Below are 288,358 nucleotides of genomic sequence, written 5' to 3'. Positions count from 1 at the left end.
TATATGACAAACTGATTATCAGAAATAATCGTGTAGTGAAATGACTGTAATAATGGCCAGAAAAGAAACGCAGATAATAAAATGTTTCTCTTGTTGAACTCTGTACATATAATTGCACCAGGATTTTTTTCAAATAAAAAGTAAATATTATACTACAAAAAAGGAAAAAAGCACAAGCATTTATTAAATAGCTTTCTTTATCTTTCTGAGTTTTGATCCTTTGATTGCAGACTGATGTAATATTTTACGTAAATCATTGTTTGGTTACTAAGTGAACTTTAAGAAAAGTGAGACGTCTGCAAAAGTTGCCCATAATTTAGCAACTACTGTATTGTACCATTGATGTACAGCTTTATTTTCTTGATTAATTATTTAAACAATATAATTCGCAATTTTAAAATAATAAATTTCCACTTAAAATGGTATTTAAACGCAGCAAAATATATCATTGATGAGTAAAATTTGTATTTGCCAAGCAAAAATATTACACTTTGTGGTTCACATGCTGTCTTACTGTTTTAAATCTTAAATACAAAAACTCCAAGTGGGCTGGGTGTTGTGGCTCACACCTGTAATCCCAGTGCTTTGGGAGGCTGAGGCAGGCGTATCGCTTGAGTTCAGGAGTTCAAGATTTGCCTGGGCAACATGGTGAGATCCCGTCTCTACTGAAAATAATTAGCTGGGTGTGGTGGCACATGCCTGCGGTCCCAGCTACTCAGGAGGCTGAGATAGGAGGATCACTTGAACCCTGGGGGACAGAGGTTGCAGTGAGGCAAGATTGCACCACTGCACTCCAGCCTGGGCGACAGATTGAGACCCTGTCTCAAAAAAAGAAAAAAAAAAAAAAGAAAGAAACACAAAAACTCCAAGTGGTCAGACAGAATGACAGGACTGAAGTAACTTAGCTCCAATTTCTGTCTTCATGATCACTGTCCTACCATTGTCTGTGCTTAGAATCTACTTGCTTAATACAGGAACATGTGTTCTCACAGAGATCGAAAATGCAAATGGCGCCAGAAGCAAGCTGGAAATTCTGAACCATTAAGAACTTACTCTCTGCCAGGCACGGTGGCTCACGCCTGTAATCCCAGGACTTTGGGAGGCTGAGGCAGGCAGATCATCTGAGGTCAGGAGTTCAAGACCAGCCTGGCCAACATGGTGAAACCTCGTCTCTACAAAAATACAAAAATTAGCCAGGCATGATGGTGGGTGCCTGTAATCCCAGCTACTCGGGAGGCTGGGGGGGAAGAATCTCTTGAACCTGAGAGGTGGAGGTTGCAGTGAGCTGAGATCGATCTGCACCATTGCACTTCAGCCTAGGAGACAGAGTAAGACTCCATTTCAAAAAAAAAAAAAAACAACTTACTCTCAAAACAAATACGTGTGGCTGACCCCACATATGGTAGGGCCAACTGTATAACTAGGAGTTCTCCAAATAACTTCTGTGGAGAAAAAAAAAAGTTTATTAAAGGATAACTTTTTTAAAGTGCTAACTGGAACCTTACTAACACTGAGATCGCACCAATTGTTTATAACTTAGACAGGGCTGGGCACAGTGGCTCATGCCTATAATCCCAACACTTTGGGAGGCCGAGGCAGGTGGATCACTTGATGTCAGGAGTTCGAGACCAGCCTAACCTACATGATGAAACCCCATCTCTACTAAAAATACAAAAATTAGCCAGGCATGGTGGTACATGCCTGTAATCCCAGCTACTGAGGAGGGTGAGGCAGGAGAATCTCTTGAACCCAGGAGGCAGAGATTGCAGTGGGCCGAGATCACGCCATTGCACTCCTGCCCCAGCAACAAGAGTGAAACTCTGTCTCAAAAAAAAAAACCCTTAGACCAGGAAAAAATATTTTTTAAGGAAGGAGTATTTTATCACTGGCATTGTTTAGGATTGCTGGCACATGATGCTAATAAAAAGCAGACTAACTATTAGTTGGTTTTATTACTGTTTTTGAACTCTCTCTCTCCCTTTTTTTTTTTTTTTTTGAGGCAGAGTCTCTCTCTGTCACCCAGGCTGGAGTGCAGTGACTGCGGTCTCAGCTCACTACAGCCTCTGCCTCCTCAGTTCAAGAGATTCTCGTGCCTCAGCCTCCCGAGTAGCTGGGATTACAGGGCACCACACCAGGCTAAGTTTTTGTATTTTTAGTCGAGACAGGGTTTTGCCATGTTGCCCAGGCTGGTCTCAAACTCCTGGCCTCAAGCGATCTGCCCATCTTGACCTCCCAAAGTGTTGGGATTACAGGCGTGAGCCACTGTGCCCAGCCCTGTTTTTTTTTTTTTTTTTTCCAATTTCCAACACATTTTATTAAAATCCATAGCCATGTTATAAAAAGAGATAGAATAAGTCTTCAGATGCAGTTTGTGCCTTGATCCAAAAGAACTATCTTCCAGGAATAGTATAGTAGTCTCTCCTCTTATCCAAAGGGGATATCTTCCAAGGCCCCCAGTGGATACCTGAAACCACGAATAGCACCAAACCCTGTTTTTGAACTCGCTAGAGACAGTCCAGCCCCTTATTACTTGTCCTGAGGCAGCTGCTCCCTTCACCTGGCCCCCCGCACTGTGTTCCGGACCCTTGTCCTGGTAGTGCTGAAGAATATCTCTGTCGATCCTTTGGGGACTGGGGAAACTGAGGCCCAGTGCCACGCGATGCCATTTGTTCAGGGAAGATTAGGTCATCTGCTAGGTCCCCAGTCACTTGACCTTCTTCCCAGACAGGAAGAAGCTGCTCTGGGTTTGAGTCCTGACTCTCTCAATGCTCCACGTGTCTTTGCACACTGAAATGTTTTCTGATTTTTTTTTTTTTGCTGTTATATTTACTTTTAAAACATAACAAGCAATAAAATGTTACGTTTGAGAAGGTTGAAATGAGAATGATTTGAGTTAAATTCTAGCAGATTTTTCTTAGAAGAATGATATCATCATCTCCAGCTACCTGCAATTGATATACTCTGAATTAAGAAAGAGACTTCCATTTGTTGTTTATATTTTGCACTCTTGATGTGTTTCTTTAAATTATGGTCATGGGCCAGGTGTAGGAGCTCACACCTGTAATCCCAGCACCTTGGGAGTCTGAGGAGGGAGGATCACTGGAGGCCAGGAGTCCGAGACCTCGTCTCTACAGTAAATTTTAAAAATTAGCCAGGCATGGTAGCATTCACCTGTAGTCTTAGCTACTTGGGAGGCTGAGGTGGGAGGATTGCTTGAGCCAGAACTTTGAGGCTACAGTGAGTTATTTTCACGCCACTGCCCTCCAGCCTGGCTGACAGAGCAAGATCTGCCTCAAAAAAATAAGTAAAAAATAAATTAAATTTCAATCATTAGCGGTCATTAGGATATTTAAATATGGTATGTTGAATCAAAGTTATGCATGTGTGTATTTTTTTTTCCAGAGAGTTGTTTATTGTGTGGGTTTTAATTTAACTTAAAAAAAATGCTGGCTGGACAGTTGCCCAAATGGCATCATCAGCCATTTTGTTGAGAACGTATGTCCTGCGGGCTCCTCTATCACTGGAGTTTTGCTAGCTGACAGCCACTGGCTAGTTAGAGACTGCAGTCAGCACAGAAGCAGGCGTGGACTTGCGCACGTAACCATGTCAATGCAAAGCCATCACTTCTTAAAAATTCTGAACCCTGCTGTCTGAGACGGTGGTGCAGCCGATGGAACTCTGCTCTAGGAGACAGAAGCTAATTCCATGTCTTCTTTGCCCTTGACTAGCTGGGTGACTTTGCACACGGGGCTTGCCTCTCTGTTACCTTGTCTGCAAAGTGGAATCATCTTTTCCTTGCTAGACAGAAGGTGGACCCTGGACCTATGGCCTTTTTGAGTTTCCCCCCTCTTAGAAGGAACTCTGATCCTACTGAGTTTAACACCCACTGGTTAATAATTGGGAAAAGCAAAGGAAGCACTTCTGTTTAGATAATTATATGCATGTTTTTGTCTTTTTCTGGCTGGAAAGATGTCCAAGCCACTAGAAAGGTCTGTGCCGACCCAGGGTAGCCCTCTCTGGGGAGGGCTGCTATATCCAAGAGCCCCTCACCAGAATTTGAAAATCAACCATGGTAGGGCCTGCTGACTTTTGACAGCTAATGGTGTGCTGAGAATTGTCCCTCCAAAGATGCCTTTCCATTCCCTTGGGAGAGTCTGGGCAGCCCCTTCTGGGGGCTGGGATGCTGGCTCTTCCCTCAGCCTCCACCCCAACTTCTCTCTTCCCTCCTCCCCTCCCCAGCCCCCTAATTTCTCTCACAAGGCTTTGTTCTGCAGCAACCTTTCCTAATGCAGTCCTGGCCACAGCCTCTTCACAGCTTCATTACATAACCTTCTGTGGACTCCTGGTCCAAGGATCACCCCAGAAAGCCAGTCAGAGGTGGGCACACAGCTGGGGTCCATTTACTTACCTTCCCCACCCCCTCGGAACTCAGAGGAGGTGCAGGAATTTGGACTCCAAGAATTAACAGCTCCACCACTGTCACCAGAGCCAAAACTTCAGGATGCATGCGCTTCATCTGCTGCTAATTTCCAACTGAGAGCCAGTGGTGCCATGGTTCCTCAGGGAGCCTGTCCCCTGATGCTGGCTCCTGGCCCCAAATCTCTCTGATCCGGGCTCCTCCAGAATGTCTTGTCTCCACCATCCCCTCTGACCAATGGTGTCCCTTTGGCTGGTAATGTCCCCTTTGCCTGATGATGGCCCTGTCACTCCTCTCTCTAGCACAGAGGAGGCTGTTTCATCCCTTCAAGCCTGCCCTCCCTTCAAGTCTTAGCTCAAGTTCACCTTCTCCGCAGAGCTTTCTCCAATCTTCTTGACTATGTCTCCTCTCAGCTCCAGCAACCTCTGTCTCTGGCACTGATTCCTTACTTAGCTCAGAGAATCACAGACACTTGGGGCTCAGGACGATCTGCTTTCTCTCTTCTTACCCATGGCCTTGGACCATGTGTATCTCTTTGTCTCCACTCCCAAGCCCAACCCCCAGAGGGCAGAGAGCATGTTGTCTGTCCCTTTGCTCAGCATGAAGCCATGTGTGTGGTAGGTAGGCAGAGTTCCATAACTTGTGTTGACCAAGGGGTCACTTTGCTCTGAAATTACCCCTGTGTCCTTCAGTATTTGCACAGATAGCTTCCTGGCCAGACCGAATATATCCAAGGGCATGGCCCACCTCTGCTGCTGTTTCTAGGTCCCTGGTGGGGGTTAGTTCATGCCTTCCTCATAATCTGCCCACTGGCCTGGTCCTCAAGGTCTTCCCAACTGCTCAGCCAGAGCTGAGAAAATGGGTCGCTCCATCCTGTTTATGTCATTCTCTCCTTCCTCGCCCACTCCCCTGCCCACAGGTATCCTGGGGCTGCCTGTAGGATTAGAGGACATACGTGCACATGCGTGGGCATGGGACACTCACGCAGCCTCCAAGCACAGCATCAATAATGCATTCTGTGCATTATAGCATGGAAAGCTGCTCTAAACTTTATTACACAGTGGACATGTCTGAAGCAGCTCCCAAATCCACTCCTGAGTGTGCTGGAATTGGCGAGCCTATCACTTGGGAGTCCACTTTTCTCTGTTCGTTAATAATAGATGCTTCCTGTGGCCCCAGCTTGGCAATTTTGATTTAAAGTGATCTTAACTGAAGAGACTAATGGATGAGTCTGAGTTTGTGCCTTTTAAGCACAAAGCATTGCTCTTAATTAACTGGATTCTATCCTTTGAGCAGGCAGAGGCCTTCCCCCAATGGCATCATTAACGATCCACATCTGGACATCTTCCAAAGCCTTCTTCTGTTTCAGGCCAACCGCAGGTGTGTTCCTGAACACCCAGGAGGCTGTGAGAGCCACATATGCCTCCCAAATACACACAGCGTGCATGCCCGGGGACATAGAGCAGTGTGCGAAGTCCCATTCCATCTCTCTCCACCTGGAGACTATGGCTCTTCCGTCTAATTCATGGCTTAAAGTGGTAAAGGAGCTCCCCACTCCCCGTCCTATGCGTACTCAGAGTCTGCAAATATGTATGCGATATGAGAGCTCGTCAGTTAGTTGTCTTCAGTGTGGCGCACATTTGAGGAGTCTGACTCCCCTGCAGCACAGGCCAATGTGCACTGCTTTCTTTTCGTTGTGCCCCCACCCCGGTTGCACTGTGCACAGGTTGGAGCCATAGAAGTACCAGAGCTGTGAAAGGAGAGGCCCCCTCTCACCTCTGCCCTGGTCTCCATCCCCACTTTCTCTAGGAAGCTGGTAGGTGCTGACATGGGAGAGAAGGGAGGGGAGGGGTCCAGAAACAGTGGCTCGTGCCTGCAATCCTAGCACTTTGGGAAGCTGAGGCAGGAGGATCACTTGAGGCCAGGAGTTTGAGACCAGCCTGGGCAATGCAGCAAGACCCTATCTCTACAAAAAGAAAAAATGTAATTAGCCGGTTGTGGTGGTGGGCACCTGTAGTCCTAGCTACTTGGGAGGATGAGGTGGGAGGATTGCTTGAGCCCAGGAGTTTGAGGTTACAGTGAGCTGTGATTGCACCACTGCACTCCAGCCTGGGCAACAGAGCTGAGACCCTATCTCAAAAAAAGAAAAAAAAAAATGAAAGAAAGAAAGAGAGAGAGAGTGAAAGAGAGAAAGAAAAAGAAAGAAAGAAAGAAAGAAAGAAAGAAAGAAAGAAAGAAAGAAAGAAAGAAAGAAAAAGAAGGGAAGGGAAAGCCCAGAAGAGTGTGGGGAGAGGAGGCGGCTGTCATTCTGGGGCCCTCAGTGTGCACAACCAGATAATGCATGCTCTGTGGGCTTTTGTACCATTTTGCTTGAGCATAAAGAAAGGAAGCCTGCCCCTAAATAGAAAGCACTCTGGAGGCAAACAAATCTGACTCCAATCCTGGCCCTGCCACTTTCCCAGCTGAGGACTTAGACAAGCACTCTAGCCTCTTGGACATTCTCAGAGCCATCTGCTGCAAGTGGGTGCTGCCATACCCACCTTACTGGGCAGGCTTGGGGGACCAAGGGTGGTAAATGGCTCAGAGTCTTGCATAATGCGGCCACACGGCAGGTGCGCCATCCAGGTCCATTTCTTTCCTTCCTTTCCCCAAAATCAAGTTGTCATTAAAGTGCTAGTCCACATTAATGAAGTCAACTGTATTAGTTTTCTATTTGCTGCTATAACAAATCATCAGAAATTTAGTGGCTTAAACCCACACAAATGTATTACCTTACAGTTCTGGAGGCCAGAAGCCCTCCATAGGTGTCACTGGGCTGAAATCAAGGTTTTGGCAAGGTTGCGGTCCTTTCTGGAGGGTCCAGGGAAGAATCCATTTTCTTCCTTTTTCCAGCTTCTAAAGGTTTCATGCATTCCTTGGCTCATGATCTTCTATAGCTATAGTCAGAAAAATTTTCCATCAATCATCTTCAAAGCCAGCAATGGCGGGATGAGTCCTCACATCACCTTGCTCTGACACCAGTTCTCTGCCTCCCTCTTCCACATGTCAGGACCCTTGTGATTACTTTGGGCTCACTCTGATAATCTGGGATGATCTCTCTATTTTAGAGGCAGCTGACTGGGAACCTTAATTCCGTCTACAACCCCAATTCCTCTTTGCCATGTACAGTAACATATTCACAGGTTCTGGGGATTAGGACGAGCCTGTCTCTGAAAGGCTACTTTACATGAAAATTCATTTTTTTAATTAAGATTTTTTTTTCCTCTTGAGACAAGGTGTCACTCTATGGTTCAGGCTGGAGTGCAGTGGTATGATCACAGCTCACTGCAGCCTCGACGTCTCTGGGCTCAGGTGATCCTCCCACCTCAGCTTTCCTTGTAGCTGGAACTACAGGTGTGAGCCCCCATGCCCAGCTAATTTTTTTTTTTTTTTTTTTTTTGAGACAGAGTCTCACTCAGTCACCCAGGCTGGAGTGCAGTGGTGCGATCTCAGCTCACAGCAACCTCTGCCTCCTGGGTTCAAGTGATTCTTGTGCCTTAGCCTCCCAAGTAGCTGGGACTACAGGTGTGCACCGCCACGCCTGACTAATTTTTGTATTTGTAGTAAAGATGGGGTTTCACCATGTTGGCCAGGCTGGTCTCAAACTCCTGACCTCAAGTGATCCACCAACCTCAGCCTCTCAAAGTGCTGGGATTACAGGTGTGAGCCACCATGCCCAGCCCCAGCTAATTTTTAAATATTTTTTTTTTTAGAGATGGGGTTTTACCATTTTGTCCAGGCTGGTCTTGAACTCCTGGGCTTAAGCAAACCTCCCACCTTGGTCTCCCAAAGTGCTGGGATTACAGGCATGAGCCACTGCACTCGGCCTTAAGAGAAGATTTAATAATTAATACTTTACAGCAAGATCTGGAAGAGGTGGGATGAGTAACTAAATGAGGTGGGATGAGTAACTAAATGGTCACATTGAACTTGATATCTTATCAGATTTTCCTAATCAGCTCCTTTAGCAGCAGTGTTGCAGCATCTTATCTCATTTTGTATTTTTTTTTTTTTTTTTTTTTTTTTTTTTGCCTAACACATGCCTGTAAATCACTGGATTGAGGTGTTTAGATGTTTGTTGTCCTTTGGGTGCTTCTTATAAATCCATATTTCATGGCTCCCTGGAAAGTGCTATGCAAATGATAAGCTGCAAGGATGGAAAGGAAATTGCAGTGCTCCTGAATTGTAAATGGGCTTTTACGAGGAGGTTTCTAATTACTCGCTCTTTCTCTTGAACTGAGGAGTTGAAGTGTAGGTGGCAGATCCATAACAGATAATCATGTGTGTGATGTGACTTCAGCCTGAGCGTTGAGGACCAAGTCACAGAGAAGGAACAGCCACTCCCCAGTGTCCTTGGGGCCACATCTGAGAACCCAGGATTTCATACATGACCTGCACTGGCTGGGGGGCTCTCTTGACGTAACGTGTTCCCTCTGAGCTTGTTACAGATTCTGACATTCTTATTCTCCTTCTGTGGAGAGACATGTACTTAGTGACCTAACTCACTTTAGCATATTTTTGCTCATCGTTTGTGTAACTTGAAGGAATCAGATAATTACCCCCTCCCCCCTACTTTTGGAAGCACAAATGCAATGCCCTAGAATTGTACTGGGGACTCAAAGAGAAAAGAGAGTAGTAAAATCTATTAAAGGGGACAAAGACAGCCTATATACTACAAGCTTTCTATTTTTATGGCAGAGAATGCCATTTTCTAAGTAAACAGAGAACTGCATTTGACCTGCAATATCAAATGCATGGGTTTGATGCTTTGGAAAGCAACTGTTTTCTGCGTTAATCTGGGTGTCTTCCGTGAAATGTCCTCCTGCCTTTGGCTTAAACACTAGCTTTGTCTACAGCCATTCCATCCTGAACCTGCCCAATCTTGTCCGAATCCTGGCTTCACCACTGACAAGCTGTGTGTCCTTGGGCAAGTTACTTCACCTGTCTGTGCTTCAGAGTCCTCATTTGTGAGTTGGGGAATCTGGACAGAATCTCCCCCATAGGGCGTAGTGAGGATTTGTTGAATTATCCCAAGTGGCTACACAGAGTAAGCACTCAAATGATGTCATCGTTGTCATGATTGCTGTTACTGGAGCCTAGAGTTCGTTCTGATACTCAAGTCTGTGGCCCATCCAGCCCAGGTAAGGAACAGTTGGAGGAGTTGGGCATGTTCAGCTTGAAGAGGAGATGACAGGGGATGTGGGATAGTTGAATCTGTGAAGGGCCCCCTGGGATGAAGAACTGGCATGTTCTGTGTGGCTCCAGGGCACTGAGCAGGACCCATTTGCCAAAGTCTCAGGGACACAGTTTCTAGCTATAGATAGAAAAATTTTCTGTCAATCAAAGAGGATGAAAATAGAATGAGCCCCCTTAAGAGGTAATGAGCTCCTTGTCATTGGAAGGATTCCAGAAGAGCTAGGTAACCACTTTAGGTGCTGTCAAGGGGCTTTTTTCTTTAAAGTCCTTTCCAAAAGCTTCTGAGATTGCATAAACAATAGGAAGCCACCTTGGTGCTTTAACACAAACTCTCTCCCCAGTGATGAGGTTTGAGCCAAAGCCAGATTGGCAAGCAGAGAGGAGACTTGTGTACAAGGAGTTCCTCGGGTCAATTGCTTTTTCCTTGTTCTAGCCAGCCAGAGGGCTCCTGTTGGAAAACAGGAGACCGGGGAGGCTGAGGCCTGACCAAACCAGCCTCTGCAGGCCAGCTGGGAGGCCACAACTCCCACCTACGGGAAAACTGAAGGGCATCTCTATTTTTAGATGGAGCAAAAGAAAATAAATTTAAGTTTGAGCCTCCTTTGCAACTTTTAAAAGACATCTTTATTGAGATGATCATTCACATTCTATAAAATTCCCCCACTTCGAGTTACAATTCAGTGGTTTTAGTCTTCCTTGATGATTTTGATGGTCTTTTCTTAAGGCTCTTGGAAGACCCAGAAGCCTCTCAGACACAGGTGGGTGTGGAGGGCATGGCACAGAGGCAGACTTTTCATTTCCTGGGTCTCCCTTTAATGACTCTCAGAGACCCCTCCTTCCCCCTGCCCCTGGCTTCTACCCCAGGGGTATAGAGTTTTGCCATTTTGCAAGCAGAACTTCATTTCCTCTTCTGTGTCTACACTCTTTGTGCTTCTTTCTTGCCAGCTTTTTCCCCTTCCTTCCTTCCTTCCTTCCTTCCTTCCTTCCTTCCTTCCTTCCCTCCTTCCTTCCTTCCCTCCCTCCTTCCCTCCTTCCCTCCCTCCCTCCCTCCCTCCTTCCCTCCTTCCTTCCTTCCTTCCTTCCTTCCCTCCTCCCTCCTTCCTCCCTCCTTCCCTCCCTCCCTCCCTCCCTCCTTCCTTCCTTCCTTCCTTCCTTCCTTCCTTCCTTCCTTCCTTCCTGGTATGTGACTAATTTCTGTTTCAGGACATAAATGTTGTCCAGACTGTTCTTTGGCCTTTCTGTTGGATAATGGACATTTGGCATTGAGAGAGGCTGCTTGTTCTGAAATCATGTTCTTGGGCCCAGAACCTAGGTGTGTGCTTCTGACTTTGTTTTCTTCCTGATCCAAATTCTGATATGTCCATTTAAATTGATCTAGACCCACAGGGCACTGTGGGACAGATCCTCAGTGGAACATGACTCTGTAACGAGAGCATTTTGTTTTGTCAAAATGAGAACATATTATTGCTTTTCATCTGATTGTAAACATAATACATGTCTATAAAACAGTATAATGAGACAAAAATGTAGACACTAATAAGGGAAAATCTCCCTAATTGTATTTCTCTTCTCAGAGAAAGCCCTTGTTGGGCATATATACTCTAGTTTGTTTATTTGTTTGACTACACAGATATGTATTCTTTTCTTATTTATAAAAATTCTGTACATGCACATTTCTGCAACTACTATTTTCACTTGATGCATGGACCTCTCTAGACCAGCGTGTACGTTTCTTCCTCCTTACAAAGCAGTTGGCTTTGCCCAGGGTGCGCCAGGACACGGTTTTGGCTCTGTCCCCAGGGTGTCACGGGACCAGAGAATGATCTCACAGGGTCTGCCATCTGCCCTGCCTGGCTGGAGGCTGCATCGAGAGGGCCAAGGGGCACCACGTGTCGTGGGTACTGTCAAACAAGAGCCTTTAGAGCCTTCCACAGTCTTTCTTTTGCTTCCCAGCATTGCTTCCCCGCTGGTGGACTCTGAATCTAGAACTAGCTCCAGGCGCCTCTCCAAACTCAGCCGGGGACTGGGGCACTATTATAATGCAAATCTAGGCAGAGCCCTCCCAATACCAGGATCCAGAATGGGGTGGGGCCCTTTACCCTGAAAAGCTTAGTTTGAAAATACAAACAGGAGACAGAAAGGTTTGGCTAAATTAATGGATAAAGTTTTAACGATGGTAACCATAGTAGGGTTCACCGACAGCCAGCGATGATTCTGAACACTTGACATGTATTAACTCATCTAATTGCCACATTTTACAGACAATACAAAGGAGGCTCTGGGAGGTTGAGTGACTTGCCCCAAAGTCGCACAGCTCCTAAGTGAAGGATTCGGAGTGAACTCCAGGCAGCCTGGTCTGACGCGCTGCACTGCACTGTGCTTATCTCTGGCCCCAATGCCTCCATGCAGAAGTGTCTGGGGGCACTTTGTCTCTGTCAGACAGAATTTGGAGATGCATATGCTTGCCCTGGTATGGCACTTCTCTTTTTTTGAGACAGAATCTCACTCTGTCACCCTGGCTGGAGTGCAGTGGCACGATCTCGGCTCACTGCAACCTCCGTCTCCCAGGTTCAAGCAATTCTTGTGCTTCAGCCTACCGAGTAGCTGGGATTACAGGTGTGTGCCACCATGCCTAGCTAATTTTTTGTACTTTTAGTAGAGATGTTGTTTTGCTGTGTTGGCCAAGCTGATCTCGAACTTTTGGCCTCAAGTGATCTGCCCACCTCAACCTCCCAAAGTGCTGGGATTACAGGCATGAGCCACCATGCCCGGCAGTGTGGCACTTCTTACATGTGTTCAGCGGACACTGTTTATCTTCTGTCCCTCCAAGACAGTACTGAGCTCAGGTCGTTCATTACTGACAGACAACTGCTGATTTCCAACAGAATTGCCATCCTCTTCTCCCCTGCGACTTTCAGAGTGTGACCTCAGACTCAAAAATTAGAAGTGAAAACATCTTAAAAACTATCACCTTTTCTTCCTAATCCTCCTCTCCTCTCCCTGTCTTCCTTGTTGTCCCCATCTAATGAACTATCATGGCAAAAAGAGCCCATTTCTGGTAATTTTCTGTGGCCTTTCAAACTCCCACCTACCCCACTGCTCCTGGGTGCGTTCCCCAAAAGCTGAGACTTCAGCGCAGAAAGTGCCAGGCCCTCTGTCCCCCCAGATCGCCTTCCCTGTCTTCCCTGTGCTTGCCTGTCACATTGTATGGGTTCCAGCGCCGGAAGGAATGAGGAACAGACTCTCTGGTTCTCCTTTTGAAGTTTACCTTCGCTCCACTACTTCTGAGACCTTCCCAGAAGTTGCCCCTTGTTTCTCTCCTCTCCAGGGCTGACCCAGAGCTGCCCCTCACCTCTTCCTGCTGTCACCCCATCACCATCAGGGCAGAGGCTGGGACAAAGCCTCTCCTGCTGGCTCCTGCTGTTCTCCCTCAGGTCCAGCCTCCTCTTCTCCATCTTCAGGAGTCTCCCTCTCCACTCACACGTCATGACTTCAGCCCCTCGCATCAGTCCAGGACATCACTGCTTGTTCAAGTGCCACCTTTCCCATGTATTTTTTCCAGTGACATTCACAGCCACCCTGTGAGACAGGAGTGTCATCATCCCCATGTTTCAAATGAAGAATCTGCAGTTCAGAGAGGGCAAGTGACTGGCCCAGCCTCGACAGCTAGCCAGTGGACCCCACCAGGGCTTCTGACTCCAGTCCAGGTTCCTTTTCCACCCAAATCCATGGAGAGAGCTGAGCCGAGAACAGGTGTCCTTCAGGAAGATGTGAAGCCAAAGCCTCCACCTCCAAACCCAGGGGCCCAGGGAGTCCAGACACCCATCCACTCACAAGGCTGGATGTGGTACATTCCAGGAGAGGGGTCGGGAGCGAGTGGCCTCTCCGTGCACCCATGGGGATAGATGCGCACATGGCATCTCCACATCATGGGGCCTGGCTTCATGGGTGAACTCCAGGTCCAAGGAGAAGCCAAGCAGGGGGCCCTTCAAGCTCAGTTTTGGGCCCAGGTGGGGGTGCAGGGTAGAGCAGGCCTCCTCAGCCCCTGCCATGAGGCCAAGGCAGTGCATCGTTCACAGCGTACATTCAGAAACCACAACCTAACAGCTGGTCATCAGTCCGGGTTACGGCTGATGGAAGAGCAGGTGCTTCTGAAAACCCACAATGCTCTTTGGCCAGTGACCCAAGGGTGCCTCTGAGAGGCCTCACAGCACCCAGAGGTGCTGCTGAGGCAAGGCCCTGACTGTAAGGAGGACCATTCATCCTCAGAGAGTGGCTGTGATGCTGCTGCGACAGTCCCACCATCCCTCCCGATCTAACTTCCAACAGACTTCCCACTGTAAAGCTGAACTCTCCAGCAAATCACCTCTCGCCAGACTCTCTCCCGCTGAACTCTCCAGCAAATCACCTCTCGCCAGACTCTCTCCTCACTCTCTCTGGGTCCACTAGAGGTTCCTCAGCCTCTCTTTGCCTTGGTTTTCCCAGCTGTAAAATGGAGGAAAGAGGGCCTGTGTACCCCCAAAGGTGCGGTTGGAGTGGCTCCTCCTACATTAGGGCCTCGAGTGGGGCTTCATGATTGGTTGGTGGAGGTCTCCAAACCCACCCAGTGCCACCGAAGGCTGGGACTGCAGATGCAATGCCACAGGTGTCCTTCCTCAGCCTGGGCAGCTGCACATCATGTGTAAAATGGGGATAATAAGATAATAACAGCCCCTTGCACCTATGTGGCTGTGAGGATTAAACAAGATAAATGTGTAACAGTGCCTGGCTATAGAAATATTTACTCCTGTTATTAAGGGAAGAATATGCGTGGCTAAAAAGGGAGGTAAGATGTAAAAGCCAATCCCTCCCCCTCTAGCATATTTAAGGGTAATGTTGAGTTGGTTTGTGGACCATTTGCTGCCTGTTAGAGCTGGAAGGTAGGGACCCCCTCTCAACAGCGATGCTACAGATTATACCCATTGGAGGTCAACCAAAAGACAAAGCTTATTGGCTGGACATGGTGGCTCACACCTGTAATCCTAGCACTTTGGGAGGCCAAGGCAGGCGGATCACTTGAGATCAGGAGTTCGAGACCAGCCTGGCCAACGTGGTGAAACCCCATCTCTATTAAAAATACAAAAATTAGCTGGGCGTGGTGGTGCACGCCTGTAATCCCAGCTACTCAGGAGGCTGAGGCAGGAGAATCACTAGAACCCAGGAGGCGAAGGTTGCAGTGAGCTGAGATCGCACCACTGTACTCAAACCGAGGCAACAGAGGGAGACTCAATCTCAAAAAAAGAAAAAAAGACAAAGCTTGTTAATACCAGCATATTGTTAAGGGAATAAAGTAGGCTGCAGAACAACTGGTGTAATATGGTGCCATGTAGGGAAAATTACATGTGTGCATAGGAGAGGGGTCTGCAAGGATGTGCCCTAAGATGTTACAGTGGTTCATTTGCTTTCCTCTTTTATAATTTTGTATTTGACTTTTAAATAAGGACCATAAATCGCTTTTATAAAATACATTCTCTCCAGCCCCTACTACTCCTTTAAAGAATAAGAGTGGTTTGCCCAAGAAAGGCGGTTTTTTTCGCTCTGGTTTTCTTGACTCTGACATCAGAGGAAACTCCTTCTCATCTACTTGGGGCTCTGGGTTCAGGGGATTCATTTCAGGCAGATTAAACTGATGACCAGGGACATTCGTGGACACAGGGAGGGGCAGGAGCACCATCAGTTTGTCTCACGCAACCACTGCCATCTTCACTGAAGGCTGTTGCCTGATCAAGAAAAGTATCAGGCCAGGCACAGTGGCTCATGCCTGTAATACCACCACTTTGGGAGGCTGAGGTGAGTGGATCACTTGAGGTCAGGAGTTCGAGATCAACCTGGCCAACATGGTGAAACCTTGTCTCTACTAAAAGTTCAAAAATTAGCCAGGCGTGGTGGTGGGCACCTGTAGTCCCAGCTACTTGGGAGGCTGAGGCAGGAGAATCGCTTGAACCTGAGAGTTAGAGGTTGCAGTGAGTCGAGATGGCACCACCACACTCCAGCCTGGGTGACCGAGGGGGATTCTGTCTAAAAAAAGTATATATATATATATGAAAAATGGGGTAGTTTTTAGAACTATAGTAGTTCTAAAACCAAAGGCCATCCAAGCATGACAGATTTACAAGCACTATTGGCTATTCCAGTAGTTACAATGGAGGAGAGAAGCTTTTAGTTAAAACAAACAAACAACAAACCCAGAAACCTTAGGTCAAACCAAAATTGTCCTCTCAGACACAATCTGGGAATTTTCTCATGACAGTGGGCATTAGCCAACTGACATCAGCCGCAACCATCCGTGTGCACACAGTGGCACCACCTCCTCCCAAAAAGCAGCCTTCATCTATGCCCTCATACAATCGTTGATTATTCTCTTTGGATTAAGGCCCGGAATTATTTCAATTTCTTCTTGCCAGCATGAGTCTTTCCTTTCTGTACGCTCCTTATCTTCTCTCTTTAATTTGGCAGTTCTGCTTGAAATCTGGGTCTTTCATTAGTAGTAGTTCAATTTGGTTCCAGAACATTCTGTGGTGTGATGCGATGTGACCAGAAGCTCACACTTCAGAGCTCTTCGGGGGCCAGTCTTACCGAGCACCTCCCAGTGGCTGCCTGTGTGCTGGGCGCCACTTATGGTGGGCAGGAGAGAGGAGGGGACACAAAAGAAGACACAGCTCCTTAGAAGCTCAAAGTTGGGGACCAGCTGCCACAGAAAGAGTATGTTTAGCATCCGAGACACCAAGATCCAGCCTCACAAGGGTGTTTATTAAGCATCCTCATCTCCTTCTTTTTCTTTTTTCTCAGACAGTCTCACTCTGTCACCCAGGCTAGAGTGCAGTGGCACGATCTCGGCTCACTGCAACCACCACCTCCCCGGTTTAAGCAATTCTCCTACCTCAGCCTCCCCAGTAGCTGGGATTACAGGCGCCCACTAACGCACCCAGCTAATTTTTGTGTTTTTAGTAGAGACAGGGTTTCACCATGTTGGTCAGGCTGGTCTCAAATTCCTGACCTCAGATGATTTGCCCACCTCGGCTTCCCAGTGTGTTCGGATTACAGGCGTGAGCCACCGCGCCTGACCTTGCTGTTGCTTCATCTATAGTATGTTTGACTTGATGACCTCCAGTTACCTTAGACAGAGGTTCTCATCTAAGCTCCAACTTTCCATTTCCATTGTCCTCGGCTTTCCCCTAACCCCTCCACATTTCTCTCAAAATCACCCCACTTCTAAAAAATACTGTTTAGTTTTCGTTTAAATTTCAAATTATCTATACTCATTGAAATAAATCAAAATAGCATAGAATAAGCGAAAAAAATGGATCCCACCCTTCCCCATTCCCATTCCCTAGGGCTAACCATAGTTAACCATTTAATGACTAGGATTTTTGGTGTTGTTATTTTTTATTTATTTATTCTGAGACAGAGTCTCACTCTGTCACCCAGGCTGGAGTACAGTGGTGTGATCTCGGCTCACTGCAACCTCCGTCTCCCAGGTTCAAGCAATTCTCCTGCCTCTGCCTCCTGAGTAGCTGGGATTACAGGTGCCTGCCACCACACCTGGCTAATTTTTGTACTTTTGGTAGAGACAGGGTTTCTTAATGTTAGCCAGGCTGGTCTCGAACTCCTGGCCTCAAATGATCTGCCCACCTTGGCCTTCCAAAATACTGGGATTAAGTCGTGAGCCACCGCACCCAACCCTCCTGGGCTCTCTTTTCCTTTAGTTGCACTCGCTCCCCGCTCCTGGAGTAGAGGGATTTCCGAGAGACTGTGGGCTCTAGCCTTCACCTAGGCCCAGGACTAGGATGTCTGCCCTATCATTTATCTTTATACCTTAAAGCAAAACAGCTGGACCATAAGCATTCACGAACAAACTGTGAATAAGGAGAAAGTTCTCCCAGGAAACAAGAGCTTTAGTTCAGTTGGGCCAGCCCTTATATTCCTTAGCTGTTACCAGTCACTGCTTGATTTAATCTCCGCTATCACTTGGCCTGACAGGTCTGCTGCTGGTGCCAGGATGTCTGGGTTTTGAAGCCTGGCTCCATTACATACTTCCTGTGTGACCTTGGGCAACTTACTCAACCTGTCTGTTCCTCAGTTTCCCCAGCTGTATTATGTCAGCATAATAGTTTGTTGTGTGAATTAAATGAGGCAATAACTGGAAATGCTTCAATCATGGTTCCTATCATGAGAAATCCTGCTTTCCGCCTAAATGTGCTGGAAAATTCCTGGTGGTACAGAACAGGAGACCAGAGCAAAGGAAAGACAGAGTGCAGAAGCCAAAAATCACCTTGGAGAACAAAGCGCATGTTAAGGTTATTTTTGGATTCTAGGTTTATCTCTGCTTGATCTTCAGTTACCTGCGAGAGATCCATTTAGGGGATTTTTGTTTGTTTTTAACAATAGCTTTATTGAGATATAATTCATATGCCATAAAAAGTCACTCTTTTAAAATGTTTCCGGTATATTCACAAGGCCGTGCAGCCTTGCCTGTCCTTGATTCCAGTCTGGGTTTTTAACTGAAGGGGTAAGGGGGACCACGCTTTCCCCGGACCAGAACCGCGGGCCAGGGGCCGATTCCGCTGAGTCACCGCGGGCGCCGGGTGCGCGGCGGCGGAGCCCGGGACCTTCCTTGGCTGCCCCCTAGCGAGGGCCGCAGCGCAGCCTGAGACACCCGCTGGGGCCGCTCCATGGCCGGCCGTCGGATTTAGACTGGAAGCTGGGTCCAGGTCCCCAGCTTGATGCGCCCTCGGTGTGGGAGACCAGCCCGACTTGGGCTTCCCCTGAGCCCCTGGACTCTTGACTCCAGCAGGGCCTGGGTAATGAACGTCAACTCCCCTTTCCCAAAGGGGATGCTCTGTTGGGAAGGCACCCATTTGATACAGTAGCGTAGAGATGGGTTTTAGCATCAAAATATCAGAATTCAAGCCTTGCTCTCTGCTTACTAGCTGTGTGACCCTAAAAAGGTTTCTGAACGTCTCTGAGCTTCAGTTTCCTCATCATTCCTTCTCACGGGGTGGTTGTGAGCATTACAGAGATCCTCTTTGTGAAGCCCCTGTGAGTGGCTCATCCTCAGGGCTGAAATAAACATGTTATTAATAATCCAAAACTGGCAAGGGGTGTTGACTGGTCCCCCTCCCTTGCCCAAGGAGCTTTCTAGAACCTGAGTTATCATTACCAAACTGTACTGCCTTGAGTAAGAAAGTTAGAAGGAATGGCAAGGATGGTGGCAGGTGGAGGAAGGCAGATTGGTCCTCACCTCCTTGCAGCAAGAAACAGCCCCAGATTGTGGGAAACCTACAGACCTGCCAGACAGACTAGGAGCAAAAGCTGGGGCTTTAAGAATCCCTAGGGAGGTTCTCCTGAGAGAGCAGCCAGTTGGATTTTGTAAGCAGAGATTTGGTTGGGGAGGAGGTGACGACGTAGGGAGCAGAGGGGCAAAGCTGTCGGGAATCCTGCCTTGAGGGCAGGGGTGTGTGTTGGGGGGAGTTGGGTCGCTGGGGCTCGGTGACCTTGGGCAAGTTTCTACCCCTCAGGTCCTTTACCCACCTAGGGACTCCATCCTGCCCACCTCACAGGTTACAGTGAGCCTGGATGCGCTGTCATGGGCAGGTGCCCAGGAAAATGGCAGACATGTTCCTAACAGCAAGCAGCGTTCCCCAGTGATTCCCAGGGTCACCTCGGAGGTGGGCGAGATGCCTGGGGTTTCTCATCCACCCCACAACACCTCAGAGGACAGCCAAATCTGTCCCTTCAGGTAAGCTGCACAGAAGATGTGAACTCTGCTGGGAAGACTGTATTCTTTGGGAGCAAAAAGGACCCAGGGTCTCACCTGCACATCCCTGTCCCTGAGGGCCTGGGGTTTGTTGGAGGCCCAGCCTTGGCAAAATGAGGAAGAGGGTGAAGGTTGTCTGGGACCCTGCCAGGCTCCTTCCTTGGCCACACACTCCCCTTCCTGCACACACACCCTTCTCCCTCCACCCCATCTCCACTCTTGTCAGAAAAGTCACAATAAAAAGGTCCATATTGTCTAGTTCCCACACTTTTAATTTTTAAAATTTTATTTATTTATGTATTTATTTATTTTTTGAGACAGTCTCACTCTGTCGCCCAGGCTGGAGTTCAGTGGCGCGATCTAGGCTCACTGCAACCTCTGCCTTCTGGGTTCAAGTGATTCTCATGCCTCAGCCTTTCGAGTAGCTGAGATTACGGGTACGTGCCACCATGCCCAGCTAATTTTTGTATTTTTAGTAGAGACGGGGTTTCAGCATGTTGGCCAGGCTGGTCTCGAACTCCTGGCCTCAAGTGATCTCCCTGCCTGAGCCTCCCGAAGTGCTGGGATTTCAGGTGTGAGCCACCGTACCCGGCTCCACACTTTTCACTTATTAAAAGACTGTGGTGTCCGTCAATGGATGAATGAATAAACCAATGTGGACTATCCCTCCCATTACCCAAGGAATGAAGCACAGAGCCTTGCCAAGATCTGGATTCACAGTGAAAGAAGCCAGTCACCAAAAGCCACGTGCTGTGTGACTTCCCTTGTACGAAATATCCAGAAGAGATACATCCATGGTGACAGAAAGTAGATGAGCAGCTGGGGACTGGCGAAGGGGAGAAGGGGGAGCAGGTGTCTATGAGGTCCAGCCTTTCTTCTGGGTTTGGTGAGAATGTTTTGGAACTAGATAGAGGTGATAGTTGTACAACATTGTGAATGTACTAAATGCCACTGAATCATTCATTTTAAATCATTGGTTATGTTGCATGAATTTTAAGTCAATCAAAAGCAATTGTTTGAAAAGAGAAAAGCCTATGGGAGCGGCAGCAGTGATTGGATTCATGATTCGATTCTATGGCTCATCCCTCCCCTGCCTCACCCCCTCGCCCTCCAGCGTCTTCTTTTACTCTGCACTGTCATCTTTGTTCTCATCTCTGTCTCTCTCTCAACCCTGCAGACACTTTTCCCTTTCTTTGTCTGCCCCCACCCCCCATATTTCCATGTCTCCCGTGTCTCCCTACGAAGCATGAATTGAGGCTGGGAGGGTGTGATTCTGAAGAAAGCACCAAGAGTGACTCAGCTAGCCCCTTCCCCTCCCAGGGCCTCAATGTAGCTAAAAAACCGCAGGGACGGACTCAGGAGGCAATACCTTTCCAAGGGTCCCTAAAAAATGTCCCATTTTAGTGTTCAGGTTTCACTCAACTTTAGTGCCTCCCCTAAAATGTGTTCCTTACCTCCCACCCCACTGCATCTAAGTTACTGCCTGAGAAAACAGGATTGAGGAAAGGAGAAAGGAAGAGAGAGAGAGAGAGAAAGAGGAAGGAAGGCTGATGGATTTAGAAAAGAAGAAAACAAGTGGTCTGAGGAAAACAGCCTTGGTGTGTTTATTTTCCTGTCTGTGTATCGCTTCTGGGCCTTTTGGCTAAGATCAAGTGTATTTGCCTGTCTGTGTGTCTCAGTTAGATTATAGGGATCTGTGGGTGATGACATGTCTGGTCCAGGCTGCGTAGCCACCTCAAGGGCATGCTTATTTATGTGTTTTTCAATTCACTATTTTTGCATGGGAGTCCCAGGCCCAGAGGAACAGCTGTGCCATTTGTCTGTTGGTTTAGATATCGTTCATCCAGTTCTTCCAGAGAAAGCATCCTGCCCTTCTGGAGGAGGTGGGCAGCAGGGGTCAGAGATGGGACGGAAAGGAAGGAGCCAGGTCCTTGGCTAGGATGCCTGGGTCCCCTTCCTCTCACCTGGCCTGGGCTGGAGGCCTCCTGCTGTCCTGTCACTGACCACTACCCCGCTCCAGGCTCCTGAGTTAGAAGACACAGGCTAAAGTAGAGTATCTCTCCATTGAAAAACCCACACAAAATAAAGGTTCATAAAAAATAAAATTTAGACTGGGTGCTGTGGCTCACACCTATGATCCCAGCACTTTGGGAGGCCAAGGCAGGTGGATCGCTTGAGCCCTGGAGTTCATGACCAGCCTGGGCAACGTAGTGAAACCCCATCTCTACAAAAAATACAAAAAATTAGCCAGGCATGGTGGTGCACACCTGTGGTCCCAGCTACTCAGCCTATGGACCCACACAGAATACAATGTCAGCATAAGAAGGGAGCCCTGGGGTCACCAAATGGTTTAGGGGGCAAAGAACCTGAAGGTTGAGAGAAGTGGCTTGGTCACCCAGCTGTTGGGTGTGAGACCTGGCCACTGCTTCTTCCATACCCCAGACCTGCACCCTGACATCTCAGGTAAAAAGTTGGGGGATGTTTTATGGTCCAGAATGAAGGAACGGGCAGTGAGGGGCAGCGGAGCATCACTTTGCCTTTCTGTCTGCCTCGTACTGGCTGTGTGACCTGGGACAGGTAACTTCCCAGACTCCTGGGAATCATAATATCTATGACGATGATGATGATGATGATGATGATGATAATGACACTTACCTCAAGGATTGCCCTGAAGGGTCACAGAGATGCCTGCAAGGCACCTGCATGGAGCAAGCGCCCCTTCTCTGGCAGGTGCTGGGTGAGCACTACCTGTTGCCAGGCCCTGGGGCTATAGCACTGCGTGACCCTGCAAGTCCTACCTGGGGAAGCTGGCGTTCTTATGCTCAGTCAGTGTGGGTTGTAAGACTAAGAAGAGTCACTTCAGTTTGCTCTCCAGGGACATCTTTCTGGGTCCTATTTTCTGCCTATGTCAAGTAGCGCCTCAAGGATGCTCCTGAAAATGGGCTTGTCTTTCTTAACATGGCAGGTAGGTCCCAAAGCATTAGCATGGGGCAGCTGACCTAGCCCAGCCAATGCAGTGCAGTGACTCTTGCAACCGAGTCTAATCAGAAGGTCCATGAACCTACGAGCATTTCCTGTCCCGGGATCAGGGTGGATGCAAATCATTTTTTGCATTTCTCTGATGGCCAGTGATGATGAGCATTTTTTCATGTGTCTGTTGGCGAACTCTAGCAGCTTCTTTTCACAAGTTCATGGAGAGAGGTTTCCCACTGAGGGAATCACATCTATCTGATCAAAAGAGGCTTGGGAAATGGCTGCTTAGAGATTCTTTCATGCATTCCACTTTTTTCCCCAAAGGAAAATACCGTTTGCCCCAGCCATCCCATTACTGGATATATACCCAAAGGACTATAAATCATGCTGCTATAAAGACACATGCACATGTGTTTGTTGCGGCACTATTCACAAAAGACAGTATTTCATTAAATTTATTAATTCCTTTTATCCAGGCATTTAGTGGTCATTTTTTTATTATACTTTAAGTTCTAGGGTACATGTGCACAACGTGCAGGTTTGTTACATATGTATACATGTGCCATGTTGGTGTGCTGCACCCATTAACTCGTCATTTACATTAGGTATATCTCCTAATGCTATCCCTCCCCCCTCCCCCCACCCCACAACAGGCCCGGGTGTGTGATATCCCCCTTCCTGTGTCCAAGTGTTCTCATTGTTCAATTCCCACCTATGAGTGAGAACATGCAGTGTTTGGTTTTTTGTCCTTGAGATAGTTTGCTGAGAATGATGGTTTCCAGCTTCATCCATGTCCCTGCAAAGGACAGGAACTCATCATTTTCTATGGCTGCATAGTATTCCATGGTGTATATGTGCCACATTTTCTTAATCCAGTCTATCATTGTTGGACATTTGGGTTGGTTCCAGGTTTTTGCTGTTGTGAATAGTGCTGCAATAAACATACATGTGCATGTGTCTTTATAGCAGCATGATTTATAATCCTTTGGGTATATACCCAGTAATGGGATGGCTGGGGCAAATGGTATTTCTAGTTCTAGATCCCTGAGGAATCGCCACACTGACTTCCACAATGGTTGAACCAGTTTACAGTCTCACCAACAGTGTAAAAGTGTTCCTATTTCTCCACATCCTCTCCAGCACCTGTTGTTTCCTGACTTTAATGATCGCCATTCTAACTGGTGTGAGATGGTATCTCATTGTAGTTTTGATTTGCATTTCTCTGATGGCCAGTGATGATGAGCATTTTTTCATGTGTCTGTTGGCGAACTCTAGCAGCTTCTTTTCACAAGTTCATGGAGAGAGGTTTCCCACTGAGGGAATCACATCTGTCTGATCAAAAGAGGCTTGGGAAATGGCTCTCCTGTTCATTCCCTGGAAACCTCTGATGGAACCACTGCCACTGTCACAGCCCCAGCACTGACACCCCTGCCATGATTGGTGCCCCAGCCACATCTCTGCTGTGAGCCCCAGAGCCCTGGTTAATTAATCATCCACGTGTTGACGGGGAGAGGCCCATTCACAATAGCAACATAAAGCCCAGGGAGACGTGGCCGTGGCAAGAAGGGTGTGGGACTACATTCTGCCCCCAACTGAGAGATTCAGAAACCAGAACAAAATGGAAAAACATACTGTGCTCTTGGGTGGGAAAACTAAATATCATGAAGGGAGCAATTTTTATAGTTTTGGCCTATAATACAATTCCAGCCGAAATCCCAATGGAACTTTGAGAATTTGCAGGAAAAAAAAATTTTCTAAAGTACATCTGGAAGACAAAACTTACAAGAAGGTCAAATAATTTTGAAAAAGAAAATTATATCTGAGCCCACCTAGAGAATAAGACTTGAGATCCAAAGCTTAAATCAGGAGGCTCTAGCACCAAAATTGACAGATAAACGGCACAGAGTACATAATGCATTCACCTGGGGAAGAGGGCAGATTGGTCTACAAATAGGCCTGGGTCCATTGACTTTAGCTGTTATATTTGGGGAGAAACTTTTCAACCTCACTCCATCTTAAACCTAAAAATATTCCAGACGAATTAATAAATTAAATATAAAAAATTAGACCACTAAAAACATAGAAGAAAATGGACGATCTTTCTGTACCATAGAGCAATGGAATAAATCACAAAGGAAAACAGATTTAATTGTATAAAAATTAAACCCTGCCCATCAAAAACCATCAGAAACCAAAATAAAAGGCAACCAACTGGAGAAGATAGTTGCCACAAATATGATCAAGGGTTAATGTTATTCATAAATCAAGAGCCCACACAAGTCATTAGAATGAGCACTGAGACCTAAACAGACAAGCAAAAAGAATGAGAGTGGGTGGGCGCGGTGGCTCATGCCTGTAATCCCAGCACTTTGGAAGGCTGAAGCAGGCGGATCACTTGATCCCAGGAGTTCAACACAAGCCTGAGCAACATGGTGAAACCCTACCTCTACAAAAGTCATAAAAATTAGCCAGGTGTGATGGCACGCGCCTGTAGTCCCAGCTACTCAGGAGGCCGAGGTGGGTGGATCACTTGAGCCCGGGAGGTAGAGTCTGCAGTGAGCCAAGATCACACCACTGCACTCCAGCTGGAGCAACAGAGTGAGACCCTGACTTAAAAAAAAAAAAAAAAAGAGTAAGGAGAAAAATGCTGATCTCACTAGTAATTAAAACATCAGGCCAGGTGCAGTGGCTCACACCTTTAATCCCAGCACTCTGGGAGGCCGAGGCAGGCAGATCACTTGAGATCAGGAGTTCTAGACCAGCTTGGCCAACCTGGTGAAATCCTGTCTCTACAAAAAATACAAAAATTAGCCAGGCGTGGTGGCACACGCCTGTGATTCCAGCTGCTCGGGAGGCTGAGACAGGAAAATTGCTTGAACACGGGAAGCAGAGGTTGCAGTGGGCTGAGATCATACCATTCCAGTCCAGCCTGGGCGACAGAGCGAGACTCTGTCTCAAAAAAAATGAAAACATCACATATTTAGACAACACTAGGATATCATTTAAAAAAACATTAATAGACTGTTTTTTAGAGCACTTTTAGGTTCACAGTGAAACTGAGTGGAAGGTATAGAGACTTCCCGTATGTTCCCTGCCCTCCACGTACAGCCTCCCCCACGGCCAACGTCCTGCACCAGAGTGGTACACTTGTTACAACCAATGAATCCTCATTAACATATCATTATCACCCAAGTTCATAGTTTACATTAGTAAAACATCATCTTTCATCTATAAGCACAAAAATTTCTTGGCATTTATTTAGGTGTATGATTAACTTAGTGTTGACAAGACTCACACTTCATACCCACTTGCACCGCATCTGAGAAGCAATTGGTGTCTACAGCCAGAACACCCTCAAAAAGCCCGATCTTCTTTGAAAAGCAATTGGTGATGCTTCTTAAAATTCTATGGACAAAGTCGGCCGGGCATGGTGGCTCATGCCTGTAATCCCTAAACTTTGGGAGGCCGAGGCAGGCAGATCACCTGAGGTCTGGTGAAACCCTGTCTCTACTAAAAATGCAAAAATTACCCAGGCATGGTGGCTGGGGCCTGTAATCCCAGCTACTCGGGAGGCTGAGGCAGGAGAATCGTTTGAAGCAAGGAGGCGGAGGTTGCAGTGAGCCAAGATTGTGCCACTGCACTCCAGCCTGGGTGACAAGAGTGAAACTCTATCTAAAAAAGAAAAATTATGGACAAAGTTTTTCAAAAAGATATTTAATGCAACATTATTTGTAATATTGGAACATCTGAGGCCATTTCAGTGCTAACTATTATGGGATGGTTAGGAAAATATGGTACATATGTGGGAAGGAACCTTTGGTAGTTACTGCCCCTGATGTTTACAAAGGCTTTTAGTGACCAACAAATGCTCATGCTATAATCTTATGTGAAAAAAAGCAAGTAGCATAATTGCAACTATATTTTTTAATGCATAGAATAAAAGGCTAGAAGGAAATATCACAGATCCTTGACATACATTCCCAAACCTTTGTAAATCCACAGATTCATGAAAACAGACGTTTGCACAAGTGCCTGATCTTTCCTGTTATACATTCATCAGAAGTCAAGCCCTGGTACCACAAAGAATCTGCCTTTTCAAATGTGATCAAAATGTTCTCTTTTGCTTCAAGGCCATTTTTCACAAAGCAGTGGCATTTTTGCCTCTTCATCAGAGTCACCGTGTGCCCTGGAGGACTGAGAACAGCAGAGGCGTGTTAGGATGGGGCAGGGCAGCCAGGAGGTTTGGGCTCACTCCCTACTAAGTGCCTCATTCCCGTACAGCCACCATAGAGGAAGAGGGGTTCAAATTTATTCCTCAGCCAGATGGCATGTGCCGCCTGTCCTGGAATCTCACGTCACTTATGATGGACCAAAATTCCAAAAGCTGAATCCATGATTGTCAAAGTCTGGTATGGCAGGATGTCAACAGTAATCGTTTCTGGGCAGAGGGATGATTTTCTCTTCTCGTCTTGCTTTGTATAAATACGTTTTCTATAATAAGATTGTATTACTTTTCTCTTCAAGAAATAGCAAAGTACTGTTTTACTCAAAATATGAATAGAGCCAGGCATGGTGGCAGCTTATGCCTGTACTCCCAACACTTTGAGAGGCAGAAATGGGAGGATCACTTTAGCCCAGGAGTTTGAGACCAGCCTGGGCAACATAGTGAGACCCCGTCCCCACTCCCCCAAAGAAAACCCACAAAGCATTTATCCTGGATTATTCGCAGGGGCCAAAAAAAAAAAAAAATTCAGGCCTCCTATAGCCATGAGCTATGAATATGAAAATATGCAAATATGTTAGAAAAGCGAGCACATCCAATTTTTACTTTTACTTTCACACCTCTGTCCACCATGTTCCAAGAGGAGAAACTTGGTCATTGAAAGGAATAGATCAAATCCAAAGAACAAAACCACTCTGCTCATTAAACTTCTTAGTGTTCACAAAGCTTTAGCTGCAGGTTGAATGGGGCAACCCGAATTGGCTAGCTAACCTGGGCTGCAGGGAGCAGAGATCGCGACACTGCACTCCAGCCTGGGCAACAAAGCGAGACTCTATCTCAAAAATAAATAAATAAATAATAAATAAATAAAAAGTTCATAAATTCAAAGTCATGAATTATTTTTAAAATAATAATAATAATAATTCACAATAAAGATGAGGACAAAGTGTGAGCAAATGGTGGTTTCTATCCGGCTCTGTTGAGCTGAAGTGGCATCTCCCTGCTGGGGCTTTTGGGGAAGAAGGGTGTGTGTTGCCCTTCAGATCCCAAGCCTCATGCCCCTACTGGGCCCTGTGCGGTGCTTCTCAGCCCACCAGGAGAGCCACCATTGGAACGCACACCTGGGGGACCTGGTGGGTGCCGGTGCGGTGAATGGGGGCCACAGCCTGACTCCAGGAAGTCAGCAAGCTCGGAGCTGGAGGAGTCAGGACACCCCCGATGAGTCAAGAGTTGGTTTTGCTGCCAGTTGACATCTGATTGAACCATCCCTTCACTTCTCTGTGCCTCACTTTCCTTACCAGACAGGCTTTGCTGATGCCATCTCTCTCCTGTTCAGTCCTGCCCTCACCATTAAAGAGAAAGAGCAGACTGCTAGGCAGCAGCATTGATTTTTTTAATGAAGTGGAAAGAGACCTGGGAATAACAAGTCGGGCCCATCTCACCTGCCTCACCTGGTGGGTTTATTTGTTTTGTTTTGTTTTTGTTTTGAGACAGAGTTTCATCCTGTCACCCAGGCTGGAGTGCAGTGGTGTAATCTCGGCTCACTGCAACCTCCACCTGCCAGGTTCAATTGATTCTCCTGCCTCAGCCTCCTGAGTAGCTGGGATTACAGGTACCTGCCACATGCCTGGCTAATTATTGTATTTTTAGTAGAGATGGGGTTTCACCATGTTGTCCAGGCTGGTCTCGATCCCCTGACCTCAGGTGATCCACCCACCTCGGCCTCCCAAAGTGCTAGGATCACAGGCATGAGCCACCATGCCTGGCCCTCACCTGGTGGTTTTGAATATGAACTGCTGCGGTGTTGGTAAATTAAGCAAGCAGATAGACATAAATAACGCTTGGGCAGGAATATGGAGCACGGGATGAGGATGGGCGGCCACCTGTTGGAGAGGGCAGCAGGGAGGCTGAGATCTGCCTGCCATGAACTGGGTGGAGAGGCTCCTCTCTCTCTTCACCCCCACTCTGCCCCCTAACACTCCTCAGAACTTATCCTCCCCTCTTCTTTCCCCAGGTGAGCCTTGAACCAGGATGGCTGAGCCTCGCCAGGAGTACGATGTGATGGAAGATCACGCTGGGACGTACGGGTTGGGGGACAGGAAAGATCAGGGGGGCTACACCATGCTCCAAGACCAAGAGGGTGACACGGACGCTGGCCTGAAAGGTTAGTGGACAGCCATGCACAGCAGGCCCAGATCACTGCAAGCCAAGGGGTGGCAGGAACAGTTTGCATCCAGAATTGTAAAGAAGTTTTAAATACATTATTGTCTTAGATTGTCAGTAGAGTGGAGCCTCATTAATTTGAGTGGGCCAAGATAACTCAAGCAGTGAGATAATGGCCAGACACGGTGGCTCACGCCTGTAATCCCAACACTTTGGAAGGCCCAGGCAGGAGGATCCCTGGAGGCCAGGAATTTGAGACCAGCCTGGGCAACATAGCAAGACCCTGTCTCTAAAATAATTTAAAAATTAGCCGGGTGTTGTGGTGCACATCTATAGTCCTAGCTACTCAGGATGCTGAGGCGGAAGGATCACTTGAGCCCAGGAGTTTAAGGTTGCAGTAAGCTGTGATTATAAAACTGCACTCCAGCCTGAGCAACAGAGCAAGACCCTGTCAGAAAAGAAAAGAAAAAAGAAAGAAAGAAATTTACCTTGAGTTACCCACATGAGTGAATGTAGGGACAGAGACTGTAGGGCCTGACAATCTCTCAAATACAGGGTACTTTTTGAGGCATTAGCCACACCTGTTAGCTTATAAATCAATGGTATTGATTAGCATGTAAAATATGTGACTTTAAACATGGCTTTTTATCTCTTACTTAGATCAGGCCTGACTGGCCTCTCTCTTTAGCAAGAGTTGGTTAGCCCTGGGATTCTTACTGTAGCCACATTAATAAACGACATCAACTTCTAAACATTCTATAATACCATCTTTTGGCCAAATTGACTTCGCCTCTTCCTCTCTCTTTCCAAATGAAATGTGTTTCATTTCACTGTCAGACCACATGGTTGGGGACCCCACAGAGCACACAGCTCTGGCCTCTTTCTCCCCATGCTGGCCCTTCACCCACTGCTGGAGTGCCAGCTTGGTCCAGGGGTTGGACCAAGTTGTCTCAGGTTGTCTCAAGGTTGGTCCAGGCTGTCTCAGTGCTGGGTTGTGCTACAAAGAGCCCTTCTTTCCACGGGTGTCGCTGGCAGTGAGTGCTCACAGCAACAGCCCACAGTGCAGCCCAAGGGCAGGATGGACTCAGTCTCTGCCTCCATACCCATTTCTAAGGAGGCAAAATGGCAAACAGTCTACTTTTCTCTTTTAATGCTAAAAATAAGAAAACACCTTGCAGCCCGGGGTATGGGTAGTGGATGGAAGCCGTGGAGTTCCGAGGTGGGAAGTGACCTCTGCTGGATGTGTCTATTCAGGAAGATTGCTGGAGTGGGTGGGGTCTCTGGGAGGTCCCCTGAGTGTGGGAAGCTGGGACCACCAGCTTTCTCACACACGGAGTGGCCATCCCAGCTTGGAGAGGTTCCAGGACTGGTTGGGAGGCACGTTTCAGATTTCTGTCTGTTGAATCAGGGAAGGTGTTGGATTGTGAGGAATTTGGGAATTAGGAAAGTGGGTGCAGGTGGGTTGGGGGTAGGTGAAGGAAGACATGGGCATATTGCGGGAGCAGGGGCTGCTCAGAGGTGTTCCAGAAGCTCTGGGTGAGGAGGTGAGAGGGAGAGGGGAATGCAGCTCGGCCCAGCCTCCCTGCCTGAGGTCAGCCATCACGTGGTGATGAAGATGGAAATGTGCTTTCTGACAGCTCCAGCCAGTGCTGCCAGATTCAGCTCCCCAGGGAGGGCACCTGAGAGGCTCCATGCTAGGAGATCTGTTTTCTCCTTTGTTTTTTTGTTTTGTTTTGTTTCGTTTTGTTTATTATGCTTTAAGTTCTAGGGTACATGTGCACAACGTGCAGGTTTGTTACATATGTATACATGTGCCATGTTGGTCTGCTGCACCCATTAACTCATCATTTACATTAGGTATATCTCCTAATGCTATCCCTCCTCCCCTCCCCCCACCCCGTTTTCTCCTTTGAATCCTTCTTAGAGGCGGGACGTGGTGGCTCATGCCTGTAATCCCAACACTTTGGGAGGCTGTGGCGGGAGGATCGCTTGAGCCCAGGAGTTCCAGACCAGCCTGGGCAACATAGTGAGACGTTGTCTCTACAGATAATAATTTTAAAAATTATCTGGGCATAGTGGCATGCACCTATAGTCCCAGCTACTCAAGAGGCGGAGGCAGGAGGATCACTTGAGCCCAGGAGGCGGAGGTTGCCATGAGCCAAGATCCCACCACTGCACTCCAGCCTGGTCGACAGAGACCCCCATGTCAAATCATAATAGTAATAAATAAATCCTTCTCAGTCCCTTCCTCACTGCGTCCCCCTCCACTGAATTTTTCCACCTCCTCTCCCACTTCCCCCACTCCCGCTTTCCCTCTCCTTCTCTCCCCACTCCATCTTTTTCTTTCTTTGCTGTTTCTCATCCCTTCCTCCTCTCCATCCCGCAACACTGCCTACCCTGTCCCTGCCCCACCCTGGTGCTCAGGATGTGTTAAGTGAGGGGTGGTAGCCCCCAAGACCTCAACCCCGAAGGTTAGCCTGTTGAAACCACTTTCTCCCAGCTGCTCCCCTGGCAGTTGGTGCTGCTGGGGAAAACTGGGATTGGGGGCCAGATTTTGCCTCTTTTCCTGACAAAGAGAGATGAAGAGTTCTCTCACCAGGTGCCTGGGACCGGGGTGTGAGTGTCCCAGCCTATGCCAGCACATTTGTTCTGCATCATGATTAATAGTGCTGCTTTCAGCTGGGTGCGGTGGCTCATGCCTGTAATCCCAGCACTTTGGGAGGCTGAGGTGGGCGGATCACGAGGTCAGGAGTTCGAGACCAGCCTGGCCAACATGGTGAAACCTCGTCTCTACTGAAAATACAAAAATTAACCAGGTGTGGTGGTGAGCTCCTGTAGTCCCAGCTACTCGGGAGGCTGAGGCAGGAGAATCACTTGAACCTGGGAAGCAGAGGTTGCAGTGAGCCAAGATGGCGCCACTGCACTCCAGCCTGGGCGACAGAGCGAGACTCTGTCTTAAAAAAAAAAGAGAGAGAGAGAAGGAGTCCCACTCTGTCGCCCAGGCTGGAGTGCAGTGGCGCCATCTTGGCTCATCACAACCTCCGCCTCCCGGGTGCAAGCCATTCTCCTGCCTCAGCCTCCCAAGTAGCTAGGATTACAGGCGCCTACCACCACGCCCAGCCAGTTTTTGTATTTTTAGTACAGACGGGGTTTCACTCTGTGGGCCAGGCTCGTCTTGGACTCCTGACCTCAGGTAATCCGCCCACCTCAGCCTCCCAAAGTGCTGGGATTGTAGGCGTGAGCCACCGTGCCCAGTCAACTCTTTCTCAAAAAAAAAAAAAAAAAAAATAGTGCTGCTTTCTCTTTCAAGTGTCCTGATTTGGGTGATAGTAAATGCCACCCTACTTATAAGGGAACTACCTCAGAATGCTAATTGGGACATTTTTGTAGCACTCTACTGTTGGCAACAGGTGATGCTCACAACAGCCCGTGAGGGTGGATGACGTCCGCTTCACAGATGACAAAGGAGCCTCATGCTCAGACCATGGGCTGCTGAGCAGGTCCATGGCTGCAGCCCCATATCGACCATATTTCCCCCTTGTCACTCTTTCCACCAAGCCCCCTTGGAACTTCAGTTATTAAACTCTCTTGGGTGGAATCCAAGTTAGAATCACAACATACGCCTCATATGAATTGTGCCAGTGAAAAATGAGATTCTATTTAGAGGCAGGGCAGCCTGGCTTAGAGTCAGTTTAAAATATGTATTATGCTGCAACAAATGTACCATGATCCTGTAAGATGTTCACAACAAGGGAACTGGATGTGGGGTATACTCTCTGTACTAACTTCATAAGTTTTCCGTAAATCTAAAACTGTTCCAAAATAACAAGTTCGTTTAAAATTAACTCCAGGAGCCCAGGTGCGGTGGCTAATGCCTATAATCCCAGCACTTTGGAAGGCTGAGGCAGGTGGATTGCTTGAGCCCAGGAGTTTGAGATGAGCCTGGGCAACATGGTGAAATCTCGTCTCTACAAAAAATACAAAAATTAGCCAGGTGTGGTGGCACACTCCTGTAGTCCCAGCTACTTGCGGGGCTGAGGTGGGAGAATCATCTGAGCCCAGGAGTTTGAGGCTCCAGTGAGCTGTGATTGTACCACTGCACTCCAACCTGGGCAACAGAGTGAGACCCTGTCTCAAAAAACAAAAATGAAATAAAGTCCAGGAAAGAAGTGGGTTTTACCACTCTTGTTTTCTGAAGAGAAAACTAAATTTAATGTGTAAAGTGAGGACAAGTTCACCAAGTTAGTTTGTGTTTGAGTTGCCTAAAATATGTTTGCTAAAACTATTCAAAGCTTTCACATAAAACATGATCAGAAGTTCTATGCCAAAACATATGTGTGTGTATATATATATATGCACTATATATACTGTATATAAAAATGCAAAATCTAAATTGCCAACCCTTTTGAAATTGCTCTGAAAGGAAAGCATTTGAAGATAATTTGCTTACCCAAAGAATATACTTTCCAAGAAAGCAAGTAATACTTAAGGTGTTCATAATCCTCATCAAATTAATTCTTGCTACTGAAAGCTTACAAGGAGCTGTTTTGATGGCGGGTATGACAGGTTTGACTTGGCAGAAGGTGTCACTTTACTAACAACATTTTAAATAAGTGACAGAAGACAAGAAACTACACGTTAAATACCAGAACAAAGAGTGTCTAAGTGGATGCTAAGAGTTGAAATATGGCTGGATACCTGCCCAAGAGAGCTGAAAAGTAGATGAAAGTTGGTTACCTATAAACTAGTGCACCCTAATGAATTAAAAGGTGTTGATGAGTTAACTTGTTATGCCTTCCAGATAAGACATGCAAATGGGGCTTCTTCCTCCTTCACTACTTCCAAGGAATTTAACAAGGAGACCAATGCAAATGATAAGGACTGTAGGGCTCAAGCTGGGGACAGATTGGGGAAAGGGTATGCCCATATAGATGCCCCTGTGCCCTGGCAGTCAAGGCTGCTGAAAAATAACAAAACCCAGAAGTCTGTGTGATACTGCCTCACCATTTGTCCAAAGCCTTCTTGCGGCAGTTTGCAGGCTTTTGCAAAAGCTCCAGGACCAAGGACCTATGTTCGTGCTGGAAGCTTGTTCAGGATTAGCTGTTCTTTGTGGGATGGGTGTAGCCAGGGCCAGGTGTCCAGGGACAGTGTTTTAACAAAGGGCATGAGATGTCTGATCTCACAGTGCACTTGAACTCCACTTGCCTTTTTTTCATCTTCTCATTCTGCTTCATGCACAGAACCAGCCCCATCCTGAAACTGACTCTAAATGACTCCCGCCCCAGGTGGAGTGCCTTTCTCGGAGTTCAACAGAGCCTTCCTGTCGCCCAAGGGACAACTCCACTGAATGCCCACGCCACACCCAAAACCTAACAAGTAAAAACCAAACTCTGTGCTCCCCCATCCTGGGCCATTCCTGGTTTCTCTACTGCTGTTGGTGGCACCACCATCAACTTGTCCATCATGACACTGGCCAGTTCCTCCCACAACCTTCCACAGCACCCAGGGACCTCACCTCCATTCCATCCGACACAGACCTCCTCACCACAAACCTTGGTTTTGCAACAGCAGCCCTGAGACCTTTACACCCTCCGCCCTTCATCCTGTCCCCCACTGAGGCCCCAGAGCCATTCCTTAAAGCAGGGCACCACAAACTATGACCCACAAGCCAATGCTGGTACCCAGCCTGTTTTGCACAGCCAGTGAACTGAATGATCTTTTCATACAGCCAGAAAAAAAAAAAAAAACTACCATTCTGAGCATGTGACTTCCATGTTCAAGATGTCTCATGTTCAGAAAGGCCCCTGGAAAAGGAGGAAGGGGAGCTGGACACAAAGGGAGACCCTCTCAGCTGAGCTCCTCCCATCCAGACATTTTCCTGGACTTCCTATCCAATGACTTCCCTTAGCTTCTCATCAGCCACCCCTGTCTGCCCAGGAGGCTGGAAGATGTGGCCTTTTAACTGGGCACAGCTCTGTCCTATATCATATCAGGGCTCTGTTCCCAAGGAGGGTAGAGAGAATGGACACCAGGTGGACCCTCAGCAGTCTGTGCCACAGAGGGAGTGTTTGCAATTTCCAGACTAAAAGTCCCCATGTGCTTGATGGGGTATGTGACTACAGCGTGATGCTTGACTTTTCCTCATATGACCAGAGCCACTTCGTCCATGTGGTGCAGTGTCAGCTATCTGCTAGGGGCCCTCCAGGATTCGCAGTCAATTCCATATCTGCATCGCCACCACTGGCACTAAATAAAATAAAATACTCAAGTTCCTGCTGGCGAGCATGAGCAGTGGTACACTGGGCCCTTCAACCAAGGTGACATGACAATGACTGAAAATAATCACTGCCACTTATCGGGGGCTTCTCATCTGCCAGGCGTGGTACAAAGTGCTTTAAATAAGCATTCAACAGTTTCATGCTGACAGAAGCCCTGTGAGCCAGTGGAGCTACTACTATGCCCATTATACGGGGGAGAAAACTGAGGCAGAGAGAGGTTAGGTAATTCACTCAGCCTCACACAACCAATAGGTGGTGGAGCCAGGATTTGGGCCCCATCTGCCTGACTCTCTAGAGGCTCTATCTTCCAGTCTTCCAGAGTTGAGTCTAAGCCATGAATAGGACAATTAGACAGCAGAGGAAACCCATTCAGACACCATGTGCATGAAGAGTAAGGAATTTCTGTCATACAGAGGGGAGTGAATTCACTGAGCTGAGAGCTGAGGAACCATTGATCTGATGGCTGAGACACCACTGGGAAGACTGGAGAGGCTTTTCTGGGCATGCAGTGCCAGGCACAGGAGGAGCTGAGGGAAGATGACTAAGAGGTACTGGCAAAGAATTCAGAAATTCTGATGGAAGCTTTACATGTTACCATCACATCCATCCATCTATCCACCCATCCATCCACCCGTATCTTCATCCACCCAATCATGCATACATCCAGTCATCTATACACCACCCACGCACCCACCCATCCATCCATCCATCCCTTCATCCATCCCATCATCCATCCAGTTATACATACATCCAATCATATATCTGTACATCATCCATTCTTCCCTCTGTTCATCCATCCATCCACCCATCCCTTCCTTCATCCTTCCTATCATCCATCCAATCATACATATATCCATTCATACATCTGCACATCACCAGCTCATCCATCTATCCATTTATCCATCCGTCCTTCCTTCCATCCATCAATCATCCATCATACATACATCTAACCATACATCTCTACATCATTCATTCTTCCATCGATTCATCCAATTATCCATCCATCCCATTACCCATCTGATTATACATACATCATCTATACATCATCCATTCATCCATCCATCTATCCATCCACCCATATCTTCATCCAGTCAATCATACATACATCCAATCATCTACACATCACCCATCCATCCATCTATCCATCCATTCATCTATCCACCCATCCATCCATCCATCCATCCATCATCCATCCATCCATCCATCCATCCATCCAGCTAATCATCCAGTCATATATCCAATTACACATCCATCCAATTATACATTCATACATCCACCTAATAATTATTAATTCATATATCCATCCATATAATTATACATCCAATTATACCTCCATCCAATTATACATTCATACATCCACCTAATAAATTATTAATTCATATATCCATCCATATAATTATACATCCAATTATACCTCCATCCAATTATACATTCATACATCCACCTAATAAATTATTAATTCATATATCCATCCATATAATTATACATCCAATTATATATCCATCTGATCATTCAGTAATTCACCCATCCATCCAGTCATCTATCCAATAATACATTCATCCAATCATCCATCCATCCATCCATCCACCCATCCATCCATCCATCCATCCACCCATCATGGTTTGAGCCATGATTTACCATGATGGTCCCCTGTGGACAGCCCAGGTGGAACAGAACTGAAGGGAAGGCCAGGGCTGCCCCCATAAACATTTGCCTCCTTTACATCAATGAGAACTAGATCCACATGTATAAATCCTCATGACTTGAAGGTGCTTTTACCAACATTCACTCATGGGATTCTCCCAGCAGCTCTAGGAGGAGGCAGGTAGAGTTGAGGTCATCTCACCCATTTTACAGATGAGGAAATGGAGGCCCTGAGAGGCAGGTCCAAGGCCACCTGACCAGAAAGAAGTGAAACTGGGACTTGAACCCAGCCATCTTGCCCCTTGGTCCCATGCTCTCTAGCCTGTAACTCCTGCTTCCTGGTGGGGCATCTCCAAGAGGACCCTATCGGCTGGCCATGGGCCTGCCCTGGAGTCTTTTGCTCTGTGTGGCCATCCTTCCTCCCTCAGGAGAGTGTGTGCTCCCAGAGCACAGGCTGTATCTTCTGAGCATTTTATCCCTTCCCAGTACCTAGCACTCAGCTCTGTATACATCCGGCTCTCAAGAAGTCTCAGCCTTCCAGAGTGTAAGGCCTTGACCTGCTCAGCCCTGGATACTGCATGATGCATTGATAGATAAGCCCATAAAATAACCAGGGCAGATTGACTCCCAGTGGCCAAAGTGCCACAGGGAAGGGACAATTCAGCCCTTCTAGGAGGAGGAGGTAGTTTTCTCCTTTCTATTAAGCCAACAAAAGCTGCCTTACGAAGGACATTCTTGGTGGAGGGAGTGACTATCAACCACTGTGATCATTTGGGCCTCTCTTGCCCAGGCTTCCCATTCTGAAAGGACAGTTTTCTTGTAGGTACTGATGGCTGCCATTTCAAGTGTAACTCACAGCTTGTCCATCAGTCCTTGGAGATCTTTCTATGAAAGGAGCTTGGTGGCGTCCAAACACCACCCAATGTCCACTTAGAAGTAAGCACCATGTCTGCCCTGAGCTGGCTCCTTTTCCAAGGAAGGGGTTGGATCGCTGAGTGTTTTTCCAGGTGTCTACTTGTTGTTAATTAATAGCAATGACAAAGCAGAAGGTTCATGCGTAGCTCGGCTTTCTGGCATTTGCTGCCCGTTGACCAATGGAAGATAAATCTTTGCCTCAGGTGGCACAATTAGCGGGTTAAGAGGCACTTTCTCCTCTCACCCAGGAGCAAATGCACATCACCTGTGTCCTCATCTGATGGCCCTGGTGTGGGGCACAGTCGTGTTGGCAGGGAGGGAGGTGGGGTTGGTCCCCTTTGTGGGTTTGTCGCAAAGCCGTGTTCCAGCTGTTTCCACGGGGAGCGATTTTCAACTCCACAAGACACTGCTCCCCAGTTCCTCCTGAGATCAAAAGGGGGCACTGGAGAGAGGCCACCGTTCTGAGGGCTCATTGTGTGTGTTCCAGAATCTCCCCTGCAGACCCCCGCTGAGGACGGATCTGAGGAACCGGGCTCTGAAACCTCTGATGCTAAGAGCACTCCAACAGCGGAAGGTGGGCCCCCCTTCAGACGCCCCCTCCATGCCTCCAGCCTGCGCTTAGCCGTGCTTTGAGCCTCCCTCCTGGCTGCATCTGCTGCTCCCCCTGGCTGAAAGATGTGCTCACTCGTTCGGTGCTTTGCAGGACAACGTGGCGGGAGCTGAGCCCTGCTTCGATGCCTTGCTTGCTGGTGCTGAGTGTGGGCACCTTCATCCTTATGTGTTCTGGAGGCAGCCACCCTTGGAGAGTCCCGCGCACAGCTCCACAAAGCCCCGCTCCATACGATTGTCCTCCCACACCCCCTTCAAAAGCCTCCTCCTCTCTCTTTCTTCAGGGGCCAGTAGGTCCCAGAGCAGCCATTTGGCTGAGGGAAGGGGCAGGTCAGTGCACATCTGATCTTGGTTTAGTATCATTCATTTTGGGGGCTCTGGGTGTGGCCTGGGCCTCTGGACTTTGGCCACGGTGTTTGTTCCAGCCCTTCTCCTAACCTGTCCTTTCCAGACACTTGGCATCCAGCTTATTAGCACCTCACATACTTCCTGACGTGCTCCTCAGTCCTGATTTTGACCATCTTCTCTTGCTTCCCATCTGTGTCAGTCAAGACTGCATTTGGCTGTAAGAAACAGAAACCCCAAATAACTGTGGCATTTACATGAAGAGGTTTACTTTTCTCACATAATCAGATGTCTGGACTTGGCCAGCACCTCAAGGGTCATTGATGCTCTCCTGTCTTTATTTTCTGTCATCTTTAGTGGGTGGATTGTTGCCTCATGGTTACAAAGTGGCTGCTGCACTTCCAGGCATCACACCTGCCTTTGAAGCAGGAACAAGTTGCAAAGTAAAGTGGCCAAAAGGGCCCTGAAACTAAATGTGTCACCTTAGGAAAGCAGAAGTTTTCTTGCAAGTGGCAATCTTCCACTTATGTCTCATCGGCCAGAGCTGGGTCTTACGGCCACCCCTTGCTGCAAGCAAGGCTGGGACATTGAGAATTTTGCCTTCCAGCCTCTTTAGCAGAATAAACCAAGGGAGAAGAACGTTAATAATGGCTTTTGAGTCACTGGTTGGCAGTATCTGCCCCTCTATCTTTCCATCCTCCCCATGGAGGTTCAAGGTTCCTTTCTCAGCACTTCTTCAGGCTCTGCACATTCATTTAGATCTTGTGTCTTGGGGTGAAAAACTGGCCCAAGTGTCTCCCCAAGCATCCACCTTTGGATTAATTTGGACAGTGGCTGTCAAGTGCCTGCCTCTTGCTTGGTATAATGCTACAGCTTTAGAGGACACAGCAGGCGGGGTCCTTGCCACTGAGGTTCTTAGCCTCATGAGAATATCCAGATCAGATTCTCTTGGCTCCTTCTTAGAGCCAGTGACGCAAGACACTTCCTGCTTATCTTGTTGGGATGGTTTTACAAGTTGCCTGCCCTCCTGAGAAAATCTACAAAACGATGCCAGACCTCATGCCAGCTTCCCAAGCCTTGGCTCTCAGTGCTCCCTCAACAGGATTCTAGAAGAATCTCCCAAACAAGTCTCAATGCCGTCTGGACCGTGTGCAGGCATGAGACTCAAGAGCATTGGCTCCCACCCCTGGTGGAGGGAGCCCTGCTGGGGCTGGGATCTTGCCTGGTTGCTCCGCCTGCACCCAAGACAACCATAATTAAAATGTCCTTCATTGAACTTGGAAAGCCTTCAAAGCTGACAACTCCTTACGGGTACCCGGAAAGGCCTGGGAGTGTGCCAGGGCATTGCTTGGGAGGAACGCTGATTTGGAAGTGTTTACCTGATGAGAGACTGACAGCATCTCCTGGTAGCCGAGCTTTCCCTCCTGCCTCTGCTGTGAAGGTGGACCCATCTGACAGTCAAATGCCTGACTCTGGACAGGACTGGACCTATTTATTGCCATGCAAGGGACTCTGCACTTTTGAATTGTGGGTCATGGGCTTGGATTTAGGGGTTAGAGCTGGGAGAAGTCTTGGAAATCACCTAGAGATGACACTGCCATTTTGCAGATGAGGAAACCGTCCAATCAAAATGGACCAAGGACTTGCCCAAAGCCTCACAGCAAAACTGTAGGCCCCCGCACTAACCCCGGAGTCCCTGTGCTGTCTTAGTCGTAATTCTCACCTTAAGGATCAAATAGTTGTGAGCAATCATCTGGTTTTCAGTATTTCTTCTTTTAAAATACCTGGGGCCATAAGCAGTCTGTTTCACCGCAGCATTTACACAGGGCTGCCGGGCTTTCCTGGTGGATGGGCTGGGCGGTTCATGAGCCAGAACCACTCAGCAGCATGTCAGTGTGCTTCCTGGGGAGCTGGCAGCAGGGGCTCCGGGCCCTGCTTCAGGGCTGCTTTCTGGCATATGGCTGATCCCCTCCTCACTCCTCCTCCCTGCATTGCTCCTGCGCAAGAAGCAAAGGTGAGGGGCTGGGTGTGGCTCGTTCTGGCCCGTCTAAGGTGGTTCTCGGTGGTTTCTAGATGTGACAGCGCCCTTAGTGGATGAGAGAGCTCCCGGTGAGCAGGCTGCCGCCCAGCCCCACACGGAGATCCCAGAAGGAACCACAGGTGAGGGTGAGCCCCAGAGACCCCCAGGCAGTCAAGGCCCTGCTGGGTGCCCCAGCTGACCTGCGACAGAAGTGAGGGCGCTTTGCGTGTTTATCCTCCTGTGGGGCAGGAACATGGGTGGATTCTGGCTCCTGTGAATCTTGGGTTGTGAGCAGCTCGATGCCTTGGTGCCCGGTTACCTCCCTGCTGCCTGCCAGCCTCTCAGAGCATTTAGGGCTTTGTGGACTTCTTCTAGATGCTCCTCATCTTGCCTCAGTCAGCGCATCAGTTCCAGAGAGTTCTCTGCAGGGTTTTCTGGGGCAGGTGGTGGCAGAACCATGCCTTCTTGACACCTGAGGTCAGTCCATCCTCCTGCTCAGACTGCCCAGCACAGGGTCACCTCCCAAGGGGTGGACCCTAAGATCATCTGAGCGCACAGAGGGTGCAGATGACCACACCTTTTGGTGATCTTAATGAGGTGGTCCCAGAGGAGCTGAGACATGTGATCTAGCATCCAGTTCTGGGACTCTGTCTCCTTTTCAAACGTATTCGTGTAGAACAGGCATGACGGGAATGCCTTGTCAACACGGGTGATGGGGAATCGATCAGACAGGGCACTGGGCTCAAGGCTGCAGTCACCCAAGAGTGGCTCAGCCCACCAGGCCCTAGGAAACGCCTGCACAGCCTGGAGCTCCTGGAGTCATTTCCTTCATGTCTTCTTCACTGCACTTATGTAAAGATGCCAGCCATTGGTTTGGTGATTTGGAGGGTGCCCAGTTGCCCAACAAGAAATGCAGAAGAGGCCTAGACAGGATTTCACCAGCAGTGGAGAGCAGGGAAGATGTGCCCAGAAAAGAGTTTCCTTTCCTTCCTAAAGATGCTGCTCCCTGCAGCTACTGGGGAAGCCTGCAGCGTTCTCCAGGGCTCTGTGTGTTGAGAGCAGCCCCACCCTTGCCCCTTCTGAGTGCATTTCTGCTTTGTGACTTGATCCGTGAGATCCCCTGAGATGGGCAGAGGGGATGTCCTCAAAGCTGGGGCAGAGCCTCATCGCTGAACGTGAAGGACGTTTGAAGACTGTGGCATGATCACGGGATGAGATCACAGGGAACTTGAGTTTCTCTCCTCCTCTCCCTTCACAGTTATTTCACGGAGGGAAATCCCTCCCCTGCCCAGAATGAAAACTCTAGCCAACTCTTGACTTTTCCATCACTCCAAAGTAGTTGAAAGTACGTTAGTCTCCACAGTGGCAAAACACAGTGTGCAAAGGCTAAATAATTAGAACACCCAGTCCCATGTGACAGTCAAAGCTTCTAACTCCATTTAAAGTTGCAGCCATTCCCTTCGGGGGCTGGCGGGGAGGGGAGGGGTAAGAGAAACAGGAAGGTTCTTACTGAGTTGGTCCTGGTGTGAGCTGCGTCACACTCCCTGCAGAGGTTTCAAGGAGACTCTCTTTCTCTCTCTCTCCATGGGGACCTTATTTGAATTCTTCTAGACTCTTCCCCCAGCCTGCCATCTCCAGCTATCCTCCTCTGAAGAGCCCTTCTGCTACGCTGGACTCTGGTGGCCATGTCATCTCCTCGGCCCCGTGGGAGCATGATCTGAGGCTCCCATGCACTCTGACCTCTGCCCCCATGGGGCCCACGGGAAATACGCTGGCAAGCAAGCTGTGGGTGTGCGGACGGTTCTCAGGGCTGCAGCATTTGTCCTTTGCTCTGCCCCCAAAGCAAAGCCAGCCCATCTTCCATCCTCTAGTGTTCCTTGGTGGGGCCCTGACCACAGTCCACCAGGTCCCTAACCAGAGGGGACACATACTAGGTGTCCTCAATGTATTGCCTTGAAACAGTTGTGCTGGGACTGTGATGGGGGGTGGCCATGTAGCCACTCCCACCACCCCCAAGCCACTCTCTCCAAGGAAATCCTCCTAAAGATCGCTTTACACCCTCCGTGTGGTGGGGAGATTCTAGAGTTGGGTGCATGTGTCTTCAGCTACTGCCAATGCAGACCTTAGTTGGCACCTCGCTCTGGCCTATCCTGTTTGCTATTCTTGGCGCTCCAGTGAAACTCCCCATGGGCCATCCAGTTGGGGTGCAGTGTGGCCACCCCCTTGCAGGATCCTGCCTTGCTGGAGGGCACAGGGCCCTCCTGGCTCTTGTAAAACACTCCCCAGGGTACAGAGAGGCCAGCGGTGATGTGAGGCCCAACCTCCACCATGCCCTCCTTCCCTCCATGGTGTTTCCAAGCAGCTCCCTCTCTGGGGTCAAGGGGTGGCAAAGATAGCGCAGCCTCCAATTTCTGACTCATGCCAGGCCTGGCTATTGCAGCTCTGCACTGTGCGTGACAGCAAGGCGACTCACCCAGTGCCGCGGCAGTGACGGTGTCCGGGGAAGCCTCCTCACGCCCTCTGTCTCAAGGACTCTGGCATTTAGCTGAACTTGCTGTCGCTCTGAGCCTTTCTGCCATTGCCATCACCTTGTCAGAAACTCAGGCCGAATCTGCACTCAGAGTTGTGCCCAGGCATTTGAGCCAACACTTGCTCAGCGATATTGTCACATGACAAGGCACTGTCGCCACTGGGCCTCGTGGGCAGCGCAGTGTTGGCTGGATGGACCCGGAGGGTGTCTGTGTCATGCTAGTGCTAGTGATGGGAGCCCCGTGAGCCCATTGCCCGCCCTCCTATCCCCTCAGCAGCTGCCTGGGGACAGCCAATGGCCTGGGTGTTTCTGAGGCTACCACGTGGCTGCCAGGAAACTCGAGAACCTTTCTCTCCCTTGCTTACACTCTTCACACAGGCCTGTGCTGGCCAGCGGTGGGGATCCGGCATTCCTGTCTTAGGTGCAGAGAGTGACTGACTCATTGCAGGCCTGGGAGATAAGACTGATGGCCCAGCCAGCAAGATGTATGCATTTCTCAGAGGCAGTGGCCTCTGTCATTGTCCTCAGGAAATGCTGGTGATTCTGGTGGCCTGAGGTCAATGCATGTCAACGTGGCCAACTTGCCTTATAAACTTTTCTTCTGGACAATTGCGTGCATTGTCCTGTAACAGTGTCCTGTTGTTTATGATGCAGAAATACGTGTTTTTAAAGCCTATTGATTTTGGTACTATTAATGTGGTCAGGAACTTTCTCAGTCTTTCTTGTTTGGGGTGAGCTGTGGCTTCCTAAACAGGAACCCAAGACAACCCCAAAAGCTGCTCACCAGCACTGCCAGCCTCCCTCTTACCAAGTAGCACCCATTCAGGGCATTCTGTGAAAGGCATTTGCCCAGAAGTTGGGAGGAAGGAAATGTAACATTTTGGGGCACCTACCATATGCCAGACACCAGGCCAAACGTGTTCACACAAATTCTCTTACTAACCCTCACCATCCTTCTACAAGACAAACTAGTATCTTCATCTTGGGGTTCTAGATGAGGAAATGGAGGCTCAGAGAGGTTGAATGAATGCTGATGCCTGGATATGAACCCCATCTGCCTGACTCCACAACCCAGGCAAAGTCTTTCCTTGAACTTCCCAGCAGCCACTGCTTAGACACAGCCTCCACGACCATGGCTCAGCAGCAAATTGCTTCTCTGACCTCACTCAGCCTGTGTGTCCTTGTTGAATGTGGCATTCAGGACCCTGGTCCCAAAGTGGAGAAAGTCTTTCCTACTAGGTCATAGCTACACCTGCATGTGGGTGCTGTGCATTTTGTTTAGTGAACTTTTATCACCAGCACCCTCAGCAATGACATTTGCAGAGAAGCCAGAGCTGAGGCACCTTGGTATTCTTGGGATGTGACTTTCCTGAATGTTTTAGGGAAAATACTCGAAGATACAGAGATCTTGGTTTCTAGTAAACAATAACTGTCTTGCTTTTACCCCCCTTCATTTGCTGACACATACACCAGCTGAAGAGGCAGGCATTGGAGACACCCCCAGCCTGGAAGACGAAGCTGCTGGTCACGTGACCCAAGGTCAGTGAACTGGAATTACCTGCCATGACTTGGGGGTTGGGAGGAGGGACATGGGGTGGGCTCTGCCCTGAAAAGATCATTTGGACCTGAGCCCTAATTCACAAGTTCAGGAGATTTTAGGGAGTTGGTTCTTATCAAAGGTTGGCTACTCAGATACAGAAAGAGCCCTAGTGGTTTTTTTCTAATACCATTTCTGGGCAATTCCTAAGGCATTTAGTGTTCTGAAAGATGCTAGCCTTGTCCAGCCTGAGAGTTAAGAATGAATGTCTAACAGAAACTCTAGGCTGAGCGCGGTGGCTCACGCCTCTAATCCCAGCACTTTGGGAGACCCAGGTGGGCAGATCACCTGAGGTCAGGAGTTTGAGACCAGCCTGGCCACATGGTGAAATCCTGTTTCACTACAAATAAAAAAATTAGCCGGGCGTGGTGGTGGGTGCCTGTAATCCCAGCTACTCAGGAGGCTGAGGCAGGACAATCGCTCGAACCCAGGAGGTGGACCTTGCAGCGAGCCAAGATCGCGCCATTGCACTCCAGCCTGGGCAACAAGAGTGAAAGTCCGTCTCAAAAAAAAAAAGAAACTCAAATATGTGCGACAGGTGATTCTTGCTGCAGGCTGCCCTCTGGCCGATCCAGGAGCAAGGCCTTAACCATGTCATCCCCAAGCGATTGCTTGTAAACTTTCTTCTGTGCAGCCTTCAACCCTTATTACGATTTTCTTCTCAGGAACCAAACTGCTATGTTCAAGAAAGACAGCTTTGTGTGATCATTTATCATAAATATCTTAAGAACTTCAAAAATCCTAGAGATTCCTAACTTTAGGAAATGGGAGACCCGTGGTACTGATATAACGGGGGCTGGGCTTGTTTTCTGTCATTTGCTAGATAAATGAACTTGAGAGCCTACTGTAAAATGTGGAAGCTTCTAGATTGCAGAAGGGCTGCGAAGGCGCTATTCTTTTCTCCCAAGTGATGGGATCTGCCTCTGAGGCCATCTGATTGTAGGAGACTCTGCCTCGTTGAGGATATTTTGAGGCCTAACTACACATTCCTGCCCCCAGAGAGGTCACAGCCTATAGCAGGCTGACGTTTCTCATCTCACACGGCACAGAAAGGCGCATTTTCGTTCTCAGGCTAACAAAGAGCTTCAAAAACTATTAGAAGGGACAGTGGCTATAAGAAAAGAACCTCAGTCGATGTGTGAAATTAACTAGAAACTGGCTCCTGTTTCTTTTAGGTCATGTTTTTCAGCTTAGGTAAAACTAGAGGCTTTGATAAAGTATGACCTCTAGAAATCATTGCTTTTCATAAATAGAAGTGGGTTTGAGTTTTTTCTACTGATTGTTAGTGCAGGCGATGTCTACATGCCCCCAGAACGTATTCCATGCAACAAAAAAAGCCCAGGTCACCATCTTTGCTGGGAACTTGACTTTTGTGCTCACTGAATTTTAAGCTTTCTGACAGCAGCCTGGAATCATGGAGGGATAAAGTACCTATTAGTAAGATGGAAAAAGGTGTTTCAGGATGGAGCTGCAGTGTGTTGAGAGTAAGCTATGGGAAGGCCTGTGTATGAGGGGTGCACTTTTCTTCTGTAAGCGTCCAGAGACCAGGCCTCCTGAAGAGGGCATGGGGGCTTAACTTACCTGGACTACTATGTTTACAATACTCATTTATCTCGATCTCCTCCTAACCCCTGAGAATTGCTACATTTAATATTTGCTGAGTACTTCCTAGCATCCTAGGGAATCAATAGAACATTCTCCCAACCAGGCTGGGTGCGGTGGCTCATGTCTGTAATCCCAGCACTTTGGGAGGCCAAGGTAGGCAGATCCCTTGAGGCCAGGAGTGCGAGACTAGCCTGGCTGACATGGTGAAACCCTGTCTCTACTAGAAATACAAAAGTTAGCCAGGCATGGTGATACACACCTGTAATCCCAGCTACATGGGAAGGAGTAGGAGGCAGGAGAATTGCTACTGAGGCAGGAGAATTGCTTGAACCTGGGAGGTGGAGGTTGCTGTGAGCCGAGATCATGCCACTGCACTCCAGCCTGGGTGACAGAATGAGTGAGACTCTGTCTCAAAAAAAAAAAAAAAAAAGAACATTCTCATAACCTGGCTTCTTCCTCCAGGGGTGTAATTAATCATGTCAGTTTCCTCATTGATACACACACACAAACACACAGAGTACAATCCTGTATCCATTACTTTTCAAGGTATGTTTACTATTTACATTTGAGGTCCTTGTCTCTTTTTTAATAATGTTTCTTAAAGTCTTGTATTAGATCAGAGTACGGTAACATCCCAGTCAAGAGCACTCTAGTAAGCTCTAGGAGGAAGGCACCTACCGGAAGGCAGTGGAGACCTGTCCTGTTGGGGCGGCATAGGGGCAGCCCCTGCCTGTGGTCAGTTCTGGCACTCAGGCTCAGGGTTGCCTCTGGGCTGCTCTTCCCAGAGACTGACTAAGGGCTCCCATAAGGCACCTGCAGAGCCTGTGAAAAGCCAAAGTCAGTGTTTTCCTGACACCAGTTGATCTGTGCAGGATCCATTGATTTAACCACCTGCTGTGTGGCATGCACTGTTGTCGATGCCAGGAACAGGAACTGGAGGGGCCCATGAGCATGGCCAGTATCAGGCTGGAGGTGCTGCTGTGCTGTGACCGGGCTTCTTGGGGATGAGCCCATGGCAACCACCCTGCCTCCAATGGGGTTGGGCCCACATGTTACCTTTGTGTGTCCATGACCACACCTTCCTCCCCGACCTCATCCAAATCTCTTTCTTTTCCAAGCCCCCGAATCCTTCAGGGCTGCAGGTTTTGTTTAAAGCAGAGCTGGTGAGTTGCGTAGGTTGTTGCGTTGGGACTAGATGGGGTGTTCAAAGAGTTGGGAGTTAAAAAACATAAAGGGTACTTACGAGGAGAACCAAGGAGTGTAATTCTCCTGTTCTTAATATGCAGCCAGGTTAATGAATGTCACATGAATGAACCAGAAAAAAATGAAGTGTGCCCATGATCAGCTGGGTTGGTGTGCAGCAAGCTGTGTGACCAGGGGACAGCAGTGGTCCTGAGGGCCATCACTGTCTGCCGTGCAGAGCCCTTCCTCCCACAGGGGCCTACCTCACCTGTGCAAGGGGCTTGTCTGTGGTCAGTGACCTGGATAGATCTGAATGGGGCTTCTTTTTCGAGGAGTCTTATGGCAGGTCTATCAGTAAAGACTCCATTCTTGATGATCACACATTTTGGATTTTCCAAATCTGTCAGAGAATGGGCTTGAGGCAGAGTTTGTGGGCACTAGTTTCACTGGTTTCATTTACCAAAAAGGGGAGCAGAAGTCAAGTATGGTGGCTCATCCCTGTAATCACAGAGGCAGGAGAATTGCTTGAGCCCAGGAGTTCGAGACCAGCCTGAGCAACATAAGGAGACCCCGTCTCTACAAAAATAAAAAATAACATTTTAGTCAGACGTGGTGGCATGCATCTGTGGTCCCAGCTACTCGGGAGGGTGAGATGGGAGGATTGTTTGAGCCCTGGAGTTAAAGTTGCAATGAGCTGTGATTGCACCACTGCACTCTAGCCTGGGTGACAGAGCGAGACCCTGTCTCAAAAAAAAAAAAAAAAAAAGAAAAGAAAAGAAAAAAGGAAAAAAAAAACTCATGCCTGTAATCCCAGCACTTTGGGGACGGGGGTGGGCAGATCACGAGGTCAGGAGATCAAGACCATCCTGGCCAACATGGTGAAACCCCGTTTCTACTAAAAATACAAAAATTAGCCAGGTGTGGTGGCACGTGCCTGTAATCCCAGTTACTCGGGAGGCTGAGGCAGGAGAATCGCTTGAACCAGGGAGTTGGAGGTTGCAGTGAGCTGAGATCGTACCACTGCACTCCAGCCTGGGCGACAGAGTGAGTGAGACTCTGTCTCAAAAAAAAAAAAAAGGGGGCGGGGGGGCCGGGGAACAGTGAGAGGTAGGCAGAGGAAAGGGGATTCTCGCTACACCCAAACCAGGTACCATCTAGAGGCTAGAATGTTTGGGAGGCTTAAATTCCCTAGAAAGCAGGAGAAGCTTCTGTAGCCCTCCCGCTTTCCCAGTAGATTAAGCCCAGGGCGGCTCCAGATGTGTGACATGCTCTGTGCCCAACCAGAGCCCATCATAGGCAGAGGAATAACAACCACACCAGAAGGGCCCTCAGAGGTCACCACATCCAAGAACCCTCTTTACAGATGAGGAAACTGAGGCCCACAGAGGGGAGAGCCACCCAGCGAGCTGGTGGCGACTAGACCAGGAGACCTGTCATTCCAAGCAAGCAAAGGCAATGAGATGAGCCCAGAGCTGTGCTCCCATCTCTTTGTTAGGGGGCCTGGGATGCCCTCTCACTGTCGTTTTGTCCAGGATGATGCTCCCTCTCTTAAGCGGTTAATGCGCCCTTGCTAACCTTTTGCTGTCGCTGCCTCTTCAAACCAGAGGAGTTGAGAGTTCCGGGCCAGCAGAGGAAGGCGCCTGAAAGGCCCCTGGCCAATGAGATTAGCGCTCACGTCCAGCCTGGACCCTGCGGAGAGGCCTCTGGGGTCTCTGAGCCGTGCCTCGGGGAAAGAGAGCCAGAAGCTCCCGTCCCGCTGACCGCGAGCCTTCCTCAGCACCGTCCCGTTTGCCCAGCGCCTCCTCCAACAGGAGGCCCTCAGGAGCCCTCCCTGGAGTGGGGACCAAAAGGTGGGGACTGGGCCGAGAAGGGGCCAGCCTTTCCGAAGCCCGCCACCCCTGCGTATCTCCACACAGAGCCTGAAAGTGGTAAGGTGGTCCGGGAAGGCTTCCTCGGAGAGCCAGGCCCCCCAGGTCTGAGCCACCAGCTCGTGTCCGGCATGCCTGGGGCTCCCCTCCTGCCTGAGGGCCCCAGAGAGGCCACACGCCAGCCTTCGGGGACAGGACCTGAGGACACAGAGGGCCGCCGCCACGCCCCTGAGCTGCTCAAGCACCAGCTTCTGGGAGACCTGCACCAGGAGGGGCCGCCGCTGAAGGGGGCAGGGGGCAAAGAGAGGCCGAGGAGCAAGGGGGAGGTGGATGAAGACCGCGACGTCGATGAGTCCTCCCCACAAGACTCCCCTCCCTCCAAGTTCTCCCCAGCCCACGATGGGCGGCCTCCCCAGACAGCCGCCAGAGAAGCCACCAGCATCCCAGGCTTCCCAGCGGAGGGTGCCATCCCCCTCCCTGTGGATTTCCTCTCCAAAGTCTCCACAGAGATCCCAGCCTCAGAGCCCGACGGGCCCAGTGCAGGGCGGGCCGAAGGGCAGGATGCGCCCCCCGAGTTCACGTTTCACGTGGAAATCACACCCAACGTGCAGAAGGAGCAGGCGCACTCGGAGGAGCATTTGGGAAGGGCTGCATTTCCAGGGGCCCCTGGAGAGGGGCCAGAGGCCCGGGGCCCCTCTTTGGGAGAGGACACAAAAGAGGCTGACCTTCCAGAGCCCTCTGAAAAGCAGCCTGCTGCTGCTCCGCGGGGGAAGCCCGTCAGCCGGGTCCCTCAACTCAAAGGTCTGTGTCTTGAGCTTCTTCGCTCCTTCCTTGGGGACCTCCCAGGCCTCCCAGGCTGCGGGCACTGCCACTGAGCTTCCGGGCCTCCCGACTCCTGCTGCTTTCGACATTCCTAGGACGCCACTAAACCGACACCTGGGTGCAGCTGCTCCACTCCCTCGGCCTCCTCCCATGCTCAGGCTGTGGCCGCACGCACGCCTCACGCTTGCCCGCCACTCTGCATGTCACCAGCACCCCTGCCCCGTTCTCCCCACCTTGTTTGACTCTCTGGCCACTTGAGTTGTCCACAACGGCCCATCAGCCCACAGGAGGTTGGTGGGTGCCCTCCACCGACAGGATGACGGCTGCCCTCATGGTGTCTAGAACTCTCCAACCCTCCCATGTAGGCATAAGAAGCCCCACTTTGCAGATGAGGAAACGGAGGCTCAGAGAAGTACAGTAACTTGCCGAAGGCCAGTGAGTAGTAAGTGACAGAGCCAGGTTTGGGATCCAGGTAGGTTGGCTCTGAAAGACACGCCTGTCCCACATCCCACAATACCTCCCAGGAGGTGCTGGAGTGTGGACTCCTAACACAGAGATGTGCAGGGCACACACAGCAGGCGACACACAGCATCCAGAGGTGGCCCAGAGCCCATGCTGTGCCTTTGGCCCAGCGCCCTGCCCCCACCTGCTCTGCCTTGTGGCAGGAAGACAAGGAGCAGACACAAGATCTCCCTGGTCCACATGCCGCCACCTCCCTCCGCAGAGGACAAGGGGATCCTCATGCTGGCATTGGAGGGGGTTGAGCAGGGCCCACCTCGAGCCCTCGGGAGCATGACCACAGCAGCCCTGCAGGGTGGGATTGGTGGGAGGAGAGTCCCAAGTATCAGGGAGAGGAGAGCTGCTGTCCCACGGGAGACCTCATAGCCACAAGGTGAGCTTGTTCATAAATTTGGGACCCTTAGCATTTCACAGTTATTTGCAGAGCCCAGAAATGGATGTTACTGAAGCTCACAGTTGCAAGCATCTGTTAAATTTTTATGAGATTTTACTTTCAGAGAAAACTTTGAAATGCTATAAAGAAGCCTGTGTTTAAAAGTTAAGACAGAGGCTGGGCGCGGTGGCTCACGCCTGTAATCTCAGCACTTTGGGAAGCCAAGGCAGGTGGATCACTTGAGGTTAGGAGTGCGAGACCAGCCTGGCCAACATGGTGAGACCCTGCCTCTACTAAAAATACAAAAAATTAGCTGGGCATGGTGGCGGGCACCTGTAGTCCCAGCTACTGGGGAGGCTGAAGCAGGAGAAGTGCTTGAACCCAGGAGGCAGAGGTTACAGTGAGCCAAGATCACACCACTGTACCCCAACTTGGGCGACAGAGCAAGACTCTGTCTCAAAAAATAAAATAAAGTTAAGAGAGAAAAAAAATATCCTATATCCTTTTTTAAATTCCAAAACAGTAGGGAACAAATACCTGACTTGACAGGTTACTACAGTATTTCCTGAAATGATGTTTTCTTGAATGCTGGCCTACTAGAGGTTCATAGGTGTGTTTGGGTTGAAAAAGAGTTCCATGACCCAGTGACTGGGGGAAAAAAATAAAAGACTAAACTAAGTTAAACAGGCTTTTCTGCTGCAGGACTTGTCAGAGCCTTCAATGTACTAATGGCCATTGTGACCCTCTGAGAAGGTCACAGAGTGGGTTTCCCAAACTTACTTGATTCTACCTGCTAACATTTCCGGGAGGAAGTTTGGAAAATGCAGATTTAGCAGATTCTTTCGTTGTGCCATGGATGGTGCTGGTTGATGTGGGCAAAACGAAGAACACGTGAGTCAGATCCGCCTGGGGCTCTTATTAAAGTGCAGGTTCCCAGGTGCCACTTTAGGCTTACAGACCCAGTTGTGGGGTAAGCCTGGGAGTCTTTTAGCAGGTGATTCTGCCACATAGTATAGTTGGAAAATCTCTGGGCATACTCATTGCTGGTCCCTCTAGAAATCCAGGTGACAATAGCCAATGAGAAGCTCCAAGAGACCTGATTGTCCGTGGAGTAGAGGGAATATGATATTAAAACCAAAGAAGAAAATCTATGATCAGTTTTCAGCAGTGACTGTCAAGAGAAGGAGAAGGGTGAGTTAGCGCTGATGCTGGCAGACAAGTCGGTGGGTTGGTTTCACCAAGGAGTGTGATGAAGGCTGATGTTGTCTGTGGGAAGGTATGATGGTAACTGGTTTGTAGCTAATTGGGGGAAGCGGTGAGAATTTGTGCCCTTCGAAGACCAGCAAGTGGCAAGAAACCCACCAGGCCTGGCTCAGGGCTGGGCTGGGCTTGGCTCATCTCAGAGCAGCTGGGGCTGGTGGCCAAAGCCACCATTAGCGAGGGGCAGGCCCTGGGGGTACAACCAGCAACTAGGGGGCAAAGACAACCCTGCCAGGCTCTCCTAATTCTAGAGGCGTGTGACCAGGAATGGAGATGGGGTGGTCAGCATAAGATGGCCAGGAAAGTGGGAATCAGGACTGCTGGCAATCTAGCCAAATGGGCAGGGGAGCCGGGTGGCTCCAGGCAGTTTCCAAGGCCAAGAGGGTGAACAGGCACCTCGCAGGGAACCAGGGCCAAGCCTGGCTGCAGCGTGGAGGCAATGCACCCACCCCCGTCCTTGGATCTTGCAGGAGGCTGGGTCCTCGCTGAGCTACCACCAACATCCATGGCCCTGAGGCTTTTAAAACACCCATCCGTGGAGTGGGGCTGGTCCCAGTGGGGTGAGGCTGACCATGGCAAAAACAGGGCAGGAGCCTGTGGGTTAGGGAGACTGCACCTTCCTTAGATAGCCTCCGTGCCATCATGTCCCCATGACAGTTTCTGTTGCATCCCTTCTGCATGGTCCCACCCTCGGCCAGCCTGCCGCCCCCTCTTGCCAGGTTGCTCTAATCAATGACCCCAGTGTGCTGTGTTGATACTAACAATGTGAGGTCTAGCAGATTCAAGGGAAAAGAGAACCAACTGGGTTTCCACCAGACCCAACTAAACAAACATGGACCTATCCCGGAGAAATCCAACTTCACCACAGCTGGCTCTTTCTGTGAACGGTGAAAATGGAATGTGACAAGCATTCTTATTTTATATTTTATCAGCTCGCATGGTCAGTAAAAGCAAAGACGGGACTGGAAGCGATGACAAAAAAGCCAAGGTAAGCTGACGATGCCACGGAGCTCTGCAGCTGGTCAAGTTTACAGAGAAGCTGCGCTTTATGTCTGATTCACTCTCATATATAATGTGGGGAGTATTTGTCACTAAAGTACAGCTGTCATTTGAAGTGCTTTGTATTTTGGGGCAGGCTTTTAAAAAGTCCAGCATTTATTAGTTTTGATACTTACCCCAGGGAAGAGCAGTAGGCAGGTTCATGAAGTCATGCTCCTAATTCCAGCTTTCTTAGTGTACTTTCAGTGAGACCCTGACAGTAAAAGAAGGTGTGTCTGAAAACCAACCCCAGGACAGTAAATGAAGGTGTGTTTGAAAACCAGCCCTAGGACAGTAAATGAAGTCATCTTCTCACTGCATAAACTGCACCCAGATCTTTGCCCATCCTTCTCAGTATTTCACCTCACCCATTGTTTACTCTTTCAATGACTTGGTGTCTGGGGAAATGCTCCTATAATTGCACAGTGGCATTTTTCCTGGAAAATCCCACCATGGCTCTAGATAAGACCTATTTTTCTTAAAGGTATCTAAAATTTCCATCATAAATTCTGTCTGAAACACCTGAATTTTAATCAGTACTGGAGCCCGGAGGGCATCTCCAGTTGCCACATAGCTCTGAGCATTCGGTGGTGTGTTGAGGGCTGCTCCCAGAAGTGCCTGCAGAGTCAGGGCTCCCCAGCCTCATCTAGTGAGGCAGCGGAAGGGCCTGTGGGGATTTGGAGAGCTGGCCTGGGTCCCAGAAGTGATAGTGACAGCTGCTTGTCAATCACGGTGCACATTTAGTGCCGGGGGCAGGGGGCAGGGAATACCAGCCTCATGCATGCATGCATTCATTTGTTCCTTCATTCATTCATTCAGTACACATGGGTACAACATCCCTGCCCTGGAGTTGCCCAGAGTCTAGGGAGGGGAAAGATCTATTACCCTGGGCCTCGTCCAGTTGGGGAGTGCTGCTGGTAGAGAGGGGCCGTGTGCATCGAGGGAAGGAGGAGTCGTCAATACCCCCACCCCAGCTTTGCTTTCTTGTCATCAGCCCCAGGGCCCCAGCCTGTGTCCCTCCTCTCACATTGCTACTTCATCTCCTGGGTCCTCCTTACCAAGCCTGACCACACAGAGGGCCTCGGCCGCTTCCATGGGGAATTGGAAAGCGATAAGATAACACCCCTAGAAGCCCAATGAAGTCTGGGTCAGGACCCTTCTCTGAGCTCTGACTCACTCTCGGAAATATTTCAAGGCTTAGCCTCCCCACTTCGTTTCCTGAGAGTGCAACCTCTTCCCCTCCAAACACCCTCTTCTCCTCTGGGGCCATGCCCACCTGTCAAAATCCCCCATGGGCAGGACGAACTGTGGGTGTCAGTCACTATCTATTCTGCATCCCGGTTCCAGGCCCCCTACCCCAGCCCCGCCTCCATGGGGACAGGCGTCCAGACACCCGTCCCTGGCTGCTTCCTCATGTGGAATGGGTTCAAAAGTTAGCAGTGTTGTTTACACTGGCAAACTGAAAAAAGAAAAAGAGATAACATTGGAGGCTTGGCACAGTGGCTCATGCCTGTAATCCCAGCACTTTGGGAGGTTAAGGTGAGAGGATCTCTCGAGCCCAAGAGTTCTAGACCAGCCTGGGCAACATAGTAAGACCCCATCTCAAAAAAAATTTAATTGGCCAGGCGGAGGTGGGAGGATCACTTGAGCCCAAAAGGTGGAGGCTGCAGTGAGACGTGATGGCACCACTGCACTCCAGCCAGGGCAACAGAGGGAGACCCTGTCTCTAAAACAAGCAAACAAACAAACAAACAAACAAAAAAGAGTTAACAGTGGCCAGATTAGGATTCACCAGATTGTGTTAATATTAGTTTGATTTGAGACTTTAATCAGAAAGCACATATGTGGTGGGGGTAGGTGTAACCTAAGTCAGGTAGAATCTTTCCAACTTGGGGTGGGCACACTCCTGATTGTAGCCATATAAGTCTGTCAGTGTGGTGGAAGAGGCCATGGGTTAATGGGCAGGCAAAAAAGCACCTTGCTTGGTTGAGTAGAAAGTAAGGCCCTTCAGACCCCATGACACACTTCGGGACACTTTCTTGAGTAACATCCTAAGATTCATGTACCTTGATGATCTCCATCAACTTATTCATGTGAAGCACCTTTAAACCAGTGGTCTCCAAATTCAGGGGCACAGTAACATCTAACAGGCTGGAGAAAGAACATACTAGAACTTCCATTCCTTTTTCATGTCCTCTTCTAAAGGCTTTGTCAGATGTGAGTTGAGTAAGTCGGTCATGTAAGAACTATGATTGGGCCAGGCGCGGTGGCTCACGCCTGTAATCCCAGCACTTTGGGAGGTCGGGGCAGGCGGATCACAAGGTCAGATCGAGACCAACCTAGCTAATACAGTGAAACCCCGTCTCTACTAAAAATACAAAAAATTAGCCGGGCGTGTTGGCGGGCGCCTGTAGTCCCAGCTACTCGGGAGGCTGAGGCGGGAGAATGGCGTGAACCCGAGAGGCAGAGCTTGCAGTGAGCCGAGATTGCGCCACTGCACTCCAGCCTGGGCGACAGAGCGAGACTCTGTCTCAAAAAAAAGAAAAAAGAACTATGATTGGGGAGGATGGTCACTTTCCTGTTCTTACTGATCAGAAGGGATGTTAAGGGTACCTGATTCAAACAGCCTGGAGATCACTGCTTTCAACCATTACCCGCCTTATTTATTTTTAGTTACTGTCCTTTTTTCAGTTTGTTTCCCTCCTCCATGTGCTGACTTTTATTTTGATTTTATTTATGTTTGTGTTTAAGACATCCACACGTTCCTCTGCTAAAACCTTGAAAAATAGGCCTTGCCTTAGCCCCAAACACCCCACTCCTGGTAGCTCAGACCCTCTGATCCAACCCTCCAGCCCTGCCGTGTGCCCAGAGCCACCTTCCTCTCCTAAATACGTCTCTTCTGTCACTCCCCGAACTGGCAGTTCTGGAGCAAAGGAGATGAAACTCAAGGTAAGGAAACCACCTTTGAAAAGAACCAGGCTGCTCTGCTGTGGTTTGCAAATGTGGGGTTTGTTTGTTCTTTGTTTTTTAGCCTCAAAGACCTTTCTTCAAATGAGCTCTGACATAGAACCACCGTGTAAAATAGTTAGAATTCTGGGCAAAGGGGAAAAGAGAGCTGGGGGCCATCCCTCTCAGCACCCCCCAGGCTCTCATAGCAGCAGCCCCTAAGACACCTGGTGGGACCTTGGTTTCGAAATCGCTACTCTAAGGCTGGGCGCAGTGGCTCACACCTGTAATCCCAGCTCTTTGGGAGGCTGAGGAGGGTGGATCACCTGAGATCAAGAGTTCAAGACCAGCCTGGGCAACATGGCAAAACCCTGTCTCTACTAAAAATACAAAAATTAGCCGGGCGTGGTGGTATGCACCTGTAATCGCAGCTACTCGGGAGGCTGAGGCACAAGGATTGCTTGAACCCCAGAGGCAGAGGTTGTAGTTAGCTCCAGCTTGGGTGACAGAGCAAGACCCTGTCGCAAAAATTTTAAAAAAAAAAACCCAAAATTGCTACTCTCATTGGGTTCCTTTGCCCATTCCTGATTTTGGCAAGAGAAATGCTTCCAGATTGCCCTGATCTGGGTAGGACAGCATCACGCCATAGCAACACTGCCCCGTGAGCTCACTCCCCCCTCAACTAGCTTGTGGTCCTTGGTTAATGTCAGTTTCTTTTTTGAGTTTGTGTTATGTCTAAGGGTCATCTGCTAGGTAACCGAAACCAGGGACTGCCCTAGTCCCTAGACTGTGCCATGCCCGACTCTGCCAGCTTTGTCAATGATGCTGGTGCTCGCCTCCTCAGGTGCTCACCTGCTCTGAGCACACCCAAGGAGTTCCTGAGGCCTTAGGGTTGTTTGCGAGAGAATGAAAGAACACGACCTAGCTCTCTTTAGCATCCTTGGTCAGGTTCAACACTGCCTCCAGGGGCCTCTGGTGGAGCCAACCATCATCAGCCAAATAAATCCATAATTAGAGTCAGAAAATGGATGTCTGCATATGCATAGTGCAATAATGTCCTGCCGATGATTGACATGGAGTGGAGAGTGACCTGATCATTGCTGTAAGCTCTGCTGGCCTTGGCACAACTCATGCTGATAACTAAGGCACACAGTTCCTCTGGGAGGAAATATCCTCAGGGAACTTGGAGTTTGGGTGGGGACGTGGGTTTGTGTGCCCAGCAAGCCCTCGTGGTTGTAGCAGACACTTGTGGCATCTAGGAGGCAAAGGGTCACCTCAGTCTTAGCCACGTTTTGAGTCAAGGTGGCGGAGTGGGGCTGGTGTTGACTCTTGGTGGCAGTAACTTTTCCCAATGGTGAAAAACCCCTCTACCATGTTTCATTTACAGGGGGCTGATGGTAAAACGAAGATCGCCACACCGCGGGGAGCAGCCCCTCCAGGCCAGAAGGGCCAGGCCAACGCCACCAGGATTCCAGCAAAAACCCCGCCTGCTCCAAAGACACCACCCAGCTCTGGTAAGAAGAATGTTCTCTTGAATCTTAGAGGAAGCTGAAGCTCTCAGAGGTACAGCCTTCATTTTAGGAGGCCTTAGGCCACTGAGAATGAACAACCCCTGGCAGCTGGTCAGCAGCTTGCAGTTTACTAAGCACTGGAGTCTTCATTTCCTTCTCAGTCCTTTTGATTTCTGAGGCAAATGTTGAATCCCTACCTTTTTTTTTTTTTTTTTTTTTTTTTTTTGAGACAGAGTTTCGCTTTTGTTATCCAGGCTGGAGTGCAGTGGTGTGATCTCAGCTCACTGCATCCACCACCTCCCGGGTTCAAGCAATTCTCCTACCTCAGCCTCCCTAGTAGCTGGGATTACAGGCACCTGCCACTATGCCTGGCTAATTTTTTGTATTTTTAGTAGAGACAGGGTTTCACCATGTTGGCCAGGCTGGTCTCAAACTCCTGACCTCAGGTGATCCACCTGCCTCAGCCTCCCAAAGTGCTGGGATTACAGGCGTGAGCCACCACTCCCGGCCTGAATCCTCACTTTTTATCAATGAAGAAATTGAGGCTGATTCTGCAGCAGGATAAAAAAAAAAATACAGAAAAAGGAAAAAAAAGAAAGAAAGAAATCAAGCCTCTGAGAGTTTGCTTGACTGAGTCTAACCAGCTCATTTTAAACCCGAAGAAAATGCAGTCACATGACTACCAAGTGGCAGCTCTCGGAGCCTCTCTGGCCCCAAGTCCAGGGTTCCATAGAGGCAGCCCCAGCATGGCGTGTTTTCAGTCCCCAAATGAGACTCTGGAGACAAATGTCTCTGGAGACAGAGCAGCAGCCTGGATAAGTCACAATGGGTGACGTCACTCAGGGCTCAACCCCTGGGCAGCTTAACTTGCTAGGGACTTTAGGAGTCTGCTGCAAAACCTGAGGGTCTTAGCTGAGCAGTCGCAGGCTGGGCCCGTTGCGCTGGGCTCCTGTGAGTAAAACCCAGTCAGTTTTGAGTACCCAGTAAGGCATCCATCGAGTTATTTTGCAGCCAGGGGTGCTATTAAGAACAGTCACGGCTGGGTGTGGTGGCTCATACCTGTAATCCCAGCACTTTGGGAGGCCAAGGTGGGCGGATCACCTGAGCCAACATGGCGAAACCCTCTCTCTACTAAAAATACAAAAAAATTAGCTGGGCGTGGTGGCGGGCACCTGTAATCCCAGCTTCGGAGGAGGCTAAGGAAGGAGAATCACTTGAACCCGGGAGGCAGAGGTTGCAGTGAGCTGAGATCGCGCCATTGCACTCCAGCCTGGATAACAAAAGTGAGATTCCTTCTCAAAAAAAAAACAGTTGTCCTCTTTGGGGATTAGGGACAGCCTGCTTGAGCACTTCTGTCTCCCATTGCCCCAGTGAAGTATTCCAGGCCACTGGGTTTAGACTCTGCACCATGTAGGGGTGTCTGACCTGCACTTGCTCCTTGGTGGCACGGGCAGCCTATGGCTCTTGCTGCGGGCTGTGGCCAAAGCCTGGCCTGGATCTTGGTGACTCTGCTTCTCCCTGGCCTGAGGGAGCTGCCCAGAGCCTGCCCACCACCTGCTGCGTGTCTTTGCGGTGGCATTTCTCGCACACATGCCGTGCAGTGGCACTCCCAAGGATGGCCGTTCACTAAGGCCCATTGTTTTTGTCTTTTTGCTTCGTGTTTTCTGGCCTGGTGTCTTTATCATATACATGTGATCCAGGGATAATTCCCAGAATGTTGGGATTTTAAGTAGCATTTGTATCCTCCTGTTTTTTTCACTTAACACTGGGCCAGTTGACTCACACTCTGTTTTTTGTTGTTGTTTTTTTGAGACGGAGTCTCACTGTGTCACCCAGGCTGAAGTGCAGTGGCACGATCTTGGCATACTGCAACCTCTGCTTCCCAGATTCAAGCAGTTCTCCTGCCTCAGCCTCCTGAGTAGCTGGGACTACAGGCACAGGCCACCACGCCCTGCTAATTTTTGTATTTTTAGTAAATACAGGGTTTCACCATGTTGGCCAGCCTAGTCTCGAACTCCTGACCTCAAGTGATCCGCCCACCTCGGCCTCCCAAAGTGCTGGGATTACAGGGGACTCACACTTTGTAACAACCTTAAACAAGGTCATGCATTTCCCTTTGGGTCTTACCTGCTCTTCAGTGGCTGCCTGCAGGTGGAGAGACCCTCCCCCTTGGGCCCCCTCGACCTTGTTTCAGAATGGGGCCACTGCTGGGCCGGCTGTGGGTGCCTGCCATGTGAAGGACTCATTAAGGCCCTGTTTAAGCCTGATGATAATGAGGCTTTTGTGGATTTTTCTCTTTAAGCGACCAAGCAAGTCCAGAGAAGACCACCCCCTGCAGGGCCCAAATCTGAGAGACGTACTCGGGAGCCTGCTTCGCTGGGAGCAGCCTCCGTTTGCGTGTGTGGCCGTTCACTGGCTTGTGTTTCTAGAGCCGGGAGGACCCTTTTCTGCAATGCAGGGTTCACACGGGGCTCGCAGCCTGAAGATGGAGCAGTCCGAATTCTCTTCCCTGTGCAGTTTGCGCGGCTGTGTTTGTCTGATGGGCTTTCTAATCCTGTCTGCTCTCCTTGACTTCAGGGACAATGGCATTACAGGCATGGGCCACCATGCCTGGCTGTCTCCCTATTTTTCAGATGAAGACATAGGCTTAAGGAGGTCAGGTGACTTGCCCACGACCACTCTGTAAGTAAGAGGCATGAAAAGGATTTGGAGCCGCCACCACCAAGCCCACTGGTCACCCTGGGTCTCTGAAGTCAGGGAGGCAGGAGGATGGGAGGTCTGAGGAGGCAGAGAGGCTGAGCCTGGAGGCCGAGGCCCCATCTGTTGTTTCCTTATGTGGAAAAGAAGAGGCTTCATTTGTCCTATTGCCACAGAGCTTACTACTTCAGGAACATCCAAGACGTGGAAATCGGCAGGACACGGTGGCTCACGTCTATAATCCCGGCACTTTGGGAGGTTGAGGTGGGAGAATCGCTTGAGGCCAGAAGTTCAAGACCAGCCTGGGCAACATAGTCAGACCCCCGTCTCTATAAAAAACATTATTTAAAAAAAAGACATGGAAGTCAAATTATAAAAACTGGTGCTGGCTGGGCACAGTGGCTCATGCCTGTAATCCTAGCGCTTTGGGAGGCCGAGGCGGGTGGACCACCTGAGGTCAGGAGTTCAAGACCAGCCTGGCCAACATGGTAAAACCTCTACTAAAGAAGTCTTTACTAAAAATACAAAAATCCAGTCTCTACTAAAAATACAAAAATCCAGTCTCTACTAAAATAAGTCTCTACTAAAAATACAAAAATTAGCCAGGCATGGTGCTGCACGCCTGTAATATCATCTACTTGGGAGACTGAGGCAGGAGAATTGCTTGATCCTGGGAGGCGGAGGTTGCAGTGAGCCGAGATCACGCCATTGCACTCCAGCCTGGGTGTCAGAATGAGACTCCGTCTCAAAAAAAACCCCAAAAGAACAAAACAACAACAAAAGAAAACTAGTGCTTATTCGTCACTGGCCAAGCTGCCCATTGGCTAGATGAGTGCTTCAAAGAGCTGCCCTTCTCCAGGTCTGGCCAGCAGGTATGTGTTACAGCAAATGCCTGGGGCAGCGGCAGGGGCATTGCTGCGGGAAGCTTCTGGACTTGCAGGAGAGCTAAGTTCTCAGACTGCAGGGGAGCTAAGCACACTTCGGCACAGGGTGAGGCCTGCGGTTCTCAGACTTCAGTCTTTGTGGAGCTTGAGAAAAATGAGGCTTTACAGGCCCCACCCATAGAGATTCTGCTCTGTCCACTCTTGATGGGGATCGAGAAATTTGCATTTTGCAAGTCCCGCTTTCTTCCTTGAAAGATCCGGAGATTCTGTCGCAGGGTTCCTTGGGCCACACTTTGGAAAACACGGACCCATGAGACAGAATAGCAGAGTGTTGAAGTGTAACAGAGGCCTGGGAAGTGCAGTAACAGAAGCAAGTTTGAGGGTAAAGGACACCCAGAGGAGGGAGGGACAGCATCTGCATGGAGAGGAGAGGAGACCCCCCAGCAGCTTCCAGGGTGTTGGAAGGGTGCGCTAGTAACTGCTATGCATGGCAGGTGGGCAACTGTATGGCAGGGCACAGCAGCATGAAGCGGCATGGCTCATGTGGACAGCTAGGGACAGGCAGGCGTGGAGCAGGCATCCTGTTCTGAAGCCCAGACCCCACAGAGGAGCCAGGGAGCTGGCAGGAGCCCTGAACTAGCTGAACAGCTGAACATTCACCCTGTGAAGCGTCCAGGCTTGAGGACACAGCTGGGTCCCATCACTGTGTCACCCTTATTTAGGATACAGGCCCTGAAGAATTGCATTAGAGGTTGGCAAAGCATATCTACCACCTCCTGGAGCCACCCTGGCCGCAGGGATTATAATTATTTCCACTTTCAAATTAAGGCCTCTGAGCTCAGAGAGGGGAAGTGACTTGTCTGAGGCCACACAGCTTGTTGGAGCCCATCTCTTGACCCAAAGACCGTGGGGCCGAGTTGGCCACCTCTCTGGGAGCGGGTATTGGATGGTGGTTGATGGTTTTCCATTGCTTTCCTGGGAAAGGGGTGTCTCTGTCCCTAAGCAAAAAGGCAGGGGGGAAGAGATGCTTCTCCAGGGCAGCCACCTGCTGTAGCTGCGCTTCCAACCTGGCTTCCACCTGCCTAACCCAGTGGTGAGCCTGGGAATGGACCCGCGGGACAGGCAGACCCCAGGGCCTTTTCTGACCCCACCCACCCGAGTCCCGGCTTCACTCCCTTCCTTCCTTCCCAGGTGAACCTCCAAAATCAGGGGATCGCAGCGGCTACAGCAGCCCCGGCTCCCCAGGCACTCCCGGCAGCCGCTCCCGCACCCCATCCCTTCCAACCCCACCCACCCGGGAGCCCAAGAAGGTGGCGGTGGTCCGTACTCCACCCAAGTCGCCATCTTCCGCCAAGAGCCGCCTGCAGACAGCCCCCGTGCCCATGCCAGACCTGAAGAACGTCAAGTCCAAGATCGGCTCCACTGAGAACCTGAAGCACCAGCCGGGAGGCGGGAAGGTAAGAGTCGCTGGCTGCGCGTGGAGGTGTGGGGGGCTGCGCGTGGAGGTGTGGGAGGCTGCCTCTGGAGGGGTAGGGCTGCGCATGGAGGGGTAGGGCTGCGGCTGAGCGTGGAGTCGTGGGGCTGCGCATGGAGGTGCGCGGCTGTGCCTGGAGCTGTGGGGCTGCGCCTGGAGGTGTGGGGTTCCCCGCACCTGAGCACCCCTGCGTAACACCCCAGTCCCCTCTGGACCCTCTTCAAGGAAGTTCAGTTCTTTATTGGGCTCTCCACTACACTGCGAGTGCCCTCCTCAGGCGAGAGAACGTTCTGGCTCTTCTCTTGCCCCTTCAGCCCCTGTTAATCGGACAGAGATGGCAGGGCTGTGTCTCCACGGCCGGAGGCTGTCATAGTCGGGGCACCCACAGCGGTTCCCCACCTGCCTTCTGGGCAGAACACACTGCCACCCATAGGTGGGCATCTCTACTCGTGGGCCATCTGCTTAGGTTGGGTTCCTCTGGATTCTGGGGAGATTGGGGGTTCTGTTTTGATCAGCTGATTCTTCTGGGGGCAAGTGGGTGCTCGCGAGCTCTCCAGCTTCCTAAAGGTGGAGAAGCACGGACTTCGGGAGCCTGGCCTGGATCCCTTTCCCCGTTCCTGTCCCCGTGCCCCTCATCTGGGTGCGTTAGGGCTGACATACAAAGCACCACAGTGAAAGAACAGCAGTATGCTTCCTCACTAGCCAGGTGTGGGCGGGCGGGTTTCTTCCAAGGCCTCTCTGTGGCCGTGGGTAGCCACCTCTGCCTTGCGCCGCTGCGGTCTTCCCTGTGTGTGTGCTCCTGGTAGCTCTGCGCATGCTCATCTTGTAAGAACACCATGGCGGCCGGGCATAGTGGCTCACGCCTGTAATCCCAGCACTTTGGGAGGCCGAGGCGGGCAGATCACGAGGTCAGGAGTTCGAGACCAACCTGACCAACAGGGTGAAACCTCGTCTCTACTAAAAATACAAAAATACCTGGGCATGGTGGTGGTGCGTGCCTGTAATCCCAGCTACTCAGGAGGCTGAGGCAGGAGAATCGCTTGAACCCAGGAGGCAGAGGTTGCAGTGAGCTGAGATAGTGCCACTGCACTCCAGTCTGAGCAACAGAGCGAGACTCTGTCTCAAAACAAACAAACAAACAAAAAAAACCCACCATGGCTTAGGGCCCAGCCTGACCTGATTTTTCACTTAATCACCTCTCTAAAGGCCCTGTCTCCAAATAGAGTCACCTTCCAAGGTACAGGGGCGGGGGGTTATTGCTTCAACATATGAATTTGCGGGGACCACAGTTCAGCCCAGGACCCCACTCCCGTCACCCAGCACTGGGGGAGCTGGGGAAGGGTGAAGAGGAGGCTGGGGGTGAGAAGGACCACGGCTCACTCTGAGGCTGCAGGTGTGCTGGGCCTTCTGGGCACTGGGCCTCGGGGAGCTAAGGGGCTTTCCGGAACCCTGGGCCTGTGTGTCAGCTTGCCTCCCCAACGCAGGCGCTCTCCACACCCCTGAATTTCTTATCTCTTGGGCTTGAGCCTGGGGCATGTGGAGGGAGGGTGGCCACCAGTGCACGTGGGCACCTTGCCTCAAACCCTGCCACCTCCCCCCACCCAGGATCGGATGCAGGAGCCCCCCTTCCCCCGAACAAGCTTGTGAGTGCAGTGTCACATCCCGTTGGGATGGAAATGGACGGTCGGGTTAAAGGGGACGCATGTGTAGACCCTGCCTCTGTGCATCAAGCCTCTTTTGAGAGCCCCTGCGTGCCAGGCCATGCACAGAGGTGGAGAAGACTCAGCTGTGCCCTGGAGCACCTCCTCTCATCGAGGAAAGGACAGACGGTGGCTCCCCTGTGGCTGTGGGGACAAGGGCAGAGCTCCCTGGAACACAGGAGGGAGGGAAGGAAGAGAGCATCTCAGGATCTCCCTCCTGAGATGGCAAACGATCCGGGTTAAATTAAGGTCCGGCCTCTCCCTGCTCAGGCATGTGGAGCTTGTAGTGGAAGAGGCTCTCTGGACCCTCACCCACCACAATGGCCTGGTTAGAGACCTTGGGGAAATAACTCACAGGCGACCCGGGGCCTCTGTCCTGTACCACAGCTGAGGGAAACTGTCCCGCGCATCCACTGGGGACAATGCGCTCCCTCATCTCCAGACTTTCCAGTCCTCATTCAGTTCTCGAAAGTCGCCTCCAGAAGCCCCATCTTGGGACCACTGTGACCTTCATTCTTCAGGGTGCCTGGCCTTGCTGCTGCCCAAGACCCCAGAGGGGCCCTCACTGGCCTTTCCTGCCTTTTCTCCCATTGCCCACCCATGCACCCCCATCCTGCTTCAGCACCCAGACTGCCATCCAGGCACACCCAGGATCTCCTCAAGTCACATAACAGGCAGCACCCGCAAGGTGCTCCCTTCCCCCCAGCCTGAATCTGCTGCTCCCCGTCTGGGGTTCCTTGCCCATGCACCCCTGGGGGCCCCTGGGTTCTGCCACGCCCTGCCCTGTGTCCCACGGTGGGGAACATCCTTCTCTCCTTATCTCTTCCCTTCCCTTAAACCCAAGTTCAGTTGCCATCTCCTCCAGGAAGTCTTCCTGGATTCCCCTCTCTCTTCTTAAAGCCCCTGTAAACCCTGACCACACTGAACATGTGTCTGCCGCTCCCTAGTCTGGGCCATGACTGAGGGTGGAGGCCGAGTCTCACGCATTTTTGCAGCCCCCACGAGACTGTGCAGGTGGCTGGCCCTCATTGAATATGGGGTTAATTTAACTCAGCCTCTGTGTGAGTGGATGATTCAGGTTGCCAGAGACAGAACCCTCAGCTTAGCATGGGAGGTAGCTTCCCTGTTGACCCTGAGTTCATCTGAGGTTGGCTTGGAAGGTGTGGGCACCATTTGGCCCAGTTCTTACAGCTCTGAAGAGAGCTGCAGGAATGGGGCTGAGCAGGGAAGACAACTTTCCATCGAAGACCCTTTTCAGGGCCAGAACTGTCCCTCCCACCCTGCGGCTGCCCTGCCTCTGCCCATGAGGGGTGAGAGTCAGGCGACCTCATGCCAAGTGCAGAAAGGGGCAGACGGGGCTCCAGGTTACGACGTCACTACGCTGGGTGGAGACAGCACGTCCAAATCTACTAAAGGGTGACTTTACTTTTCTTAAGATATTTTGGGGGACGAAGTATGGAAAAGTGATAGAGGACACAGTCACAGCCTCCCTTAAATGCCAGGAAAGCCTAGAAAAATTGTCTGAAACCAAACCTCAGCCATAACAAAGACCAACACATAAATATCCAGGAAAAAAAGAAAAAGAAAAATGTCATACGGGGTCCACGCACAAGAGCCTTTAAAATGACCCACTGAAGGGTGTCAGGCCTCCTCCTCCTGGACTGGCCTGAAGGCTCCACGAGGTTTTGCTGAGACCTTTGGGTCCCTGTGACCTCATGTAGTGCCCAGCATGCAGTAAGTGCTCAATAAATGTTTGGCTACAAAAGAGGCAAAGCTGGTGGAGTCTGAAGAATCGCTCAATCCTGCCGGAACAGATGCTCACACCGAAGGGAAAAGAGCAGGAGCCAAGTCACGTTTGGGAACCTGCAAGAGGCTGAAAACTGCCGCAGATTGCTGCAAATCATCGGGGGAAAAGCGGAAAACGTCTGTTTTCCCCTTTGTGCTTTTCTCTGTTTTCAGGATTTGCTACAGTGAACATATATTGCTTTGGGGCCCCAAATGGAATTATTTTGAAAGGAAAACGCAGATAATCAGGTGGCCGCACTGGAGCACCAGCTGGGTAGGGGTGGAGATTGCAGGGAAGGAGGAAGAGCTGGGTGGGGTGCCAGGCAGGAAGAGCCCGTAGGCCCCGCCGATCTTGCGGGAGTCGTGGGCGGCAGTGTTCCATCCTGACTGTAAAAGGGAGCACCTGGTGGGAAGAGGGAATTCTTTTAAACATCATTCCAGTGCCCAAGCCTCCTGGACCTGTTGTCATCTTGGGGTGGGCCTCCCCTGGGTGACTCTAGTGTGCAGCCTGGCTGAGACTCAGTGGCCCTGGGTTCTTACTGCTGACACCTACCCTCAACCTCAACCACTGCAGCCTCCTGTGCACCCTGATCCAGTGACTCATTTTCCACTTTCAGTCCCAGCTCTATCCCTATTTGCAGTTTCCAAGCGCCTGGCTCCTCAGTCAGCTCAGACCCAGCCAGGCCAGCCCCTGGGTCCCACATCCCCTTTGCCAAGCTCATCCCCGCCCTGTTTGGCCTGCGGGAGTGGGAGTGTGTCCAGACACAGAGACAAAGGACCAGCTTTTAAAACATTTTGTTGGGGCCACGTGTGGTGGCTCACACCTAATCCCAACACTTGGGGAGGCCAAGGCAGAAGGATCACTTGAGTCCAGGAGTTCGAGACCAGCCTGGGCAACATAGGGAGACCCTGTCTCTACAATTTTTTTTTTTAATTAGCTGGGCCTGTTGGCACTCTCCTGTAGTTCCAGCTACTCCAGAGGCTGAGGTAGGAGGACCGCTTGAGCCTGGGAGGTCAGGGCTGCAATGAGCCATGTTCACACCACTAAACGCCAGCCTGGGCGAGACCCTGTATCAAAAAAGTAAAATGAATCCTGTACGTTATATTAAGGTGCCCCAAATTGTACTTAGAAGGATTTCATAGTTTTAAATACTTTTGTTATTTAAAAAAATAAATGACTGCAGCATATAAATTAGGTTCTTAATGGAGGGGAAAAAGAATACAAGAAAAGAAATAAGAATCTAGAAACAAAGATGAGAGCAGAAATAAACCAGAAAACACAACCTTGCACTCCTAACTTAAAAAAAAAAAATGAAGAAAACACAACCAGTAAAACAACATATAACAGCATCAAAAGCTGGCTCCTGGCTGGGCACGGTGGCGCATGCCTGTAATCCCAACACTTTGGGAGGCCAATGCTGGAGGATCACTTGAGACCAGGAGTTCAAGGTTGCAGTGAGCTATGATCATACCACTACACCCTAGCCTGGGCAACAGAGCAAGACTGAGACTCTATTAAAAAAAAAAAAATGCTGGTTCCTTCCTTATTTCATTCCTTTATTCATTCAGACAACATTTATGGGGCACCTCTGAGCACCAGGCTCTGTGCTCAGAGCTTTTGCCCCCAGGGTCCAGGCCAGGGACAGGGGCAGGTGAGCAGAGAAAGGGCCAGTCACAGCAGCAGGAGGAACGTAGGATGGAGAGCTTGGCCAGGGAAGGACATGGAGGGGGAGCAGCCCGCACAAGTCAGCAAGCCAGAGAAGACAGGCAGACCCTTGTTTGGGACCTGTTCAGTGGCCTTTGAAAGGACAGCCCCCACCCAGAGTGCTAGGTGCAGGAGCTGAAGGAGGATAGTGGAACACTGCAACGTGGAGCTCTTCAGAGCAAAAGCAAAATAAAGAACTGGAGGCGGCTGGGGCAGCAGAGGGCGTGTGTTCAGCGCTAAGGGGTGTGAAGCTTGAGTGCTAGGAGAGTTCACACTGGCAGAAGAGAGGTTGGGGCAGCTGCAAGTCTCTGGACATCATCTGATAGGACAGAGAGTGCTGGAGGGTGGCCCCGAAGACAGGCTCAGTTCAGCTGGCAGTGGCCATGGGAGTGCTGAAGCAGACGGGCTGTTGGCATCTGCTGGGGAGGGTTAAGCAGGGGTGAGGGCCCAGCCTCAGCAGCCCTTCTTGGGGGGTCGCTGGGAAACATAGAGGAGAGCTGAAGAAGCAAGGAGTCCCAGGGGCCACGTAGGGCGAGAGAGAAGTTGCTCATGTGGGGCCCAGGCTGCAGGATCAGGAGAACTGGGGACCCTGTGGCTGCCAGCGGGGAGAAGGGGGTGTGCAGGATCACGGCCAGGGAAGGGCCCAGGGGCCCGAGCATGGGGGGGCCTGGTTGGATCTGAGAAGATGGAGCTAAAGTCACTTTCTTGGAGGATGTCCAGGCCAATAGTTGGGATGTGAAGACCTGAAGCAGCACAGAGCCTGGAAGCCCAGGATGGACAGAAACCTACCTGAGCAGTGGGGCTTTGAAAGCCTTGGGGGTGCAATATTCAAGATGGTCACAAGATGGCGATAGAATGCTGTAACTGTTTCTTGGTTCTGGGCCGCCGCCTGGGTGGCTGCTTCCTTCCCTGTGTGTATTGATTTGTTTATCTTTTTTGAGACGGGGTCTTGCTGGGTTGCCCAGGCTGGAGTGCAGTGGTGCAATCATAGCTCACTGCAACCTTGAAGTCCTGAGCTCAAGAGATCCTTCCACCGCAGCCTCCTGAGTAGCTGGGACCACAGGCTTGCACCACAGTGCCCAGCTAATTTCTTATATTTTTTGTAGAGATGGGGTTTTGAACTCCTGGGCTTGATGGTCTTGAACTCCTGGGCTCAAGTGATCTTCCTGCCTCGGCCTCCCAAATTGCTGGGATTACAGATGTGAGCCACCACACCTGGCCTTAAAAATACATTATATTTAATAGCAAAGCCCCAGTTGTCTCTTTAAAAAGCATCTATGTAGAGCATTTATGTGGAATAAATACAGTGAATTTGTACGTGAAATCATTTGCCTCTCCTCGATCAGGGCCAGGGATGCAGGTGAGCTTGGGCTGAGATGTCAGACCCCACAGTAAGTAGGGGGCAGAGCCAAGCTGGGACCCTCCTCTAGGACAGCTCTGTAACTCTGAGACCCTCCAGGCATCTTTCCCTGTACATCAGTGCTTCTGAAAAATCTTGTGTAAATCAAATCATTTTAAAGGAGCTTGGGTTCATCACTGTTTAAAGGACAGTGTAAATAATGCTGAAGGTGACTTTACCCTGTTATTTGATCTCTTCCTTGGCCAGCTGACTTGACAGGACATAGACAGGTTTTCCTGTGTCAGTTCCCAAGCTGATCACCTTGGACTTGAAGAGAAGGCTTGTGTGGGCATCCAGTGCCCACCCCGGGTTAAATTCCCAGCAGAGTATTGCACTGGGCCTGCTGAGCCTGGTGAGGCAAAGCGCAGCACAGCAAGCACCAGGCAGTGCTGGAGACAGGCCAAGCCTGGGCCAGCCTGGGAGCCAACTGTGAGGCACGGGGCTGTGGGGCTGTGGGGCTGCAGGCTTGGGGCCAGGGAGGGAGGGCTGGGCTCTTTGGAACAGCCTTGAGAGACCTGAACCCAAACAAAACCAGATCAAGGTCTAGTGAGAGCTTAGGGCTGCTTTGGGTGCTCCAGGAAATTGATTAAACCAAGTGGACACACACCCCCAGCCCCACCTCACCACAGCCTCTCCTTCAGGGTCAAACTGTGACCACAGACATTTCTCCCCTGACTAGGAGTTCCCTGGATCAAAATTGGGAGCTTGCAACACATCATTCTCTCCCTTGATGGTTTTTGTCAGTGTCTATCCAGAGCTGAAGTGTAATATATATGTTACTGTAGCTGAGAAATTAAATTTCAGGATTCTGATTTCATAATGACAACCATTCCTCTTTTCTCTCCCTTCTGTAAATCTAAGATTCTATAAACGGTGTTGACTTAATGTGACAATTGGCAGTAGTTCAGGTCTGCTTTGTAAATACCCTTGTGTCTATTGCAAAATCTCACAAAGGCTTGTTGCCTTTTTTGTGGGGTTAGAACAAGAAAAAGCCACATGGAAAAAAACATTTCTTTTTTGGTTTTTTTTGTTTGTTTGTTTGAGACGGAGTCTCGCTCTGTCACCCAGGCTGGAGTGCAGTGGTGCAATCTCCGCCCACTGCAAGCTCCACCTCCCAGGTTCATGCTATTCTCCTGTCTCAGCCTCCCAAGTAGCTGGGACTACAGGTGCCCACCACCACACCTGGCTAATTTTTTTGTATTTTTAGTAGAGACGGGGTTTCACCGTGTTAGCCAGAATGGTCTCGATCTCCTGACCTTATCATCTGCCTGCCTCGGCCTCCCAAAGTGCTGGGATTACAGGCGTGAGCCACCGTGCCCGGCCAGAAAAAAACATTTCTAAGTATGTGGCAGATACTGAGTTATTGCTTAATGTCCTTCGATTCATTTGTTTAATTTCTTTTATGGATTAGTACAGAAAACAAAGTTCTCTTCCTTGAAAAACTGGTAAGTTTTCTTTGTCAGATAAGGAGAGTTACGTAACCCATGACATTTCCCTTTTTGCCTCGGCTTCCAGGAAGCTCAAAGTTAAATGTAATGATCACTCTTGTAATTGTCAGTGTTGATGCCCTTCCCTTCTTCTAATGTTACTCTTTACATTTTCCTATTTTATTATTGTGTGTGTTTTCTAATTCTAAGCCGTTCCCACTCCTTTCTGAAAGCAGGCAAATCTTCTAAGACTTATCCAGTGAAAAGTTATGAATAAAAAATGACCGTCAAGCCTACAGGTGCTAGGGCTACTCCAGAGGCTGAGGCCAGAGGACCACTTGAGCCCAGGAATTTGAGACCTGGGCTGGGCAACATAGCAAGACCCTATCTCCATTAAAACTATTTTTTTTTTTATTTAAAAAATAATCCACGGCTGGGCATGGTGGCTCACGCCTGTAATCCCAGCACTTTGGGAGGCCGAGGCAGGTGGATCACGAGGTCAGGAGATCGAGACCATTCTGGCTAACAAGGTGAAAACTCGTCTCTACTAAAAAGACAAAAAAATTAGCCGGGCATGTTGGCGGGCACCTGTAGTCCCAGCTACTTGGGAGGCTGAGGCAGGAGAATGGCGTGAACCCGGGAGGTGGAGCTTTCAGTGAGCTGAGATCTCGCCACTGCACTCCAGCCTGGGTGACAAGGCAAGACTCTGTCTCAAAAAAATAATAAAATAAAATAAAATAAAATAATAAAATAAAAAATAGTATAATTGGAATGTTTATAACACAAGAAATGATAAATGCTTGAGGTGATAGATACCCCATTCACCCTGATGTGATTATTGCATAATGTATGTCTGTATCTAAATATCTCATGTACCCCACAAGTATATACACCTACTATGTACCCATATAAATTTAAAATTAAAAATTTATAAAACAAAAATAAATAAGTAAATTAAAATGTAGGCTGGACACCGTGGTTCACGCCTGTAATCCTAGTGCTTTGTGAGGCTGAGGTGAGAGAATCACTTGAGCACAGGAGTTTGAGACCGGCCTGGGTGACGTAGCGAGACCCCATCATCACAAAGAATTTTTAAAAATTAGCTGGGCGTGGTAGCACATACTGGTAGTTCCAGCTGCTTGGGAGACCGAGGCAGGAGGATTGCTTGAGCCCAGGAGTTTAAGGCTTCAGTGAGCTACGATGGCGCCACTGCATTCCAGCCTGGGCGACAGAGTGAGACCTTGTCTCTATTTTAAAAATAATAAAAAGAATAAAAATAAAATGTAAATATTTGTATGTTAGAAAAAATACACCCATCCGCAAAAAGGGGTTTAAAGGAGCGATTTCAGTCATGATCGGAGAGATGTAGAATAAGCCAGCAATGCAGTTTCTTTTATTTTGGTCAAAAAAATAAGCAAAACAATATTGTAAACACCCAGTGCTGGCAGCAATGTGGTGAGGCTGGCTCTCTCACCAGGGCTCACAGCGAAAACTCATGCAACCCTTTTAGAAAGCCATGTGGAGAGTTGTACCAAGAGGTTTTAGAATATTTATAACTTTGACCCAGAAATTCTATTCTAGGACTCTGTCTTATGAAAATAACCCATCATATGGAAAAAGCTCCTTTCAGAAAGAGGTTCATGGGAGGCTGTTTGTATTTTTTTTTCTTTGCATCAAATCCAGCTCCTGCAGGACTGTTTGTATTATTATTATTATTTTTTTTTTTTTTTTTTGAGACGGAGTCTCGCTCTGTCGCCCAGGCTGGAGTGCAGTGGCACCATCTCGGCTCACTGCAAGCTCCGCCTCCCGGGTTCACGCCATTCTCCTGCCTCAGCCTCTCCGAGTAGCTGGGACTACAGGCGCCCGCCACCACGCCCGGCTAATTTTTTGTATTTTTAGTAGAGACGGGGTTTCACCGTGGTCTCGATCTCCTGACCTCGTGATCCACCCGCCTCGGCCTCCCAAAGTGCTGGGATTACAAGCGTGAGCCACCGCGCCCGGCCTGTTTGTATTATTGAAGTACAAAGTGGAATCAATACAAATGTTGGATAGCAGGGGAACAATATTCACAAAATGGAATGGGACATATTATTAAACATAGTGCTTCTGATGACCGTAGACCATAGAGAATGCTTAGGATATGATATCACTTCTTTTGTTGTTTTTTGTTTTTTGAGATGAAGTCTCATTCTGCCACCCAGGCTGGAGGTCAGTGGCGCGATCTCAGCTCACTGCAACCTCCATCTCCCGGGTTCAAGCAATTCTCCTGCCTCAACCTCCCGAGTAGCTAGGTTGTGCACCACCATGCCTGGCTAACTTTTGTATTTTTAGTACAGACAGGGTTTCACCATGTTGGCCAGGCTGTTCTCGAACTCCTGACGTCAGGTGATCCACCCGCCTTGACCTCCCAAAGTGCTAGGATTACAGGCGTGAACCACCGCGCCCAGACTAGGATATGATATCACTTCTTAGAGCAAGATACAAAATTGCATGTGCACAATAATTCTACCAAGTATAGGTATACAGGGGTAGTTATATATAAATGAGGCTTCAAGGAAATACAACAAAATGCAATCATGATTGTGTTACGGTGGTAAGAAAACGGTTTTTGCTTTGATGAGCTCTGTTTTTTAAAATCGTTATATTTTCTAATAAAAATACATAGTCTTTTGAAGGAACATAAAAGATTATGAGGAAATGAGTTAGATATTGATTCATATTGAAGATTCAGACAAGTAAAATTAAGGGGAAGAAAACAGGATGAACCAGAAGGCAGGCTGGAGTTCCAACCCCAGACCCGACAGCCCAGGCTGATGGGGCCTCCAGGGCAGTGGTCTCCACCCAGCATTCTCAAAAGAGCCACCAAGGTCTCGGTGCCATTTTCAAGATTTTGGAAACGGCCTTGGCACGGCTGGTCCTTCACTGGGATCACCACTTGGCAATTATTTACATCTGAGACGAATAAAAACCAGAGTGCTGAGATTACAGGCATGGTGGCTCACGCTTGTAATCCCAGCACTTTGGGAAGCCGAGGTGGGCTGATTGCTCGAGCCCAGGAGTTTCAAACCATCCTGGACAACATAGCATGACCTCATCTCTACAAAAAATACAAAAAATTTGCCAGGTGTGGTGGCATGTGCCTGTGGTCCCAGCTACTTGGGAGGCTGAAGTAGGAGAATCCCCTGAGCCCGGGGAAGTCGAGGCTGCACTGAGCCATGACGGTGTCACTGCACTCCAGCCTGGGTGACAAAGTGAGACGCTATCTCACAAAGAAAAAAAAAACAAAACAAAAAACCCAAAGCACACTGTTTCCACTGTTTGCAGAGTTCCTGAGGGGAAGGTCACCGGATGAGGAAGGCGTTCTCACTGATCTGGCAGACAAAATGTCGAGTTTTTCCAAATCCCTAAACCATGGTTTTCTATTTCATAGTTTTTAGGCAAATTGGTAAAAATCATTTCTCATCAAAATGCTGAATTTTCACACCTCCCTGGTGTCTGCAGAAAGAACCTTCCAGAAATGCAATCATGGGAGACCCATCCAGGCCACCCCTGCTTATGGAAGAGCTGAGAAAAAGCCCCACGGGAGCATTTGCTCAGCTTCCGTTATGCACTTGGTGGCATCGTGGGTGGGAGAGGGCTGGTGGGTGGATGGAAGGAGAAGGCACTGCCCCCCCTTGCAGGGACAGAGCCTTCGTAGAGAAGGGACACCCCACATTTGTCTTCCCCACAAAGCTGCCTGTGTCTTGCCTACGGGGTCAGGGCTTCTCAAACTTGGCTGTGTGTCAGAATCACCAGGGGAACTTTTCAAAACTAGAGAGACTGAAGCCAGACTCCTCCAGATTCTAATTCTAGGTCAGGGCTGGGGTCTGAGGTATTTTTAAAAATCCACAGGTGATTCTGATGCCCGACAGGCTTGAGAACACCCGCAGGAAGTTCTCTGGGAATGTGCCAGTGGGTCTAGCCAGGTGTGAGTGGAGATGCCGGGGAACTTCCTATTACTCACTCGTCAGTGTGGCCGAACACGTTTTTCACTTGACCCCAGGCTGGTGAACGCTCCCCTCTGGGGTTCAGGCCTCACGATGCCATCCTTTTGTGAAGTGAGTCCCTGCCCCTGAGGACCTGCAATCCCAGCTTCGTAAAGCCCGCTGGGAATCACTCACAGTTCTGGGATGCCTTCAGAGCGGCCCTCTCTCTGTCCCTTCAGCTCCCCTGGGGTGTGACTCGACCTCCCGTCACTCCCCAGACTGCCTCTGCCAAGTCCGAAAGTGGAGGCATCCTTGCAAGCAAGCAGGCGGGTCCAGGGTGGCGTGTCACTCATCCTTTTTTCTGGCTACCAAAGGTGCAGATAATTAATAAGAAGCTGGATCTTAGCAACGTCCAGTCCAAGTGTGGCTCAAAGGATAATATCAAACACGTCCCGGGAGGCGGCAGTGTGAGTACCTTCACACGTCCCGTGCGCCGTGCTGTGGCTTGAATTATTAGGAAGTGGCGTGAGTGCGTACACTTGCGAGACACTGCATAGAATAAATCCTTCTTGGGCTCTCAGGATCTGGCTGCACCCCCTGGGTGAATGTAGCCCGGCTCCCCACATTCCCCCATATGGTCCACTGTTCCCAGAAGCCCCTTCCTCATATTCTAGGAAGGGGTGTCCCAGCATTTCTGGGTCCCGCAGCCTGCTCAGGCTGCGTGGACAGAATAGGGCAGATGATGGACCCTCTCTCTGGCCCTTGCCTGGGAAGCTGAGAATACCCATCAAAGTCTCCCTCCACTCACGCCCAGCCCTGTCCCCAGGAGCCCCATAGCCCATTGGAAGTTGGGCTGAAGGTGGTGGCACCTGAGACTGGGCTGCCGCCTCCTCCCCCGGCACCTGGGCAGGTTGACATTGAGTGGCTCCACTGTGGACAGGTGACCCGTTTGTTCTGATGAGTGGACACCAGGTCTTATTGTCCTGCTCAGCTGCGCCTCCTACATATTCAAGGCAGGAGCCGATTCCTAAGCCTCCAGCTTATGCTTAGCCTGTGCCACCCTCTGGCAGAGACTCCAGATGCAAAGAGCCAAACCAAAGTGCGACAGGTCCCTCTGCCCAGCGTTGAGGTGTGGCAGAGAAATGCTGCTTTTGGCCCTTTTAGATTTGGCTGCCTCTGGCCAGGAGCGGTGGCTCGTGCCTGTAATCCCAGCACTTTGAGAGACTAAGGTGGGAGGTTCACTTGAGCCCAGGAGTTCAAGACCAGCCTGGGCAACACTGAGACCCCTGTGTCTACAAAAATAAAATAAAATTAGCCAGGTGTGGTGGCACGCACCTCTAGTCCCAGCTACTTGGGAGGCTGAGGTGGGAGGATCGCCTGAGTCCCGTTGGCGGAAGTTGCAAGGAGCCATGTTCGCGCCACTGCACTTCAACCTAGGCAACAGAGTGAGACTTTGTCTCAAAAAACAATAATATAATAATTTCAAAATAAATAGATTTGGCTTCCTCTAAATGTCCCCGGGGACTCCATGCGTCTTCTGTGGAGTGTCTCCATGAGATTCAGGACTCAGATCCTCAAGTGCAACTGACCCACCCGATAAGCTGAGGCTTCATCATCCCCTGGCCGGTCTGTGTCCACTGGGCGCCCGAGGCTCCTCTCCCACCAGCTCTCTTGGTCAGCTGAAAGCAAACTGTTAACACCCTGGGGAGCTGGAGGTATGAGACCCTTGGGGTCCATCCCAAGGGAGGCGTTGATTTTTGAGAGCAATCACCTGGCCCTGGCTGGCAGTACCGGACACTGCTGTGGCTCCGGGGAGGGCTGTCTCCAGAAAATGCCTGGCCTGAGGCAGCCACCCGCATCCAGCCCAGAGGGTTTATTCTTGCAATGTGCTGCTGCTTCCTGCCCTGAGCACCTGGATCCCGGCTTCTGCCCTGAGGCCCCTTGAGTCCCACAAGTAGCAAGCGCTTGCCCTTCGGCTGCTGCATGGGGCTTACTAACGCTTCCTCACCAGTGTCTGCTAAGTGTCTCCTGTCTCCCACGCCCTGCTCTCCTGTCCCCCGCAGTTTGTCTGCTGTGAGGGGACAGAAGAGGTGTGTGCCGCCCCCACCCCCGCCCAGGCCCTTGTTCCTGGGATTGCTGTTTTCAGCTGTTTGAGCTTTGATCCTGGTTCTCTGGCTTCCTCAAAGTGGGCTTGGCCAGAGGAGGAAGGCCATGTGCTTTCCGGTTGAAGTCGAGTCTGGTGGCCTGGTGGAGGCTGTGCTGCTGAGGCAGAGCTGGGGAGAGAGCGCACACGGGCTGCGTGGCCAACCCCTCTGGTAGCTGATGCCCAAAGAGGCGGCAGTGCCCAGGACATCCGAGACCTCCCTGGGGCCCGCCCGTGTGTCCCGCGCTGTGCTCGTCTGCGGGCTAGCCTGTGACCCGCGCTGTGCTCATCTGCGGGCTAGCCTGTGACCCGCGCTGTGCTCGCCTGTGGGCTAGCCTGTGTCCCGCGCTGTGCTCATCTGCGGGCTAGCCTGTGACCCGCGCTGTGCTCGTCTGCGGTCTAGCCTGTGACCTGGCAGAGAGCCACCAGATGCCCCGGGCTGAGCACTGCCCTCTGAGCACCTTCACTGGAAGCCCTTCTCCTGGTGAGAAGAGATGCCAGCCCCTGGCATCTGGGGGCACTGGATCCCTGGCCTGGGCCCTAGCCTCTCCCCAGCCTGGGGGCCCCTTCCTAGTGGGCTGGCCCTGCTCCTTCTCTACCTGGGACCCTTCTGCCTCCTGGCTGGACCCTGGAAGCTCTGCAGGGCCTGCTGTCCCCGTCCCTGGCCTCCAGGTATCCTGACCACCGCCCTGGCTCCCACTGCCATCCCCTCCTTTCTGGCCGTTCCCTGGTCCCTGTCCCAGCCCCCTTCTCCCTCTCACCAGTTACCTCACCCAAGCCAGAGGGAAGAGGGAAGGAGGCCCTGGTCATACCAGCACGTCCTCCCACCTCCCTCGGCCCTGGTCCACCCCCTCGGCGCCGGCCTCAGAGCACAGCTCTCTCCAAGCCAGGCCGTGCGCCGTCCATCCTTCCTGTCCCCCCACGTCCTTGTCACAGATCATGTCTGCCCTGACACACATGGGCCTCAGCCATCTCTGCCCCAGTTAACTCCCCATCCATAAAGAGCACATGCCAGCTGACACCAAAATAATTCAGGATGGTTCCAGTTTAGACCTAAGTAGAAGGAGAAACCACTGCCCACCCTGCACCTTGTTTTTTGGTGACCTTGATAAACCATCTTCAGCCATGAAGCCAGCTGTTTCCCAGGAAGCTCCAGGGCAGGGCTTCCTTGGGAGCTGACTGATAGGTGGGAGGTGGCTGCCCCCTTGCACCCTCAGGTGACTCCACACAAGGCCACTGCTGGAGGCCCTGGGGACTCCAGTAATGTCAGTCAGTGACCCGCCCCCCAGGCCCCACACAGCCATGGCTTCATAGAAGTCTGCCTCCAGGGGACCTGTCTGTCTGCCACTGTGGAATCCCTACAGCGTGCCCCCCACCCCAGGGGAGCTGGTTCTTGGACTGAGATCAGCTGGCAGCTCAGGGCCATCATTCCCTGAGGGAGTGGTGCTCTGGAGGCCACAGGCCCCCTCATGTGTGTCTGCGTCCGCTCGAGCTTGCTGAGACACTAAATCTGTTGGTTTCTGCTGTGCCACCTACCCACCCTGTTGGTGTTGCTTTGTTCCTGTTGCTAAAGACAGGAATGTCCAGGACACTGAGTGTGCAGGTGCCTGCTGGCTCTCACGTCCGAGCTGCTGAACTCCGCTGGGTCCTGCTTACTGATGGTCTTTGCTCTAGGGCTTTCCAGGGTCCGTGGAAGCTTTTCCTGGAATAAAGCCCACCCATCGACCCTCACAGCGCCTCTCCTCTTTGAGGCTCAGCAGATACCGCAGTTCTGCCTTTCCAGCAAGATTTTTCAGATGCTGTGCATACTCATCTTATTGATCACTTTTTCCTTCATGTCTGATTGTGATCTGTCAATTTCATGTCAGGAAAGGGAGTGACTTTTTTACACTTACGCGTTTGCTGAGCAAATGTCTGGGTCTTGCATAATGACAATGGGTCCCTGTTTTTCCCAGAGGCTCTTTTGTTCTGCAGGGATTGAAGACACTCCAATCCCACAGTCCCCAGCTCCCCTGGGGCAGTGTTGGCAGAATCTCGACAACACATTTTTCCACCCTGACTAGGGTGTGCTCCTCATGGCAGCTGGGAACCACTGTCCAATCAGGGCCTGGGCTTACACAGCTGCTTCTCATTGCGTTACACCCTTAATCAAATAATCCCATTTTATCCTCTTTGTCTCTCTGTCTTCCTCTCTCTCTGCCTTTCCTCTTCTCTCTCCTCCTCTCTCATCTCCAGGTGCAAATAGTCTACAAACCAGTTGACCTGAGCAAGGTGACCTCCAAGTGTGGCTCATTAGGCAACATCCATCATAAACCAGGTAGCCCTGTGGAAGGCGAGCGTTGGGACGGGAAGGTGCAGGGGGTGGAGGAGTCCTGGTGAGGCTGGAACTGCCCCAGACTTCCGAAGGGGCTGGAAAGGATTTTTTAGGTAGACCTACATCAAAGAGAGTGTTGAGTGTGAAACTTGCAGGAGCCCAGGAGGCGTGGCGGCTCCAGCTCGCTCCTGCCCAGGCCATGCTGCCCAAGACAAGGTGAGGCGGGAGTGAAGTGAAATAAGGCAGGCACAGAAAGAAAGCACATGTTCTCGGCCGGGCACAGTGGCTCACGCCTGTAATCCCAGCACTTTGGGAGGCCAAGGTGGGTGGATCACGAGGTCAGGAGATCGGGACCATCCTGGCTAACACAGTGAAACCCCGTCTCTACTAAAAATACAAAAAATTAGCCGGGTGTGGTGGCGGGCGCCTGTAGTCCCAGCTACTCGGGAGGCTGAGGCAGGATAATGGCGTGAACCCGGGAGGCGGAGCTTGCAGTGAGCAGAGATCGCGCCACTGCACTCCAGCCTGGGCGGCAGAGCGGGACTCCATCTCAAAAAAAAAAAAAAGAAAAAAGAAAAGAAAAAGCACATGTTCTCGCTTATTTGTGGGATCCAGGAGATAGAGAATAGAAGGATGGTTACCAGAGGCTGGGAAGGGTAGTGAGGGGATGGTGGGGGGACGGTTAATGGGTACAAAAAAAATAGAATAAGACCTAGTATTTGATAGTGCAACAGGGTGTCTATAGTAAATAATTTAATTGTACATTTAAAAATAACTAAAAGATAGCCAGGTGCAGTGGCTTACGTCTGTAATCCCAGCACTTTGGGAGGCCGAAGTGGGCGTTTGAGACCAGCCTGGCCAACATGGTGAAACCCCATCTCTACTAAAAATACAAAAATTAGCCAGGCATGGTGGCAGGCGCCTGTAATCCCAGCTACTCGAGAGGCTGAGGCAGGAGAATCACTTGAACCTGGGAGGCAGAGGTTGCAGTGAGCTGAGATCTTGCCACTGCACTCCAGCCTGGGTGACAGAGTGAAACTCCGTCTCAAAAATAAAAATAAAAATACGGCCGGGCACAGTGGCTCACGCCTGTAATCCCAGCACTTTGGGAGGCCGAGGCGGGCGGATCACAAGGTCAGGAGATCGAGATCATCCTGGCTAACGCGGTGAAACCCCGTCTCTACTAAAAATACAAAAAATTAGCCAGGCGTGGTGGCAGGCGCCTATAGTCCCAGCTACTCGGGAGGCTGAGGCAGGAGAATGGCATGAACCCGGGAGGCGGAGCTTGCAGTGAGCTGAGATTGTGCCACTGCACTCCAGCCTGGGCGACAGAGCGAGACTCCGTCTCAAAAAAAAAAAAAAAAAAAAACTAAAAGAATATAAATGGATTGTTTGTAACACAAAGGACAAATGTTTGAGGGGATGGATACCCCATTTTCCATGATGTGATTATTACACATTGTGTGTCTGTATCAAAACATCTCATGAACCCCATAAATATATACACCTAACTATGTACCCACAAAAATTAAAAAAATATATTTTTCAAGGTGAAGAGGGAGGCGAGATGCTGGCCTTAAGCCCTAACCCGTTGTTCTCCCGGCAAGCTGTCCACAGGGCCTCTCAGGCTCGAGGTGCAGCTATATGGATGTATGAGCTTGGTCCCCAGCCAACATGGGGGACGCTTCACCATTGGCAGCAGCTACAGCACAGGAACCCTGGGTCACTGCCATGTCCCCTCTGTGACTTTGTTTAAATAGAAAATGATGCTCTGGGCCAGCTGTGGTGGCCCACGCCTATAATCCCAGCACCTTGGGAGGCCGAGGTGGGCAGATTGCCAGAGATCAGGAGTTGGAGATCAGCCTGGCCAACATGGCGAACCCCCGTGTCTACTAAAAATACAAAAATTAGCCAGGCATGGTGGCAGGCGCCTGTAATCCCAGCTACTTGGGAGGCTGAGGCAGGAGAATCACTTGAACCCAGGCAGAGGCTGAGTGAGCCGAGATCACGCCAGTGCACTCCAGCCTGGGTGAGGGAGTGAGACTCCGTCTAAAAAAAAAAAAAAAAAAAAGAAAGAAAAAGAAAAGAAAATGATCCTACTGGAACCATGCTTACTCCCCTCCCCACCTCACACTGTGTAGAAATCAGTGCTGTCGGCCGGGTGCGGTGACTCACGCCTGTAATCCCAGCACTTTGGGAGGCCGAGGCAGGCGGACCACGAGGTCAGGAGATCAAGACCATCCTGGCTAACACAGTGAAACCCCACCTCTACTAAAAATAGAAAAAATTAGCCGGGCGTGGTGGCGGGCACCTGTAGTCCCAATTACTTGGGAGGCTGAGGCAGGAGAATGACATGAACCCGGGAGGCGGAGCTTGCAGTGAGCCAAGATCGCACCACTGCACTCCAGCCTGGGAGACAGAGTGAGACTCAGCCTCAAAAAAAAAAGAAAGAAAGAAAGAAAGAAAGAAATCAGTGCTGTGTATACATCTTTCTGCAGTGATGGAAATATTCTGTGTCTGTGCTGTCCAGTATGGTAGCCACTAGCTACATGTGGCACTTGAAACATGGCTGGTGCAGTTGAGGAAGAGTGGCTGCCCTATTGGACGACACAGCTATAGATTCTGTCACCCCACCCCGAGAGTCCAGAGCAGGGATTTCTGCCTTAGGCCCTATTCGGGGCTGGTTTTTACTTGAACCCTTACTGTGGGAAGAGAAGGCCATGAGAAGTTCAGTCTAGAATGTGACTCCTTATTTTCTGGCTCCCTTGGACACTTTGTGGGATTTAGTCTCCCAGTGGAAAGTATTCCACAAGTGGTGCCACTACCCCAGCTGTGAGAGCAGCTGGGAGCTGCTTTTGTCATCTTTCCCTGGAAAGTCCTGTGGGCTGTCTCTTCCTCATGCCTTGTCCCATGCTTGGGCATGGTGTCAAGCGTCAGGAGGGAGAAAGGGTCTTTATTTATTTATTTAGAGATGGAGCCTTCTTCTGTTCCCAGGCTGAAGTGCAGTGGTGCAATCTCGGCTCACTGCAACCTCCGCCTCCTGGGTTCAAGTGATTCTCCTGCCTCAGCATCCCAAGTAGCTGAGATTACAGGCACATGCCAACATGCCCGGCTATTTTTTTTTTTTTTTTTTTTGAGATGGAGTTTCACTCTCGTTGCCCAGGCTGGAGTGTAATGGCATGATCTTGGCTCACTGCAACCTCCACTTCCCGGGTTCAAGCAATTCTCCTGTCTCAGCTTCCCAAGTAGCTGGGATTACAGGCACCTGCCACCATGCTCAGCTAATTTTTGTATTTTTTTTTAGTAGAGACGGGTTTTCACCATGTTGGTCAGACTGGTCTCAAACTCCTGACCTCAGGTGATCCACCTGCCTCGGCCTCCCAAAGTGCTAGGATTACAGGCATGAGCCACCATGCCCGGCCTGAAAGCATTCTTATTTAGTGTGCATTTTGACATTCAATTTAATTCCAAGGTCTTGTGGGGTCATGGTTTACAGGATGTTGATATAGAAAAGACTTCACTTACTGGGCTGGGCGCAGTGGCTCACGCCTGTAATCCCAGCACTTTGGGAGGCTGAGGCAGGCAGATCAGGAGGTCAGGAGATTGAGACCATCCTGGCTAACACAGTGAAACCCTGTCTCTATGAAAATACAAAAAATTAGCCGGACGTGGTGGTGGGCACCTATAGTCCCAGCTACTCGGGAGGCTGAGGCAGGAGAATGGCATGAACCCAGGAGGCAGAGCTTGCAGTGAGCAGAGACCGTGCCACTGCACTCCAGCCTGGGCGACAGAGCAAGACTGTCTCAAGAAAAAAAAAAAAGACTTTACTTACTGGAAGCCAACCAATGTATATTTAGAATAATTTTTCCTGGACTGAGCTGTCATTTACCTTTGCAGTATCTCAAGAAGAAGAGTTTACAGTGTAAATATTTGATGCACACTTTGATTAGAAAGATGAAGCAAACTATTTTCAAGAGCTTTGCAAGGACTTACTTGTATCCAAACACCATTCTAAAGGAGAGTCTTATCTACTTCTAAAGGCTGGTCTCTACTTGGAACCACTTGCTTGGCCCTGGTTCAAGTCCTGCTGCAAACCTAGAAGTCCTGTCATTGTCTTCTTCCCTCCAGAGCAATGGCACCCAATCTAATTTTTGCTGTGCCCCAGCAGCCCCTGGCACTTTGCCCTGTAGACTGCAGACCTCATGTAATGTATGTTAAGTCCACGGAACCACGGAAGATGATGGCAAGATGCTCTTGTGTGTGTTGTGTTCTAGGAGGTGGCCAGGTAGAAGTAAAATCTGAGAAGCTTGACTTCAAGGACAGAGTCCAGTCGAAGATTGGGTCCCTGGACAATATCACCCACGTCCCTGGCGGAGGAAATAAAAAGGTAAAGGGGGCAGGGCGGGTTGGATGCTGCCCTTGGGTATATGGGCATTAATCAAGTTGAGTGGACAAAGGCTGGCCCAGTTCCCAGAGGAGGAAAACAGAGGCTTCTGTGTTGACCGGCTGGATGTGGGCCCTCAGCAGCATCCAGTGGGTCTCGACTGCCTGTCTCAATCACCTGGAGCTTCAGCATGTTTCACACCTGGGCCCCAACCTGGAGAGGCTGACCAATTGGTCTCAGGTGCAGCTCGGTTGCTGGAGTTTTTGTTTTTATTTATTTTTATGTATTTAAGGCAGGGTCTCTATATTAGTCCATTCTCACACTGCTAATAAAGACATATCCAAGACTGGGTAATTTATAAAGGAAAGAGGTTTAATAGACTCACAGTTCCACATGGCTGGGGAGGCCTCAAAATCATGGCAGAAGGCACAGGAGAAGCAAAGGCATGTCTTACATGGCGGCAGGCAAGAGAGCGTGTGCAGGGGAACTCCCATTTATAAAACCATCAGACCTCACAAGACTTATTCACTATCATGAGAACAGCATGGGAAAGACCCGCCCCCATGATTCAGTTACCTCCCACTGGGTCCCTCCCATGACACATGGAATTATGGGAGCTGCAATTCAAGATGAGATTTGGGTGGGGACACAGCCAAACCATGTCAATCTCCCTCTGTCATCCAGGCTGGAGTGCACTGGCATGATCTCGGCTCACTGCAGCCTCTACCTCCCTGGGTCAGGTGATCCTCCCACCTCAGCCTCCCAAGTAGCTGGAACCGCAGGTACCTGCCACTATGCCTGGCTAAATATTTTGTATTTCCTGTGGAGACAAGGTTTTGCCATGTTGCCCAGGCTGGTCTTGAACTCCTGAGGTCAAGCAATATGCCCACCTTGGCCTCCCAAGGTGCTGGGATTACAGGTGTGAGCCACAGTGCTCGGCCTAAGTCGCTGTAGTTTTTAAAGCTCCCAGGTGATTCTTCAGTGCAGTCAAAAGTGAGAACTGGCTGGGTGCGGTGGCTCATGCCTGTAATCCCAGCACCTTGGGAGGCCAAGGTGGGCAGATGGCTTGAGGTCAGGAGTTCAAGACCAGCCTGGCCAACATGGTAAAACCCCATCTCTACTAAAAATACAAAAGTTTAGCTGGGCGTGGTGGTGCATGCCTGGAATCCCAGCTACTTGGGAGGCTGAGGCATGGGAATTGCTTGAACCCGGGGGACAGAGGTTGTAGTGAGCTGAGATCGTGCCACTGCACTCCAGCCTGGGCAACAGCGTGAGATTCCATCTCAAAAAAAAAAAAAAAAAAAAAAAGCGAGAACCACTGTCCTAGGCCCTGATGTTTGCAGGCAACTAAAAAAGGAAGTAGACATCCCCAGTCAGCTGTGGCGCACCAAGAACAAGTCATGGGAACATAACCTAATTTTCTAAATGGGTTACCAGGCACTTAGAGCAAAACAATGATGCTGAAATCCTGATTTTAGCAAAGCCTCTGCCTGCCTGTCGTGGAAGTGTCCACACGAGGCTGCTGGGGCCTTGGTGTCCCCAGCAGTTTCTAGTCTCTAGGTCTTGCTGTGGGTGTCTGTGCAGTGAGGGTGTGTGTGGCGCTGGGCGAGCTCTGTCTAGGCCTGGCACAGGATGCGGTCTGGTAGCTGCTGCTTCTCTTCTGCAGAAGTGCAGCCAAGCACCCTCTGGGGTTTCCCGCCCACACCCAACCTGAAGTTCTGGGAGTGGCTCACTCTCCAACCTTCAGGGTCTCCCGGCAGCTGACTGGGGAGTGGTGGAGGGAAAAGAGGTTGTATTAGTCCGTTTTCACGCTGCTGATGAAGACATACCCGACACTGGGCAATTTAAAAGAAAGAGGTCTGATGGACTCACAGTTCCGCGTGACTGGGGAGGCCTGACAATCGTGGTGGAAGGTGAAAGGCTTGTCTCACATGGTGGCAGACGAGAGAAGAGAGCTTGTGCAGGGGAACTCCCCTTTATAAAACCATCAGATCTCGGGAGACGTATTCACTATCATGAGAACGGCACGGGAAAGACCCTCCTCTATGATTCAATTACCTCCCACCGGGTCCCTCCCACAACATGTAGGAATTGTGGGAACTACAATTCAAGATGAGATTTGGGTGGGGACACAGCCAAACCATATCGGGGGTGTCCCAGAAAGGGTGTAGGATCTGAGACCCAAGTCGGCATGAGAAAGTATGCTTCTCGTGGTGGCCCAGTTGGGTGGAAGTGGCAGCCAGGCCGTCTTTCCACCAGGCCACTCAATTGGCAGCTGAGAGACCCCTGCCCTAGCCAGTCCCCACCCTCCCCTCTTGCCACTGCATCTGGTTCTGAACAGATGGGCACCCTCATCTTGTATTTGTGATAAATGTCTAACAATGTAGTTTTGTGAGAAGCGTTTGCTGATACAGCGTTGCTGCAGATGCTGCAAACTGTGGCCTGGGGCAGACCTTACCTCCAGACAGGCCCTGAGGCAGGGGAGGGCACTGGCCCATAGCTGGCCGAGAGCTCTCAGGTTGTGCAACTCAGGACACAGGGATACTTTTCAGTGGCTGGGTCGCTATCCAAAGTGAGAAAACAAGGAGGGACCAGGAGGCTGTCCACCTCAAGGGATGTGGGGGCCAGGCCCAGTTATCTGGGGAAGCAGTAAGCTTCTCTGCTGTTTCTACCCCCCAGGGCCTCCCCTGGTCTAAGGCAGGGCCTCCCAGCCTCAAGGCACTTTAAAGATATCTGGGCCTGGCCCCGTCCCCATAGTCTGACTGGGTGGGTCTGGATAGGGCCTGGACATTAGTGATTTCTTGGGTGAAGGGAGGCCCCCCACAGTCTCTGGAAGCTTCTCTGTGTTAGGAAAAGCTCTGGGCTTGACTCTGCTTGGACAGTCAAGATCCACAAATCCTCTCAGCCTCAGTTTCTCCTTCAGCAAGATGAAATGGAAATGCTGTACCTACGTCCCGGGGTGGTTGTGAGACCCAAAAAAGACAATGTTCTGGAAGGTTCCTGGTGCGTTGCAGTCCTCTAAGAACCTGAGTTAGAGCCACGCTGAGTCTCAGCTTCTTGACTCCTTCTGTTTCGAACTCGTCCATGTGATGGCTCAAGAAGGGTGGGCAGGGCCCTGCCCCCTACTCAGAAAATACCATCCTGGTCCCGGGGATCCCCGCAGTGTTAGTCCCCTGTTTTCCCAGTGTATTGAGAAAAATTGCTAACAAGCAGTGGGGCACAACACCAGCCTCCTGGGTTGCTTTCAGTTTGCGGATTTTTGGACATACCCAGGAATGTCTTAAAAAACACTTCAAAAAAAACACTTCAAAAAACATTAATATAAATATTTTTATCAAAGCCTGTATTAAATGGTCTTTCAAGAAAATACAGTAACAGGCCAGGCATGGTGGCTCACGCCTGTGACCCCAGCACTTCGGGAGGCCAAGGCAGGCAGATCACCTGAAATCAGGAGTTCGAAACCAACCTGGCCAACACAGCCGAATCCCATCTCTACAAAAAATACAAAAATTAGCTGGGTGTGGTGGCACACACCTGTAGTCCCAGCTACTTGGGAGGCCAAGGCAGGAGAATTGCTTGATCCCGGAGGCGGAGGTTGCAGTGAGCCGAGATCGTGCCACTGCACTCCAGCGTGGGTGACAAGAGTGAAACTTTGTCTCAAAAAAGAAAAAAAAAAAAGAAAAGATAAAGAAAATACAGTATACAGTAATAGAGAACAATCATTTTTTCAAAGTAGTGACCCCAAATGAACAAAATATGCATCTAGCTTAAATGGGAGCCTGGTTTTCTCTACGCTCATTCAAGCCCCCTGCAATAGGGGCCCTTCACCCCGGATCCATGGACTCCTAAAATTATATGGAAAATGGCTGTGCGTGAGTGTGGATGGACATGTGCACACATATTTTTGGCTTTACCAGATGCTCAAAGAGCCTAGGACCCAAAAAGGGCTGAGAATGACCGTGTCGACCACTTCAGGGTCATCAGGAATTACTGTGCACTGCTCGCTTCTCCAGTGAACACTTTCTGCTTCTGCGTTTCCTGGTATCCTTTGGCACTCCTGGCTAGGTCATGTGTTTCTCCACTTTCAAAAGGGCTTCAGCCAGGCACGGTGGCATGAGCCTGTAGTCCCAGCTACTCCAGAGGTTAAGGTGGGAAGATTGCTTGAGCCCAGGAATTTGAGGCCAGCCTGGGCAAGCAGATAGGTAGATGATAGATGATAGATGATAGATAGATAGATGATAGATAGATAGATAAATAGATGGATAGATAAGTCGCTAGACAGTCATCCATCCACCCATCCACACATAAAAAGGCCTTTGTCACGTCATGTTTTGTGGCCCACCTGCCAGTGCTGCCCACAGTTGCTGCCCCTCCAAACTCATCAGTCACTGGCAAACAGGAGGAATGTGTGTGGCTCATGTCTGGGCATCAGTGGCTGTGGGAGACATCCTTGATCTTCTCCAGCTTCTCCTTCCACATTTTCCTTTGCAATCTGGCAATATCTATCAAAATAAAATGCGCATGCCTTTTGACCTAAGAGCTCCACTTCTAGGACCCACTTAACGCGTGTGTGACATGATGTTCATACAGGGTTATTTATCTGAGGTTGTTCATACACACCATTGCCTGTAATCACTAAAGGCGGGAGCAGCCTACACATCCATCCACAGAGGAGTAGATGCCTTTTGGTACATCCGTGGTGATGGAATACTAAGCAGCCTGTGTATATATACACTCACACGTGTTTGTTTATGTGTGGAATATCTCTGGAGGGTACACAAGAAACTTAAAATGATCACTGTCTCTGGGGAGGGTACCTGGGTGCCTGGGAGGCAGGTCAGGGAAGGAGTGGGCACAGGTATTACCAATTGGAAGACAATAAAAACAATAGCTCCTGGCCAGGCGCAGTGGCTCATGCCTGTAATGGCAGCATTCTGAGAGGCCAAGGCAGGCGGATTGCTTGCGTCCAGGAGTTCGAGACCAGCCTGAGCAACATAGTGAAACCCCGTTTCTATTAAAAATACAAAAAATTAGCCAGGTGTGGTGGCATGCAACTGTAATCCCAGCTACTCGGGAGGCTGAGGTGGGAGAATCACCTGAGCCCGGGAGGTTGAGGCTGCAATGAGGTGAGATTGTGCCACTGCACCCTAGCCTGGGCGATAGAGCAAGACCCTGTCTCAAAAACAAACAAAAAACAATCCCTGGCACTCTGGGCCAGGCCTGGCAGGGCAGTTGGCAGGGCTGGTCTTTCTATGGCACTTCATCTCACCCTCCCTCCCTTCCTCTTCTCCTTGCAGATTGAAACCCACAAGCTGACCTTCCGCGAGAACGCCAAAGCCAAGACAGACCACGGGGCGGAAATCGTGTACAAGTCGCCAGTGGTGTCTGGGGACACGTCTCCACGGCATCTCAGCAATGTCTCCTCCACCGGCAGCATTGACATGGTAGACTCGCCCCAGCTCGCCACGCTAGCCGACGAGGTGTCTGCCTCCCTGGCCAAGCAGGGTTTGTGATCAGGCCCCCCCGGGGCGGTCAATAATCGTGCAGAGGAGAGAGTGAGAGAGTGTGGAAAAAAAAAGAATAATGACCCGGCCCCCGCCCTCTGCCCCCAGCTGCTCCTCGCAGTTCGGTTAATCGGTTAATCACTTAACCTGCTTTTGTCACTCGGCTTTGGCTCGGGACTTCAAAATCAGTGATGGGAATAAGAGCAAATTTCATCTTTCCAAATTGATGGGTGGGCTAGTAATAAAATATTAAAAAAAAAATTCAAAAACATGGCCACACCCAACATTTCCTCAGGCAATTCCTTTTGATTCTTTTTTTTTCCCCCCTCCATGTAGAAGAGGGAGGAGGAGAGGCTCTGAAAGCTGCTTCTGGGGGATTTCAAGGGACTGGGGGTGCCCACCACCTCTGGCCCCGTTGTGGGGGTGTCACAGGGGCAGTGGCAGCAACAAAGGATTTGAAACTTGGTGTGTTCGTGGAGCCACAGGCAGACGATGTCAACCTTGTGTGAGTGTGATGGGGGTTGGGGTGGGGCGGGAGGCCACGGGGGAAGCCGAGGCAGGGGCTGAGCAGAGGGGAGAGGAAGGACAAGAAGTGGGAGTGGGAGAGGAAGCCACATACTGGAGAGTAGACGTCCCCCTCCGTGCTGCTGGGAGGGCCAAGGCCTGTGCCACTTGCAGCGTCTGAGCGGCCGCCTGTCCTTGGTGGCCAGGGGTGGGGTGGGGGAGGGCTGCTGTGGGTCAGTGTGCCACCCTCTGCAGGGCAGCCTGTGGGAGAAGGGACAGCAGGTAAAAAGAGAAGGCAAGCTGGCAGGAGGGTGGCACCCCGTGGACGACCTCCTTGGAAAAGACTGACCTTGATGTCTGAGAGTGCTGGCCTCTTCCTCCCTCCCTGCAGGGTAGGGGGCCTGAGCTGAGGGGCTTCCCTCTGCTCCACAGAATCCCTGTTTTATTGAGTTCTGAAGGTTGGAACTGCCGCCATGATTTTGGCCACTTCGCAGACCTGGGACTTTAGGGCTAATCAGTTCTCTTTGTAAGGACTTGTGCCTCTTGGGAGACGTCCACCTGTTTCCAAGCCTGGGCCACCGGCATCTCTGGAGTGTGTGGGGGTCTGGGAGGTGGGTCCCGAGCCCCCTGTCCTTCCCACGGCCACTGCAGTCACGCCTGTCTGCCCCGCTGTGCTGTTGTCTGCCATGAGAGCCCAGTCACTGCCTATACCCCTCATCACGTCACAATGTCCCGAATTCCCAGCCTCACCACCCCCCTTCTCAGTAATGACCCTGGTTGGCTGCGGGAGGCACCTACTCCATACTGAGGGCGAAATTAAGGGAAGGCAAAGTCCAGGCACTAGAGTGGGACCCCAGCCTCTCACTCTCAGTTCCACTCATCCAACTGGGACCCTCACCACGAATCTCATGACCTGATTCAGTTCCCTGCCTCCTCCTCCCGTCACAGATGTGAGCCAGGGCACTGCTCAGCTGTGACCCTAGGTGTTTCTGCCTTGTTGACATGGAGAGAGCCCTTTCTCCTGAGAAGGCCTGGCCCCTTCCTGTGCTGAGCCCGCAGCAGGAGGCTGGGTGTCTTGGTTGTCAGTGATGGCACCAGGATGGAAGGGCAAGGCACCCAGGGCAGGCCCACAGTCCCGCTGTCCCCCACTTCCACCCTTGCTTGTAGCTGCCAGCCTCCCAGACAGCCCAGCCCGCCGCTCAGCTCCACATGCATAGAATCAGCCCTCCGCACCCGACAAAGGGGAACACACCCCCTTGGAAATGGTTCTTTCCCCCCAGTCCCAGCTGGAAGCCATGCTGTCTGTTCTGCTGGAGCAGCTGAACATATACATAGATGTTGCCCTGCCCTCCCCATCTGCACCCTGTTGAGTTGTAGTTGGATTTGTCTGTTTATGCTTGGATTCACCAGAGTGACTATGATAGTGAAAAGAAAAAAAAAAAAAAAAAAAAAAAAGGACGCATGTATCTTGAAATGCTTGTAAAGAGGTTTCTAACCCACCCTCACGAGGTGTCTCTCACCCCCACGCTGGGACTCATGTGGCCTGTGTGGCGCCACCCTGCTGGGGCCTCCCAAGTTTTGAAAGGCTTTCCTCAGCATCTGGGACCCAACAGAGACCAGATTCTAGCAGCTAAGGAGGCCGTTCAGCTGTGAAGAAGGCCTGAAGCACAGGATTAGGACTGAAGCGATGATGTCCCCTTCCCTACTTCCCCTTGGGGCTCCCTGTGTCAGGGCACAGAGTAGGTCTTGTGGCTGGTCTGGCTTGCAGCACGAGGATGGTTCTCTCTGGTCATAGCCCGAAGTCTCACAGCAGTCCCAAAGGAGGCTTACAACTCCTGCATCACAAGAAAAAGGAAGCCAGTGCCAGCTGGGGGGCTCTGTAGCTCCCAGAAGCTCCGTGAGCCTCAGCCCACCCCTCAGACTGGGTTCTTCTCTAAGCTCACCCACTGGAGGGGCAGCCCAGCCTCCCACCAAGGGCCCTGCGACCACAGCAGGGATTGGGATGAATTGCCTGTCCTGGATCTGCCCTAGAGGCCCGAGCTGCCTGCCTGAAGAAGGATGACAAGTCAGGAGACACTGTTCCCAAAGCCTTGACCAGAGCACCTCAGCCCGCTGACCTTGCACAAACTCCATCTGCTGCCATGAGAAAAGGGAAGCCGCCTTTGCAAAACATTGCTGCCTAAGGCTCAATTCTGCCACTTCTGGTTTGGGTACAGTTAAAGACAACCCTGAGGGACTTGGCAGTAGAAATCCAGGGCCTCCCCTAGGGCTGGCAGCTTCGTGTGCAGCTAGAGCTTTCCCTGCAAGGAAGTCTCTGGGCCCAGAACTCTCCACCAAGAACCTCCCTGCTGTTTGCTGAGTCCCAGCAATTCTCCTAAGTTGAAGGGATCTGAGGAGAAGGAAATGTGGGGTAGAGATTTGGTGGTGGTTAGAGATATGCCCCCCTCATTACTGCCAACAGTTTCGGCCGCATTTCTTCATGCACCTCGGTTCCTCTTCCTGAAGTTCTTGTGCCCTGCTCTTCAGCACCACGGGCCTTATACGGAAGGCTCTGGGATCTCCCCCTTGTGGGGCAGGCTCTTGGGGCCAGCCTAAGATCATGGTTTAGGGTGATCAGTGCTGGCAGATAAATTGCAAAGGCACGCTGGCTTGTGACCTTAAATGAGGACAATCCCCCCAGGGCTGGGCACTCCTCCCCTTCCCTCACTTCTCCCACCTGCAGAGCCAGTGTCCTTGGGTGGGCTAGATAGGATATACTGTATGCCGGCTCCTTCAAGCTGTTGACTCACTTTATCAATAGTTCCATTTAAATTGACTTCAATGGTGAGACTGTATCCTGTTTGCTATTGCTTGTTGTGCTATGGGGGGAGGGGGGAGGAATGTGTAAGATAGTTAACATGGGCAAAGGGCGATCTTGGGGTGCAGCACTTAAACTGCCTCGTAACCCTTTTTCATGATTTCAACCACATTTGCTAGAGGGAGGGAGCAGCCACGGGGTTAGAGGCCCTTGGGGTTTCTCTTTTCCACTGACAGGCTTTCCCAGGCAGCTAGCTAGTTCCCCATTCCCTCCCCAGCCGGGTGCAGGCGTAGGAATATGGACATCTGGTTGCTTTGGCCTGCTGCCCTCTTTCAGGGGTCCTAAGCCCACAATCATGCCTCCCTAAGACCCTGGCATCCTTCCCTCTAAGCTGTTGGCACCTCTGTGCCACCTCTCACACTGGCTCCAGACACACAGCCTGTGCTTCTGGCAGCTGATATCACTCGCTTCACCCTCCTCATCTTTGTTCTCCAAGTAAAGCCACGAGGTCGGGGCGAGGGCAGAGGTGATCACCAGCGTGTCCCATCTACAGACCTGTGGCTTCATAGGACTTCTGATTTCTCTTCAGCTTTGAAAAGGGTTACCCTGGGCACTGGCCTAGAGTCTCACCTCCTAATAGACTTAGCCCCATGAGTTTGCCATGTTGAGCAGGACAATTTCTGGCACTTGCAAGTCCCATGATTTCTTTGGTAATTGTGAGGGTGGGGGGAGGGACATGAAATCATCTTAGCTTAGCTTTCTGTCTGTGAATGTCTATATAGTGTATTTGTGTGTTTTAACAAATGATTTACACTGACTGTTGCTGTAAAAGTGAATTTGGAAATAAAGTTATTACTCTGATTAAATAAGGTCTCCATTCACGGATTCCAAGGACAAGAAAGCGATATAGAATGTCTATTTTTTAAGTTCTTTCCCACCCACCCTTAGAGAATTTAGCTCAGAACAGGAAATGACAGTATTATTAAAAGCTGGCCATCAGGATTAACAGCTCTCTCTGGGGCCCTGAAGGTGAGAGTTCTCAGACCTGCTCATTTGCTGTTGCTTCTCATTGTGATGCTGGCAAACCATGGTAGTCCAATTCAAAGGGCAATACAAAGCCTTGTGGCTGACCTCACGATGCAGCACTCAGTTTGCAAGGCCGGTACCAGTGTATGCAAACCTGAGAAGGCTGGGGATGAGGCTATGGGATCTTTCGTCCCTGGAAATTTAGTCCAGAGGCCTGGGGCTGGAGCAGAACACCAAGCCACTCAGCTTAATGAATGGCTTAGATTCCTGCTAGGTTTACAGAGCTGCCTTCTTCTTTCCTTTGGTACCTTATTATAGATTGAGGAGTTATTTCTGCTAAACCAAGATAGGGATACCAGATAGCGTCTTCCTAGCAATGCCACAAAGGAATACAAAAACAAAACAGTAATCCATCATATTATTCCTTAGTAACTATGCCAAGGTCATGATACTGAATCCTCGGATTGTTTCAAACTACTACTTTTCTTTGCTCTTCCTGATGTGTTTGCCACTGCAGGCAGATGTTTAAGTAAAACAGATTTTAACTGCAGCTACAAAAGCAGCAACAGCAAAAGAGAAGTGCTATCTCAGAAAGCATGGCTTTCAGAGCCACAAGAGATAGCCTCACTGGCTGTTTCAGCTTGACTGCCATGCAAAGAAGAGAGCAGAGGGAGAACCAGCCCCACCCACTTATTCATCTTGTACAAAGAAAAGCACCTACCAGCCTAGGCTACATAGTGAGACACTATCTCCACAAAAAACCCACGAAAATTAGCTGAGTACGGTGGCACATGCCTACAGTCCCAGCTACTGGTGAGGCTGTGGTGGGAGGATCTCTTGAGCCCAGGAGATCCAGGCTGCAGTGAGCCAAGATTGCACCACTGCACTCCAGTCTGGACAATCGAGCAAGATCCCATCTCAAAAAATAAAAAAAAGAAAAAGAAAAGCATGTAACCTCCTCAGAAGAAAGATGCTATATCTCAGGCAGCAGGCAAGAACCAATCCAGGCTCTAAGCAAATTATGTATCTCACTGACCCCCACCAAACCTCAGAAAAACTTAACGGTGAGAAGCAAAATCTCCTTTAAAGAGCAACTTAGAACAGATAGAAAATATCATACAGCTGACTTCACTAGAGAGAAGGTGATCAACTGCTTTCACTCAACAAAAAGAAAAAGGAGATGATCAATGCAGATCCCCTCTCCTCCTGGCAGCCCTTACCCTCAGTGAAAAGCCACCACCATTCTCTCTCTGGTGACCATCAGATGAAGCTGCAGTGTTCCTCCAAGACAGAATGGAGATTTTCCAAGGTATAGAGCAAGTCAGAGTACCCCAAAGAACGGTACCAGAGAGCCAGCTCCAAAACTGCCAACACTACCATGCATACACAGTTCAGTAAGTCAAGAAAGGCCTGGTACACAGCATTCTGTTACTTTTTTTTTTATTTTTTTCAATTTTTCCTTCTTTTTTTTTTTTAAGCACTAGTCTGTGCTTTGCGAACAGAATCAAGACATTAACAAAGATCAGCTTCTCTGAAGAAAAGCATTTCTATAGAACAAAGACAGCTACATGTTTCGCTGCCATTACACAGCTCCAAAGCAGGAAAAGAAAATATTTACAAAATACAAGTTTTTTTTTTCATTTTTTGTTTTTGTTTTTTTTTTTTCAATGCTAAAAGGGTTATTCAGAATTTTCAACCTTATAAATAGAAGAAGCACTTTATGCATAGGGATATGGTGCATTATTGTATTTTTTTTTTTAAAGAAACAATGACAAACCCTTTAACTTGCAAACAGAAAAAAAAAATCACTCATGTTGAAAATTGTGAAAAAACCCCAACCATTAAGCAGTTGTCTACTATTTTTATACGATTACAAAATGGCCAAAAAAAAAAAAAAGTCTTCTCCCCCCTCCCCCTTTTTGGTGATGTGATCATACAGGAGACAGGCACAAGGTTAACAGAGAAGGGTGAAGGGGGAACAATGGGAACCACAGCTAGGACCAGACAATGTTCCACAGGCAAGGGGAGCGTGAAAGACCAAAAGTGGAACTAACATCGACAGGGATCTGGATGTGAAGGAAACATGGCAAAGTGAATCAGAGAAAAAAAAAAAAAAAATGACACAGGGAAATGGCTGCTCACTTCCCACAATCCCCCGTTTGCAGGGGAGTGGGAATAGAGGTTAAGTAGTCCTAACCCTACCTTCAAAGATCAGGACAGGTGGTAAAAACATTCCAAGTGGAAGGACGGGTTGTGGGTGTGTACATGGCATGGGAGAGCAGACAGGGAAGGGTACCAAGGGGCATGATGAGGGGAACCTGAGCAGCCACAGCCAGGTTACTGCAGTGAAAGAGTCAAAACAGAGAAGACCAAATGCAGATGAAACCAAAAATCGGTCTTAAGTTCTGGGTGAGAAAGGAAAGCTGTTCTGCCGGCTGAGCACTCGGGGAGAGCAGCTGGCAGTTACGGCAGAGAGGCTCTGGTGGGGATGTTCCAGCACAAAAAACCAAGGAGACCCAGCCAGGAGGGCCACAGCGGAGCCAAGCCACAGATGGGAGGGGAGGGGGTAAGAGTCCAGAGCACCCTGCCCCATTCCACCCTAGCTCAAGAAGGCCATGCTCAACTGCAGCCCTCTGCCCGCCAGGCTGTTCTGCCCTGCCCACAGGTGTGAGGGAGGGGGTGGTCATCTAAGATCGCTAAGTCCAGTGATTCAACAGTGCAGAGGATGTGCCAGGACCAGGCCAGCAGGGTCTCATCCTGAACTTGTTTGCCAACAGGAGGAAGTGCTCAGGTGTGTGACAAGAAAACATGGAAACAAAAACAAAACAAAAATTAAAACAAGAAAAAAAAATACCAAAGTAGGATCTAAATTCCTTAAGTTCACTAAAAACTGTGAAAATTTCCGGCATATGATGTTTGAATATCAAACGCAGAGATTTCTGAAGCTTTAATGCCAATAGTTAGTGAGTCTGTTTAGATGCCTGTCTCCCGCTCATCTGTGAGTCGGGCGCTGAGCTGTGGCTGCTGCCACCAGATGCCGACTCTTGAGGGGGACAGTGGGAGGCGAGGTGGGCACTGCCTCTGTCTCCCGGCCAGTCTTGCTGCCTGAGGTGCGTCGAGTGCAGCGGGCTGCTCGCTCCTGTGCATCCAGCTGGTCCTCACACTCCGCCTGGGGGCTGTGTGCCAGGGGGAAGGTCCGCCGTTCCCAGGGCTGGACAGACTGTAGGCAGACAAGTTGCTCTTTGAGGACCCAGTCCCAGCCAGCCTGCTTCCTGCTCCAAGGCCCTGCCACAAACCTTGTGGCCTGGAGCCTAGGACCAGTCTATCTAGTGCTCCTGGGACAGTCTGAGAACACCCCTCCTAGGGTGTACCCAGACAAATGTATTGATCATTTAGCAATGATCAATACAGTTCCACTGAATGTTGAGGAGATCAATTTAAGTGCAGCCCTTTGTCCCTTCAAAAGGGGGAGGGCATGGCTAGGTCCCTCTTCAGCAGATGCTATCCCTTCCTGGTTCCATCCCCCAACCATGCCAATCCCACCCAAAGGCTGCGTCCCTTACCTGTTCATCCAGCCCCAGCTCTGGCGTGGAACAACGGGTATCCTCACTGGCTAAGTGTCGCGGAGTGTCCCGAGCCACAGGGGTGAGGGGTGCTGAGTGCAGTTCCGGGCTAATGGGACTCCTAGGGGACTGACCATGGGAGTATTCTGACAAAGAGTGGCTACTGCTGACATCAGGGGAGGCAGGCTGGGGGGTGGAGGGGTTGGCACTGCCCAGCTGGGGGGTTGTCCGGCCGTCTGATGACCTGTAGGACCTGCACACCAAGGAATGCAAATCTGAGTGCCTGGGAAATGTTTACTTATGGGGGTAGAGGGCATGAAAAAAGCACTGGAGGAGTTGAGGCAAACAAAGACCAACAGATTTTCCTTAGGATCCAGCAACTCTCATTTCTTCCCACTACTCTTTGGAGGGGTAGGTATACAACATCTACCATCCCAAGAAAAAAGCATGGCTGAACAATGCCAGGGGTGAGTCCATAGCAAAGTGCCTAGTGAATTCAGGAGGTTAGGGAGATTCGTGTAGACTTTGAAAACTGTAGTCAAAGAAAAAAAAGTATAAGTAAGAGCTCCCAAAACTTTCTGCTTGAGAATCCCAAGGATTTCTGCCACTGTTAACAATAAATGGAGACAGGGTAGTGATGGACGTTAAGGAGGGGGGGTGGGAGGGGGTGGGGGGGGGCAGTTTCTTCAAGTGGCATCACAAAGCCACTGTCCAAAGGAAGGTTAACTTGTAGTGAGGCCTTCCAAGCTCCCCTGGTTGAATCACCATGACCGCCCCCCAACTGTCTTCCAAATGCCACACAGATCATGGGAATTCAGAATTGAACAGTGACCTCTCAGCAAGGATCTAGCACTTGGCTCCTTATGTCTCCACTAGTTCCATATATCTCCACTAGTTCCAACAAACACCATGGAACTTCTGAGCTCTTTGCCACTGCCAGTAGATGAGTATGATGAGCAACCAAGAGGCAGCAGCAATTCCACAGACTCAAGTAGGGCCCAAACTCCCTGTCCACCCTCTCTCCACAGGCCCTGGGGACCCAAGCCTGCCCCATCACCTGCTGCCCCGCCGCTGGGGTGGCACACTCGTGGTCCACAGCCACCGTGCCCTCTCCATCTCCTCACATTTGGCATGCAGGGCGGCGAAGGCTGCGTCAGATAGGTCCTCAATCTGCAATAGAGCAGCTTCAGAGATCCCCTCTTTTCTCCAGGAGTTAAGAACCAGTCCCACCCCATTCTAGGTTCTTCCCGGTCACAAAAGGAATACAAGGAGCTTGCACTTGACACCCACAAGTCTTCAAGCCATTTAGGGTGTGTGCACTCATATGTGTGTGTGCATGTGTACACACGTGTTCTTCTAACAGAAGAACCAGGCCATTACCTCCTCATTCTCCTCATCAGGACTCCCCTTCAGAGACTGAAGATCAACCTCCCGCCAGCTGCAAAACCAAGAACAGACAATTATGAGATGGTAAGCAGGCTAAAACTGGGGGCAGAGTCAAAGTGTCCATGCAAGGATGAGAATACTGCACCTGTGGGTGACACTGCTCCCTGCCGGGTAGGCTCTGCCCTATCACGGCCCAGTCTCCTTACCCTGTCAAGGCCTGTGAAATTGGCCACCTACTCAAATGCCCACGAAGGCCAGAAATGAGAGAAGTGGCCTAGGGTAGGGCCGAGGCTGAGAGACTGTGACGAACACAAGAAAAGAAACCTGTTTAAAGGGGACCACCACTGTTCAGGACCAGCTGATTGCTCCCATATGGAAATGCATACCCAGGGTTGCCTAATCTTCTGTTTGGCAACAAAAGCTGGAAACAAAGATTTTTATGTGAAATCCTGCTTTGATGTTGACAACAAATTCAGTATTTTAAAACATACTGTATGTGTTGACAAAACCGGTCTCTAGACCAGTAAGTGAGTGGCCTACCAGGCTGTGACTGCTGGTTCGTTTGGTGTATTCCTATAATGGAATGAGAGAGAACTATATACAGAAATAATTTCGTTCTTATCAGGTAAGAATTTCTCTTAATGAGAAGACAGAACCAAAGACTAGGGCCCAAGTCTTGGTCAGAAGACAAGAGGGAAAAAGGGCAATAGCAGGAAGAATGGGGAGAGGAGCCAACTATTCTGAGCTTCTACCTGGGAGTAAGGATTTCCTTGTATTGCAGTTTCTCTACACGAGTTGTTGCAGCAACAGACATTGGGATGACAATGTTGTTAATATCAAATGAGCTCTCTCCTCTTCTCCTCCTTACTGGCTGCTGCTGTAAGATAAAAATTAAGTTTAAAAGGGAGGTACAATTTTACAGACATCAAATCATTCATCTAAGACTTAAAACAGGATCACCAATAACCAGGCATCTGGGTCCTTGGGTTGAAGCTGAGTAATGACCATAGCAGCTACTCCCACCTAGGAGTCAGTCTTCAACAGCAAAAAACCTCACGGAGAAATACTAAGTGGTCATGAGGAGTTATTCCCATTCGTAAGTCTCACTGGTCACCCTCTTCCTTCAAGGGCTCGTGTGTAAATTTCATAGGGGTGGGTACCTGGGATCTTAACTGTTGGGGTTCCTACTCTATATACACCTCTATTAACCTCCTCTCCTTTTACAATCCTCATTTCCTTCCTTTATCCCCGTTTATGACTTAAGACTCATAATGGCCCCTCCCCTAAAAGCAATGCTTGAAAGCTTATCCTGAAAGAGGCCCAAAGGATAGGCCCATCTCAATAGATATCTAACCTTGGTTGTCATGAATGCACCTCCTTCTCAAAGATCGGAACTCTTCAGCTAAATGTGCACCCACCATCTGCCCAGTCTTTATGTGATTTCCCCTCTTTTGATGATTGTTGGGGAAAAAGCTGAGAGCTTTCTAGCTGTATCAAAGGAGATGAATGGAGGGAAACTGAAGAGGAGAACCTGACTATACCTCACATTCCTGGTGAAAGGAAATTTGCTTCTATAGGAAGTTGAGAAAACCAAATTCTTGGAAAAGTAAGACTTCCAAGGATCGAATATCAGAGGCAGAGGTAAGCATCTACAGTAGCTGGGAGACTAGGGAACTAAATGGCTTAGTCCCTTGGATGGAGGAAAAAGTCTACTAGCTGCTGCTGCCCAGATAGTTAATACCCTATCCTGAAACAGACTAGCAACTGAGCTGTGAGAGGCCAGAGGGAAACAGTGGCATAACAAACACGCTGCCATGGCAACAAAACAGCTGGAAAACACCTAAGAGGCTACACTTACACCTAAACCACCAAGTGTGGTCAGTCCACAAGGAAGGGGTTGGTGGAGGAAGAAGTCCCCTACAACTAACCCCTCTATCCTCTGTTCCTGGACAGTGAGATACCATTTATTCATCCTATCATCTTAGGACATTCTCAGAGAATGTTAAAAGTCAGCACTTCCTGGGCCAGAGTTTCAGTCACTGTCATTTATAACTTCAGATGACCACAATGCCCTTTCACTTCAATTTCTTTCTCTATCAAATCAGATGACTGCCATTGACCTCAGAAATTTAGGATATCTGGTTAACCAAAATGGTTAAACAGACTTTTGGGGATCTTGCCTGAGTTCTGTAGCTGAGGATTAGTGATCTCATACACAGAGACCTCTGCCACTGCCAGATCTCTGCTGAAATTATACATCCCACTACAAGAAATGCATCTTAAGAAAGCCTCAAGAGAGATAGCCTTCGCAGTATCTTGGTCAAGAATAAATGTGAAACTGCTGGCAGAAACAGGTATACGCTTTCCCTGAAACTTCTTGGGCTTGTTGTTAGTACCTTCAAGAAAAAGATACTGGAGCAGGTTGTGGGATGGTTCAACGGGCTCTGTACCTCATCTTCCACCTAGACACACCCCCTATTCTGTCAGCTACTCATTAGGTCTAAATTAACTACTACCTCCTATTTAGAGCCTGAGATAGCAGGTGATGAGAATAAAACTGGTTCCCAAACTTGGCTGTATTATCAGAAGCAACATTAAGGAGTATTTAAAAAAAAAAAAGGTTCTAGGACTCCTCCCACTCTTTTATAAAATCAGAATTTGTTTGTTTGTTTAAGAGATGAGGTCTCACTATGTTGCCCAGGCTGGACTCAATCTCCTGGGCTGAAGAGATCTTCCTGAGTAGCTGGAGCTACAGGCATGCAGTATCACAGCCAGCAACAAATCAGATCTTTAGAAGTGTTTGGTTGGTTGGTTTTGTTTTTTAAAGCTGCTGAGGTGATTCTGATGCAGCTACTGGCCTTTGGGAAGCATTGACAGAAACGCTCGCTCTCCTCCCTACCTTTCTCCAGTGTCCTCTGGCTTCTTTACTTGATTTCAAGGACAGCTGGCCCTTTGTATCCATGGGTTCAACCAATTGTGGATTGAAAATATTTGGGGGGAAAAATTTGTGTCTGTACTGAAAAGGTACAGATTTTTCTTTTCATTATTCCCTAAACAATACAGCATACTATTTTTATAGCATTTACATTGCATTAGGTATTAACAGTAATCTGGAGATGATTTAAAGTATATGGGATTTAAAGCATACACATAGGTTATATGCAAATACTATGCCATTTTATATTAGGGACATGAGAAACTATAGATTTTGCTATCTATGGGAGGTCCTGAAACCAATCTCCACCGCAGATACTGAGGGCCTGCTGTATGTGGCCTATCTTCTTTCTTTTTTTTTTTTTTTTTTTTTTGAGACGCAGTCTTGCTGCAATGCCCAGGCTTGAGTGCAATGGCTTGATCTCTGCTCACTGGAACCTCCGCTTCCCGGTTCAAGTGATTCTCCTGCCTCAAAGTAGCTAGGACTACAGGCACATGCCACCACACCCAGTTAATTTTTGTATTTTTAGTAGGGATAGGGTTTCACCTTATTGGCCAGGATGGTCTCGAACTCCTGACCTCAAGTGATCCACGTGCCTCAGCTGCCTCCCCAAGTGCTGGGATTATAGGTGTGAGCCACTGCGCCTGGCCTATCTTCTTTTACATAAATCCAGAGTCTTTATTTGAAAAAACTTGGCAATGAGAGCCTCAGGGGTTAGCATAGTGCTATACACAAAATTTTTACTCAATAAATGGTAAAAATTTCAAGTGATCCAGGCCTAAGTTAACATTCTCCAGACACAGAAATATTGAAGTGCTCACCAAGTCCTGAATCTCTGAGTTCAGATTTTCTATCAGAATTAGTTTAGACTCTTTGTTATAAATACTTTGGTTATCTGAAACCCTTTGCTGCTGGATAACTGAGTATGTGATAGGGACACTACACACCTATTTAGATAAAATTTGTGGGTGAGGGGGGTAAAGAAAGAGGAAGAGCAAAGAGACCATTTGGAAAAGATTGATTTGTAACAGCAAAGAGAGAACAATGTGAATTCCCACCTGATGACAGGAGCCTAGTGAGTCCATTTTATGAGCTTGGAAGTTTCCTGATCTAGGCTCTGAAGGAACTTCCTAAGTTGCCTCTGCAATACCCTTACCCAGGCTTAGCCTGTGTAGTGTAATGGTAGAAGAGGTGGCTCTACAGTCAGGCTGCCTGAGTTTGAATCATAATTATAACCCTCACAAGTTGCCTTGACAGTTTTCATGCATATAAAATGAAACCCACAGTACCAACCTACATCTCAAAAGGCATTATAACATGTAACACATGTAAATCACTGATCACTGGCATGTGGTAAGTGTTCAATAAACATTACAGTTGTAGAGTTTTACATTTACCATTACATTATAATTATACAAAAAGGACCCTTTGAGTAGGTACATAGCAGCTACAGGTATGTATGTTCCAAGAGGGCACACTTGAGGAATTAAAATATTAGAATGAAATTAAAGGAAATGTGTCTGGAATAGCTGTGCAAACTGCTTCCAGATGGAGTGTGGTATCGTAAAATCTGGTGTGTGCATGCCAAATGTCCTGCCATGGAGGCCTGCTGGATCTGTAATTCTGCTCTGTATACCTAAAAAGCATGGACTCTGCCTTCTCCCTTCCCTTCTCTTCTGGTACCCTCATGCCTAGTGTTTATTCTCAGTACTTCATCTCCACTCACTCGGAGAGTAAAACGAAGGAAATCAAACACTGCTTCCAACACCCATGGGAATCTCCCCTCTAACCCTCCTCTCTTGTTCACTTCTTGGGCCAACAGGATTAGGGCCATGGAATTGTTGAGTCCTGTGTGAAACTTAGTCCAACAGATCTTGAATAGTCACAGATCACCTTAAGAGTTTGTCCCTGCATCAAGCTTTCTATGGACGGCTCAGCATAAATCCATCTCTGCTATGAAAAACAACTCAAGAAAAACAAGAGAAGGTTAAGTACCATGACTTTGACTTAAAAATGGTACAGACATACATACGTACGTCACGATGAGCTGAGTTCCTATAAATGCCCTGGGCTTTATAACCCACCCTCACACTGTCCTCTGGAGCCACTTGAGTGAGCTGTGACCTGCAGAGGGAGTGTCTGGCCAACCCCACACAGGTACTTACCGATGTGCTGGCTGTAACCTGTGAGCTAGAGCTTGCGGGTGCAGGGGAGTCTGAGGAGGTGGAGAGCTGTCGCACCAAGGGACTGTGTGGAGGATGGTGGGTGGCTGCCAAGTAGCTCGAACTGCTCATGTCTGTGTGATGCTTCAACACTGCAGAAGTCAATAGAAAAGAGAAATACATGGCTATCTTAACCAGTGTCACTTCTAACACAAGCTTGGAATGGCAGCAATACATACTAAAGGCAAAAATGTTTTCTATGCCTAGAGGATAAAAAGGTGAAGCACACTAGTTGTGGGAAGTAGGGGCAGGGCAGAGGTTGCTGTAGCAGTTAAGAAGTGACCTCCATTTAGAAGCAGTAGCGTCCCTCTACTCTGCCTTCCTAGAAAGTGAAGAACAAAGCTGGGGGCAATTAAGAGAAGCCTAGGCTGCCCCAGAAAGCCCTGAGCAGGTGCAGTTGCAGGTGGAGGTGCCATGGGCCTGGCCCTACCTTCACTTCTCTCAGATGAATGGTCTCGCAATCTCATTTTGCTGTGGTTTGGGTCATGCACGGGTGGCGGTGGGTTGAGCAAGCGCTCTGCTTTTGGCGCTGTCACTCGCTCCACCATGGGCACGGCCCCCACATCGTCTAAGTGCTGCCTGTGGGTCCTGTCAGGCCGGGTTTGGTGATGGGACAGCTCTGAAGAGGGGAACAGAAAAAGAGCTGTGAAATATGTCCTCTCAAATATTTTCTTATTCGAGTTCCAAGCTCTCGAGTTCTCTCTAGGCCAACGCTGTGTACCCAGGGCAGCAGGACAGTCCTTCAGGACTGAAGTTTCTAGTAATTTGCACAATGGCGAGGATAGGCACAGGGAGCCCAGAACCAGAGAAACATGTCACCAGGATACGGAAGACACCTGCCCGTAGATGAACTCAATGCCATGCCATTGCTGGCCATTCACTGAGCATTTTGGGTCTTGCTCCAAGATCCATGGTGTCTAGAATAGCTCCCGAAGTCCATCTGAGAGCATCCAAGACAAGCAGAAGCAGTCACTGTGAGCTGAATTTGTATCAGTCAACTGCCTCTCCCAACCCCAACATGCACGCAAACTGCAAATTTGAGAATATAAAAGGAATGAAAAGTCACTGGTACTCTGGGGGACTTCCCGGCTCCCTGACACTTACTGGCTGTTGTTAGGAAGGAGCTGACCAATTTGTGCCTGTCCTTACGAGCTGGATCTGGCAGACTGCCTGGCATGGGTGCTCTGTGCTTAAGTGATAACTTTTTGGGAGGTTTGATTTTGTCAAAAGGCTTGTTCTGCCACTGAGATTTCAGCATGCTCTGGAAATGCAGGCTTGTGGGAACATCTGCAAGAAACATAAAATGCTACAGGTTAGTCCAAACATCTGGCCTCTCTAGTGTTCAAGACCTACACTCCACCCTCCTTTTATTTGCTCAGTGGCCTGACACTTGGCAGGGCAAGTGCTGTCATATGGAAGATCTGTTTATGTGAACATTACTGAAGGTCATTCTTCTATTTGCAAGCAGGTCACTTTAGCTTTTTACTTTCAAGTCCCAAGGGGAAACAAAACAAAACAAAACACCTTTTTGTTTTGGTTGATGGAGTTCTTGTTCTTGTATCCTTGTTTGTTGAATTTACTGTTTGAAAACATCCTGTTTCTATTCTAGAGATCTAAAGGCATATTTAAGCCTACTTCTTTTCTATCAATATAGAGTTAATCAGGATGCAATTATTCAACAATATTCATTATCTATGTTATCAGGCACTGTACTGAGTACTACATACTCTCTCCAAATAAGAACTACATACCATTCTCCTTCCTTCCTCTGTGGCTCCACCAATTCCCATCATGAGATTATCGGGGATTTTTAGCTGACTGGTTAATGTTCAATATCACAAATCAACATCTTTTGGACTGAATTTTTTATGCTGTTTCTTATCTTTCCATTATCTTCGACTTTTCCCAAGAATATATCCTTGAGCAATTTCTTTAGAAAAGGAATTTCTAGATTTAAACCATTTTCCTCTCAAACATTTAAAGCTATTCAATTCTTCCGTGTATTCTAATATCCAGTGCTGTATTTAAGAGGGAATCGGATTCTTTCTTACTTGTAGGTGGTCTGGTTTTTGCCTTTTAAGCTTTTGCAAAACAACAACAACAAACTTGTGGTATTACACTGACTCTATAGATCAATTTGGGGAGAACTTCCATCTGTTCCACCACCAATACTGAATCTTTCAATCGACTGACATGGTATCTCTCTCTCCATCTATTTACGTTTGTCTTGATTTTCTCTCGACAGTGTTTAGTTATTTTTGACATACCGGTCTTAAATACAATTTGTTAAGTTTATTCCTAAGAATTAATGTTTTCTGATGGGCAGAAGTTGGAAGAGTTTGCAGGGTTCAGAAGAAGACAGGAAGATGAGGGAAAGTTTGGAACTTCTTAGAGACTTGTTAAATGGTTTTGACCAAAATACTGATAGAAATATGGACAGTGAAGGCCAGGCTGACAAAGTCTCAGATGGAAATGATTAAAGACAGTACCTTTTAAAATTTCGATTTCAGTTCTTCATTACTAGTATATAGAAGTACAATAAACTGCTATATAATGACCTTGTAGCCTGTGAAACCACTTCGTTATAAACTTTTTCTTGTTTATTCAGTAGGATTTTCTATAGACATAAGTATGTCATCTACAAATGGAGACTGTTTTACCTTTTCTTTCCAATCTGTATTCCTTTTTTACTTCTTGCCTATTACTCTGACTAGAACCTCTGGTGCTGATGTATAACTTTTAGATTTTCCCTTTTATGTTTTCAACATTCTGACATTTCACCACCATGGATAGCGGTGTGAGTCTGTTTTCAGGCTTCTGTAAAGCTTTCCGGGGATATTTAAATCTAAAGGCCAGCACATTTTTCCTCACCTCCCAGTTCCTCCTGGGAATCGGTAACCACTTGGGGCATGCTCAGAAGTTCCCGCCAGAGTCCCTATCCACTGCTTCAGAATAGAATGAAACACCACTACTTCAAGGAAGAAGGCTCTGGTGGGGTAAGAGGACAGGAAAGGAAAATCTAATCCAGCTATTCCAAAATGAGTCCAAATTTATCACCCAGACAAATGCCCAGGTCCTATCACTACTCCTTCTGCCCTTTAATTCTGGGTCAAAAACCTCCTCTAATCAGTTCCCACCTCACAGCAACTTACTCCTGGCATGTGCTTTGGGCTATCTTTCTATTTATTTCTCCACAGTTATCTTGTCTTTATCCATCTTTCAAAAATAATTACAAATTCCAGTCACTGATAGCATGTCTTCTAGAATTATTAGAAATTTATACCTTTTTTTTTTTTTTTTGAGACGGAGTCTCACTGTCGCTCAGGCTGGAGTGCAGTGGCGCTATCTCAGCTCACTGCAAGCTCCGCCTCCCAGGTTCATGCCATTCTCCTGCCTCAGCCTCCCGAGTAGCTGGGATACAGGCACCCGCCACCTCGCCCGGCTAATTTTTTGTATTTTTAGTAGAGACGGGGTTTCACCATGTTAGCCAGGATGGTTTCGATCTCCTGACCTCGTGATCCGCCTGCCTCAGCCTCCCAAAGTGCTGGAATTACAGGTGTGAGCCACTGCGCCCGGCCTGTTTAATATATTTTCTAAAAGCTTATGGGGTTTTGGCTCCCATAGAGCACAGAGGATATGCTCAATCTGAACTGGGGGTAAGGAGGCAGGGAAGAGACGTCTAAATTAACATTACTGAACCCATTATTATCTGCCAGGCACTGTGTGTTTATCATCATGCATGTGCCACTTAATCTTTGTAACAGTTCCATGAGGCAAGCACCATTATGCTTATTTTAAAGATAGGCAACAGGTGCAGAAAGGTACATTAACTATGTCCAAGGTTACACAGTTTAACGAGTAACAACCAACTTTCAAACTCAGGATTATACAACCCTAAAGCCCATACTCTTAGACAATATACCTTGAGGCTACTCACTGATCCAGAGGATGGAGAGGATTCTGTAGTAAAGTCAATTATTTCTCAAATTACTCCCAAGAAACAGTACAAAATATTTTCCAAGCCAGTTCTGCAGAGTAAAAGAAATTTAGCCACTCCTGCCTATGGTATAGATGATGAATTTCATGACACTGAATGTCAGGCCTTCCAGGACTGGAATAAAAATCTGAGTTGGAAAACAAAAAAAAGCTAACATTCTCAGGGATGATTTTTCCCAGTGGGTAAGCAGCCTCAGCTCCATGATTTCTCTAAGAATAGACTGCTGGGCTTTATGACAGTGAAACAAATTAGGAAAACTATTAAAGTTTTAATGAAAACAAACATTTGCTACCTGTCCAAGTGTAAAGACACAGTCTCTGAGGACAGTGCTGTCTTCTCAAACATTTTTCATAATCACTCTTTTCCACACTTAAAAACAAACTCAGCTATACTAAATCTTAGGAAATAAAGCATTGTCTAGAAGCACTCAGCCCTGTAGAACAATCTGGAAGCTGGGCTGAGCTGGAATGTATAAAAGAGGCTCAAGAAAGGAGAGGAGGTCACTTCTGTCCATCCCACAATACCCCTTTGTCAGCAGAAGAGTTACTCCCACTTGGCAAAGGCTGTGTATATTTTGTATATATATTTAATGGAACTCCAAAAAGCATAGATTTTATTTTTTCCTTTTATTTTCCCCCATCGTTCTCCCAAATCTGAAAATGAAGCCAAGAAAAAAAAATGGACAGGGAAATGAGAGACCTGGTTATAGTGAAAACAGCAATGACTAGAAACAAGTAGGCCTGGATTCAGGTCCTGGTTCTATCTCTGAGTAGAAGGAGAGAGCAAGAACAAATCATTCGGCTGGGCTTTAGTTCCACCTATGAAATGAGGCAGTGGGGCTAGATCAGGGCTGGCGACATTCTAGCATTCATTCTCTAACCGTCCGCTCCAAACACAGCTGTCTTTCCTGTAGTACTGGAGACCTCAGATTCTTCCCAAACAATACGTTAAATAACTGCAGAGAGTTACTATCAATTCATTTGAATAGGCACAAGAAAGGACATCTATTTGTTACTGCTAGATTATATGACTGCTATGAGTCTCTCAACTCTAACATGTTGAGTCAATGACTCTTCAACTGGAACTCCACTCCTAAACGCTTCCCCTCAACTAAATGCTCTTAAGTGCAAGTTGGCACATTGTAGAACCCAAGTCATGGAACACTACCTTGTGCTCTCCAGTTGATGTATTAAGTGGAATCAAAAGCAATTCCTCTTTAAACCCAGTATAAACAGTTTAAGAAACTCCAGCTGCTAGACTTTGTTAGAAGTTTGCTGTGTTGCCTTTTAATTGCTTCCATGTTAAGAGTGAACAGGAACCCAGTTAGATTCTTGTTCAAAAAAGAGATCTCTTAGGAATTGCTGGTCGAGTTCACATACTAACTAGTAAGTGATAATACCTAGGTTCTGTAAAGAGTTAAAAATCTAAAATAGACTGGATACGGGACCTGAAAGTAAGCAAAACAAGGGGATATGAAATGGAAGAGAACACATCAGAGATCCATTCAGCTAGAGGTCTCCTACATTCCATACCCACACAGGTAAACTGCTGTTTTCAGAGAAGAGGGTGCAGACCCTTATCAGGTAAATACCAGGAAAAAAAGATGAATTACTAATGTCATCCTTAAGTTATTGTTTCCTCAAACAAAATGAAAGATGAATGAGAAGACCGTGACTTCAGGATGACTAGGGTCTGACATTCCATGATTCACCTGGCTGTCTGGCTCCTTACTTTCCACCATTTTCTCAGGCACACTTTTTCCGGGTGTTTTGTAATGCTCACTTCTTCCTCCTGCTGGGAAGTTGCTGTAGCCTCATGTGCAGGGTTTGGCAAGCTCTCTCAAAATACCACAGATCTTCATGGCCAGCAGGTGGTGCTCTTATTAAGCCCCTTTTACAAAGTTAACAAGCTTTTCTCCAAGGTTATATATCCTCTACATTTCCAACTAAGGATTAACTGGACTTGATAAAACAAAGCCCCCTTCCTGCTGGAATACTAACAGGTTATTATACCCTAGTCTCTCCACCTTCCACGGCCAGGCGCAGAGTTGGCTATAACACAGTCCCTCAATTTCTATCACCCACACACACTTAATGAGAGGGGCTGAGGTACAGTCGAGGTACAGTCAAGGTGCAAGGCACAACTCCAGGATGAAAAGCAGCAGTTGGATATTGTCATTCTAACAAACTACACAAACTGGTTAGGAAACAGCATTAAAACTACTTAAAAAAAATCTGTCATATGGGGCCAGAAAACAGCTAAGTATCACATTCAAACAATTTTCTGCCTTTATGTCTAGTATAAATGTAACTATATGGAATTAATGAGTCAAAATCATTTTTAACCTTGTTATAAAAAAAAAAAGTTGGAAATCCTGCCACTTTAAAACCTCTTCTAGAGAAGAGGTTGTAAAGGGTGGCCCAGTAGTAAAACCTACCACACAAATGTTTGACCCACACAGTAGTATGCCAAGCTGCTAGCCTTCACTGTTACTTACTGCTATACAATGATGTACAGAGAATCCCAATACTTCAGGGGGTGTGTTATTTACACAGGATATTATGTGAATTGTGCCCTTTGGAGTTGGCTATCTCTGCAACCATGAGAATCTTCCAATTTCCAAATGGACTGCATTCTGAATGTGGCAGTTGTTTGGGTCAAAGCAAAATTACTCCAACAGGAATAATATTAGATATGGTAATCAGGTCTTCAGGTCAACCAACTGAGGTGTAATTAATCCATAGGCAAATACAGTAGTTAATAGAGCCTACATGTAAAAAAATATATATATATATCTCCATAGTCTCATAAGGAGAATTTAATGACCAACTTTTTCATCCAAACCCCAGAGCCATAGCTAGAAGCTCTTTGTATATGTATGAGACATAGACAGAAAAACAAATAGGATTAGATGCAGGAAAATAAAATCATTAAGACCAGAAAAGGGGGAGTGTTCCCTATCTTTCTTTCCATTCCCCCTCATTGCTGCCTGTAGTTGCTTTTAATGATGGTGTGGGAGGTGTAAGGTATGCGGCAGCGCAGCATTCATGTCAGATCTATAGTGTCCTGCAGTCGGCAGGACAGAAAATGTTCAAAGGAAATAGAACCTCTTAGTAGACATGCTGAATGATGGAACAGGAGCTGAGAGACACACAGTCTGGGTATATTTGAGGGTGGGGAAGATTATTTGCAACTGTATGTGGTAATGCTGTTGACAAAGAAATGACTGTTGTGTTTAGCAGCTGATATCCAATGAGTGTGCTTAAGTGTCCAGGCTTCCTGTCCTTCTTCAAGTATGAGACTATACAATTCAACAGTTAATTCAGAGAGTAACCCAACAAACATTCCTAAGTCTTCCTGGTGGCGCTGTCTGTAGCCAGAATCCCAAAAAGGGTAAAAATCTGCCTCCTCTTAATAATCTGTTTGGAAAGGAACTTGAAATATAGCAAAAGGAAGGACAGGCATCAGATAATCTGGGTCTGAACTGTGAAGGCATTCAAACCCATTAGCCATTTAGTTTTAGATAAGCCACAATCTTACCAAGCCTGTTCCTTGAGAGCTAAAACTGAAGTAACACCTTACAAAATTTCTGGGCCAGGCATGGTGGCTCATGCCTATAATCCTAGCACTTTAGGAAGCCAAGATGGGTAGATTGCTTGAGCCCAAGAGTTTGAGACCAGCATGGGCAACATGGGGAAACCTCTTCTCTACTAAAAATGCAAAAAATTAGCCAGGCATGGTGGCATGCACCTGTATTCCCACTGAAGGGAGAATCACCTGATCCTGGGAGGCCGATGCTGCAATGAGCCAAAAACCACACCACTGCATTCCAGCCTGAATGACAGAGTGAGACTCTGTCACAAAAAAAAAAAAAAAAAAAAAAAAAAAAAAGCCAGCTGTGGTGGCTCACGCTTGTAATCCCAGCACTTTGGGAGGCCAAGACGGGTGGATCACGAGGTCAGGAGTTCGAGACCCTCCTGGCCAATATGGTGAAACCCCCGCCTCTACTAAAAGTACAAAAATTAGCCGGGCGTGGTGACATGCGACTGTGGTCCCAGCTACTCAGGAGGCTGAGGCAGGAGAATTGCTTGAACTTGGGAGGCGGAGGTTGCAGTGATCCGAGATTGCATGACTGCACTCCGGCCTGGGCAACAGAGTGAAAACTGTCTCAAAAAAAAAAAAAAAAAAAAAAAAGAATTTTGAAAGCAGCAAATGAGACAAATATGAGAAGAGTACTACAAACTGTAAAATGCTATACAAATAGTAACTGCAGTTACATGGGCTGTAAGTCCAATGGCAAGGGAAGGTAAAAGTCAGTGACTTGGGAATCTGAAGCACAGAGGAAAATGTTTTAGTGTTTTCCACTCATTGTGCTCAAGTTTATTTACTGCTCCACCAACTCCCGACTATCCACGTGTTCCAGGTTTTCTGTTTCCTTTCTCTTACAAGAAATCACATGGCCGCAGGAATACTACACCACATCCTTATCAGTCAGGGGGGTTTTGGTAACAAAAGCCAAAAATCCCAGTATCTACTGGATTTAGGTGGCCAGAAATGCAATCATTTGAAGAACAGATGCAGAACAGGGGATTATAGCTATCTAATGTTTGATCAACTGTCAACTAGAAGGATTCTCTCAAGGGTTAGCAATGACTGTTTTTATAAATAAACTTTTGTTGCAACACAATCAGGTTCATTTGTTCACATATTGTCTATGGCTGCTTTTGTGCTACAATGACAGGGTTGAGCAGTTGTGACATGAACTGACATCAATTATATGGCTTGCAAAGCCTAAGGTATTCACCACATGGCCCTTGAAGAAAAAGTTCAGGCCGGGTGTGGTGGCTTACACCTGTAATCCCAGCACTTTGGGAGGCCAAGATGGGTGGAGCACTTGAGCTCAGTTCAAAACCAGCCTGGGCAATAATGGCAAGATCCCATCTTTGTGGGGGGCGGGAGGTGGGGAAGCAGGTTGTGGTGGTGCACACTTGTAGTCCCAGATACTTAGGAGGCTGAAGTGGGAGGATCACTTAGAGCCCAGGAAGTCAAGGTTGCAGTGAGCTGTGATCACTCCACTGAACTCCAGCTTAGAGCACCGAGCAAGACCCTGTATCTAAAAAAAAAAACAAAAAAACAAAAACTTACAGACTACCTGGGAGATATTATGAAGAACAGCATGGAGCCCTTATCCTCAGGGAGATTACATCCCATCCCTTCCCCACCCCGCCGCCGCCAAGACAGGGTCTCACTACCGTTCCCCAGGCTGCAGTGCATTGGCTCAATCATGGCTCACTGCGGCCAAGACTTCCTGGGCTCAGCTGAACCTCCCACCTCAGCCTCTTGAGTAGCTGGGACGACAGGCGTGTGCCACCACGCCCAGTTAATTTTTGTATTTTTAGTAGAGATAGGGTTTTGCCATGTTGCCCAGGATGGTCTCAAACTCCTGACCTCAGATGATGAACCCGCCATGGCCTCCAAAAGTGCCAGGATTACAGGTGTGAGCCACTGTGCCTGGTCCCTAAAATTTAAATAACAGAAAGCAAATACACAAACAGCCATAACATAATTCATTAACATATTGATATAACACAATAGGGTAGGTGCAGTGGCTCATGACTGTAATCCCAGCACTTTAGGGAGGCCGAGGCGGGTGGATCACCTGAGGTCAGGAGCTGGAGACCAGCCTGGCCAACATGGTGAAACCCCATCTCTACTAAAAACACAAAAAAATTAGCTAGGCGTGGTGGCATGCGACTGTAGTCCCAGCTACTTGGGAGGCTGAGACAGGAGAACTGCTTGAACCCAGGAAGTAGGGGTTGCAGTGAGCCAACATCATACCACTGCACTCCAGCCTGGGCAACAAAAGTGAGACTCCGTCTCAAAACAAAAAAACAACAACAAAAAAAACCCACCACAGTGATTTGAGAGGCAATTCCTACCTTCTGTAGGCTGGGCACAGATCATGAGATTATGTGAAAATTCAATGAAACCAATTTAGATTATGAAAGCGCTGGCTTCCACCTAGAATAGTGGTTTTAAAATGTTTTTGCTCATGCACCCCCATTTGATATGTAATTTTTTAAAAATCATAATTTCAGATAGTTGTAAAGATTATATTTGCTTGAATACTACATATGCTTTAAAAACATTTTTATCAAAACTTTGGCAGGTAAATATATTTAGCTTCATTAATTGAAAAAATAACTTCTTTTAAACTTATTTAGCTAATCAGACTTTAGATATTAACTCAGTATTTATTCTAAGACAGACAAGGAACAGAACCATGTAACTGAGCTCAGACCCATCCTAGCCACTTAAAGAGTTAGAGGGAAATCTCTTAGTTGCAATCTTTTAGTGGCACCCTCTGGTTTGGTAGATCTGTTGCAGTCTTTTTGGAGAATTCTAAGAGAAGACTTGGTTGATAGAACTCCTGAGTTATCTCTATTTTATTTTTAAAATTGGAAACTTTTGCTTAATACCTGGGAGATTCTCCTTCAGGTGCTGAGAACTCTTAGAAATGATCTCTTTATTTGTTGTCCCCACCATCCAAGATTTTTTTTTTTTTTTTTTTTTTTTGAGACAGTCTTGCTCTATCGCCCAGGCTGGAGTGCAGTGGCGTGATCTTGACTCACTGCAACCTCTTGCCTCCGGGTTTAAGCGATTCTCCTTCCAAATAACTGGGATTACAGACATGTGCCACCACGCCCCGCTAATTTTTGTATTTTTAGTAGAGATGGGGTTTCACCATGTTGGCCAGGCTCATCTTGAACTCCTGACCTCATGATCTGCCGTCTTGGCCTCCCAAAGTGCTGGGATTACAAGCGTGAGCCACTGCACCTGGTCTCGAACTCCTGACCTCAAGTGATCTGCCTGCCTCGGTCTCCCAAAGTGACGGGATTAAAGATGTGGGCCATGACACCCAGCCTCAAGATTTTTACACTCTGGGGCAAGACCCATAGTGGGACTCAATATGGCCAAAAGGAATGCTCTTCTTTTGTCAAGTGGGAGAGGTACAGGTATGGGAAGGGAGGTGGGAAAGGAGGGCTGTCAGACACAGAGATTTAACAGGGAGGCAAACTTTAGAAAGGCAGTACAGGCTAACAACGAAGATTTGTGCTTATCTACACCCTGTAAAGCTGTCACATTAACACATAAATGCCAGTATGAAGATATTCTCCTAGAACACTGCTGTCCATCCTACATTATATCATGGCACGCACAGAGAAAACTTTTTTTTTTTTTCTTTGAGACACAGTCTTGCTCTGTTATCCAGGCTAGAGTGCAATGGTGAAATCTTGGCTCACTGCAACCTCTGCCTCCCAGGTTCAAGAAATTCTCCTGCCTTAGCCTCCCAAGTAGCTGGGATTACAGGCAGGCACAACCATGACTGGCTAATTTTTTGTATTTAGTAGAGACGGCAGTTTCACCATGTTGGTCAGGCTGGTCTAGAACTCCTGACCTCAGGTGATCCGCCCACCTCAGCCTCCCAAAGTACTGGGATTACAGGCGTGAGCCACCACGCCTGGCCCAGACAAAACATTTTTAAAGATATACTAAGCGTATTTTGGACCAGATTACTGTGGCTAGAGGCAACTGAGCCCAGATCCCTCCTAGCTACTTGAAGAGTTAGAAGGAAATCTCATATTAAGTTGCAACCTTTTAGTGGCACCTTCTGGTTTGGTGGATCTGTTGCAGTCTTTTTGCAAAATTCTAAGCGAAGACTTGGTTGACAAAAGTTGTACCTTGAAAGTATCTGAGTTGTAACTGGACCTTGGCTGATTTTCTTTCACCTAGAAGTCTCTCAAGTCTCTTTCATTAGACTTTCTAGTCTGTGGTCTTTCTTACCATCTGGAAATGCTAGAACAGGGTGAACACAAGAGTCCAACTGGGAAAGACGTTCCAACAGAGGGGCTTCATAGTGAATTTCGGGAGGCATGGTGTTGATGCTGCCTGAACCACACAGTGCACAGGAGGGATTCACATCACAGCCAGGGCGGATTGTGCTGTTCCGGTGAACCTGTGAAAAAAGCCAAACAAAACTGACAATTCAGCATCTGATATAAAGCCAGCTCCCCATTTGTTATTGAGAAGTTAGCTCCCCATCTGTTATTGAGAAGACCTTTCTAGATACTTGTGTGACACTACTAAAAGGATGTTTGATTAGTTTGTTAAAAGATTTCCATTTGTCTAACACACTGACCTTCAAAGTGGGTAAGGAAACTTGCTTCCTTTTCATTGATGAAATCTAACTACTTGAAGCTCTAAATGCTTACCTAGGTATCAAACTTCTGACAGTTTAAAAAGATACTAAAACTGTGCTTTCTGAGAACAGTTTATAAAATCTGCATGCTTTCATGACCTTGATGGTCCGCTAAGACGCAGTTGGTTCCTGATTCCCAGGTGAGACATGCTTTCTTCAGCAAATTTATCCACCTAGGAGCCTTCAATTACCAACCACACCTCTTCTCTTCACACCTCCGCTTCAAAAGACTTTCAGGTGGTCTCAAGCCAGGTGGCAAGCTTCCTTGAAGCTTGTAACTTAAAAGTAACTTATTAACTACTCTTTAACCTGGCCTAAAATCCACTGTTACAAAGCTCATACCTAAGTAATGAAATAACATTTTGTACAGCAAATGCTCACTTTCATAGTCTTCATGTTAGATTAATTCCAAAGGGATAGAAATTATTTCCACTGAACTTCCTTTGTGCACATGTGGGCAGAATAACTGATAACCTCTCTAAGTAAGTCCAGAGTTAAATATGAACTAATTTAAGTCTTCAAAAGATTGAATTCTGTAAAAAAACTGAACATTTACAATTTTATACTTTGAGCAAACTTCAGGTCATGCTGAATGCAGGATCCCTAGTGTTAGGATGAACAAGTCTGGCATTTGCCAAAGCCTAACTCATAAAGTCACCTGGACACACAGCCCCGGAAGAAGAAACTTGCATGTTGAATGGCACTATAAGAAGGCATCCTAGGAGCAAGCTCAGTAGTAGAACAAAGACAAAAAGCATCAAAACTCTACTAGCAAAAACTCTAACATTCACTACAGCTCCATTTATTTTCAGCAGAGACATCTCAAAAGCCTTTTATGGATTTGTGTAAGAAAAAGATACACGTAAGAACAATGTGGTCTTTATCAACATTCCCCCGACATTCTATTGCAACCATAGAGAGGTGGCACGCAAATAAGGTCTTTTAAAGGTTAGACTGGGCAAATCACACAGAACTAGAAGCCACTGAAAGGGAGTGATACCAACTAGGCATGCTACTTTTGTGTAGACAACATTAACTGGTATTGTTTTGGGAAAAAAAAAAAAAAATCCCTGTATCTATGTAATCAGAGCTGGCTTTCTGGAGAGGATGACATTTTGAGGTAAAGAGAAATAAGTAGGTAGAGATGAAAATGAGATCACACAGTGGGTGAGTGGGAGGATTTAGGAAAATTGGTTAGGATCCAAAAATTACACTGAAACTTTCAATATTCAAAAGAGATTATCTCACTCCAGTAGGTATAGCAAATTAAAAATAAAAAGAGAGAGACTAGAAACTGACCCATGACATCAACTAGCTCTCCATATGGAACATTTAACAACACTACATTTTATGGCTAGAGTGTATCACTTAAGTCAAAGTCAATATTGGGAGGCCAAGGCGGGTGGATCACTTGAGGTCAGGAGTTTGAGACTAGCCTGGCCAATATGGTGAAACCCTGACTCTACTGAAAATAGAAACATCAGCTGGGCATGGTGGTGGGAGCCTGTAATCTCAGCTACTCGGGAGGCTGAGGCAGGAGAATCGCTTGAATCTGGGAGGCAGAGGTTGAAGTGAGCCGAGATCACATCACTGCACTCCAGCCTGGGCGACAGAATGAGACTAAGTCCAAAGACAAACAAACAAACAAACAAAAAAACAAAACAACAACAAAAAAACTCAATAGATGTGGCTAGGCGTGGTGGCTCACAACTGTAATCCCAAAACTCTGAAGTGGGAGAGGACTGCTTGAAGCCAGGAGTCTGAGACTAGCTTGGGCAACACAGTAAGACTCCATCTCTTAAAAAAAAAAAAAAAAAAAAAAAAAATTTAGCCCAGCATGGTATTGCATGTCTTTAGTCCCAGCTACTCAGGAGGCCGAGGGAGAAGAATCACTTAAGCCCAGGATTTCAGGTTATAGTGAGCCATGATCGCACCACTGCACTGCAGCCTGGGAAAAAGAGTAAGATCCTGTCTCAAAAAAATTAAAAAAAAAAAAAAAAAAAAAAGGGCTAGGCATGGTGGCTCACGCCTGTAATCCCAGCACTTTGGGAAGCCAAGGTAGGTGGATAACCTGATGTCAGGAGTTCAAGACCAGCCTGGCCAACATGGTGAAACTCCGTCTCTACTAAAAATACAAAAAACTGGGCGTGGTGGTGGGCACCTGTAATCCCAGCTACTCGAGAGGCTGGTAAGAGAATCACTTGAACTTGGGAGGCAGAGGTTGCAGTGAGCCAAGATTGCACCACTGCACTCCAGCCTGGGCAACGAGAGCAAAACTCCGCCTCCAAAAAAATTTAAAAATTTAAAAAAATAAAATAAAGGGTAGAAATCCTACTTATAACTTGACAAAAGGGTAATGTGTACACATGTAACTTAAACAGTAATCTCATTTTTAAATTAAAAACTGTAAAGTACTAATAAAACCCGAGGAGTAAATAAAAATATATTTAATATTTATTTATTTTTTTTGAGATGAGTCTTGCTCTGTCACCCAGGCTGGAGTGCAGTGGTGCGAGTCTGCCTTCCAGGTTCACGCCATTTTCCTGCCTCAGCCTCCCAAGTAGCTGGGACTACAGGCACCCGCCACCATGCCCGGCTAATTTTTTTGTATTTTTTTTAGTAGAGACAGGGTTTCACCATTGTTAGCCAGGATGGTCTCGATTCTCCTGACCTCGTGATCCGCCCGCCTCGGCCTCCCAAATGCTGGGATTATAGGCATGAGCCACCACACCCGGTCAAAAATATATTTAATACCTATTAAAGGAAACATTTTGGAAATTTTTTTTTTTTGAGACAGAGTCTTGCTCTGTCACCCAGGCTGGAGTGCAGTGGCGCAATCTCGGCTCACTGCAAACTCCGCCTCCTGGGTTCATGCCATTCTCCTGCCTCAGCCTCTCCGAGTAGCTGGGACTACAGGCGCCCGCCACCATGCCCGGCTAATTTTTTGTATTTTTTTAGTAGAGACGGGGTTTCACCGTGGTCTCCATCTCCTGACCTTGTGATCCGCCCGCTTCGGCCTCCCAAAGTGCTGGGATTACAAGAGTGAGCCACCGTGCCTGGCCATTTTGGAAAATTTTTGAAAGAAAACTTGAATTCATATCCATGTTGCACAAATCCACACCAAGAATCTATCCTGCAGACAAACTTGTGTACACGCGCATACTCTTTCACTGAAACAAGATGCCAAATCATCTGCACGAATTCATTTAAGTTAAAAACAACAAGAACACACACAATATTGTGTTTTACAATAAGAAAACAAATTTTTAAAAATATCACAACAGGTGATATGCACGTGTAGCCCTAGCTATTTGGGAGGCTGAGGCGGCTCACTTGAGCCCAGGAGTAAGGAGCTATAGTGATCATGTCCACTGTATTCCAGCGTGGAACACAGAGTGAGTCAGTCTCTTAAAAGAAAAAAAAAAACAAGGATTTCCTGGGCTAAAGAGATTCTTCTGCCTTAGCCTGCAGAGTAGCTGGGATTGCAGGCGTGCACCACCACACCCAGCTAATTTTTTGTATCTTTAGTAGAGACAGGGTTTCACCATGTTGGCCAGGCTGGTCTCAAACTCCTGACCTCAGATGATCCACCCATATCAGCTTCCCAAGTGCTGGGATTACAGGCGTGAGCCACCGTGACCGGCCCCAATCATGAAATCCTATTGGCAGAATCCAACCACTTCATACCACCTCAACTACACTCAATCTGGTCCAAGTCACTATCTTTTCTCAAATGGGTTTCTTCAAGCCCCCTAACTGATCCTCCTCCTACTGGCTCTTACTTCCAAATCAATCAACACAGTAATCAGTGTAAATCTTGTTTTAAAATCTCAATCACATCATACCAACCTCATAATCTTCCAAATGACTTCTCACCTCACGAGGAATAGAAACCAAACTTCTTGCATGGCTCCCACAAGGTCCTACAGTATTTGTCGCCTCTATCCCCTCTCTCTGACTTCACCTCATTTTTTTGTTACTCTCCTAGCTGACACTACCAGTTACTCTGATTTCCTTGATATATTTCTCCAAGATAGCAGGCAACCTTCCAGATCACAGGCCTCTGCACTTGGCTCTTCAACCACTAATTCCAAGGTCATTCTCTCACATCATGTCTTTTTCTTTAAATGTCAGTATGCAAAGTAACTTTTTTTTTTTTGAGGCGGAGTCTCGCTCTGTCACCCAGGCTGGAATGCAGTGGTGAGATCTCAGCTCACTGCAAGCTCCGCCTCCCAGGTTCACGCCATTCTGTCACAGCCTCCCGAGTAGCTGGGACTACAGGCGTCCGCCACAACACCTGGCTAATGTTTGTATTTTTAGTAGGGACGGGGTTTCACCGTGTTAGCCAGGATGGTGACCTCGTGATCCGCCTGCCACAGCTTTCCAAAGTGCTGGATTACAGACGTGAGCCACCGTGTCCGGCCCAAAGTAACTTTTATTTAGAAACACAAGTGAAAGGCCAGGCGCGGTGGCTCACGCCTGTATTCCCAGCACTTTGGGAGGCCAAGGCAGGTGGATCACCTGAGGTTAGGAGTTCAAGACCAGCCTGACCAACATGGTGAAACCTCGTCTCTACTAAAAATACAAAAAATTAGCCGGGCGTGGTGGCGGGCGCCTGTAATCCCAGCTACTCCGGAGGCTGAGGCAGAAGAATCGCTTGAACCCAGGAGGTGGAGGTTGCAGTGAGCTGAGATCGCACCATTGCACTCCAGCCTGGGCGACAAGAGCAAAACTCCCTCTCAAAAAAAAAAAAAAAAAAAAGTGAAAAAAGATTATATTTTTGACTGTAACAACGAAAAATGCCCTGGAATAAGTTTAACAAGAAACTTAAGCACAAAGTTTAAAGATACTGATATTCTACAAATTAATGCAGAATCTTAATAGACTTGAGGGGAGAGGGGAGACAAGGCAAAGGGGATTTAAACAAATAATCTAAAAGATACAACTGAAAGAATGTGAGGAACCATTCCCCAAAATTTCTGATAAGCAAAAATACATGGGAGTGATCTGGCCTATTACATGTTTTACAGTTACAGTAATTAAAATAATCTGCCCTTAGTTAAGAAACAGAAAAATTAAATAAAAACAAAAATTGACCAAAGTATATATGAGTTTATTGTTTAACTAAATAATACTTTTAAATCAGTTTAAAAAAAAAAAAAGGAAATATTACTTTTTCAATAAATGAATCAGGAAAACCAAGAGGTCATACAGAAGAAAACGGCTGGATTTCTGCCTCACACCAAAATTAATTCTAAATAAAGATTTATTCATTTTCATTTTTATTTTTTTGATACAGAGTCTCGCTCCGTTGCCCAGGCTAGAGTGCAATGGTGCGATCTCGGCTCACTGCAACCTCCATCTCCAGGTTCAAGTGATTCTCCTGCCTTAGCCTCCCGAGTAGGTGGGATTACAGGCGCCCGCCACCAAGCCTGGCTAATTTTTGTATTTTTAGTAGAGACAGGGTTTTGCCATGCTGGCAAGGTTGGTCTCAAACTCCTGACCTCAGGTAATCCACCCACCTTGGCCTCCCAAAGTGCGGAATAACAAGTGTGAGCCACCGTGCCTGGCCCCAAATAAAGATTTAAATATAAAAACAAATATACTCAAATCTAAAAAAAAAAATTGTTAAGAAATATATAGTGGTTAACAGTATGAGCTATGGAGCCAGACTGCCTGGGTCTGAACCTTGACTCTGCCACTTACCAGCTGTGTGACCTTAGACAAGTTACTGTGTCTTCATCTTTACTAACAGGAGAGTACCTGATAGAGTTGTTTTAAAGATAAATAACTCACAATAGTGTCTGGCTCTCGACTCTTAATCACTTTTGTAAAACTGTAAGTATAGCTATTTATATTTAAGGAGAGAACTTGATAGAACATATACCATCAAAGATCTTGATTTCAAAATTCTAGCTTAACACTATATAATATGATCACTGATAAGTCACATGACATCCTTAAATTTTCTCACTTGTTAAAAAGGACTGATAATACCAATTTCATGGGATTGTAGGAAAGATCAAATGACTCTGTAACTGTTAAAACATTACACAAATGTTAGCTAAATTAGTATACCGCATGATTTCTCAACAGCTGGCACTTCTTTGTTGTGGGGGACAGTCTTGTGCACTGTAGATATCTAGCAGCATCTCTGTCCTCATGGTGCATGTGCCTCCCTACTCCCCCAATTTGTGAAAATCAACAATTACTACAGACATTGCCAAATGTCTCCTGTGAGGACAAAATAATTGAGAACCATGAGGTTCAAATTACGGTCATCCCTTCTAGAAAAATTCAAAGCACAGGCTCCCATTAAATATTAGTAGTGAGTCACAGTAAACATAGGACTCAGTAAAAAATGAAAACAAAAAAATGAATAGTGAGAACAAAGCTCTCAAAGACTACTGCAGTCAAAGCAAAAGGACTCAAGAACAAGCCTGAAGAGAGCTTCCACTACCAAAGATCAGATAACGTTAGCATCATAAAGAAAAGACTACAATGGCTTGAAATACCTCAAATATGTTTCAATCAATGACTCACAGCCCCTTCATGAAAAACTTCAGTGACTGTCCTTAGAGGATAGTAGAAAACTAATTTGTTATTTTGAAAATTGGTAAATAAAAAAAACCAAATCATGCTTTCTTCTGTACAAACTGTACCTCAGGGTAAACAAATAGTTGAAAAGGACAGTTTTCCCCTTATAAACATATTCTAGCTAATAAAAGAAAAACAGAAATGATACAAGTAGAATATCACCATTCTTCAACTTCCAATTTAACAATGAGTCCAGTGGTTGATAACAAACAGTTTAGTCATTACGTGTCTTCCGATACAAGCATAATAAGGCCACCCTGTGTTTTCTCACAAAACTAAAACTGGACTTATTCAAGTTTCTACTAGTTTTCAAGAAACACAAGGGACAGAAAAATATCAGTGTTTTTTAAATGCACTAAAAATAAGATGGATTAATAAATGGAAAGATGATTGTATGCTAAAATGTTAGTGGTAGAATCTAGGGAGTAGCTACATCGGTGTTCACTGTAAAATTCATTCAACTTCGTATCTGAATAATTTCATAACAAAATTTGGAAAAGAAAACAGTGACACCACAGGACTTCTGCTTCTAGCAGAGTAATAGTGATCAGATTTACCTTTCAGTCATAAACCAGAAAACTGGACAACAGGCAGTATAACACTGAGAAACAAATGGGGTGGTCTCTAAGACTGCCCTGGTTTTCTGCCTGGAAGTACATTCTAGACTGCAGGGCAGGGAGAGGATCTGAAGCAGAGTATAATAGCTTCACTGAGTTGAGGAAGCAAATTCTCACTAGACCAGAATTAAGAGACTAAGGAAACTGAAAATTGCAAGGCAGAATTCTTGAGAGGAGGAAGCTTTACAGAAAAAAGAGCCCTAGAAATCTTCATTAGATCCCTCTGAGTGTTTGCTAAATATTAAAAGGTGCATGTAAAGGGTGAAACTATCAAGCCAGGCAAGAGCAACTAGGCAGCTGTGATCTGAAATGGTTTCCACAGCTAACACAAGCCTGAGAGGCTTTTAAACTGTGACCAGCCAAAGTTGCATAGAGAATTCAAGACAGAAGATCCTGCTTTAGTTGTGGAGCCAAACTACTAAGGTGGCCAACTCCTCACCTGACCTAAAAAATGACAAGGAATTTACCTGCCAGCAAAACAAAGCCTCTTTAAAGGAAGATGGCACAATCCACATGCTACAAGCAGGGAAAATTATTAATTGGATTTTCAGCTTAAAACATAAATAAAACATTGTTAGATATGCCAAGAGGCAAGAAAATAATGCTACAGGGATAAAATTTTTAAAAGAAAGTAGGCTGTGGGAAACTAAGGTATCGGATAAATGAAGTTTTCTCAACAAATAAATCACCTAGTATGAATAGCTTATATCAAACCAATACTCTCAGTAACTGGAAAAGCCAGATTTAAAACACACACACACACACACACACACACACACACACACACACACACACACACACACTCTCTCTCTCTCTCTCTCTCTCTCAAAACATAAGAAAAACGCTGACATAATGACAATATTGAAAGCTAAGATTCCAGAGAGGAAAAGAACCTGGCCAACATGGCAAAAAACCCGTCTCTACTAAAAACACAAAAATTAGCTAGGCATGGTGGCACGTGTATCTCAGCTACTTGCAGAGGCAGGAGAATCGCTTGAACATGGGAGATGGAGGTTTCAGTGAGCCAAGGATGTGCCACTGCACTCCAGCCTGGGCAACAGAGCGAGACTCCATCTCGAAAAAAAAAGAAAAGAAAAGAAAATAGAAAAGAAAAGAAAAGAAAAAAGAGCAGAGCTTTTGGTGGTCTTGTAGGGCTGAATGGATAACACTAGAGACTTGAAATGTCAAATTATCAATAAAAAGAGAGGACAGGGAACTAAGCATGACACATTTCCAAGTACTCACTCTCCCAAAGAAAACACTGAAGCTGTGAATGGTAGGAGGCTACAAAGCTAAGTGGAAAGTCTCTGAAAAGGACAGAGATGCTTCTGGCAGTCTCGTGAGGAGACTAGAATTAGATCTCAGGATATGCTAAGAGGAGGAAAGGAGGCTGGGCACAGTGGCTCACACCTGTAATCCCAGCACTTTGGGAGGCTGAGGTGGGCAGATCACCTAAGGTCAGGAGTTTGAAACCAGCCTGGCCAACATGGTGAAACCCCGTCTCTACTAAAAATACAAAAATTAGCTGGGCATGGTAGCATGCGCCTGCAGTCCCAGCTACTTGGGAGGCTGAGGCAGGAAGGAGAATCATATGAACCCAGGAGGCAGACATTGCAGTGAGCCAAGATCATGCCATTTGCACTTCAGCCCGGGTGACAGAGCGAGGCGAGGCTCTGACTCAAAAAAAAAAAAAAAAAGAGAGAAAAGGAAACTGATCAACATATGTTCTCAGCTGGAACTAAGAGAAAGAAACAGATTGTTATCTTTTTGAGACAGAGTCTAGCTCTGCTGCCCAGACTGGAGTGCAGTAGCTTGATCTTGACTCACTGCAACCTCTGCCTCCCAGATTCAAACCATTCTCCTGCCTCAGCCACCTGTGTAGCTGCCACCACAGCTGGCTTTTTTTTTTTTTTTTTTTTTTTTTGAGTTGAAGAGACTGCACCACTGCACTCCAGCCTGGCGACAGAGCGAGACTCCATCTTGGGGGAGGGGAGGGGGACAAAAAACAAAAAACAAAAAACAAACAACAACAACAACAAATCAGCCTGTGCAACACAGTGAGACCTCCATCTCAATAAAATAGTAAAATAGAGATAAAATACTTGACACATGAAGAAATTCCTGTGTTCCCTTAATTAATACTGTAATGCTATCAATTCTCTTTGAAGGAACTCCCAAGAAATACTCAATTTAATACTTATGAAGGAATTAATACCAAAGTAAAACTCTATTCACCATTTTCTGTTAATCATAGCATATTCGTCCAAAACACTAAAAAAATTCTTTTGGTTCAAGGACAGGTTATAATCATTTGCTTTTGCTTTGCATTTGATATTTGTTATCTAACTCATCCACTGTTAACATTTGGAAAGATTTTCATAGGTTTGGCAACTCTATCACAATCAAGCGTATCCCACAACTGGCTCTTGAAGATCCATCAGAGTGAAGAAACAAAACGTGTAAGCTTCTATTTTATCTCAGTCTTTCAAAATTTATTTTGTATGTGTTTTATAATGTATATATAAATCACCCTAATAACAGTTTAGAGGTAACTGTTCCAAGCACAGAGTGATTTCTGAGTATTCTTTTAGTAGCTTTATGTCCTAAGGTACAATTTTCTACATGGCACGATTGCTCCCTTCCAAATGTCTAACTAGCATGAAAAAGTTGGTTGGGCCTCCAAGGTCTATTGCACTCTGTCAAGGAAGAACATATCAAATTATTAACTTTTAATACTGATTCATATTCTAGTTCATTAGTCCTCAACCATGGTGTCATGAAACTGGATTTAAATAGGTGGAATCAAAACTAGGAGGCCTAGAATTATATATTAACACCTTTATTTACCCTGATGTCTACACGAAACCTGGTCATAGTCATAGGAGAATGCCCTGTACAAAAATGCCACTCTTCAAGTGTGATACAATGGGAAGAAGAGGAGGACTACTCGGAATTCTATGGAAGCCAGCTTTAAAATTTAGCCCAGAGCAATCCCCCTATGATAACACGGACTACAAAATTCTAAAAATGATGCCAGTACATTGCCAATTAGTTACGAAATTGCTACTTTTAAAAAAATTGAAAAGAAATGCTATAAAGGGCAATAAAAATTTCAAGGGTATGTTAGTAATAAATGTAGCTATTACCTATTCTACTGGTTATTAGTACAAAAAAACCCAGCCTTTTCAACCATTCATTTCCAAACACTGATGGTTTCCGCTGCCAGACTACACACGAGTTTCTAATGGTCCACAGTAAATTGAGAATGAGAACAATGCAGTAAATTATTAATAAAACTACATTCCTTTTTTTAAAAAAATACTATTTTTCTTATGGTTTAATTATAAACATAATTTTACTTAAAAAATAAAAAGCAACCCTATTTGAAAATTGGCTGGTACCAATTTTATTGAAATAACTTTATTAATCTGAAATCTTAGTACGTTTAGGTTAAGTTATAAACACCTACTTCACTTAGGCACTGGGCCAGGAAAAGAACATAATGGCATATAAGAACTTTCCACTGGAGTGCTTCTTCATTCACTTAGATAATTACTAACATCCACCATACTAGACCCCTAAAGTGATGAAACACACAATAAATAGCAATATAGGCTGTTTAGTAATTACAACTAGTAATTCCGTCATTTTATAATAAAATTATGATTTAGGAAGTACTCCATGTTCTCCATGAGCCTTACTATGATATTCACTTACCAGACCCTAGTGGTTATTCCTTAGATTACATTTAAAATATTCCACATTCAGAGTTGTAGAGGCCTTAGACTATTATCTCCTCCAGGATTACTACTATTAGTCTGTCTTTCCACCTCCAGTCTCTTGTGCCAATCCATCCCAAACATAATAGTTACAGATTGGCCGGGTGCGGTAGCTCACGCCTGTAATCCCAGCACTTTGGGAGGCCGAGGCGGATGGATAAGCTGAAGTCAGGAGTTCGAGACCAGCCTGGCCAACGTGGTGAAACCTCGTCTCTACTAAAAATACAAATATTAGCCAGGCGTCATCGTGGGTGCCTGTAATCCCAGCTACTCAGGAGGCTGAGGCAGGAAAATTGCTTGAACCCAGGAGGCAGAGGCTGCAGTAAGCTGAGATTGTGCCATTGCACTCCAGCCTGGGTGACAGAGCAAGACTCCGACTCAAAAAAAAAAAAAAAAAAAAAAAAAAAAAAAAAAAAAAAAAAAAGTTACAGATTTACCTCCCCCAAAATACCTTACAACACTTCTCTGCTCAAAACATTAACACTTATAGACTGAAACCCAAATCATCAGTTTGGGCATTCAAGGCTTCCTATTATTTACTGATAGATCTCATTTCTGTTTATTCCCAACAAGTTTAACTTACTGAACTCTTTGTTTTAGTCACTGATTTTAAGAAGTACAAGTGATATAACAACAGCCTTTTTTTTTTTAGACGGACTCTCGCTCTGTCGCCAGGCTGGAGTGCTGTGGCGAGATCTCAGCTCACTGCAACCTCTGACTTCTTGGTTCAAGCGATTCTCCTGCCTCAGCCTCTCGAGTAGCTGGGATTACAGGCATGTGCCACCGCGCCCAGCTAATTTTTGTATTTTTAGTAGAGATGGGGTTTCATCATGTTGGCCAGGGTGGTCTTGATCTCCTGACCTCGTGATCTGCCCACCTTGGCCTCCCAAAGTTCTGGGATTACAGGCATGAGCCACCATGCCTGGCTAGCCTTTTTAAGGGCAAAAGAGTTACCGCACTAAATGTGCATCTCAATTTTAAGACATATTCCAGCCATAATTCAACTAAGCTGACAGCCCTTTAAAAACACAGTAATTGGGCTGGGTGCAGTGGCTCACGCCTGTAATCCCAGCATTTTGGGAGGCCGAGGCAGGAGAATCACCTGAGGTCAGGAGTTTGAGACCAGCCTGTCCAACATGGTGAAATCCTGTGTCTACTAAAAATACAACAATTAGCCAACTGCGGTGGTGCATGACTGTCTGTAATCTCAGCTACTTGGGAGGCTGAGGCAGGATAATTGATTGAACCTGGGAGGCGGAGGTTGCAGTGAGCCGAGATCACGCCACTGCACTCCAGCCTGAGCAAAACAGGGAGACTCCGTCAAAAAAAAAAAAAAAAACCAAAACCCACAGTAATTGGGCCGGGTGCAGTGGCTGATGCTTGTAATCCCAGCACTTTGGGAGGCCGAGGAGGGTGGATCACTTGAGGTCAGGAGTTCGAGACCAGTCTGGCCAACATGGTGGAACCTCATCTCCACTAAAAATACAAAAAATAGCTGGGCGTGGTGGCATATGCCTGTAACCCCAGCTACTCGGGAGAATGAGGCAGGAGAATCGCTTGAACCCGGGAGGAGGAGGTTGCAGTGAGCCGAGATCGCGCCATTGCACTCCAGCCTGAGCAACAGAGCAAGACTCCATCTCAAAGAAAAAACAAAACAAAAAAAATCCTCAGTGAGTTCCCTCAAGTATGTTTTATTTGGTTCTGGAATGCAGTAGAGATCATTTAAGATGCAGGTAAGGAAAAAATATTAATCACTTGTTTTGTGTGTTCTGTACTCTGTACTCACAATAAAGTGAACTCACTGTCATCTAACAGTATTAGAACATAATTTACCTGTTAACTTCTTTGCTGTCATTAGAAAGTAAGCTCCATGAAGGTAAGGGCTTTGTTTTCCTTACCAATGCAACCTGGCTGCTCTGAATAATACGGTGGGCATTCAAAAATGCTGTTGAATAAATCTGCCTGGAAAACCGAGCAATTCAAGATGACAGAAGACAAGATGCTTGCTCATCAGCAAATACCACTGAGGTCATGTCATGAGTGAGGAGCCATGTGAGACACAGAAAGCAACCTAGACAGAAGGAATGGGGTGTGTCTCCAACTCTGGAAGAACTCCAGCTTTCTTGCTAGATCTAGTACATGGTATATTCCCCAAAGTCAACTAATTTCTCTGTCTTATTTTTCATGCAGCTTACTTTTGTGTCAGGATAATTCTGTTTTAGAAACTGGCATTGGAACAAAAGGATATTCAGTTTTATGCCTCTTGCCTAAGCTACCTTTTATAATTTTAGATGTACATTCAAAACTACATTCGTTCTTAGGCATGGATCAAAAGAAGGTTGGCTACTTCACATATTAAAGAACAAAATCCAGGAGGCCACCACATACTTCAGAAAATTTTTATACGACTCCTAGATGTCATGCCATAGTGGCTGGTAAACTGCCAAAACAGAGGAAGCGTGCTTTATTTTCATGAGGTGGTGTTTTTTTTTATTTTTTATTTTTTTATGTAAAAGCATTCTGTGTTAAATTCATCAAGGAGTTGACAAAAAGCTACTTTCCTACACTTGACAGTAATATACTGTTTTCTGACATTCCTGTTATCAACTCCTCTGAAAATCTTTTAGAGATATACGACTATTAGTCAAAAAAAAAAAAAAAAGAGAGACTGGAATGTCAATATGAAAACCCTGCCAAATACTCTATTCTTTTCTATTTCTGCTATCTTGATATTTCAGGTAGAGTCTGAGAAATAGACAGGAAGAAATGGTATCGCCTGACAGTCAATTCTAACAATTCTTTAAAGAGAACATGGCAAACTTACACAGTACAACTGCATACTAGAATAAAACAAGGAAAGTACTGAAAATTCACCATGCAAATACTAATTGTTCCAGCAATTCTCTCATCTCCCTTATTTGTCATTAGCAAATATGTTGCTAGTGGCTCTCTTAAGAAAAAAATCCATTCTCTGCTCTCTTTTACAGCAACATTCTTTGAAAGTGTTATCTACAATGGTTCCTTCAATTCCTTCTGTGGCCTTCTCTCCTGAAACCACTCCAACCATGCTTTCATTCACCTTTTTCCCTCTACCAAAACTGCTCACCAATGTCTGCAACAACCCCGTCCCACTAAATTCAATGGTCTCAATTCTCAGCCTTCATCTTACTGATCCTGTCTGTAACAACTGACACAGACAACCCCTCCTCCTCCTCCAAAACACTTTCTCCCCTTGCCTTTCATATACCACACACTCTTGGTTTTTCTTCTACTTTATTGGTCACTCCCTTCCCAATCCTTTCCTCATCTTTCACAGGAATGAGGAGGAATACCTAAGCTCTGGAATACATCAAAGGGCTAATCCATATACCTCTTCTTTATATGAGCTCTCCAGCACTCTCTATTCCCTCCTCTATTGCATTTCTCTCTCCAGGATTTTTTTTTTTTTTTTTTTAAAGACAGAGTCTCACTCACTCTGTCGCCCAGGCTGGAGTGCAGTGGCACAACCATGGCTCACTGCAGCATCAACCTGGTGGGCTCAAATGATCCTCCCACCGCAGCCTCCTGAGCAGATGGACTACATGCGCTCGCCACCACAGCAGGCTTTTTTTTTTTTTAAGACATGGGGTCTCACTATGTTGCCCAGACTGGTCTCAAACTCCTGAACTCAAGTGATCCTGCTCCCTCAGCCTCCCAAAGTGCCAGGATTACAGGTATGAGCCACTGTGCCTAGCCTCTCTCCAAGATTTAATGCTATAGGACACACTGCAGAGTTCATTTGTTATTTTCTTTCTCTAACAACTAGAATATTTCATAGGGTAAGCACTTTTGTCTGTTTTGTTTAGTGTTGTATACCCAGTGACTACACAGATTTAGCTTGTTGCAGGAAGCCAATAAATATTTGTTGAAAGAATGAATGAACAACAAAAAAAGTGGTAATAGTAACAGCCACTTTGTACTAGGAACTTATCAACCAGACATCTCAATAAGCATGTTACATATATTTCATTTAATCCTCAAACAACCCTATGAGATCTCTGAGGCTTTGGAGAGGAGTGGAAGTCAGGGTGGTTAACATGCACCAAGTTACCAAACTACTAAGTGGTAGTACCATGATTCAAACCCAAGTTTATCATCTTCAAAGATAATGCTCTTAATTCCTGCATAGTACCAATTTTACTGGAATATTATTATTTCATTAGTTTTGGAATAAAGCCAACTGCTATTTGAAGAGTCAGCAATCTAAAATTCCCTGGAGTTGTGAATTAATCTCCATTTCCTTTGTGAAGACAAACTTTTTTTAAGTAATATCAATTTAAAAACTTTAGTGAAGATTCCTTTTTTTCTCAGGCAGGGCCTCACTCTGTCACTCAAGCTTAAGTACAGTGGCACAAATACAGCTCAAAGCAGCCTCAACCTTATGGGTTCAAGCAATCCTCCTGCCTCAGCCTCCTGAGTAGCTGGACTACAGGTGTGCACCACCATGCTTAATTTTTAAATACTTTGTAGAGATGAAGGTCTCACTATATTGCCCAGGCTGGTATTCAATTCCTAGGCTCAAGCAATCCTCCCACCTTGGCCTCCCAAAGTGTTGGGATTATAAGCCTGAGCCACTGCACATGGCCAAGATTCTTTTTTAGGGCAAAGGATTCTGTACTGCCATTTTCAGTGATAACAGTGAAGGTGAGAGGCAGTACTGTTAATGGCAGTACTTAAAACTTTCAATCTCTCCCATTTCTATTAAAAAGCTCAAGACAATGGTTTTCAAAACTAGCTGCAGAGTCACCTAGGAGCTTTGTGTTTTCTGAAAATAAGATTCCAACACCCAACTCCAGAGCAAACAGGGCCCAGGAAGCTAGTATTTTATAAAGCTCCCCAGAAGACCGTGGTGGTTAGCCAAGTTTAGAAAACACTAAAGTTGGCAAGAGACTATCTGAGCATCTGGCTCACTGCTTGACAATGACCAACTCTCATCTGTACCGACCTTCTTGGAAAGAGGAACGATGCTGTTGGGTCGAACAAGCCTCCGTTTCTTACAGCTCAGTACAGGACGTGTCCGGGCTGCCACACAGGTGCCATCAGATGACGAAGAGACAAGATTCAGTCGTTGCTTCTTATGTAATTGTTCCTCAGCATCAGAGCTGTCACCTGGAATGTGGTCTGCCAAGACAGGCTGAAGACTATACAAGGGGAAGGAAGAATATTCTCAGAACACACAAAGAAACAAACAAACAACAACAAGAAAACACAAAGAAACAATGCCTCTTATACTGGTTCAAACTCTATTTGCTAACGTTCAGACACAAAGCAGCATTCTAGAGCAGAAGCAGGTCTCCTCTTGATGTCTGCTAATCTACCTGTGTGTGCTTATTTTTGTAAGGTTCTTGGTGCACATTAACTACATCATGTCTGAAAGATAAAAAAGTCAGTAAATAAACTCAAGTTCTAGTGACTGAGTTCTCCTCTACATCAAACATATGAGTAAATAAAGTCTAGAGAACTACAATTGGTTAGAAAATGATGAATTCTGCAAATGTTAATGGGCTTCCTTAGAATCAGTTCTATGAAACCTGAATTTTAAGGGTGTTGTACACATCATTCACTTGTACAGGATCTCCCTGAATCTTCTGTTTTCTCCCTTGAATCTTCATAAATACAGATTTACAAACATAGCCCTTGGAGATCTAATCTGTCCTAGAGCAGAGAGGGTTAATATAAACACTTCTGAGGAATTTCTGCAAGATTAAAACAATAATAATTCACAGTAACTGTAGTGTCTTTTATTTTACTCCATGCCCACTCCATTTTAGTAGGTAAAAGGAAAATACACAATTAATTAAAATGCACTGCTTCATTATACAGTGAAGATTAAAAATGTTACTAACTGATAAGGCCTCCGCTTCTTTAAACCAGGGTCAGTCCTGGCTAAAGAGAACTAAGAGCTCCAAAACACCTTTACAAGTCTACTAAGTGTAGGAAGTAGAAGAGCTAAAACTTACGTGTTAATAACTCCATTGACAGGTCTGAGTGCTCCACATGATTTGGTAGACAGTGACTCTGAAATATGACCAATAATAGGGGCACCATGGTTTTCCAATGGCTGAGAAACAGACTCAATCTAGGTAAGAAAAAGGAAAAAAAAAATTAACATGTACCCAACAGCACCCCTGCCTGAAAAGCACCGCCACTTCATTTGCACAAAGCACCTAAAACTTCTGATGATCAATTTGAAAAACAAAACTTGAATGACTGAGGAAAAAGAAAGTAAGAGAATCAGTGGTCAGGTATGGTGGCTCGCAACTATAATTGCAGCACTTTGGGAGGCCAAGGCAGGAGGATCGCTTGAGACCAGGAGTTTTGAGACCAGCCTGGGCAACATAGCGAGACCTCATCTCTAATTAAAAAGAGAGAGAGAGAAAGAGAGACGTAGAGAGACGCTGACAGAGGGAAGGAGAATATGACGTTAGCTTTTGCTTTGGGGGAAAGAGGGATGAGGAATCCAAATGCACAGACTAAAAGTAAGCACCTATTGACAGGAAAATGACCTCAACAATTCTATGGAACAGAAGCTTGGCAAAACAATTACACAGTAACATAAGCCTTCAACTAATGATTAACAAGGATATACTAACATCAGTATCAAGATGACTAAGAGGAAATTTAAATGTAGTTAATATCTGCTTAACTCTAACAGGGTAAGCTAGAAGCTTGTTTTCTAAAAACTATGCTTGTTTAAAAATATACACACAGGCCGGGGATGGTGGCTCATGACTGTAACCCCAGTATTTTGGGAGGCAAAGGTAGGAGGAGCTCTTGAGCCCAGGAGTTCAAGACCAGCCTGGGCAACATGACAAAACCCCATCTCTACAAAAAAATACAAAATTAGCTGGGCATGGTGGTGCGTGCATGTAGTCCAAGCTACTCAGGAGGCTGAGGTGGGAGGAGGATCACCTGAGCCGGGAGGCAGAGGCTGCAGTGAGCCATGATCATGCCACTGCACTCCAGCCTGGGTGACAGAGTGAGACCCTGTCTCAATGAATAAATAAATAAATAAACACACACACACATTTTTCCCTGACGGAAAACAAAGTTAATAAAATCTCAATGAATCTAATTATCTGATGCTATCAGATACTAACTATTGTCTTTAGAGTATTCAAATCAAATATGTTTAGAATATAAAATGAAATAACAGATGAGAAAGAATATAAAAAGTTTGATTTGCAGTATTCAAAACAAATTATATATTTACTAGGCTCAAAAGGGATAGGAACAGTATGAATGCCAGTCATATGGCACCTCTGAGGTATAGGCAATAAAGCAACAGATGCAGCTGTCCCTCAGTTCTAGCAATTGTTGAAATATCCCAGAAAGGCTATGGGTCTTTGACTCCTTACTTTATTTTTTTGAGATGAAATCTCGCTCTCCCACCCAAGCTGGAGTGCAGTGGCATGATATTAGCTCACCATAGCTTCCACCTCCCTGGTTCAAGCAATTCTCCTGCTTTGGCCTCCTGAGTAGCTGGGATTACAGGCACACACTACCATGCCCATGTAATTTTTGTATTTTTAGTAGAGATGGGGTTTCACCATGTTGGCCAGGCTGGTCTTGAACTTCTGACCTCAACTGATCTGCCCTCCTCGGCCTCCCAAAATGCTGGGATTACAGGCGTGTGAGCCACCACACCTAACCTGTCTCCTTACACTTGAACTGACTCTGGGGCACGCTGAAGTTCTCTTTCCTATAAAAGCTTTCAAGGTAAATATTCCTATAAACGCTTCCAAGGTAAATATTTTGAGGCTGAAATTCTATTTTTCAATATTGATTTTTTTTTTTGTCTTTATACCCCCAAGGAGAAAACACCAAAGGACTGAACCTGAAAGTAGTCCTAGACAAGCATCAAAAAAGAACAGATTGAGGTTGGGTGTGGTGGCTCATGCCTGTAATCCCAGCACTTTGGGAGGCTGAAGCAGGCAGATCACCTGAGGTCAGGAGTTCGAGACCAACCTGGCCAACATGGTAAAATCCCATTTCTACTAAAAATACAAAATTAGCTGGGTATGGTGGCGCCTGTCTGTAATCCCAGCTCCTCCGGGAGGCTGAGGCACGAGAATCACGTGAACCCAGGAAGCGGAGGTTGCAGTAAGCCAAATCACACCACTGCACTGCAGCCTGGGAGACAGAGACAGAGACTGTCTCCAAATCAAAACAAAACAAAAAACAAACAAAAAAAACAGATTGGGAAGATAATCTAAAAGTTTTAATACAAATTATCCTAAAATACAGATCAAACTACATACACAGACAAGTCATATAAGTATGCTACAATGAGTGAACACTGAGAAAAGGCTGTCTTTTTTGTTGGATATCCTGTACATCTACTAAGATATCACAAACATCTTGAACAACTGTCAATGCTATCAAAAATTATAGTAAATCTGGTATAGACACATTGCCTTAAGCTCTGCAGATTTCCCTTGGAAAGCAACACGGTATTAAGCAGCAAGAGCTATAAGGATATTCCTATCTTCTGACAAAATCTTCTAACCAATTTTTAAAAATCTACCCTAAAGGAGTAACGCAACAAACACACCCCCAAAAATCTTATTCACAAAGGTGGTCACTGCAATGATATCTATCAATAATCTAAACACGCTCAATAGTTATAAGCATTATCACTATAGTTATCAGTTGTGGTACACCAAATCAAAATATTAGAAAGAACCATAAAGGATATTTCTTCTCTTACGCAAGAAGAGATTTCAAGAGAAAAAAAATACAGTTTAATACAGTTGTAGTGACTAAAAATATACATACACAGATAACAACAAGACAAAGAGTGTTACGGTTGTAAAACTATTCTGAAATTTTCTTTACATTTTAGGTAATAGTTTTATTTAAAAAGAAACCCCCATAAAACCAAATACCCTCCTGAATGCTAGTAAGGATTTATTACACAGGGGAAACCTCTAAAAGGCTAAACAAATATGGTATGACAAAGAACAAGAAAAATCAAAAGAATTTAAGATTCAGGTTGATATTAACTAACAGATGTATAACTTCAGGCATGTTACAGGTTTTCTAGATTTCAGAAGTTCTGGTTCAGATGAAAAAGTTTCCTTTCAACAGAAAAATGCTGTTTAAAAATGCTGTTTGTTTTTATTTTGGCATTAAATTATGGCAGTGATTTGATTTATATATCCACGTGTTCTAGAAGGCACTACGTTTAAGTAATGGGTTGACTGACTCTCCGTTTGATTAAGTTTTTCTGGTAGGGATTATGAGATTTAACTGCAAGGACACTTGTCAAGATAAAATGTTGCCATTCTCTAACAAAGTCTCATTTCAAAACATTTATCTTTCTTATAGAAAGTCTAAAGAAGAATATGTAAAGTAAAATCACCAGTAATGTCACCATCCATATAGCTAACTACTACTGCTATAACAGCCTGTCTTGTTTCTCATGTCTTCGGGTGTATATACTTAAATGCTATTCAGCTTTAACATGAATGTTATTGATTTTCTTATAGAAACCTGAATCTTCCTGGAGTAATTCAGCCCCCAAATCAAAATTGAAGTCAACAGGGAACACCTTATTAACATGGAGATGTTGTCAAGAACATAGAAGTATACAGAGATCAAGAGCATAAACATCAGAAAGGGACTGTGGCTGGCCTGCATTCCCAGCCACACAAAAGGAAGCACTGGATACTCAGGAAGGATCTACTCAAGATCTTGCGAAATTCTGTAATCAAGCTAGTATCCAAAAGCAGGCATTTGGACATGTCCTGCAACCCATCATCAATGCAAAGAGCTTAAAATATTAATCCCAATCATAGTGTTCCATTTGGAAAAAGAAAAACATAACACACAAACACATGTAATTTCACCTAGCTCCTTAAACGCAGGCACTCTCTCTTGAGAAAAAATGAACACTTCCTATCCTGCAGGTCTAAAAGGCTGCAAATGCAGAGGATAGAGAAACATTAACAAACACTTCAGAAATATTAAATCCGCATACTAATTTCAGCTTCATTATTACTACTGCAGTGGTTTACATCATTAGTGTTTTTAGAAAACTAAAGCATGACTGAGATATCTGCTATCCAATAGGCAACTGCAAAAAGGATGAAAGAACTTAAAGACTCTCCTACCTAGAAAATAGGGATTATCATTGAAGCTTCCATTTGAATTTTATTTGATGTTCAGATGAACTCAGGGTTTACGCATCCCACAGCCAGAAAGAAAAGAGTAGAAAAGCTAAAGTGGTAGACAGAGTACCTCTGTAATCCCCTCCTCTCCAAAGCAGGGCCCTAAGGGGATTATCTTTTGGAGTGATCTTACAGTTAAAGGTAGCAAGGAGGGTTGCCGAATTGTTCCCCCCACCCCGCCCCGATTGAAAGGGCCAGGTGTACAGCATAAAATTACTAACACAGCAATGGGATTCAAATTTGTTATTCACATAAAGCAGGCATCTGATTCATTACTCCACTCTCTGGGCCAGATCAAGTAAGCGTGACAAAGAGGCCTTGAACGAAAAGCTAAGACTAAATAGTTTTTATGGGGGTGGTTTTTTCTAGGGTCTAAGAACCAATGTCTACTAGATTTGTTTTACCAAAAAGTAGAGAGGGTTAAGGGGTAAAAACAGAGAGCCACACACTTAAAGGCGCACAATAAAATTAAACTCTACCTGCAAATATGTATTTTTACTTTATTCAATTAATACCATGTCACACCTTCTTGCAATGTCATTTTTTAAATGTATCACATTCGTTTGGCTAGAAAAGTCAACAGTTCAGTTTTGGTTACTTATTCCCTTTCTGACAAACATTAAAATGGAAAGAAAATGCTAACTGGGTGACAGGAATTTAACTTTTATTCCTGGCTTAAAATAGTTTTTGACTTTGTATGATTGATTTCATGTCTCAAGCCCACCCCACCCCCATTTCAATGATACTGAGTATAGTTTCGCTTAAATTCACCAAAATATTGCTGGCCTATAAATAGTCCATTAGCTAGCACCATGGCCATAAAATTGTACTAAACAAGGAGTGGAATGTTCTGAAAATTCCATTTTCACCAAGTTATTGCCTAGGCTTTAATTTCTGCCTATGTGGGGCTATATGCCTCACTTTCCTGCTTCTGCAGGTTAAGAAAAGAAGAAAATCTATACAATTACATGAGAACACTTTTGAATTCATTTTTGAAAAGTTTTGATTAGCATAATGCTGTTACTAATCCAATGGTTCCTAAACCTAAGATTTATGTTTACCAACACTTGAAAATAACTATCTAGAATTTAAAGAAATATAGCAAATGCAAAAATGCATCTTCTTATTGTTCAACTTATTTATCCATAGCCCAATTTATTATAAAAGACCTAACTTGTCAGTGTTTTCTAACACTGTGGGTCAAATATTTCTCGGCCAGTATCTACCCCTTTACCTTCTATCCCAAAACCCTTGTCAGGCCAATGAACCACTCACTGTCCCTAGTGACTGCAAAACTTCAAAGAAGGGAAGAGTATTCCCACTTAAACCAATGGAATGAAGATGTATCTTGGACTGTGTAAAAAGAAACAGCAATAGCTTACATTTTTAGCGTGCCTTTCTTCTGAGAAAGCATTAGCTCTTCACTTAATAGTACACTTGTTTTTCTCATCACTTCTGTAAAGTAGGACGAGTAAGAAACGGGTAAAGGAGCAGGATCATTTTACAAACAGAAACTAACACACAAATAATGTGTTACTTGTTAATTGCCATAGAAGCAATGCTTTCGGCTAAACAAAACCCTCCTTAACGTCAAACCTAGTATTTTAAAAAATATCCAAGAAGATTTTTAAAAATATATACACGTGTCTGCTGCTCATCGGTGCAAAAAAATACAGGAAAGATAATCCAAAACGTACTGCAATTGCTAACCTACAGGAGGTTGAGTGAGAAAAGGATATAAAGAAGAATGTATAGCTTTTTAGAACCACAGTAATGTTTCCCATACAGAAATAAAAATTAACAATGCGGGGTGGGGAAAACAGGGAAGGCTAGAATTGAATATTGTAGTAACAAATGAACCTAACTGTATTACAAAACAACATAACCATACTGAAAGATTTGATGGAAGGAAATAACTAACCTACGTAACTTCAGAAAACTGTATTTCGACTGTGTAACAGTTAACATACTGTACAAAAATATTGTATTCTAGTTAGTAAATGTGTTTTCACAGGGGTATTAGATGACAATTGTGAGACTATACGGGTACTAGGATTAAACGAGCATCAATAAGGAAGGGGGAAGGCTGCTGTGTTGAACTGGTATGAACTTACGGTTTTTTATATATACATACATACAGGTTAAGTAGATACAGAAATATAGATGTGTGTGTATGCATGTGTGAGCATAGATACATATGTTTCCTTGCTTTGCCTTTTGAGACATCCTAGAAGCAGTGACACTTACGAAGTAACAATGAGCACAACTAGTACTCAGATTTTAGTTTCTAATAAAAGGAACCTGAGCTGAAGTAGGCAAAATACAAGAGGAACCTGGAACATCTAGTAGTAGAAAGTATTTCAAAATATAAGCGGTACATGCTAAAAGGACACAGGAGCCAATCTGAAAGAGTGCCCAACACCCAAAGTTGAGATAACTTGAGCAACTGTATAATGGTAATAGGTTATAATCTATTAAATAAAATAAATATCCATGGATCCATCCTAATATTCACAACTGAGTGAATGAATGAATGAGTAAATAAATGAGGGGGGAAGACATCTCTTCCTAACAGAATTCCATTTAATACAGGTAGGAAGTAGAACAATCACCCTTTAGAGTAAATAACACAGCAATAACTGCTGTAGGAAAAAGCCATCAGTGAACAATAAAATTATGGGTAAAAATATAATGAGCAACAGAATATTTACATAGTGTCTCCCTATAAGACAGTCATTTATTCCAGCCGAGGCAAAATGGCAAAACCTTGTCACTACAAAAAACATAAAAATTTGCCAGGCATGGTGGCACATGCCTGTGATCCCAGCTACTTGGGAGGCTGAGAGATGGGAGGATAGCTGAGCCAGGGAGGTGAAGGCTGAAGTGGTGACTGTGACACTGCACTCCAGCCTGGGTGACAGAGTGAGACCCTATCTCTAAATAAATAAATAAATCTATCCTCTATTGTCGCTTATTACAAAGGGAAAAATGCTAATTTTACAGAGGAGAAACCTGTCAGGCACCACCTTAACCAAGGGAACAAACCTATCATCACTATTAGAAAGACAAGTCAACATCATGAACCCCCTGTGGTGTAGAGAAGGGTACAATGTCTTCTGTGACATTCCTGTAAAACAATGCGTAACCTCTAATAATGAGAAAACACCAATTTGTGGAACGCTATACAAAATAACTGACCAGAAATCTTGTATCCAAGTAATGAAAGACAAAAACTGAGAACTCTCACATATTGAAGGACACTTAGAGACGCAAAAACTAAAAGCAATGATAGATTCTGGACAACAGCAAGGACAGTAATAAGAAAACTAATAATATAGAAATTCAAATAAAGTATGTCTATTACTTTGTATAAGTTCAATGTTAATTTCAATGTTAATTTCGTGGTTCTGATAATTAATGATTATTGTGACAAGATATGTTAAGATTAGGGAAACGTGGGTGAAAATTATACGGAGACTCTGTACTACTATTTCAACATACACACTCTTTCTTTCTGACACAATCTCGCTCTGTTGACCAGGCTGGAATGCAGTGGCACAATCTTGGCTCATTGCAACCTCCGCCTCCTGGGTTCAAGTGATTCTTGTGCCTCAGCCTCCCGAGTAGCTAGGATTACAGGCGCACACCACCACACCTGGCTAATTTTTGTATTTTTAGTAGAGACGGGGTTTCACCATGTTGGCCAGGCTGGTCTCCAACTTCTGTCCTCAGGTGATCCACCCACCTCTGCCATAAAACTTCTGAAAAAGATTACATAAGTGGCATTACACCTCTGCCTCCCAAAGTGCTAGGATTACAGGCATTAGCCACCTAACCCAGAAAATATTCCTTGATTTGCTCTATGACTCAAAAAAGGTTCACCCATGCATTCAGTCTCCAGTTCTTTTGCTCATAGGTTGGGTCCTTTTAGAACAACTTAGTTCAGTAGTATCTGTACTGTATTCAAGACCCAAGCAGATATATACTGGTTCTGTCAATAAACAATCATCCTGTTTGGAAATAAAGCAAAAAGACTATGTATCCTTGCAGTGTACCACTGGGACATTACCTAACAAGCCCACCTAGGAATCATCTGACTCTCCATAAATTATTTAACTTTGTTTTACCTACTATCTATAATTGATTAGGGCCCAGAAGTCTTACTGGATGTTTATTTTAAAACGCTGACAAGTTAAAGTTGGTTTGCATCTTGTTGAAAACAATGTCCAAAGTTACAGCTTTATTGTCCTATAGGATATTAATAACTTTTGTATGCTACTGAGTAATCATATTCCTACATTCTTCCTTTTTATCTGGTATTAAAATACTGCTAACAGTTTGGCCACCATCATGATTCCCTCGTCATTCAGTAAATCACTATATATTTAGGAATTATGTCTAGGCTGGTGCAGTGGTTCACACCTGTAATCCCAGCAGTTTTGGAGGCCAAGGCCAGTGGATTGCTTGTGCTCAGGAGTTTGAGACCTGCCTGGGCAACTTGGTAAAACCCCATCTCTACAAAAAATACAAAAATTAGCCAGACACGGTGGCACATGCCTGTAGTCCCAGCTACTTGGGAAGCTGAGGTGGGAGGATCGCTTGAACCTGGGAGGTAGAGGCTGCAGTGAGCCAAGGTCGCACCACTGTACTCCAGCCTGGGTGACAAGGTAAGACCCTGTCTAAAAAGATGGAAAGAAAGAGAAAAAAAGAGAGAGAGAGGAGAGGAGAGAGAGGAGACAAAGGAGAGAGAGAGAAAGAAAAAAAGAAAAGAATTATATCTAATGTTTTGAAACTATATTTTGACAATTCTAAAGATACTGATTTTTTTGTTAATTCCACCTGAGTTTCAGAAATGAGAATACAAAAATTAAACATAGCAGAAAATACCTCTGACATTATTATTTTTAAACTACAAGTCTTCAAATATATTTTTGGGTAATAAACAAGGGCAGTCCAGGAGTTTGAGGCTGAAGTGAGCTATGATTGTGCCATTACACTCCAGCCTGGGTGACAGAGCAAGAGCCTGTCTTTAAAAAAAAAAAAAAAAAAAAAGGAATAAATACACCTACCTCCATTTAGGGAAAAATTTAACAAAATGGAAAACAGGCTGGTTACATGTGGGTATGAAAACTTACAGTTGCCCTCTGTCCTGGGAAACCTAATTTTTTTTTTTTTTTTTTTTTTTTTTTTTTTTAAGCAAAACTGAGAAAAGTCGCTTTCCTAAAATTTAAAACAAAACAAAACAAAAAAACCTGGGGAACAAACAAGCAAAGTTAAATACTGCCTTCTTATACAGAAAAACTTTGCCTGGCAATTGACACAAGCACAGCTTTGCAAATATTTGGTATTTTAAAAATTTAAGTCAATAGCTTTTAAGAAACATATGCTCTGCAGCCCATTCTACTAATAATAAACAATGGAAATGTACTGTCCCTGCTCCCCCCACCCCACCCCCCAGCCCCTGTCTTCTCTAACACTTTCTGAACGCTTTTCAGAAAGCATGGATATACTCATAAAGGGTAGATAATTCACGAAGGGCTAATCTCTCCTTGACAAAATAGTGACAGTGTATACTTAGTTGTTTTCATTATTTATTTTACTCAGTCCAAAAAGCATTCTATTGCAGTGTAGAAACTAGTATGGCCAACACAAAGGGAAAGATAGTCTTGACCTTCAAGAATCTTACAATTTAATACACACACAGGAATCTTACAATTTAACACACAAGTAAATGAATGAAGGGTAGGGAAAGGAACAAGCTCCTAAAGAGTGTATGTGTACAAGTGAATCTGTACAAACTATCTCACAATCACTGTGGATTTTTTTAAGACAATGAGAATCAGTAACACAATGGAGGACTGTTATGCCCTGTCCTTCAGAAGTGCTGAGGTGAGAGAAAACATGACTATAGGGAGATTACTCAAAAAAGTTTGGAATCCCTAAATTCTATATACAGATAGAACTTACTCCTCTATCACATATGCCTCATGTTTCATGTTTCCTGTACCCATAACACCAATTTCTCTATGTTTCCTTTCTCATTTAACAATTTTTACCCTGATTAGACCATTCACTAAAAGTTTCATTAATAACTTAAAAAAATACTGTAAACAGCATGCAATGAACTTATATCATAGACTTAAACAGTGGCAAAACTTGGCATTCTGCTCTTTAATTTATTCAAAACTACTTTCCAGTTAAGAATTATCAATCTTCTAGTGCCTTCACATTTATCTCTAGCAACAGTGGCTGGCTTTCAAAATTAGGTGAGAGATCTTTCCAAGATCTAAACATCTCCAATATCTGCCTCAGAGAGAATTTAGTTTCTACCACATCATGAGTTCCTGCTAACAATGATTAAAATAAATAAAAGAACTATAAGGTTAGTTTATTTGCACATACAAGAACAGCTTGCTTAACTCACCATTTAAAAAGCCATCACTTCATGCTAGCTTTATTATCTGAAGCATAATCAAAATAATAAACTATTGTTGTGGGACTTTGGAATTTATAATTAAGTTATGGAGACTTAAATCAAGAAGTATGAATATTCATAAAACCCAGTAACCTTTTAGGCAAAGTAAAAAAGTGAAAGAACAAGTGCTCTTGGAATTCAGAAAGAAAATTAACTATGGTATTGAGAGAAACCAGGAAAGAGAAGGAATCACAGTAGAGCTAGGATACAGCAGGAAAAGAGAAAATGACAGTTTAATGCTCATTATAGAATAAGAGTGAGTCACCCATAGAGACCATTTTCAATGTTCTTGTGAATTTAACCTCTAGTCTAACCTTTTAATGAAAAGGCTATAATATATTAGAGTGGCCCAGAAAGGTGACCTTATGTCTCAGGTGTCAGAGCCACACCCAGGTCTGCTGATTCCCAATGATACTCCCTAATGCCCTACTTGCTCTGGCTGTAGCGTCTTGAGAGTTGGAGCTGCTTTTAATCCTATGGTCAGCTACACAGCTGCAGGAGGGGCCCAAGGTTCCCTATTCAGGAATTCAGATCTTAAAATGCCAAAAGTGATAAAAGTAGATATAGTTCCCCTCCTTCAGCCAATGCAAGGATCCTAGTTACAGAGAAGAAACGGTGTGCCAAAACACCCTTAATTCTCACGCATTTCACCCTTTCTATCTTTTATACTTACCAATTTATCAGTCCCATGATCTGTCTTCACCTCAGAACTAAGTGGAAGAAATAAGTCTGTTGTATGCTCTGGGGGAGGTACCTCCCCAAGAACTATCAACCCCTGCAGGATAGAGAGGAGAAAAATAGCGTAAGTGAGCAGTATAAATTTCAAATTTAATTTAGGAGTTAGTCTCAAAAGGACTATTGGTGTACTAGAGGCCCCCTCTTCCTTATCCTATGGTTCAGAAACAAACTACACCAGCAGCAGCTTTGTTTTCCCAAAGAGTTATTTCAGTAAGAGGCGGACCCAGGCTCCCCTCTCTGCCACTTGACTGCTCTGACCTACATGGCTCATCAACCATTTAGCATCTTTATTCGTATCTTTCAGATATGAAATCTTTACCAGATTATGGCATTTTATACCATATTACTAGACTCCACTAGATTAACAGCAGCAATGCAGTTTTTGTAGCCAGCAAATGCAGTTTTTGTAGCCAACAAATGCAGTTTATGACTAAGCTGAAAATGCTACTATTCTTAATCATGTACTCCACCAACTATACCTGGACAAACAAAACTGAATGAAACAAATGTGGAACAGTTCCCTACAATTTATCAGAAACCAAGAGCTTCTTAAAAGCTGGCCCAAAGGAACCTGCTTTTCATAAGCATAAATATTACTTCAGATTAAGCTCCTGCTTGACAATTTCAAATTCAGACCTTTGGAAATTCATTCCAGGAAACAATTTACATAAAAAGAAATTAAAAATGAACCCACAAGTCCTCCCCATTGTAGGTATAATGAACCAGGATGGGTAAAGGCAGAAGTTACCTTATTATGAAAAAAACAAAATACTACACATGAATCCCACCATGTATACAAGAAGAGGTGACAAAAATAAGGCTATGACACTATATAACCGCAAGACTGGGATGCAAGTGATCAGGGTTCCCAATCTCTTTCTCTGGTCTAAAAAATAGAGATCTAACTAGATTAAGAAGCTCTTAATGGAAATTTTATATCAGAATCACCTGGGGAACCTTATCGACCTATACTGGCTTAGGTCCAACATCTACTCAGTACCTCTGGGGGTGGGGCCAGGTAGTCTACCTTTTTAAGGGGGAAGAGGGGCAGGGCATGGTGGGTACATGGAGGTGGGTGTCTTTCTCTCTCTACTCCCCCACCCCGCCCACCCCACTATGTTACCGAGGCTGATCTCAAACTCCTGGGCTCCAGCAATCCTCCCAACTCAGCCTCTGGAGTAGCTGGGATTACAGGTGCCCACCACCATGCCCAGAGGTGGATATTCTACTATTCTTTAAAAGCTCCCCTGGTAAGTCCTAAACTCGTAAAGTTGAAAAACACTAGACTTGATTAGTTTGGGCTCAAAGAACATCCTAAAGTATAGATTTGGGGGACTAGGGATTGTGACTATTAGTCTGAGCTCTCTAGGCCATACAACAGACTCTTATGAGCCATTAAACCAGAGGATCCATCCCTGGGGGGTCCCTGTAACTAAAAAACCAATAAGAAATACGAGCTGCAGAAAAGGGGGGGAAACATTAAGAAAGAAAAATGGAATTTTATTTCAGTTTTTAAAAAAGAAGTATGTATCTCTTTTTCTCTTGAAGCAAAACAAGCACTGCCTACCTATTCTGGAATATGACTACACTTAGCCCATAACAAAAATGAATTGGAGAGTCCCAGCATGGTGGCTCACACCTGTAATCCCAGCATTTTGGGAAGCTGAGGCAGATGGATCACCTGAGGTCGTCAGGAGTTCAAGATCAGCCTGGCCAACATGGTGAAACTCCATCTCTACTAAAAATACAAAAATTGCCCAGGCGTCGTGGCACATATGCCTGTAGTCCCAGCTACTTGGAAGGCTGAAGAAGGAGAATCGCTTGAACTCAGGAGGCAGAGGTTGCAGTGAGCCAAGATCGCACCATTGCACACTAGCCTGGGCAACAGACCAACACTCTATCTCCAACAACAACAACAACAACAACAACAAAAATGAACAGGAGGCTGGGTGTGGTAGCTCACACCTGTAATCCTAGCACTTTGGGAGGCTGAGGTCAGGAGTGTGAGACCAGCCTGGCCAACACAGTGAAACCCTGCCTCCAGTAAAAATACAAAAAATAGCTGGGCGTGGTGGTGAGCCCCTGCAATCCCAGCTACTTGGGAGGCCGAGGCAGGAGAATCGCTTGAACCTGGGAGGTGTAGGTTGCAGTGAGCCAAGACTGCGCCATTGCACTCCAGCCTGAGCAACAAGAGCGAAACTCCACCCCAAAATTAAAAAAAAAAAAAAAAAAAAAGAATTGGAGTCCCCTCAGAAACAAGAGAAAGGCCATTAACTAGTAAGCAAGAAACATTAACCCTAGCCTTTAAAATGAGGTTTCTCTGGTTAAAAGAACTTCTCTTCAAAATATTTTCTTCCCTAAATCAAAAGCATAAAATATACCTTACAAACTTTATCACGTCCAAGTAAAAACTATTTGCAAAAGATAGCTATCTTGTACACCATTGCCTTCTCGAAACGTTGTATTCAACAGATATTCCCTGCTTAAGGGCCCAAACTGCCTTCCTGCTTCCTGTACAAAGCAAGCCAAAAATCATTTTATTATTCAAATTTTCCCATAACCGGTTCCTAAATTTTTAAAAGATCAATTCCCAACTATTTTCCCCAAATATTTCTGTTAGTGTTATACCAGTCTCATCATCTCCTAGACAAATGTTTCAATGTATGTGAAGCTGTTGCTGCTGCTGGAGGTAGGGGTTATTAGTCAGTAGAAGGTTAAAAAAAACTGAATTAAAGGTTAAAGCATGAGCTGTTCATCTTTATTCATACTGATTTTTATATTTTATCAGTCCAAATTGCCGTTCGTCCTTCCAAAGAGATTTTCAACAAGTCCCACCTCCTTCGAAGAAAATGTCCTGGGTTAATGAGTTCCTACTTGCTTTATCCACACTGCCAGACCTCCTAAAGCATGGTGATTTTATCTTACATTCTGTGTATTTAAATCTCATTTCCACAGCATTCATAATCTTATGCCACATTATTTATTTCACTTATTATTGCCTCAGTTTCTTGTTTGTTGAGACAGGGTCAAGCTCTATCACCCACACTGGAGTGCAGTGGTGTGGTCATGAATCATTGTAACCTCCCCCTTCCGGGCTCAAGTGATCCTCCCACCTCAAACCCATAGATAGCTGGGATAACAGGTGCATGCCACCACATCCAGCTAATTTTTGTATTTTTTTGGTAGAGATGGGGTTTCACCAAGTTGCTCAGGCTGGTCTTGAACTCTTGGACTCAAGTAATGCACTTGCCTCAAACTCCCAAAATGCTGGGATAACAGGTGCAAGCCACCACACCCAGCTAATTATTCTATTTTTTGGTAGATATGGAATTTCACCATGTTGCCCAGGCTCGTCTCAAACTCCTAGACTCAAGCAATCCACCTGCCTCGGCCTCTCAAAGTGCTGGGATTACATGTGCAAGCCGCTGCACCCAGCCTTTAATTGTTAACTAATGTTAGTTTATTGAAGATGTGGACGAAATACAAATATATTTAAATGCCCCATGTCCCTTAGCAGAGTCATACACCAAGAAAATAAATGCATAGCAAATATTTGAGTTGTATAATTTTTTTCCTAACAGGAAAATATTAACTTTATAATAATTATAGCCAGAAGATAAATAAATCTAACAATCAGATATAAAATTACTCCTTCAATTTTTCTTTTTCAGTTAGATGAAAGTAAGGACACAGTCAGTATTTTCCAAAGGGAAGAATTTTTCCTTAAACTACAGAATAATTTCTAAACACAACCCTCAGATAGATTATGAAGACACCTTCTCCTAAGAGAGTATAATAAAACTTGGTAGGGACCATCTATTCATCGACATAATTTTACAGACCCACAGAGGTTGTAGATCAAAGCTTATGTCTCTACAGGCCAATACATGGCAGAACTGGGGCAAAAAGCTGAATCTAACTAATATTTCATTTCTCTTTTGTTCATTTAAATCAATCATTTATCCACTCATCAGCATTTGTTAGGTGCTAAGGATACAAGAAAAAATGAGAGACCTATCCCTCTCCCCTAACCCATCCTTCAAAGTGCTTATTACATTCTAATACTGGGGCAAAGAAAAACAATGTAAATAGGTAAATGTTATGTACTACATTAGAAGGTATTAAATGCTAAAGATAACAAAATATAGGATAGTGAGGAGATTAAGAAGTGGAAATGGTGGGGTTGGTTGTGACGGCTCATGCCTGTAATTCCAGCACTTTGGGAAGCCAATGCAGGAGAACTGCTTGAGGCCAAGAGTTCAGGACCAGCCTGAGCAACATGGCAAAACCCTGTCTCCACACACACAAAAAATAATAAAAATTAGCCTGGTGTAATGTCACACCTGTAGTTCCAGATATTCAGGAGGACCACTTAAGCCCAGGAGAGAGAGAGAGATACAAGTGGGAGGGGGTACTACAGGTGCATGCCACCACGCCTGGCTAGTTTTTTACATTTTTAGTAGAGAAGGGGTTTCACCATGTTGCCAAGGCTGGTTGCAAATTCTTGGGGCCAAGAGATCTACCCGCCCTGGCCTCCCAAAGTGCCGGGTTGCATGAGCCACTGTGCCCCTGCTTGAATGTTTATTTAAAGACAGAATCAACCAGCTATGCCAATGTGCTTACAAGGTAGGAGAGAAAAGAGTCAAGAGACACTGCCAAGGTTTCTAGCTTCCACAACCAGAAGAATGGAACTCCTCTTAATTTGTTCAGAGGACATTTAAATATACATTAGTTTTAATTAAACCTATTTTTGAAAATACGTGCTCAAGTGTTACACTGAAGCAACCAACAATCATCCATACACTGTCCATTGCCCCCAAGACATGTAAGTTCACTACGGCATTCAAAACCAAACACTGGATCCTCTAATTTAATATCGTACCTCGCACCAAAAAGGATGAAAACAGCTAAAAAGAGGCTCAGCAAATAAAAAGCATCCAAGTAGGTAAGAGTCATTCATGCAGGTAGCATCTATTGAGTGGCTACCAAGTGCAAGGTAGTGTGAAAACACACTAATAAAATAAAAACAGATTCTACCATAAGGAGCTTATGTTCATCTAGCCTTGAACAGACAAAGAGACAAAGTATTATGACAGTACTATAACAGAAGTTGATGTCAGAAGAGAAAAGAACCTAACTGAAGAGACTGATGAAAGTGAGGCTTTACAGAGGTCTACATAATTACTTAACATTCCCCGAAATATATTTAATATATTTTGAGCTATACTTACTCATTAACTATACACTTAATGACTTTGCCCTTTTCTGTATACAATGTTTCATATGCCACAATAACATTTATTTGGGATAAAGTTTACTCATGTTTAATAACCATGAAAAGAAAGGTTAGCATTAGCTGAGAAAACTTCATAATGTTCTACTCCACACCTGTCATGGCTACCCCAACATGGACTTCCCTAACATTCCAGGTTTAAACTGGATCAATGTTGAATAGCTGTGGCATTAGCCTGGTGGCAATAAACTTAGGGCTACTGTACTATGAAACAGCAACCGGCAGAAGCCGAAGAAAAAGGTCAAGAGTCTCTTTTTCCTTCACCATGTCCCGAGTCAGAGCCAGGATCATGCTTAGCTGCACAGGCCTAGAAAACTCCAAGAGTGAAGCAAGCTTCTGCTTTACACAAGGACCAAAGGAACTGGAATGGGTCACAGTTACATGCAGCCTTAATACCTCCTAAGTGATTCCTCTGTGAATGAACCCTCTCTTAACTGCATTTGCAATACAGCTAACAGGCAATTTCACATACTTCCTTACATCACTCTATCAGGTCAATCTTCCCCATGCATCTCAAGATAAACCAGTGACCCCACTGCAGACCAGTTCCACAAGAATCACCCTGGGCTACCTGGAAAAGATAAGTTGTCTAAAGTGCTTTAAAAACCCTATTAAGATGAGAACCTCAACAGCTTTACGAAAATTTTGAAGAGAAAGGTGTTCTAAGCTTCTGCAGTTCCCATTCAGCTCCTTCCCTATTCAAAAGTTTCAATGCTCTTCCACCTCCCATCCTCAATAACATTTCCATCCTCAGCTACAGCTGTGCAATCTCAAAGAGTAGTCAGAAGAGGAGATTTTAAAAAACAACGTCAGAGTCAAGCCAGTGCTTCTGGGAGGCCAAGGCAAGGAGGATCACTTGAGGTCAAGAGTTTGAGACCAGCCTGGACAACATGGCGAGATCCCATCCTTTAAAAAAAAAAAACCCTTTAACAATTAGCCAAGCATGGTGGGACTTGCCTATGGTCCCAGCTGCTTGTACTTGCAAGGCTAAGGTAGGAGGATAGCTTAAGCCCAGGAGTTTCAGGTTACAGGGAACTATGATCTGGCCATTGCACCTCAGCGTGGGCAACAGAGCAAGACCCTGCCTCTTAAAACCTGTTCAGTCCCTATTCTTTCCCCTTATTTCCCAGGTGTGCAATTTCAATAAACATGTTTTAGTGAAATGATGAAAAGGACACAACAGCAAAGTATGTTAGAAAAAAAAAATGCTTTGGAATCAGATAAAAAGTCCTGAGTTTAAATTTAGCACTGCCTTTTATAAGCCTCTGAAGATTTATTCTGATCATTAAACAAACATACATGAGTAAACCTTTAATGAGTATACACTCAAGGTACATATAGTTTTCCTTTCTCCTTCTAAAGCATGGAAGAGTTTCTTTTTAAAAAACAAGCTGACAAACTATGAAAATTAAAAGAGCACAACAGCATGCAGAAGTAGTACAGAGGAGTTCCCAGAAGTTATATTCTTTCTCCAGAGAGCAACATTATTCCAAAAAGGGACTCTACTCACTTCACAGCTTGGAAGGTAATACCTACCTTCTGACAGAACAGAAACTGGTGTCTGGATTCTAGAATCACCTAGCAGTACTCACAAATACCTTTTTTTTTTTTTGGTAATACGCCACTCAAATAAAATTAATGTTAACAAGCAACAAAGTAAATCCTTAAAAAGAAAAAGAAAAGCCCCACCATCCCTCCAATCTCCCACCCAAAGACAAATTATAACTCAATAGCCTATCACCAAGATTCAGCCTATCACCTAGGTTCATCTCAAAAAAAAAATAAAATAAAATAAAAAATAAAAGGCCTGCACAACCCAGAAAGCACTGGGAAATCTTGGTGCAGCACGGAAAACATGAACACCAACCCACTTAACCAAAACACATAGGAAAAAATTTCTTCCATTTCAGTAACTAAAAAAAAAAAAAAAACTAAAAAAAAAAAAACCCAAGCACTTAAAGTGATTACTAACTTGAGCAACAGCTCTGCAGCCTGATACTCAAATCTCAGCTCTGCACTCACTTGGATGTGTAACCATGAACAAACTACTTGACTGCTCTGACCTTCCATTGTTTATCTTGAAAATCGTGAATGAGAGTAAAATGCTTAGCACAGTGCCTGACATATCACAAGTGCTCAAAACCTTCTGTTAATTATAGTGTTACATAAAGACTAAATGCATGTGAATATATCATTGGGGGAAAATTCCATGGCTTGTTAGAGCGAGTTGAATATTGTCTCTTCTAAATTTATGTTCGCCCAGAACCTGTGAATATAAACTTGTTTGGAAAAAGGGTCTTTGCAGATGTAATCAAGTTATGAAGAGCCATTTAGTGTGGGCCCTAAATTCAATATGACTGGTGTCCTAACATGGAAATCTAGACACAGATGCAAAGAGAAAGATGGTCATGTGAAGACGGAGGCAGCAACTGCAGTGATGTAGCTACAGGCCAAGGAACACCAAGGACTAGCACAGTATCAGAAGCTGAAAAAAGACAAGGAAGGATTCTTCCCTAGAACCTCCAGAGAGACCATGGCCCTTTTGACACCATGATTTCAGACTTCTGGCCTCCAGAACAGTGAGGGAACACATTTCTGATTTTTTAAGCCATCCCATTTGTGATAGTTTGTTATGGCAGTCTAGGAAACTAATCCGTTTGTTGAAGAAGAAATGTGTAAATACGACAAGTAAAGCTGTGAATTTTCTTGATGCATTACTTATTGGAACTATCAACCTAGTTTTATTCTTCCTATAGGAACTCTGAGAAGTAAAAGATTATCTATGATGTTGTATTTTACAGACCAAGAATCAGAAGCTCAGAAATGTTAAGTGACTTTTCTTCTGAAGGTTCATGTAGGCAGCTGGTAGCAAAGCCATGACTAGAAGCAAAAATTTACCAAGTCCAAGTATGGTGCTTAATACGATATGCTTTGAATGATTAAACTCTTGGATAATCAACATACATTCATGTGCCAAATAACATTATTGTCAATGACAGACCACATATACAATGATGGTCTTATAAGATTTTAATACAGCTGAAGAATACCTGTCTTAGCACAAAGCACTACTCCTGTGTTTGTGGTGATGCTGGTGTAAAGAAACCTACAGTGCCGCTATTAGAAATATACCACATACAGGCCGGGTGCGGTGGCTCACGCCTGTAATCCCAGCACTTTGGGAGGCTGAGGCGGGAGGATCATGAGGTCAGGAGATTGAGACCATCCTGGCTAACACGGTGAGACCCCGTCTCTACTAAAAATACAAAAAATTAGCCGGGCGTGGCGGCAGGCGCCTGTAGTCCCAGCTGCTCAGGAGGCTGAGGCAGGAGAATGGCGTGAACCCGGGAGGCGGAGCTTGCAGTGAGCTGAGATTGCACCATTGCACTCCAGCCTGGGCGACAGAGCAAGATTGTCTTTAAAAAAAAAAAAAGAAGTATACCACATTCAATTATGTACTCTAAGAATATAATAGTTGATAATAAGGTGTGAAGAAAATATTTTTGTACAATTACAATGTGTTTGTGTTTTAGGCTAAGTGTTATTACAAAAGAGTCAATAAGTTTTAAAAACTTAAAAGTTTATAAAGCAAAAAAGTTACAGTAAGCTAAGGTTAATTTATTATTGAAAAAAATATTTAAAATAAATGTAGTGTAGCCTCGGTGTACAGTGTTTATAAAGTTTATAGTAGTGTACAGTCATGTCCCAGGCCTTTCACATTCAGTTGCCCTTCACCACTGACTCACCCAGAGCAACTTCCAGTCCTGCAAACTCCATTCATGGTAAGTGCCCTATACAGGTGTACCATTTTTATCTTTTCTACTATATTTTTACTGTATTTTTTTATGTTTAGATATGTTTAAAAACATAAACCTTTACCACTAATTGCCTACAGTATTCAGTATAGTAGCATGATGTACTGGTTTATACCCTAGGAGCAACAGGCTATATACCATATTGTCTAAGTGAATAGTAGGCCATACTACCTCAGCTTGTATGTATTAAGTAGGTATGTATGTAAGTATGTATGTATTTGAGACAGAGACTTGTTCTGCCTTGCCCAGGCTGGAGTGCAGTGTCACGATCTCAGCTCACTGCACCCTCCGTCTCCCGGGTTCAAGTGATTCTCCTGTCTCAGCCTCCCGAGTAGCTGGGATTACAGGCACCCGCCACGACACCTGGCTAATTTTTTTGTATTTTTCATAGAGATGGAGGTTTCACCATGTTGGCGAGGCTAGTCTCCAACTCCTGACCTCAGGTGACCCACCCACCTTGGCCTCCCATGCCTCGGCCTCCCAAAGTGCTGAGATTACAGGCGTGAGCCACCGCGCACAGCCCTCAGCTTGTATTTAAGTGCACTTTATGATGTCCACACACCAATGAAATCACCTAACAACACATTTCTCAGTTTCCCTTTCATTAAGCAATGTGTGATGGTATACACAAAACTCCAGATTATTTTCCAGATATTTAGAAATACTTTTCAGATATTTTGATATCTGAAAGTTTCTGAAAACTGCTCTGTCATTACTTCTGAGTGATGAGCTGAAGAATAAAGCATGAACCAAATGAGGTGAGTATCTTCTTATACACAGCTAGTGAGACTATAAACTGACGCTGCCAAAATACTTCTCTAAAGTATACATTAAGAACATAAAAGAGCATTCATACCTTTGACTGAGACAAAGATATTTATCATGGCATACTTAATTTTAATAATAAACTAACTTAAATAGTCAACAAAGAAAGCCAATAGCATGCAGCCATTAAAAATGTTTTCCAAAAACCAACTGGGAAATATTCAGGACACATACGCAACATGACTGTATTTGAACAAATTACTTATGTGCTAGGAAAATGTACCATAATGTTGGTAGCGAGATAATTTTGAGCTGTTGGGTTTTTGTTTTTTTGTTTGTTTTTTTGTTTTTTGGGGGGGGTGGGTGGGAGGGTGGGTGTCTTTTATACTTCTATGTAATTTCAAAGTTTCCTGAGAATTGATACACAGTATTTCATCAATTCTAAGAGGTACTCTCCCCACATGTCAACAACTTTTAAATCAAGATGCATTTTACAATTTCTGTTATGCCCTAATTTAACTGAAATAATTTCTTTGTTGTACCTAAAATAATGGTACATCTTACAATCAATAGCATCTTAAGTTCTATGAAATGTGGCAGTTTTATAACAGGGAACTAAGATGATATAACATATACACATATATAAACCCACATATATATTTATGAATGTATATAAAAAGATGAAGCAACACTTATGACTACTATTGTACTAATCTCAGTTGTTACTAAGAGACTCTAGTTCTCAAATATAGAAATTCCCACTTAACTACTGGCTATAAAAACCTAGAAACAGACACTGAAGAGGTGTCTCTGATAAAGACTGTGTTTTTCTCCTCAGTATAGGCATATCCAGTCACCTCCTAGTTATTCTTAGTCACCATTTCAGTTCAAGTTCTACAAATCTCACTTTAAAATTTCCTTTGTGAAGAGTTGGGAAAGCAAAATATTCACCAAATCTAGAATGTTTATTAGTTTTGTTCTAGCTAATTTTTAAATAAGTAAATCAGGATTTAATTTGTATGCTACCCTAAGGGAACAAACTAGTAAGAATAAAAAAGTGAGCCCTCTGGACTGTGTCCTCAATTAAAGTATGCTCTATTGAACTTTTGGGGGGAGGGGGAAATATATATATATGTATCTCCAATCTGGAAAGAAGCTAACGTCTGCAGTGACATTTTTAGAATAAAAGTTTAAATGATTAGATAGCCCACAGAACTTTCACTTCAAACCCTGATCATTCTGTTCATTTTATCAGTTGACCAACCTTTAACTTTTGGCCTACTAATTAATTTAATGGATACTGTTCACAGTAAAGCCATTTTCTTAAGGCTTTGACTAGTACTAAGGTCAAAAAGGCATTTTGACCCTTATTTTTAGTAGCAATAGACTTTTTCTAGACATGGGTCTAGACAAAGATAGAGCTCAGCCACACCAAGCTAATATAAAAAATACTTTGCAAGAATGTAAGCTTCTTGAAGGTAGGATTTTTGTTCACTATTGTGACCCTACTATGGAGAACACTGCTGAAATAGTAAGCACTTAAAATAATGGTACATCTTACAATCAATAGCATCTTAAGTTCTATGAAATGTGGCAGTTTTATAACAGGGAACTAACAAATATAAATCTAACAAATATGACAGTTAACATCAATGGCTTGCTTGCATTATTCAGTCTGTTTTCCCCTTGTTTCCTGTTAGCTCAGATACCCACACAGTTTTGTTCTAAATACACGTTCAATTAACCATTATATTCTAATAGTGTTTTCCTTTTTATGAGACAGGTCTTTCTTAGTTGTCCAGGCTGGAGTGTGGTGGCACAATCTTGGCTCACTGCAACCTCCACTTCATGGGCTCAAGCGATCCTCCCACTACAGCCTCCCAAGTAGCTGGGACTACAGGCACATGCTATCATGCTCAGCTAATTTTTGTATTTTTTGTAAAGAGAAGGTCTCACTATGTTGCCCAGGCTGGTCTCAAACTCCTGAGCTCAAATGATCCTCCTGCCTTGGCCTCCTAAAGTGCTGGGATCACAGGAGTGAGCCACCACGCGCAGCCACATCAGGTTCTTAAACAAATTAAACCACTATATCAGGTCATTAAACCATTTACTTTGCAATAGTTAAGAAGTGGGTTACAGGGGTTACGAGGTGGGAGGGGATGTGAGAAAAGCGATATTGATAGTTTTCAGCAGCATTTAAAAACACCAGATACTTATCCCTTACCTTATTAGCACGTATCTGTTTGTAAATGTCTGTTTGCTGACGAATTCGATATTCCAAGTCAGAAACATGAGCCTGAAGCCAGTTCCAGCGGCTGACAATAGCTGCCCGGTCTGCAGCCCATTTCCATTCTGACCTGCGTCTCCTAAAAGGAAATAAATTGAGTGAAATCCAAGAGTAGCAGTAATATCTACACCAGATTGGGGGGTGGGGAGTGGAATTTAACTTTTAAAGGCCCTTGCAGAGACTAACTCTAGTGTCAAGAAAAACCCAAGAGAGAGACAGACACCTCCCGCTCCTCAGGATGCACATGGATATAAACTTCCAAATAGGTATTTCCCAAATTAGGTGGAACTGCCTTCCAGCATCCTGATCCTGTGGCACACAGTTTCTCTGAAATCCCATTAATTTCTCTAGAGATAAAACAATTGTCCATGCAAAATAAACATACATTAAGAATAATCTATACAGGAAATCCAACCGACACTAAGAATTATTAAAACTAATAAAGAATTCAGCAAAAGTGTTCAGTAAAGAATATTTAAAAACTAATAAAGTAGAAAATATTCATTTTTTAAGTACCATTCATAACACCAACAAAACTAATGATATATTAAATATCTTTACAGAGAAAATAACGCCTGAAAGCATAAAGATCTATACAAATGGTAGGATACATTTTTTTAGGATGGCGATTCTCATGAACATCTATAAATCCAAAGAAATTCCAATCAAATTGCCTACAGTATTTTTAATGAAAGCTGAGAAACAGATCCAAAAGCTCACATGGAATAAAGGACCAACAGCAGGAAATTTGGAAGAAGAAGGCATGATGCAAATACACATTACCAGATAGCCAGATTTGCTGCAAAACTATAGAGAGCCTCAAAACGTAGAACTAGATACATAAAAGATACCGGGAAATTTTAAAAAAATCAGATCAGTGCAGAAAAGATTAAACTACTCAATAAATAGTACTAAACTGGCCAGTTCTTTAAAGGAAAAAGTAAAATTAGTTCCCTTCTTCATGATATAATTACAAAATTTTGGCATTTCAAATTGCTAAATATGAACAGCCAAACTTAAAAGAATGTCTTCGGGACTCAGAGCAGGGAGCACATTTCTTAGATAAGACACAAAGCTATCACCTACTTTTCAATACACAATAGAAAATCTAATAAAGTTAAAACGCAAACTACATTTTGGTGGAAGATATCTAACACATATAACTGATGATGAAACATCAGAATATGTAACAGAACTCTCAGAAATGGGTTAAAAGAAAAAAAGACAGTCTTAACAGAAACAGGAAATTCACATAAAAGGCAAATAATAAATATATAAAAATGTGTCATCTCATTAAAATTTGGTTAAAATATAAATATTAGGTAAAACATTAAGATGCTGTTTGAAATCTGGATGGGAAAACGCATAGTCTGATAAAGCCAACAGGTGGTGAGAAATGGAAAAGAGCAATTAATATATTGCTGGTAACAGTTAAAATTGGAACCACCATTTTTGAAAAATAATTTGAAAATACTTGGCGAGGTGTAAAATGTGCATACCCAACCATCATGATTTTTTCTTTTTTTTTTTTCTGAGAGGCAGGGTCTCACACTCTATCACTGAGGCTGGATTATGGTGGTGCAATCACAGCTCACTGTAACCTAGAGTTCCTTTGCTTAAGCTATCCTCCCACCTCAGTCTCCCAAGCAGCTAGGATCAGGAGCATACTACATACCTGGTTTTTTTTTTTTTTTTTTTTTTTTCTGAGACAGAGTTTCTTTCGCTCTGGTTGCCCAGGCTGGAGTGCAATGGCGCAATCTCGGCTCACCACAACCTTCGCCTCCCGGGTTCAAGTGATTCTCCTGCCTCAGCCTCCCAAGTAGCTGGGATTACAAGAATGCGCCACCACGCCTGGCTAATTTTGTATTTTTAGTAGAGACGGGGTTTCTCCATGTTGGTCAGGCTGGTCTCAAACTCCTAACCTCAGGGGATCACCCACCTCGACCTCCCAAAGTGCTGGGATTACAGGCATGAGCCACTGCACCCAGCCCTGATTAACTTTTTTTTTTTTTTTTTTTTTTTTTTTTGAGACGAGGTCTTGCTCTGGCGCCCAGGCTGGAGTACAGTGGCACGATATCGGCTCACTGCAAGCTCTGCCTCCCAGGTTTAAGCCATTCTCCTGCCTCAGCCTCCCGAGTAACTGGGACTACAGGCACACACCACCATGCCTGGCTAATTTTTGTATTTTTAGTAGAGACGGGGTTTCACTGCGTTAGCCAGGATGGTCTCGATCTCCTGACCTCACGATCCACTTGCCTCGGCCTCCCAAAGTGCTGGGATTACAGGCGTGAGCCACTGAGCCTAGCCCCACTGGCTAATTTTTAATAAAAAATGTTGTAGAGATGAGGTCTTGCTATGGTGTCCAGGTTGTTCTCAAACTCCTGACCTTTAGCTTCCCAAAGACATGAGCCACTACGCCCAGCCATGAAATTCTGTTTCTGAGAACATAAGCTACACATTCCACTGCATGAGGAAACAGGTTCACTGGAGGAGAGTCTGTAATAGATAAAAACTAATTATATTCTAATTCTGCTGAAATTGGTAAATAAACTATAATTTATTCATTTAATAGTTCTATAGTAATAAAAATAAAATTAAAGACATCTGCATGTATCAATATGATTAAATCTAAGAACATAATGTTGAATGAAACAACTACAAAAAAACTAAACAAGATTAAGTACACACAAGTAGTAAAGGAATTTGATGAAATACTATCTAGCGATTTATTTATTATGTATCAACATGACCTAATCTCAACAATGGGGAATGCAAAAGCTGCACGAAAACAAATAAACAAATAAACATTAATAAGGATTGTTACCAATACAGGTAAGTGATGAGTATATTTTAAAATGCATAAAACTGATACACAACAAATTTACAATCAAGCTCCTCATTATCTCTGGAAAGTGGATGGAGAAGTTGGATTTTAGCTCTACCTATAATGTTTGACTTCTCATGTAAAAAAACAAAGATGGAAACGTGACAACATTGTTTAAATATTAGATTGGGGATACATGGTGCCTACTATATTCTGTACTCTAAATATTTCATAATCTACCACAAAACTATTTTCCCAGAAAGCAGCAGCAGTCACACTGCCCTCAGCCCCACTTCCCATCAGGATACACACACTCACTACTAAAACTTATGACTATAGGTGAACTTGAACACAGTCTCCCACAGGGGCAAAATACAAAATGTCAAAAATAAAAAAGAACAAATCTGACCATGACAGAGTAAGACATGAATTAATAATCATACCATAATAATTAAGACCAAGGATAGCAATGGTATTTTAACTTTTGTATGGACCAAACATAAACCATTCAAATCAACCACTGTGATAATTATCAATTATGTCTCTTCTTTTAGAAAGAAGACATTTTACAGTTCCCTAATTTTGATGGAACCACTTCAAGATAAAAAGATACTTTTAAAGTACAGTTATCTGCTTCAATGTTGGCTGCAGGTCTAGCTCTACCCTAAATCCAGGAAATGATCTCAAGAGATCAATAACAACCTAGGGATCATTCTTGAACAAGAAAAATGCCCCCTACCCACAAAGAGACAAAACTAGTTAACCCTCATATTTTATTCCCACCTTTCCTTACTCTTCAAGGCTTACCACACCTTTCTATCCTGCAAAATCTTTTGGATTTATAGATACCTTTCATTCCTAAAACTACCACCACACCGGGTCCCCACCTATCACCACTGGGCAACCCCAACAGCCTCCTTAACTGCTCTTCCCAACACCAGTCAATCATACTACTTTTCCTCAATCAACTCCCCTCAAACCTTTTTCATCCTGGCATTCTAATGTTTAAGGAACCACGCAGCTCCTTTGTTTGAAAATACAAAGGAAAATTACTTAAAACATTTTAGTTCACAAGAACTTTGATAAATACACTTTTTCTTGGATATTAATGAAAGTCTTATGTCCCCTACACAGGTATTTACCTAAATAACAATACAAAGTGAGCCTCCTGATAATATGTTTTGGATAATGTGGTTAATAAACTAATTAAAGAAAGGCAAAGCAGCACTAAGGAATACTAACAATTCCCAATTTATGAACAAGTTTCATTTTACAAGTGTATCTGTGATATGATGGTTTAGAACTCGAAGTGATTTCCAGGAGAAAGCTGTTACAACATTGTTCTTCCATAATGCTGCTCAAACTCTGATCATTTCCAATGAAAAATGGAAAACCTCAACTCAAGCGTCCAAAAAGTATCTTGTGTTCAAAATACCAGCAATATGAGCAGAAAGCTAAGCTGTTATTAAGCGTGAGATGTGTACAGTTAACAAGTCTGGGTAAGATATGAAGATGTTACCATACTCCAGTGGCAGGGCAGAGCAGAGCACCACAAAACAGTAACGCAAGAATAAGAGCTTCACATCTTTTGTTCCTTAACAAAAACAAGCTATATAAACTCAGCTTATCAGAGGTAAAGATAGACTTCCTCCTCAATATTCAAGGTGTAAATTTATCACTCTGACAATTTACAGCTCAAAACAAGGGACACAGATTGAACATTAGGGACATGTTTAATGTTATACCATACAGACTTCAGGAAAGAACACAGGACTAAGGTTGCAGAATGATACTTTAAATACAATGAGGACTTGGTTTCTAATATAGTCACTATCAATAACGAAGAAAATCACGTGATTCTAACACTGATGAGTCAACTCATTCCTGTTGCTTGTTTCTGTGCTATTAGTGAAATAACTGTTTTAACTATGTGTCTGAGTAGGACACTAGAATGCCTTAGAACGTTTGATTTTACTGTGTGCTTTATCCTAGCCCATACAAAAATATGCACTATATATAACTGTAGTTATCACCTGAGTGGGAATTCTTTTCAACTCGTATTTTGCTCCTTGCTTTTATAAACTTTTTATTGGTAAAAGTGGCTTTGTCTGCATATGCTATACAAAAATTCATTAAAATGTTACACGATGAATTACTTTTCGGTTACCTAAATGCAGTATCAATATTTGCTTTTGTGACATCACATGAATAGTACATCTTAATGTTAACCAGCTATGTGCTAGTATTGGTTTACATAAGAAATATTTGTTGTACATAAATGTTTCATTAGCTATGAACTTATACTTTAATAGTTCTTTTTACACAGTTAGACTATTACCACAGAGAATTCAGAATGCTCTGTTGACTCTAAGAATATAGATCTTTCCTGTGTTTGTTTCACACTGCTTTTGAGCTAGGTAGTGAGTACCTGTGAATGGTTTTTTGTTGTTTTTTTCCATGTGACTCAACAATTTTAAGATTTCTCATTGATGAAATCTATGGTGAAACCCCATCTCTACTAAAAATACAAAAATTAGCCAGGCATGGTCGTGCACGCCTGTAATCCCAGCTACATGGGAGGCTGAGGCAGGAGAATTGCTTAAACCCAGGAGGTGGCGGAGGCTGCCGTCTGCCCTTCAGCCTGTGCAACAGAGTGAGACTCCATCTCCAAAAAAAAAAAAAAAAAGCACCCTTTATAAGCACACTGAAACCACACAGTAAAAGTACTTATTTTTTTTTCCTTGCAAATTCAGGGTTCAGCTTACATGTTGGCTAAAAATTAATTTGTTTTTAGTTCTTTAAAGTTATTAATAGTCAATGGGTTTAAAAGGGATTATCAATAGATCAACTCTTTTGTATTTATTAGATAAGTAACACCAAAAGCTAGACATCGAACCACATGGAACACCACATGTTAACTACCAGGCCTAGTGTCTCTGATTAACTCACCTAATTCTATTCTAAGATGGGAAATTTGTATGTAAATCTAGTAGAACAGGGCTGGTGGATTATGCTTCTCTTCCCTGATGTATTAACATAAATTTTTTAAAATCTCATTAAGGCAACAAATATGCCAGAAAAACCTGAATGGTGGTGATTTCAACTTTGATTCTGATTGCAGTCCCATCTCAATTCTTTCCTTTTAATGAAACAAAGGTTCTATTAGCCAACTAAAGTAAAATGACTGTTCACAGCGAGCTACACAGTGCTACATTCAAACTGGTAGATAAACTGACAAAGGATTACGTGCTAATTCCAAGTGTGCAGGAAATCCTGAGACATCTAAGTTCTGAAATCTCCAGGTTATTTAGATAACTTTTAAAAACCCAAAGATTCAAATAAAACTGAGATCATCCCAGAGCGTACAATTGCCAGATTAACAGTTTTCAGGGTAAGAGTTAGGGTCACTGTGGGACAGGAATGAGAAATCTTGAAATTGCTGAGTCACATGAAAAAACAACAAAAAACCACTCACAAGTACTCACTACCTAGCTCAAAAGCAGTGTGAAACAAACAGAGGAAAGATCAAGAGACAAGTTCTCACTTTTACTTACTTTATGTGATCCTAAACATATAAATTGACCTCTGGAAATAATAACACCTGCTTCACAAAGTTGTGATAGCCATACAATAATGGTAATCCTAAGTGCAACCTAAAATGTATGTATTAGATTAAGAATAACAATTTAGTCAGCCGGGCACGGTGGCTCAGGCCTGTAATCCCAGCACTTTGGGAGGCCGAGGTGGGCAGATCACGAGGTAAGGAGTTTGAGATCAGCCTGAGCAACATAGTGAAATCCCGTCTCTACTAAAAATACCAAAAAAAAAAAAAAAATAGCCGGGCTTAGTAGCATGCGCCTCTAATCCCAGCTACTCAGGAGGCTGAGGCAGGAGAATCACTGGAACCCGAGAGGCAGAGGTTACAGTGTGTCGAGATCGTGCCACTGCACTCCAGCCTGGGGGACAGAGCAAGACTCTGTCTACAAAAAAAAAACAAAAAACAAAAACAAACAAACAAAAAAACAGGAAAAACAATTTAGTCATTATATCCATGGATTTAAATTCCATATCAAAAAGGTACAAAAAAGGAAGAAAAATAGAATAAGATTAAAGAAAAACCTCTCAGATAAATTCAGGAAACAGAAGTGTTTTCAGTTAGCAACAAGCCACATTCTGAGAGTTTCTTGAGCTTTCAACTTTAGAGTCATCTAAAAGTTCCACTCTAAACAGAAAAATCAAAGTAGTCTATTAGAATAGAGATTGCATTATCAATGACATTAGCCCCAAATTTAAAAAGATGGAGGTAATAAAGCACAAGGAAAAAAGAAGAGAACCAAACTGTCCAGAGTTAACTATCCCACATTTTAGTTGTAAAGTAAAACCCAGGAAAAAACTCGGATACATACTTCGTCTTAACCGATTCTCATCTGTCACATGACCTAGGTTGTATCAGCCTTCTACAGATATGTGTAGTAATGTGGAACAAATGTACCAGAACCAATACTTTTTTTTTTTTTTTTTTTTTTTTTTGAGATGGAATCTCACTCTGTCACACAGGCTGGAGTGCAGAGGCACGATCTCAGCTCACTGCAACCTCTGCCTCTCGGGTTCAAGTGATTCTCCTGCCTCAGCCTCCTGAGTAGCTGGGATTACAGATGGCTGTCACCATGCCTGGCTAATTTTTGTGTTTTTAGTAGAGAGGGGGTTTTGCCATGTTGGCCAGGCTGGTCTCGAACTCCTGACCTCAAAGTGATCCGCCTGCCTCAGCCTCCCAAAGTGCTGCAGTTACAAGTGTGAGCCACAGCACCCGGCCCCAGAGTCAATTCTATCTAAACTGCCAATTCATTCTGACAGACCCTTGAAATTGAACACAGCACTTTTGTCTTACTGCTTGAACTAGATACCTCTAATATTTAAATGAAATTTGTGTATTTTGGTAGTTTATTTCAGCCAAGCACTTAGCCCACCATGAACTCACTCTATCCTTCTTCCTTCCATTTAACAAATATTTAAGCAACTATTAGTTACCAAGAATTAGACTAGGTTAGGGATGCAAAAACAAGAACTATGGCTCAAGTTTACAATTTAATGGGGCAGATAGATGTTAATAATCATATAAAATATAAGAGATCCTAACAATGTCAGATTTAGACTGGGGGATCTAGAAAGACTTGTGATATAAATATTTAAACAGACCTCCAAAGCATAAATTAGGACTTGGATGCACAAACTGGTAGGGCTTGGGGATGTGGAGCAGAAGATACTAGGTGGAACTGTGGTGTGTCACAAAGAAACGACATGTATACAACGGTTATGTGGTTAGAGCTCCAACAGTGAACAACGAAAAGAATGCATTCAACTTGACAATGGATACAGGTAGGCAGGGCCAGGTCACACAGAACCTGGCAATCCATGTTAATCTTATAAAACAATATAAGCAATCCTCATCTTCCCTCACGCTTTTATTTATCTCAGACCCTGTTTGAATGAAAATTTACAAATACAAGCTAAAAGATAATAAACTCCCACAAAACCATCAGCTAATTTCAACTATCAACTTTTGGCGAATCCTACCTCATCTATAACATCTATCTCCCATCCCTATGAATTATTTTTAAGCCAATTCCCAATATCCCATCATTACCTCTAAATATTTCGGTATGTTTCTAAAATGTAAGGTCTTTAAGAATATATACCAATATATTTTATAATCTAAAAAACAATAATTCCTTAATGTTAAATATCCAGTTACTGGTTAAATTTCCTGGATTGTCTCAGTTTTCTCCAAATCAGAGTCAAATAAGATCCACACAATTCATTTAGTTAATACATGGCAAGCTCATAACATGCTCCTCCTCATTTTCTGTCCTCACAATTTGTGGAAGAGACAGCACTATCTGTCCTTTGGAATTTCTTCCATTGTGGATTTTACTGACTGTGCCTTTAACACAAAGCCCATACTTCTAAACTTGATAATTTGACATCTCTAGGCCGGCCGTGCTGGCCCATGCCTGTAATCTCAGCACTTTGGGAGGCTGAGGTGGGTAGATCATTTGAGGTCAGGAGTTCGAGACCAGCCTGACCAACATGGTGAAACACTGTCTCTACTAAAAATACAAAAAAATTGGCCGGGCGTGGTGGCCTGGGCCTGTAGTTCCAGCTACACGGGAGGCTGAGGCAGGAGAATTGCTTGACCCCAGGAGGCAGAGGTTGCAGTGAGCCAAGATCACGCCACTGCACTCTAGCCTGGGAGACAGAGTGAGACTCTGTCTCAAAAATAAACAAACAAACAACCTTTAGTAGTTTGATACATTTCATTTTCTGTAGGTCAGCTGATAAACTTTTTTTGTACATTAAATTTTTACATGTTTAAGACTGAGGTATGTTTTAAAATACACTCAATCTTTTAAAAATCATTTAAGGTACTTTAAACTCCTTTCAATACCCGTCAGTCAGATTTTCATCAAACATGGTAAACATATACATATTATATACTCTGCCTAACACAATAAAAGAAATGCAATTGTTTGTCATACCCTATGCAAATTTCCAACCGGAAAATACCCAGAAGCATCTTCTAACACTAAAACCCACGTCTCTCCAGGAAAGTTTTCCTTGTGCATCGTACCTCACAATTCACTCTTTGTCCTCTTCAAGCTTAGTTGGATCCTCTTATTTTGTTATTTGTATGTGCTATTATTTCCAAGTCATGTCATATACATAACTGGTCTCCAACTAGATTATCCACGCCTCCTTATGGGAACTACCATGTGTTTTAACTGTACGACAATTTTTAATGATGTCTGCGCACATGTAGTTTACAAGTAAATTTGCAAAAAATATAAACAATATGAGAGAGTTTTAGCTGATGCCTTATACTGTTTAATGCTCAAATGTTTATATTTTAAAAACACTTAACTGAAGTGTTCTAATGGAGGAAAAAATGGCATGACAAAGAAGTATGGAAATGGCTCACAGTTCTTGACTGCCTGTAGGACTGAACATGGAATTTGAGCATGAAGATTTTGAGCAAAATACTAGGCTAGTTACTGTCTTTTTTCTTTTTTTCTAGACAAAGTTTTGTTCTTGTCGCCCAGGCTGGAGTGCAATGGTGCGATCTCGGCTCACTGCAACCTCCGCTTCCCGGGTTCAAGCGATTCTCCTGCCTCAGCCTCCCAAGTAGCTGGGATTACAGGTGCCCGCCACCAAGCCTTGCTAATTTTTTGTATTTTTAGTAGAAACAAGGTTTCACTTGGACAGGCTGGTCTCAAAACTCCTGACCTCAGGTGATCCACCCACCTCGGCTTCCCAAAGTGCTGGAATTACGGGCGTGAGCAACCGCACACGGCCTACTGTGTCTTTTTTAGAGAATAAGACTGTTATGTTTCAAGAATAAAGCAAATGACAAATAGTGAAAGGCTCTCAGTTATTCAAAGTACTGCCATTCCAGAATAGCTTCTCCAGAGTGAATTAATTTTCTGTCTAATTTTCTTCCTTTCAAAAGTCAAACTGAGGTTATAATGTTCAAATTCTGTACGTGATACTAATTTCTCTTTCAAAGAGATCGCTTGAGGCTGGGCGTGGTGGCTCACGCCTGTAATCCCAGCACTTTGGGAGGCTGAGGCGGGCAGATAACTTGAGGTCAGGAGTTCAAGACCAGCCTGACCAACATGGTGAAACCCTGTCTCTACTAAAAATACAAAAATTAGTAGGGAATGGCGGTGGGTGCCTGTAATTCCAGCTACTTGGGAGGCTGAGGCAGGAGAATTGCTTGAACCCGAGAGGCAGAGGCTGCAGTGAGTGAGATCACGCCATTGCACTCCAGCCTGGGTGACAAGAGTGAAACCCCGTCTCAAAAAAAAACAAAAACAAAAACAAAACACCAAAAAGATCACTTAAGCTCAGGAGTTCAAGACCAGCCTGGGCAACAGGTGAAACCCCGTCTCTACAAAAAAATACAAAAATTAGCCAGGAATGGTGGTGCAAGCCTAGGATCCCAGCTACTCAGTAGGCTGAGGAGGGAGGATCGCTTGAGCCTGGGAGGTCAAGGCTGCAGTGAGTCGAGACTGCGCCACTGTACTCCAGCCTGGGCAGCATAGCAAGACCTTGCCACAAAAACAAACAAACAAACAAACAACAACAAAAAAAACAGAAGGGTGAAGGAGCAGAAAAGTACAGTGTATTGAGACAAGGTCCCCCTTTCATCCCTACCCCAGTCCCACATATTCCATAGGGAGAACTTGCCTCCAGCTATCTCTAGAAGAATGAGAGAATTTTAATACTAAATCCAATAGAAAAACATCTTCTTTCTCACTCTGAAAATACGGTTTATTGGAAAAGAGTATGGTGTCTGGAGTCAGTGAACACTGAATTCCAAATCCTGGCCCCATCACTTAGCTAGCTATTATCATTGAGCCCCCAGTCAGCTATTGAGAAATCAAAAAAGTTCCAATGTACAATCTCCAGGAATAATGCTCCAACTTTAGTAAGTGTAAGAATTGCCTGAGAGAGTTAAGTCTCACGTACCTTTATGAAGAAAAAGCCTCTTAGTTCTTACGTAAGATATGTACAAGACCATACTTTTCTTTTTTGTTCTGTTTTGTTTTTGAGACGGAGTCTCGCTCTTTCGCCCAGGCTGGAGTACAGTGGCGCGATCTCAGCTCACTGCAACCTCCGCCTCCCAGGTTCAAGCAATTCTCCTGCCTCAGCCTCCCGAGTAGCTGGGATTATGGGCACCCGCCACCATGCCTGGCTGATTTTTGTATTTTTAGTAGAGACGGGGTTTCACCATGTCAGACAGGCTGGTCTCAAACTCCTGACCTCAGGTGATCTACCCACCTCGGTCTCCCAAAGTGCTGGAAATACAGATGTGAGCCAATGCGCCCAGCTGAGACCATATTTTCAGAAATAGTCCTTAAAGACACTGAGGTTTAGCAACAGAACCCATCTTCAAGAAAATGAGTTGAACCAAAAATTAATTTGTTAATAAACTTATTAGTTCTTAAAAATAAATGTGGTAAAAAGGAATTGAGGAGATATGGAAACAAAACAAACAAAAAAGTGAATAAATAGAAGAAACCCTGGTACAGGCAAGGTGGTGTAGACTCCATTCTTTCTCCCAGCTCATCCCTGTTCTAAGCACAATTATAAATCCTGCAAATAACACAAGAGGCAATCAAAGGAAAACTCTGAAAGGTAGAAAAGGAAAGGCAAACTAGTTAAGGGCCCCAGGACTAAAGGAACAACACAGTGACAAAAGCATCTAATAAACACTATCCAACCGAAAGAAGGTAACCCAAGTTTGGCATGTCCTGGCTTCCAAGAGAGCAATAAAGAGCATCTCAGACAGGCTCATTCCCTGCCTCCATGGAAGGAAGTATTTTCTTCAATATCAGGGAAGCACTGCAGCAACAGCAATGGGGATGGATCAGGAGGTCTGCTAATAATAGGAAGCCAGAGGAAACGTTATTGCCCCATTTCTCAATTTCTTTTTACGGCAAATACTCATTATGTCTAATTTGTCTCTTCTCATTATTTAACACAGGGTTTCAACCCACTATTGCACCAAAACTGCTGGTCAAAGTCACCAATGACCTCCATTGTACTAAATCCAATGTCCACATTTCAGTCCTTACCACCCTTGATCCACTGGCAGTATGCAACACAGGTGATTACTCCCTCCTTCAAATACTTTCTTCACTTCTCTTTCAAGACATACTAACCTGGCTTTTCTATTGTCTTTTTGAATTCCTTTTAAGACTGCATATGCAAAATCACTAAATCTTCTTTCCTACACTTTCCTTCCTAGGTGATCTTACCCAAACTCATGACTTTAAGTATCCAACTATGTTTCTGACTCCCAAATTCCCACCTCTAGCTGAAATCACTCCCCTCAACTCCAGATTCCTATTTCTACCTGCCTACTCAACACTTCTATTTGAATGTCTAAAAAGTGTCTCAAACTTTACATGATCAAAATGAAGTTGATACTTTCCCCTCCCCAACTTCTATATGCCATCCCAAACCTGCTTCAACCAGATGGATCTGTTCAGGTCAAAAACCTCCATGTAATCCTTAATTTCAGCCCCCCATCACCTCTCTCTCTCTCTCATAAACACAATCAATGGGCAAATCTTACTGGCACTGTCTTCAAATATATCCACTATTCGGCCGCTTCCTGCCACTTCATTGTTAGTACTTTGGCTGAATCTTTCTAGGTGAGTCCAAGAGCCTCCTAAACGGGCTTCTAGCTCTCACCCTTGACCACTTTCAGGATACTATCATGAACACAGCAGCCAGCTTAGTATTGTATAAAAAGATAAGTTCGATCATGTCACTCCTCTACCCAAAACCTCGCCTAGTTGTTTACCATCTCTAAAAACCCATGTCCTGACAACGACCCTGGAAGGCCTCAGAGAGCCTCTATCACCCAATCCCTGCTACCTCTCTGGCCTCATCTCCTGTTCTCCTCCTGGCTCATTCCATTCCAGTCACCGCTGTTTGCTGAACATGTTAGGCAAGTTGTCACCCACAGGACCTTTTATTTGCTATTCCTAATGCAGATATCCTCACTTTCTTCAGGTCATTTCCTTACATGACACTTTATTAAGGCCTTCCCTTAACTATCCTATAAAATTGCAACCCCTCTCCAAACACCCCCTACACACCTATCTTTCCCGCTTCCTGGCTTTATTAATAGAACCTTCATGAAAATTATTTTTAATTATCTATCTTTCTTACTGTCTGTTTCCCCCACTAGAATCATATCCGGAAAACAGATTTTTGTCTTTTTCACCATAATATCTCTGGGTGCTTGGAATAATGCCTAGCAAATGGCAGGTACTCAAATATTTGTTCAAAGGGAAGGAAGGAAGCAGGAAGAGAGAGGGAATGAGGATAACAGGTTGGAACTATGATCCTAACCTTTCCTTACAAAAGATTAAAACCAAAGTAATTCCAGACTGAAGCTAACCCCTTTTCTCATTTGGTGCCAACAGACCTCATAAAACTAACTCTGGCCTCTAATGCTGAAAGCGGGAGTCAAGCAATTATAGTCCACACTCTTAGTCCAAGTATACTCAAACCAGGGAAAATAAAGCTATATCACAAAGTGAAAACTACCAACAAGATATTTGAGAGCTTTTCTTTTTTTGGAGATAGGATCTTGCACTGTCACCCGGGCTAAAGGGCAGTGGTGCAATCATAGCTCACTACAGCCTCAATTACCTGAGCTCAAGCAACCACTCTCACCTCAGTCTCTGCAGTAGCTGGGACCTCAGATGTGTGCCACCACGCCCAGCTAATTTTATTTTTTCATAGAAATGGAGTCTCACGATGTTGCCCAGGCTGGTCTCAAACTCCTAGGCTCAGGTAATTCTCCTGCCTCGGCCTTCCAAAATGTTGGGATTATAGGCGTGAGCCACTGCACCCAGTCTAATCCCAACCATACACAACTTGAATGGAAACTTGCTGAGGGTACTATAGATGTTCCAGAGTAAAAACGTTTCCGCTTTTACACATGGTAAAATACAAAATTCTCACATCTCAGTTTCTATGCTTTTGCAAACCACTAACAGAATCGTGAATTATATGATACACATAAGATAGTTAAGTTTTATTGGCAGATTTCGATTCCACATCAAATTGAAAAAATATTCTGTCATGTTCATCATTATATATTATATAAATCTGCCTCCCTCAAAAACTACTCCCCCGCCAAAAAAAAAAACCCTTAAGAAATAATTTTTAATGACATAGACCTCAAAGGTCGAGCTAGTTTGCAGTTAAAGAATGACTGAGGGCACAAAGGTGGACATTTTTACCATCCTAAAAATTGGAAGATATCACTCCCAGGGTTGCTGTGTGATTTCAATGACATAACATTTTTAAAGTCTAGCATTCTATTATAAGTGCTCAGTAAATGGGAAGTTGCTGCTGCTCTTACCAGCTTCTGACTACCATACCTGGTTGAACTAACTCAGTTACCACAAGGTACTCTATGCCCTTACATCTAATGACAAATATTTGTTTTGAAAAACGTATACTCCTTAAACACACTTGAGAAACAGGAACCGGAGACCCAAGTACATTTTGTTCTGAATCAGGTTCCAGCATGCACAGCAAAGTGCATGTGGAGGGGTGACAGAGTGACTAGGGAGACTGCTTCAATGGGAGATTATTCTGCAGTAGTGCCTCAACTGTAGAACAGTGATGATGATAAACTCATCCTAAATTTAGGACTACTGACAGGAGCAAGTGACCACAGTAACTGCTCATCTTAAGTCGTAAAAAGCTTTCTGGCAATACTTGCCTTCAAAAAAACCTAGCATGTAGGAAAAATCTTTTATGTGCTTGAATAAGGGTAATACAGTTATGCTAAAGGCTTAGATTTTTAACTGGTCTAATGAGAGAAAGCACAGTGGACATATAATAAGAAGGTTTATGTTTTACTTCATTTTACTAGTGTTTCCTCATGAGAATTAAATAACAGAAATTATAGGAATCACAAATGAAGTGCTTACTCCACGCAAAACACTGGTCTGGCACATTACAGATATTAATTCATGTCATCCTCATTAAAACCCTGTCAAGTGGGTATTATGATCATCACTGCCCCATTTTATAATAAGGAAACTAAGACAATAAGGCTAAGTAACTTGTCTAAGATCACACTACTAACAAGCAGAGCCAAGACTTGACATAGGTGCTCTGGGCCAGAGTTTTTGTTAACAGTTGGAATATACAGATTTACAAGTATTACTGCCAAATCAATTTTCTCAAAAATAAGTCAAAGTGGAGGAAGGGGAGAGATGACCCTCTGAATTCACTAAGGTTCTGTGAAAAGATGCTGAAACAAATAAAAAGAGTATTTGATTGTCAAATATACGCTATTTAGAAATACTAATGGTAAAGAATACTGTGGGCAAGAAACGAATCACAAGTATTTGTGCTGAGTTCTGAAAGAAGGAGAGAAATAAGGTTGGGATGGAAGGTGGGGAAAGCAGGTCAAGCAGCGAATAGAGCATGAATAAAAATGCACAGTCAGGGAAGTAAAAAGCTATGTCCTAGATACAAAGCAGTAGTAATAGGTAGAAATAGTATTATAAAAACAGCAGTGCCACTAGGTATCAGGCACTCAATGCATAACTAAAGAGAACATAAAAATAATTAAAACTATAGTGAAACAAATAACAACAACATGTCATATTCTTGGTTGTGATAACTACCTATCATAATGTAGTTTTTTTTCCCTTAAATTATTAAGTTGGAGCAGTTATTTTACGTCTGACGCATTTCTTAAGTGGTTTTAAAGAAGGGTACAGAATATGTGATGATAAATTTGACACAATAATTTGAGTTCATGTGAATGAGTGTTCAAACATTGCCAAGAAAACACTGAAAGATAATTTTTAAAGATGGAGTTTCGCTCTGTCGTCCAGGCTGGAGTGCAATGGCGTGATCTCGGCTTACTGCAACCTCCGCCTCCCGGGTTCAAGCCATTCTCCTGCCTCAGCCTCGCAGGGAGATAGGACTACAGGCATGTGCTGCCAAGCCCAGCTATTTTTTTGTATTTTTAGTAGAGATGGAGTTTCACCATGTTGGCCAGGCTGGTCTCAAACTCCTGACCTCAGATGATCCCCCTGCCTCCACCTCCCAAAGTGCTGGGATTACAGGCGTGAGCCACCGTGCCCAACCGAAAGAGAGTATTAAGAAAGACTCTGCCCATCCAATTATTAAAATTGCCATTATACAACAAGCATAATCAATAGATACGGATGGTATTTGAACTAGACTAAAGAGATGAGCAGACCACAAAATACAACATATACATCCAAGTATACACAGCAACGTAATATGCAAAGATGACATCTCAATTCTCAGAGGAAAGAATGTTGTATTTAATTATTGATACTGATATAACCAACTACACATTTGGGAAGAAGGGAGAGGAAATTCCTATCTTACACTACACACAAAAATAAATCTAAAGGGTGGTAAAGACTAGCATAATCACTGCATTGGGAGTCATTCTTAAAGAACAGAAGAAAAGCAGAAACCAGAAAAGTTTATTTTTCGGAAAATTATCTTATTAAAAATTCTCATGCTCTCTGATCCACTTTTCAAGATTCGATCCCACCGAAACGAGAGCACCGATACAATAATGTTTACTATCAAGGTAACTGAAAGCAATTACATTTCCCAAAGGAGAACGGCTGAGTATATTATTGTACACCTCTATAGGGAGTGTTACATAATCATTAAGAATGAAGACAGGCACGGTGGCTCACACCTGTAATCCCACGGCTTGGGGAGGTCAAGGCGGGTGGATCGCCTGAGGTCACGAGTTCAAGACCAGCCTGACCAACATGGTGAAACCCCATCTCTACTAAAAATACAAAAATTAGCCGGGCATGGTGGGGTGCACCTGTAGTCCTAGCTACTCAGGAGGCTAAGGTAAGAAAATCGCGTGAACCCAGGAGGTGAAGGTTGCAGTGAGCCAAGATCAAGTCATTGCACTCCAGCCTGGGTGAAAAGAGTGAAACTCTGTCTCAAAAAAAAAAAAAAAAAAAAAAAAAAAAAAAAAAGATCCAGACCAGGAGTGGTGGCTCACGCTTGTAATCCCAGCACTTTGGGAGGCTGAGGCGAGCAGATTACCTGAGGTCAGGAATTCGAGACCAGCCTGGCCAACATGGTAAAACCCCATCTCTACTAAAAATACAAAAATTAGCCGGGCATGGTGGTGCGTGCCTGTAGTGTCAGCTACTCAGGAGGCTGAGGTGGGAGAATTGCTTGAACCCGGGAGGCAGAGGTTGCAGTGAGCCAAGATCGCACTACTGCATTCCATCCTGGGTGACAGTGAGACATTGTCTCCAAAAAAACAAAAAAAGTAAACTGGGCAGATAAATTTATTATTATTATTATTTTTTTTTTTTTTTTGAGATGGAGTGTCACTCTTGTTGCCTAGGCTGGAGTGCAATGGCACAATCTTGGCTCACCACAACCTCCGCCTCCCAAGTTCAAGTGATTCTCCTGCCTTAGCCTCTCAAGTAGGTGGGATTACAGGCATGCACCATCACACTAGGCTATTTTGTATTTTTGGTAGAGACAGGGTTTCTCCATGTTGGTCAGGGTGGCCTTGAACTCCCGACCTCAGGTGATCCACCCACCTTGGCCTCCCAAAGTGTTGGGATTACAGGCGTGAGCCACCAGGCCCGGCCGGGACAGATAATTTTAGACATCAATTTAAGTGGGAAGAAGACTACAAAGAATACAAAGAAACTAGCAATGCCTGAACACATTTTTCATTGTCACAACTGGGGGTGGGGGGGGGTGGTACTTGGTACAGGCCAGAGATGCCGTTAACCGTACTACAACACAGGACAGTTTCCTACAAGAAAATGTCAGTAAAGCTGACATTAAGAAACCTTGCTGTATATGAACCACTGATAAGAATAAAATCTTAGCTTTCCAAGGTCAATCTTTCCTTTCAGCCCCATCATGGCCCCATGTGTTTGCAGGTTCTTTGGCTAAGCCACCAAATAGCTGTTACAGTCTGTTAACAATCAAATGAATGGCAAGAGAGAAGTTTAAGCTGTGACCCAACATTTAAAAAATAATGGAAAAGAATACAACAGAAAACGAATTAAAAGTATGTAGTATGCAGAGTATGTGGGAAAAGTAACTTTTGTTAAAGTTAGGCATATGCAAGCCTGTGTGTCTTTCAAATTTACCTGCAGGTATAAGAAGTGGGGCAAACTGTTTATCGTACTGTAGATCATGCTCAAAGAAAGTCATTCAAGATACTCCTCAGTTCTCTCATCCAAAAAACTCATGAGTTGGACTAAAAAAAAAAAACAAAAAACCTATGAGGCACTTTCTTTATAAAATGTCAATGAATTTATAATCATCTGCATGAAGTATACCCTGTATGTACAGATGTAACCTACGTGGGAGGGGGTACAGTCCTTATAGGTAGACACCTGAAAGGCTCAATTCATTTTAGATGTTTCAAGAGAATTCCTTAGTCAATAACACTCACATAGACTTTGTAAGATCTTGATTAAGCCATGAGGCCAAATCTAAATCTAAATCACCCACTCAGAAAGTGCCAAAAACCTTAAAACCAAAAGAAACATTAGAAATTATCTATCTCTAAGCATCTTAATTTTTAAGTGAGTAAAATGAGCCCAAAATGGGGCCCAAAGGATTAAATGATTTGCCCAGAGTCATAAGCCAAGTCAGACTGTCAAACCGTTAAAGCAAACTGGTAAGAAAAAGATGCTCAGGGCCAGGCATGTAGGCTCACGCCTGTAATCCCAGCACAATGGGAGGCCAAGTAGGGCAGATCACAAGGTCAGGAGTTCTAGACCAGCGTGGCCAATATGGTGAAACCCCGTCTCTACTAAAAATACAAAAATTAGCTGGGCATGGTGGCAGGCGCCTGTTGTCCCAGCTACTCGGGAGGCTGAGGCAGGAGAATCGCTTGAACCCAGGAGGCAGAGGTTGCAGTGAGCCGAGATCGCGCCATTGCACTCCAGCCTGGGCAACAGCGAGACTCCCTCTCAAACAAAAACAAAAACAAAAAAGCTAAAACATCTAACTGAATCAGGCTGCGTAAGTATCACAATAATCTTAAATATCTGAAGAGGAAGAAGGGTAAAGATTCCCTAACATGCGGAACTAAAACTAGAAAAACTTCATTCTAATGTTCTTAGACTACTATCAAATTCTCCCTAGGAGTTCTACATTGCTGATAACAGCTTACAATATTTTTCCCAGTTTAGTTAGGACCACATGTCAGTATTTTATTACAATCTTTTAAGCAAGAAAGAAGGTCTCTGATATACTAATTTAAAGACATATACACTCTTGATAGAGCTATATTAGGAAATGGCAATGGCTAATTCATAGATTTTTTTAAAAATGACAATATCTTGTTAAAAGTTATTAGACTATGACAGTCATCTGAGTGGGGAGGTAACTGGTTCCCCAGCAGAAGCCTTAATCCCATTAAGGTTTATCAGACAACTGTATAACAGAAATGTTCATTTCTTCTCAGAAGGAGGTTATGAATTATATCACACAGATTGTTTAGATGAGGTTTAGAACAATTTTTCTTTTTAACAGTTTCTCCTTTTGATTTAGACACTCTAAAGATCTGTCCAGATTTAGGTCCATTTCACTGAAATTTTGTACTAAAGTCCACGAATTTTTTCATTTTTTCTTTTGCAAACAGGTATTTTTGTAAAGCCAAAACTTATTTATTTATTTATTTTGAGATGGGGTTAAGCTCTTGTCATGCAGGCAGGAGTGCAATGCGCAATCTTGGCTCACTGTAACCTCCACCTCCTGATTTCAAGCGATTTTCCTGCCTCAGCCTTCCCAGTAAGCTGGGATTACAGGCGCCCGCCACCACGCTCAGCTAATTTTTTTTAGTAGAGATGGGGTTTTGCCTTGTTGGCCAGGCTGGTCTCACACTGCTGACCTCAGGTGATCCACCCATCTCGGCCTCCCAAAGTACTGGGAATACAGACGTGAGACACTGTGTCCAGCCTGTAAAGCAAGAATTTTTAAAGAGCAAAAAGAAAGTGCAGATTTTCTGTCTCCCTACTATGGATGAGAAAATAGTATAAAGCTATCGAGAGTGTCAACAGTTCTATATTACCCCCGTCTCCACCCCCACTGTACTGCTCCTGAAAGCTAAACAGAAATCCCAAGGAAAGTATACATTCAAGGAGTGAAGATAACTTTAGATATGTATTACATGATGCATAGATGCGTTTTCAGCAAACTATATGTGATTTCAAACTACAGGATACTTTGACTCTACTCAAAAAGTATGCTTAAACAATCCAACAACTTTAGGAAAGCCAACAGATAAATCTTTGCAATCAGGCAGAAATACTAACGCATTTAAAAAACATACACAGACCGCTTTTAACATTTACCCCAGGGATCCCTAGGGTCATCACAGAGGGTAACCACAAAATGCTTAAGCTGCATACAGACACCAGGCAAATGCCCCATAACTGCTGGACAGTAAGTTATCACCACAGTAGTCACCAATGTGACAAAGCAGAGGATAAGGAGCATTCAGAGTTGGAAACTACGGTGGAAACGTTTTCATTTATGGCACATTTTCTGATTGGTTTTATAACTCATGTTACTAACTATAGAATCATACACGAGAAGAATCCCCAGAACCAAGCCTCTTATAAATAAGTCAACTGACCTGAAAAACTTAACGGCGGAGTGAAAACTAGACCCAACTTCAAACTGAGATAGGATTTTATACTTCACAAAAATTAAATAGTTAGTAATTTAGATTTTATTAGAAATAGCTCACCACGTAAAGTCCTCAAAGGAAACAGACATATAGTCAAAAAAACCATTACTGCGGGGCGCAGTGGCTCACACCTGTAATCCCAGCACTTTGGGAGGCCAAGGCAGGCGGATCACGAGGTCAGAAGATCAAGACCATCCTGGCTAACACAGTGAAACCCCGTCTCTACTAAAAACACAAAAAAATTAGCCGGGCGTGGTGATGCGTGCCTGTACTCCCAGCTACTCGGCATGAAGAGGCAGGAGAATGGTGTGAACTTGGGAGGCGGAGCCTGCAGTGAGCCGAGATGGCGCCAATGCACTCCAGCCTGGGCGACAGAGCGAGACTCCGTCTCAAAGAAATAATAATAATAATAATCTCAGTAATGAACAGTAATACTGAAGTAATGTTTGAAAATTACATTTTTATAAAGTATAAAGTTATATTTATTACAAGTAAAGAAAAAAACATATATGAGGGAATGTTTTTAAAAAGGGTTACAAATTATTTGACACTTCTCCCAATGAGAGGCAGATTTCTGTCAATTCCCCCTCAAATCTGAGGGAGCTTGTGACCAACAGAATATGGTGGATGTGGTACTAGATGACTTTCCAGGACAGGTTATAAATGGGCATACAGCTTCAACTGAGCACAGAGACTTCATGTAAGAGATATTATAACCCTGAGACTTCCATGTTGAACAGCCATGTGCACACAGCACTTGACGAAGCAACCCAGCCAAGTAAAGCTTTCTAGCCATTCCTTAAAAGCTGCCAGACTTCTGGGTGAAGAAACGATCTCAGAAATTTGTGTATTGACTCTCCCTCCAGTAACGTAAATTCCAAGAAAGTAGGAATTCATCTTTGTTTTATTCACTGATGTATCCACACCATTTTAACAGTTTCCTTTTATGTATGCAGTAAACATTCAATAAATGTCTGTTAAATAGATATTAGTGATGGTGGCAGTGGCAGGTGGAGGAAGGGATATCCTATTCATGATAGTTCACAGCAGTAACCATGTGCATGCCTGGCAAAGCATCCAAAGATCTTCAGAGAGTCTATCTAATTCCAATGAAAAGCCCGGGCTTTTAAAAGGGTATTTTACAAAGACTGATGGATCTGACTAAAGAAATTTAAAACTTCTATCATTCAAAAACCATAAAAATTAAAACGTAAATAAATAAAAAGCTAGGGAAAACAATCTGCATTTTAATAAATTATGCTTTTAAAATGCAAAAAAACCCTTTCGAATAACTCAAAAAGACACAAAGAATTACAGATTTCTTTATATAAAAAAGTGACAAATACAAAAGAAATACACTACTAAATCAACCAAATAAAATATTCCAAGGATGTCTTTTTTGTCTATTAAATTGGAAATTCTTTAAAAACTACTATCTGTTAGGCTTTAGAACACTGCCGACAAAACAGCAGTTTCATTCTGGAGAACATAACATTTCTTGAAAGCCTTAAAATTGTCATTATCCCATGACCGCCGCCCCCCCCCCCCCCCCCCCCCGCCAAGAAAAAGTCCACATCTAGAAATTTAACCTAAGGTAATAATCTATGATATGAAGCAAGCTTTACGCGCAATGTTTTTAAACTCTCACATAAAAGAGCACTAACTGAGGGTCATGTTCCCGACGTTAGTTTTATTTGCTTGTAGTTGGGTTTTCTTTGGCCTTCACAAGTGTGTCAAAAAAATTCAGTAAGTTGCCAGCATTTTAAAATCTACTGCACACAAACACAAGATCTGCCAGCACCGGGTCTGCAAACCTCTTAATGACTATTAGCTAAACAGTAGCCAATCCCTTCAGATATGGCACATGATCCATAGTTCAAAATCATCCCTAATCTGAGAGCTTAGTTCATTTACATTAGACGCTTTATATTCTAAAGTTATCTCAGTTGGAAGCCCTACACTAGAGGTCAAACTTTAAGCATGCAAGGCTTGCTAAACACTGATTGGTGGGCCCCACCCCCAGAGTTTCCAACTCGGGACATCTGAAATAGGGTCCCAGAATTTACATTTCTAACAGATTTCTAGGTAATGGTCCAAAGACTACTGGTGATCTCGGGACCACATTTTGATGAAGTTTCCTTGCTGAAGCCAGAGAGAGGCCTAGCATCCTTTGAATTACACAATTACAGGATAGTTAAACAATATTGGAGATTCCATTAATGGGGGAGGGAGGCAAGCAAGAGTAGAAAAGCTGATGGATAAACAACCAATAGTGAGTGCACTGCTTCTCTCTATCAGAGGTGGAAAACCATTGCCCTACACTAAATTTAAGAATAATCCTAGATTAAGTTGCTAGTCCAAATTTTCTATTCTTCATTCCTTCTCGTGGGCCTTATCCATTTCTCAAGGTTTAATGATCTCTTCTACACTTCATGGATAAAATAATAGGGGTAAACAAAAATTGTGGTAAAAGATCCCACATAGCTCCAATATTTTATGACTAACAAATGTGTATCACCAGCCTTAATATTTTCTGATGAATTTGCTTTCTCCAGCTGGATCCTATATATAGTAGCTTTTGCTGAATGCTTCCTTTGTTCTGGGCACTGTGCTACAACATTACATGACTTGTCATCATTTCATCATTATAACAACTCTATAAAGCAGTGCCTACTATCCCCATACTGCAGATGGAGAAAAAGAGGCACCAAGGGGTTAGGTCATTTGTCAGAGAAGCAAGCACAGGTAAAATCTACATCTGTATACAGGTAATCTGGCTCCAGAGTCCTCAAAAATTTTTTTTTTTTTTTTGAGATGGGGAGTCTCGCTCAGTTGCCTAGGCGCAATCTTGGTGCATTGCAACCTCTGCTTCCCAGGTTCAAATGATCTCGTACCTCAGCCTCCCGAGTAACTGGAATTACAGGTGCACACCACCACATCCGGCTAATTTTTGTATTTTTAGTAGAGACGAGGTTTCACCATGTTGGCCAGGCTGCTCTCAAACTCCTGACCTCAAGAGAGCTGCCCACCTCGGTCTCCAAAAGCGCTGGGATTACAGGCGTGAGCCACCAAACCCAGCCCAGAGTCCTGAATTTTAACCACTACACTTCATCATCTAAAACTCAACTTGTACAAATTCCAATCTTTCATCTAAAACTAGCTCTTCCTCTAAACTTGCCTATTGTCAATGTTCTCACCTTCCTACTCAGGCTGTCAGGTTCAAAATCACTAAGTTCCTACCATAATTAAGTCCTTTTACATTTCACATCTGTCTTTTTCTATTTCAATTGACCTAAATGTCCTTATTCACCCTTCACCTGGCCTCTAAAATGCCTAGTATTTCTGCTTCTAGTCTTACACCTAACAGTGCTCCTCACTCATTGCCTATGGCTCAAAGGCCAGCTTATTTAACACCAAATTCAATTTAAGATCTTACCTACCTCTTGGATCCATTTCTGTGGTTCCACAAACAGATTAAAAATTATACTTAAAACACAACAACACACATGCAGAGCTTTCTTTATTTCTGAAGAAGGAGAGAGAGGAGTGGAAAGGAAAAAACTTAAGAAACAATGTTCAATCTGAAAGTATCACTTCTAAGTGGAAGGCTACAAGGGATAATTAATAGCTACCAAAACCGAACACTGAAACATCAAATACCTCTTTCATGGAGTCATGTAAGTTAAAAAAGAATCTTAAACTGTTGAGGTATACCAACATAGACAAAATCTGAATGCCAAAGTGAGTTTCACTCTGGGATCAGGTTATCTGGCAGCTCTTGAAACAGGACAGTTTCAGGAACCCTGCACAAACCTCAGTGAAATGAAAGAACTTCAAGCTGTTTGTTACAGGGGACTCTTGTGTCTTTTGGTCTAAGTAAAAGCACAATTTTCTACAATATATTTATATAAGCTGTGCATTTCCATGAATGAAAGGAGGTCTACTGTGGATATATACTTGGTATGAAATTATGTCAGAAACAAGTGGGAGCGAGGGGCAAGTCAACATGCTGTCACTAAATAAAAGACAGACCCCCAGAAATGACCTCAACGATCAAAGAAAACATGACAGTGTAAGTTAACATGATTAATTTTTTAAATTAATAGACTATATTTTAAAGTAAGTTGAGGTTTAATGAACTGAGTAGAAAGAGTACCCACATACACTCCCTTCCATTTCCTTTGCACATTTATTATACTTAATGAGCCAATACTTACATATTCTTATTAACCAAAGTCTATTTACATCAAGATTCGCTTTGTTTTGAATTATGACAAATGTAAAACACGTACTTACGATGAAATTTTAAAATATGCAATACCAAAAAATACAGCAAGATTCAAAGAGAGAATGTTTCAGCATCTCATTATCTTTATCATAGTAACATAAACTGAACTCCGATCTTCTCCCCTGCTCCCACCTAGTTTTCCCAGTCTTCCCACCTCAGTAAAGAGCAATACCTTCCATCTACTTGCTCAGACCAAAAATTCCTTCCTCCTTTATAACCCATACATCCAGCCCATCAGCAAATCCTACCTGCTCTGACTTCAAAATATATCCAGAATTGAACCTTAATTCTCACACTCTACCACCACCACTGGAACCCAAGACACCATTCTCTCACTAGGTTATTATAGTAGCCCCCAACTCTTTTTTTTTGCTTCTGTCCACAAACTAATCAGATCATGTCACTCGTCTACTCAAAGCAGGAAATGGCTTTCTACCTTAGAGCAAGTGCTACAATCCTCACAACAGGCCTACTAGGTTCCACACAACCTGTCTCCACCTACCTCAGTTCCCTTTTATGTCTATGACTTCACCTCCTGTGTCCTCTTCACCACTTGCTGTTGAAGCTACGCTGGCTTGCTTGCCGGATTGCTCCAGGCAGTCTCTGTCCTTAAAGTTTTGGCACTGGCTGTTCTTTTTGTCCAAAATATCTTCCACAAATGCTCACACAGCTGACTTCACATCCTGACACAAATATCACTTTCATAGTTAGGCCTTCCCTGGTGACCCTATTTATCACTGCATTGTTTTCCCCTGTACTCCTTATCCCTCTTACCTGCTTTTTTTCTGCATAGCATTTGCTGCAACCAAATATATATTCTACTTTGTTATTTTATTGACCCCCCCCACCCCACGAGAAAATAAACGCAGCAACTGAAGTTTCTGGCCTTAACAAGCACTTTGTTGAATGAATAAACTATGGTGTACAGATTCTCCTCAACTTACAACGGGGATTTTGTCCCAATAAACCCATCATAATTTGAAAATATCGTAAGATGGAAATGCATTTAACACACTTAACCTACTGAACATCAAAGCTTAGCTGGGCCTACCTTAACGTGCTCAGAACACATACATTATCCTACAGTTGGGCAAAATCATCTAACACAAAGCCTATTTTATAACAAAGCATGAATAACTCATTTGCTGAAGACTGTACTGAAAGTGAAAACAACGGTTGTGGGTACTCAAAGTACAGTTTCCAGTTTTCACACGATAATAAAGTTGAAAAACCATAATTTGAACTACAGTAAGTTGGGGACCATCTGTCAAGGTTCCTAAAGGTGACATACAGGTGCTAGCAACTACAGTCTAAAAAAATAAAGCCCCAATTCTCAACAAATCAGTAACTGATTCTGGAAACATAGAAGTTCCTTTGACTCTCTTTAAGGCTTCAAGCCCTTCTATCAGAAAAAAAAGTCTACAGTTTGAGGAGACTAGCCTGCTGCCTTCGGGATGTCCCCATCTATTTTCTAGCCACTAACACAGCCACAAAGCATACCACACTTAGGAACAGATCTATGGGTAGGACACAAGCATATTTAGGCTTCTATCATAAAGACAAAGATGCATTCAGCCATAAATACTTAAACAAGTATTCATACTGGAAATATGAAACACTTTTAATCATATTCCTAACAAAAGCACCACGAAATTAACTGGCTGAGAAATACTAGGGGTGGTCTCCTATCAACTACAAAAGTGGGTTAGAAACTGAACTAATCTATGCTCATCAAGCAAGTAAAGCTTCACTTCACCGCACTTTGCAGATGCTGTTTAAAAAAAAAAAACAAAAACAAATTCAATGTTTATGGCAACCCTGCATCAAGCAAGTCTGTCAGCGTCATTCTTCCAACAGCGTGCACTCACTTCACGTCCATGTGACACATTTGGGTAATTCTCACAATAGTCCAAATGTTTTCATTATCTGTTATGATGATCTGTGATCAATGATCTCTGACACTGCCATTGTAATTTCTGGAGGTACCATGAACCGTGCCCATAAAAGACGGAAAACTTAACTGATAAAAATGTGTGTTCTCACCACTCCACTGACTGGCCATTCCCGTCTCTCTCCCTCTCCTCGTTTCCCTATTCCCTGAAACACAACAATATTGAAATTAGGCCAACTAGTAATGCCACAATGGCCTTTAAGTGTTCAAGTGGAAGAGTCTACAGCTCTCGCTTTAAATCAAAAGCTAGAAATAGACACTTGCGGATGTTTTCTGGTAAAATAGCTGAAAGAAAAGAATATTTTTTTAGAGAGCGGGTGCAGTGGCTCATGCCTGTAATCCCAGCACTTTGGGAGGCGGAGGCAGGCGGATCACCTGAGGTCAAGAGTTTGAGACCAGCCTGGCCAACATGACGAAACCCCGTCTCTACTAAAAATACAAAAATTATGTGGGTGTGGCATTGCGCGCTTGTAGTCCTAGCTACTCAGGAGGCTGAGACAGGAGAATCACTTGAGCCCAGGAGGCAGAGGTTGCAGTGAGCCAAGATCGTGCCATGGCACTCCAGCCTGGGCGGCAGAGCGAGACTCCATCTCAAAAAAGAAAAAGAATATATATTTTTTAACAGCTAGAAGTGATTAAGCTTGTGAGAAAGGTATGTTGAAAGCCAATACAGGCTGAAAGTAAGGCCTCTTGCACCAGTTAGCAAACTTGTAAATGCAAAATTCTTGGAGAAAATTTAAAAAGTGCTACTCGAGTAAACACACAAATGGTAAGCAAGAGAAGCAGTTTTATTGCTGATGTGGACAAAGTTTTAGTGGTCTGTATAGATCAAACCAGCCACAACATTCCATTAAACTGAAAGCCTAATCCAGAACAAGACCCTAATTCTCTTCAATTCCATGAAGACTGAGAGAGGTGAGGAAGCTGCAGAAGCAAAGTTGGAAGTTGACGGACGCTGGTTTACGAAGTTTAAGGAAATAAGCCATCTCCAATAACCTAAAAGTGCAAGGTGAAGCAACAAGTGCTGATGGAGAAGCTGTGGCATGTTATCCAGAAGATCTAGCTAAGATCATCAATGAAGACGGCTCCATTAAACAACATGTCAGCAATGCAGAAAAAAACAGCATTCTATTGGAAGACGCAATCCAAAACTTTTGTGGCTAGAGAGGAGAAAGGAGAAATCCTGGCTTCAAAGAGAGGAGAATGCTTGACTTCAAAGCTTCAAAGGACAGCCTCTCTTGTTAGGAGCTAATGCAGCTGGTGATTTTAGGTGAAGGCCAATGCTCCTTGATCATTCTGAAAATCTAAGGCCCTTAAGAATTGCACTGCATCAGCCAGGTGCAGTGGCTCATGCCTGTAATCCCAGCACTTTGGGAGGCCAAGGAGGGAGAACTGCTTGAGCCCAGTAGTTGGAGACCAGCCTGGGCAACACGGCAAGACCCCGTCTCTTAAATCACATCACATCACATCAAATCAAATAAAAACAAATTATCCTACATTTACTCTGCCTATGCTCTATAAATGAAACAACAAAGCCAGGATGTCAGCACATCTGTTGACAGCATGGTTTACTGAATATTTTAAGTCCACTATTGAGACCTCATGCTCAGAAAGATTCCTTTCAAAACATTACTTCTCACTGACAATGCACCATTGCCCGAGAGGTCTGAAAGAGATGTACAAGGATATAAATCCTGTTATCATGCCTGTTAACACAACATCCATTGTGCAGCCCACAGATCAAGCAGTAATTTCCACTTCTAAGCCTTATAATTTAAAAAATACATTCTGTAAGGCTATAGCTGCCATAGATAGTGATTCTTCTGATGAATCTGGGCTAAGTAAATTGAAAATTATTCTGGAAAGGATTCATCATTCTATTGAGTCACTCATGATTCATGGGAGGAGTTCAAAATATCAACCCCAACAGGAGTTTGGAAGAAGTTGACTCCAACTCTCATGGATAATCGAGAGGTTCAAGACATTGGTCGAAAAAGTAACTGCAAATGTGGAAAAAACAGCAAGAAAATTAGAATTAGAAATAGTGCCTGAAGATGTGACTGAACTGCAATCTCGTGATAAAACTGAAACAGATGCAGAGTTAAGTTTACTCTGATTCTCATGGATAACTGAAAGGTTCAAGACATAGGTCGAAAAAGTAACTGCAGATGTGGAAGAAACAGCAAGATAACTAGAATTAGAAATCGACAATTGGAAGGAAAGGAAGGAAAGGGAAGAAAGGGAAGGGAAGAAAGGAAGAAAGCAAGAAAGCAAGAGAGAAAGAAAGAGAGAGAGAGAGAGAGAGAAAGAAATTGCCACAGTTTCCCTAACCTTCAGCAGCCACTACCCTGGCCAGTCAGCAGCCATCAACATGGAGATAAGACCTTCCACCAGCAAAAAAGATTATGACTCACTTCATGAAGGCTCAGATGATCGCTGGTATTTCTTTTAGCAATAAGTATTTTAAAATTAAGGTAGTCCATTGTTTATTATGACATAAGCCTACTGCATACTTAACAGACTACAGTATAGCGTAAATGTAACTTTTATATACAATAGGAAACAGAAAAAGCCCATGTCTCTCACTTTAGTGTGATATTCACTTTATTGCAATACTGTGGTCATCTAGAAATGAACTTGTGATATCTCTGAGGTATGGCTTTTATTTTCATACAAATAAAGGCACTCTCCCTAAATCTAGAGTCTAGATCCCAAATACATCTGTCCATATAGGGGGTACCACTCCCAAGACCAAAGGGGTGTATGGCTCCTATCTCCAGCCATACCAAATCATATATACAGTGTAATATCTGGTTACTCTTTATTCAAGACAGCTACATTCAAAGGAAACATAAAATAGGCAGAATAAGGACTCCTTGCTCATTAACAAAACAAAGCCAACTCTTATGTCAGAGTACTCTTTTGATCAATTAGCATGATTATGTTGAGTAGTAACAGATTCTACCATCATTGTTGTCCATTTCATTTCCATTCCCAAGCTTTAAAACCCCAAAAGGACAGAAAGAGATACTACAGGCTAGTATTAGTAATACTAAAAATAGTTACCTCTTATTGAAACCTGAAGGGCCTGGTACTTGACATATATCATTTTCTAATCTTTATATGAACTCAATAAAGCAAATACTGTTATTTCAACCCTATTACATATTAGAGACTGAAGTCACACAGCTTATCAGTACCAGTAGGAATTCAAACTCAGGTCTGACTCAACAGTCTGCATTCTAAAATATACCTCAATAAAGCTGTTGAAAAAGTAAAAGTCGGCCGGGCACAGTGTAATCCCAGCACTTTGGGAGGCTGAGTCAGGCAGATCACCTGAGGTCACGAGTTCGAGACCAGCCTGGCCAACGTGGTGAAACGTGGTCTCTACTAAAAATACAAAAATTAGCTGGGTGTGGTGATGGGCGCCTGTAATCCCAGCTACTCGGGAAGCTGAGGCAGGAGAATCACTCAAATCCAGGAGGCGGAGGTTGCAGTGAGTGGAGATCGCGCCATTGCACTCCAGCCTGAGTGACAAGAGTAAAACTACGTCTCAAAAAAAAAAGTAAAGGTCTGCATCTTTCCACTAGACCACACTGCTTTTCTCAATCAATCTTTATGACAAACAGGTAAGGCATATTGGGTTCTGGATAACATGTCAAGGAGATATTCTATTTTGGAATATTTTGGCAAATAAAGGGAGGCTTTAAAACATGAAATTTTTTTTTCTTAATAAGAACCGTAATCTATTTCCCCAACTTCATTATTAAATGAGTTTTACGCCTAGGTCTTCCAGAACACTTTCCTCCAAAATATACAGTGTAACAGCTGGTTACTCTTTATGTGTGCATAGGAAATGTCAGTGTGACAAGTGTTATAAAGAAAAAATTTGATTACCCTAAAAACAAATACATAAACAGCCTGCATGTTTAGCTCCTGAAGTAGGAAAGAATAATGTAAAAACGTTTCTGGCTGTACCACTCAACAAAATTTGCCTGCCAATAAGGAATCCCTTCTTCAAAAACTGGTCATGATCATTAGCCAAACTGTAACCAGTAACATCCAGCTGGACTATAGAGCTAATAAAGAACAACAGAGGGGATCCACAGGAAATTCAACAGGTAATTTACAACTGGCTCTCATCAGACTGGCAGACTGGGTCTAATCTGAGGTCAGATGAAATGAGGGATTATGGAAGCCAATAACAATCATATTTAAACAAATGTCCTTTACAGAACACCACCACTCTCCTCATAAAAAGTTCAAAGGACTATTTTCACCCCTCACAATTACAGTAAGGATAAGAAGCCCAAGCACAGCTTGAAGCAGCAAAATTTTCTGAAAAGAAATTGAATTCTGTGTTCTCTTCAGGATCTTCCTTTCCCAATAATGGGGATATTAAATTTCACTTATAAATCAAACTCAAAGGAAAAAAAGAACAATAAAAAATGAGCTGGAAAACCTACATTCATCATCTTCAAAACAACATCAAGTTAGAAATAGTTTTAAAGCAATGTTACAATTCCTTTACAATCTGGCAGGTTTTCTGTTTTTTACCAGATCCTGCTCCGGCAACAACAAAAAAAGAAACAGTTTTAAACAGTTTTATGGGCGTGGTGGCTCACACCTGCAATCCCAACACTTTGGGAGGCCAAGGCATGCAGATTGCTTTTGAGCACAAGAGTCTGAGACCAGCCTGGGCAACATGGTAAAACTTTGCCTCTACAAAAAAATACCAAAAAATGCCAGGCATGGTGGTGGCACACTCCTGTAGTCCCAGCTACTTGGGAGGCTGAGGTGGGAGGACTGCTTGAGCCCAGGATGGCAAGGGTACAGTGAGCCGAGATCATGCCAGTGCACTCCAGCCTGGGCAACAGAGCGAGACCCAGTCTCAAAAAATAAAAAGTTAAATGCTGATGACTGAATAGAACACAATTCTCTGTAAATTCTTCACTATGATAAAGCATTTCCCACACCAGTTACCAGTGACAGCACCTAGTAAGACTTGAGAGCAACTTAATACTTCACCCTCATATATGTATGAATTTAAAATAGAACATCACAATAACTACGAAGATACCCAAACACCCCTTCCCTAATTTTTTTTTTGGTACAAAGTCTCGCTATATTGCCCAGGTGGATCTCAAACTCCTGGGCTCAAGTGATGTCCCTGCCTGGGCTTTCCAAAGTGCTGGGGTTACGAGCGTGAACCACTGTGCCTGGCCGCTTCCCTAATTCTTAACATGTCCCACAAAAGGTTCTGCTTGATCTTGGCCCCTGCTATATCATAAGTATTTCTAGTAAACAGACTCAAAGGCTCTGCTTTCTCTGTGGCTCTAGCCACACTGGCAGAGACCAAAGGAGAGTTCAATGATAGGCCCTCTCACAGAACTTTGTGCCTTGCCGTACTTGTCAGTTACAATCTTATTCACTTGATTCAAGCATTTTTTGGATGCCTCATATGTTTCAAGGTACATTTGTTATAGCAGTGAACAAGGCAAAGCCCCTAACAGGAGGAAATTCACATTCCAGAGGTAAGAAGAGAATTAAAAAGCCAAAAAAAAGTGTGTTATGCATATATGTGTGCATACGAAATGTCACTGTGACAAGTGTTATAAAGAAAAAAAAAAACACAGTAAGAGGACAGAGAGTGAAGTTGTCCTTGTACAGCTGACAGTGAATAACACCTCTTTTAACAGTAGTAGAGACCTGAACAGGGTGAAGAACAGAGCCAAGCTGACAGGAGATCTGGATTAAAGCTTTCCAGGCAGAAGGAATCGAAAATAGATAGGCAGGAATATACTTAGCTTGTTGAGCAAAAGAAACAGTATGGCTGGAGCACAGGGAGCCAAAAGAGAGGTGATAAAGACAACACCAAAGAGGTAAATAAAAGCAGACAGAACTTGGATCATCTAGAGCCTGCAGCTCACGATACGGAGTTTGAATTTTAGTCTACGTGTGACAGGAAGCCTTTGAAGAAATTTGAGGAGGGACATGGATGTGTTATCGACACACTATAAATGACCAATAACTTCAGAAGCAAGGAGACCAACTGGGAGGCTGCAAAGGTTGTCCAGGCAAAGGATGATAATACCTTGGACTAGGGTGATGATAGCAGTCAAATGAGGAATGTTATTTATTTTCAGAATGTAATCTGAAGGTGGAGCCAAGATTTGCCAATGGAATAGAATGTAGAGATGAAACGAAAAAAAATCTAATCATCTCTGTATCCCCTCAGAGAAGGTACCTGACCACCATGAAAGCAAAGGCCATGTTTGTCCTATTCAGGTCCTTGAACAAAGGAACAGTGCAGTATGTTCTAGTTGAATTAATAAATGACCTACTTCTTTCCCTACAGAATCACAATATTGGCATTTATTTTGGCTGGCAAATACTGGTACGATGTCAAGCATGGAAATTAAGCACCTTAGGAGAAGAAAAGGGAGTTAAGAAAAAAGAGATCCATGTTTCACTGAACTTGCAAATTCAACTCAAAGCACCACCTGTCTGAAAATGGAACATATATAAAAACTGCTCATTAAGGAAAATAAATCACAGTATCTGAGCAACAGTGCTTTGTCGTGAGTTACAAGATGGGCTACACCATCTGACAGGATTACTTAAATTGACAAAGACCTGCCTCACCAAACACAGCTAGAGGTCCCTGGGTCCTTGTGGTACTGGTATCAGCAATCTGATAAATCAGTCATACAGAGTGTGGAGTGTTTTAAAAACACAGACAAAATATATTTAGCAAGCAAAGTCTGTTAAAGGGAAGACTGGAGATCACTGTAAACATAACTCAAAGCCTACTCTAAGTATTTGCAAAATTATAAGATTATATTTCTGTGCTTTTGAATAAGATTCAGATTGGACAATCTCAACTCTCCCTTGTGGGAGAGGGTAGGGGTGGGGGTGGACCTGTTTTCTACTAAGAAATTTATAGGACTCTCCAAAAGCAGAACTTAGGGCAGTACTCCTTAATAGTGACCATACATTAGAATCATCTAGGGAGGGCTGGGCACAGTGGCTCACACCTGTAATTCTAGCACTTTGGGAGGCCAACGCAGGCAGATCATTTGAGCCCAGGACATCAAGACCAGCCTGGGCAACATGGTGAAATCCCATCTCTACTAAAAATACAAAAATTAGCCAGGTATGGTGGCGTGTGCCTGTAGTCCCAGATGCTCTGCAGGCTGAGACGGGAGAATCACTTGTGCCCAGAAAGGCAGAGGGTGCAGTGAGCTGAGATGGTGCTATTGAACCCAAGCCTGGGCAGAAGAATGCGATCCTGTCTCAAAAAAAAAAAAAAAAAAAAAAAAAATCAACTAGGGAGGCTTTTAAAACATGAATGCTGGAGACCCGCACCAGATAAATTAAATCAAAATTTAATCGGGGTGGGTCCTGGGATTTTCCCTTTAAGTGTTTCCCACGTGATCTGAATGTGCAGCCCAAGTTGAGAATCACCAATTTACAGCAATAAAATTTAAAGTAGAGGATTTACATAAAAATCTTTTAAAGAAACAACACTTTCAGAATCAACAAACTTGAGCCTTCATGTTAACACATGGGGGTCACAGTGGGCATTTTGGAGCACAGATAAAAGGACCTGGTTTGGAATTGTAAAAGGTTGTTTCATACATACTCAAACAGCTCAGGAAAGGATAGAACGAAAACAAAAACAAGAAACCTTGACTGACTCCACCACATTCCTTCCCAATGGCTTGAATTTTTTTTAACCCAACACTACAATAGCAACAAACCTAGAGAGTCAGTTCAAGACGGCTTCTCCCTGTAATGCTGCCTTAGAACTCTACAGAACAGCAGTTACTGCTGCACAGCTAAATACATCTCCAGCCAAGGAAATCTCCACATAGAAGATAGAAAATAATACCCTAGTTTGTCCCTCCTCTTTCCCCTCCCTCATCACATATCAACAGCTAACTTTGAACACATCTGTGGTTCACTGTACCACTTACAGGGGTACAGAGGAATGAATTTACCAGTCCTCACTGCAAAATAAACACATTTCTTTAAGAAATTCTATAAAGCACAAGAGTAAAGCAAAATCTTAGTAAACTGACAAATGTTCCCATTCTCCCAGCACATGAAGAAGACTGCCACAGTCTTTTTCAATTACACTTTGAAACCCTCTGTCCTGGTTTTCAAGCACAATCTGATCTTCATCTCATTATAGATATTCAAACTGCCACCCGTCTTATTTTTAAATATCAGAGAAGTGACAAAATTTCTATCTATGATCAAGGATGTATTATAAAAGAGAAGAAATTTTGCCTGGTTTTTATACTTATTTAAGTGCCTTCTACAATGAATAAAAATGGTTGTTCAAATCAATGGGTGAATGGGAATACAAATAAAATATGGGTAGCACTTTAAGGCATAGTATTAAGGCTAACATGATTTCCATCTAACATCCAGTTTCTGAAAATCTGAAATCAGAACACAGGACCTTTTCATTTCAAATTTACATTAAAGTTCAGCTCACTGAGTAAGCATTTCCCTCAAAATTACGTTTGTCATACCTTAATTGTGCAAAAGCTGCAAACTGCTAAAGAACTTGAATGCTATGGCATGATTATTCAAAAATAACTGGTACACCCTATGCCTGAAACCTGAGTGCCTACTGTGAACCTGCCAAAATGATTACAATGACAACCCATCGTCTTCATCATAGGAATTATTGCAATGTGAAGAGTATTCTGCTGAGCACTATACAGTAATCAAAAGATAAGCTCCGCATCCTCAAGAAGCTTACAAATTTGACCGAGGAGATAGGGCTGATAGGCAAGATAGCAATAAAACACATAATAAGGGCCTAAATCAGGCAGTACAAACTAAGTTTTGAATACCAGTTCCCAGTTTGCACTCTCAGACATAGATAGCAACACCACCACCACCACCACCCTTGCCAAGCCAAATAAGTAAAAAGTAAAATGAGTAGGCTAGGCACAGCGGCTCATGCCTGTAATCCCAGCACTTTGGGAGGCCAAGGCGGGCAGATCACAAACTCAAGAGATTGAGACCATCCTGGACAACATGGTGAAACTCCGTCTCTACTAAAAATACAAAAATTAGCTGGGCGTGACGGCGCTTGCCTGTAATCCCAACTACTCGGGAGGGTGAGGTAGGAGAATCACTTGAACCTGGAAGGCAGAGGTTGCAGTGAGTTGAGATCGTGCCACTGCACTCCTGCCTGGGCCAAAACAGCGAAACTCCATCTCAAACAAACAAACAAAAAAAAATAGAAAATGAGTATACAGGAGTCCTAAAAACTTGAGAAACCAAAGGAAGCAATTCATTTGGTCAAGAGAAAGGTCAGGGCAGTTTCAACCTTCCCATTTATTTAGCTGTGTGACTTTCAACAATTTACCTAACCCTTTAAAGGAAGATAATACCTACTAATTACCAGGAGAACCAAATGAGATAGCATATATAATGCACTTTGTACAATGCCTGGCACATAGTCTCAAATACTGCCTATTATCATTACAGTTAGAAACAGTAAAATCCTCGTGTTGGCAGGGGCCTTTCAATAATCCGATTTTCCAGTCGAATAGTTCTCAGGGTGTAGTTACCATCAGCATCATTTGGGAAATTGTTAGAAGCCCACACTCTAGGGCTCCACTCCAGACGCACTGAATCATAAACTATCAAGTCTGCGCCCAGTAATCTGTGTTTTAACAGCACTCCAGGTGATTGTGATGACCATTAATGTTAGAGAACTGCTGCCCTAATTAAACACTCTAATTTTACGTATAAAGAAAATAGAGGCCAGGTCCAGTGGCTCTTGCCTGCAATCCCGACATTTTGAGAGGCCGAGGTGGGAGAACCACTTGAGTCCAGGAGTTTGAGACCACGTAATATAGTGAGACCCTGTCTCTGTAAAGAATACAAGAATTAGCTGGGCATGGTGGCATGTGCCTGTAGTCCTAGCTGCTCGGGAGGCTGAGGCAGAAGGATCACTTGAGCCTGGGAGGTCGAGGCTACAGTGAGCCATGATCATATCACTGGACTTCCAGCTTGCGCGACACAGCAAGACCATGTCTCAAAAAAAAAAAAAAAAACAAATAAAAGTAAGCAGATGGAAACCTGAAGACACAAAATGACCTGCTCAAAACCACAATCATGGAGACTATTTGTTTAGGGTCCATTATATGCCAAGTACCAGAGTGACCACTTTTTACTCTTGTAACATCAGGTCCTCACAACAGCCCAGCTGGGCCCCAATTAACAGAAGACAAACTGAGGTTCAGGTGTAAGATGGATGGAGTAATTTGTCAAAGGCTGCTTAATTTTTAATGGGCAAAATCAACATTCAAATCCAAGTAGTATGTGATCCCAAACCTTACTGAAACCAGGACCACCGAGTGTTCTGAGGGAATGATACCAAGAACACGCCCAGACTTCCCCACCCAAGGGCGTCGTTCTTTTCATTCTATCATACCACCTTAGCTGCAATGATTTTACCATGAAACATAACCAGAAATTAGCACTTTAAAGCAACTCTCAGAAGACAGGTGGTAAACTATCCTTCACTCCAACTAGAAAGGAAAAAATGACAACATACTATGAAAAAAGCTATGAGGCAGGAAAAAGCACACGTCAAGGCATGGAGATATGGATATAGACTAGGTAATTTTGCAACCACATTAGTGAAAGAAAACAATTTGCTATCCAATCTTCCCGTTCTCTACTCCCAAGAGCCTAGTGCTTTTGTATAGTTTTCAGCTCAATAAGGTGGCTCCAGATTTATAAAAGCTCAAGGACAATAACAAGGTATCTTTATTATAAAATAGTTGTTAAAAGTTTGATTCTAAAAATTTTAAGGAAACATTTCAGGTAACTGAAAGTGGAGCATAGGGGGGCAACTCATGAAGGAGTTTTTCAGCCAAAGAAATGATTTGATACTTTTTTTTTTTTTTTTGAGACGAAGTCTCGCTCTGTCGCCCAGGCTGGAGTGCAGTGGCGCGATCTCGGCTCGCTGCAAGCTCCGCCTCCCGGGTTCACGCCATTATCCTGCCTCAGCCTCTCCGAGTAGCTGGGACTACAGGCGCCCGCCACCACGCCCGGCTAATTTTTTTTGTATTTTTAGTAGAGACGGGGTTTCACCGTGGTCTCGATCTCCTGACCTCGTAATCCGCCCGCCTCGGCCTCCCAAAGTGCTGGGATTACAAGCGTGAGCCACCGCGCCCGGCCTTGATACATTTTTAAATGGCCACTTCTGTTGCAATATAAAATAACAGATTTTGGAGGAAAATGTCAATACAAGGATATCAATTATCAATTAATTAGGTTACTATATTGGTTCAAAGAGAGATGCTGGTGGCTGTGGATATGAGTGAAATCAACAGATCCAAGATATATTTTAGAGAATATTGTAGAAGACTAGGAATGGGAGTGACCAGACAGGAATGAAGGAAGACTTCTAGACTTACTGCACACTGTCATGAGGAAGGATGGGGATGGAAGGGTACAGTGGAATAAGCTGGGTTTTAGCAGAAGAAATCAAGAGCTCCATTACAAACACATTAAATGGCATGGCGTGGTGGCTCACGCCTGTAATCCCAGCACTTTGGGAGGCTGAGGCGGGCGGATCACCTGAGGTTGGGAGTTTGAGACCAGCCTGACCAACATTGAGAAACCTTGTCTCTACTAAAAATACAAAACTAGCTGAGTGTGGTGGCGGGTGCCTGTAACCCCAGCTACTCGGGAGGCTGAGGCGGGAGAATCGCTTGGACCCTGGAGGTGGAGGCTGCAGTGAGCCGAGATCACACCACTGCACTACAGCCTGGGCAACAAGAACAAAACTCTGTCTCAAAAAATAAAAAATAAAATAAACACATTAAACATTTATAATGTATTTACAAGACTAACAATCAGATACTAAGTCTGAACTTCAGAAAGGAGATAGAGCTGACCTGAAAATATAAATTACGAACTATTGTTATACACATGTTACTTAAAAGACGGGGAGGCCATGCGTGGTGGCTCATGCCTGTAATCACAGCACTTTGGGAGGCCAAGGCAGGTGGATCACTTGAGGTCAGGAGTTCAAGACCAGCCTGGCCAACATGGTGAAACCCCACCTCTACTAAAAAAAAAATACAAAAATTAATCGAGCATGGTGGCATGCATCCGTCTGCCCAGCTACTCAGGAGACAGGAGAATCACTTCAATCTGGGAGGCAGAAGCTGCAGTGAGCTAAGATGGCACCACTGCACTCCAGCCTGGGCAACAGAGTGAGACTCCGTCTCCAAAAAAAAAAAAAAAAAAAAAAAAAAAAAGACAGGGCAGAAGATGGGTCAGGAAGAACAGAGATAGGAAAGAGGAGGATGGTGAGAACTAAACCCTGAGGTACTTTTAGTATTCAAAGCGTAAGGGGGTCTGGAAATCTTGTAGAGACCAGTAGGGGTTGGAGTATGACATCTTCCAATAATGAATTCTCATTGCTGTCCCCTTATGGATCTGGGTCTACCTGATAGTCTCTTCTGGAAGTCAGTATCACTTGTGCTTAATTTCTACTCTTTTGTGTCCTCTATACAGCCTCTACTACAAATCTTTTTTGAAGAAGCACAGGGAGAAATAACTTGGGAAAAAAAAAAAAGCCTATCTTTTAGAAACAGATTCTAAATATTTATAGATGAAATAATACGTTGTACAGAATTGGCTTCAAAATAATCAAAGTAAGGGGTGGTCTAGATAAAAAAAAGAACAGCTCTGAGTAGACACCTGTTACAGTTGGGCAATGCACACATGGGAAGGTTCACTGCACTGGTCTGAATATTCCACAATAAAACATAAAACATAGTATGGAAGGTTGGCAAACACTAGTCCATGAGAAACCTCTCCATCTTACCCAGATTAACAAGAGATACAACCAAGGATCCACAGGTTTGATGCAGACATTCTAAAAGATTCAGTTATACCAAGACTTTAAAGGTGAAAGTTTTTTTTCCCGTCAACTATACTTTTTTTTTTTTTTTGAGACAGAGTCTCAACTCTGTTGCCCAGACTGGAGTACAGAGCCATAATCATGGCTCATTTCAGCCTTGACTTTACTGGCTCAAGCGAGCCTCCCAAGCAGCTGGGACTACAGGCATGCCCCACCATACCTGGCTTTTTATTTTTTTGGTAGTGACAGGGGCCTGCTATGTTGCCCAGGCTGGTCTCGACCTCCTGGGCTCAAGCCTCAGCCTCCCAAAGTGCTGGATTATAGGTGTGAACCACTGCACCTGGCCTATATTGTTATCTTAAAATGTCTCAGTGACCCAACAATTCGCCAAAGAGCAGGTAGAGCAAACTAGGCTCTATTCAGCATTTCCATTTCTTAACATATCTATTTGATTTCAATAAAATTTCATCATTTTGAAGATCTCTCATATTAGCTTGGGAAACTACAGAAACATGCACATAACTACTGAGAAGGTATCAAGTGTTCCTACACTAGTTTAAAAAAATCATTCAACACCCACATACATTCTGATATGCACTAGGCTGAACAGCTGTTAACCATTGAGAAGCTGGGCACTGCATGCACTCCCTGGGTCAAAACTCTATATGCTAATCAAACAGGGTCATGTATTTGGGAAAATAATAATCCATGGTAAAAGTCACAAAAAGACCTTAATTTTAAAATGAGAATTCCTAATCTACACGTTCTTTAAAAAATCTAGGGGTATATAGGTTGATGTACCTTCCTTGATCAAAACTCTTACTTCTCTGAAGCCTGTCAGAGTATTTTCACCACAAGGCTTGGATTAGGTTTCATTTTACATACGCATGCACATGTTCACATACCCATAATCATCCTTCTCAGTAGTATAGAGACGAACCATATCGTTACCCTCTTCTGCTCAAATAAATGTCTTCCCCTACAAATGCTAAGGAGTAAAATGATCCAGAAAAAGTAGAAATTTGGCATAATCAGCATTGACTTCCTCAACGGTAACGTACATGACACAAACACATTAGGTAGACTGGATGCCCAAAGGCCAATCCGTCCTCATGTCTTCCTGGCATTTCTCAGGCCTTTCTCGTCACCCGCCCCACCTAGGTTCCACATTTCCAGAAAAGTTCCATGAAGATTCAGGAAAAAACAAAAAGGGAGGAAAACTCATTTTATTAAATTTACATAGTATCCTTCTTCCCAGGGTTCAAAATTAAATAAAACCAAAAGAAGAAAACCAGAAAGACAAAAGCACTTTTGTCCAAGGTGGCAAAACACAAGGGCAATTTAACTGCCATTATGAACCAACTTATACTAAAATAGTATTTCCTGGAATGTATATAAATTAAAAAACAAAACAAAATGTTCATGGTTACTTTTACTTTCAGGGTCGGGAACTGAGTCCCACAAACAGCAGCTAAACCTCAAAAAAAAAATTGTAATTCCCTAATTATTTCCAGATTAAAACACTTCTCTTGAACACGTGTTTCTGCTGTTCTTTGGGGTGAGTGTAGGGCAGAGCTGGAGTACAGTATAACACAGAAATAGCAAGTGCACTAACAGCATCAAACCCTTCTCCCCAAAATTGTTTATCTCTTCCAGACTCCTATTCACACTTATTCCCCTGGCTTAATTTTAATTCTGCCCCTTGGCCCTCTTACCTTGTCCCTTTCTACCCTACTCACTTATTCTCTATTCATCCTCATTCTCTGAAATGATAGTCAAAATAGTACTTCATGCTAAAGGATTTTCTTAAATATTTCCAGACATTCCAACTTGCTATGATCTCCCACTTCTTTAAACCAGAAGCTATTACTACTTTTACAGTGCATACCTATTTCTGCCCCATATTTATCACATACAACTTATGTATGATTTAGTTAGCATCCTCAAATTTAGAAAATGATTCTCAGAGCCCAGCAAAAATCCTTACCATAGCAGCCAATCAATATCTATTGAAAAATACATGTACCCCCTTGATACAATTGTCATAAAAGTTTTCAGTGTGCACTTAATTTGATAATGTCACTTCCATCTTTCTGTTTTGAAACCTGTTTTGCCAGGCACAGTGGCTCATGCCTGTAATCCCAGTACTTTGGGAGGCCGAGGCGGGCGGATCACAAGGTCAGGAGATCGAGACCATGGTGAAACCCCGTCTCTACTAAAAAAATACAAAAAATTGGCCAGGGGTGGTGGCAGGCGCCTGTAGTCCCAGCTACTCAGGAGGCTGAGGCAGGAGAATGGCGTGAACCCGGGAGGTGGAGCTTGCAGTGAGCCAAAATCATGCCACTGCACTCCAGCCTGGGCAACAGAGCAAGACTCCGTCTCAAAAAAAAAAAAAAAAAAAAAAAAAAAAAAAAAAAAAAGACAAAACTGTTTCATAAGAATGACTCATCCTTCAAAGGAAAAATTCAGATGAAAAGGCGTCTGCACTACGTAGTGTGTTAAAATTTGTTCTCAAGCCTCTCGAGCTGCCCTCAGGAGTGAACAGTAGCAAACTGCAGCTTAGGCTAGTGAAGTGATCTGCCCTACACCAGTCAAGTTAGCCAAGAACAGAAGCCACATTTCCTGACTCCTGCCTTGACTCCTGATCTCTTTCCGCACATGCAAATACAAGTTCAGCATCCCAAACCCAAGATCCAAAAAGTTCCCCAAATCGAAAACTTTCTGAGTGTCAACATGACACTCAAAGGTAATATTTAATGGAGCATTTTGGGTTTCCAGATTTGGGATGTTCAACTGGTAAGTACAGCTGACCCTCTGTATCCGTGGATTCAATCAATCAAACAGCAAAAATATTTAAAAAACAATGTCTGTACTGAATATATACAGACTTTTTCTTCTCATTATTCCCTAAGCAATACAGTATAACAACTATTTACATAGCATTTACACTATATTAGGTGTTATAAGTAATCTAGAGATGACAAAGTATACAGGAGGATGTGCATACGTTATACACAAATACTATCCCATCTTATATCAGGGATTCGGTCACTGTCAGATTTGGTATCTGCAGAAGTTTGTGGAACAAGTCATCCAAGAACACTGAGGGATAACTGTATAATGCAAAGATTCAAAAATCCAAAACACCTCTGGTCCCAAACATTTCAGATCAGAGACTCCACCTGTAATGGCTTTCAGTTCTGTAAATCAACAGCACATCTAGTTTTGTGAATACATATGTGGCTAAGGTTCAAAGTACTTTAAAAATATTAAGTCCAAGACAAAGATGAGATAGTATTCCTCACCTGATCCAGGGGTCGCACCTGACAGCAAGAACTGGAGTCAAAGGATCATCACTGTAACCCAACAACATAGGTACAGTTCACAATATTAGAAGTCATGAAGTAACATACATACAGGCACACACAAATTTCACCTCTAAACAGGAATCCTGTGATAGAATTCATTAAACCTATTCTCACTCAACTACCCCCAGTGGCTTATGAATCAATCCTAAAGGCATCAGACACAAGACTATTACCATTACAAATTTCTAATCTGCTAAGAAGTCTTGAGTTTTGAGGAAGAAACTAGTGTCAATTCATTAAAAAGGAAGGCAGAAAAATGGAAAACCAGAAGTCTTTCATTGATGCTCTATCCCCGTAACCTAGAACAATACCTAGGACATCACAGGAAACCAATGTCTATTTACTAATGTCTATTTACCGCTTAGCCTTCATTAAAGTGAACTCATAGTATTGACATTATTTTCTCATCCTCATAGGGCATTTGACCACATTTTGGGCATTTGACCACATTTTGGGCATTTGACCACATTTTGGAACCAAGTTTAAAATCTTTCTAGGCAAAAAAAAAAAAAAAGTATATAATAACTAACATGCTTTAAATACCATGACAAATATAATTAAATACTTGCTCTCACTGAATTCAAAATTTTTAGTTCCCTCAAGGTGAAGTTACTCATTTTCCATTTTCCATTATTTCTAACATCAATTTTTCCACCAGATTTCCTCCACCTGTGCCACTACTCATCCATCTAAATGTGCACGTGTACTCAAGCATTCAATGAATTGCTTATTACGTACTAGTCAGCATGGAGAAGCAGAGGAAATCCAGCCTTTGGAGTGATATGAACCTGACTCTACTTCTTGCTTTTAACCAATTACTAAGCCTTGTGACCTTGGGAAGTCAATCATTATGTCTAGTACTCCAGTTTCCTAACTGTAAAAATGTGAAGGATTATTATGTACATAAAAGCATAATACCAAAAATAGGCACTAAGTGATTGTTAGTTTCCTTCCCTCTCCTACAATAGCACCCTGACTTTGGAAACTAACCCTCCAGCAACTGAAAGCATTCTCAGAATACACTGTCCTTAAAAAAAGAGGAAGGAATGAAGGGAAAGAAAAGAGAAGAAAAAGGAGAGAGGGAAGGGAAAAGGCAAAAATTTTAAAAAATACTTTCGGTCCTGGTCTACAAGCCACCACAATAATTCAAGTAAATTAGCATAATCCAGAGAGACAAAAACTTTTTCTATTTTTTACTACACCAAAAAAGCTCATAATAAAATTTAAAAGTATTAAATAATAAATGAAAGTAATCCCTTCCCCCCTTCCTCCATCCCAACCCATCCCATCCCTCAGAAATAATCATTGTTAGCACTCTGGTGTGCACATACACATACATACATATATATTTTTGTTGCCAAAATTTTACTGCAGATATCTGGAAACTAAAGAGTAGCATAAAGAAGAAAAATATAAAACCTATACAACCGTAAAAAATTTTAAGCCACAAATAAGTTTCCACAACTAAATTTACATTGTAAAACACATGATGGAGAAAAAAAGATCTTTACAATAAATATGGTACAAGGACAACTGAATATCCACTATCCACAGGCAAAATAAAATTGGATTCCTGCCTCACACCACACAGAAAATTAACTTAAAGTGGATCAAAGCCCTACTTAAATGTAAGCACTGAAACTATAAAACTCCTGGAAAAAAGCATAGGAGTAAATTCTTCATGAATTTGGGTTAGGCAATGATTTCTTATGCTGTGACACAAAAAGCAAAAGAAACAAAGAAAAAAACATAAATTGGACTATATCAAAATTTAAAACTTCTGTAAATAATAATCAAGAAAATGAGAATACAATCCACAGAATGGAAGAAAATATATGAAAATCATCTATTTGACAAAAGACTGGTCTCCAGAATATATACAAAAAACACAATTCAACAATTTTTAAAAACCAAATAACTTTAGAAATGAGCAAAGGATCTAAATAGATATTTCTCCAAAGAAGATATACAAATGACCAATTAAGCACCTGAAACGATTATCAGCATCATTAGCCATTAGAGAAATTAAAATCAAAACCACAATGAGATATCACTTCACACTGACTAGCAAGGCTATAATTAAAAAGACAATTAGAAGTATTGGCAAGAATGTGGAGAGAATGGAACCTGCATATATTGCTCATGGTAATATAAAATGGTAATATAAAATGGAAAACAGGCAGTTCCTCAAAAAGTTAAACACAAGGGCTACTCTATGTGTTAAATGCTGAGGATGCATAAAGGATCAGAAATTCAGATAAAGCATTCCCAGAACAGTGATTGATCCTGAGTGTCTGTTTAAAAAAAAAAAAAAAAAAATAGACAATGTACTTAACAATTAACTAAAGTACTTGTATTTCTCTTTACAAAAAAGTTATGTAAGAACTAAACATTTTAAATTGAAAATTGTTCATCTGGTTCTTTGAACTGAAAATCCTTTTATATTCCCACCTGTGAGTGTACAAAACAAGGTGAAGCAAATGCATTAAACCCAGTAGGTCTCAGGACAGGAAGCATTGACACTCAGAGGCTATCCCACAGAGCAAAATCCACACTAAAGACTAAATCATTTCACAGAACCCTAGATTTAGATAAACTTGGAAACAGGAGAACAGCTTAAGAGCCCTTCTCTTTCCTCAAGGTTGTCTACACATCTAAATCAACTTCACTGGGGGAGCATAGGGGCTGCTTAAGGGTCTGAGACAAATAAATTCTTGTATGCAATACTTTACATTTATTTACAAAGGGTCTATCTTACACCAATCTCAAAATATTCCACTGAGCTACTGTAGAAAATCTGGGTGTGAAATAAGAAAAGACAATGAGAGAGCGTATACTCATAAAAGGAATTAAAAAGTACAAAATGCCCAAGAATGTAATATCCTCAACAAAAAATACCTAAATGAATATAGTAAAAATTCGGCAACTCATATTCTGGAAAGATATTCTTTACAAGTTAACCCGTATGTCTTATGCAACTTCCAAAGTCCCAAAGAAAGTAATACAAAATTAAGTGGTTTTGAGATACTAGTCAGCTTTTTGGGAAAGAGGGTTAGAGAGGACTTACTTACTTCCTTGTATTATGAAACAAAAAATGCTCTGAAGAATTAAAAGGGTAGTTTCTTTCTTTCTTTATTTTTCAGACAAGTCTCACTCTGCGTGCCCAGGCTGGAGTGCAGTGGCACGACCTTGGCTCACTGCAACCTCCACCTACCAGGTTCAAGCGATTCTCCTGCCTCAGCCTCCCGAGCAGCTGGGATTACAGGTGTGTGCCATCACACCTGGCTAATTTTTTTGTATTTTAGTAGAGACAAGGTTTCACTATATTGGTGAAAGGGTAGTTTCCAAACATAAAAACATGTACAAGGAAATTTAAAATTCTCCTATTAGTGTCTGGAAGGATGAAGAATTTCTACTATTTTAGGTTGAGAAAGAAAGCTAAAGGCAAAAGATCAACAGACAAAAATTTAAACAATTTATAATTTCTATCTTATCCAAGTTTGACTCCAACATTTTTACCAAAGGATAAGTATTTCTGCTTCAAAGAATCATAAAAACATTACAACAGCCTGGCACAGTGGCTCACGCCTGTAATCACAGCACTTTGGAAGGCCAAGGCAGGAGGACTGCTTGAGTCCAGGAGTTTGAGACCAGCCTGAACAACAGAGCAAGACCCCATCTCTACAAAGAAAAAAAAAATTTTTTTAATAAGGGGGGCATGGGGGTGCACTCCTGTGGTCCCAGCTACTTGCGAAGACCACTTGAGTCCTGGAGGATGAAGCTGCAGTGAGCTATGACTGTGCCACTGCACTCTAGCCTGGGCAACAGAGCAAGACTGTAGACTGTATCAAAACAAAACAAAATATTACAACATATGAGAATGTTCAACTTCATAATACTTTCCCAATGCAAATTTAAGTAAAGATAGTACTTTTTATTTGTCAGTTTAGCAAATATTTTTAAAGGATCCTCCATGCTAACTGGAGTGTGGTTAAACAAAAAACCTGTTAGTTACACTGCTGGTATGACTACAACTGAGAACCTTTTGGAAAGCAACCTAACAAGATATATCTGTAGTCTTCTGAATTGTTCACACTCTCTTTTATTCTTAGATTCATACAATATAAATAAATACAAAAAGCAAAGCCTATGTGCACAAACAGCAAGCATCAGAAAGTCCATGAAAAGAATAGTACAAGTATATAGTAAGGGAATTAACTTATACTTTGCTTTTCATACTACGTTCAATCCAATAGATTTCTAAATATGGCAAGTTTCTAAAAATCCAACTCCTTAAGTACACTGTAAAGACATTTATGCACACAGCTAAAATATACTCAAACTAAGAAGTCCTCAAAGGTCGTAAGATACACCAAAAATATAATACCTCCCAGTGAAATAAAGGCAAAAGCAGAAGTCAGGTGAGAATATTTACATATATGTACCCATTCAGCAGTTCTGTAGAAGTCATTATCTTCTTTGGGAGGCTAAGGCAGGTGGATCACCTGAAGTCAGGAGGAGTTCAAGACCAGCCTGGCCAACATGGTGAAACCCCGTCTCTACTAAATATACCAAAATTAGCCAGGTGTGGTGGCAGGCGCCTGTAATCCCAGCTACTCAGAAAGCTGAGGCAGGAGAATCGCTTAAACCCGCGAGGCGGAGGTTGCAGTGAGTTGAGATCGCGCCATTGTGCTCCAGCCTGGGCAACAAAAACAAAACTTCGTCTCAAAAAATAAATAAATAAATAAATAAATAAATAAATAAATAAATAAATAAAAAGACCGGGCACAGTTGCTCACACCTGTAATCCCAGCATTTTGGGAGGCTGAGACGGGTAGATCACAACGTCAGGAGATTGAGGCCATCCTGGCTAACACGGTGAAACCCTGTCTCTACTAAAAATACAAAAAATTAGCCGGGCATTGTGGCAGGCGCCTGTAGTCCCAGCCACTCGGGAGGCTGAGGCAGGAGAATGGCGTGAACCCGGGAGGCAGAGCTTGCAATGAGCCGAGATCACGCCACTGCACTCCAGACTGGGCGACAGAGCGAGACTCCGTCTCAAAAAAAAAAAAAAAAAAAAGAAGTTGTTATCTTCCCAGTAGAAGAGATGAGAAAATTTGAGGTCCAGATTGGTTGAGTGATATCCCAGGACCACAGAGCTAGTAAAATTATGGAGCTAGAACTTGAAGTCTGATTCCAAATCACATGTTTCCTATGCTACCCCAAACAACGGGAATATTTTCTACAGTGGCATTACAACAGACCAAGTAACATTAGAGGTAAAACAAGTTTCACATGTCTGTGGCTCTTTGCTTTTTTACAAGTTTTTATTGCTTTGTCATTGGGGGGAAAAACGAAAAAATTTAATTAGGTCAAGGAAGGATATAACTATACTACTGCTATCATTTTGAAGGAAGTGAAGGTATACCTTCTAAGTCCTGTATAGTTTCAAAATTCTCATTACTTGCGAGACCAGGTGAGAATGCACACTTCTAGACTTCCTATCGCGTGCCAAAACTCTAGGGATAATCAAAAAATGTTTGTTGAATGAACAAACGCTAATTTAAAATAGAAAAAGAAATTCCAGATTTCCTCCTCAGTACAAGAGGCCTGCAACAACAAACTTCTGAAATACCAGCAGTCTACTAATTGCATATTCAAATTTAAACCACAGAAAGCTGAACCAACTCTGCCAATTTCTGGGACTCTCTAAATGAACTCTTAATACAAAAATACACACTCAGGCTCAGCATTTTTTCTAATCATTTACAAAAGTAAAAGGACGTCAGGACAAGTTCTGGTGAAATTTTATAAACAGCCATGAATTGCAGGTGTAGACTGCCAGATACATAACCTGTATATGACAGGGTGTACCATGTGGAAATTAGAGACATCCCCCTTCACCAAAAAGATTATATCCAGGGGATACTACACAATAAAAAAAAATCTGAAAAACGGAATGGGATTAAGATCCTTTAGAATAGGCTAGTGGTGATGATTTTGCTTTTGCAGTCCCCTCCTCACAAACGAATGATGATGATACTGCCCTTAGCTTTCTATGTGCAAAGACAGTATTAACCTTCCCAGGCCAAACTTACAACTACACCTTTTCCACACAAAATGGAAGGCATTTCTAACTCCCCAGATTACCTCACCTTAGTTGGATGCCACACAATAGATGATAAAATATCAAGATATATATTAATTTTTAAAAGTTCACCAGAAGTTGGATATTCTAAATTGGGTTTCTGATTCTTAACAGTGAGAATGAAGTCAAGCTCCTTATTTGGTGATTACAGGAAAGGATTTGGCCACAAATAATTCTTTTAGGATTGACAGACAAGTACTACATAAGTTCTATCATCTCATCCAAAAACTTGCTTCTTATATTCTGCTTTTAACCCAATCTACACAATGAAAAGCCACAGAGACTGGTTTTGCATGAAAGCAAAGGACTTTTCTAATACGACTTCAGAGTATGCCATGCTTTTAAGTCCATGTTCAACCACTTACTGTCATTTTCCAACTCACTCTCTATGGGCCCATCCCATATTTCAACTACAGGTATACCTCCTGGCCCTATTTCATAAGCTTCTTTGGAAGACAAAGCTACTGATTTATGCAATAAACTTTCTACCTCTACTTAACCAATTTGATAATTTAATAGCTGGAGATAATTCTAAATTCCCCAAACCTTAATCAAGAATTTTGGAAAAAAGAGAGCTATCAAGAACAGTTATCTTCCTGAAAACACTGTTGTGCTAAACTGAAACACAGCCTTTTCTCAAGAGCTAAGCAGCTACTGGGGTCTACATTTTCCGCACTAAATAATTTTATAAGATCATTTTTAAAACAAAAAAAAACAAAAAGAATTGTCAAGCTAGGACAGCTTACAAAACCGCTTCTGTTATGAACTAGGAAATCAAACAACAAAACATAAGCTCTAAGAAATGAGCATGGAGGTGCTTCATCCATACTAGCTTTTCCTTGTTTTTTTCTTGAGAGGAGTGACTCTCTGTCACCCAGGCTGGAGTGTAGTGATGCAATCCTGGTTCACTCCAACCTCCACCTCCTGAGTTCAAGGGATTCTCCTGCCTCAGCCTCCCAAGTAGCCGGGATTACAGGCGCCCACCATGACACTCAGCTATTTTTTTGTAATTTTAGTAGAGACAGGGTTTCACCATGTTGGCTAGGCTGGTCTCAAACTCCTGACCTCAAGTGATCCTCCCACCTTGGCCCCCTCAAAGTGCTGGGATTACAGGTGTGAGCCACTGCGCCAGCCCATACTAGCTTTTCTGAAGCCTTTTTACTCATTCTTTTGTTCTCTACTCTAGCAGCTAAAGACATCTCCTAAAGAGACAACTAGTGTGCCTCCATATAACCCCTCAGTAAGCACTTGGTATTGAGACTAAACTGTGAAAAGCACTAAAATAAACGCATCATTCATCTATGACCTTCTGAGAATACCACCACCTCATATTTGAATAGGCGTCTAGTTTTCATGAGAACTTTCATGCACTCATTTGATCCTCTTTAAAAACCACAGGAAACAGGGCAAGCCATCTTATCAGCTCTATTTACAGAGAGGGAAATCAATTTGAATAGGTTACATAGCTTAATCAAGGTCACAAAGTGACTAACTGGCCAAGCCGGTACTCAGTCTTATGACAGTCCAGGGCTCTTTCCTCTACACTGATCCTAAATTGAAAAAAAAATTTTTTTTTGGACTGCTCCTGCAAGGTAGGGCTACCCCATAGGCAGAGAGTAGCTGAAAAATTCTGTATGCGTCTATCACCAAGAAGTTGACAGGCCTAAAAGGTTTCACATTTAGATGTTTCTTTTTTTGAAAAAGGTGAAGATCTGGCTGGGCACAGTGGTGCACATCCTTAGGTAGTCCCAGCTACACAGGAGGCTGAGGCAGGAGAACTGCTTGAGCCCAGCCTGAGCAACACAGTGAGACTCCATCACTAAAAATAAGTAAATAAATAAATCATATAAAAAATGAAAAATTTTAAAAAGGGGTAAAGATCCAATGAATTGACTAAGAAATGTGTTGTTTCAAATCAGAATGACCTTGAAAAGCCATAGTACTTGCATGCAAAAATATGATCCGATTTAAAAAGTGAATATGCTTAAAATACAACAGAAAAATCAACCAATATATGTATTTCGTATTACTGGTTTAAAATTTCTGAATATGCTGTAAAGAGGAGGTGAAAAACGTCAACCAGACTTGGGTGGTGGCTCATGCCTGTAATCCCAGCACTTCGGAAGGCCAAGGTGGGCGGATCACTTGAGTTCAGGAGTTCACGGCCAGTGTGGGCAAGGTGGCAAGATCCTGTCTCTACAAAAAATACAAAAATTAGCCAGACGTGGTAGCATGCGCCTGTAGTACCAGCTACTCGGGAGGCTGAGACAGAAGAATTGCTTGAGACCAGGAGGCGGACGGTGTAGTAGGCAGAGATCATACCACTAACCCCTCCAGCCTGGGTGACAGAGTGAGACTCTTTTTTTTTTTAAAAAAAAAAAAAAAAAAAAGAGAGAGGGAGAGAGAGAAAGAAAGATCTCAACTGATAAGATACTATGTAATCACATTATCTCTTGCTTGACCAACTTAACAAATATTTCAAAATGTTTATAAAAATCAAAATGGGTCAGCATTGGAAGGAGTTGTAAGTAAAATTTAGGTGTTCTCCACATGAGGCAACTGCTGTTAATAGAAGACTATATGATGGTATTTTCTCGAAGTTTGGTACAAAGATCAAAAATAGAATCACAGGCAAAACGCTTCAAAGGCCTAGGAATCTGAATTTTTAAGTACTAGGTTGTTGATGAATATAAAACTTAAAGATGTGTGTTTAGGGTAGAAATAACCTTGACCTTGGTAGCTGTGGAACTTGTGTGGTTACTTGCTCTGGGCCCTGGTTTTCCCAATGGTAAAACAGAGGAGGTAGGGACACAAATGTCCTACTTCACAGAAAAGTTTTAAGACTTTAAAGGCGATGGTTTATAAAAAGTGATTAGCACACAGTTTTGACACTCAGTAAACAATAATTAGCTACTATGGTGGAAATTTTATTTCTATTTAACACTTCTGACATTAGCAAATAGTGTACCAAACAGACAAGCTTTTTACATAGTTACATGATTCTTCTCAACAACCGCTCCCCCAAAAGAAAGCAGTTTTTAAGAGGGCCACTCTCAGGATTTCAAGAGAACTGGGAGAGGAGGAACATAAATCAGTTGTGTCACATTTTAAGGATTAGAATTTAAACATTAAAAAATTTTAATATGCTCACATACATAACTATCACCTGGTTGGACCATGACAAAAACCCACCCCTAATCATAAACAAGGGTAATTTATCATTTATCAAAAACAGGAAACATTCCTATCTCTGAAGATCAGCGCTCTGAACCAATTATTTAACATAAGGTCTTTTTAACGAGTTTGCACACTGAATGGCTTACAATTAAAAGCCTCTTCTAACCCAAATCACCATCCTCCTTCACTCACTTTTTTTTTTTTTTTTTTTTTGAGATGGGAGTCTCCCTCTGTCGCCCAGGCTGAAGTATAGTGGCACAATCTCAGCTCACTGCAACCTCTACCTCCCGGGTTCAATTGATTCTCCTGCCTCAGCCTCCTGACCAGCTAGGTACAAGCACACACCATGCCTTGCTAGGTTTTTTTTTTTTTTGTATTTTTAGTAGCGATGGGGTTTTACCATGTTGGCCAGGCTGGTCTGGAACTCCTGATCTCAAGTAATCTCACCACATCAGCTTCCCAAAGTGCTGGGATTACAGGCATGAACCACCGTATCTGGCCTATTGCTTATACTTAAAAAAAAAAAAAAAAAAAAAAAAAAATTCCTCCCCTCTCCCTAGACTCCTAACCTAATCAAGTTACCAGATTCAAAAAAAATATTTTATCTCAATCATTCTTGCCTCTTTTTTTCTACTAGGACTATCACAATTCTGGCCTTCATTTCATTTGACAGGAAGGCACGGGTTTATACCCTAACCAGAACAACAACGAACAGGATTTCTGCCTCCACTCCTCTAATCCAGGAGTTGGCAAACTTTTTCTGTAAAGGGCCAGATGGCAAATATTTAGGCTTTGCAGGCCACACAGTCTCCGTCTCAACTATACAACTCTTGCCATTATAGTACTAAAGCAGCCACAAACAACATTCAAGTGAATGAGTATGACTGTGTTCCAATAAAACTTTACTTACAAAAACTTGCCTTAGACTGCATTTGGCCTACAGGGCATAGTCTGTTGATTGTGCTAATCCAACCAACTAATATCAACTTTCCTAAATTCCATCACAGATCATGTGATTTCTGATTTAAAAGTCACTTTCCTTGGCCGGGCACGGTGGCTCACGCCTGTAATCCCAGCACTTTGGGAGGCCAAGGCGGGTGGATCACGAGGTCAGGAGATGGAGACCATCCTGGCTAACACGGTGAAACCCCATCTCTACTAAAAATACAAAAAAAAAAATTAGCCAGGCGTGGTGGCAGGCGCCTGTAGTCCCAGCTACTAGGGAGGCTGAGGCAGGAGAATGGCATGAACCCGGGATGCAGGGCTTGCAGTGAGCTGAGACCGCACCACTGCACTCCAGCCTGGGTGACAGTGCGAGACTCCATCTCAAAAAAAAAAAAAAAAAAAAATTTAAAAAAATTTTTTAACAAAAAGAGTCACTTTCCTTACCAAAAAAAAAAAGAACTCAACATTCTTTGGCCTGATACTCAAAGGCTTCCTCCATGAGTATAATCTTCATTATCCTTGGTCATTTCCTTTTTCCCATACTAGATTCCAAATTGTATTCCATGATTATGGCTCCTTATACTGCTCTAATTCCAAACCTTTGCTCAATTTGTATAGAGAATGTCCTTCTTTCTTTCCCTCTAAACACCTACATCTCCCTTGCTTCCCACACTACCACCTAGAACTAAATTCCATCTATCCTCTAACAAGTCTCCTTCCCTTTACCCAGAAATTCTTCTTCAACAGAACTTCTACGGCACTTAATCTGTATCTTTTGTGACAATGATTCCTTTGTATCTTTTACCACAGTGAATTGTATCTTACATCCCCTGAGCCTGTGGGCAGAATTTATTTACAAGTCATCTCTAGATTTCCCACAGCACTTTACAATCAAGAGATAAAAAAACAGGTATTGTTTCTAAGAAAACATTCCTACAACTAAATTCCTTTACATAACACAGCACTGTTAATAAGCCCAAGACACACTTATTCTGTATTAAAATGTTACCTAAAAACTGATGACACTGGCTCAACAAATTAAGCCTTCAAAAATTAGTCTCCATCTTATTACCCAGAGGGCAGCAAGGCAAAGTGGGAAAAGGAAAAAAGGACAAGATTGACATCCTGATTCTGCCATTGTTGTTAAATTTCTGCTTCCTTCCTTATCTTATGAAATAGATGTTACCACTGCCTACCTGGGAAAACTAGGAATAACTACTACAGTAAATTATTATGCATTATGGCTTTTATAAATAGAAATTTAAGAACGGCTAAGTGAACTGCAAGATCCCTATTCTGTCAAAAAAAAAAAAAAACCGTTGAGCATCTTGTGTTCAGCATTATGAATATAAAGAATAAAGACATGAGTGGTCTCATAACATAGACAAGTTCAGTCTACTGTAGATCCTTTCACAGAGAAGTAATACAACATACGGAGTGCTAACCTTCCAGCTATTTCTAAAAAGATGGAAGTCCAAGGTTATTTCTAAATTATTTTAAGCATAAAGCTAAATATTTAAGAATGAGTTATAACTAAGTTTCTACCAAATTAAAACATCGATGCTTACAACAGCTTACAGAGCTCCTAATCTCATCTCCTACCACTCATTCTATACCTGGATCACCATGCATGCTCCTGCCACCCTGGGCTTCCTGATGAAAATCCAACAAACCGGGCTCAGTCCCATCTTAGGGCCTTTGCAAGTGTTCTCTATACCTTGAATGCTCTTCCTCAAGATCTTCACAGGTCTTGCTCACACACTTCATACAGATCTCGTTCAAACTGTCACCTCCTCAGAGAGGCTTTCCCTGACCACCCTATTTAGTATAGACATCTCTCTCCCATAACCATCACTTTCAATCTCCTTAGGCTCTTTCCTTTTTATATCTCTTTATAGCACTTGTTAACTAGCCTTTGGTCATTATTTACTTGTTATCTGTCTTCCCTATTAGGATAAAACTCCCTGAAAACTGTAATTTCTTATTGGCTGCTGTACTCTTTGTAACTAAAATCATGCCTGGAACACACTGAGTACTTGATACATACTAATTTTTAAATTGATGAATAACATTTGTGAGTGACGAGGAATATTCATTATTGCAACTTACATAATTTCTTAAACCAACTGCTTACAATTAAATCTAGCATGTTGAGCTACTCCTAGAACAGGGGTTCTTAATTTGGGGCTTTAGGGAATCATTAATATCCATGTTTCTGGAAGGAAAATCTACAGCTTTTCTTTAAACGGTCCCTAATCTCAAAAACATCCTAGACCAGTGATTTATGACTTTGGCTACACCATGGAATCTCCTGGTGAATTTTAAACATACAGATGCTTGGATCCCATCCCAGAGGGTGTATTTTTTCTCATCTGTGGTACAACCACAGGACGTCTAAAAAATTACCCAGGTGATTCTAGTGTATAGCAAAAGTTGAGAACCATGCAATTTGAACACAACAAATGTTAACTGGGTGAGAGTCCTCAAAGGTACTTACAGTGGGAAGAAAACAAAAATTGAAAACTACTAATTTTGAGGGACTTGGCATTGCTGGCAAACAGATCAATATACAAGTTCCTGAGTAATTCTATATCATAAAAACATTTTAAACAAAAGCTAGTAGCTCTACCTCCACTTAAATACTAACCTGACATTGAGATTTTAAAGCTTACTCTCAGAACACAAATAACATCTTTCACTTAAAATAACGTATTTCAAACATTCACTTCTTAATAACTTATAAAAACCTAAAACTATCAAGAAAACAACAGAATACTTTTTGAAGACGAATCAAGAGCTATATTACAACTATGAAGCTCTTTGTAGTTTTATTGCTAAAAATGCCTTTGAAGCAACACATTTCCACCAATTAATGTCCTTATTTAGCCTCAACTGTTACACAGGATGACAGGCCCTGAATTTAGGTGAAACTAATACTGACAACAGACACAAAGGAGAGAGGAGAGGGGGGGAATTTCAGAGATTTATTTAGATCATGCCAAAAGGGTTTGAAAAGAGCAGGTGTCAGACTGACACAGGTGGTAAATTATTTTCTTTTTGAAGTCAAACAAGCAAACATTGAGTAATAAGCCAATTCACTGATACCAACCTAGGGTTTCATAAGTTACTGGTTTTTATACCTTCATCCAAGTAGCCCTTTTAAAAAAGTGACTAGCAAGATAGAGAGCAAAACAACAAAATGCTAAGTATTTGTAAAATAAATAAATCCAGATGCTTAAATCCATAGTGATAAATAATTTTAAATTATTCCTGGATACTTAGAATCACTATGGAACACATTCCATCTATCCCTTTCTTTCTTTATTCTTGGCTGTATGGAGATATCTGCTGACACAGAAGCACCAGGTCATGAGCACATCTGACATAAAACATTACAAACTTAAAGCAGTATTTTTTAAAATCTAAAGGGCTTAGGGAAGAAAGCCATACTCCTAGCTATGAAGCTCTGTGGCTTGACTTCCTAGTCATATTGCAAGGATATTTTTTTTAAGTATTATTCAGTTCCCTTGTTGAGTAAGTTAATTTACTAAGAAAGTGCAAACAAAGACATACATGCAGGTACACAGCTCATCAACGCATTTTAGTTCGGGGAGATATCAGGCTTAGGAGACATGAATAATCATAAAACTATTAGTTGGAAGAGTCCTCTTTAAATTTCCTTTCTAGAAAGATGGGCACAAGGAAATCTTTAGCTTTCTATGTCGTTTTACTCGGTACAATAGTACACTCTTATTAGTAACTTTATCTTTTATCAAAAGCCTGTGGAAATAAATGTTCTGGGATTAACTAGTAAATATATAAATAAAGCCACAGAAACATATTCCCAAAATGTGGGCTAGAAATGAAAACAAAACAGCACGGGATACAAAACCCCACTGGCTGTTTACAAAACGTTTCGTGTACATGACTTTTATGTAATAGGAACAGAACACTAGGAAATGAAGACTACATGGAAGGGTTGGCTACTTGGAGATGACGGAGTTAAAGACTTCATGAACCATCAAAAGACCAGGTCATTTATACACTAGATTACCAAACCAGAAAAAGTCTGAGTCCCCTCACTTCATTACATTTGGAGAAATGAGAATCACCAAAAAAACAAAGTATCAATACAAAGAAGAGAGAGAAACTAAGACAATCTGACCCTGAAGGAATTGCAACGTGGAGGGAAAACCCAGCCCTAGGAGTTAATTGTCTAAGTCAGGTAAGAAAAGAGCAAAAAAGTTGAACAGCACAAGAGACTATTTCATGAACACCAGATGCCTCGATATGTAAGGGCTTTATAGAGAAAACACTCCCCTCATGCTTCAGTGCCTAGTTCTTCACTCAACTATACCCCCCTCTAAAACAGATGCAGCATTTTGAAATCGACCTCACTCCCTTAACCACACTTAACTTTTGGAGTAGAGGTTAATGAACACACCAGGATAAAACGATGTCTAGTTTGGCAGGAGTGGGAGTACAAAAGGAAAGGGAAAAAGACAAGAAAGAACAAAGCACTGGTTCACACACCTCTCTCTACCCCAGCTAAGCTGTGGAAAGCTGACTGGCAAATCCACATGCTTAAATTATACGTTACTGGCAATGAGGGAGGTGGGGAAATGCTAACATTCTGATCTGTCCCTTGACAAATGAGGGAGGATATTCCCCCCTCAGGGTTGCACTTTAAGAATTTCTACTTGCAATGCTCACTGCAGCCTCGACCTCCCAGTCTCAAGTGATCCTCCCATCTCAGCTTCCTGAGTAGCTGGGACTACAGGTGTGAACCACAACATCTAGCTCATCTCTTGTGGTTTACTGTACAGATGGGTGTCACCACGTTGCCCAGGCTGGTCTCGAACTCCTTGAGCTCAAGTGATCCCCCTGCCTCGGCCTCCCAAAGCACTGGGATTACAGGCCTAAGCCACTGTGCCCGGGCTCTCACCAAAATTTATAAAAAGAGAGAGAATGAAGGGAAGGGTAGAATTTCCTCTTTAAAGGTGGTCTGACTCACCAAACCATCTTCACTGCAAAGCCTTAAACCGTACTAGAATACAGGAAAAGGATATTGTATGCTTTTCTTAGAGCTGGGACAAAGAAGTAAGAGGGTGTGGTGGGGGGAAGGAGTAAACAATCAGAGCAGAAGTAACCCATATTGTACATGGTTTATATGTACATCTCCAGGTTTAATCTTTCCCTTTTATTATTTTATGATTATTTTAATGGAGATGGGGTCTTGCTATGTTGACCACACTGGCCTCAAAGTCCTGGCCTCCTAAAGTACTGGGATTACAGGTTTAAGCCACCACGGGCAGCCTAATCTCTCAATTTTAGTTTCCTTACCATAAAACAGACACAATGCTTACTATACAATTAAAATATGTTACAAAATAGTAAGTGAAATAACTATACAAAAAGGCATTCCTGGCATTCAGAAAAGTTGATGGTAGCATCCTTTCCCCCTCAAAGATAGGTACAGGAGGCCCTAATCCAATAGTTCTCAGCCAGGGATTTCTTTTTTTTTTTTTTTTTTTTTTGAGATGGAGTCTTGCTCTATTGCCCAGGCTGTAGTGTTGCGATCTCAGCTCACAGCAACATCCACCTCCCGGTTCAAGCCATTCTCCTGCCTCAACTTCCCAAGTAGCTGGGACTTCAGGCGTGTGCGACCATGCCCGGCTAATCTTTGTATTTTTAGTAGAGACAGGATTTCGCCATGTTGGCCAGGCTGGTCTTGAACTCCTGGCCTCAAATGATTCGCCCACCTCAGCCTCCCAAAGTGCTGAGATTACAGGTGTGAACCGCTGCTCCCAGCATTGGGGATTATTTTGACCTTACCCCAACCCCCAAAAGGGCACATATAATAAAGTATGGAAACATTCTGTTGTCTCAACTAGGGTGAGGGAAGGTCCTACTGGCATTTAGGGGATAGAGGCCAGAGACGCCATCAGACATCCTTACAGCGCACAGAATAGCTTCCCATGGCAAATAATTATTAGGCCCAAAAGGTTAATGGTGCCTCTGTTAAGAAAACCTGCCTAAAAAACATTCATTTTTGGAAAAACCACATAAACACAGAAGAGGAGAATAACACACTCTAGTTCCAGTCTATTAAAAAAAAAAAAAAACTATTTAAAAGATATTACAGGCTAAGTGCAGTAGCTCACACCTATAACATCAACACTTCGGGAGGCTGACGCAGGAGGATTACTTAAGCCCAGGAGTCTTAGACTGTAGTAAGCTATGATCACAACACTGCACCCCAACCTGGGTGATAGAGTGAAACTCCATCTCTAAAAAGAAAAGATAGTCTAAGAACAATCCTTTATTTTGATAGCTATTACTCAAATGACAAAAGCTGGGGGGAAAATCTTGTAAATATCAGAAAAAAGCTTCTCCTCCTAAGTAGTTTAAAAATATGCAGATAGCCGAGCACAGTGGCTCACACTTGTAATGCCAACACTTTTGGGAACCCAAGGTGGGTGGATCACCTGAGGTCAAAAGTTTGAGACCAGCCTGACCAACGTGGTGAAACCCCGTCTCTACTAAGAATACAAAATTAGCCAGGCATGGTAGTTCATGCCTGTAATCCCAGCCACTTGGAAGGCTGAGGCAGGAGAAACCCTTGAACCCAGGAGGCAGAGGTTGCAGTGAGCCGAGATGGCACCACTGTACTCCAGCCTGGGTGACAGACCGAGATGCTGTTTCAAAAAAACATTAACAAAGAATACTCCAGATCATCCAGAAAGTCAGTATCTGATAGTGTTTATATGGAGAACTCCCGCACTGGAATGTAAACTCCTAATTCTAGATCCATCTCTTCTCAGGTCTTCCTATCACCTCACCCCACAGCAGTCAATGCTTCCCTCTAACCACTCCTTCCTCCTAAGATTTCAGCATTTAATGCCTGTACCATGTATCTAATACTTAGTACACAATGCCTAATTCTTGTTTTTTTAATTTTTATTTAAAATACTAAAACGAAACAGAGACAGGGTCTCGCTATGATGCCTAATCTGGTCTAGAACTCCTGGGCTCAAGGGATCCTCCCAAGGAGCTCGGCCCACAATATCTAATTCTAATGCTTCCTCTTTTACTTGAAAGTGGAGGGGAAGGCTAGGAGTGGTGGCTCACATCTGAAATCCCAGCTACTCAGAAGGCTGAGGCAGGAGAATCGCTTGAACCAGGGAGGTGGAGGCTGCACCGAGCCGAGATCACACCACTGTACGCCAGCCTCGGTGACAGAGTGAGACTCTATCTCAATTAAAAAAAAAAAAAAAAAAAAAAAAAAAAATTCAGTCACATAAATTACTCATTGAAGACAGGCACCAAGTTTTCAATTCTTAAGTGTTTTCATCATTCCTGATCTAACCACTAGAGAAGTGTTTCCTTGCCCTTTGGTGGCAAGGTTAATTTTGGTGATAAATGATCCTGAAAGGCTAGTCTCCAAATAATTAGAACCTTGAAAATGTTTATATTTTTCTCTGCTCAGAAAATTCTGGAACTCCTTTTCTAGGACTGCCACAAGGACACTTTTGACTATCCTCAATGATGACACATTTTAGTTTCCATTCAGATTACCAACTATGGTAATTCCCTGATCACTGTTTAAGTACTATTTATTAAAGGAACAAACATTAAGCGATTGCTTTTGGAAGGCCGGCCTGCTAGGAAACACACAGGAGCAATTCTGTACCTTATCCTTCCATAAATTAGTCAGCCAATCTTACCATTCAAGGATGAAATTAAAGGCATTTATCTCATCTAGTAATACCATCAGTAAACCATGGAAGCTTAAATAATCTGACATTGCTTTGGACATTATAGAAATGACAACCTCAGCACCTAATAAAATGTAAAACCAAATATATACATATCATGTCAATGTCTTGAATGTACAATTACCTTGAAAATTTCAAAGTCACCTCACATTTCTCAACTCTTGGACCTGAGACCTGCTTACTATCAAGTTATCATTGAGAACAAATTAAGAATTCTCAATTGGGAGGTCACCTATTGCACTAAGCAAACTGCCTGCAAATACAAAATTAGCCTTTCTACTTACACTATCAAGTCAAATTACTTCTGGTAATGCTCGAGTGTATTTGCATGAGATCAATTTCATATACAGCTGGGCAGAAGCAAAATGAGTCTTAAGCAAGCTTCATTCTGTTTTCATCTTACAAAGAGAAGACTGGCCTGTCCTCCCAGCCTTTTGAAAAAGGATCTTGAAAAATTCACTATGCACAGGGTGTGCCCAAAGAATACTTGCTGGAAAAATCTGCTGGGAGAGTGCCAATTTAAAAAGAAAAACATTTTCACCCAGTTGGAAATCTAGAGAAAGAATAGTTGTAGCAATTCAGCTGAAAACTCTCAAGATCAGAAGAAAATTTTAGAAAAACCCCAGATCTTTTTGTTATTGGAGTAAAATTCTATGAAAGGCAACTAAATGAATCAATGAAGTATGCTTCATTGCTTCAATCAACTATGCTAATTTTATGCACCTAAAAAGCAATAACTGAAATTCTGCCTTTGATATTTGACAGTGCAAAAGGCATTAAGTACCTTATTTGTTCTACATAAATGAACTTTATAATCTGCAATAGTTTTTAAATCAACTGTTTCTGGGAAATAATGAAAGCATTTTATTTTGCTTTTTAAAAAAGCAAGAATAACAAAACTTCTTTATTGTTTTGCTTTTAGGGAGGGAGGGGTTGGGGGAATTGGGATAAATTTTTGTTTTCCACTAGAGACTTTTTTTTTTTTTTTTTTTTTTTTTTTTTTTTTTTTGAGACAGTCTCGCTCAGTCGCCCAGCTGGAGTGCAGTGGCATGACTGATCTCAGCTCACTGCAACATCCGCCTCCCAGGTTCAAGCGATTCTTGCACCTCAGCCTTCCAAGTAGCTGGGATTACGGGCATGTGTCACCACACCCGGCTAATTTTTGTATTTTTTGTTTTGTTTGTTTTTGAGACTGAGTCTCCCTCTATCGCCCAGGCTGGAGTGCAGTGGCGCAAACTCAGCTCACTGCAACCTCCACCACCCGGGTTCAAGCGATTCTCCTGCCTCAGCGTCCCGAGTAGCTGGGATTACAGGCACCCGCCACCACACCCGCCTCATTGTTGTATTTTTAGTAGAGACAAGGTTTCACCATGTTGGCCAGGCTGGTCTCAAATCTCCTAACCTCAAGTGATCTGCCTGCCTTGGCCTCACAAAGTGCTGGGATTACAGGCATGAGCCACCACACCCGGCCAAGAGACTTATTTCTGAAGCATAACACTCCAGCAATAGCTTGATTAAGCTAAAAAGATACCCATCTGTTACAGGCCTTTGTCTTCAGTCTCTCACTACAACACCCACCCCTTTCCAGGTCCACTCAGAATCTTACGCTCAGATTTTTTTTTCACTGCAATAAGTGAACACAACAAAAAATTACAGTTACTACAGGGACACACTGGTCCCAGGTTGCCTCATGAGAAAAGCAGGTGAGTGGGCCTGCTGGAGCTCTGCACTACCTCTAGGGACCCTATGGAAACTGCATGCAATGCAGGCTACATGGAGGGTCACCGGGCTGCTCAAAAGCCCTGCCTATGCCTATGCCGATAGCCTTTCCCATCACAGCCTGGTCCCACCACAAAACAAGCAATATTTTTCCAAAAAGTACAGTCCTAATTTTAAAAGTGAGGAACTCGAGCCTAGGAAGACAAAATGTAACAATTCTCAATAGTTGTCCAGAATTCTTTCTATTCTATTACTCCCCTTTTAGTACTAATACCACAAATGCTAAGAAAAATAACGTCTAGTTCATCCTTCAAGTTTTCTGGTACTTGCCAAATCAATAAAAATAACATGTGAAATGTTAATCACAAACCACCTACTCAGACACTGAAATGACACAAATCCAGACTAAGCAGATGAAAACCAATCAGGATAGTCCTCAACTATTCTTTCAATATCCTTTCAAGTTCTATGGTAACTAGATTTACCAGCAAGAGTTTTCTTGAGGAAAATACTAAACACAAAGCACATGCTTACAATTCACCTGTAAGCACAAGGTAAGAATAATGGAGAAAGAACATAAAATACCTTCATATCTCAAAAGAGCTCTTTTTCCAGCAACTGGGGAAATAGTTGTTTGGGGCTTTTCCACGTAAGATATAAATCATCCCTTTTGAATGTCAAAAATGTTTAATTTAGCCATTTGATGGGGAAAAACCTTTGATAGTTCACTTCTCTAGAGTGTTTATTACAGTAAAGGAAAACTATATAAACTTCTCACCATCCCTCCTGGTCAATGCTGGTGTCCACCCACGTACTGGGTGGTCAGAGAGCTGTCTAAAGGAGTTACAGCAAACAGCAAAGCTATGGGCCTTCGGGTTGCTCCATTTCTCAAAATAGAATCTCTTTTCTGCCCTCTCCCTATCAGTTCCAGGAGTTATCTTCTATTCAGAAGATAGAACGTGTATGACCACAAGCAAATTATTTAACATATCTGTAGTCTTGGGTCTCAACTGTAAAATGGGGTATCATCATCATATGGAAGATTTAAAGACACCAAACGTCAACCACCTAACGTACAGAAAGGTGTGATCAATAAATACTAATTCCTTTCTTTTCTTCCTTTTTTAAAAAAAAACTTCAACCACTTCCCAGATGTTAGTCTGCCCTAGCAAAATGTCCCTCCTCTACCCATCCAACTTAAGACAAGATCTCACTCTGCTGCTCACGCTGGAGTGCAGTGGTGCAATCTCAACTCACTGCAACCTCCACCTCCCAGGCTCAAAGCAATCCTCCTACCTCAGCCTCCCATGTAAGCTGGGACTATAGGCGCATGCCACCACGCCTGGCTATTTTTTTGTAGAGAAGGGGTTTCGCCATGTTACCCGGGCTGCTCTAGAACTCCTGGGCTCAAGGGATCTGCTCGCTTTGGCCTCCCCAAGTGCTGGAATTACAGGAGAGAGGCACCACGCCCATATAACCCATCCAACTTCTACTCCACAAAAGAAAATAAGTAATAGGGTATTGTAGGCTTAAGGATGTATCTGGTTAAGATACATATGGCCATTATACCTTTCCTCAAAAAATATTACCAAATTAATTTATAATAGTCTTCTGAATATAAACATAAACGCCATATTTTACATGATGGTTGGTAGACCTCTTTTCATCAACCAAATCTAATGAACAATTTGATTCTGTGTCCACTAAAAAAGCTAGTGCTTATGCCCAGGAGATAGGTAAAGAGCCTAGATTATTATCTTGATCTCTTATTAGCTGTTTGACATTAAGTTACTTAAACTTTCCATTCTGCAGTTTGAGTCTGTAAAATTAAAATTATCTATCTCATTGTACTGTTGGAGGATTACATAAATTAATTTGTAAAAAGCTCTTTATAACTAAAGAGCTAAAAACAATTCAACAAATGCAGGCTATTATTTCTCTACCAGGATGTCTCAACTCTGTTGTCTGATTAGGCAAAGTTGGTTAAAAACGCTGTTCCCGGCAGGGCGCAGTGGCTCACATCTATAATCCCAGCACTTTGGGAGGCCGAGGCAGGCGGATCACGAGGTCAGGAGCTCGAGACCATCCTGGCCAACATGATGAAACTCCATCTCTACTAAAAAAAAAAAAAAAAATACAAAAAATACAAAAAATACAAAAAATTAGCCGGGTGTGGTGGCAGACGCCTGTAGTCCTGTAGTCCCAGCTACTTGGGAGGCTGAGGCAGGAGAATGGCGTGAACCCGGAAGTTGGAGCTTGCAGTGAGCCCAGATCGTGCCACTGCACTCCAGCCTGGGCAACAGAGCAAAACTCTGTCTCAAAAAAAAAAAAAAAAAAAACCTTGTTTCCTAGCTCACCCAAATCAGTTCGGTCAAAATCCTCCTGGGTTCTCAGGTTTCAGACTAATTCAGTCCCAAAGGCCCTAAACTCTGCCACCCTGTTTCTTCCCAGGATACGTCTCTCGTAAGTACCAGAGAAACAAACAGGAAACAGCAATTAAAGGGAGAGCAAGGAAATGGCACTACATATACAAGGGTGTTCAATTCCCTGGCACATGTCCTCTATTCTATTAGGCCTAAGTAGAACGACTTATAAGAACATGATTTTAAATGAACTATGACACCTCTCTGTGGTTGCCATTCCCCAATCTCCCCATTTCCCCCACCCCCAAAACAATTTTCTCTACAATTCCTCTTACCTGAGTTCTGAATATAATCTACATGATTACTACAATGCTACTAAATAGGCTGCTAGAGCAAACCACAACATTCACAATTTAATAGCAAATTTTCAGTATACTGCTTGCAGAGCAGACCCTACAGAAACTTTCATCAGGCTTAAAATAATTTCAAAGCAATTTTGTCTACCATGGTGCAAGAAACCTTTCTTCACACTTATAGAAATATAAAATCAAACAGGATACAGTTGCCACAAAGCCTTAACTAACGAGAATCAAAACTGGTAAGATTTATTCTTATGTTTACTATATACTAAACCACCTTGGTTTCAAATCTATATAAACTCAATGTTTTCTTTACATTGGATATGTAAGCATAATTTTCCCAGATGCACAATAGAAAATTGGAAAAAGATAATTCACTGCTAAACATGAAAGGATATGACCTTAGGCATGAATTTCTACCCAGCTTGCAAAATAATCTAGTCCATTTTGGTCCATGTTTAGGGAGGTGGGGAAATGAACTGAAGTACCATCCATTTATAACAGAATGTGGACCCATGCTTTCCCTTTTCTAGTTAAAACTATTCGTATTATCACACTGACAGAGCCTAAGCGGGGGCTCTGCAAAGGACACTCCAGTTATACCCAACAAAGGAAAATATTTAAATAAAAATTAATGAATGCCTACCTCATCTGCTCCTTCTCCATCTTGACATATCCATCCAATGTAGTTACCCCTGCCAAACAAAAATCTGGGAATCACCCATGGCACCTCTTCCCTTTTGCTCACCACATGCAATCAGTCACAAGCCCTCATCACCCCTACTTCCAATAATCAATTCTCTTAAATCTTTCCTGCCAAAGGCTGAGTCCACCATTCAGCTAACTGGTTAGCCTAAATTCACCTCTATTCCCCTTCTCCACACAAGCAGGGTTTGAAAAATACAAATCATGTAAGCCATGTCAATGGCTTCACAATAAATATTTTAACTTTATATAATCAACAAGGCCATCTGTATGATCTGGCAACTAGCTACCTCTCTGGTCTCATTTCTCACTACTTGTAAAATACACTACACTTTGCTCTGTTCTTTGAGAGTCAAGCACCTTCCATTTCCAGGACCTTAGCATATCTTGTTTCCTCAATCAGCAGCAAAGCCCCTTCTCATTCACCAATTCCCTCTTATCCTTCAGGTCTCAGCTTACATGTCACTTCCTTCAGAAGACTCACCATCACATCCCCACCACATGCTGACTAGATATATCCAATATGCACCCTCAGATCACTCTGAACTTTGTTCCTGTAGCAACCACAACAATCATAAATATATCATCTATGTAATTACCTGCTTAAATATTAATCTCTCTCTAATCTATATTCCCCATGAGGGAAGACAAGGATTGTATCTTTCTTACCACTGTATCCCTAGCATCCCAGCATGTAGCAGGCATTCAATGTAGAGTTAATGAATGAATTAATCAAATCCAAACTTCTCCAATGAAGGTTTTCGGGTCTCTGTACGTATCAACTCCTCCCCCGTTTATAGAAGATTATTTGGAAGCTTATTTCCTCACTGTTTTTTATTTTTTGAGAGACAGGGTCTCACTTTGTCGCCCATGCTGGAGTTTAGTGGCACAATCATAGCTTACCCAAGCCTTGAACTCCTAGGCTCAACCCATCTTCCTGTCTCAACTTCCTGAGAGCTGGGATTACAAGCTGAAGCCACTGCACCCAGCCATTTCCTCATTTTTAACACTTGCTGGAACTTGTAAGGAATACAGAAACCTTCATTTTTAAGACTCTAGTAAAGAACCTGGACTCTCATGAGCTATTAAGATTATTTTGCAAACTGAGTACTGAAATGCTTCTGGTAACCATCTACTGCTATAGTCAGCCAGGCTTGAAACTTCAATCACCTATGATGATCCCTCCCGTCATTGCCCCCACACATCACAGTTATTAAGTCCCATTCAATTTACCTCTACATCATTTCTGGAATTATCTCTTTTTCTTCTCACATTACATTTATCATCTGTACCTATAATACTATGTCTTCAACATATCCCATTCCCATGGGGCCACCAAAGCCCTATACCTTTCAACTTGTCTTCTCTGTGTGCCCTGTGCCTTCTGCCTATACTGACCTCTCAGTAGGTCACAACCAAAAGAAAACTGTCTATCAAAATCTTTGCCAACCTTCAAGGCTCATTTCTAACATTACTAAGTGCCAGGCACTGTTCTAAACATTCATCTTTGTCTTACTAAGTTCTTCACTCCCTTCACTCTTTAAACTTCTTGAGGATACAAACTTAGCTTATTCATCTGTTATCTCTTGTGTCTTACACATTTACCCACTCAATAAGTACTTATTATATGACTACTTTAACATTACCATAAAACAGTACGTTCACTTCACAGAACAAAAACAACAATCACAAGGTGGCAGAAAACACTATAGCAACTATATCTACGGTAAATGGGTAACCCCCAAATTCCTGATGCCTAAGTTCCTTTCTTCAGAATCCCACAACAAGCACTAAGAATGATTTTCACTAACTACATATCTTCTCAGGAAAAAAATGAGAAGGGAATAGAAGAAAAAAACACAAGTTCCTATTTCTGCCACTTGACGTCATGTGCAGATTAGGAGAAAAGCCAAGGGGCATTAAATGAAAGGTGTTCAACAAATAAAGTTTACTCAGCTCTGAAGTAAATTCTGTAAGAATACAATCAAATTATTCCCACATTTCTATCCCATACATCAAGAAATAAGATAATCACTTTAATGGACTATGAAAAGTAAATCAACCAAAGAAATGAATGAAGGCATTAGAAGAACCAAAGCTTTAAGTCACAAGTCAAGAAACCCGTTTTGTTTCAACTTATACCAGTGCTTTGCTAGGTCCTTTGCCTCAGCTTCCCCCAGTGCAAAAAAATGGTGATGAGAATAGCTCTATTCATGTTAAAGATAAACAGTCACATTTCAAAGTAGTTTGAGACCTAAAGGTCACGTAGGGTCAGCTCCCTCACTTTAATTAGAAAAATGGTTACATGATTAGTCCTATAGCTAGTTTTTAGCAGAGAAGGGTTTAGCTGAGAAGACTTGGGTATCCTGGCTGATGTTCCTCCCAACCCACCACTCTATGAAATGATAAAGAGTAGAAAAATGATAACCGGGCGTTTGGTGCATGCCTCAGCTACTCCGGAGGCTGAGGCTGGAAGATCACTTGAACCTGGGAAGCAGAGACTGCAATGAGCTGACATCACGCCACTGCACTCCAGCCTGAGTGACAGAACGAGACTCTCTCTCAAATATATACATACATACAAACATACATAAAAAGTAAAAAAATTACAAACCAATTTGATTGCCACTTTGGCAACATCATCTGTGTGTTCTTAATAAATTCAAGCAAGAGTTACAATTTTTTTTATTTTTATTTTTACTTATTTATTTATTTGAAATGGAGTCTCACTCTGTCGCCCAGGCTGGAGTGCGGTGGTGCGATCTCGGCTCACTGCAAGCTCTGCCTCCCGGGTTCACGCCATTGTCCTGCCTCAGCCTCCCGAGTAGCTGGGACTACAGGGGACCGCCACCACGCCCAGCTAATTTTTTGTATTTTTAGTAGAGACGGCGTTTCACCCTGTTAGCCAGAATGGTCTCGATCTCCTGAACTCGTGATCCGCCCACCTCAGCCTCCCAAAGTGCTGGGATTACACATATTTTTAATTTTTTTTGAGAGACAGTTTCACTCTGCGCCCAGGATGGAGTGCAGCGCTGAGATTTCGACTCACTGCAACTCCCGCCTCCCGGGTTCAAGTGATTCTCGTGCTTCAACCTACCAAGTACCTGGGATTAAAGGCGTGCACCACCACGCCTGGCTAATTTTTGAATTTTTGGTAGAGATGGGGTTTCATCATGTTGGCCAGGCTGGTCTCCAACTCCTGACCTCAAGTGATCCACCTGCCTTGGCCTCCCAAAGTGCTGGGATTACAGACATGAGCCACCAAGCCCGACCAAGAGCAACAATATAGAACATTCCAGAGTATCTAAAAAGCAAAACCTATAAGCACACTAGTAATTCATTTTACCATGAGGTCTTTATAAACTCCAGGATAAAATTCCCCAGGAGGGGCTAGGCACGGTGGCTCTCGCCTGCAATCCCAGCACTTTGGTAGGCCAAAGTGGGTGGATTACCTGAGGTAGGGAGTTCTGAGACCAGCCCAGGCAACATGGTGAAACCCCGTCTCTACTAAAAACACAAAAATTAGCCAGGCATGGTGGTGGGCGCCTGTAATCCCAGCTTACTCAGGAGGCTGAGGCAGAAGATTTGCTTGAGCCCGGGAGGTGGAGGTTGCAGTGAGCCGAGATCATGCCACTGTACTCTAGCCTGGGCGACAAGAGTGAGACTCTGTCTTTAAAAATAAAAAAAAATAAAAAAAAAAAGGCTGGGCACAGTGACTTACACCTGTAATCACACCACTCTGGGAGGCCAAGGCGGGTGGATCACCTGAGGTCAGGAGTTCGAGACCAGCATGAGCAACATGGCGAAACCCCGCCTCTACTAAAAGTACAAAAATTAGCCGGGCGTGGTGACAGGCACCTGTAATTCCAGCTACTCAAAAGGCTGAAGCAGTAGAATCGCTTGAACCCGGGAGGCAGAGGTTGCAGTGAGCCAGGATCGCACCACTGCACTCCAGCCTGGGCAAAAAGAGCAAGACTCCATCTCAAAAAAAAAAAAAATACTCCCGAGGGTGAGAAAACTCACTGCAATCAAGACCATCTAAAATTCAAATAAGCGCTTTAGTGTCACTGGACTGCATCTATAGTTTATTTTTACCCAACCCTGATCTGAAACAGACTTCAGGAAGACTATTAGACAAAACACAGGTTAGCATAAATTCAACCAGAAATAAAAACATGAAAATAGGGAAACAAAATGAAGCTATTAAAAAGGCACAAGCTTAGCTCTAAACTTCCAGATGTCAATAGGAAAACAGAAACCTAGTGAACAATTACAGCACCCAGGTAATAAAAACAGACTAAAAGCTTAGACAAACATACAATTATTCTTGGCTGCACATCTTTCTCGCTGAGGTCCTCATAAAGAAGGCATTGCAGAATACAGAGAATATCCTCAACAATATTTCAGTAACCACAATGAAATGTTTTACGAGGTTATTTTTATACTGAACTTCAAGATAAGCCTAGAGTTAACAGTTGGGAGAAAAAAAAGAAAAAAAAAAAAAAACTTTGGGGAGAGAAAAAAAAGAAAGGAAAAAAAAAAAAACTTAGGAGAGAGAGACCTACATAATGTGGTCCAGGTACCCAGAACACTGCTGATTTAAGAGCACAATTAAGAGAATTTCTGGAAAAAAAATATTATTTTAACAACAAGTACTTACTATATAGAAGTTTATAAGCACAGGACCCAGAAAATGAAAACCAAATTTGGCAAAATGTGGAATGGGTCCAGAAATTAAACAAAATTGCAGGGAAAAAAAAAACAACTCTAAGAGGGAAAAACAAAGAATATAAAAGAAGAGCAAGCACAACTCAGCAAGTACATTACATACATATGATAATTAAATGCTTTTATTTCTACATCTACAATTAAAAATTAAACATTAAGATATTTATGGAAGCACGCAGCTTCCTTCTTAATCCCATAATCAAGGAGATAAAGTTTAAATTTCTGTACTTTCCACAGTGATGACATATCATTGTTTAGTGACATCATATCAAACCCAACGTACTGCAGAATTTTCAAAGCAGTTATATGTCCACTGTACCAAGAAAGGAAGATATGTGAAATATTTCATGAAAATTTTCCAAAAAGAGTATAAAACAAAAAGGGTAAGAGTTTTAAACCAGACATAAAATCAGTCAACCATAAAAATTAATTTAAAAAACTCTGAAGTTTCATTTAGCAATATAGTTTACTGTCAAGCATAATACAATGATAAACATACAATTTGCTGAACATTCAACAACACAGAAAAATTAATCATTCTATAGCTAGCTGTACCAACGATACAGAATGGATCACTGTTTCTCCTCTGAGAGGTGGGAAAGAAAAAAACAACTGAATTCTTAGTGAAGAAAGAGATTGTAATTTCCACAGAACTATCCACTTGTAGTTTAAGCAACATCATTTAACAACAGCTCATTCCAACAGTCTCCTCTACTAAATATTTTCATCAGGGCTGCCTAGACGAAACCCAGCCCACCACTCTTATCTTGGGCAAAAGAGTAAAATACAGACCAGCTACTGGAACGGCGGGGGCGGGCGGGGTGGGGGGAGCCAAAATTCACCAGCTGGGTCAAGTTCCTGAAGAATTAACTAACTACATTCTAGGATTCATTTCTCAGCATCAAAGAACAACTTTTTCTTCTTTTTAAATTAAAGCAATGCCTCCATTCTCATTGTCTGGTCAACTGCTGAAAACCTTTAAAACACTCAGAAGATGAACAAACACTTGGCTAAATAAATACCAGCCTTAAGAGTCAACCCGGTGATCTTGCTCAACAAGAACTTTAAAGTATTTATGCTTTACTGGTGGTTTTAGTTTAAAGACAATTTTTTTTTTTTGAGACAGAGTTTCGCTCTTATTGCCCAGGCTGGAGTGCAATGGTGTGATCTCGGCTCACCGCAACCTCTGCCTCTCAGGTTCAAGCGATTCTCCTGCCTCAGCCTCCAGAGTAGCTGGGAGTAGAGGCATGTGCCACCACGCCCAGCTAATTTTGTATTTTTAGTAGAGACAGGGTTTCTCCATGTTGGTCAAACTGGTCTCGAACTCCCAACCTCAAGTGATCCGCCTGCCTCAGCCTCCCAAAGTGCTGGGTGGGATTACAGGAGTGAGCCACCGTGCCTGGCCCTAAATACAATTACAATGTGCAAAAGGAGCATTTACTTCAGAGTACTTTCAGTACCCAAATATAATCTAACACATGAAAATTCAACTTCTTAAAGTATCATTCAGTTGATTTAATTGCAAGAGGATTCAACTGATCCCAAAATGTTTCCTACAAGCCATCCTTTGGCTGTTCTTGTACACTTCACATCCTTCCAAACCATAAACCATTATGTGAGAAGAATGCTCAGAACTAAGTAGTGAATGAATGGCCTTAAGATTTTTCCAAGTCATTGAATTACCCTATAGAATAAGAAAAATTCTCAGGTATTTTTATTTCATTGGTTTGTAACACTTACCTACAACAGCACCAAAACTCAGAAATGTTTTCAATGCAATGTACCCTGAAAACAATAAGCTTATAGAGTCTAGGTGCTCTTCTGTTACTCAAAATAAGTACATGCAATTTAAAATCCTTTAACTACAGTGTTTATTATACCTCTAAGCACAAAATATTTAACATTACCCAAGATATTTTTAAAGCAGTGATTTAAACAGCAAAGTTAGTGGGGATAATGCCATGAATATTAGCAAGCTGAATTAAGCTACTAATCCATTTAAAGAAAGATGGGTTACGGAAGAAGCAAGCCTCTGAAACATTTGCTTTAAATCTAAATACAGATGTGAACTTCAGCACAGTGAACTAACAAATGAAAATGGAGCTAGGTCTACGAGGAAGAAATTCAGCAAAAATTATCCATTTCTTCCTTCAAAATATAAAAAAAAAAAAAAACAAAGTTTCATTTCAGATACAATATCCATGCAGATAATATAAACAAAATTGGGAAACCAGAAAATTTACTTTTAAAAATCACAGCTGTCTCAACAACCAAACACTCCAGTGAAAATCTTAATCACCTTTTAATACAGTCAAGGAAACACCAATTCTTCCCACATATTCATCCTTTTCAGCCTTCTCTAGTAAGCCAGCCTCTAGCAAAGAGGAAATGAAAGAAGATCTACTAGTCAATTATCCTGCCCCCCTCTTCCAACTCCTCATGCTATCTCTCAAGTCTGATATTCCTATGGAGATAGATGCACTTATTTAACATTTATCTTTAAGTATGTTATAATATAGTACTGCTTTATTTAAATACATAGATGCTGAACTGGGAGTGACAGGAGTGAAACGTCTGTCTCCACCATGCCAATCTGGAGCGCCACCCATAAAAAGCTTATGTAAAATTTTCTCAAACCAACAGATTTAGAAAAACCAGTAAGACGAGGTGGGCAGATCACAAGGTCAGGAGTTCGAGGCCAGCCTGGTCGACATGGTGAAACTCTGTCTCTACTTATAAGAAAAGAGAAAAAAATTAGCCTGACGTGGTGGCAGGTGCCTGTAATCTCAGCTACTCAGGGAGGCTGAGGCCCGAGAATCGCCTGAACCCGGGAGCCAGAGGCTTCACTGAGCTGAGATTGCACTACTGCACTCCAGCCTGGGTGACAGAGCGGAACTGTCTCAAAAAAAAAAAAAAACCAAACAAACAAACAACAACAAAAAAAAAACAGTAAGAATTTATTCCAAATGTATCAATACATTTAACTCGGCTTAACAAATCTGATTAAAATGGGCTTTTTTTTTTTAATAGGAAGAGAGGTTGTGAAAGTGGACTGTGCTTGGAGGCAATGTATTAAATATTCTGAAGCATTTTCTAATTGTCAGTCCTTAAAATGTAAGAAAATCTCAAGTGTTAAAATTGAAGACCTGGGTATGCTCTCTGCTGAAAGTTCAATCAAAAGCAACTGTAATTTCCTACAAAGGTAACTAGGTCAACTCAGCATTTGTCCCTGCTTACTGGAAACAACAAAATCTAAACAATCAGGCCATTAACTTATCATGTCTTATATATAGTTTCAAAAGAAATCTAAATTCACTCTTAAAGAGGTACTAGTACAATTTGACACATAAGATGTCTCCTAGTTATTTTTCTTAATAAGACTTCAAAAGGAAATTACCACCATTTAGACTACAACAACACAACACTACAGCAAAAATATCTTCCCTTTCTTCACTAGCATGTATATGCACTCACCTACCCAACATCAGGGAAAAAACAAATGGAACCTAGACATCTATGTACAAAGAAGCACATTCTCTCCATAATGGGGATTCATTCATCCTTCCTTGTACCAACATTTCTCAAGAATGCTATCATGCATGAGGTCTACTCACAGGGGTACATGGCGCTGCTCAGGATCAGCTCTGGTCAGTTCTTCCTCTTCAATATCAGACTCCCCCCCCGAACTACTGTCAGTGACATCTGAATCAAATGCTTGTTCACTGCACCTCAAGTTGGCTATGCCACTAGCTGTAAATCTCTCCAATTCTTCTGAAATTGAATTGCTTTTCAGAAAGTTGCTGAGTCCCTCTGAAGTGGTGGTCTCATTGGCAGCTTTTCTCAAGGCAGCTTCAGCCTTTCGAGTCAGCATCAACTGGCTCCGTGGTCTCAAGGATTCCAAGTTTGGCAGTTTGCTCAAAGTCTTCTCCAAAAATCCACCCAGCTGATGTTGTATATGCCTCTCAACCTGCTTGGCTTGCACAACCTGTAAGCGCTTTTGTAATCTGCGGGCACGGCTCTCAATGTCAGCCTGTCGCCGCAGTAAAGCTGTTATCCTTGTGTCAGAATCTAAAGCACTGAAAAGAATGGAAGACAGGGGAGACTTTTTACCCTCTAATTTGACACCCCCCAAGTTAGAGCTGGAGTCTGTACCAGGTGATAACCTACTGCTTCCTTGAAGTGCCGGCTGTTCCATGGAATTGACAGAAGATTTGTTTGCAGTGCTATTATTGCTATACAAAGTTATGTGTTCTACATCAAGGCTTCTATGTGGAAGAGTGCAATTGGTCATACCCCCCTTCAAGTCCCCAGATTCAGATCCTCCCATTTCACCCCCATGAAGAGCAGATGAAGTGAGAGCCCGTTTTCCCCCATTGAGGGAAGTGGAATTGTCATGATCAGAATGTGTTGAACTTTTAGTCAATTTCTTAGCCAACCCATTTACAGGTGCTTGTGGCAGAGCTGTCTGACCACTTGTATTCATGGTTCTAAGATTTTCTAAGGAAAACTCCAAAACTGGCTGTCTCCCCAACAGCTCAGCTCGGAGTTCATAGGACTGAGATAAGAGAGGATGAGATTTAAGGACTGTCTGCTTGCTGAAGACCCCTTGCAACTTCAAAGACTCCTTTGAGGGAACAGATGTTACATCAGAGCAGAGATAAGATGCCACCAGTGGTTGCAGCTTTCCCAAGTCTTCCTTGGTAGGATTATTTCGGAAATCTAGGCTGGGATCCTCTGCAGCAATGGCTTTTCTTTTGGTTCCGTTGGCAGCAATAAGGATGTTGGCGTTGCCGTTATTTTCGGCACTGCCAGGGGACAAGGTAGAGGATGGGGGAGCCAGTTTGAACCGGATATGGTGTGCTTCAGCTGCTGCGTCAGTGAGAGCGGGCGCCATCGCAGCCATTCAGCACAGAGAGACAGGAAGTCCAGCCTCTCCCGATGCCGAGGCCGAGGCCAGCTCCACGGCCCCTTACTGCCTCCCCAGAGAACAGACTAGAAGAGAAAGAAGAAAAGAGTGTTAGAAATACAAGCACATTTAAAAACATGTATATTTTTAACAAAAGCACTACTTGAGGTTGTTGTCTAAACTGCCTCCAGAAAGAAAACACTCTGGAGCTAACTGTACCACAGTTATTCTAGAGACCCAAATATCTTTCATCTGGGAGAAAGCGGGAGGCAAAATCCCTGCACAAGAGAAGGAAGAATTGCACCCTTCTTGTCATTTGTTACCACAGATTGAAAGTTGCCAAAACACAAGTTCAATTCAGACAAAATCACAGATTGTTAAAATTAAATCATCTGCATTAAAAAAAATCTCTTTAAGCTTGTTGAAATAAATGGATTTAAAGCAAGACACATCAAACTAAACAATAATTAAACAGAAAAAAATTAGTAAGGAATTCCCAGGTTCACTAAAAAAAGTATGCCAAATATCACAGGTCTGTGCATTTTTCTGGCCAGGGAATCCAGTTTTCATCAGCTTCTCACTTCTCTAGAAGTACAGATTATACTACAAAGCTAACTGTACCACATCTGTAATACCAACTTGTTTCATCAGTTTTCTTTTCTTTCAGATCAAAGTGCTCATCAATATCTTCTCTACTGGCTTCTTCCTCTCAGCCTAGGAATTTACTCAAGTATCTTCTGCCCTCAGTACAGCCTCTCTCTCATATTTAATTGCCCAACATCTCTCTTTCCCTTTACCCCAAAACTAAGAATAGTATAAATAACTGTCTCTGCACTCTTCACTCTTCCATAATCTGGATTTCACCCCCTACTGCTCTGGCAAAGGTCACCAGTAATCTTATTATCAAATCCAATGGTCAAGCCTCAGTCCCCATTCTATCTGACTTCTCTGAAGCACTGGACAATACCGACCTCCTTCTAATTCTTTCCTAATGTCCTTCTACTATCCTCCTCTTCTCTTCCTCCTGGACCCTTAAATGCTGGTGCTGCACAAGGTCCCTTCTGCCCTCTTCTCTCTCAACAACCACTAGCATGGTGAGGCTTCCTAACCCTAAGAAAAACTTCTGAGCTGCACTAATCAAGATTCCCATACCTCTATGTTCCTCAAGCCCCTTGAAGCTCAGAATTCATTTTCTCCTTCCAGCACACTATTCTGCATCCTGTTTCATTACCTTAAGCAACGGCACTGCTTTTATTTAGTAACCAAGCTAAAAACCTCAGTCATTTGCCTCTGTTTGATCCCCCTTGATCTATGTGGTCTGGGAGCCAAAGGAAACATACGTAAAGAACTAAGCCAGCTGTTCTTTAAAGTGCAGTCTCTGGACTTCTGGGGATCTCACAGGCTATTTTGGAGGTTCGTGAAATGCAAGGTATTTTCATAGCAATACTAGAATATTATCTGCCTTTTACACTGTGTTGACATTTACAATCAGAGTACAAAGGTGAACAAAACTGCTGGTACATTATTAGCACAAATCAAGGCAGAGGCACCAAACTATACTAATAGTCATTATACTCTCCACTCAGTTTTTCTTTTTTTAAGGGAGTTCCATTTAAGATGTCCTTGATGAAACAGCAAAAATTATGAATTATCTTGAGCCTTTAGTGCATTTTTAAAAAGTATTCTTTGTGATGAAAGGGAAAGTATGCATAAAGCACTGCTTCTTTATGAACTTTCAGGAAAAAGCACAGTACAACTGAGTTGCAAAATGAACTAGAGCTTTGTTCATGGAACACGATTTTTACTTGGCAGAACTACTGACAAACATTATTTGAAACCTGCTTCACTAGCAGACATTTCCTTGCAAATGAACAAAGTGAACTTGTCACTTCAAGGAAAACCACTGACGATATTTGCTGCCAATAATAAAATCTGAATTTTTTAAGGAAAGATTAGTGTTTTTGAAAACTTGTATCAACAATCATGAACTTAAACATTTTCCCAATATTTTATTTGGGGTGTGTGTGTGTGTGTGTAACAGAGTCTCGCTCTGTCGCCACGCTGGAGTGCAGTGGTGCGATCTCAGCCCACTGAAACCTCTGCCTCCCGGGTTCAAGTGATTCTCCTGCCTCAGCCTCCCGAGTAGCTGGGACTACAGGCACACGCCACCACACCCGGCTAATTTTTGTATTTTTAGTAGAGACGGGGTTTCACCATGTTGGCCAGGATGGTCGCAATCTCCTGACCTCATGATCTGCCCACCTCGGCCTTCCAAAGTGCTGGGGTTACAGGCATGAGCTGCCACACTCAGACTTTCTGAATATTTTAAAAGCCATTTCTGATTTAACAGACTCGTGACGATATTAATGAATGTGAATTTTTGATTCCATATAATGTAATGTGTAACATTTGGAAGATCTGCATAACCCAATATAGTTGTTCAATAAAATGTCCAGTGAATGTCAGGAAATCATGCATGGGTAGAAAGTTTAAATGCAAGACAGATCATTTGTTGCTATTATTTTGAAACAGGGTCTAGCTCTGTCACCCAAGCTAGAGTGCAGTGGCACAATCGTGGCTCACTGAAGCCTCAACCTCCTGGGCTCAAGTGATCCTCCTGCTTCAGCCTCCCAGTAGCTGGGACTATAGGTGCGTGCCACCATGCCCAGCTAATTTTTTGAATTTTTGTAGAGATGGAATTTCATTTCGTTGCCCAGGCTGCTATCAAACTCCCGGCTTCAGCCTTCCAAACTCCTGGGATTACAGGCATGAGCCGCCATGCCCAGCCTGAATTACTTATTAAATATTTTTTAAATTTCTCAAAGCTTATAAGAAAAACAAGTTATTTGCTGTTCTCAACAAATTTTAAGTATGAAAAAAGAGTCCTGAAACCAAAATGCTTGTGAAATCACTGGACTAAGCACCCCCTCCCTGCCCCAAATGAGGGCAATCTCCAATTTAATCAAAAATGTTTATCTTTGGAGCAATACCAACATAGGATGGTAGGCCCTACAGGACCACAGTAAGCTTCTTCATAGTATGACAATTTGAATCATTAACATAAAAATATTCAAATAAATGGCTGAGAAAACATTATTCATAAAAGCACCAATACGCCGGGCGCGGTGGCTCACTCCTGTAATCCTAGCACTTTGGGAGGCTGAGGCAGGTGGATCACGAGGTCAGGAAATCGAGACCACGGTGAAACCCCGTCTCTACTAAAAATACAAAAAATTAGCCGGGCACGGTGGCGGGCGCCTGTAGTCCTAGCTACTCTGGAGGCTGAGACAGGAGAATGGTGTGAACCCGGGAGGCGGAGCTTGCAGTGAGCCGAGATCACGCCACTGCACTCCAGCCTGGGTGACAGAGCGAGACTCCATCTCAAAAAAAAAAAAAAAGCACCAATACACATATGGGTCGAATCTGTCTTGCTGTGTGTGTGTGTGTGTGTGTGTTTGTGTTTGTTTGTTTGTTTGTTTGTTTTTTTGAGATGTAGTCTCGCTCTGTCGCCCAGGCTGGAGTGCAGTGGCACGATCTCTGCTCACTGCAACCTCCACCTCCTGCGTTCGAGTGATTCTCTGGCTTCAGCCTCCCAAGTAGCTGGGACTTCAGGCATGTGTCACCATGCCCAGATAATTTTTGTATTTTTAATGGAGACGGAGTTTCACCATGTTGGCCAAGCTGGCCTCGAACTCCTGACCTCAGGTGATCCACTTGCCTCAGCATCCCAAAGTGCTAGGATTACAGGTGTGAGCCACTGTGCCTGGCCTCATATAATTATTAATACCAAAAATTTCTTGTTCCAGGGTTGTATTTTAACCAACATTCTTTATGAACTAGATTTTCAGGGCTTATGGAGTTTTCTCCTGTGGGCTTTCTGGCATATAGCATTCTGTGTGGCACAAATTATTCTATGTTGTCTTTTCCCATTTCTAATTTTAAATATAATACTAATTCCTAATATATTATTAAACATTGTGTTACAGACCAGTTGACAGTACTAATTCCTGTTATTAAACATTGTGTTACAGACCAGTTGACAGCTGGACCAATATAGTTATTCAAAATATTTTGAGTCACTTTTATAATATGCAAAGGGTTTTCCCATGGACAAACAAAAATCACTACCAAATATTTCCCATCAATTCAATCTCCTCCTCTTTTGAATGTCAATATGTAGTTGATATGAGCAATGCAAGGAGGCATATTATCAGTGCCAGATGATTAATACAACATGTGAAGAGTAATTGTACCCTACTGCCTGACAGCACTACAGTAAGACTTAGCAAGGGCAGGAAACAGCTTCCCTCTGAGGACCCAGGCAAGGGCCCAAATATGCTTTATGACTTACATAAAACTTACGAAAACCCAGGCTCACTCCAGCACAAATGAAAAAGAGGGTCATAATTAACATCATATCACAGAAGGTGCTTACGTAGTAAACTTCTCAAAGTTATTCTGAGATTATTCAATTCTTTAAAGCTTACAACTTTAAGAAAAATGCCGGCTTAAATCTCATCTACTCCGGCTGGGCACAGTGGCTCACGCCTGTAATCCCAGCATTTTGGGAGGCCGAGGCAGGCGGATCACCTGAGGTCAGGAGTTCAAGACCAGCCTGGTCAACATGGTGAAACCCTGTCTCTACTAAAAATACAAAAATCAGCTGAGTGTGGTGGCAAGCGCCTGTAATCCCAGCTACTTGGGAGGCTGAGACATGAGAATCACCTGAACCCAGGCAGCAGCGGTTGCAATGAGCCAAGATTGTACCACTGCACTCCAGCTGGGGCAACAAGGGCAAGACTCCACCTTAAAAAAAAAAAAAAAAAAAAAAAAAAAATCCCATCTACTCCAAGACTTCTCTGAAATGATGTCTATGAACTTGACATTAACATATACACTTCAAAGACAATAGTTTATTTGATCTCCACTTTCTCCTTGGTCTCAATATCCCCATAGGATACACAGCATAGTGTAGTTACTAAAACAATCATCTAAATAAGGGGGTGGGGGAGGGGAGAGATTGCAGAGAACAGGAAAAAGTGACCAGTTTTTCAGAAAAAATTCCCATTCCTAACTCCTAAATCTTGAGATTTCTATACCACAGAAATATCATTGTGAAGAAAAAAAAAAAAAAAAAAGACTTAACTCCATATCCCTCTCCCTTTATTGACTTGAAATACTATGCTAAGATTCAACGTTACTCCCAAAGACATTCATAAGTAAGAGGAGCACTGGCTCAAGTGAGCAAATCTCAGTTCCCATCCTGGCTCCATCTCCTGTAGGTTACTTATCTATTCTGTTCTTTAAGTCTCCTCATCTACAAGTAACAGAGCCTTCCCCACAAGGATGCTATGATGATGAAATAAGATACTTTCAATTACTTGGCCACCTACATACCTGGCGCAACCACCCAGTATTATTTGCACTTTTATTACACTGGAAACAAAAAGCTAACATAGAAGGAATAAATTTCCATGGCTTTTTAATGCACAGAAAAAATGCACCTAGTTTGCAATTAGCTACAATTGCCATAAACCACCATCTAAGTTTAGTACTTTACTCTTTTCCCTGTTATGTCTAGACTTACTTTTAATATTTCATGACGTTGTTTATAATAAAAAGAAAACTGAATGCCAAAAACTCGGTTAAATTATTAAATATCCATACAATGGAATACTGCGCAACCGTAGTATTGCACAGCTATTATTTACTAACATGGAAAAGTGCTTGCTTCATTATTAAATGACAAAAAGTTACAAAACAAAACACAGTATCATCTCAATTTTGCTTTAAAAAGTCATTGGTAAGATTCTTTTGTCTTTTGTTTCTTGGCTTATATAAAGTCTCCACCATAAACATGTATTACTTCTACAATAAAATGGAGATAAACAAAAAGAAAACAATGGAAATTCTTAAAGAGCCAATAACCAAGTAAAACAAAATCACAGTAACATTTTTTTTTTTTTTTTTGAGACAGAGTCTCACTCTGTCACCCAGGCTGGTGTGCAGTGGCGTGATCTCAGCTCACTGCAAGCTCTGCCTCCTGGGTTCACGCCATTCTCCTGCCTCAGCCTCCCGAGTAGCTGGAACGACAGGCATCCGCCACCACGCCCGGCTAATTTTTTGTATTTTCAGTAGAGACAGGGTTTCACCATGTTAGCCAGGATGGTCTCGATCTCCTGACCTCGTGATCCGCCCACCTTGGCCTCCCAAAATGCTGGGATTACAGGCATGAGCCACCGCGCCCGGCCCATAGTAACATTCTTAAATTTAATATACGGAGCAAAACAATGATTCCTATCCCACTTGACCCCTACAAAATTCAAAAAGCTTCAATCTTCGACAATGTAAAGCAGGGAAAGACTGTCAAATTTAAGCAGTTCTTAAGAGGAGCAAGCTCAGGGCTAAAGGAAAAAAAAACAAAAAAAAGGAAACAGTTCTAAACAAACAGCACAACAGCCTATTTGATAAGTCATCTTTCTCCAAAGAATACAAAGCCTTAAAAGCTATAATTAACTGATTAATCCTCATAACAACTTGGGCAGTAGAATTAGGACTGAGACTATAATTTCTAACTTACCAGTGGGGATAAAGTCAGACTGTATATTCCGAATAAAAATTCAAGCCCCAAATAACCCAATTTTTAGTTCATTCAGTTAGTAAACTATAATCTGACAAATCAATACAGATGGAGCTGCTACACCTGCTGTCACTCACACAAATTGAGATTCTGCAGTAAGCTTGTACAGATAAAAGGCTACCTATCCAAGGTCATTTAGCTATAAAAGGTTGGGCTAGATAATCAATAGTTTCTCTCTCAGTGTCAAGGAAATATTTTAGGGTCTGGAAGATGTTAAATGCACTCAGCAAGCAAACACATTTAGGAAAAATTTCCCAGATGGAGACTCACAATGTATTGCATCATACTGAATATGCAAATGTTTACCTTTACCAAACTTTTTTAACAAGCACCTTTTCCCATTACATCTATTAATATCAAGCAGAAACATCATTGTGAGAAATATCAGTTGGGATAAAGTTCAAATATGTGACCTCTAGGGTCCCTTCCTATGTTAATTCTATTATTCTAAATTGCACTATCAGTCCAAGGACAAACTTCTACCTAACACAAGTAGCACTTGTGAAGCAAAAATATACTTCCAGGATAGAATTTCTCAACCTAAGCACTACTGACATCTCACGATGAGTAATCTGTCACAGGGGGCTATCCTGGCAGTAGCATGTTTAGCAACATCTCTGGTTTCCACCCACTAGATGCTAGTAGTGCCCTTCTGAAAATTATGACAATCAAACATGTCTCCAGACATGTCAAATATGAGAGTTAGGGGGTTCAACATCACACCTCCCAACAGAGAACCATATCCTAGAGATAAAGATTATACACACACATATATATACTCTTTCAAAAGCAAAACGTATCCAGCTGCTTCAAATACTGTAAGTCAGAACTAACTCCACACCCACAAATGAAAACCTCATTTATTCCCAGTAAATTCCCAAGACAAGACTCCAGATACACAAGAATAACCTGGAAGCATCCACCTTGCAAAAATATTTAGCTTCAGAGAACAAAGGGGAAGGGATAGGTCATCTGGGTGGCCAACAAGTATTACAACCACACTTGCACTGAAAGCAAAAGCAAAAATCAGATGGGGAAGAAAAGTTTGCCCATAATGTGGCTTCTACTAACCTCTTCCTTCGCCATTACCTCATTACTCTACACAAAGGAAGAAACAGCAGTTAGGATGATTAGGGAAGTGTCCATGAAGTTGCCGCAATTTTAGCTGACACTTGAAAATTAGCTAAAATGTCATTATGTAAAAGGCTAGGATAAGAGAATGGTAATGTGGCATTCTAGTGAGAGGAAATGGCATAAGAAAAGGCAAGGCTGTGTGGGAAAAGGCGACATTCTGAAGGTTAAAAGAAATGAACAATTTGGGCCGGGCGCACTGACTCATGCCTATAATCCCAGGACTTTGGGAGGCCGAGGTGGGTAGATCACCGGAGATCAGGAGACCAGCCTGGCCAACATGGTGAAACCCCGTCTCTACTAAAATTACCAAAAATTAGCCTGGTGTGGTGGCGGGCGCCTGTACTCCCAGCTACATGGAAGGCTGAGACAGGATAATTGCTTGAACCCAGGAGGCGGAGGTTGCAGTGAGCCGAGATCAGGCCACTCCAGCCTGGGTAACAAGAGCGAGACTCCACCTCAAAAAAAAAAAAAAAAAAAAAAAAAAAAAATTAACAATTTGCTTAAAACATAAAGCACATTTTAATAGAGGAAATAGTAGAATGAAGCTAGAAAGGCAGTTTGAAGCCAGATCCTTAATGGACAGCCTTAAATAGCCTTAATTCAGACTTAAAGACAGTGGAGGGGCCAGGCACAGTGGCTCACGCCTGCAATCCCAGCACTTTGGGAGGCCAAGGTGGATCACCTGAGGTCAGGAGTTCAAAACCAGCCTGGCCAACGTGATGAAACCCTGCCTCTACTAAAAATACAAAAAAATTAGCTGGGTGTGGTGGTGGGCACCTGTAATCCCAGCTGCTCTGGGAAGCTGTGGTAGGAGAATCACTTGAACCCGAGCGGCGGAGGTTGCAGTGAGCCAAGATCGCACCATTGCACTCCAGCCTGGGTGACAAAATCGAGACTCCACCTCAAATAAACAAATAATAAAAATAAAAATAAAAAAATTAGCCGGGCATGATGGCAGGTGCCTGGAGTCCCAGCTACTAGAGAGGCTGAGGCACAAGAATCACTTGAACCCGGGAGGCAGAGGCTGCAATGAGCTGAGATTGAGCCACTGCATTTCAGCCGGGGCGACAAAGAGAGGCCCTGTCTCAAAAACAAAAACAAACAAACAAACAAAGACAGCAGAGGCCAGGTGCAGCGGCTCAGACATGTAATCCCAGCACTCTGGGAGGCCAAGGCAAAAGGATTGCTTGAGGCCAGGAGTTTGAGACCAGCCTGGTCAACATAGCGAGATTGAGTCTCTGAAAAATAAAAATTATATATATACACACACACACACACACACACACACACACACACGTATATATAAAATAATGACAGCAAAAAAAAAAAATAATGACAGCAGAGTATCATTAAACACTTTTTAAATGGGAGTGAAACATCAGACTGTGCTTTAGAGAGACCAGTTGGGTAGGATGGATTAAAAGTAAGTAAAAAGGCATCTATAGATGGTAAAGACCAATAAAGAAGCTACCACAATAATCCAGATAGGATGCAATGAGAACTTCAACCAGAAAGTAATAGTCAAAGTCTCTACCAAAGCTTAAATCCAGAAATGTGAAGGGGCCAAAGTTTAACAAAAAGGCCAAATATATGACAAACAAAAACGTGATGGCTTATAAAGAATGGAAAGAAAGCTCTTTTCCTTCATAATTTCATCTCCTTTCTGATGAAATCCTTCATTTCTCACAAAGCTTTTCAGGTTTGGTATATCCTCTCTATATTTCTAACACTATCAATCCAGCCCAGGTCCTCATCAGCTCCTGTCGAGATTATCACAACAGCCTCCTAACTAGTGCCTCAGTGCCCCAAACTATCCTTTACCTTTTTATCATCTCTTTCCTACTCTGAACGAGTTCCTCACACCTTTTTTTTTTTTTTTTTTTTGAGACGAAGTCTCGCTCTTGTCCCCCAGGCTGGAGTGCGATGGCGCGATCTCAGCTCACTGCAACCTCTGCCTCCCAGGTTCAAGCGATTCTCCTACCACAGCCTCCCGAGCAGCTGGGATTACAGGTGCCTGCCACCACACCCAGCTAATTTTTTTGTAATTTTAGTAGAGACGGGGTTTCACCACGTTGGCCAGGCTGGTTTCGAACTCCTGACCTCAGGTGATCCACCTGCCTCGGCCTCCCAAAGTGCTGGAATTACAGGCGTGAGCCACCACACCCGGCCCCTCACACCTTTTTAATGAGTTCGAATTCTTCAAGATGAAACTTAAAATAACGTCAGGGCAAGTACACCAATTGATACGGACTCAGAATTCCCCACAGATTCCCAACTCCATATCTTTGCCTATGTTACTACCTCTACCTGGAAGGTCCTTCTTCTATTTTTTTTTGTCCCCAAACTTACTAATTTTTCAATACATAGCATCTCCACAAAAACTTCTTAGACTTTTCCAATTCATATCACTTTCTTCCTGCTTGAATTGTATAATGCACTTAAAGTCGCTGTCATTCAGTTCAAATTATCTGAATTTTCCCTAATTGTTAACTAATTCTATTTCCAAGACAAGCAAAATTCCTTAACAGCACCCTTCTTTAGCGTGCTAACTTTATCGAGAACTTGGTACATGGCACTGTAAGCCCTAAATGACTGGACTAGAGAAGTCAAAAAGGCCTCGTGGGGGTTGCCCTCAAGTGTAAGATTTTACTAAGAAGAGAAAAAGGAGGAAACACGAATCAAAAAATTGACACAATCAAAATAATGGGAAAGACGTGGGCATGATCCGCAAAACAACTTCCATGAATCAGGTGGTATATGTACAGCTTCTCAAGAGAAAGAGGAAAAGAACAGCTATACAGTGATCTGTGATGAAGTACTGCAAGCTACATTATGGAATGCACTGCAAAGTATTTATTTTACACATAAACAAAAGTAGATTTGTTGTGGAATACAATGGGGAAGGACAGACAAAATTTTTACTATAAAACAAAGAGATAATGTGTGTCACCCACAAGACCATTATCAATTTCCTTGGCCAACAGGGCTTCTTAACTGAAAAACCTTTATATTACTAAAGGAATCATTCCTGAGTGCAGGATGGGTTATTACAAATGTTGTTCACTAACATTAATTAGCCTTTTACTATGTCAACCACTATGCTAAGTATATATTCTCTTATTTAATCTTCACAATCACAATGTAAGGTAAGTACTACTGTCCTCATTTTATAGATGCTCAGAGAAGTTAAGTAATTTGCCCATGATCACACAACTATGAAGTTGCAGGGGCAGGATCCATAATGCTAAAGCCGATGCTTTTAACTACTACACTAGATAGTTTAAGGCTTAAATTGAAAGGGTCTTAACTGCCTGACAGTAAATTCTGAATTTTAGTCTTTAGAGGAAAGTCAGTCAAAGAACACCAACTACCTACTGAGTATCTCCAATAAATATTAAAATGCCTAGAGTATTCAAAGCACCACAGTAAGTACATACAAGGATGACAAGCAGCAGTAAAGACAGACACTACTGTGTGATTTGGGGGAGGGAGGCAATCCTCATACTGGCTGAGAAGTAGGTGGAGTCAGAAAATGCTTTTCAGAAAAAAGAACATCTAGGCTGAAACCTAAAGAATGAGTAGGAGCTGGGTGCAGTGGCAGGTGCCTGTATTTCCAGTTACTCAGGAGGCAAGAGGATGGCTTCAGGCAAGGAGTTCAAGGCCAGCCTAGCCAACACAGCCCCCATCTAAAAAAGCCACCCAAACACTAATTTTTTTTTTTTTTTAAATGATGGCCTAGCATAGTGGCTCACACTTATAAGCCCAGCACCTTGGGAGGCCAAGGCAGGAGGATCGCCTGAGCCCAGGAGGAGTTTGAGACCAGCCTAGACAACACACTGAGACCGTCTCTAAAAAAAATAATAATTAGCTGGGCATAGTGGGAGGGTCACTTGAGCCTGGCGGGTGGAGGTTGCAGTGAGCTGTGATCACACCACTGCATTCCAGCCTGGGTTACAGAGCGAGATTCTGTCTCAAAAGAAGCAAAAGAGGAGAGGGGAGGGGAGGTGAGAGGAGAGAGGAGACAGGGGAGAAAGGAGAGGAGGGGAGAGAAGAAAAGGAGGGAAAGAAGGAAGGAGGGAGGGAGGGAAGGGAGGGAGTAGGGCCGGGAGAGGTGGCTCACGCCTGTAATTCCAGCACTTTGGGAGGCCAAGGCAGGAAGATCACTTAAGGTCAGGAGTTTGAGACCAGCCTGGCCAACACAGCGAAACCCCGTCTTTGCCTGTAATCCCAGCTATTCAGAAGGCTGAGGTACGAGAATCACTTTAATCCGGGAGGCAGAGGCTGCAGTGAGCTGAGATGGCACCACTGCACTCCAGCTTAGGCGACAGAATGAGATTGTCTCCAAAAAAAACAAAAAGAAAGAAAGAATTGAGTAGAATTCAGCATTGCCTATACAACTACTTCAAGTATCCCATATTCAAAACCCATTCCCTGCCCCAACACCAAATCCAAAACTTCCTCCTGCTCCTCAACATTGTCTATTTGAGTGAATCATGACCTCAAATCACCAACTTACTTTTTACCATAAATATTTAATTTAAACACCTACTAAATGCCAGATACAAGATAGTAAAATATAAATTAGGTGTGAAGGTAGCCTAGATTGATAAAGTACTGTATTTCACCTGAAGGGGTCAAGGAAGCTTCTAGAAAAGATGACATACTGACTGAATTTTGAAAGGTGAGGTCGTGCACAGAGGGTGAGGGTTGGCAACACACAGAATGATAGGCACATTCATCCCATCCTTAGTGCCAATGCCCTAGTGCAGAACTTCACTATGTACTATAGTAATTCAGGCAGTAATAATCTCCCAACTATTCTTCCTTCTTCCTGTCTCAGCAAGCCTCTAATCTAGCGTCCACTACCAAAATGATTATTAGAAAGGGAAGAAAAAAGGAAAGGAGGGGGTAAACCTAAATCTAATCGTTTAAAATCTTTCACTGACTCTACAATAAGGATGAGTCCAAATTCCCCACACACCATTATCTGTCCCCTTTTTACATTTGACCTCATCTCCAGCCTGTCCTCACTATAGCCACCTGAAACATATGTTTCCTGCCTCTTCTATGCCCCTGCACCTTTACTCATGCTACTCTTTCACGGTTCAGCTCAAGGTTACACATGCTCTTTCAAGCATTCCCCATTACTCCCAGGTTGAGGTGGGGGTCCCTCCCTCTAGGCTCTTACCTGCACCCCCACGACACCCTGGCTATTGCTCATGGTACAATATAAACTCACAATTTTGTCTTGTCTCTTTCTTCCCTAGATTATGTACTTTTTTTTTTTTTTTTTTTTTTTTTGAGACAGAGCCTCTAATTGTCACCGGGGCTGGAGTGCAGCAGCACAATATTGGCTCACTGCAACCTCCGCCTCCTGAGTTCAAGCGATTCTCCTTCCTCAGCCTCCTGAGTAGCTGGGATTACAGGCACCCACCACCACGTCCAGCTAATTTTTTGTCTTTTTTAGTAGAGACAGGGTTTCACCATGTTGGCCAGGCCTGACCTCGTGATTCGCCAGCCTCAGCCTCCCAAAGCGCTGGGATTACAGGCATGAGCCGCCACACCTGGCTGACTATGTACTTCTTAAAAAGGAGGGTTATAGCTTGTTTTATCTCTATCCCCTACAAGCAGCACAATGCCTGGCAGACAGCAGACCAACACACGTTAAGCAACCTGAGCATTCTATGCCAAACCCATCAGATGAAGATCCATTAGAATGTTAATGGGGATGTCTGAAGTGATCGACCACCTAACAAGAAGAGGCATCAACTGAACCTAGAATAGACTTCACCCACCACAAGTTCCAGTTATTTACTTGACCAAGCACCTGTACCCAGACTAGGAAACTTTTTAACTACACTTTTTAAGCTATTACTAAATTTGGTTACACAGCATTATAAAGGTAATGGCCATCAAAATCACAAATGTAATTGCTCAAACTTTTACCCAGCAACTGCACTTCTAGAAATCTATCCAACAGAAATATTCTCATAGGTACTCAAAGATGTATACACAATGCTTTCACTAAAGAACTGTAATACAAAAAAAAACCCTAATTAAAAAGATCAAGCCATATAACAAGTATGATCCCATTAAATACACACACACACACACACACACACACACACACAGAGATAGGCTAGGCGCCATGGCTCATGCCTGTAATACCAGCTACTCTAGAAGTCAAGGTGGGAGGACTGCTTGAGCCCAGGAATTCAAGACCAGCCTGGACAACATAGCAAGATATCATCTCAAGATGGTATTTTTTTCTAAAGGATGTCTAGATATCAAACTATTAATGGTGTTTATCCTATTTCTATGCTAGCAATGAATTCAAATTTCCTACCAGTCCTTAGCTGACAACAGACAAAGAGGAAAACAAGTTGTACTTTTTATCATATCTCTTTCCAACAAGCCCTAATGGTTGGTGTAAGTGCTCCTGAACAATCCTAAAATCCGCGACTTCTGGAAGATTTTAAGAATTCTAAAGGAGGCCAGGAGCGGTGGCTCCTGCCTGTAATCCCAGCACTTTGGGAGGCCGAGACAGGTGGATCACAAGGTCAGGAGATCGAGACCATCCTGGCTAACACGGTGAAACCCTGTCTCCACTAAAAATAAAAACGAAAAAAAAATTAGCCGGGCGTCATAGCGGGCACCTGTAGTTCCAGCTACTCGGGAGGCTGAGGCAGGAGAATGGCGTGAACCTGGGAGGTGGAGCTTGCAGTGAGCTGAGATCACACCACTGCACTCCAGCCTGGGGGACAGAGCGAGACTGTGTCTCAAAAAAAAAAAAAAAAAAAAAGAATTCTAAAGGAAACAGGTTATTCTGGGAGGGTCCATGGCCAAATTCCTGAGTTCCCACTGAAACCTACCTTTTATCTTTAGAGAAAAGTCAATTAATGACTTTTAAAAGTACATTTTTCCAATGCCAATAAAATGTTAAGTCAATACTAATATCCATTTTTCATTCTCTTGGGAGGCAAGGGGTAAGGAGTAAATCACTAAATGCAAAAAAATACAGTCCAATTTTTTGGAGACATGCTTAAGGTCTTCAAAGAGCTTCAGTTCTCCATGGTAACATATGGAGAGTTTAATGAAACTTTCCTGATAGTTCAACTTATCAGACTGGTATTTCTTTTTTCTTTGAGACGAAGTCTCTCTCTGTCGCCCAGGCTAGAGTGCAGTGGTGCAATCTCGGCTCACTACAACCTCCGCCTCCCAGGTTCAAGCAATTCTCCTGCCTCAGCCTCTTGAGTAGCTGGGACTACAGGCATGCGCCACCACGTCCAGCTAATTTTTTCTGGGTTTTTTTTTTTGTTTTTTTTTTTTGTTTTTTCAGTAGAGACAGTTTCACCATGTTAGCCAGGCTGGTCTCAAACTCCTCAACTCAGGTGATCCGCCTCGGCCTCCCAAGGTGCTGGGATTACAGGCATGAGCCACCGCGCCCAGCCCAGGCTGGTATTTCTATGAAGTGTCTCTCCTATACTAGAAACCAGAAACTAGCTACAGTACTTAGCTTTGAGCCTCTTTCCCTTCACACCCTCTGGTGGAGGTGCTAACAAACAGTCACAAAGGCCAAATAACAGGCAGCAAGAGGAAAGTCTGGATATGAGTTCTTAGCAATTTTTGGTTTAACATCCTAACAACAAAATTGTTATTCATCTTTTTTATTCCCTAATACTTACCTTCCAACTGAATTTAACCAAGTCTAACCTTAAGCTGTCCCCTTTTTAAAAAGGAATTAAAAGGCGAGGGACTCCATTAAGTTTGATGTCACTCAAGCAACTTTTTCCAAATAAGAGCAGAATCTGCTGTAATTAAAATTCAGAGTAAGATCTCATTTTGGATTCCTGGTTCAAGTTACAAGAACCAGAGTTTTTAAAATAACATTTAGATAAAACTGCACTCAATCTACCTGCACTTTACATTTCCTGACCCTCAAAATCTTGGAAAGAAACTTTAATTCTAAAAAAATTACAGCCAGGAAAAAAAAGGGCAAGTTCACAGTCAGCAACAATAAAATACACAGCTAAATAATTTCCTGGTAGAGGGCTTTCAAATGTTAACACTCTGTGGAAGCGGCTTAAAATCTTGGAAAAGCAAAGCTTGCAGAAAGTAACATTTATTAAACAACTATTTTGCTGCATTGTGCTACTAAATGGGGAAGGTCTCCTCTATTTAAAAGGTCTCTTCCATCTTAAAGGGACTCTTTGCATAAAGGTTTAAAATCTTCATATAAAATGTTTAATTTTTTCTTTCAGACTGCCCAAACTCATTTGTTTTTGATTCATAAACATGAACTGTGTTTTCTACTTTGGTCAAGTCAGTTTCCGCACTCTATTTTAGCTTTACCTTTATTCTACCAAAGACAAGAAAATGCTTAATAAAAATATATATTGCAGCTCTTTTCGGAGTCCAGGTATTTTGGTAAATCACACCATTTGGCTTATTTTCTCCTATGTATTTTGTTCTACATCCTAAAAGGCACATGGCTTAAAAAAGAAACAAATAATAATAGTTAGCCCCTGCCATACTAGTCATCTCCTATGACCCACAATCCTCCCCTCAATCTGCAAGTGACACCCAAGGATATCACTTACCTCCTATATCTTCTGATAGCCTTCAAACGCTGGTGAACTCTAGTACAGTGGATATTTGTCTTTTCTAACTCATACTGTCTTCTACAGCCATAGTGTGGTTCAACTGAGTTTTGACCTCACATTTCAGGGAATGGGAAGTACTGATGAGGGAATCTTATCTTGTGTTATAAACTATTGTTCTGCACAACTTTTAGTATGCCCAGAGGTGTATAAGCAACTTATCAGCATATAAACTGTAATTTAAACATACATCTTCAGAAGCAACATGAGAACTAAAAAAAATCTTAAAATAGACTTCCAAGAAATAGTTATGAAGTCCAATTTTAGGAAAAAGATATGATCCAAGTGTTCTTTGCACTGACACAGTAGGCAAGCCAGGTGTCTGGGGTCATTTTACTTAAGAACCTGCCCTGTACTCCTTTCTTAAGGTAAGTAAGTAAAGAGGCACTAAGGTAAAATACGCTTCCCAAGACGTAGAATAATCAAATCAATCAAGGTGGGAACATTTAAAATGAAGAAAGAGTACAACGAAAGCTGCTTTAAAACTCTAAATAAGAAAAGCAAGTGGCCAGGCCTGGTGGCTCACGCCTATAATCCTAGCACTTTGGGAGGCTGAGGCGGGTGGATCACCTGAGGTCAGGAGTTCAACACCAGCCTGGCCAACACGGCAAAACTCCATCTCTAATAAAAATAGAAAAAAATTAGCCAGGCGTGGTGGTGGGCACCTGTAATGCCAGCTACTCGGGAGGCTGAGGTAGAAGAATCGCTAGAACCCTAGGGGTGGAGGTTGCAGTGAGCCGAGATCGCGCCACTGCACTCCAGACTGGGCAACAGAGCAGATTCTGTCTCAAAAAAAAAAAAAAAAAGAAAAAAAAGACAACCAAGGTTATATGCTCCGGTTGCTCAAGCTACTCAGGAGGCTAAGGCAGGAAGATCACTTGAGCCCCAGAGTTCAGGCACTCTAAACTGTAGCGCACAATGATTACGTCTATGCAGGCCAGCCTGGGAATCAGAGCTAGACCCCGAGACCTGGTCTCTAAAATGAAAAAGAAACAAAATCTCTAAACCACTCAGTAAGATTTACTCTGGGGCAATCAACAGACAACCACATATTCAGTTTACCCTAGTCCCTCCCCTCTAAACTCAAGGAATGGAACGGAGAGGTCCTTTGTTGGGGGGTGGAGAGGGACAATAAAACGTAAAACTATATACATCTATCTAGAAAGAAAGTCGGCTTATTTCTGTGCCTTAATGGACTCACTAAGAAGAAAAAAATAGCCCCTACCCATCTCCCCACAAGCTGAAAAAACATAAAAAGAATAAGCATTACTCTTTAAACATGGCGTTTACTATTACTATGTTTAGAAAACCCAGTGTGGACTGGTTTGGTGTTTTATAGCACATTTTAAAAATTGCTTGTCTAGGCTAGGCGTAGTGGCTCATGCCTGTAATTCCAGCACTTTTGGGAGGCCGAGGCAGGTGGATCACTTGAGGTCAGGAGTTTGAGACCAGCCTGGCCAACATAGTGAAACCCCTGTCTCTACTAAAAATAAAAAACTTAGCTGGGCGTGGTGGCACACACCTGTAGTCCCAATGGCACATGCCTGTAGTCCCTGCTACTCAGGCGGCTGAGGCATGAGAATCGCTTGAACCTGGGAGGCAGAGACTGCAATGAGCTGAGATGGCACCACTGCACTCCAGCATGGGCGACAGAACGAGACCCTGTCTCAAAAAAAAAAAAAAAAAAAAAAAAAAAAAAATTGCTTGCCTGATATAACAAGGTAACTAAGCTTTATTCGCAAAGGGGCCTAATCAGAGCCTCTCAATACTAAAATACCTTCTCAAACCACAACACCCCTATGTTTACATACTACACAAATCAGGTCATAACAAACAGAACAAACCTAAAACTTCTTATTCACTTTAAAATGCAATTAAAATCTGTGGTCAACTCAATACTCTACAGAAGACGTAGAGACACTGGTTACAATGTAGCATTACTAGAGATGGAAGAGTAGCCTTAGTGACAGTGAAGAAAAAAGTTTAGTATAGTTACTTCACTTTCTTCTCACCTTGATATAAGTTCACAAGTGAACTAAGGCCTACTCATTTTCTAACTTCCAGAATTTTCCTCAACAGGAAACACTCACCTAACAAAGAGTGCTCTGCAGGTTTAACCAGAGAAATAACATGTGTAGGCAGGAAGAAAGAAAATCAGACAAAAATTTAACATCTCACGTTGGTAAAGCACCAAAGTCAAATACGAATGTTCTGAACATGGCTTTCAGAAAAGATGCAAGAAAACTTCTAAAATACTTCAGTAGATTCATATAGGTGGAAAGACAGAAAATCCCACTCTACCACAAAGGCTCTAATAATTCTTAACTGATCATCCTTTTAGCTGGTCACAATCACAATCACAGACACTGGTATATACTCAAATGAGGTGGTCATCAGTGACAAGCACCTTCACCATAATACAGACATTAAGAACCTTTGTAACATTTAATGTTTCCCTCCAAGTAGTTCAAAAAATAAAGTCAATCACCTCAAATTATGAGGTACTAACAAATACACCAAATATGCTAAAGGTCAAAGGAACGGCACACTTTGTTGCATAAACCTAGTGGAAATACAATTCAGAATTTCATGACTGAAGGTAGTTATTCCACATTTATAATACATTTTTTAAATTCCCAAGGGATGAGCATTTTTACCTTGCCTTATTTTTAGAACTACACATCACACTGCACATATCACATGACATGATGTAACTGTTAGCAAAGAAAATGGTCCAAACCATTGACAATGTACATGGTAAATCAGGATCAATGCATACTCAAGAACCACATTTCATATTTACTTTTAAAAAAATAAGTTTCTTAGTTCACAATGTTTTTTAAACTGAAAAAATGTCTAATAAACTATGTAGAAAAAACCAGAAATGTACTTTGTATTTTATAAAATAGGAATTTACCCAATTATGGGAAAAACTGATAAAAAGAAACAGATAAAGGAATAACATACTTCTAAAACTACAGGATTAAAAGTAAAAATTTTCTAGATCAAAACTGAAATGCTAATAAATACACTTAGCATTAGGCAAAAAACAGTTACTACTCAAAAGTATTCACTGTTGATAGAAGGTTAAAAAAATAGTTTTAACTGACAACGCCTGTAGACAATTGAAATTTTCTAAATTGGTCAGACAGCATGCCAGAAAAGGAACCAAGTAGAGCCTATAGGAAAGGGGAAAGGGAAAACACACCCACTTAAGCCTTTGTAAATAGTGGTCCTTTAACTGACCCAAAAAGCAGAGAAAATACAAATTACAGACCATCCCGACAAATGGAAAACATATTCTAACGTACTAGTTTCCATACTTGAAATGACTTTCAAGACGAAGTTCAGTAGCAATCTATAACTATATCATGATTATGCAAGGCAAAGATTATGTAATTTTATCGTTTATTTTAAAATGTTCTCCGACTCTAAAACTAAAACAAGTAAAACGTTTTGATCTCTCCAAAGCGAAGAGGAAAGGTTCCTCTGAGCTGCAATTTAAAAATATAAACACACACCCCAAAACAAACAAAAAAACACAATGATTGCTAGCCACGTGACAAAGGAGATGGCAACACCAGGATTGTGAATGGAGGGGAGGGAGGCGAGGCTGGAGGAAGAGAGATTTCTCGGAACTTTGGGGACCGCAGGAGTCGGTCTGCCGACCCTAGGGCTAAACTCCAGCCCCTACGAGTTGTGCTTCTAACACCCTCAAGTACAGTTTTATTAATAAGTCACAGAAAATGCTCCAGTGACCTCCAGGATAAAGGGGGGTGGTGGGGACCGAGGAAAAGGAAAGAGAGCAATTTAAAGTGGCGCCATCATGTCACCCCTTCTCCCCTAAAGCAATCAATAAGCAATAGTTAAATAACACATTTCTCTATAAATCCACATTGGGATTCCAACATTGGAAAACAAGAGGATTTTTAAGCAAAACACGGGAGTAGGGTTGTTTATCGTATGGAAAACAAACTATTTGCTAAGAATCAAAAGACCGTCAGCCGGAAAACAGGCCCCCCAAAAGGCAGTTAAGATTCCAACTCACTTAAAAGCAAATAAATGCCTCTTCCTCTTTAGTTAAAAAAAAAAAAAGTCCGTCTGAGGGAGACTATATCTGAAAACGTAAGTGACCTGAATTTACAGGCAACAAAAATAATAAATGAAACAATCAGAGTTGTGATACAAACCGTGCAACGCGCCAAGATGTGTGTTTCGAGCAGAGAAAGGCCTTTTGCAGTCAAGAGAAGTTCAAGGCGAGAGCCAGAGTTTGTTTGGGGGGTTCTTTTACGGGAATAAATCATGTTCTCCAGGCCGCCTTTTTAAATAGAACGCCAAAGGAAAAGCTGGCGAACGAGGCGGCAGCTGCTGGGGAAGGGCCCCCGTCCACCCCCGCCCTTGGGGCGACTCCCAGCCCGGACCCGCAGCGGGGAAGCCCGGAGAGGCCATTTAAAGTTCCGGGGGTTTTTTCTACCCTGCCCTGCCTTTCTAGTTACAACTAACAAAGAGAGAGAGAAATGGGAGCCACAGGGAGAGCGAGGAGAAGGAGAAAGGGCAGCAGGAGGAGGAGGAGAGGAGCAGCAGCAGCACCTACCACGTGATGGAGGAGCGTAGCCCGGGCGGATTCAGCCCCACAAAATGGGCGCAGTTTGCAAACAGCCCCCCGGCCTGGGCGCCGAGGGCCAGCGGCGGGCGGGGGCGCGCGGCGGCGGCTCCGGCCCGGGCCCGCCGCTCTCCTCCCCCCGACGCCCGGAGCCGCCCTGACTTTCCGGGCGGGGGGGGCGAGGCGGAGGGGGAGGGGAAGGCGGCGGCGGGGAGCGGCTGCTTTTTCTTCTCTTTCGGGCCCTTTCCCGGCCTTCCTCCGCACCGACGGGGCCCGAGCACGACCGGAGACCGCAGCCCGGCCGGGAGGGCGGGCGGGCGGGGGCAGAGAGTGAAGCCGCCCCCCCGCCCCGCACAAACAAGCACCGCCGTCTGCAGCCCGAACCCGCACCCAGGCCGCCACCCCCGGCCGCCTCTTTCCAGCCCGGGAGCGCGCTTCAGCCGCCCCCCGCGCCGCCGCGGCGAGACGAGTCGGCTTCGCTACGGTGCTCGGTTCTCCCGCCGGCTCGGCGAGCGGTGGCGGCGGTGGCGGCGGCACTGGGAAAATGGCGGCCGAGCTCCTTTTCCCTCCCCCCCTTTAATCTGAAGCGGAGGGAGAATGGAGCGAGCGAGCGAGCGGGCGAGCGCCGGGGACACGGGGAGGAGGGACAGCAGCGCCTCCGCCGGCTGCGGCTGCGGCGGCGAAGGGCCGCTCCACCCCGGCGCGCCGCCAGGGGGCGCCCGCCGCGCCGCCCCCGCGGGCCGCCAGGAGGCGCGGCCGCCGCCGCCTCAGTCATGGCTCCTCGCCGTGGCCGATGTTTTTGTACCTCCATCTGCGGAGGCCGCGGCGCCCGGCCCCAGCTGCCCCGGACGTGCGGCGACGGCACGCAGCACTGCGGCAGGGGGAAGCCAGCCCTCGCTGCGGCCGAGGTGAGTCTAACCTGAGGCACTGATGCCGTCACATTCCCTCCGTGCTGGGGCCGGCGGTGCGGCTCGCCGGTTGAGGGGCAGGGCGGGCCGGCGCCGCGGAGCGAGAGGACGTGAGCAAGGAACTGTTTGCACTGTGTAGTAAAGAGGGTAAGGCCGTCGGCACCATACTATTCCAGGGCTAACCCTGCAGAAAGCTCCCTGACCAGTGAAGCGGCTTCCGCCGCCCGCCCTTTGTCCCTAGCAGCCAGTCTCCAAACACTGCAGCACGGCTGGGCACTGGCCCCAGCACCGCGCTCCGCAGCCACCAGAGTTGGGCGGGGTGTGGGGCGGGGGGAGCTGGTGCACGTAGTCACTGCGCAGGCCCCAGCCAGGGCCCGCGCCAGGCCAGCCCGGGAAGGGGCAGCCGGGAGCCAGAGGGGAAGTGATGGCCCCGCCGGCGCCGGGCCCGCTGGGAACTGTAGTTTTCGTGAAGAAACACGCGTCTTGTTTTGGGTGTCATGGTTTGGCAGATCCGCCAAAACAGGCAAATGGCATTACACAATGAGTATTTATGCTTCCTGCCGCCACCAAAAGGAATTTCACTGCCATGCTAAAAGTTTAACAAAGAACTCTATAAAGAAACACAAATCTCACAACAAAAAGCCAACTTCCCACCTCCTTACCAGAGTTGGTTTAAAGTGGTGGCACCTTATCATTTCTCATGACCAGTTTATCAGTACAGAACTTTATATTGTCCCCAAAATAGAACCTTAAAATAATGGAACCTTTCCTAGACTTAAAGAATACAGAAACATAATGTAATACAAAGTGTCACACAAAGTGTAATTCTACCACCCTTTAAAGTTGCCAAAAGATGAGTGCAGTATCTTGAGATTTAAAAGACTAATCTAGGATTCATCAAAACTAGCTTAAATGACTGAAGAAAAAATCGTTCAAATCATTAAATCATCAAATTAGGCAGATAAGAAGGGTACGTATGCTCTACTACCAAAAAGGAAGACGCAAAATGCTTCACACTTTTTTGTGGCTTACCAGAACCAATATCCGGTATTATACGTCACTTCTGCTTATCAAAAAACACCCTCACAGTCGTTACAGAACGGTTTTAGTCTTCCCACAAAGTTACACTAACTCACCTGCCCCTGCAACATCTGCACCTAGGTTTCTGCGAGTTTCCATTTATACTCCTAAAATCACACTCTCAAGCATAGTCATGGTTCTCAAATATCAAAAGCAGGCAGTTTGGAGTCATAGGGTCAAATTACACAAAGAATAAACTAATATTTGTATACACATCCAAAAGAGGTCTTTAGTCGTGGGTTTTTAATTTACAACCCTGGGGAAAAAACTTTAATTGACTTTTTTATTGTACACACATACACACATAAATAGTAATTCCACAAAATACAGTAGAAGGGTATTGGACCAATAGATGGCGAACTAGAGCCCCAATCTGAGGCTTCTGAAATCTAAATTAGCAGAATGAAAAACACCAAATAAGGCAAAGCCCTTTGCAGCGTATACTTAAATATTAAATTCAGACACACCATAACAAAATAATCTTACTGCTGCTCCAAATTTTTAAGACCCAACTGTCAGATTTAATTAGGCAACCAAATAAGCAAGATTATATGAAATATATTTTTCTAATGGATTAGGAGAAAACTGGAAAATGCTCATTTTTAAAACCATGTATTTGGGGGAACTATAAATTCCAGCTTCCCCTTTCTCTCATTGCTTAGTGCAAGAGTCAAGAGTTCACAGGGTTTATGGCACTTAAATCAGTCAACCTGTTGTATATTCTTATCTAAAATCAGACATCTTTCTTCCTAGGCACCAACTTTTACTTTTCTTTTTTTGACAGGGTCCTGCTCGGTCGGCCAGGCTGGAGTGCAGTGGTGCAATCACAACTCACTGCAGCCTCCCAGGCTCAGGTGATCCTACCTCAGCCTCTTGAGTAGCTGGCACTACAGGCATATGCCGCCATGCCCAGCTATTTTTTTTCATTTCTTTTTATTTGTTTGTTTTGATAGATACGGAGTCTCCCTATGTTGCCCAGGCTGGTCTCGAACTCCTGGACTTGACTGCTGGCATTACAGGCATGAGCCACCGCACAAAAATCTTATGAAGAGAAATAAATTTTTTTAAATTTCCCCCCAAAAAATAGTGGACGTCCAAAAGGCTGATTGAAAACACCTACATACAAAATAAACAAATAAAAAAAGATTTTAAAAAAAAGGCCTGGTGCAGCAGCTCACTCCTGTAATCCCAGCACTGTGGGAGGGTGAGGTGGGAGGATCACTTGAGCTCACAAGTTGGAGACCGGCCTGGGCAACAGAGTGAGACCCTATCTCTACAAAAAAAATTTTAAATTAGCCAAGTGTGGTAGCATGTGCCTACAGTCCCAGCTACTCCAGAGGCTGAGGGGATTGCTTGAGCCTGGGAGGTCAAGGCTGCAGTAAGTCATGATCATGCCATTGTAGTCCAACCTGGGCAACAGAGCAAGACCGTCTCAAAATGAAAAGTGATAAAAAAATAAAAACACCAACACATTTCAAATCACTCTTGGAATAGTCATGTTGACTCTCCAATACCTACTGTATTCTGATTCGTTTTACCCCATTCTCTTTGCCAATGATTGGTTAGGAATGGCCATAAGATGTGAGTAGAAGTCCCCTGGACAGCCTCCGAAGGAGAACTGTGAGAAAAGGTTCTTCAATCCTAAAAATGATGGAGGAAAAAACAGTCCCTCTTCCTCAGACAGTGACACCTCAAATTGCTACAGTCACCTTTGCAGCAAGCCTGAAGATGCCACCAACATCAAAGGGAATAGAAAGTTGGTCCTTGGTGATAGCATTAAGCCACTGTATCAACCAATCCTGACAATTTGTATGACTTCTGGATTTCCAGCCACATTAGAACAATGTAACAATAAACATTTATTAATTGTTTAAGCCAATTTGAGTTAGGTTCCTTATATAATAAATGAAGTTAAAAAACAATGATTGAGTTCTAATGTTTTTTAGTATTTGTATCTTTATGATTACAATATTTTATATAACTAATCTTATTATTTCTTCCTCAGAAAAAACATTCCATGGCTAGGCATGGTGGCTCACACCTAAATAATCAGCACTTTGAGAGGCCAATGTGAGAGTATTGCTTGAGCCCAGGAGTTTGAGAACAGCCCGGGCAAAACAGCAAAACCTCATCTCTTCAAAAAATAAATAATAAAAAAATGTAGCCAGGGGTGGTGGCATATGCCTGTAGTCCAAGCTACTCAGAGGCTGAGGCAGGAGGATCACTTGAGCCCAGGAGGTCAAGGCTGCAGTGAACCATGATCACGCCACTGCAAACCAGCCTGGGCAACAGAGCAATACCCTATCTCAGAAAAAAGAAAAAGAAAGGAAGGGGGGAAGGAAAGAAAGAAAAAAGGAAAAGGTATTCCCTCTTACACACAGCTCTGTACCCATCCATCTTTGTCTGTGTTCTCTCTACCTAGAAAAAGAGGACCATCCCTCGTTACCACCATTCCTTGTTAATTACTCTCCAATCCACCTACAACTCATGTTATCCTCTTATATTCCACCACACCACTGTTATCATCTACTCATTTCACTTGACAATAATGTAGGCTGGGCGCGGTGGCTCATGCCTGTAATCCCAGCACTCCAGAAGGCCAAGGCAGGCAGATCACCTGAGGCCAGGAATTCGAGACCAGCCTGGCCAACATGGTGAAACCCCGTCTCTACTAAAAATACAAAAAGTAGCCAAGCATGGTGGTGCACACCTGTAGTTCCAGCTACTCGGGAGGCTGAGGCATGAGAATCACTTGAGCCCCGAAGGCAGAGGTTGCAGTGAGCCAAGATCACACCACTGCACTCCAGCCTAGGCGACAGAAGGAGACTCTGTCTCAAAAAAAGAACCAATAATGTACAGAGTTGGCACTACATTACCCTTGGTTAAGTGCTCTCTGTAATTCCTCTGAGGTTGTTTTCATATACCAGTCTTGCCACCTCAAGCCAGCCTGAAAGCCCTTGCAGGCAGGAACTGTGGTTGTTCTAATTTAAGATCTGTAACTCTCATCTATAGATAATAAACGTATTCCAAAAAGGCACTCTCTACCTTCCCTACTGCAGACTTTCTAAACAAGCCAGAAATTCCTAAACGGAATAATCTCTCACAAATTCAGTATCTCGTATGTCCAAACTAATCTCAAAAGGACAATGAATAACTTTTTTTGCACTTAAGAAAAAGCAATTATTATATATTAACTCAGGACAAGTCCTAAAGCCTAGGCCATTTAGTTTCAAAAGCACAGGGACCCATTTTTTTGGTTACTTACCTAGGACCTAGCCCAGGGCCTGGCACAAAAGAGACACATCATAAGAACTGACTGAATGAAAAAGGTAGAATGTAGTACTTAAGCACACAGGACCTAGGTAGCCCCAGATTCTAATCCTGCCTCCCTCACTTATTCTTTGTGTTACTTTGGGCAAAGTACGTATTCTGCTCTGTAAAATGGAGATAGTAATACCACCTACCTATTAAGTTTAACTATTATTATTAGTGAATGAAGCTATTTTCCACAGTTCTAAACTTTAAAGTTTAAAATCTGAGTGAAGCAAAAATCAGCACCTCTTTCCTAATTCAAACCTCAAATACCTATCTACTTAGGACTTGGACCTAATTTTAAAAAAAAACAAAGCCTGGATGTGACTCACACCTGTAATTCTAGCACTTCGGGAGACCGAAGCAAGTGGATCACCTGAGGCCTGGAGTCTGAGACCAGCCTGGGCAACATGGTGAAACCCTGTCTCAACTAAAAATACAAAAATTAGCCTGGCATTGTGGCACATGCCTATAGTCCTAGCTACTTGGGAAGCTAAGGCAGGAGAATCTCTTGAACCCACAAGGTGTGGAAGATGCAGTGAGCCAAGATCGCACCACTGCACTCCAACCTGAGTGACAGAGCGGGACTCTGTTTCAAAAAAAAAAAAAAATCCCTGTCTAGACTCTAGCAAACAATGTTTTCATTCATGAACTTAGATAACACTATATATAAAAATACTTTTAGCTCCCTAAAAACATAATCTGAGAACGATTATTTACAATCATAAATCTAATGCCACATTAAATACTTAAAATACATTTAATTCAACAAAAATCTAGTGAGTACCTATTAAGCTCAAGAATTTATTCTAGATATCACAGAAATGAACACATAAAACTATGTAAAAACCCATATTAAAATTATGAAAGAAACATCTTTACGCTGAAACTGAGGCATGTTCTCACATTAATATTTAACCAGCTAAATATTAAATAGAAAGCCAGAGTAAACTAAACCAAAGTTAAGAAATTTAAGTCAAAAAATTTAGGATGTAGAAGGAATATGTTCAGCCGCCACATTTTATTAGTGTGAAAATGAGGCCAACAGAAAGAAGCCAGTTAAGAGACTGCCAAAGCGTCAAAGCTGGGATCAGGGTCTCTCAGTCTTCAATTCTCACTTTTCCCGCTTCTAATTCACCAGTGCTACTCACTTGATGACCTGGACGTGCAAACATCCTAAAGGCATTAAACCTAAACAATACTACCTATTTCACAGTGTCGCAAATATAAAGATTTAGCCAAATGCAAGTAGAAGAAAATCCTCATACTGATTACAATGACTACAAAGCTCAGAAATCAAGATTATTTTCATTAAATGGAGGCCTTAACTGATTCAAAATATACAGTATTTTTATGTACTGACTGAATCCAGTAGAAACAAATTTTCAGTAAGATTAAACAAAAGCATTTCATAAATGGCAAAGTATTACAAGAATGCATAGCATTCCTTCATTTCAATCCAACCTAACAAGATATTTTCCTCCTCATACTACTGATACAAACTGCAGGATTTACATAAAGATATTATTTTACCATCTCACCACAGAACTGACCCAATAATTTATACAAAAGAAAAACTAATTATTAGGCAGCCTCCTGATTTAACTGTGTTAGTAATGAGAACAATACTGTTGTAGGTTAAACCTAAATGTACTAGTAAGTCTAGAAATAATTTACTTTTGGATAATTCAGAAGACAACATTAAAGCTCAACTGAATACAATTATATCACTGAAAGAAACAAGTCAGGTTCTCTCAGGCCACCAGCTATTGTTAAAATCTAGCACCCAAGATTGTTGGTCTTCTTCTCCACAGTGGTGGATTTAATAGCAGCTACCAGCACTCATTTCTAGTGCAAGCAGTTTAACCAGGATTTTATACGAACATTTTAATAAAGTTCCTCAATGAGTTTACACACACACACACACACACACACACACACACACACACCCTGATTATTTTGGTGAATTTTAGTTAATTCTAATGCTTTTAACTTTAGTTTAGAATATTTTAAAATTCTCAAATAACTAGAATGTGTGGTTAACCCTGAAAGTTCAATGACCAAACATAGAAGGAGTATTCTAATATACTGATTTTGCAGATTAAGCAATCTACGCAGGACCCAAACGTTTTATCAGATAATAAAGTTGAGTGTCAGAATTTGGCCAAAATGTACCAAGAAACTACCTGAGTTCTTTTCCAAAGGAAACATAAAGGTAAATATGCAGAACTTCAAGGCAGCTGTGAGTAGCCAAGTTGTGGAGGGCCTGATAAAACTGAGTCAGAAGGAAACATGTTCAAAGAGAAAAGGAGGCAGCAGGTGTACAAGGCAAAACACACCTTAAAAAATGTTTTTACAGGCTGGGTGCGGTGGCTCATGCCTGTAATCCCAGCACTTTGGGAGGCCAAGGCAGGCAGATCACGAGATAAGGAGATCGAGACCATCCTGGCCAACATGGTGAAACTCCGTCTCTACTAAAAATACAAAAAATTAGCCAGGCATGGTGGGGCTGTACAGTAGCTGTAGTCCCAGCTACTCGGGAGGCTGAGGCAGCAGAATGGCATGAACCCGTGAGGTGGAGCTTGCAGTGAGCCGAGATCGTACCACTGCACTCCAGCCTGGGCGACAGAGCGAAACTCTGTCTCAAAAAATATATATATATATATGTATATATGTATTTATTTATTTATTTTACGTCAGTTGCCAATTCTAAGTTATGATGCAACTTGTAAAATCTTATTCTGATGGCATGGCAAACCTAGGGACTTTGGAAGATGGCAGACCTGTTTCCTCCAATGAAGTGGCATACCATTCTTGGAATTACTTTTTTTTTTGAGACACAGCCTCGCTCTGCTCAGGCTGCCAGGCTGGAGTGCATGGCACAATTTGGGCTCACCGCAACCTCCACCTCCTGGATTCAAGCGATTCTCCTACCTCAGCCGCCCAAGTAGGTGGGACTACAGGCACGCACCACCATGCCCGGCTAATCTTTGTATTTTTAGTAGAGACAGAGTTTCGCCATATTGGCCAGGCTGGTCTCAAAATCCTGACCTCAGCTGATCCGCCCGTCTCAGCCTCCCAAAGTGCTGGGATTACAGGCGTCAGCCACCACGCCCAGCCTAGAACATTATTTTTAACCCACTAATTCTTGGATTCTTGAACTTGTTTCTATGTACTCTCAAGAACATACAGCTACAAACGGGGAGTAACCAAAGCCACTGAATATATACAGGAGCAACTTTTTTGGAGTATCAATTTAATCAAGGATTGTAGTAAAATCAGATGTACTTTTGTTAAAATAAACACAAATATATTACAGGTTGACCATCCCTAATCTGAAAATTCAAAACCCTCCAAAATCTGAAACTTTTTGAGTGCCAACATGACACCTCAAATGGAAAATTCCACACGTGACACCTTTGCTTCTGATGGTTCTCTGAACCATCAGAAACACTGTTTATTTTAAGAACAAAATTATTTTCAATTTTGTATAAAACTGGTAGGTTGTGGTAGCTCATGCCTGTAATCCTAACACTTTGGGAGACCAAGATGGGAGGAACATTTGAGCCCTGGAGTTCAAGACCAGCCTGGGCAACACAGTGAGACCCTATCTCTGAAAAAAAAAAAAAAATTAAGGCCAGTTGCAGTGGCTCAAGCCTGTAATCCCAACACTGGAAAGCCATGGCAGGTGAATCGCTTGAGCTCTGGAGTTCAAGACCAGCCTGGGCAATGTAGCAAAACCTCTCTCTACCAAAAATACAAAAAGTTAGCCAGGCATGGTGGCATGCACCTGTAGTCCCAGCTACACAGGAAGCCAAGGTGGGAGAATCGCTTGAGCCTGGAAGGTGGAGGCTACAGCGAGCAGAGATGGCGCTACTGCACTCCAACCTGGGTAACAGAATCAGACCCCATCTCAAACAAACAAAAAAATTAGCTGGGCTTGGCACCGTGCAACTGTACCAGCTAGTACCAGCTACCTGGGAGGCTGAGGCAGGAGAATGACTTGAGCCCAGGAGTTCTAGGCTGCTGTGAGTAGGATCATGCTACTGCACTCCAGCCTGGGCAACAAACAGTATGAGACATCAACTCTTAAAGAAAAAGGTAAAAAAAGAAATTATCTTCAGGCTATGTACATAATGTGTATATGAAACAGAATTTCATGTTTAGATTTGGATCCCATCTCCAAGATAGTACATTATGTACATGCAAACATCCCAAAATCTGAAAAATTTGAAATCCAAAAAACTTCTGGTCCCAAGCATTTCAGATATGGGATATGCAATGCATACAGAGCAAAATGCAAAATTCTCACTGTTTCAAGATAGAAAAGGAGTCCTCAGAGAGATATGCCCTGCTTGTAACAAACTGCTCCAAACAGCCCTAGACCCTGAAAAGTACTTTAAGGAAAGATAAAGAGGCACTGGTTTAGACCATTTATAGATAAATATGCATGGCTAAAACCCCTGAATGTAATCCTTCCAGGCAGAAGATAAAACCGGAAATCTAACGTATAAATTGTCATGGGTACAATATTATAAAAGAGACCGTAAGTTACTGAGAACATGACTGGAATTCAGGAAATGCTAAAGGTCCTGTCTTATCTCTGTAACTCATTTACAAAGAAATCATCTATGATTTTCTCAACCGCAATCTTTTTTGTTTCTGAATTACACTGACAAAAATTGTAGAATCTAATATTCAATATTTTCCACCATATTCCAAATTCTCACAATCACATTTAGACACAAATTTATCTAATGAAATGTGTCCCAAATGAACCAACTTTAACCAGCATCAGAAAAAATAAAATAAAATAGTTAAATGAAACTGTATCTTCTTTGGTATAAGAAGTCCTTCAGGCCAGACGTGGTGGCTCCCACCTCTAATACTAGCACTTTGGGAGGCCGAGGCCGGTGGATTGCTAGAGCTCAGGAGTTCGAGACCAGCCTGGGCAACATGGTGAAAACCCGTCTCTACTAAAATACAAAAAATTAGCCAGGCGTGGTGGCATGCGCCTGTAGTCCCAGCTACTCGGGAGGCTGAAGCAGGAGAATTGCTTGAACCCGGCGGGAGGTAGAGGTTGCAGTGTCAGTGAGCTGAGATTGCGCCACCGCACTCCAGCTTGAACGACAGAGCAAGACTCTGTCTCAAAAAAAAAGAAAGAAATCCTTCAGCACAGAGGGTAGGAAAAAACAACTACTCACACTTCCGAGAATACCTACCGTGGCAATACCAAAATATGACCATGCTTGCTAATATTTGGGCTAGGGCATTAAATGTTTATAACATAACACAAACACTTGTAATCCAAATGTGAATGATTATCTTCAATTTTCAGTAAAATAAGACCCTATAAAAGCCCTACCATTAATATATATTCATTCATAAACATACTGAGTACCTAATGAATGTTAAACACTGTAGAATCTCTAAGGAAAGAATACTCGGTCACTTTATAAGCTATGTGGTAGTCAAGAAAAATCCTTTCTACTCATTGATACGTTAAATGATCAAAAAATCCAAAGCTAAAAAATGATCAGAGAACAATGAAAAAATTTTAGTGGCTTTATGCTTCCAATTCCATTTTCTTCTGGCCTCTTTTCTGAAGCTTGCCTAAATCATCCCAGGAATGCTAAAATTGGGTGTTATTTATGGCATAACCAAAATGAAATAATGAAGTAAGTATCCCAAATAAAACTAGGAGAAAAAATCCAGGGAACCAAGCAGGCAGTAAGGATCTAAAGTTCTATACTTGGAACCTCTACCCCGAATGTTAAATAATAGATGTTTTTTAAACAGTTGACTGCCAAGTGTGGTGGCATGTGCCTGTAATCCTAGCTACTTGGGAGGCTAAGGCATGAGAATCATTTGAACCTGGGAAGTGGAGGTTGCAGTGAGCGGAGATCACACCACTGCACTCCAGCCTGGGCAACAGAGTGAGACTCCATCTCAAAAAAAACAAAAAAACAAACAGTTATACCTTTAATTTTATCTTCATTCAGTAATTAGGCAATTAGAATTTACTCTTGCTAAATGAATGTTCAAAGTTAAACCAAAATTAGTTCAAGATGAAGCCAAGAACACATCTCAACTCATTCAATAAAGCCATTATTACTCTGATGCCAAAACCAGACAAAGATATCATAAGACAACTACAGACCAATATATCTTATGAATACAGATGTAAAAGTCCTCAACAAAGCAAAATGAATCCAGCAACATATAAAAAGGCTTATACACCATTGCTAAGTATGACTTAATCCCAGGGATTCAAGGTTGGCTTAACTTCTGAAAATCAATTCATGTAATACATGGTATTAATAAAGGATACAAACCACATGATCATTTGAATAGATGCAGAAAAAGTACTTGACAGAATCCAACATGCTTTCATGATAAAAACACTCAACAAAGTAGGAATTGAAGAAAACATCTTCAATCTAATAAAAAATACCCATGGGGGAAAAAAAAGAATACCTACAAAAACCCCATAGCTAAAATCATACTTAATGGAGAAAGCTTGAATGCTTTCTCCCTCAGGTCAAGAACAAAACAAGGATATCCGCTCTTACCACTCTGTTCAACACTGCACTGAAGGTTCTGGCCAGGGCAAATAGGCAAGAAAAAGAAATAAAAATCACTCAGGCTTAAAAAAAAGAAGTAAAACTACCTTTATTTGCAGATGATATAATCTTGTATATAGAAAATCCTAAGAAAATCCCACAAATAAACTATTAGAGCCAATAAACACATCCAACACAGTTACAGGATACAAGCTCAATATATAAGTAGTAATCGTATTTCTATACACAAGCCATAAGTAACCTGAACATTAAAAGTTTTTAAAAATGCCAATTACAATAGCATCCCAAAAAAAAAAAAAAAAAAAAGACTTAGAAAGCCAAGCACGATGGCTCACACCTGTAATCCCAACACTGTGGGAGGCTGAGGTGGGCAGATTACTTGAGGTCAGGAGTTCGAGACTAGCCTAGCCAACATGGTGAAACCCTGTCTCTACTAAAATATGAAAATTAGTTGGGTGTGGTGGCGGGTGCCTGTAATCCCAGCTACTCAGGAGGCTGAGGCAGCGGAATCACTTGAACCCGGGAGGCAGAGGTTGCAATCAGCCGAGATCGCACCACTGCACTTTAGCCTGGGTGACAAAATGAGACACTGTCTCAAAAAAAAAAACACTTAGAAATAAATTTAACAAAAGCAGTGACAATCTTATACTCTGAGATATATAAAAATTGCCAAAAGAAGTTAAAGAAATCCTAACTAAATGGAAAGGCCAGGTGTGATGGCTCACACCTGTAATCCCAGCACTTTGGTAGACTGAAGTGGGTGGACTGCTTGAGCCCAGAAGTTCAGGATCAGACTAGGCAACGAGGCAAGACCTAGTCTCTACAAAAATACAAAAATGAGCTAGATGTGGTGGCATGCACCTGTAGTCCTAGCTGCCTGGGGGGCTGAGGAGGGAAGATCACTTGAGCCTAGTAGGTTACAGCTGCAGTGAGCCGTGATCGCATTACTGTACTTCACTCCAGCCTGGATGACAGAGCAAGACTGTGTCTCCAAAAAAAAAAAAAAAAAAAAAAGGAAAGACATCCCATGTTCATGGATGAGAATAGATCAAAAGATATAACACTGTTAAAATGGCAATATTCCCTAAATTGATCTACAGAATCAGTGTGATCCCAGCATACCCAAAAGAAATTTGAATAGGAAAAACAAAGTTGGGGGACTCACACTTCCTGATTTGAAAACATAATTCAAAGCTACAGAAATCAAGACAGTGTGGTAGTGGCATAAGGATAAACATACAGATCAATGGAATATAAGTGTGGGTTCAGAAATAAACCTTTACGCTGACAGTCAATTGATTTTTCGATAAGAATGCCAAGACAATTCAGTGGAGGAAAGAATGGTCTTTTTAAGCCAAGTGCTGTGGCTGACACCTGTAATCCCAGCATTTGGGGAGGCCGAGACAGGAGGATTGCTTGAGGCCAGGAGTTCGAGACTAGCCAAGGCAACAAAGCAAGACCCCATCTCTACAAGAAACAAACAATGGTCTTTTCAACAAACCATGCTGGGACAACTGAATATTCACATGCAGTAGAATGAAGTTGGACCACTGTATCTCACACCATACACAAAAATTAATTCTAATTAAATTTAAACATGGATTATAGACCTAAATGTAACAGCTAAAACAATAAAATTCCTAGACAAAAACAAAAGCTAATCTTCATTTCATTTGGTGGCTTGACTTCAAAACCACATGCAACAAAGGAAAATACAAGTAAATTGGGCTTCATCAGAATTATAACATTTTGTACATTAAAGGACACCATCAAGAAATTGAAAACACAACGCATAAGTGGGAGAAAATATTTGCAAATCACGTATCTCACAAGGGATTTGTATCTAGTATATTTAAAGAACTCTTACAACTCAACAATAAAAAGAGAATCCAATTTTAAAATGGGCAAAAGCTGAGCACGGTGGCTCACACCAGAAGGAGAGGATCCCTTGAGGCAAGGATTTTGAGACCTGCCAGAGCAATATAGCAAGATCCTGTCTCTACAAAATAAATTAAAAAAAAAAAAAAAAAACAATTAGCCAGACATGGTGGCACACACCTATAGTCCTAGCTACTCAGGAGCTTGAGGCAGAAGGAACCCTTGAGTCCAGGAGTTTGAGGTTATGGAAAACTATGATTGGGCCGGGCGTGGTGGTTCACGCCTGTAATCCCAGCACTTTGGGAGTCCAAGGCGGGTGGATCACGAAGTCAGGAGTTCAAGACCAACCTGGCCAAGATGGTGAAACCCCGTCTTTACTAAAAATACAAAAATTAGCCGGGCGTGGTGGCGGGTGCCTGTAATCCCAGCTACTCAGAAGGCTGAGGCAGAGAATTACTTGAACCTGGGAGGTGGAGATTGCAGTAAGCCGAGGTAGCGCCACTGAACTCCAGCCTGGGTGACAGAGCAAGACTCCATCTCAAAAAAAAAAAAAAAGAAAACTACGATTGGCCACTGCACTCTAGCCGTAGTGACAGAGTAAGACCTTGCCTAAAAAACAATAGGTGTATAAAAATAAAATTAAAATGTGCAGAGAATTTAAATAGACATTTCTCCAAAGAAGATATATGAATGGCCAATAAGCACATGAAAAGATCTCATCAGGTTGAGCACAGGGGATCAGGCCTGTAATCCCAACACTTTGGGAGGCCAAGGTGGGGGCACTGCTTGAGCTAAGGAGTTTGAGACCAGCCTGGACAACATGGCAAAACCCCATCTCTACAAAAAATACAAAAAGGCCAGGTACAGTGGCTCATGCCTTTAATCCCAGCACTTTGGGAGGCTGAGGCGGGCGGATCACCTGATGTCAAGAGTTTGAGACCAGCCTGGCCAAAATGGTGAAACCCCGTCTCTACTAAAAAGACAAAAATTAGCCAGATGTGGTGGTAGGCGCCTGTAATCCCAGCTACTGGGGAAGCTGAGGCAGGAGAATCGCTTGAACCCAGAAGGCGGAGGTTACAGTGAGCCGAGATCGCACCACTGCACTCCAACCTGGGTGAAAGAGCAAGAGTCCATCTCAAAAAAAAAAAAAAAGTTTCAAAGATAAAACAAAAATCTTGTTAAAGATAAATACATGAGACACTAAAGAAATAATCTACTTCTGTAAGTCATGCTATCAATTTGCACCAAAATTTTCATTTCCTATGTGTAGGTGTTGAGGATCTTGTACCCATGATAAATGACATACACCTGTTCTGGGCTGACTTTTGTTCCCCAAAAGAGATATGTAGTACTCCAAGGGGCTGGGCACAGTGGCACATGCCTGTAATCCCAGCACTTTGGGAGGCCAAGGCCACAGCATCGCTTGAGCTCAGGAATTCAATATCAGCCTGGGCAACATGGCAAGACCCCGTCTCTACTAAAAATATTAAAAAATAGCCAGGTGTGGTAGTGCGCAACTGTAGTCCCAGCTACCCGGGAAGCTGAGGTGGGAGGATTGCTTGAGCCCGGGGTTTAGGGGGCTGGAGGTTGCAGTGATCCAAGTGCCACCGCACTCCAGCCTGGATGACAGAGGGAGACCCTGTCTCAAAAAAAAAAAAAAAGAAAAAGAAAAAGATATGTAGTGCTCCTAACATTCAGCACCTCAGAATGTGATCTTAGAGACGGGATCTTCAGGCCAGGCGGCTTCCCTTCCTCTCCGTGTCAGTCTGTCCCACCTCGGCTCAGCCCACCGGAGACGGAGGGTGCAGGAACCTGGAGGCAGAGGGTGCAGGAAGCTGAGATCCTGCAAGTGCACTCCAGCCTGGGCGACACAGCAAGACTCTGTCTCAAAAAAAAACAACCTTACAACAAAATAATGCAGGCCAGGCGCAGTGGCTCACGCCTGTAATCCCAGCACTTTGGGAGGCCAAGTGGGGCGGATCATTTGAGGTCAGGAGTTTGAGACCAGCCTGGCCAACATCGTGAAATCCTATCTCAACTAAAAAAAAAACAAAAACTACAGAAATTAGCCAGGCATGATGGCGCATGCCTGCAGTCTCAGCTGCTTGGGAGGCTAAGGCAGGAGAATTGCTTGAACCCGGGAGTCGGAGGTTGCAGTGAGCCAAGATTGCACCATTGCACTCCAGCCTGAGTGACAAGAGCAAAACTCCATCTCAAAAAAAAAGAAAATGCAAAGTCACCTAAGAGACAGTTTAAATATATAAAAAGCTAGATGCCAAATAAAACTGGATGGGTCACTTGATAAATGGGATTGATAAAAAGCAAGACAGCTGATATGATATAATTCTTATTTACTTCAATATTTACTGGGGAAGGTAGAGGGGAAAAGCTATCTAAATTACTCTCTAAAGCATACAAATCGCTAATAGTGAATCAAATGCATCATTAAATATACTAAATTCCTCAAACTGATATGTCAGATGTCAGGTAGTCATGAAGACCCAAAATAGTCTCTACGGGTTTTCTGTTGTTTTTTTGAGACAGAGTCTCGCTCTGTTGCCCAGGCTGGAGTGCAGTGGCACCATCTCGACTCACTGCAACCTCTGTCTCCAGGGTTCAAGCCATTCTCCCACCTCAGCCTCCCAAGTAGCTGGGATTACAGGCGTGTGCCACCACATTCGGCTAATTTTTGTATTTTTAGTAGAGACAGGGTTTCACTGTGTTGGCCAGGCTGTTCTCAAACTCCTGACCTCAAGTGATCCACCCAACTCGGCCTCCCAAAGTGCTGGGATTTCAGGCGTTAGCCACCACACCTGGCCCCTTCTCTGTGTTTTAAAGGCATTTAAGTATAAATTATTAAACTGCAGGGCAGAACATATTAGCTGACGGTCATATGAGTGACCTTCTCTAAATCCCAGGAGGATAGAATCCACTTTTCCTTTATCAACATTTTCCTTGCTCAACTTCTGGCATATTAGGTACTCAATAAGTATGTTCTGAACCAAAATGAACAAAAAAATGCTGTCATCAAAGTAACTCCCATCCACTCAAGTAGGCTGCAACTTCAAACTGCCCAAACTGGCAAATCTCTAATAAAGATGGGCTCAGAAGACATATCAGCATGAATAACCTTCTGAGGAAAAGACAACATGGATTCTAAAAGTGGAAATCACACCACACCAGTTCACCCAAATTCTCTGAGAAAATAAATATGTGTGGCTGGATGATGGTGGCTCATGCCTGTAATCCCAGCACTTTGGGAAGCTGAGGCAGGTGGATCATGAGGTCAGGAGATCGAGACCATCCTAGCCAACATGGTGAAACCCCGTCTCTACTAAAAACACAAAAGTTAGCCGGTTGTGGTGGTGTGCGCCTGTAGTCATAGCTACTCAGGAGGCTGAGGCAGGATAAACGCTTGAACCCGGGAGGCGGAGGTTGTAGTGAGCCGAGATCGCACCACTGCACTCCAGCCTGGGCGACGGAGCGAGACTCCGTCTAAAAAAAAAAAGAAAAAGAAAATAAATATGTGAATATAATTTATGTGAGCTTTCACAAAACTCTTGATAAGATTCTAAATTAAAGTTTTTTTTTAAAGACCTGAGTGGTCACAGGATGAGAACATTTACTATAGACTGGACATAACTGAGACACAGAAAATTATAGGTAGATGCTGAGGTACTTCCCCAAATGAAGAAGTATAAACAGAAGATTGAAAAATTTTTTAGAAATGCTATATTTAACATTTTAATATATTGTACAAAAAATATACAGAGAATTCCCCATTTTGCAGATGGGATGATGAGATTCCTAATAATGAAATACCACACGAGTTGGAAAAATAAGGGAACGGAGAGATGGAAAGGGTTTCTAAATATATGAAATGAGAAACATTTGCAAAAACTAAGATTTATATTCAGCTTAGAGAATGCTTTGGCAAGTATAAAAGCTGTCTAAATATGTGAAGGGTTATCTAGCAGAAGACAAACCAGACTTGCTCTAAGCAGTTCCTGTGTAGACAAAATTGGGCCCAAAGTGGCAATTCCAGAAGGGCACGTTTCAACTCAAGCTTTCTAACCATCAGACCTAACTAAAATGGTGGTTCTTACCTTGGATTACCTCTAAGAGCCCACTGAGATATGAGAGTTAAAACATTACATGGGAGGAAATTGCAAGTATGTTACAGCATGGACAAATGAAAAGGTTACAGGAAAAAATCTAAGCTATACTTAAAAGACTCATGCCTTCCAGTCAAAAAAGGAATTTTTGAATAATTATAGAATATTCCCTAAAGACAATGTGATGTTCTATGTGAAAAAAAAAAAAAAAAAAAAAAAAAAGGAAAGAAAGAAAAAGAAAAGGGAGGGAGGGAGGACCAAATCCTACTAGGAAAAAACTGTAAATCAAGGGTGCCCAATCTTTTGGCTTCCCTGAGCCACACTGGAAGAAGAGCTGTCTTGGGCCACACAGGAAATACACTAAACTAACAATAGCTGATGAGCTAAAAAACAAAATCACAAAAAAAATCTCAAAATGTTTTACGAAAGTTTACAGATTTGTGTTGGGCCACATTCAAAGCTGTCCTGGGCTGCATGCGGCCTGTGGGTCATGGGTTGGACAAGCTTGCTGTAAATAGAACATATTTGCTTATCCTTCTACCAAATCACAGTGTAGTTATAACTAAAATGCAGTTCTGAGTAGTTATCATAAATCCAGAAAGGGAAAGCAATGCTGACAAAGATCCAGGAAGGAAGTTTCACTGGAGATTAAATTAAAAAGTCAAGCATCTTCAATTGAGAAACATGAAAGCAAAGGGGCAATGTGATCAAAATCAGAAAACGTATCAATACGGTAAATACTAACTTATTCACCTTTTATGCTTGAAAAGTCTTTCTATAACAGATAAAAGAAACTTGTGGATTGTGTTACCACAATCTACAAGTTAAAAATAGATTCAAGTGCTTGGATAAATGTATGTATATTAGGTCCATTCAGGTCCTACAGGATAGAAGTGCTATCAGACGTGAGGCCCTAAATTTCTGAGGTTAACATCTTAACAGATAACAATATTTCACCTGAAAACATCACTTGGTGCCAATTTAGATAGAACAATTGGTTGGATGGACCCCTGACAGACAGACTCAAGGAGGCTGGTTGGTATAGACTTCCTTCCATTCTTTTACCTCGGTATGTATGTGTGTGTAATATATACATACATATTATACCAGAACATATATACATTCCTTATCTTTATACACTTCGAATGCTCCTTATATAGCTCTGCACCCTGAATTTTTCATTTATCATTTACTCAACATCCTAAGACATTAAAAATTCTTTTTTTTTTTTTAGACAGAGACTTGCTCTGTCACTAGGCTGGAGTGCAGTGGCACCATCTCAGCTCACTGCAACCTCCAACTCCCTGGTTCAAGCAATTCTCCTGCCTCAGCCTCCTGTGTAGCTGGGATTTCAGGCACGTGCCACCATGCCCAGCTAATTTTTGTATTTTTAGTAGAGATGGGGTTTCACCATGTTGGCCGGGATGGTCTCGATCTCCTGACCTCATAATCTGCCCGCCTCGGCCTCCCAAAGTGCTGAGATTACAGGCATGAGCCACCACACCCGGCCAGAAAAATTCTTTCAAATACTATTCCATGGTTGTAAATGTTCATCCTTAAATATACCATGATTTATTTTCCTATAAATCTTGCTGCTCATTTAGGTTTATTCTCAATTCTCACTAATATGAATAATGTTACAATGAACACCTTTGTTCACAAATCTTTCTATATATCTTAATTTTTCCCCCTTAGGATAAATTCCTAGATGTGCAATTACTGAATTAAAGAACGTTTTTAATTTTGCCAATATATGTTGCCAAAATATCTTCCAAAAAAACTAGGCCCAATGCACACTCCACTAGCAGTTTCGGAGACTGTCCTCTCACCACCTTTGACAGCACAGTCAACTGTAAATCTGATAGGTTAAAAAATAGTATGTCATTTAATCTGCATTCCTTTGATTACTTATCAGAATAAAAATGTTTCTCATATGCTTCTTGGTCATTTGTATTTCTTCCTTATCAACTCTGATCATGTTCTTTGCCAGCAAAACTTTTCTTTCTCTTGGCTGACAAACTCTCTGTGGAAAACCAGTTGAGATGGAATCACTTAAATATCAGCAACTGCAGCTCCCCCTGCTGACCGATAAATTACCACCACCATCAAGTGCCCAGTAAAAATAAAACGTGGGCTAGAACTATACGCTTGCCTGTCTTCTGGGCTGCAAATCTGCTACAAATACAAACTTTCTTTTTTTTTTTTTTTTTGAGGCGGAGTCTCGCTCTGTCGCCCAGGCTGGAGTGCAGTGGCGCAATCTCGGGTCACTGCAAGCTCCGCCTCCCGGGGTCACGCCATTCTCCTGCCTCAGCCTCTCCAAGTAGCTGGGACTACAGGCGCCCGCCACTACGCCCGGCTAATTTTTTGTATTTTTTAGTAGAGACGGGGTTTCACCGTAGTTTCGATCTCCTGACATCGTGATCCGCCCGCCTCGGCCTCCCAAAGTGCTGGGATTACAAGCCTGAGCCACCGCGCCCGGCCAGTACAAATACAAATTATACACGGTAATAAAAAAGAAAATACTGTGTATCTAAACTCAACAGAGCTGTCATGGAGAAGGCAAGAGAGACAAGCGTTTTATTTGTTTTTTTTTTGTTTTTTTTTGTTTTTTTTTGAGACAGAGTCTCGCTCTGTCGCCCAGGCTGGAGTGCAGTGGCACGATCTCGGCTCACTGCAAGCTCCGCCTCCCGGGTTCACACCATTCTCCTGCCTCAGCCTCCCGAGTAGCTGGGACTACAGGCACCCACCACCACGCCCGGCTAATTTTTTTTTTTGTATTTTTAGTAGAGACGGGGTTTCATCGTGTTAGCCAGGATGGTCTCAATCTCCTGACCTCATGATCGGCCCGCCTCGGACTCCCAAAGTGCTGGGATTACAGGCGTGAGCCACTGTGCCCGGCCCAAACGTTTTCTAATGTGCAGGAACTAGGCGGGGCGCAGTGGCTCATGCCTGTAATCCAAGTACTTTGCGGAGGCCGAGATGGGTGGATCATCTGAGGTCAGGAGTTCAAGATCAGCCTGGCCAACATGGTGAAACCCTGTTTCTACTAAAAATATAAAAATTAGGCCGGGTGCGGTGGCTCAAGCCTGTAATCCCAGCACTTTGGGAGGCCGAGGCAGGCGGATCACGAGGTCAGGAGATCGAGACCATCCTGGCTAACACGGTGAAACCCCGTCTCTACTAAAAATACAAAAAATTAGCCGGGCGTGTTGGCGGGCACCTGTAGTCCTAGCTACTCGGGAGGCTGAGGCAGGAGAATGGCATGAACCCAGGAGGCGGAGCTTGCAGTGAGCCGAGATCGCACCACTGCACTCCAGCCTGGGGGACAGAGCGAGACTCGGTCTCAAAAAAAAAAAAAAAAAAAAATTAGCCGGGCGTGGTGACACGTGCCTGTAGTCCCAGCTACTCAGGAGGCTGAGGAAGGAGGATTGCTTGAACCCAGGAGGTGGAGGTTGCAGTGAGCTGAGACTGCGCCACTGCACTCCAGCCTGGGCGATAGAGTGAGACTCCATCTAAAAAAAAAAAAACTAATATGTAAGAACTAATGTCACAAACAATTCTAAAAATTAATTCCCTGCCAAATATACTACCTGGCATATATAAACATCACAGGCCTAAATATATAAACACCACAGGCCTAAATATTCATTTCCCTATACTTTAACTATGTGAAAACATTCTAAATTACCAAATGACACTGGGTGGTCAGCAAACTAGTTCTCTTTTTCCAAAAGCAAAAACAACAAAAACACTTCTGCCCTTTAACATTCAAAGAAAGATTATTAAAAATCTTAATTCTTGGCAATCCTTATTCCAAAGTTGCTTGCACTTATCAGACTGGGACCAATAGATCCAAAGGGTAAGGCCAAGATTGGCAAATGCATGTGACTCTCAGCTTTTCCACTGATACCCTCCTAAAGATGCGTGTCCCAAGTCCAGCAATACAGTCTTTAACACTCATTTACTAAGTGCCATCAAGAGCAAGTAGTGATGGCCAGGTATGGTGGCTCACGCCTGTAATCCCAACACTTTGGGAGGCTGAGGGGGGTGGATCACCTGAGGTCAGGAGTTCGCGACCAGCCTGACCAACATGGTGACACCTGTCTCTACTAAAAATACAAAAATTAGCTGGGCGTGGTGGCAGGCGCCTATAATCCCAGCTACTTGGGAGGCTGAGGCAGGAGAATCACTTCAACCTGGGAGGCGGAGGTTGCAGTGAGCCGAGATTGCGCCATTGCTCTCCAGCCTGGGCAACAAAGAGCGAAACTCCGTCACAAAAAAAAAAAAAGAAACAAAAACAGCAAGCAGTGAGGATAAAAGACAAGAGCCAGTCCTCACTCTCAAAGAACCTAGAGACTAGCTGGGATCAAAGTGGAGCAAACCAGCAATCAGTACAATAGAAGTGCTAGGTCTGCATATGCACACGCACATGCACACACACTAACAGTTTCAGAGATTGTCCCCTTACCACCTTTGACAGCACAGTCAACTGCAAATCTGATAGGTAAAAAATAGTATGTCATTTAATCTGCATTCCTTTGATTACTTATCAGAATAAAAATGTTTCTCATATGCTTCTTGGTCATTTGTATTTCTTTATGAACTCCGATCATAAAGTGATAATACCTGGGTCCAGAGGAAGCACTCAGTGTCAGCTACTGTTATTACTATTATCACTACTGTTATTACTATTATCACTACTGTTATTTTTTTTTAAGGCTAATCAAGTGAAGCAGTGGGAGTAGAGAAGGAACAAAGAAATCTGTAACTGGCTGTGCTCAATTAATAGTAAACACCACTATACTTGGACCAGCCACTACTGTTATTAAAGACTAGGGGAAGGAAGTTTCCAGAACAGGGTAGAGTCCATCTTAAGCAGAGGTAACTGCTTGTGTGAAGACCCAGAGGCAAGGAACAACAGGGTACACAGAAGGAACTGGGCACAAGCAGTCTGTACTACTGCATACAGGATGCTCAGGAAGACGTGGAGCGATGACCTGGCAAAACATTTCAACTCTACCTTCAAAGCTAGGAGAGCCATGGTGGAAGAGGGATATGATCATACGCTTGGACATGCATTTTACAAGGATCATGTTGGCAGCGACTTGGAAGAGAGAAAGCAGTCAAGGAGAATGATTACAAGGCAACAGAAGATCATGCAGCCAAAAGGGTGATGAAGGTCTGGACTCAAAAAGGAGAAGTAGGATGACTAGGAAAACATTATGAGCTAGGATCTCAAGAATGTGTTGACTAGAATGGCACAAGAAGGAATCCAAAGGCCTCTCAAATCCCTGATTTGAGTGACTGGCTGGGTGACACTACCGCTCACTAAGATATGAAGATAGGAAGAGGTTGGACTTGGGGAAGTGGATAAGATCATTTTAAAATGCCCATAGGATGGCCGGATGCAGTGGCTCATGCCTGTAATCCCAGCACTTTGGCAGGCTGAGGCAGGTGGATCACCTGAGGTCAGTTCGAGCCCAGCCTGGCCAACATGGTGAAACCCCATCTCTACTAAAAATACAAAAACTGGCCGGACGTGGTGGCGCACATCTGTAATCCCAGCTACCCAGAGGCTGAGGCAGGAGAATCGCTGGAACCTGGGAGGTAGAGGCTGCCATGAGCCGAGACCGTGACACTGCACTCCAGCCTGGGTGATAGAGCGAGACTCCGTCTCAATAGTAATAATAATAAAAATAAAATAAAACGCCCATAGGACATCCAAGTAGAGCTGTCCAGGAAGCAACTGTATATATGGGATTGGAGATCAGAAAACTAGTCAGAGCTGGAAAAACACACATTTGCAAATCATCGGCATATGGACGGCAAGTGAGGCACAAGTTTATCTAGGGCATTCCTCAGAAACTGCACAGGGTGAGAGGAAGGGTCAAGGGAAGGCAAATACTAATGTTTTTAGAAGCAGAAGAGGAAAAAAGTTTGCAAAGAAAACCAAGAGTATGGGCCAGGCTCAGTGACTCATACACTTTGGGAGGCCGAGGCAGGCGGATCACCCGAGGTCAGGAGTTCGAGACCAGCCTGGCCAACATTGAAGCCTGTCTCTACTAAAACTACAAAAATTAGCCAGATGTGGTGGCAGGCACCTGTAATCCCAGCTACTGGGAAAACTGAGGCAGGAGAATGGCTTGAACCCAGGAGACGGAGGTTGCAGTGAGCCGAGATCGCGCCATTGCACTCCAGCCTGGGCAAAAAAGCAAGACTCTGTCTCGAAAAAAAAAAGTTTCAAAGATAAAACAAAAATCTTGTTAAAGATGAATACATAAGAAGCTAAAGAAATAATCTACTTCTTTAAGTCATGCTATCAATTTGCACCAAAATTTTCATTTCCTATGTGTAGGTGTTGAAGGTCTAGTACCCATGATAAATGACATACACCTGTTCTGGGCTGAATTGTGTTCCCCAAAAGAGATATGTAGCACTGCAGGGGGCTGGGCACAGTGGCACATTCCTGTAATCCCAGCACTTTGGGAGGCCAAGGCCACAGGATCGCTTGAGCTCAGGAGTTCAAGATCAGCCTGGGCAACATGGCAAGATCCGTCTTTACCAAAAATATTAAAAAATAGCCAGATGTGGGCCGGGTGCGGTGTCTCACGCCTGTAATCCTAGCACTTTGGGAGGCCGAGGCGGGTGGATCACGAGGTCAGGAGATCGACATGAACCCAGGAGGCAGAGCTTGCAGGGAGCTGAGTATGCGCCACTGCACCCCAGCCTGGGCAACAGAGCAAGACTCCATCTCAAAAAAAAAAATAGCCAGATGTGGTAGTGCACGCACCTGTAGTCCCAGCTACTCGGGAAGCTCAGGTGGGAGGATGGCTTGAGCCCGGGGGTTAGGGGGCTGGAGGTTGCAGTGATCCAAGTGCCACCGCACTCCAGCCTGAATGACAAAGGGAGACCCTGTCTCAAAAAAAAAAAAAAAAAAAAAAAAAAAGATATGTAGTACTCCTAACATTCAGTACCTCAGAATGTGATTTTAGAGACGGGATCTTCAGACCAGGTGTGGTAGCTCACGCCTGTAATCTCAGCACTTTAAGTGGCCGAGGGGGGTGGATCACTTGAGGTCAGGAGTTCGAGACCAGCCTGGCCAATGTGGTGAAACCCCGTCTCTACCAAAAATGTAAAAATTAGCTAGGCATGGTGGCGAGCACCTGTAACTCCAGCTACTTGGGAGGCTGAGGCAGAAGAATCACTTGAACCTAGGAGGAGGAGGTTGCAGTGAGCTGAGATCACACCACTACACTCCAGCCTGGGCAACAAAGAGAAACTCTGAAAAAAAAACCGAGATAGGATCTTCAAAGAGGTCATAAAGTCAAAATGAGGTCATCAGGGAGGACTCTAATCCCAGTATGACTTGTCTTTATAAAAAAGGGGAAATTGTGGACACAGAGAAATACACACAGGGAAGCTGGGCGCAGTGGCTCATGCCTGCAATCCCAGCACTTTGGGAGGCTGAGGGGGGCAGATCACTTAAGGTCAGGAGTTTGAGACCAGCCTGGGCAACAAGGTGCAGCCCTGTCTCTACAAAAAATACAAAATTTAGGCTGGGTGCTGTGGCTCATGCCTATAATCCCAGCACTTTGGGAGGCCAAGATAGGCAGATCACCTGAGGTCAGGAGTTCAAGACTGGCCTGGGCAACATGGTGAAACCGTTTCTACAAAAAATACAAAAAATTAACTGGGCATGGTGAGACGTGCCTGTAATCCCAGCTACTTAGGAAGCTAAGGAAGGAGAATCACCTGAACCTGAGTGGCAGAGGTTGCAGTGAACCAATATTATGCCACTGCACTCCAGCCTGGGCAACAGAGCAAGACTCGGTTTTAAAAAACAAAAGAAATACACACAGGGAGAACTCTACATAAGGACTGGAGTTATGCTGCCACCAGAAGCTAGAAGAGAGGCTTGAAACAGATCCTGTCCCAGTTGCTTCAGAGGAAGCATGCCTCTGCCCTTAGATTTCTAGCCTCCAGAACAGTGAGACAATAAATTTCTGTTATTTAAGCCACTCAGTGTATATCACTCTGTGGCAGCAGCCTTAGCAAACAGATGTCACAAGAAAATTCGCAGCTCAGGTTTACTAAGTACCTACCAGGTGCTGTTCTAAACACTCTGCATCAAAAAACTCATTTAATCCTTATAAAGTCCACTCTAGGATCTAGGTACTATCATTATACCCTTTTTACGGTGTGGACACCAAGGTTCTAAGAGGTTAATGAACTTACCCCATATCACATAGCCAGAGCCCTCTCTCTCACTACTAGGCTATGAGGAGCTATTATTAATAGTAATTACAATAAGAGCTGGCGTGGTGGCTCACGCCTGTAATCTCAGCACTTTAGGAGGCCAAGGCGGGTGGATCACTTGAGGCCAGGAGTTTGAGACCAGCCTGGCCAACATAGTGAAACCCCGTCTCTACTAAAAATACAAAAATTAGCTGGGCATGCTGGCATGCGCCTGTAATCCCAGCTACTTGAGAGGCTGAGGCAGGAGAATTGCTTGAACTTGGGAGACGCAGGTTGCAGTGAGCCGAGATCGTGCCACTGAACTCCAGCTTGGGCGACAGAGCAATATTCCGTCTCAAAAAAAAAAAAAAAAAAATTAGTAATCATGATAAGAACAGTAGTAGTTCACTAAGCCAAACACTGCCCTATGTCCTTTACAGATATAATACAAAAGTCCTCTGAAGTAAGTGTTATTATTTCCAGTATGAAGGAGGAACCCGAATCTCAGAGAGATTAAGAAAATCACCCAAAGTCACACGGTTAAGAGTGCTGAGATTAGGCCGAGCACGGTGGCTCATGCCTGTAATCCCAGCACTTTGGGAGGCCGAGGCGGGTGGATCACCTGAGGTCAGGAGTTTAAGACCAGCCTGGCCAAGCTGGTGAAACCCCATCTCTACTAAAAATAAAAATAAAAAAATTAGCTGGCCATGGTGACAGGCGCCTGTAATCCCAGCTACTCGGGAGGCTGAGGCAGGAGAATCACTTGAACCCAGGAAGTGGAGGTTGCAGTGAGCCAAGATCACCTGGACAACAAAGTGAGACTCTGTCTCATTAAAAAAAAAAAAAAAAAAGGAAGAATGCTGAGATTATATGTAATTGCTAACTTAAGGGGATATACAATGAAAACCTTTTTTTACTAAAACTTTAAGAGCAAGTTAATTTTAATTTTTTTTTTTTTTTTCTTTAATGAGACAAGAGGCAAGGTCTGGCTCTATCACCCAGGCTGGACTGCAGGGGCCCAATCACAGCTCACTGCAACCTCCACCTCCCAGGCTCGAGCCATCCTCCCACCTCAGCCTCTCAAGTAGCTGCAACTACAGGTGCACACCACCATGCCTGGCTAATTTTCTTTTGTATTTTTAGTAGAGACGGGGTTTTGCCATGTTGCCCAGGCTGGTCTCAAACTCGTGTGCTCCAGCGATCTGCCTGTTCAGCCTCCCAAAGTGCTAGGATTACAGGCATGAGCCATCGTGCCTGACCAAGTTAAATTTTTTAATGCCTGACTTTGCAGTTCAATACTAGAAATATACATCTATAAATTCAAAATTCTTGAAGATCCCAAGAGAACACGTGTCCTAGATTATGGGCCCTTTTGCATATCCCCTCAACCACTGTTCAAGAACTATTCTCTCGGCTGGGCAAGGTGGCTCATGCCTGTAATCCCAGCACTTTGGGAGGCCGAGTCAGGCGGATCACGAGGTCAGGAGATCGAGACCATCCTGGCTAACACGGTGAAACCCCGTCTCTACTAAAAATACAAAAAATTAGGCCGGGCGCGGTGGCTCAGGCTTGTAATCCCAGCACTTTGGGAGGCCGAGGAGGGCGGATCACGAGGTCAGGAGATCAAGACCACGGTGAAACCCCGTCTCTACCAAAAAAAAAAAAAATACAAAAAAATTAGTCGGGCGTGGTGGCAGGTGCCTGTGGTCCCAGCTACTCGGGAGGCTGAGGCAGGAGAATGGCGTGAACCCAGGAGGCGCAGTTTGCAGTGAGCCGAGATTGCGCCACTGCACTCCAGCCTGGGTGACAGAGCGAGACTCCGTCTCAAAACAAAAAAAAAAACTATTCTCTCTCAGTTAGAACCCTTGCCATTTCTCTGAATTCCAGACACAGAAAGAGAAGAAAAGGAAGGATTGAGATGCTGTTCTTTAAAATTTTTAATTTTCTATTTAATTTTTAAAATCTGATACAAACATCAGAAAGTGTAAAAAGATATAATGCAATGAGAAGTCTCCTTCCCACTCTGTCCTCTACCTGAACAATTCCTAGACCTAACAGGTAACCAGTGCCACCATTTTCTTATTTATTCTTCTAAAGGTTTGTGTTGTTGTTGTTGTTGTTGTTGTTGTTGAACCAGAGTCTCGCTGGGTCGGCCAGGCTGGAGTGCGGTGGCATGATCTTGGCTCACTGCAAGCTCCGTCTCCCGGGCTCAAGCAATTCTCCTGCCTCAGCCTCCCGAGTAGCTGGGATTACAGGCGTGTGCCACCACGCCCCAGCTAGTTTTTGTATTTTCAGTAGAGACGGGATTTCACCATATTGGCCAGGCTGGTCTCAAACTCCTGACCTCAGGTAATCCACCCACCTTGGCCTCCCAAAGTGCTGGGATTACACGTGTGAGCCACCGCGCCCAGCCCTAAAGATCTTTTTTTTTTTTTTTTTTGCATACATACACCAATGCAAATTATCTTTTTCTCTTTTTTTTTTTCCAAAAAACACAAAGGGTATCAAATCATACATACTCTTCTGCATCTTGCTTTTATCACTTAACTGTCTGCCTTGCAGATCTTTCTGTATCATATTAAATTATGTTTTAATTCTCTTGTTTTGCTTGTCAAGAAGTTTTTACTTGATTTCACCATAGTTCAGTCTAGCACACAAGGCACTCAGCAGCCCTAAGAACTACCTGAGACAACTGATGATGGCTCCATGCTACACACTAAAGACCCTGTATCTTTTCTCTCCTCCTCATCTTAATTTCACTCTTTTCTCCAACTCACTCAATTCTCCTTCCTTTCCCTACTCCTCTCCCATCTCACCCACTCCTTAGCCCTAACCCTGACAACTAGACCCCAGTAACATCACTGACATTGCTTAGTCGTGGCTAGAAATATTCAGGCTTTAAAAAGGTACAGACTCCTAACATAGAGAAAAAGGGATAAATAATAATTTCCATGAGAACTTCTAATTAACAAAAGTGCCTTAAATTGAGGAGTTTTGGTTTGGAGTTATTCTTCCTTGTTACTTGCCTCCTCTGGCATTTTGGTTTGTGAAGAGTGCGTGAGTGTGACGCTATTTTCTATACGCATGGAAACAAGCACATACTCAGTCTAACATTTAAGCAATGACTGACAGAACGACAGAGTTCATTCTACAATAAGATAATTGGAAACAAAATATAAGAGCTATATAAAATAAACATTTGGGCTCCAAAATATGCACTTTAATTAACCTATCATTTCTTTTTACTTAAATTAAGTAGCTCCAATCTGAAACTACATCTTAGAAATGTTTTAAGGATATTCACCAATGAAAAAGAGAATAAAGATCCCTCTCCCCGCTTTTATTTTCCAGCCCACAAACTCAATGCTATCCTCCCCGCAAAAAGTACCTTTTTTTCTGATCAGATGAACACTGTAATTTTTAAGGTTTCTAAGTAATAAAAATAGGAAGAAAACATTACCCCCCAAAATTGGTTTACACTTAGAAGATGTTTCCTACTGAGCAAAGGATTGGTAAGGAACATAAAATTAAGGCAGCCACCTAACTGCATTCTTAAGTAGTAACAGGTGGTAACTCACAGTATGGAGCTGATTTCCTTTCTCTATTCCTGCCATGCCAGAGACCTCTAGTAGAACTTCTGAGGTTACTGTATTATAACCCAGGTTCAGAGAGATTTAGAGGTAAAACCTTAAACATTGGAAATATCTTTAAAAGTAGGGCTTTGTGTACCAAATACATTCGTTAAAACCTAGGAAACTATAAAATGAAATCCAATATATTGATCTCAATCCCCTTGCCTGCTTCCTAAAAAGGACAGAGGCCACCAACACTGGTGCCCAACACTTGCTAAGTCAAAACACTCTTACACAGGTCCTCCGATTCTTAACGGGTTCAGAACTTCTGGTTGCATTCCCCATGCAACCCCTCCAACTCTACAGGGAGAATGCTGGAAAAACTGTGTCATTTTGGCTTCCTGTATATTAATATGCTTGCACTCATTATCCAGCAATAGCAGCTGAAACATAAATGAAGATGAGAACTCAGTCTACATGACCTAAGATTTCCCACAAGTCCAGATATTTAGGTTACACACACTGCATTATTGTCTGATTTCTCCTCTGCATCAATCTGGAAGTCCACAGGGCAGATTAGCACACAACAATCTTAACTAAGCTAGTATCCAACTCTGAAGAAAGGCAAAGCTGGTGGAGGGTTTCCAAGACTCCTTATCCTTCTCTGTCCTTCCTCCCATCCCCTACCTACGTCTTTTCTGTTTGTTTTTATTTAATTTTATTTTTTTAATGTATTTTTAGTCACAAGAAAATCAAAGAGGCCACCAACTTAAGTCTTAAGTTCTGCCCTTTGCTTAGTCCTAATGGAGAGTTCTTTGGCCATCTATGTACAAGAGATTAGAGGAGCCAAAGAGACTGGAGAACCACATCAATGGGAGCTTTTTCATCTAAAGGTCATCTGTTCACACTGTCCAAATGAGGTTTACCCTGTGAAATAAAACTTGGTGTGCTACCTGCTGAGAAAAATAGTATGAAATGTCACACAAAGGACTGGGGTGCAGCAGGAGGACTCTGAAAGAGTCAGACGTGTAAACCAGCAGGTCTTAGAATGTTCTAATATACTATATGAAGTTTCAGAGTAAACAAATGGTTAATGACACATCTTTTGTAACACATGAATCAGCTACTGATTTGCAAGAATGGGACACACCCTAGTACCTATGACTCTAAAGTACCTGTTTGAAAAGTGGACCTAGATGTTTGCATTGCCAACCCATCCTAAGATTGGAACATAATTTTACAACTATGTAACTTGCCATAATTTAAAGTTAAAAAGATCACTGCCTTTCATTATAATGGAAGTTAATTTGAGAACTTCATTAAAACGTTCACACCAATAATCAAAGAACAGTAGCACTACAAAGTAAGATATAGCCAATCAATCCTAGGAAGCAAACACAAGAGGCAAGAGAAATGGCAGGTAAAGGAAGTGAAGAATAGCAAATTCAAAAATTACAATATTCCCAATTCTAAAGAAAAATGAATAAAATGAGGCTGGTAATGAAAAAATAACACATCTTACCTTAAGAGGCATCCAAATAGCATTCATAGTGTCAGGATATAAAGACAATACTCAGAAATGAGTAAGAAATCTTAGTAATTCCCTCGGTTACCAAGTATAAGCAGGTAGGAAACCCTTTTGTTTCGAGAAGGTATCTGAAAGAGAGGATTTTCATTTAGACTAAAAAATAATCAAGACAATGCAAATAGTTTAAGCTACCTGGGCAGGGATTTTGAAGTACTATTTGCCTCATCGCACTAAAAAAGTATAGAAAATACAGTCCCCTTTAGAAAAGGGCAAATGTGTGTCTCCATATATATGTGTAGAAACATACTTTACATAAGAAGAGAAATAAATATGTAACACGTATTTTAGACAATGTAAAATTGCTTATCAAACAATTAGCCAAAATCCCAGCGAGAATAAAGTAATTTTCCAGGGTACTTCATAAACACTAAACGTGATTTGTTAACTAACCATCTAAAAAAAGACCCTTGCCACATTTAATTATATCTAGTAAAGTAAAACCTCTCTAATCATCCCGACTGTCCCAAGATTATGCTTAAGTTTCAGAGTCAATTCCACATGAAAAGTAAAACCTATTCTTGACTGAAGTACTAGAAACAAATAAAAGACCCTTCTTCCCCAGAGATCGTTAAAAGCAGACCGAGCAACTTAATTTTGAGGGTGGGAGGAAGGTAAATTTGCCTGGAGCCAGGAGGATGGACTAAATGACCTCTGGTAGGATCCTCGTTCAAGTCCTAGGCCTGTATATAATTCCAGCTTAACCAGTTACTGCTTCGCTTAAAATGGAGGCTTGCCCGCGTAGGGACAAAAATAACAGCACCCACTTCGTTAAAAATAAATGTCGAAAAGTACCCTTATTTAAATAAAATAAAAAATAAACACCTCTGGAGTGGATGTGTTCTTGCTATGCGTTTGTCACTGAGGTTTCGAAGACTTGGCATCACTTTCCTTACCGCTCACCGGATTTTGGGGGAGGAGCGGGGGGCGGCAGTTTGACTCTTGACCCAAGTCTCAGGCGGGCTTCAGAGCCCCACAGGGGCCCCCAACTCCAGAGCCAGAGGGAGCGGAGAGGCGAGAGCCCGAGATCGCACCTCCCCCCACCGCGGACCCCAGTCCCAAACCTACGCCTCACCTCCCCGCAGTGGGGCGCCTCCTTCTGCCCCATTCCCATTGTTAGGGAGGGGAGAGCGCGGGGTGGGCTCAGGGCAGGGGCGCCCGCGGCCGTTGCCCGGCTCCCTTCAGGAGGGGCGGCCCGCGGGATGCGGCTTCCCTTCCTCTCCGCGTCGGTCCGTCCCACCTCGGCTCGGCCTGGCGCCCCGAGCTCCGCTCCGCGCCCCCGGCCGCGGCCCCGGCCCGCCCCCCGGGCAGCCAGGCCCCCTGGCCACTCGGCCGGCAGCCCGCGGCCCAGGCCTACGAGTGGGCGCAGGGTGGGGGTCCCCATGCCCCACACACGCGTCCCCTCTCCCCAAGCCCCGCCGCTTCCAGGGCCCTCGGCGGCGCCCGCTCCCCGGGCCCCGCGGCCCCCCGCCTCCCAGCCGGGCCGCTCCCTCGAGCTCGTCGGGTCGGGGCCGCCTCCTCTACCTCACCATCACCTTTGCCCACTCGTGCCCCCACCCCCAGGGGCACCAGCGCCAAAGGCAGCTCCCCCAGCCCCGGACCTACCTGCACGGTTCAACCAAGCCTAGAAGTGGGGGCGGGGAATCTTCCGCCCTCCTCTGGCGTTCATTGGCCCTTCAGGGGCATATCGTGAGCGCCATTGGCTGAGCTATGGTGTCCGTCAGGGCGATGGGGCGGGACAGAAGGGGGAGAGGGATGCTGGTGCCTCGGCGTCTCTGTCTCTGTGTATCTCGCTGTCTCTGTCTCCGTCTCGGCCCTTGGAAATGAGAGGCTTTTGGATGAGAGGACTAGAAGGGGGCCTGAGGTGGGAGGAATAGGAATAGGAATCCTGACAGAGCGTCACGCCAGTTGGCCACTCTGAACCCCCTACCTAAGTCCTCTTTAGGTTCTCTTCTCCATCACCCCCGACCTCTGCCCCTCACCCCTCGAGGTTCCTTCATCCAGGAAGCGACGTGATGAAAACTCCAGGCCGGAAGGCCATAGGGAGAGATGTTATATATGTATATAAAATATACACATATAAATATTTATATGTAAACTCAACCAGATATCAGTTCACTAGGGCCTGGAAAGGAAAGGGCACACATCTCACAGACAGGGAAGGACTCGAGATAGAGCCGGTAGAAGAAGGAATCAAAAATCACTCTAAGAGCTGGCAACAGTGGTTACCTCCTGGGAGGGGAACTGAGTGCCTAGGGAACCAGCGGGCGGAAGACTCACATATCTCGGCGTATCCTTTGTATCCATTGATTTTTGCACCATTCATCAAGATTCCAATTTAAAAAAAAAGATTTAAATCTTTAAATAAGGTCGCAAAACCAGGGGACAGACAAGATAATTGGGCAGGAAAATTGGCGCAACATGCAGATTTGGGAAGGAATCTTAGCTTTTAATATGTTCAGTTCCAGGTAATAGGGTTTTGTAAAACCCAGTGAAAGTGTCCCAGAGGCAACTGAAGTGATGGAACTTGAGAGAGGGTAGACATTCAGGACTAGAGAAGATGCAGGGTCCTCTGCCTAAAGATAGTGGTCTATGACATGCTAAAGGATAAACTCCCGAAGAAGGGTAATAAGACACCCACAGTAAAAGGTAGGAGGACGAAAAAGAAGGTCAGTGAGGTAAAAGAAAAGAATATTAAAGAGGCATGAAAATTAAGGGAGGAAGGGTCTGTGGAAAATAGAATAATAAAACTATGAGAGAGGCCGGACATGGTGGCTCACGCCTGTAATCCCAGCACTTTGGGAGGCCAAGGCGAGTGGATCACCTGAGGTCAGGAGTTCGAGACCAGCCTGCGCAGGTTGGTGAAACCAGATCTCTAATAGAAAAGCAAAAAAAAATTAGCCGAGCTCGTGGTGCGCCTCTGTAATCCCAGCTACTGGAAAGGCTGAGGTGAGAGAATTGCTTGAACCGGGAGGCGGAGGCTGCAGTGAGCCAAGATCGCGCCACTGCACTCCAGCCTGGGCGACAGAGCGAGACCCTGTTTCAAAAAAAAAAAAAAAAAAAAAAACTATGAGAGCC

General features: G+C 44.0%; 4 protein-coding genes across 16 annotated transcripts in view; 3 read left to right on the top strand and 1 right to left on the bottom strand.

Moving 5' to 3' along the window:
• Positions 1-93,416, top strand: part of MAPT (microtubule associated protein tau) — a 129,877-nt gene extending 36,461 nt beyond the window's left edge. The window contains exons 2-14 of one of the 7 annotated variants that reach the window (XM_030799953.1): positions 28,658-28,807; positions 38,131-38,217; positions 40,671-40,757; positions 44,621-44,686; positions 49,448-50,200; positions 53,306-53,361; positions 56,163-56,360; positions 57,745-57,871; positions 62,641-62,906; positions 75,279-75,371; positions 79,283-79,364; positions 83,636-83,748; positions 89,043-89,533. In XM_030799953.1, the coding sequence (XP_030655813.1) occupies positions 28,675-28,807; positions 38,131-38,217; positions 40,671-40,757; positions 44,621-44,686; positions 49,448-50,200; positions 53,306-53,361; positions 56,163-56,360; positions 57,745-57,871; positions 62,641-62,906; positions 75,279-75,371; positions 79,283-79,364; positions 83,636-83,748; positions 89,043-89,258 (2,277 nt within the window). In that variant the 5' untranslated portion in view covers positions 28,658-28,674 and the 3' untranslated portion in view covers positions 89,259-89,533. Of the gene's footprint in view, positions 1-28,657; positions 28,808-38,130; positions 38,218-40,670; positions 40,758-44,620; positions 44,687-49,447; positions 50,201-53,305; positions 53,362-56,162; positions 56,361-57,744; positions 57,872-62,640; positions 62,907-75,278; positions 75,372-79,282; positions 79,365-83,635; positions 83,749-89,042 lie in introns of all 7 variants that reach the window. The other 6 variants (XM_030799947.1, XM_030799948.1, XM_030799949.1 and 3 more) reach the window with 6 other exon arrangements.
• STH (saitohin) lies at positions 64,038-67,237 on the top strand. Its single transcript, XM_030799954.1, has one exon. It carries the CDS (start codon positions 65,579-65,581, stop codon positions 66,041-66,043), a length of 465 nt encoding a protein of 154 aa, XP_030655814.1. The 5' UTR covers positions 64,038-65,578; the 3' UTR covers positions 66,044-67,237.
• Positions 93,417-94,999: 1,583 nt separating the features above from the next.
• On the bottom strand, positions 95,000-286,919 carry KANSL1 (KAT8 regulatory NSL complex subunit 1). 7 transcript variants are annotated; one of them, XM_030799940.1, is made up of 16 exons: positions 286,886-286,919; positions 285,218-285,351; positions 231,683-233,060; positions 156,454-156,595; positions 144,292-144,393; positions 132,932-133,050; positions 131,917-132,112; positions 115,525-115,696; positions 104,787-104,969; positions 104,113-104,301; positions 103,626-103,774; positions 99,278-99,402; positions 98,520-98,577; positions 98,197-98,309; positions 97,140-97,392; positions 95,000-96,796 (listed from the first exon to the last, which is right to left on the bottom strand). In XM_030799940.1, exons 3-16 carry the CDS (start codon positions 232,969-232,971, stop codon positions 96,569-96,571), a joined length of 3,318 nt encoding a protein of 1,105 aa, XP_030655800.1. In that variant the 5' UTR covers positions 232,972-233,060; positions 285,218-285,351; positions 286,886-286,919; the 3' UTR covers positions 95,000-96,568. The 7 variants fall into 7 exon arrangements, with proteins under 7 accessions (XP_030655800.1, XP_030655802.1, XP_030655801.1 ...); XM_030799942.1 differs by having other exon boundaries at positions 99,278-99,399; XM_030799941.1 differs by lacking the exon at positions 286,886-286,919 and adding an exon at positions 286,106-286,272.
• On the top strand, positions 254,188-257,911 carry LOC115831478 (atherin-like; the record flags this gene model as incomplete). Its single annotated transcript, XM_030799769.1, has 2 exons — positions 254,188-254,919; positions 257,566-257,911. Coding segments are annotated over 2 exons (744 nt in total), but the record flags the coding sequence as incomplete, so codon positions are not given.
• Positions 286,920-288,358: the final 1,439 nt, after the last annotated feature.

The sequence above is a fragment of the Nomascus leucogenys genome, chromosome 19, assembly GCF_006542625.1.
Source record: "Nomascus leucogenys isolate Asia chromosome 19, Asia_NLE_v1, whole genome shotgun sequence".
NCBI classification, from domain to species: domain Eukaryota; kingdom Metazoa; phylum Chordata; class Mammalia; order Primates; family Hylobatidae; genus Nomascus; species Nomascus leucogenys.
The sequence above is the reverse complement of the archived record's forward strand: the minus strand, read 5'-3'. Positions and strand labels throughout refer to the sequence as shown.

Bases quoted from the DNA above. Each gene is read 5' to 3' on its own strand.
- STH (XM_030799954.1), top strand. From the start codon at position 65,579: ATGACTGAGGGTGGAGGCCGAGTCTCACGCATTTTTGCAGCCCCCACG.
- KANSL1 (XM_030799940.1), bottom strand. From the start codon at position 232,971: ATGGCTGCGATGGCGCCCGCTCTCACTGACGCAGCAGCTGAAGCACAC. The intron at 144,394-156,453 runs GTAAGGGATAAG...TCTATCCTGCAG, and splicing joins AACAGATACGTGCTAATAAG to GGGTTGATAGTTCTTGGGGA. The intron at 115,697-131,916 runs GTCGGTACAGAT...CTTTTTTCACAG, and splicing joins TCGTTCCTCTTTCCAAGAAG to GTTCACCGGAACAGCACAAT.